Source organism: Eucyclogobius newberryi, unplaced genomic scaffold (assembly GCF_026437365.1).
Source record: "Eucyclogobius newberryi isolate DKJ021-1_F unplaced genomic scaffold, fEucNew1.0.hap1 SCAF_1, whole genome shotgun sequence".
NCBI classification, from domain to species: Eukaryota; Metazoa; Chordata; class Actinopteri; order Gobiiformes; family Gobiidae; genus Eucyclogobius; species Eucyclogobius newberryi.
In genome coordinates, this window is record NW_027315723.1 from 11,629,408 (window position 1) to 11,917,765 (window position 288,358).

Sequence of the window (288,358 nt, forward strand, 5' to 3'; positions counted from 1 at the left end):
TACAGTTTTCAGTTATATTTGTTGTATTTTATCTGGTTATATTATGTTTTATCTAGAAATATCATGTTTGTCTACATTGCAGAGCTGTGGTGATTCTATAATCAATGTGAATAAATAAACAGGGAACTTGGTACAATATATCTCGCCTGTCAAGTTTAATGCATATTGTGCCCTGTTCCTGTCTTATTAGATACATAATTCAAACAAAAAGTTGACCACTGCAGGCAACAAGTAGGTGGTGGCAGATACGTCACACAGAGCATCTTTAAAACACAATTAATTAACCTAACTGATGTAAGAACTACTGAACAGTTTTGTGTAAATACGTTTGGTCCTTATGAGAAGTTCTGGACCAAACATGAGGCAGTAAACCATCTTGATACATCACTGTGCAGTCTCTATATCAGCTGAAACATATTCTAGGTCGTAGCCAATAGCCAATAGCAGCATCTGCACCAATTTCTGTGATGAAAGATTTTATCTTCCACCAAGTTGCTGAACAATGTTGGTTAGAGCTATATACATGGCTGTCATACAGTACATTTTCCTGCAAAATTTTCCCTTTTTCCTTCTATGTCCCCCCCCTTCCCCTCCCAAGTTTATCCAGAATAAAAATAGAAAATAACGCAAGTACTTCCTCTGGGGTTTCTTTTCCTCCTGCATTAGTGCTGTACCTTTCACCCAGTCTCCAGCTCTCCACTTCCCCTGCCAAAGTTGATGTTCCGGCGCTAACAAGCAGCACGCCCGCCACCTCCACAGCTGCTTCTCCCTCTTCCCCATCGTCTCCCTCTTCTCCCTCTTTTCCCTCTCCCCCATCGTCTCTCTCGCTCTTCCCTCTCTTCTCCCATCACGCACCTGTCTTTGATGAGTGGTGCAGGAACAACAACTCCTTTAAAGGCTGCGCTTCGTTGGGCAGACCCGTGGGTTAGACTGCCCCTGGGTATTGCAGTCTACAGGAGGCTAAAGACGTCTCCTCGCCCAGGCTTAGAACATAAACCCCAGCAACAGGCTCTGATGGAAAACATATGCTAATGGAGGGGGGATTCACAATATCTTTGGTAATGTGGTCTATTTCAGGAAGCATGGTTGGTATGTTTTGTTGAGGAAAATTGACAAAAACTAATATTTAAATACTTTTCTGTTGTTGTTGTATCATCTCCATATGGGTATTCAGACGATATTTAATAATGCATCAGGTATGTGCTAAAATGTGCCTGTAAAGACCATGAAATGAACCACAGAAGGGCAGAAATATTCCTCATAAGATTTGATTGTTTTGCCCGGTGGTCGAGTGGTTAAGGCCTAGTGCAGCCAGTGTTGTGAGTTTGAATCCCGACAATTTACTGCATGTCCTCCCTTCTTTCTCTGTCTACCCTGTCTAATAAAGCCTTCGGGCTAAAAAAATAAATCTGATCTTATATAGGAGATTTAGTCTGTCAGCTCCATTGTGAAAATACCTTGTGAGAAAAAAGACTCAATAGCTTTTCTTTTTCACTTCTTTCCTCTTTTTTTAAATCACAATAAGTATAATCACATACAAAAGACATGTCACGTTGCCAAATATACCATATTTCGCACCTTTTTTCCATAGTTTAGGCCAGGGTGCGACTTATACTTATATTTATATTTATATACTTATACTTTGGAGCGACCTTTATGTGACATTATTTGTTATTTTCACACTTACAACTGCATTTCATACTCCAGTACGACTTATATATGTTTTTTTCTTCTCTATTATGCATTTTTTGGCTACTTATACTCCGGTGCGACTTTTAAAAAAAATTAAAAAAGGAGCCAGGGTTTCTCTGGAGAGTTGTCCGCGTCAGGGGCCGACAACAAACGCCCCAAAAATACCTATTTAACCATCACAGAGACTTACAAAGACGTTCAATAAGGTGAAAATGTTTCTAGTTCTGCTGTAATAAGAGAAGATAAGATAAGATATTCCTTTATTGTCCCACATGGGGAAATTTCATTGGTGCAACGCAGGTAGATACAGAGGAACAGATATAGGAAGTCTGAAAAAACACTTTCAGTAGAAGATCTCCTATAAACAAAAACTCCCATAGACAAATAAATAAATAAATACCATTGCATGTGATCCCGACAGTAATTGCACATGAATATGTGTCACGACAGCACATAGATTGCACATGAATTTCACAGTAATTACACATAAATTGCACATGAATTCCAACAGCAATTGCACATACGACAGAATTGCACATCAGTATTAGGTTATCTGCTTCCGAAGAGTGCACACGCTTTTTTGCTCGCTCCGCTTGCTATCGCTGCTTTCCTTATTTATTTTGCTTTTTAATCAGTTTTTGTCTTCCAAACATTTTTGCTTTAGACTTTTTCAAGTAAACCAAGGATTTTAAGAACATTTTTCCAGTTTTAACGACATATCTGACGCCAGCGACATGTCCGGGAGAAGAAGGGAGAACTGTGAACGCTGTCGGAAATATCAACAAGAAATTAATGAGCTGAAAACACGGATATTTGTTTTGGAATCTGAAAAAGTTCTTCACGATACCATTCCTGTGTCAACCGACGGTAAGAAGAGCACACTTTTTACAAGAAAAACTGCTACTTTCAACCTAAACTGCAGTGACTCTGTGTCGTTTCCAAAACTGTCTAAAAACCAGAAAGACCAGGCTGTTTCTTGGAACAAACTTGGAGCAAAGCCTAAACGATACAAAGATAACGTGAAGTCACCTAAAATACAGCTCACAAACAGATTTTTACCACTTTCAGAGATGGAATTAAATGAAAAAAGGAAAGATGACGTGGCCAAAATACAGCGAGGAGGATCTGCCAAGGTCACGCAGATTGTTTTGGTTGGGGACGGCGCGATAAGTCACGTGACGCATGAAAAGATAAACACACATTCTTTTCCAAGCGCCACTGTTTCTGAGATAACGTCACTCCTTCCAAATATTATGGCTAAGCATGGAGGAGCTAAACAGCTGATTGTGCACGTGGGTGCAGTGGACATGCGGCGGGAACAGACTGAAGTTTTGAAAAAAGACTTCTTGAAGTTATTCGACGTGCTTGATAAAATGAAAATCAAAACATTCATAAGTGGACCTCTTCCAAACATCGACAGGAGGATAAACAAGTTTAGCCGGCTTCTTCAGCTGAACACATGGCTGTCCAAAGAGTGTTCACCGAGAGGACTACACTACATTGAGAACTTCTATCTATTCTGGAAACGAGAGGACCTGTTTAAGAGAAATGGCCCCCACCTATGCAGAGGTGGAGTGAGGGTGCTGACAGAGAACCTGCTCCACGCTCTGAGGCATTGGACTGGGCCTGGACAGGGTCCTGAGCAGATAGTTAGAGAAGAGAGGAATGAGAGAAGAATTCCTGCTCCATCAGCCAGAGACCGAGCCAATGTTTCAACATCAAAAGCACCACAACCTCAGCCTCCACCAAAGGATTCATCAGCAGCTGCTCCACCACCACCAGCAAAGGATTCAGCTCCAGCTGCTCCGCATTCACCTCCACCGCCTCCAGCAAAGGAACAATCTTCAAAGGCCTTGGACCCATCTGTGACAAGCCCAAACACATCCCTGTCATCGCCCCTGCCTTCACACCAGCCCTGGGTTCCCCCTGCAACATCTACTCCCACTAAAGATTCATCATTCTCCTTCTCATCTCCACTCTCACCCATGGGCCTTCCCAGCCATTTTGAAAGTCTGATCAAATCAGGCATTAAGATGGCTCCACTCACGCCCAATATAGCAAGGGCTATGCCAATACTTATCAACTCTTCCCTGCACAAGCCGACTACACCAACAAAAGCCCCACCACCCATCCCCCCTCGCCTCTCACCTGGTCCCAAACTCTCCTTGGCTACAAAAGCCCCACCACCCATCCAACCTCGCCTTTCACCTGGTATCTCCCATAGCTAGGATGCACTGGGTCTCAGCGTTGCCGGGACTTATTGTCACATTAAAAATCAAACCAACCCGGGGCCCTATGTAAAAAGAGCCCCCCCTAGTGCTATTTCTGTAGTCACATCATCACACAGATGGAAAAACAAAATGCGAGTCAGGCCCAATCTGAGAAATGTGATTCATATTCCCTGTGAAAAGATAAAGCCCAGTCTCACTGAAACTAGTCTGAAACTTGCTGTGCTAAATGTCAGATCCTTATGTAACAAATCTCTCTTAATTAATAATTTTATTTCTTCTTATAATCTTGATTTTATGTTTTTAACTGAAACATGGCTTGACAAAAACACAGGAAATGTAGTTCTGATAGAATCTGCTCCACCCAACTTTAGGTTTGAATCTGAAACACGAGAAAACAGAAAAGGGGGTGGAGTCTGTGCTGTCTTTAGAGATGAAATAATTACCCGCAGGTTGTCTTTTGGGGTGTTTTCATCATTTGAGTATGTATCCTTTAAAATGGAGCTAAAACGGTCTCCATCCATTCTCTTCATTGTTTTATACAAGCCTCCCCAGCACTGCCAAGGTTTTATTGATGATTTTACTGAGATGCTTTCAGTCATATGCACAGACTTTGATGGTTTGGTCATTACAGGTGATTTCAATGTGCATGTTGATAATATTTGTGACAGAAACGCTAAAGAGCTTGATGCTGTCCTTGAAACCTTCAGTCTTACTCAGCATGTGAGAGGCCCCACCCACAGCAAAGGACACACTCTAGATCTCATAATTACAAAGGGGGTAAATATTTCAAATGTTAATGTGATCGATGTTGCTCTGTCTGATCATTTCTGTGTCTTCTTTGACCTGTCTGTTTCTCCCAAACCTCCGGTTGGTCCTGCAGTTGTTCAGAGGAGACACATAAGTGATGGCACAGGTGCACTGTTTATGGAAATGATAAACTTTGAAAATGTCTCATGTTCTAATGTAAATGATTTGTTGAACTCTGTTACATCTAGTGTTTTGAATGTTCTGGACACCATCGCCCCTATAAAGGCTAAAATGGTAAAAAATAAGCAGAAGGCGCCGTGGAGAAATGATGATTCGGTCAGGGCACAGAAAAGGGAGTGCCGCAGGGCCGAACGGAAATGGCGCAAGTCAAAGCTCCAGGTTAAAAAAGAGATTTACAAAGAAAAGCTGAACATGTACAACCTAATCTTATGTAGAACTAGGGAAAGATATTTTTCTGAAATAATTGGAAGCTGCAGTAACAACTCGCGTGTCCTGTTTGCCACAGTAAACAGATTAACAAACCCTCCAGCTCAGCTGCCGTTAGAACTCATTTCCACATCCAAGTGTAATGAGTTTGCATTATTCTTTAATGACAAAGTTCAGGGCATTAAAAATGCTATAAATCCCACAATGCAAAAAATTACCCTAAAACCACCAAGACACTTAGAGCTAACTCACTTTGCACCAGTAACTGATAAAACTGTCCATGAGATCATCACCAGTCTGAGTTCATCTACATGCTGCCTTGATGTGTTACCCACCAGATTTCTAAAGTCTGTGCTGAACAGTTTGTTAGCACCACTCACTCACATAGTTAACATGTCGCTTCAATCTGGAACATTCCCAATGTCTTTGAAAACTGCGGTCATAAAGCCTCTCCTAAAGAAGAGCAGTCTTGATGCCGCAGTACTGAGTCATTACCGGCCCATCTCTAATCTGCCATTTTGGGGCAAAGTCCTTGAAAAGGTTGTTTACCAACAGCTCACAGATTTCCTCTTAATAAACAACTCATTTGATGTTTTTCAGTCAGGTTTTAGACCTCATCACAGCACTGAGACTGCTCTTGTCAAGGTGACAAATGACATCCGCCTGAACACTGACATGGGCAAAGCCTCAGTCTTAATTCTGTTAGATCTGAGTGCTGCTTTTGACACTGTCGATCATGGGATCCTCTTACAGAGACTAGAGGACTGGGTGGGCATCACTGGCACTGCCCTAAACTGGTTAAGGTCCTATCTGGAAGACAGGAAGTACTTTGTTGAAATTGGTAGCTGTGTCTCAGACCACATGACCCTGACCTGTGGAGTGCCCCAAGGGTCAGTCCTGGGTCCTCTTCTGTTCAACCTCTACATGCTGCCGTTAGGTCAGTTGATACGCAGTGAAAATGTGTCCTATCACAATTATGCAGACGACACTCAAATCTATGTTTCACTATCGGCAGGTGACTATGGACCAGTAGATTCACTCTGTCACTGCATCCAACAGATCAGTGTGTGGATGCAAAACAACTTTCTCCAGCTGAACTCAGACAAGACTGAAATAATCGTTTTTGGCCCACAGAAACAAAGAGAAAGTGTTAGCGGTCACCTCCAGAGTCTCGCTCTAAAACCTACAAACCAAATTAGAAATCTGGGGGTAATAATGGACTCAGACTTGAACTTTAATAGCCACGTCAAATCAATAACATCAGCAGCTTTTTACCATCTAAAAAACATTGCCAAAATCAAAAATATAGTGTCAAAACCAGATTTAGAGAGACTTATCCATGCGTTTGTCTCCAGTAGATTAGACTACTGTAACGGCCTGCTCACTGGCCTCTCCAAACGAGCTGTAAAACAGCTGCAGTACATCCAGAACGCTGCTGCTCGGGTCCTGACTAGAACCAGGAAGTATGATCACATTAGTCCTGTTCTCAGGTCTCTGCACTGGCTCCCTGTGGCTCAGAGAATAGACTTTAAAGCAGGTCTGCTTGTGTACAAGTCTCTCCATGGCCTAGCACCAAAGTATATCTTGGATATGTTAGTGCCATATGAACCATCTCGGACTCTGAGGACCTCAGGGACCGGCCTCCTGCTGGTGCCCAGAGTCAGGACAAAACATGGGGAATCTGCGTTTCAGTTTTATGCAGCTAAAATCTGGAACAGTCTTCCTGAAGATGTGAGACAGGCTTCTACTCTGACAATGTTCAAATCTAAGCTAAAAACAGTTTTGTTTAGCTGCGCATATGACTGAAAGGATTTTTTCTTTGCACTCTTCTCTTTTGTTTGTGATTTTATTAGTTTAGAAAATCAGTTGGATTGATAATTTTTAATTTAGTTAATTTTATTGTATTTCTGTTTCTGTAATTTCTTTGTGATTTGAATGCATTTTTCCTGCTGTGAAGCACTTTGAATTGCCTTGTGTATGAAATGTGCTCTACAAATAAACTTGCCTTGCCTTGCCTTACGTTAGGTCAGTATTGCGACGGGATAACGTGACGATCTCCGGGTAAGACGACTGTTGTCCGCAGTTTCATGAGTTCCTCCTTTGTGGAAACGCGGTACGGCGGGGGAGCCGGGGGGCGGGGCCGGAGCCGGGGGGCGGGGCCGGAGCCGGGGGACTCAGAGCCAAGACACATCGCAACGACACGACGAAAACACTCAATCCAGCCGAATAAAGTCAAAACAAGTTAATTTAAAGCGATTCCAGTGCGTGTCCCGATCGTTCGTGAAGTTCCTCTTTCATATAAACGTGTATATAAACGTGTACCGACGACACGCCGTACTTTAGCGCGGCCGGAGGGCGCGGGGGGGGGGCTGGTGGGCTCGCTCGGAGCTAGCTCACGTCACAACAACACAACGAACGCAACGAAAAACGCTCAAATCCAGCCGAAAAAAGTCAAAAACAGTTGAATTAAAAAACTATTCCAGCGCGTGTCCCTATCGTACAGTAAAATAGAAAAAATATACTAATTATATTTACAAAATATAGGAGATAAAGCACAATAAGTGTGAGAAAGAAGAGAGCGTTTACACCGGGCTGCCAGCTGTACCAGCGCCTTATGACGTATGAACAAACTATGAACAAACTATGACGTATGAATAATGTGCAATTGACAGAAAATTTAAATTCTTTAAATCCTGATATCTGATACTAGTACTCCTGTATTGATTTGATGTATTCTCTATATACCCTAGGATTTGTTTGTTTTGCATGCACCGTAATCGTTCCCCTAATACTTCATTATGTGCCATTGTATTCACTGCTCACCTCTTCAGGGTTTAGACCTTGAATATGTTCTGCTCCAACAACTCTCGCAGTTTAAACAGAAACATTAAGGTGGAATAATGGGCCACTGGTAAACACAAACATCAGCGGGCACAGGTCAGAAGTAACATATCGCCCTCTAGCTCCAGCCTTCACCGCTGAAAAGCTGAAAGACCATGCTGGTTTGAAGTATGATGTTATTAGAACCAATTTCCCCTCTTCAACCGCTTTACCTTGGAGTAGATATGTCACTGGTGTTGACTGATGCTCCCATGGTGTCTGTATCATCCAATGTTTAACCCCGTTCCACTCACACACAAAAATCGTAATCCATTTAAATGTAATTCTGCACAGGCATCGCTCTCGCAGATGAATGAGAAGCAACTACGCTTTTGACACCAAGGCCTCCATGACTTTCCATGCAAAACGATTAGAGCCAGTAGTTTCGTTTTGGTGTCAAGTCCATATCAGTTTTTCCTTCAGGATAATGAAGACCCAGCTGCTTAAGCCACTAGGCCATAATCATTGGCTATAAGTCATGGCTTTAGAGGGATTCGTGAGAAATTGATCTTTCTGCAATATCCAAACTTATAAAAAGTGATAAAAAACTACATTTGTGTGGCTTTCCAACTTGAACAGAGTCTGTATACTTTGCCACCTTTCCACATGCGTTATAAAATGTGTTACACTGTATGGCCTAAAGTTGGAAAGTCTGAAGTAATACAAATATAATGTTATGTTCCCTGGTGAAGGGAGAGAAGAGGCATCACTGCAGCAGAGGCAGTGCCACTGTGTTTTAATTGGCATTGCTCATCATACAATTCAAAAGAAGAACATCACTTAGCCTTCACACCAAAGATGAAACGCCCACACAAACCCAAGCAATGGTGGAAACACCAAGGAATGTAAAGATTTTGTTAAGGGAAAAAAAAGCATCTCTCCATCTCCGTCTTGTTTGGCCTCTGTTGTTGCGGTCGACTGTGATTGGACCCACATTAACTCATGTGTAGAACTCGGTTCAGAGTGTTAAACATATATCAATCTCATGTGCCAGGTTCAAACATTTCTGAATGGGAAATGTGTCTATGATTTTCGCTCATCTGGACTTTTCTCTTTTTTTCTCTTCTCGCACTGCTGTTCTTTTCTTGACGCCTTACCCAATCAGCTTGAAGTATTCAAGGTATTCACCTTTTCCCGATCACAAGAAGACTACTTCTGCCAGGCTAGAGCAACACAACAATGTAGGGATTAATCATTTTTTCAATCATTGCGATTATTTATGGCCACAATAGGTTATCCGTCGGGGTTTTTGGAATCTACGGTTAACCACAGAAATGTGTCCAGGCGCAACGCGAGTCACAGCGGGGTGCGCACACGTGTCTTTGTGTCAGAGCCCAGTGGGTCAACAACACTGAATAAACGCACTGAACGAGCACACGTGTGTGTGTGTGTGTGTGTGTGTGTGTGCGTGCGTGTGTGTGTGTGTGTGTGTGTGTGTGTGTGTGCGCGCGCCTGATCTGTTTATATCTGTGCCTGATCTGTTTATATTGATTGTCTGGCGTACACATGACTGTGGCGCGCTGAACGACCAGTCTGTTACACACAGAGACGGGAGTATGTCGGTGTAATCCCTCATTCGTCCAGGCGTGTTCCATAGTAGAAAAAGCTTCAGTTGTAGTCATCTGGACTCAGTTTGCAAAAATAGACGTTTCGACTCTCATCCAAGAGTCATTGTCAATAACAGAATTTAGGTCGAGAACTCCGATATTAATACTGTTCTGTGGTAAGACCCGCCCATTGGGAGGAGCCTTCCTGAAGTAGAAAGAGTTGTTTGTTTCAACAGAAACTCCCCCCTTGTATCTACCGAGCTAGCCTATTCAGAATCTTAATGGGCTATTAGAATCCTCTTTGTCTTTGTGAGACCCTGGCTCAACCACCCTGAGTACCTGATTAGCATCTGAATGTCCTCTACCTTTCCAGGGGTTCAGTAACCCAGTATAAATAACAGGAAGATTAAACCTTAGCCCTCCATTTCTGTTTAAAGAAGGTCTTTCTTTTTTAACAAAAATAGCTTCCTTAACTCCTCTTTCAAACCATCTTTTCTCCCTGCTTAAAACCTTCACATCACCGTCTTCAAACGAGTGATTAGAGGCTTCAAGGTGGAGATGCACAGCACTCTGTGGTCCTGAACTAGTATTTCTTCTGTGCTGATAAAGCCTCTTGTAGGCTGTTTCGTCTCACCTATGTAACGTTCTTTACAACTTTCTTCACTGCATTGGATCGAATAAACTACATTGCTCTGTTTTTGAGTCGGCAACTTGTCCTTTGGGTGAACCAGTTTTTGTCTTAAAGTGTTTCCTGGTTTAAAATAAACAGGGACTTCGTGTTGTCTAAAAATTCTCTGCAGTTTTTCCGAGAGGCCAGACACATAAGGGATAGAGACACCCTTCCTTCTCTGTTCAGTTTCCCTTTTGTCCTGCTTCTTGGTTCTCTTCACTCTGTTGAGAGCCCAAGCGGGGTAACCACAGGCTGAGAGGGCATTACGGACATGTTTTTCCTCTTTCTTCTTGCCCTCTGAGCTGGTGGGCACACCTTGAGCTCTGTGTTGTAAGGTTCTGATCACCCCCAGCTTGTGCTGTAGTGGGTGGTTGGAACCAAAGAGCAGATACTGGTCCGTGTGTGTAGGTTTCCTATATACTTCTATTTGGAGTTTCCCGTCCTCTCCTCTGATCGTGGAACAATCAAGAAAGGCCAAGCGATTCTCCTTAGCGTCTTCTCTTGTAAACCTGATATGTGGGTCCACAGCATTGATGTGATCAGAGAAGGTTTCCAGCTCTTGTTTCTTGATTGTTACAAAAGTATCATCGACATAGCGGAGCCACAGTTTTGGGGCTATGCCTGAGAATGAGGACAGTGCCTTCTTCTCAAAGTGCTCCATGTACAGGTTGGCCACTATGGGAGAGATGGGCGAGCCCATGGCACAGCCATGAATCTGTCTGTAAAATTGTCCCCGGAATTGAAAGTAAGTGGTGTTCAGACAGATGTCCAACAGTTTACATATGTGTTCAGGTGTCAGTTTGGTCCTTTCCTGTAGGGTGGTGTCTTCCTGCAGTCTGATCCTCACTGCTGCTACTGCATCAGAGGTCGGGATGCAGGTGAACAGGGACACCACATCATATGAAACCATGAGGTCATCTGGGTCCAGTTGGAGATGTTTCACTTATCCACAAAGTTGTGCGTGTTTTCCACATGATGTTCCGAATTCCCCACAAGCGGAGCCAATATAGTTGTTAAATGCTTGGCCACATTGTAAGTGATGGAATCTGTGCTGCACACTATGGGTCTGAGTGGAACCTCCTTTTTGTGTATTTTTGGAAGGCCATAAATGCAAGGCATGGCTTCACCAGGATACAGTCTGTAATACAGAGGCCGGTCTATCGCTTCCTCTTTTTCCAGCCTTTGTAAACAGTCTATCACTTTCTTCTTGTAGCCACTGGTCGGATCTCTTTTCAAGTGCTCGTATGTGGTCGTGTCCTCGAGGAGGGTGTGGACTTTGGCTTCGTAATCAGCTGCGTTGAGAATCACAGTGCAACGTCCCTTGTATTCGATCCAATGCAGTGAAGAAAGCTGTAAAGAACGTTACATAGGTGAGACGAAACAGCCTCTACACAAGAGGCTTTATCAGCACAGAAGAAATACTAGTTCAGGACCACAGAGTGCTGTGCATCTCCACCTTGAAGCCTCTAATCACTCGTTTGAAGACGGTGATGTGAAGGTTTTAAGCAGGGAGAAAAGATGGTTTGAAAGAGGAGTTAAGGAAGCTATTTTTGTTAAAAAAGAAAGACCTTCTTTAAACAGAAATGGAGGGCTAAGGTTTAATCTTCCTGTTATTTATAATGGGTTACTGAACCCCTGGAAAGGTAGAGGACATTCAGATGCTAATCAGGTACTCAGGGTGGTTGAGCCAGGGTCTCACAAAGACAAAGAGGTTTCTAATAGCCCATTAAGATTCTGAATAGGCTAGCTCGGTAGATACAAGGGGGGAGTTTCTGTTGAAACAAACAACTCTTTCTACTTCAGGAAGGCTCCTCCCAATGGGCGGGTCTTACCACAGAACAGTATTAATATCGGAGTTCTCGACCTAAATTCTGTTATTGACAATGACTCTTGGATGAGAGTCGAAACGTCTATTTTTGCAAACTGAGTCCAGATGACTACAACTGAAGCTTTTTCTACTACAGAGACGGGAGGTTCACAATAGTGTGAGTGAACAGCGCGAGCTACCGTCAGCGTGAGTCGTTTTTTTGTTTGTTTTTCATACCGCTGCTTCATTAGTTTACACGGGGCAGAGCGAGGCACCACACTGCTCAGCGCGAGCCGGAAGTGGAGCCTCAGAACTCACAAGCTCGAAGGAGGGATAGAGAAATAGAGGAGAGTTCCAGAGCGTAATTTTACCTGTAAATGATTTTTTCTTCACAGATCTGTTTGTTGTTGGCGTGAACCAAAGGAAAGTTACTTTCTCAAAGTTTCAAACCCCTCCCCTGAGCGTTACCATGGAGCTCATCTCACTAATAAATTATCATGCTTAAACAAGCTACAATGAGGGGCCAATAAGCATTTATAAGACATTTATATTATTTAATCATTTTTTTCCAATTACATTACATTTTTAAATGAATACCGTATTTTCCGGACTATAAGTCATATTTTCATTGTTTTGGCCGGGGAGCGACTTATTTGTTATTTGTTATTTTCACACTTGCAACTGCATTTCTTTCTCCAGTGCAACTTATATATGTTTTTTTCTTCTCTGTTATGTATTTTTTAGCTGGTGCGACTTATACTCTGGTGCGGCTTATAGTCCGGAAAATACGGTATGCTGTATTAAAGGGCAGGGAAGTTAACTGTTATATAAAAATTTAAAAAAAATCCTCTCACGGAAATATTAGCAAGTATAAACATCCAAATTCAACATAAATGTTTCCTTTCTTTTTGCTGATAATCATGAATAATCGTGAAATCATTTATCTTCATGATAACCGTGATTCTAAAATGAATATTGTGACATCCCTAGTGGTAAGAATTATGCCCATACTTTGGCACACTGTGGAACCAATTGGCCTGCAAAATTTAGACAAAATTATAGTATATATAATATTAGAAGTCATGTTAAATAAAATGATAAACACTAATAATTACAAACCAGATGTGATTACTTATTTATCTGTTTTTATCTGTATTTTGTATCATCGAGGAAATTGCACTTTGTGGTTACAGACTCAATATTAAATGTATTGTAGTGCACACACCACATACAAGTTAATTTGTACTTGAAATTAAACATCATATCTACTCATTTACTCATTTATAAGAACAATCTACCTGCTTTTTCAGTAACAGATATTCAGAAGCACATGTATGTGTATGAGCAGTGAGCTACTGTCATTAATCAATTCCGAGCATGTCGACAAGGGGCTCCCCAAATGTCAGGAGGGAAAAGCACTGTGCTGAGTGCACTGTGCGGCTGCTGCTGCGTCTGAGGAGCTGATCCAGCATTCTGTCCCACTGGAGCAAGCACACAATACTGCTGAACCTTTTTCTATGTGCACAAGCAGTTAGCCTGGCCAATGATTGGGGGCTGTTCTAAAATAAGACCTTCAAAGGTTTTAAAAAGAGAGATCAAACCCTGCTTGATGTATATTTAGGCTGTGATGAATGCTGACATGTACCTGGGGTTTTTAAATAGTCCCATTGATCAGGTGACAGCAGCAATAGGACGCCACAAATGAATCAGGGGGGTGTTGTGGGGGACTTAAGTGGAGTATTGAACCACAAACTTGAGCAAGTCTAGGTAAAGGCTTGGCAGGGATTAACACATTAAGTGACTTTTATCCCCCATAAGATTATAATTCTTAAGCAACGACCCGATCATGTAAATATGCTGTGCCAATACCAATATAAAGGAAGTTAGAGGTACAGTCGATATAACTGCAGAACTATTTAGTAATGAAATATTAGTGACTGATTTTTAAAAGTGTTTCAGGCTCCATTCGTTTTTATTTGGGTTTATTTAGGTGACATTTACTGTTATTAATAGGCAATTTAAAGATGTATACCCAACACTTTGTTCTATGCTTTTATTGATAGTACGACTTGATAGTAGTGGCTAGTTAATATGCGTGTGCAGTAATTAACATGTATAAATGTGGAGCATTAACGCCTCTTTTCACAGATTAATGAGGGCCCAATAAACTTGGATACAGTCGTAAATCTGAATGTAAACTGGATAAAATGGTTTCATTGCATTCAGACAATATTTTACAGGTCAGGTCCTAATAGAGATACTCGTACAGAAGTACTGCTATATTTGTGGTGATTGTTGTGGTCGCAGAATTGACCTACCACTACATTCACAACCATAACCTATAAATCAACTTGACATACATTTACAGACAAAAAACATTTCCTGCAAGATACTGTAATTGTCATACACTTCTGCCTTGTGCACCAACACTGCTACTGCTTTAGTCTTTTAGCAGTTTAGCAGTCTTCGTAGTCCATGGTACTTTTCCGTTTCAAAAGGCTGCTCCCTCATCACACTTATAGTACCAGTGCGCTCATATAGGGGAACAGTACACCAGCCGACAGCTAGCCCAAGGTGCAGCATAAATAAGGGATGCTTTCGCCATGCTAGGCACAGCTCGCCTCATGTGAAATAACCTGGAGGCCCCTAACAAGGCCGTGGAAGCCAGTTTTATATGCTATTGGTCTGTCGCAGAGGGGAAGCGGCTATGCATGCAGGCACAGGGCATAAACAAATCAAATATACTGGGAAGTCCCTGGCCCTGAGGAGACAGTTCGCTCCACCTGCAACTGTGCAAATACGCCAATGAGAATATTATGGCTCTCTCAGGAATAATCGTAAATCTTCTCTGTCTCACAAAACCATGTCCAGAAAAATTACACAAGGTTCTAGAAGCTGTGACGAGCAGGATTTGCAAACATTACGGTTGCAAGTATTGCTGAAATGGGTATTTATTTTTTATTCTAGTTTTAATATTGATATGTATAGTATACAGTAGGGATTTCATTTTCTGATAACATTCCTCATTCGTTCCCGTTCCATTTACCACAACATTTTCCCGAATAAAATCTCTAATTTCTTGCGTAGCACAGCACTGCCATTTGCTTGTAGCTCATTTGTTAACCCCAAGCACACGCTAACACAGGCACCAGTGGTGACCATTATCTCCCTGTGCCCTTGTCGAGTGTGGGACATTTCCATGAGCTGAGAGTGATGGAGCAGGGAGCAGCAGTGCCCCCTGTGTGTGATCACCGCACAAAAGCAGGTCCGACCGGGAGCCAGCGCTACAGACTAATTAAGCCACTCTCCAGGAAGAGGCAACAGCCGCGTGCAGATGGCATGAACACGATAATTGTCCAAATGTGTCAATGGAAGCAAAGGACACCGGCTCGATGCTGCCTCTGGTCATAATTGGACTCCCAGTGCAGCTCTGCAATAAATTAATGAAACTCTATAGACAAGTGGGCGCCCTTTTTTATTTACTCATTCATTTTATAAGTTTAGTTGTTTCGCATGTATTTGTTTGTTGATGGGTAAGACTTGGAGATGGAACAGGCGTACTTTCAACACATAACACACAAATAACATTTCAGAAAACGTTTTATTTAACTGAAATTCATTCTTCAAAAAAAAATCTTGCTTGATTAAATTGTTGCTGGATCCTTTTACTGGTGCACTTAATGTCTTAATTGTGTTATTCTTGTTTTAGACTTACTGAGCACAAAAGCTGCCTTACTTGTGCAGTTGTCCAGGAGTAACCAGTGTTGGGAAGAATACTTTGAAAATACATTTACTTATTACAGAATACTAAATACCTGCATTATGTTTATAATATAGTGTGAAAACGGGACATAGGATTGAAACTGCTTTTTGACTAACCGATTGTTCTACATTTATTTAAACACATGAATTGAAGATGGAAAATGGAAAAAGAGTTGTGAATTCCTTTTTTTTTTACAATTTAAGTGCAGTACAAAGCTTAAATTGTGGGCTCAAATACTAGTGTATTTCTCAGAATCAGAGCTGCCGCTCTCATTGAGCACATAATGCACAGTGCGTAGGGCATCAAGAGTTCGCGGGGACCACCAGCCTGACCAGGCAGTTTGGATTTAATGACATAAGCTATTTGTGCTGCAGCTGCACTGTTCCTTTTGCAATTAAACAGTGAGCCTTCAGTAAGCATACCGTAGTTTGTGTTTAGTTCTGTATCACATCAAATTAGGACTCCATTGTCTTCTCTCTCCATTGTGGGTTTGAGATGCGCAGGGGCAGCTCACAAGCCATAGTTTAAACAGACAGTGCAGGGGCACAGAACTGTTTTGTAATCTTGTAATCGGAATCTTCTTGGCTGAGGGTCCCCAGATCCCCTTACTTAAAGGCGGTATGGACGATTTTTCGGCGATTTGAGAACGCAGGCGGAAGTGCGCATGCGCACTCCCCCGTGCGGACTGATACAACACACACGTGCATTTGTTTATTAGCGCAACGGAGCGGATCGCATCGCTCGTCTCCCGTAGATTTCTGTCCACTTCTGCGTCAGCTCGAACTGTCTTTCTCCGTCTTCATTTTGCCCCGTACACTGGGGGAACTATATTATGATAGATCCATGCGCTTAGGCACGCGGAAACGTGGGGACGAGCCTGACGCGGCTGCAGGTGAGCGGTAGGTGCGTTTTATGATTAATACGTGGCAGGACAAATGATTTATCAAATATGATAAAAAAAAATTGCTGAAAAAAATCGTCCATACCACCTTTAAGATTGTAATGTATGTAATATTTAAAACGTTATATTTATTAAAAAAAAAACTTCAGAAATGGTCAACTTAAGGTTATATTACATGTATCAAACTCCAACATATGTTTTACATGTTCAAAATGGGTTGTGGTCATAGGGGACCCAAATGCTAGCAGAGGCCCTGCTCCGAATACCACCAAATGAAAGAGTAACTGTACCAGAATACAGTTACTCTAAAGGAGTATTCTGAGTACGTATTTTTTGATAGATGCATTCAGTTACTTCCCAACACTGAATGATGGACATTTTAAGGCCTTGTGCTCTTGTTGTAAATTGTAGGAGAGTGTTTCAGGACATCATGACATTCAGACTTTTAGCAGTGTCAATGCTGCACAATATGTGCTTTACAATCTCTTGTAAAACACATATATATATATATAATCAGCTACAGCTCTGCATAATGTTTCTACCTGATATCTCAAAAGATAAAATCTAGTAAAAGAAAACCAGATATACAACACTGGGCAGCAGTAGTTCAGAGTCTTTTGACATGAGCATCCTTGACTCCACATATCATCCATATCAAATGACCTCTGTCAGAATGTTGAGGGGCATTCCTAATGATAATGATGTAAATATGGTATAGCTGCAGTATGTCTTTATATTCTTAGTCTCGAGTGTTCTGCCATTTGCCTTATAGCATCTTATAGTCCGAGCGTTTGAAGAGGATTAAGTGTGTCCTGTGAGAGGCGCCCGAGCTGACTTCAGGTGAGAGCGTGGAGCAGTGCAGGGAGGCACAGCTCAGCCCTGTGTCTCCAGCAGTAATAATCACCTCCATCATTGTGCTAGTGCTGGTCCACACAGCCATTATCTGATTAGACTCAAATGCCAATCCGTGCTTCTGTGTCCGAGTTCTGCCGAATCCTCCAGGAAACGGCTGCTTGTTTGTTTTTAACTGTTAATTATTCCCATACCAGCTTTCCAGACAAGAGAGCTGCACGTCTGACTGCACAATCTGTTTTTCTTTTCCTGATGGTTTGATCATTTCTATCACGACCAAACCTTAGGGGTGTAACGGTTCAGAAATCTCACGCTTCAGTTCGATTTACGGTGCAGGACCTACAATCAAATTCATCAATCACAATTTGTAAAATAATGAAACATTGCATCATGTCCTTATTTGATGACCAAAAAAAACATCTTCATTGTAGGCAGGGCCAGTCCAAGCCTTCTATTTGTTGAATACCAAGTTAAATACCATAACAAACTATGAACCACTGGAGGGCCACAGTGTATTTGTTCATACTAATAACTAATGTTCTAATTAGACTATTAAAGCAATCACCACTTAACATGGATGAATGGACTGCATTAGCGTTCAGTCATCATAACATAACACAAGGAAGGTCCTGTACAAACTGACCAAATGTACATTCTCTCTCTAACTGAAAATTTAAAAGTAATAGTCATCCTTACTAATTTATCTTTTACTGCTCCCAACTGTTCATTCTTGCCAAAGTGACAAAAACATTAAATTAAACAAATGGCATAAGCATTGATTGATTAACAACTGACACTGATAAAACTACACAGTGCAAAAATGTTAATTCCCCCAGAGAATGAACAGAAAGAGAATCCAAACCATCATGAAGAGACTGCGTTTCTGCCACTTTGCCTCTTTTATATTAAAATATATAGTATTATTTTAAAGCAGACGTAATTATAATAGTTATTTTTCACTTTTTTATTTTTTAATTTATTACATTTTCTACCAAAAATGGTCTATTGCTGCTTTTTAAATAAATTGAAATGTTTTATTGCTCTATTAAAAGCTGATTAGAATATAAATGTTTTCAGAACAGCGATGTGAAACCTTTACGTTCCTCTCATCAGTCAGCGCTGCGCTTCTTTCTTCTGAAGTCAGACTAAAACAGACATCACGAGTAACCACTGATCTCACATAATATGGTGATGCACGGGCAGCGTGTGTTTGGAGAGGGGAGAGAGGAAGAGAGAGAGAGGGAGAGAGAGGTGGGGAGAGGGAGGGAGAGAGAGGTGGGGGAGAGGGGGAGAGAGAGAGGGAGAGAGAGGTGGGGAGAGGGAGGGAGAGAGAGGTGGGGGAGAGGGGGAGAGAGAGAGGGAGAGAGAGGTGGGGAGAGGGAGGGAGAGAGAGGTGGGGGAGAGGGGGAGAGAGAGAGGGAGAGAGAGGTGGGGAGAGGGAGGGAGAGAGAGGTGGGGGAGAGGGGGAGAGAGAGAGGGAGAGAGAGGTGGGGAGAGGGAGGGAGAGAGAGGTGGGGGAGAGGGGGAGAGAGAGAGGGAGAGAGAGGTGGGGAGAGGGAGGGAGAGAGAGGTGGGGGAGAGGGGGAGAGAGAGAGGGAGAGAGAGGTGGGGAGAGGTGGGGGAGAGAGAGAGGTGGGGAGAGGGAGGGAGAGAGAGAGGTGGGGGAGAGGGGGAGAGAGAGAGGGAGAGGGGGAGAGAGAGAGGTGGAGAGAGGTGGAGAGAAGGGGAAAGAAAGAGGGGATGCAAATGAAAGACGCAAACTCAGTTGATTTTAAACAATTTCTTAAAACCGGCTCATCTCTTTCTGAGGCTGCTCTGCTCGTTCTGTGTGACTGAGGGCCGCATACTGTTCACTCCAAAGTTTCATGTCAGAGGTTCTGGTCCAGAAGAGACAGCGCTTGGGTCCGGATCCGGACCGGAGTCGGCCCATTAGTGACCCGGGGCATCACTCCCTCACCTGCTGCTAACACTGCCGGGCAGGTGTAAATGTTATGCTTAATATCCTTCATTCAGAAGGATTTGGCGCGGTGCTCGCTGACACAGGCATGTGCGGGGCCCGGAGCTCTCATGGGACGAAAGCAGCACAAACATGACAGACTCATGTACTTTCAAACAGCAGCACGTACAGTATCTTTGTAAAATAAGTTCAGTACCTGGAGAGTGTTGTTGAGAGTGCAGTTTTTTTCATTGTCAAGTCGTTTTTACTTTATTTTTTTGGCACCGAGGGGATAGATTCTTCTGGACATGAGGACATTTGGACATTTATGTCTTGCTCTCATTCTGCTTGCGCATAATTAAGTTGACCAATGAGCGCAGGTCTGGTGCCTTGTTTGCCAGGTTGTCATTACAAATAAATGCGGTTTGTGCGTTATATGTCACCACTATGTTGCCAGATTGGGGGCCCTATTAAGGCCTAGGGGCCCTAAGCGGCTGTTCAGTTCGCTTATAGGCTGGGCCGGCCCTGATGGTAGGTTTGTTGCATTTAGCCCGCGTTCTTTACTGCAGTTTGATGAAATGTTGTGCCAGATTTACTTGAAAATTCTCTCGCCCTGTTGACCACTGACTGCGTTGTCCATGCCAACGCTCTGTCGTGGTGCAGTTCTGTGTGTGTGTGGGCGTGTGTGTGGGCGTGGTCAAAGCCCCGTGGAGCAGGTGCACACAAGCATGTATGAGAGGAGATAGTTTTCTGAGGCTTGGATTGTGCAGACATTACTGTGGCAGTAGTGTGGTGTTACCGTGCGTATACGCCACTCGCTCAGCCGACTGACCAGACAAGGCTGCGGTACCGTTTTGAAAGGCGTTTTTTAGCTCGCATTTCTCAATTTTGTATCGAAACATGTATTGTGACATTTAAGCATTGCAATATATCGTAGCAATAAATATGAATGTAATGTAAATACAATACATATCCTGATACATGTATATCCCTGAAAACTGGCATTAAATCTTTACTGAAATTATGTTTTGATAATGTAGAATAATAAAATGCATTGGGATTTTATGTTCACTATCTTAGAATCAGAATCCAAGTAGCTCAATCCAGCTCAACAAATTCACAGATTCAGCTTTAATGCAGAAGTTACAGGTTAATATGTGTAGAAGTCAGCAATTTAGTATGACTTTATGTAGTTTAAAAGTATCACGATACACATCTCTGCATCAATCACGCGTATTGTAAAGAAGTATATCCCGATATGCAGTCGATATTTTGGGTTCAGGTCCCAACACTGTTTTGACTCAAAGAACGAGTAGCTTAATAGAAGATGTTTGTTGTTTCTTCTATATCAGGCAATAGATAAGAGATGATGTAATCAACAGTGTGACTGCAACTTCCTTATCTTACATGGTGCAGTTGGTGTGACGTGTTTTAAAAGTTATTCTTAGATGTGATCAACCTGACCACGCCTTGTTCAAGTCACTGTTATGAAAGATAAGGGAAAATGCTGCTTTAATAAACCCAGTTTAAAACAAATGAAACACCTTTTTTTGTATTCAGCTGCCTACAAATTATTTATTTCAAGCAGCCAATATCAAGAATGATATTGGCTGCTTTTATACTTCGAGATGCATTTAATGACAATACTGTGGAAAGTTCTAGGCAAATCAATACTATTTCCATGGAGACGAGGAGCTTTAAATAAAATAACTAACCTTTTTTTACCGTTTTTGGTAGACCATTGAACACTCATTTATACATATATATTTTTTTCCTTTTTCTAATGCTTTAACTTTATGGACTAAATCTGATCCTGCTGCCTATGTGCCCTATTACAGACAGAAAGGATGAGCTATTGCACCCATAAGAATGTTTCGTCTGATTTCATACACTCTGTAATTTTGGCCTCAGACTACCGACCTGTGTTTCCAAATCGAAAGAAAATCCAGCCTAATCATTCCTCTTTCCCCCGTCACGTTGAAGGCTGAGTTATAATTCCATCTGCCCCTGAGCCAGAGCTGCTCCTCCACACACAAGTAATATTCAAAGACCAAAGGCGACAGCTTCACTCAGAGGAAGCTCAAAATCCTCACACTTTTCCCATCTTTCCATTACTGTAGTCCAACAGGAGGTGTGAAGGAGCAGAGCGAACTCCTGATATTTGTGACACAAAGCTTAGCGCCAGGTTACGGCCTGTCAGATTCTGTCTGGGTAGTGCATGCCATAATTTAGAGGCTGAGCTTAAGGGGAGGAAGGAGACGAGAACTGGATGGATAGAGGTGGAAAAGAAGCTTAAGTATTCTCAGGCAGCAGCAGGAAACAAACAGTAATGTGTCAATTATTTCAACAATACAGCAGAAATGGGTTGATGTTTGTAATAATTACACACTTTAATATTGAAATTATACATTTATGTTATATCATGTTATGTGCGTGTATATGTAATGTAATGTAATATATCAGAGGGCAAGGTCAGGGAGGCCGGAGAACTAAGTGGCACAATTCAACAACTGAAATCAACATAGGACTTTACTTTCAGAAAGTTAGAAATATAATTCCACTACTTTACTAAAAACAGGTCAAAAGTACTAAAACCCAGGAAATGCAAGCCCAGTGTTTATCTGACTTGACTTGGGCAAACAGACCTGGGACAAGACCAGGTTTAAACAAGACTAAACAAATATACATATATACCAGATAAATAAACTATAAACTATGTATAAAGCAGGATTAAAGCAGGAATAAAACAGGGTTAACACATTTGTAAAATACATGTCATTAGAGCATTTGATTTGGCAGTAGCTGCCAAATAAAGCTGACTTTGCTATTTTGTGCATAAGAACAAACACAGCTGTCACTAGGCCATATGCACAGTCTTATGTATGTTTTGGAGTTCTCTGACCTGCAGCAGCCCCAGACCACGAGCGCTATTTTTTTGTCTATAAAAAAAACCTGAGCATTGAAATATTTGTAACGTAATTAAATTGACCATTGTAAAAAGTTCCTGAAAGCACTAAACTGGTGACAACGGATCTGTACCTGAGAAATTATGTATTTTTATCTTTTTGTTGCCATAGTCACATTTATGTTAAGCTATAAACTATAAATAAACTATGATGTGTGTTTTATAACAATCCGACGCATATTCACGGAGAAATTTGCTAATTCATTTACGCGTAAAGCAAAAGTCCAGCTTTCACAGCCGTCTGATGCACCCTGCACTCACGCAGACCTTTCAATCCAACGACGCAGCCCGGAAAACACGCTGTCCTCCGATGCCCCGGTGCATAATGTTCCTCGTTGTCCTTCCGCATGTTACATTTACACCAGACCATCGATGAAGCCGTTATGTCCTGCTCTCTAGGGCTGCAGCTATTGATTATTTAGTAATCAAGTAATCTATTGATTCTTTCCTTCCATTAATCGAGTCATTGGTTAATTATTTGTACATTCCGTAAACCATTTAAAATGATTTTTTCTTTCTTTAAATACATTATTGTGCATAGTAATAAACAACAAATAAGGAGTTGCTGCTTAAAATAACATTTTATTGTTCATTCAAGTATGTCCACAAAACAACAACATTTCATGTCACCGCTCCAAACTGTTTTGTTGGAATATAGAAAGGACTTATTAACTTGTCGCCAGACGGTGTTTGTAAAATATTTACAGTAGCTATTAATTAATTTGCCTTTGTGTCACATAACTTAAAAAAAATAGACTTTATGTTAGTGAGGCCAGTGATCCTTGATGTTTTACTGTAACTGTAATAACTGCCGTTATTTCGCAGCATTATCTCCGTGAGTCATTCCCTTGCCTGTGTCTTCACCCCATCATCGCAGAATTTCTGTTTCATATTTGCGGTCCTCCATGCTGTTTCCATGGATGTACTGGCTGTTTCCAAGTCCAACAGGAGAGAGAGGCGTATTTTAAACATACGAGCGTGACTGAGAAGCGAGTGTTGTGTGAAAGCGCGAGAGAATGAAACAGAAAAGTCTGCTTTCTTTTTTTATCCATCCATCCATCCATCCATCCATCTATTTTCTTCCGCTTTATCCGGGGCCGGGTTGCAGGGGCAGCAGTCTAACCAGGGATTCCCAGATTTCCTTCTCCCCAGACACTTCCTCCAACTTCTCCGGGGGGATCCCGAGGCGTTCCCAGGCCAGCCGAGAGACATAGGGAGTCGCCCAGGAGGCATCCGTAACAAATGCCCGAGCCACCTCAGCTGGAGGAGCAGCGGCTCTACTCCGAGCTCCCCCCGCCGAGCTTCTTTTTTTTATAATATAATTAATATAATATAATATAATATAATATAATATAATAGAAAATCTGCAATGGCTGAAGCCATTGCTGGAGTGTCTGCATCTCTCCCTCTCCCTCCCTCCCCCCCCCCCCTCTCTCTCTCTCTCTCTCGCTCGCTCACTCGACTGGCTCCGTCCCAAAATTCTAAAGAATAAAGCCTAAAGAATAAAGTCTACCTCTCCCTCCCTCTCTCCACTATATGTTCTTGTATTGTGAGTGATGTCACAATTTTTTTATTATTATTATTATTATTATTATTATTATTATTATATTTTCCATTCCCCCCCTCTCTCTCTCTCTCTCTTCCGCAGACACTCATAATGCCCAAATTCATTTAAATGGGGAAAAAGTACTAACATTTTTTTCAAATTCTGTAAAAAGTACCAGTTTTTCCAATGTCAAAAGTAATAGCACATGTACTACTGTGAAAGCGATCATAATGAGGTATAACATGTTGAAATCGGTTGAAGCGTTGAGGAGTTGAAACTGGCTGGAAAATCATGGAAAATATAATAATAAAAAATATGTGAAATACAAGAACATATAATGCCTGCGTGACATCACGCAGACACTCAATATAATATAATATAATATAATATAATATAATATAATTAATATAATATAGAAACGGGGTGCACGGTGGCAAAGGCGGTTAGCGCTCTTGCCTCCTAAGAGGCATGTGTTAGGTAAGATTGGTGACTCTAAATTGGCCCTAGTTCAATTAAATTCAATTTATTTATTTATTTATTATTTATTTATTTATTCAAGTTGCCTCTGAGGGCGAGGAATGTGAGAGTGAATGACTGTCTGTAATGTCTATGTCTCTGTGTTGACCCTGCGACGAGTTGGCCACTGTCCAGGGTGTAACCCGCCTAAGGCCCGAAGTCACTGGGCGACCTCGAAAGGGAACAAGCGGTAGAAAATGGATGGATGGATAATATATAAACTGGGCTGCGGGCCAGACCAAATTGCTTCTGGGTTTGACCCGTGGGCCGCTTATTGGGGACCCCTGCGCTAGAGGGACCACCAACTACTTAAATTAGCAATAAGCAGCATTGGGCAATCTTCAGATTCCTCTACCTCTTCTCTTTCTCCTTTTCAGCTTCAGAAGAATCTAAAAAAGATAAAATCCTAGAAGGGCGCTTCTTCCTGCTTACTGTTTCCTAGCAACCTCTCTTCTCTTGGGAGCGATGTCATCCGTGTCGGGGCCATTTGTAAAGCAGAACTTCTTTTTACATTCTTGTATAAAGAGCAAGTGGGGTGCGCCTCTTTTGTTTACCTGCTCTTCTGCTGGCGTATATGGGACAGCTCATATGCCATGGCCAAAGCTCCAAGCTCTCCAGACGACAGGGCTTTTTCAAACATCCAATTAGACCGCGTCTCCCATAAATCATGAGAGCTCTTGGGGCTGCAGCTGAAAACGAGGGACTGCTTCTGACTCACTTTTGGACGAGATATATTTTTTATATTCAAATACAGACTCAGGAGAGCAGGCGCCCAAGCACTATGCAAGTTACTCTGTACATCCAGGCCATCACAATTTAGCATGGATTTTGAAGCAATTCTGGACATTCATTCATTCATTTTATGTATTTATACAGGGAAAACCCAATGAGAAAAGGTCTCTTTTTCATGGATACCCTGTTAAAACACAACACAAAACAAACACAGGATACTAAAACACATATAAAACATTCAATAAAAATAACCAATACAAAAAACACATTTATACATACAATATACGATACAGTTATATAAAACAAGATAAATAATCAGGGAAAATGCAAACTAGAGGCTTGTACACACACAAAAGGCAGTACTGTTCTCTTCTCCCATGCAATGATTGCCATTCTACTTAAGAATATAATTGACAGTGGTGAGTTCTGTCTCCTCCTGTAATGAACCTTGGAGCTGAATGATAAACAGAGTTCAGAGGTTTTAACACTGTTGCTGTAGAATGTATACATATAATATCACCACAATCTAGAACTGAAAGAAATGTTGCCTGGATTAACTCTTTTCTACAATTTAGAGGAAAACACGTTTTGTTTCTAAAGAAGAATGACAATCTGGCTTTAAGATTATTTGTCAGCTCTTGTATGTGTTTGTTGAAGGAGAGTTTATCATCCAGATGCCCATGTATTTGTAATGGGTACTTGTTATATCATATTACCATCAAGCGTAAGAATATAATGACAGTGACAGGGCCACTCCTGAGGACCTTCTAAGACTCTGTGGTGGCACCAGCCCTCCTGTATGGTGTGGCCTGCTGGAGCAGCAACATCACAGAGAGGGAGAGGAAGAAGCTGGACAAAGTCATTAAAAAGTCCAGCTCCGTCCTGGGCTGTGCTCTGGACTCGGTGCAGGAGGTGGGGGACAGAAGGGTCCTGGCTAGATTCACATCTATGCTTGACCATGAGTCTCACCCCCTGCAGGACACTCTGTCCGCTCTGGAGAGCAGCTTCAGTGAGAGACTGATCCACCCTCGCGGTGTGAAGGAAAGGTTTCGCAGGTCTTTCCTTCCTGCTGCTGTCAGACTTTATAACAAACACTGTTAGCCCTGAACATGTGTCATTCAGCTTCATAATCATCTGCAATACTGTTTGGTGCGATATTCACTGTCCATATAACAGCTGTGTTACTATTGTTATTGGGGATGCATACCTAAACCCACGTTCAGGTTCAAGTCCGGATTCGAATCCAGAGGTTTGCCATATTTGCCTAATGTTACAACAGCATAACACAAGCTACTTGGCTAAATTAAGTTGAAGACACTTGACACTTCATTTCTCCCTGTGGCCCTCAGAGGCGACTGTTGTTGTGATTTTGGGCCTTACAAAAATAAATTGATTTGATTTGATTTGAACAAGGACGACTATCAAACACAAGGCTTAACTGCAGATTGAAATAAACTCAATTTATCTGGTTTATTCACTGTTTTTTAACAGAAGTTACAACTTACAAATCACAAGCTACTAGCTACGAGCTAGCTGCTAAACTATAGCTAAACAGTTAACACACATTCATGTGTTTTACTTGAGGAGCAACTCAAGACTCAACTCAACAACAAGAGCATGTTGAGTATTGTTGACAGGGTCAGTCTGGGTCAAGGGTCAAAGCAGCTGATCATCTGATACAATGTTTTGCCTTTAGACACATTTCCACTCTTTAATGTTACAGATCCATTGGCATCAAACGTCAAGTAAAAACCTTCAAACAGACAATACACCAGTGTCAATAATTAAGTCAGTGTAAAATAACAGAGTTACAAAAACTAGCATAAAAGTCAACTTGAATCACTATAAAGCAATCAACTTAGCAGTATCAAAAGTAGAATTTTAAAATATTTTACACAACACATCAAAATAATACATCATATTAGCAGCATTAAACACCAGACCATAACAACTGTAGAATACAAATACAAAATACTATTAAAGCCGCAAGCGGCATCCAACAGCCCTCGCGGGCCGCCGGCCTTCCGACTCTGCGCTTTCGACTTGATAAAGATGGCGCCCTTATTGTGTTGAATTAAAAAATAACTTGACAGACGGCGACACATTGGACATGGCCAATCCAGTGCAAATGAACACAAGTGTCAGTCAAATGTGCTGCTCCGCCGCACAGAGACCGTAGCACTTGGAATATAAATATGGATAAGTTTTGATGCCCCGCTTGTGTAGATATTTCCCAAAGTAAAGCTTGATTGGACTATTGCCCACGGAGGAGTTTGTTAAAGTGTGAAGCATAAATGTGAACATTTAAAAGATTTGGCATTTTCTCATCTGTGACAATATATTTGCAGCTCCACGGCACAGAGACCGTACCACTTAAAATCAAAATATGGATAACTTTTGATGCCGCGCTTGTGTAGATGATTTTCCCCAAATATGAACTTAATCGGGCAATCGCCCTAGGAGGAGTTTGTTAAAGTGTGAAGCGTAAAAATGTGGTCATTTTAGAGATTTCGCTGTTTTCCCATTTGTGACATATATTTGCGGCTCTACCGCACAGAGACCCTAGTACTTAAAATCAAAATATGGATAACTTTTGATGCCTCGCTTGTGTAGATGATGTTCCCCAAATATGAGTTTGATCAGACAATCGCCCTAGGAGGAGTTTGTTAAAGTGTGAAGCGTAAAAATGTGGTGATTTGAGCAATTTCGCGATGTTCCCATAAGGATATCATGGGATGTTTCTGTCATCGTTACGGTTACTCCGTACAAAATATGACTTTGGCTCTCATACTTTTATGATCAGGATGGCAAATTAGAATTTTGTGCAAAATATAATGTCATTTGGAAAAACTCTATTGTTTATAGGCCACTCTGAAGGCCAAATAGTCAGAATTCAGGGAAAAGTTTGCGGCTCCGTCGCACAGATACCGTAAAAGTTATCCTTAAAATTTGGATAACTTTAGATGCACCACTTGTCTAGAGGACGTACACTGATTTTGAGGTTGGTGGGCAAAACGCACTAGGAGGAGTTCGTTAAAGTGTAAAACATAAAAAATGTGGTAATATGAGAGATTTTGCGGTTTTCCCATAGGGATAACATGGGATGTTTCTGTCATCGCTACGACTACGCCGTAAAAATTTAGGCATTTTTGTGATTGGCTTTTGTGATCGGGACGGCAAAATAGAATTTTGGGTAAAGTTTAGACAATTTTGGTAAAACTAATTTTTGACCTTCAATGTTAATTTAAAGGTCACTCTGTGGGGGGCGCTATCGCGGCCATTTCAATTTTGTCAGCCTAAACTGGTCCAAACTAGAAAGTTTAACAACTGATTCAAATTTGGTCCTAATCGGACTGGTTTTGATCAAATGGGAGCAATTTTTAGATCTGCAATATTCCAAAATAAGTTGTCCAACTTTGCGGCTGCGCCGCACACAGACCGTAAAAGGCATCTCAAAAAATTGGATAACTTTAGATGCCCCACTTGTCCAGAGGACGTCCGCCGATTTTGAAGTTGGTGGGCAAAACGCCCTAGGAGGAGTTCGTCAAAGTTTGACGTAAACAAAATGGCTAACTCAGCTTGTTTTCATTTTCAAAGGAAGATGGCGGCCATAGGGTGAGTCTGGGGGCGTGGCCACAATAATATTTTTTTTTGTCCTCACGAGAGGAATGCGTGTCCCGAATTTTGTAGCTTTACGCCAAAGTTGACCTCGGGGCGTCTCCCATAGGCGCAATGTATTTTGACTTTTGTCGGTGGCGCTGTTGCGCCATTTTTTAACGAAAAAAAAAAATGGCCCAAAAAAAATAAAATTTTTCGCCGATTCAGAATTTTGGGCAAAGTTTGGTGAGTTTTTGACCATGTTCAGGAGGTCAAATTAGAGCTCAAAGAGCAGAAGAAAGAAGAATAATAAAAAATATAGCCGCAAGCGGCAATGATCGGCCCTCGCCACGCCGCCGCCACACCGCCGCCACGCCGCAAGAGGAGGGGGCGCTAACGCGCCCCAATTGTCCTTTTATCACGCCTACTGCTGAATCTGTGACGCTGTCACATGTTCTCCCCTTTGTTTTACCATCAAAAAGCAATTTTATTTTGAATTCTTGGCAAAATGTGCGGCTTTGCCGCACAGACACCGTGACTCTTTGAATGAAAATGTGGATAACTTTTGATGGTCCTGAAGATGAGTCTCACCAAATTTCAGGTTAATAGGGCTGACGCCCTGGGAGGAGTTTGTGAAAGTCTAAAGTGTAAACATGTTCTGGCCCTATTGGAATAACATGGGAGGTTTCGGTCATCGTTACGGCAACGCCATAACAATTATGACATGGGTCTCATTGACTTTTTTGATGGGGATGCTAAAATTGAGTTGTGTGTCAAATTTCATATAATTTCGCAAAACTAAACATTTAACCTCGATATAAAATCTGTAGGGGCGCTGTGGCGCCAAATGAATTTATTTCACTTCAAGTAGGTTTAGGGCAAAGAGTTTAACAACTGATTCTAATTTGACGCAATTCGGACTTTATCTGCGCAAACGGCAGAAATTTTAAATATGGGAGATTTCTGAAATTCTAGCTACAGTTTGCGGCTTCGCCGCTCAGAGACCGTGAGAGGTATCAATGTAATTTGGATAACTTTTGATGTCCCACTCCTCAGTAGCATTTTCACCAAATTTCAGCTTTTTAGGGCCAACGCCCTGGGAGGAGTTCGTAAAAGTACGACGTTTGGAAAAACTCCGAAGTCATGTTTAGCCATTTTTGAAGCAATATGGCCGACATTTGGTTGGGCGGACGGCATTGCCGTAATAATATTTTTTACTTCTCTTGTCACCATCTACCTCTGCGCCAAATTTCATGATTCTACGATCAGATTTTTTTTGGGTCATTTCCCATCTCTCAATGCATTTTTGGTACATTTGGTGGCGCTGACGCGCCAATTTTTTTTATTTTAGAAAAGGGAAATAGCCAGAATGTAGAGAGGCACGATTTTTAGAGGTGTGCAAATTTTTGTGACTTTTCGTCAATGTTCACTGGGTGAAAAATAGGGGGGTTGGTCCCGAGAAGAAGAAAGAAAGAAAGAAAGAAAGAAAGAATATTAAAGCCGCAAGCGGCATCCAACGGCCCTCGCGGGCCGCCGGCCTTCCGACTCTGCTCTCTGCATTTTACAGAGATGGCGCTAACGCAATTGTCTAAGAACTAAGACAGCGACACATTGGACATGTACAATGCTGTGCTTAACCAGTGCAAATGAACACAAATGTCGGTCAAATGTGCAGCTCCAGCGCACAGAGACCGTGACACTTGGAATAAAAATATGGATAACTTTTGATGCTCCGCTTGTGTAGATTATTTTTCCCAAATATGAGCTTGATCGAGCTATTGCCCACAGAGGAGTTCATTAAAGTGTGAAGCATAAATGTGAACATTTCAAGGATTTGGCGTTTTTCCCATTTGTGACAGTATATTTGCAGCTCCACGGCACAGAGACCGTAGCACTTAGAATCCAAATATGACTAACTTTTGATGCTTCCCTTGTGTAGATGATTTCCCCCAAATATGAGCTTGATCGGGCAATCGCACTAGGAGGAGTTTGTTTAAGTGTGAAGCGTAAAAATGTGGTCATTTTAGAGATTTCGCTGTTTTCCCATTTCTGACATATATTTGCGGGTCCGCCACACAGAGACCGTAGCACTTAGAATAAAAATATGGATAGCTTTTGATGCCCCGCTTGTATAGATGATTTTCCCTAAATATGAGTTTGATCGGACAATCGCCCTAGGAGGAGTTTGTTAAAGTGTGAAGCGTAAAAATGTGGTGATTTGAGGGATTTCGCGATTTTCCCATAAGGATAACATGGGATATTTCTGTCATGGCTACGGTTACGCTGTACAAAATATGACTTTGTCTCTCATACTTTTATGATCAGGATGGCAAATTAGAATTTTGTGCAAAATATCATGTCATTTGGAAAAACTCTATTGTTTATAGGCCACTCTGAAGGCCAAATAGTCAGAATTCTGGGAAACGTTTGAGGCTCCGTCGCACAGAGACCTTAAAAGCTATCCTTAAAATTTGGATAACTTTAGATGCCCCACTTGTCTAGAGGACGTACACCGATTTTGAGGTTGGTGGGCAAAACGCACTAGGAGGAGTTCGTCAAAGTTTGAAACAGAAAAATGTGGATATTCGAGAGATTTAGCGGTTTTCCCATAGGGATAACATGGGAGATTTATGTCATCGCTACGACTACGCCGTAAAAATTAAGGCATTTGTCTGATAGGCTTTTTTGATCGGGACGCCAAAATAGAATTTTGGGTAAAGTTTAGAAAATTTTGGTAAAACAAATTTTTGACCTTCAATGTTAATTTAAAGGTCACTCTGTAGGGGGCGCTATCGCGCCCATTTCAATTTTGTCAGCCTAAACTGGTCCAAACTAGAACGTTTAACAACTGATTCAAATTTGGTCCTAATCGGACTGGTTTTGATCAAATGGGAGCAATTTTTAGATCTGCAATATTCCAAAATAAGTTGTCCAACTTTGCGGCTGCGCCGCACACAGACCGTAAAAGGTATCTCAAAAAATTGGATAACTTTAGATGCCCCACTTGTCCAGAGAACGTACGCCGATTTTGAAGTTGGTGGGCAAAACGCCCTAGGAGGAGTTCGTCAAAGTTTGACGTGAACAAAATGGCTAACACAGCGTGTTTTCATTTTCAAAGGAAGATGGCGGCCATAGGGTAAGTCTGGGGGCGTGGCCACAATGATTTTTTTTGTTTGTCCTCACGAGAGGAATGCGTGTCCCGAATTTCGTAGCTTTACGTCAAAGTTGACCTCGGGGCGTCTCCCATAGGCGCAATGTATTTTGACTTTTGTCGGTGGCGCTGTCGCGCCATTTTTTAACGAAAAAAAAAATGGCCCGGAAAAAAATTAAATTTTTCGCCGATTCAGAATTTTGGGCAAAGTTTGGTGAGTTTTTGAGCATGTTCAGGGGGTCAAATTAGAGTTCAAAGCGATGAAGAACAAGAAAAATAATAATAATATTTTTAGCAAAAACAATATAGCCGTTTCCACTATAACAACAAATTATACATCGTTTGAAAGCTCTAAGCCTTCCCGATGCCGCCATGGGGTGGAATCATCATTACGAGCGCTTACGCGCTCGTCACTCCCTATTCCGTCGGGATGCCCCGCCCACTCCCCATAGACTTCCATTGATTTGAGCAGATACAAGCATGGCCCATGCCTGCGGCATGGATTCTCGCATACGGGACAATGCCAGGAGGGTTTTTGAAGGAATGCAGCGCTTCGCGCTGCTGTTGTCAACAATTAGTGAATGGGCTACGCCCATTCACTAATTGTTGACTATTTCTGTCATAGCAGGAGTAAGTATGCATGATCCATGCCTTCGGCATGGGCTAGTTCACTGTACTTGCCAGGGGCGACGGGGCACCAAACATGCGGGCTGCGCCCGCATGTTTGGTCAGACAGTTGCAACGCTGCCTTCGGCAGCGTTGCGGGAGCAATAGGCCCTCCGCCCTGCTGGGGCTCGGGCCTAATAATAATAATAATATTTTTAGCAAAAACAATATAGCCGTTTCCACTATAACAACAAATTATACATCGTTTGAAAGCTCTAAGCCTTCCCCATGCCGCCATGGGGTGGAATCATCATTACGAGCGCTTACGCGCTCGTCACTCCCTATTCCGTCGGGATGCCCCGCCCACTCCCCATAGACTTCCATTGATTTGAGCAGATACAAGCATGGCCCATGCCTGCGGCATGGACTCTCGCGTACGGGACGATGCCAGGAGGGTTTTTGGAGGAATGCAGCGCTTCGCGCTGCTGTTGTCAACAATTAGTGAATGGGCTACGCCCATTCACTAATTGTTGACTATTTCTGTCATAGCAGGAGTAAGTATGCATAATCCATGCCTTCGGCATGGGCTAGTTCACTGTACTTGCCAGGGGCGACGGGGTACCAAACATGCGGAATGTCTTTGAGGAGTCTGCTTGGAATGGGGTCTAGGACACAAGTTGAGCTTTTAGAGGACATAATGGCTGAAGTTATCTCTGCTTGATCAACAGCTGTGAACCTTTCTAGGTTTACAGGTGGATTTATATGGGACGTTAGATTTACAGCTTGGGCTAGTTCAGGGCTAATAGCGGGGGTAATTTCATCTAATTTATCTCTGATTGTTTTTATTTTATTATTAAAAAATAGGAGGAAATCATCAGAGCTAAGTGTAGCTGGGATTGAGGGCTCTACTGCACTGTGACAGTTTGTTAGCCTAGCTACAGTGCTGAAAAGGAATTTAGTGTTACTTTTGTTGACTTCTATTAGATTTGAATAATATCTGGTTTGGGCCTTACGCAGAGCCTGCTTATAGGACAGCAGGCAACTTTTCCATGCTTTTAGGGATTCTTCGGTGTGAGAGCGACGAAATAATCCCTCTAACTTTCTAACTTTTTGTTTATGTGAACGCAGTTCTTGGTTGTACCATGGGGAGGCGCGCTTTGGCCTAATGACCTTCTGTTTTAACGGCGCGACAACGTCAAGAGCAGACTTCAGAGAATTAATGGTCAAGTCGACACATTGATCACTTAAACTGGGACTAAAACTGTTCTCAGCAGGATCACATGACATGTCACTGAATATTGGCTCTATTATTTCTTTGAATTTTGAGATAGATTTTTCAGATATTGTCCTTTTCATTATAACTTTATTTTGTGGGACTGGATGATCTTTAAGAATAAACTGAAAGGTAATTAGGAAATGATCTGACAATATAGGGTTTTGAGGGAGGACACTGAGGTCACTAATCTCTGTTCCATACGTTAAGACAAGATCCAGAGTGTTCTTGTGAGTGTGAGTCGGTTTATTTACATTCTGAGTGAAACCAATGCTGTCTAACAAGGCGCTGAAGGCATTACTGAGAGCGTCATCACTCATGTTCACGTGGATATTAAAGTCTCCAACTATAACTATTTTATCCCAGGCTAACACTAAGTTTGATATAAAGTCAGAAAACTCTGTTAAAAACTCTGAATAGGGACCAGGAGGTCGGTAGATAACTATGAACAAAACTCCTTTTTGGTTTTTCATATTTGGACATGTGATTGACAGCATAAGGCTTTCAAATGAGTGAAATGCATTGTTAGTTTTAGGGCTCATGAGTAGGCTTGAGTGGGAGATCACTGCCACACCACCACCTCGGCCTGTGCTCCTGGCAGTCTGAAAGTTAACATGGCTGGGTGGGGTGGACTCATTTAGTCTGACGTAGTCGTCTTGTTGAAGCCACGTTTCAGTTAGAGCTAGAAGATCTATGTTATAGTCACTAATTAATTCATTAACTAAGAGCGATTTGGAGGAAATTGCTCTAATGTTTAGCAGTCCACATTTTACGTGTTTATTCATTTGTGTATTTGTGTCATTTGTGATTGTTATTTTCCTTAAGTTATTTGGTCTGACGCCTGAAATATTTTTTCTGAGATGTGACTTTTTGGCATTATTTGTACGAGGGACACGAGGGACACGAGGGACACACACAGTCTCTATCTGTCTTGAATCTGAACACTTCACATGTAACAGAACGGGCGAGAGTTCAGCGACAGAGGAGCGTCTTGAACTGCTGCTCTGCACCTGGGGCTCATCCCTAGATGAGCCCCAGGGGAGGTTTTGGTCATCGCTACGGCAAAGCCATAACAATTATGACATGGGTCTCACTGACTTTTTTGATGGGGATGCTAAAATTGAGTTGTGTGTCAAATTTCAGATAATTTCGCAAAACTAAACATTCAACCTCCATATAAAATCTGTAGGGGGCGCTGTGGCGCCAAATAAATTTATTTCACTTCAAGTAGGTTTAGGGCAAAGAGTTTAACAACTGATTCTAATTTGACGCAATTCGGACTTTATCTGCGCAAACGGCAGAAATTTTAAATATGGGAGATTTCTGAAATTCTAGCTACAGTTTGCGGCTTCGCCGCACAGAGACCGTGAGAGGTATCAATGTAATTTGGATAACTTTTGATGTCCCACTCCTCAGTAGCATTTTCACCAAATTTCAGCTTTTTAGGGCCAACGCCCTGGGAGGAGTTTGTAAAAGTACGACGTTTGGAAAAACTCCGAAGTCATGTTTAGCCATTTTTGAAGCAATATGGCCGACATTTGGTTGGGCAGACGGCGTTGCCGTAATAATATTTTTTACTTCTCTTGTCACCATCTACCTCTGCGCCAAATTTCATGATTCTACGATCAGATTTTTTTTGGGTCATTTCCCATCCCTCAATGCATTTTTGGTACATTTGGGGGCGCTGACGCGCCAATTTTTTTTATTTTAGAAAAGGGAAATAGCCAGAATGTAGAGAGGCACGATTTTTAGAGGTGTGAACATTTTTGCGACTTTTCGTCAATGTTCACTGGGTGAAAAATGGGGGGGTTGGTCCCGAGAAGAAGAAGAAGAAGAAGAAGAAGAAGAAGAAGAAGAAAGAATAATATTCCGATGCGAAAACAATGTTTCCCATTTTTCAAATATTATAAACTATACATTTTCGGAAAGCGCTCGCGCTTTCCTACCTCATGGTGTGGGTCCCTGGTCACTGACCGGTACTTTCGATAATTTTGAGTGGGCTCCGCCCACTTTGTGTTTTTGGCCCTCTATACAGTAATAATGTTCAATTTTTGCATTACATGCTTATATGCACGGAACATGCAAGAGATGGGGAACGTATTCGTGAGCTACTTAGCGCAAATGAGTGCTTTATATGGGGATGACGACCGCGAAGTAAAGTGCTCGTTTAGTGCAAACTTTTGCACGGGCTTCGCCCGTTTACAACGGTAATGTTCCATTTTCCTACAACTAATTAGCATGCACGGGGCGTGCATGAGTGGAGGAGTGCGTTAGTGAGTGTTTGGAAGTGGGCGAGTGCTTCGCGCTCGATTTCGTGCGCACTACGTGCGCACTTTCGCAGCCGTGCTTCGCACGGCCTTACGAGACTAATAGGCCTCTCGCCAGCTTGTGGCGCTCGGGCCTAATAATATTTTTAGCAAAAACAATATAGCCGTTTCCACTATAACAACAAATTATACATCGTTTGAAAGCTCTAAGCCTTCCCCATGCCGCCATGGGGTGGAATCATCATTACGAGCGCTTACGCGCTCGTTACTCCCCATTCCGTCGGGATGCCTCGCCCACTCCCCATAGACTTCCATTGATTTGAGCAGATACAAGCATGGCCCATGCCTGCGGCATGGATTCTCGCGTACGGGACGATGCCAGGAGGGTTTTTGGAGGAATGCAGCGCTTCGTGCTGCTGTTGTCAACAATGAGTGAATGGGCTACGCCCATTCACTCATTGTTGACTATTTCTGTCATAGCAGGAGTAAGTATGCATGATCCATGCCTTCGGCATGGGCTAGTTTACTGTACTTGCCAGGGGCGACGGGGTACCAAACATGCGGGCTGCGCCCGCATCTTTGGTCAGACAGTTGCAACGCTGCCGAAGGCAGCGTTGCGGGAGCAATAGGCCCTCCGCCCTGCTGGGGCTCGAGCCTAATTACAAAATATAAACTCCAATTAATGAATGCAGCAATTAAGCAATATTACTTTGACTTTACTTTGTATTTACTTAATGCCAAATACATCACACCACAACATAACACTTAAGTTATTTCATTCATATTTTCACCCAGACCAAAGACCCAGACAAGACCACGCTGACCCCGCCCCTTTAACCCGCAGCATGTTAACAATCACAACATCGCACGCGGCGGCCACAGCTTAAAACAGTTCAAATAAAGCCAGTGATCTCACCGGCTGCCGCTTCAATGTTCACATGTGGATACACGGTTCCGCGCAGCTCGACACGTACGAGGCGCTCCCGTCTCTTTAAACTTAATTCGCCGGCTTCAACTTATGCCTGGAAAACGCGTGCGTCGCTAATTAGGGTCCGTGTGAACCATCCGTCTTTTCCAGTGCAAATTTTGCGATCAATGGAAGGTTTAAGATGGTTTAGATTCTAGAACAAAAAGGATATAGTATTTGAGTGCTATATTTTTAAGGAGTCCAGAACCGAATCACCGGGGTTTCGTTTTTTTTGGACCTGAACCGAAACGTTTTTACAAGTCCAGATCCGGTCCGTCGTAGCGGTACACATCCCTAATTGTTATTATTAGGCCCGAGCGCCACAAGCTGGCGAGAGGCCTATTAATCTCGTAAGGCCGTGCGAAGCACGGTTGCGAAAGTGCGCACGTAGTGCGCACGAAATCGAGCGCGAAGCGCTCGCCCACTTCCAAACACTCACTAACGCACTCCTTCACTCATGCACGCCCCGTGCATACTAATTAGTAGTAGGAAAATGGAACATTACCGTTGTAAACGGGCGAAGCCCGTGCAAAAGTGTACCTCACGAATACGTTCCCCATCTCTTGCATGTTCCGTGCATATAAGCTTACGCGCTCGTTACTCCCCATTCCGTCGGGATGCCTCGCCCACTCCCCATAGACTTCCATTGATTTGAGCAGATACAAGCATGGCCCATGCCTGCGGCATGGATTCTCACGTACGGGACGATGCCAGGAGGGTTTTTGGAGGAATGCAGCGCTCCAAAAACCCTCCTGGCATCGTCCCGTACCGACGGTGCCTCATCTACCTGAAGAGTGGGTCCAGCTCGCCTCCCACGGTCCCTCATCTGCCTGAGGAGTGGGTCCAGTTCGCCTCCGACGGTCCCTCATCTGCCTGAAGAGTGGGTCCTGCTCGACTCCGACGGTCCCTCATCTGCCTGAAGAGTGGGTCCAGTTCGCCTCAGTCGGTCCCTCATCTGCCTGAAGAGTGGGTCCAGCTCCAGTCTCCTCGTGTCCGTCTGTCCGTCTGTGAGAGTCGGATCTCTCCTTCACTGGAACTCCTCCAGGTTTCTACGCTTTTTTCCCAAAGAGGTTTTTTTTTGTAGTTTTTCCTGGCCGAGAAGGAGAGTCTAAGGACAGAGGACCCTGGGACATCGTCCCTCGCCACCACAGACATTGTCTGACTTCATCGCCACCACAGACATTGTCTGACTCCATCGCCACCACAGACATTGTCTGACTTCATCGCCACCACAGACATTGTCTGACTTCATCGCCACCACAGACATTGTTGATTCATTTCTCCCTGTGGCCCTCAGAGGCAACTGTTGTTGTGATTTTGGGCCTTACAAAAATAAATTGATTTGATTTGATTTGATGTAATGCAAAAAATGAACATTATTACTGTATAGAGGGCCAAAAACACAAAGTGGGCGGAGCCCACTCAAAATTAACGAAAGTACCCGTCAGTGACCAGGGACCCACACCATGAGGTAGGAAAGCGCGAGCGCTTTCCGAAAATGTATAGTTTATGATATTTGGAAAATGGGAAACATTGTTTTCGTATCGGAATATCATTCTTTCTTTCTTTCTTCTTCTCGGGACCAACCCCCCTATTTTTCACCCAGTGAACATTGACGAAAAGTCACAAAAATTTGCACACCTCTAAAAATCGTGCCTCTCTACATTCTGGCTATTTCCCTTTTCTAAAATAAAAAAATTGGCGCGTCAGCGCCCCCAAATGTACCAAAAATGCATTGAGAGATGGGAAATGACCCATAAAAATTTGATCGTAGAATCATGAAATTTGGCGCAGAGGTAGATGGTGACAAGAGAAGTAAAAAATATTATTTCGGCAACGCCGTCTGCCCAACCAAATGTCGGCCATATTGCTTCAAAAATGGCTAAACATGACTTCGGAGTTTTTCCAAACGTCGTACTTTTACGAACTCCTCCCAGGGCGTTGGCCCTAAAAAGCTGAAATTTGGTGAAAATGCTACTGAGGAGTGGGACATCAAAAGTTATCCAAATTACATTGATACCTGTCATGGTCTCTGTGCGGCAAAGCCGCAAACTGTAGCAAGAATTTCAGAAATCTCCCAAATTTAACATTTCTGCCGTTTGCGCAGATAAAGTCCGAATTGCGTCAAATTAGAATCAGTTGTTAAACTCTTTGCCCTAAACCTACTTGAAGTGAAATAAATTAATTTGGAGCCACAGCGCCCCCTACAGATTTTATATGGAGGTTAAATATTTAGTTTTGCGAAATTATATGAAATTTGACACACAACTCAATTTTGGCCCCATCAAAAAAGTCAATGAGACCCATGTCATAATTGTTATGGCTTTGCCGTAACGATGACCGAAACCTTCCATGTTATTCCAATGGGGAAATCGCCAGAACATGTTTACACTTTAGACTTTCACAAACTCCTCTTAGGGCGTTAGACATATTAACCTGAAATTTGGTGAGACTCATCTTCAGGGGTGGACCATCAAAAGTTATCCACATTTTTATTCAAAGAGTCACGGTGTCTGTGCGGCAAAGCCGCACATTTTGCCAAGAATTCAAAATAAAATTGCTTTTTGTTGGTAAAACAAAGGGGAGAAGATGTGACAGCGTCACAGATTCAGCAGTAGGCGTAATAAAAGGACAATTGGGGCGCGTTAGCGCCCCCTCCTCTTGCGGCGTGGCGGCGGCGTAGCGAGGGCCGATCATTGCCGCTTGCGGCTATATTTATTTTCTACTTTTTATTAAGAGTGTAAGAGTTTTTTTTTATAAGAGCTTTTCTATTAAGAGTGTTTTTCATAAGTTTTCTGTTCTTTATTATTTACTTCTGTACCTACTTTGTGTTGCAACAGTGGAATTTCCCGGGACAAATAAAGGCTTATCTTATCTTATATTTTTTTGTGTCACTACTCTTTTGGAGAACAGCATACATTTTTATTTTACTTTAATTCATAATAATTCTAAATTAACAGTTTTATTATTTGTGAGAAAAGCTATGGGAACAACAGTGGATCGAGTTGAATTAATGTCTGCATGTGCTTTGTATTAGAAATATATATGACCATTTTATGCAAGTGTTTATGGTCTTTCCCAACGTTCGCGGATAAGTATGGTCATATTCCCTCGGGCAAGCGCATCGTGGGCAGAGTCCTGTAGTTATTATGTTATCACTAATTAAACATGACAATATATACATTTGACTGGTGGTGCATTGCTGGAGTACAGAGTGCAAACTAAACTGCAAGGATAAATGACAGAATGTGAAGGTGATTGGAGGAGAGAACCAAAAAACTAATACTGCTTATACTACTAATTACCGAATACTGTGTGGCTGCATTAACATTAATTTTGTAATGTATTGTGTTTCTTGGTCCAATCAGAAAACTGTATTTTGAATACTTTTGTGTGAAAACAAGACATAGGATTGATTTTTTGTGTTTTTGTTTTATTTGATGCCTGTATTCAGTTACTACCGAACACTGGAATATGTGAAACGTATGAAATAATATTGCAGTTATTATTATTCAATATTCTATAACAAAATATTTTTTTAGGGGTCCGCCGCTATATCATCTAGTATCGGTATTGGCCTATATTCATGTCATTGAGTAATATCAGTTTCAGTCCTAAACCATTGATATCAGTCTGTGATGTTACACCTCTGCCATCCCTTCAGGGACAAGAAGAAAACAAAGAAGAAAACAACAGCTCCTGCTGCTATATTCAAACAAAACGGGCTGTAAAGTTTAATCTAGTCTTAATTCTGACCCAAAAGACCCAGAAATTACAAAGACTTTTAAAAGCTCTAGAAAAGTTTTAGACTAAACATTTCATTAAACATATAAAGAATGAATTGCCTCACGACCGCGATCAACGCAACACTATTTGCAGCAGCGGCTGGTCCATTAAGGGCGCTGGGGCGCCGCCCCCCCTGTCAATCTGCCAACTACGTCAATTTTTGTGTCTAAAAACAATATAATTTATTCAGAAATATCTCGTATTCTTATCAGTGTAAATGTGTAAAATAATAATATATTCATCCATATATCTATATCTATAAATAGATATGGATGTATACTTTGTGCACCGCGTGGTCTGCTGCCTGGCGCAGTTTGCGTCACTTTTCTACGTTCCTGTGGGGCGGTTTGAAAAGCGCCCCACACACACAGACACACAAACACACTAAGAGCCCCATAGAAAAGCAATGGGGATTTTTGCGGAGCCAATCAAATCACAATCAAAAGTGACTACGTCACTATGGTTTTCTCCATAGGAAAATAGCGACTGAGGGGTGCTATCTTGAGCCCCCTTTTGAACGTAGTAGTTACGCCATGGAGCTACGCTTTTTACGCTAGAGACTGAGGCATATGCGCGCGCCTACGCGGAAGTGACAAAAGGTACGTCCAAAACGACTCAGAATGAGCTGCTCAACTGTTTGCTGGCTTTAAACCGAGCTGAGTTACCATAACATTTTTTAGTTTATTACTTGCATAAGGCTAACGCTAAGGATTAAGTATCGCTTAACTATTGATAAAATTATGCTTTTCTTATTAGAAAACCTATGAAAGAAAGCCATAAATGACAACTTTCCATACAGCAATAATGTCTGTGAAACTAGAAGCTGTTTTATGAAACACCAACAATTGTTTGTGTTTTTATTTCCTCTTAAAGGCGGTATGGACGATTTTTCTGCGATTTGAGAACGCAGGCGGAAGTGCGCATGCGCACTCCCCCGTGTGGACTGATACAACACACACGTGCATTTGTTTATTAGCGCAACGGAGCGCATCGCATCTCTCGTCTCCCGTAGATTTCTGTCCACTTCTGCGTCAGCTCGAACTGTCTTTCTCCATCTTCATTTTGCCCTGTACACTGAGGGAACTATATTATGATAGATCCATGCGCTTAGGCACGCAGAAACGTGGGAACGAACCGCACGCGGCTGCAGGTGAGCGGTAGGTGAGTTTTATGATTGATACGTGGCAGGACAAATGATTTATCCACGCCACGAGGAAATATGATAACAAATTTGCTGAAAAAAATTGTCCATTCCACCTTTAATGTAGTCATTGCTAATCTGCACTATAACTGACAGTATCACTGAGATTTTTGATTTGCTCTTTTCATTTTATAAAGTGTAAAATGTAATTTTATGTCAAATGTGTTTTCTCACAAATGGAATCTGCCTCTAAGTCATTGTATTATCATTAACAAAAGTGGAAATAAAGTGTGTTTACTTAATTCATTCATTGACTGTATGTATCCATACAAAAAACGTTTTAACCTAACCCTAACCCAATTTTGGACATTTAAAAAAATTGCCCCTCTATAATTTGTACCACCAGCCGCTACTGACTATTTGACTAGTTTTCCTCCATAATGATCAGTTTAAACATGTTTATGCTAAACAACTTTAGTGAGAGATTTTTAAAGAAGAAGGGGCTGATTGGGTGATCAGACACAGAGTCTGAGGAGGAGCTTCTGTATCAGCAACAGCAACAGCAACGATTACACACTGACTGGAGAGGTTCAGAGAGACACTTAAGTCTGAGAAATAATCTAAATAAAACAGGAAATTCACAGAATGGAAAAGAGCGAAGGTATATTTTAATCATATAATATAGCTGTAGCTAAACACAGAGCTCAATAAAACTTAAGTAATGTTTTATTTATAAATGACACACACATTGTAGTGTGCGTCTGCTTTGTTTCTTATGTACCTCTAATTCATCTCGGGGGTCACAAAGCGTGAGCAGTTGAGCAGGAGGGCGGAACCATGAAGGCGCTGTAGAGAGGTGCTGTTGGTTTGGGCTGTCTGGTGGCAACATCCATAAGATTAGATATTATTGCTTCCTTTTTTATTAGTTCAGTGGATAGTTCCAGGATCTCTACTTCAGATGAGTGATTATTTTGCCCTTGTTCACATTGTCCAGGTGGCATGGCTGGCATAGAGTACAGCAGATGATGACGTCTGTGCTTCATTTTGTGCTTCAGGGTATTACAACTACAGCTACAGAGTACAGCAGATGATGACGTCTGTGCTTCATTTTGTGCTTCAGGGTATTACAACTACAGCTACAGAGTACAGCAGATGATGACGTCTGTGCTTCATTTTGTGCTTCAGGGTATTACAACTACAGCTACAGAGTACAGCAGATGATGACGTCTGTGCTTCATTTTGTGCTTCAGGGTATTACAACTACAGCTACAGAGTACAGCGGATGATGACGTCTGTGCTTCGTATTGTGGAATGGGAGTATTCAATAGTTCAGCACCAAAGTGCAATGAGCACCCAAACCAAATTTAGCTTAGGGGAAAAATCAGACTGTGCCAACCCAACACACGCTTATAGTTTACAAATACATAGTCTGGAGCCGTAGCCTATCTGCAGTCGTCCTGATGAGGGTGATTGAACGGTGGATACAAGTATATTCAAGAGGAGATTTTCTCTACATTTTAGACGCAGACTGCTGTCTGTGACTGCGTTTTAAACATTAACACGGTTGTTTGATTTGCTTTTTCTCAAGTTCTAGACTCCTCTGCATTTGAAAATAAAGCAGGAGACAGGTTGTCCCAGCTGCATAATGAATAGGTCCAATGCAATAAACATGGGCTCAATAAGTCTTAACCTCTCATTTCCCCTGGAGTCTTCTTTTTAGAAAAGTTTTTAAAAACATCCTCATTTGAAAAGGTTTTAAGACCTTTCCCCTCCCACTAACAAGGCTTTCCTTTACTTAAATAGTACTGGCAGTCATGGGTTAGGGTCTCTACAGTACACCTGCTTTAATAGAAGATAACAGTTTATAACACATGTTATTGAAACTATTCCTGTTCTCACATCCATTGACATTGCCTAACGATGAGTCGTGTAGACTCTTGTCCAGCGGCTTTATGTTGGAGCTCTTCAGTGCAAGGGTAAAGCCGGAGGCCTGTGGTCTCTGTCAGGGTGGTGTGTTTTGTCAGCTGTAGTAGAAAGTTGAAGTCTTCTTTACGTAGCTCGTTTAAATGTGGGTCCACACTGCTCTGGGATCCTCTCCAGCTCCTTTAGTCTCCGACTCCTCGGAGACAAAACAAGGCTCATGGAAATTATTTTGGACACTTTTCTTGAATACAGACTCGACAAAGCCATCCATCCATCCATCTTCTGCCGCTTTATCCGGGGCCGGGTCGCGGGGGCAGCAGTCTGAGCAGGGACTCCCAGACTTCCTTCTCCCCAGACACTTCCTATAACTCCTCCGGGGGGATCCCGAGGCGTTCCCAGGCCAGCCGAGAGACATAGTCTCTCCAGCGTGTCCTGGGTCTTCCCCGGGGCCTCTTCCCGATGGGACATGCCTGAAACACCTCCCGAGGGAGGCGCCCAGGAGGCATCCGGAACAGATGCCCGAGCCACCTCAGCTGGCTCCTCTCGACGTGGAGGAGCAGCGGCTCTACTCCGAGCTCCCCCCGTGTGGCCGAGCTCCTCACCTTATCTCTAAGGGAGCGCCCAGCCACACGGCGGAGGAAACTCATTTCGACCGCTTGTATCCGCGATCTTGTTCTTTCGGTCACTACCCAAAGCTCATGACCATAGGTGAGGGTAGGAACGTAGACCGACCGGTAAATAGAGAGTTTTGCCTTTCTGCTCAGCTCCCTCTTCACCACAACGGTCCGATGCAGCGACTGCATCACTGCAGCCGCCTGTCGATCTCACGCTCCATCCTTCCCTCACTCGTGAACAAGACCCTGAGATACTTGAACTCCTCCACTTGGGGCAAGGACACCCCACCCACCTGAAGAGGGCAAGCCACCTTTTTCCGGTCGAGAACCATGGCCTCGGATTTGGAGGTGCTGATTCTCATCCCAGCCGCAGACAAAGCCACTGCAGTAGCATTTGTAGTAATAAGATAAGATAAGATATTCCTTTATTGTCCCACATGGGGAAATTTCATTGGTGCAACGCAGGTAGATACAGAGGTAGATACAGAAGAACAGATCACTTATAGGAAGTCTGAAAAACACTTTCAGTAGAAGATCTCCTATAAATAAATAAAAACTCCCATAGACAAATAAATAAATAAATACATAAATACCATTGCATGTGATCCCGACAGTAATTGCACATGAATATGTGTCACGACAGCACATAGATTGCACATGAATTTCACAGTAATTGCACATGAATTGCACATGAATTCCAACAGCAATTGCACATACGACAGAATTGCACATCAGTATTAGGTTAGGTCAGTATTCCCTCCGTCACACCATGAGTCAAACTCAAACAGAACTGAGTGATCAGATTCGTTGTGAAACGCATGTGAAACAGCTCATTGGTCATTTAGAACAAAATCAAATTACTTTCACTTCAGATTAAATTTTTTGTTTTGTTTTTCAGTCTTGTGATATTCTTTCTTTCTTTTTTTCCTCATAAGCACCATCATTTGGTTTGATAAGGACCGACCATCAGTGTCCCTGATTGGCTAATCTGCCTGTCATTCAAGCCTATCAGAGCAAATGGAGATGAAAACGTTGACCAAATTGTACTGTGTAAAATAGAGCTATATCATTCTGATCTGTCCAGGCTAGATTTTCAACCTGGTACGTTAACAGTATTTCGGGTATTCCTTCATTATGTCATATGTAAGAGTGTAGATTGACAATACAGAGCTACAATATTCATAAATGCAAATCAATACTATTTGATTGAAGAAAACAGTCATTTTTATTGTTCTTTTTAAAACATATTTATTTATTTGTATTAATGGACACATATTGACCAATGGTAACGGCATAGTGTGTCAGAGTCAGCCGGAAATACACTGAGGCACAATCACCTGCAGCATACCCAAGCATAATTAAACATAAAATATAGGTATTACATTAAAAGGTAGAATCTTGACAGTAGTTGTGCCGTATGCGTATAATTGGTTTTCTATTGTAGATTAAACAAAGAGCTATGTTTTGAAAGGTTTTTGACGCATTTTATAATGTAGACACACAGTTTTGCGTTTTTGCAGTCATTTATCTTCAACCAAAGCTGTAGTTTTTTCCTAACTGACTTACATTTGTTCACAATGGTGAAATGATGGCCTGCTGTGAAGGAGACAAGACCCCAATGAGCCTTGTGGACGAGGATGGACAGGAGGAGAACACGAGTGTTCATCCACAGTAAGTAATGCAGTTAGTTTTAATGCAGTAAGTCTTTTAGCTGTGTTGTATTTTCTGTATTTTCTGTTATATTCTATTTGAATAAACTTTTAAGTGATTTAACAATGTTTTATACTTTTTTGAGTTTCTATTTTCTTATACTTGATGATAAATGATCGACATTTGTAAACAATATTTTGGAGAATTTTGTGTAATTGTCTAACTTTTAGGTTCTTCTGAAGAAAGGTCTTCTCACAAGTAAATGTTGGGAGCAGATTTGGAGGCAGGTCTGCTGATGCTGCTGATGCTGCTGATGCTGCTGATGCTGCTGATGCTGCTGATGCTGCTGGTGATGTTCTCAAATCAGGTCAAGTGTCCTGGTCAGACCTCGGCACCGACCCCGCTCCTGGATGTCACCTCACACTGTGACATGTGCTCTGAGGCTAAAAACCAGAGGAAAGAGCTCTCTTACAGCCTCGACATGGCCACTCAAAGCTCTACACTCATGTTTGAGTTGATGGGTCAAAATGGGTCAAGTTATATTTTTGCTATCTATCTAACTTTGGATCTAAATAAAAGTGATCAGATACTAAATACTATTATTATTATTATGAGTATGCTTATTCTACCCATTATAAAGTTTATAACAACCATTACTTGTTAGTTTCTATAAAATATTTGATTATGTTATATAATATTCAATAATAAATGTAGTATTATTACATACATTTGCGTCGCTTTTTATCTGTTCCTGTTCCTTTGCCTGATCCAGCCTGTTCACCCAGTCCACAAGTTCCTGTAACTATTGATTTACAAACTTGGTGCAGTGTCAGGCATGCCCTGCTTGTCTCAGTCAATATGTTCCTGCTTAACCTGGAATGCCCCACATTATGGCATTAAACTGATCTATCACCACAGAGTCGTGCGGTGAAAGTGGTGTGCAAGCTGACTTATCCAAAACTGTTGCATTTCAATCTCGGGCTAAAACTAAACCACCTCCATCAAACCTGTCTTCATCACTCATGCCCAAATCCATCACCCTCCATTGTAACACACTTTACTAAATCTCTACAATCTTATAATCCGACTTACTGCCAAACACTTTTTTGAACAGTGAGCCTCCTTGTGCGTCCTTCAGCCCTGCTGGTATTGATGGCCCCGTTTGTTTTGCCTCTGTCCTCTGGCAACGCAGCCGGAGAGTTGCGGGGGAGATCATAGTTGTACTCTGCACCTGTCACTGTGCAAATGCCTGCCATTAATTTCAAAGCACAAGGCAATTTCCAGAGGAGTGGATAAGTCGTGATAATGATGCGAGCGCATCGGCTGTTAGCTGTCAAGAGCACAGAGGAGCAGCAGGTCAGATATGTCCCTCGTCCCCTCCGTGGTTTATGACAACAATAAAGAGCCGTACTGGGAATATGTACAAAAAGAATTGTGCGTTTCAGTGTTAAACAAGACAATAGTAAAAACATTGGCCGCAAAAGTAAACTTAACATATGGAGCGATGTTATTTTGTGAACAATGGAGTCATGTTTGTATCTGTAGGCAACAGAAAGCCGTGGGCGTGGAGTGGGATTTGAGTTTATTCTTTCTTTTTTATAACATTTATTTAAGTAATTCAGGGAGATACATGCCAGCTTCGAGAGATTTTGCCAAAGCTACCCGTCTCTTTTTAGTCAAGTAATCCAGACCCAATTAAGAATGTCTTTGGTGGACTGAACATGAAGATACTAGTACAAAGAATATAATTTACTTAAGTTTACTCACAATTGTGCAAGTATTAGGTGTAATGTTTGCAGTCCTAGTCATGAGTTGTTTTAAACTTGTACTTGTATTCACGGTACTCCTCACTCTCATTTACAAATAAGGAAGAGGAAGAGAGAGAGAGATGGATGGATGGGTCGGAGGTCTCGACATCTCTCACTCTCTCGAACTCTCTCACTCATAAATCATTTAGTCATATTTGTACTTCTCTGCTCACACATCTGCACACTCCTGATTGAGTACCGATCATCTCCAGTAGTACTCCGCCTCCTCCTCCCTCTCCCCGTCTCAGAAGCGTCTCGTAACCCAGCATATATCCACGTGAGAGCAGCTTAGACCTGTGTGTGTCGGCCTAAAACCGACTCCAAACGCACTGTGCACTGCAGACGCCAGAGATGACAACGTTTTTACACTTGTTTTCTACCGTTTCTGCCCTTATTTTCTCCCGTTTCTCATCGTTTCACTTGGTAATTCACTCAGTTCACTTGGTAATACTGATTTGTCGTTGGGCTCACCTGGATTGTCAATTTTGCGGCAGACGAACAATTTAACCGCTCATATCTTTTGAACCATGACAGATAGACACATGCTTTCTTTTACTTGCCCACGGAACACCTCATACCTTCAAAAGGGTTGTGTTGTGTTGTTTGGGCTTAGTAACAGCCAGAACAAAGTCAGGAAATTCAGGGAAACTGTGCACCCTTCATTCATTTGATTTTCAATTTAAAACAAAAATCGATCAATTATTTTCTTAAATTACTGGTAATCGAGTAATCTCTCTCTGAAAAAAAAAGAACAAACACTATTGTTCATGCACCAGTCCAAAATGTTGGTGATAAGTGCATCTGTCACATTTCTGTCTGTTTGTGATCATTTACTTGATGATCCATTTTGGTCTTCCACAGAAACCCTACAGTTAGAAAAGAAATAAAAAACAACTGTAGTGACTGGAGTGGTGCTTCCGTGAGGCCGTCGTGTGTAAATAAAAGATACACGCTGACAAAGCTCTGTACTAATAAGAGTTAGTTTATTACAGAAATCGCCGTGTCAGATTTCAGGACAACAAGATCGCCTGGGTGCTCCTCGGATCGAAGGAAGACCTTGTTTCAGACTTGTGGTGGCTATTTATACCCTCCTCACACAAAGACCTCTAGATCATACCTTTGACAACCATGATCTCATACATGTAAAGAATATCCATATTTGGGTAGAACCAGAGGAGAAGTTACAGAAATGAGAAAACACAGATGTATACGAAGCATCTCAGGGCCTCTCCGCCTCCTCGCTTCGTCTGTTCGCTCGGCCTAGTCATGAATTAACAAGGCACCGCTGTCATCTTCCAGACTGTAGGAGTCCAAAAAGTCCAACAAACCGAGGAGAAAACCAAGAACAAAATGTCTTAGGTCAGATACTTCACAACATTGCATCCTTTTCCTCTGTTTGAACTTGAATGTCTAATTAACTTCACAAGACTGTACTGTTAAACAGACCAGATTCAATCTTTTGTAAATAAGTAACAGTAGAAATGAATTAATTTGCATTTCATTTTTTTTTTTAAAAAACCTTTACATGAGGCCAGTGTTGGTTTACATTGTGTTGTTTAGAGCTGTTACTGCAGCTCGGCAGACCAAGTCCAGGCCGAGTCATTTTGCAGCATTGGCACCGTGGGCTCTTCACTCCCTCGGTGTGGACTTTCTGTTTCATCATCGCGGTCCTCTGTGCTCTCCAACGCAACAAAACTCTGCTCCAGAGATTATTTTGTGAGTTTAAATCCAACCACTTTCTCCTTTGTGTGGCAAGACGAGTGTTTTCGTATTGTTAAAAAACAACAACAATGCCACAGGAGATTAATCCAGAAAAATAATTCAAACAAAAGGACTACACTTATCATCAAAGCAATAAAATAATAATCAAAGCTTTTTTGTAATTGAATTACTTGATTTACTCGATTAATCGTTTTAGCCGTAATTAATTAATTCATCTGAATTAATTTCACGCATCACAGAAGTTGGTTCTGGGCTGTACCAACAGAGGGGCCTGAGCTTGACCCACTACAGCTTGTGTTGTGCCCGCACTGGGAGACTGGCTCAAAGGCCTGGCACTGGGACCGCTCCGGGTCATCGCTGCCACCAGATGAAGGGGTCTGGGCGTGTGCACTTTGTAGATCATCCGCTCCCGTGGCTGTGCTGCTGCTGCTGCCCTTGGAGATCTTTGTTCATCTATTTATGGATCTCAAGTTTACATACAGCGATGTGCAGCTCGGACAGGTGGGCATGCTGTGCTCAGCGCCTCCTGTTTCTGGGCCCGGTTTAGTCTGGGCAGACTGGGAAAAGACCCACAGACATACGCTCCATTCCCCCGGGGGTGAAAGCCGGCTCTCCGTAGCGCCCACTCATGTGAAAGGGCACAGTGCTGCTACACATTACGTCTGTTCTCTGCCTGTAACAAATGACAATCTTTTCCTATTGTATATACTTGTATACTGGTTTCTTTTCCCATTAGCTGTTACCTACTATGTCACCTTTTTTTAACTGTCATAACTCTTTCCTACTCTGTTTCCTTGTTTTCTCACTTATTAAAGTTCTACTATGTTTCCATGTTTCCTTGATTCTCCAACTTCTGATTGTTATATATGGAATGTTAATTTTATTACAATTTCACTAGTGTAGATTGTTAAGCAAGACAAAACTTTGCACAAGTGTGAGATCAAACTTTTCTATCTTCTAAAGTATGTTACTGGAAAGATGTGATCACCATTAATAGTACCACATCTCACCCTCAGAATAGACTTAGAGCTGATGTTTATATAGACTTTTAATTGATCTGTGTAAAGGGATATTACTCATCCATACCAGATAGTCTAACCATAAACCACCACAACAGCAGTATTTAGCTTAATATTACGATATCCCCATGCATGACTAAATGAATCACACTCAAAACATACCATTAAACATTAAACATATCTTGCATTGCCTTTGCCACAAACCAATTCTGCCACTCGCGTCTGCTCCCATGACCACGCTGATTGTGTGCTTTTAATTGGCCCGCGCTCACAACCGCTGAACTTGAAACGCTCGGCCGGCGTGTCTTTCGGCGCGGCGGTCCTCCTTCACCGCGCTCCAAATCCGCAGGCCTGACAAATCCTTATTAGCCTCGTCTACTGTACATCACCAGCAAATGTGAGCACGGTCGGGAGCAGGCGGCTCGACCAATTAAAGCCAGATATATTTTGCTCTTTGTCGGTCGGATATATGTGTGCGAGAGGGCGAGATGAAGAGCGAGATGAAGGGAGCGAGACGAGAAGGAGGTAGAGAGAGAGAGAGAGAGAGAAAGGGGTGCAGGGCAAGAGAAAGTATGTCTGGTGCGTGGGAGTGGAGATATTTAGAATCCTCTTGACACCCAATTAGAGCAGCCTGACATGACCTGCAACGTGAAGACACACCAAAAAAAAATCTCCTCTTGAAACAACTGTGAGAGGAGCGGCTTGACAAAATGGCCCCCGCTAATGAGCATCTGTAAACACTACTTTATTCCTGCTGATTGGGGGTTTTAAAAAGTACACACAGAGCTGGGCACCAAGTAGAAGAAAGTTGAAACCCAAAATTCATAATATATTCAGAGTCTGGCCAAAATGCGTGTGTTTGAAGTTACTTGATCAGCTGTATTCAGTACTTTTTTCTCCCTCACAACTTACTTCTATGTATCTATATATCTCGTCTCTGGTTTTCCTCTAGCCCTCTAACATTATTCTACCCATACTTTACTATCGCTCCTCTGTCCATCTGGTTTTCATTTATTTTTGTGTGTGTCATGTATGTTACAGATTTCTCACATGAGTGTATTACGTAAACATTACAGTCAGGAAGTTTTCATTTAATTCCTCGCCTGGAGAACTATACTACTTATCTAAAGGGCAATGGAAATAATAACCTTTATTTGCACATGCGTCGAGCTCTGTATTGCATCCATAGAATTTTCAGTTGGTCTAATGTTAAAGCAATGGAATGTTTTAAAGGCTTAACACTAAATTTACCGTATTTTCCAGACTATAAGTCGCACCTTTTTCATAGTTTTGGCCCGGGTGCGACATATACTTATATTTTATACTTACTTATTCTTATACTCCGGAGCGACTTCTATGTGATGTGTGTTATTTTCACATTTGCAACCGCATTTCACTCCAGTGCAACTTATATATGTTTTTTTCTTCTCTATTATGTATTTTTTGGCTTGTGCGAAATCACAAACAAAAGAGAAGAGTGCAAAGAAAAATCCTTTCAGTCATATGCGCAGCTAAACAAAACTGTTTTTAGCTTAGATTTGAACATTGTCAGAGTAGAAGCCTGTCTCACATCTTCAGGAAGACTGTTCCAGATTTTAGCTGCACAAAACTGAAACGCAGATGTTTAGTCCTGACTCTGGGCACCAGCAGGAGGCCGGTCCCTGAGGTCCTCAGAGTCCGAGATTGTGTATGTTATTTCTCACAAAAATTATTATTGAAACGGTGTCGGATATTTTGTGCAACCAAAAATGTAGTTACAGTGCCCAGAAGCCTTGGCCCGCCGAAAAACCTGGCCCTCGGGGGAATTGAAGTTTAATAGCTGCTATAGAGTGATACATGTATTTAGCCGTAATCACCCTAACACTGTTTTGGCTAATAGATCTCTAGCCATTTTGCACTGCTTCTAAAAAACATGGCAGATTTTGTCCACAATGATCACTTTTTGACGAGATGCAGCAGTAAAGGTTTGGTCATCTCATTGTCATTTCAACCAGCACTTTTGAAATGGTCGATAATGTGAATGTTGGCTTTCACCACCAATTAGTAAAAGTTCCATTTTGTTCCCATTCACCCTTTCCCTGCCCATGTTGTGGTGCAAATGTAATACAAATGGCAGATGTCACTGTCACACCGCCACATCACGCTCTGAAAACTTCCCAAAATTACCTTCCCGCCAGCTCGGTCTCAGTCAGCGCTACCTCCAAAAGCGGCCAACCCACCAACTGCCCCCGAAGCTCATTCTCTGTTCCAGTTGTCATTGCTACACCTGGACCAGCTTAATTTCACAAATGGAACATGTCAGACAATGAGAGCCATACAGAGCCGGTCTTTAATGAGCTTAAGTTGTTTTTGATCAGGTGCGAGGTAATGGAGAAATGATCCCTTTGTTCTGTCGTAAATTACCTCGCTTCATGTTAATCTGCCTTTCATTCACATGTTGACTGGCTCTCGAGTGGCTCAAGTTAGATTTCAAACGGCTATACTTGGTTTAATGACTGCAATATGGACGGAATAGCTGGAAAATACAATACAATATAGTAGCGGGTATGTGACTTTTTTAAGTCTGCTATTGAAATTAAATGTGTATTGAAACTAAAAAGGCCATACAAGATTGAATTGTTATCACCATCTTACTGTGTGTTAAGATGATGAGATAATTTGTCTCAGTAAAGGAATCTGGTGTATCGTGTTCATTGTCCTCATAGTTACTGTCACTGTCATATCTTTGTTGGCTATGCAAAAGATTTTAAAATCAAACAAAATATCATCAAGACCAAACTGTTTTCGTCCACAAAAAGTAAAACAAAAAGTAGATATTTTGTCAACTACAAGCATTTTTGTTGAATACTAAAAAGATGAATGGTTAAAAACGACAAACATATTCAATTTATAAGGAATATGTACGTGTTCATGAAGTAATGTGAAACAGTTTAAAATAGGTAAAATATTTTCTGGTTCCTAAACTGTTTAGTTGACTAAATTAATGTGACAGTTTTGTCAACTTAAACTAGACTAACACTAACCCTATTTATTTTAGTCACACACAAAAAACTACTGCGTTGTTGATACGGTATTTCACAATAAATTCGTACTGATATTACTGATGACAATGACTATTTATTGCAATTTTTCTTCATTTTATATTTTACAAAATTTAAACAAAATTTTCACTGTTTTAAAAGAAGACACAGCTTATGGACACTCTGGTATTGATCCTGAATGACTCTGTGTGAGTATTGAATGAATCAGTATTGAATGAATTGGTGAAAGTATTGATATTGGCCAGTATTGGATTATGGCCAGTATTGACATGAAAATCAACTGAAATCCCGGCAACAGTGCAACCTCCATAAATATGTATGACATCATCAAAATATTACGTACGATATTGTGAGTAAATATTGCTTGATTTTTTTCAAGACTACAAATAAATGCATCGCCCAAATAAACACAGCTGGTGTAAAATCCAAGCTAATCCAAAATGGAAAGTCTTTGGATGCTAAAAAAAAAAGTATTTGGAAATCTAATACACTAAAATAACAAACGTCATTGAAAACACAGCACAACGTCTACCTCCACTGTTCGCTTCAATTTCTTTATGCTTTAGACGAGACATCACTACAAATGTGCTCAAATATAAAGCCTCAAACCATACAAAAAGTACTTTTTACTTTTCAATTCAGAGAAGAAAATACAGATACCTGCTTTTAAATGTAGTGAAGTAAAACATATTCACCATAGCATGTATTTAAGTAAAGTACAGACCTAATTACCTAAACATTTTACTTAAGTACAGTCCTTTTGACTTTTGTACTTTTTTTGTTTTGTTACTTTCCACCACTCTGCACTTGGGTCCATTCAGCTCCACTCTTCCCTTTTTGATTGCTCTGATCTGGAACTCAGCAAAACATGCGATCAAAGGCCGCGCTGGCGTTCCCATGACCGCAGTCTGCAGCTGAGATCAGAGCGAGCGGGCGGGAGGCTGGAGGAGCACAATCAAACAGAATATGAATGAAGAGCATGTGTAGTTCAACTGTGCTGATGTGGCTTTTTGATCCCGTCTACTGCTGCTTTTACATACCCACCACAGTATACAATATTTACACTACCATCCACACCTAGATAATTGGATTTTCTATACCTGCTGACAGAGAGAGGTGATGTTTGCTTCTAAATATGATCATTTAAAGCCCGCTTACCTGGAGAATACATTTTCCAATTCATGTCCATGTCTCTGTTTGTATTAAAACGTCTTGGACATATGGATGAAAACATCAACCTTGATGTTTTTAGTCACACATTTCAAAAGTTCTATTGTACTGCGAAAATTTCATTTGGTTCATTACAGTAATATGCTTAATACGTTGTTGCATTCAAAGTTGCGAGGCAAAGTCATTTGAGCAGTGTAGTTAATTATAGCTTCTTTTAATTATTATCCCACGCTGTAATTGGCTGAATTATGCTAGCCTATTCAGTCGAAACTCGATTAAAGTAAGTGATCCTCACACACACTTGTGGTCACATGTATTAGTTCATTGCCCCATGTATTGTACAGTAGCATTGCATATCTGTTTGCAAAATAACATTGATTTTGGCAAATTATTTTTGTCTTATGGAGTGCCATATTTGTACTTTGTGATTGAGCATTTGTCCCTGAAGTACAATATTCTTCCAGTCATGGTCACTTGTTAACACTGCGAGATAGGCCCAGGTGCTTGATGGAGGTGCATTGTAATATATATATATACCATTTTTAAATTTTATTGATGCAAGACAAACAAGACAAATAAAACAAAAGACAAAAAAGGGGCGTGACATGTCATTTGCATAGATGTACAAAGCCGTAACAGTTTTCAGACCTGACGACAGACATACACAGATTGTAATTTTTTAAGTTTATTATGTTTGTGTGTACATCAGAGGAGAAGGCAGAGGGAAAAAAATAAATAAATAAATAAACAAATAAATAAATAAATAACAACTCCTCTATAACAGTAGAAACAAAAATGAAAATGAAAATAGAAAACAATACAAAATACATATATAAAATGAACAAAATGATAACAAGACAAACAGACAGACATAAACAGAACAACCATCAGCAACCAGGCTTTTAGATTTGAAAACACCCCGTCCAAATAATTTTGTCCGGGGGTACGGGGGCCGACTAGGTGAAAAAACGAGTAGCTTCGGCATTCTCCGGACCATGGCTCCAGCCAATCAAAGCCAAGCACACACAATTCGTCACCCAATCAGCACGCAGCATGCACATTTTCACTTGTAAACAGTAAACTGTAATGGCGGACTATTGTCAAATGCTTCCCTGCCCGATTTAATGATAATATTCCCTTTTTTTTCTAAGATTTATTAATAAAATGGCCGTCCCTGCACTCGAAAATCCCGTCCACATTTTCCTGTTCAAAATACGGGAAGACGGGTCTCTATCTAAAAGCCTGCCAGCAACCAGTGATGAAGACAGCCCACCACCACCACCACCACCAAAAACCACAACCGCAACCATCAACCACACATTCTCCTTGCTTCTCCTTTTTTTTGTTGCATTCTGAGCCCTTTACTGTTTGTGCACTGTAACCTTTCTTTATTTTGCTCCCTGGAAGATTCCATACTATGGCATTAGACTAAACTGTCTTACATTTATTAAATCACGGGTGTGGTTATTACGTCAAATAATTCCTTGGCAAATTATGCATTCTTACTTACAGATCGGACCTGCAACTTGGCCTGAGAGACACGTTTTATACCATACTGTGGAACATTTCAGGCAGAACAATAACATGAAGCAAATGGAAAAGCTCTTTATGCGACTAATGCATGATATGTACTCGTTTTATCCTCACCCTGTTCACATTTATTTAAAAGGCATTACAGTTAAGAGGAGAAGTCCCTTTTGCACGCTGTTGGATCATGAGTTGTCGTCTTTGAAGGCTGCATTCATTAAGCAGTTAAAGATTACCTGAAGTCTGCTTTGAAGATTTCTAAAGCAGTCCACCAATTACTTTTACATGGCGTGGAGATAAACACATAAACACATAGATGCATTTGGAGTTCTATGTAAATGAGCTAACATGTTGACATCAGTGATCTATTTCTTCCATATAATTCCTAGTTTGTTTCTTGATACATCTTTTTTTCCCTTCTTCTCGCATTGAAATTCTTGCGATTGACTAAGGGGAATATCAAAAGCCGCATATATAGAGAAATAATATTATATGCAAATGGAAAGGAACTCGGGGGAGCAAAAGGCTTGAAGAGCTCATTTTACTTTCCGATTGTGTATTAATCAAACTCGAGTTCATCTTTGTGTGATCTGGAAAGCAGCAGAAGTCGCACAACGAGACTTGTAATAACTGTTGGCCCTGCAGGTTTGGTGGAAACATCACTAAATCAAGCAAGCAGAAATGGCGAATTGTTGGCACCGTTTGTAATAACTACGAGTTTTTAGCGTTTTCACAGTGGACACATCAGGTCCATAAATGCCACATGTCTTTTGGTAATAATAGCCAGTGGGTTGCAATCAATATGGATCTAGAGGCCCATCGTGTGCGAGGGCATCAACGTATCTTCAGGGTCAAAAAGGACAGAAAGCAAAGATGAATGTTTCACTTCAAAATTTGCTTGATGACACATTATTCTCCATTATTGAGTGTCTGCGTCAGACACTAAATGTTCTCGTATATTTTCCATGATTTTCCATTTAGCCAGTTTCAACTCCTTAATTAATAACGCTTTAACCGATTTCAACAAGTTATACCTCATTACGATCGCTTCCACAGTAGTACGTGTGCTATTACTTTTGACATTTGAACAACTTGTACTTTGTGCAGAATTGTCAGAAAGTACTTTTTCCCCATTTGAATTTGGGCTTTATGAGTGTCTGCGGAATTCTTTAGACTTTATTCTTTAGACTTTTGTGACGGAGCCAGTCGAGCGAGCGAGAGAGAGAGAGGGGGGGAGAGAGAGAGAGCGCGAGAGGGAGAGAGGGGGGAGAGAGAGAGAGCGCGAGAGGGAGAGAGGGGGGAGAGCGAGAGAGCGCGAGAGAGAGAGAGGGGGGAGAGAGAGAGAGCGCGAGAGAGAGAGAGGGGGGAGAGAGAGGGAGGGAGAAAGAGAGGAGAGGGAGAGCGAGAGGGAGGGAGAGAGAGAGAGGGAGAGACGCAGACACTCCAACAATGGCTTCAGCCATTGCAAATTCTCTAGTTTGTATTGTATTATTTAAATATGCTCTTGAATACCTCTGCTTTAGCGCATCATACGTTTGGTGTAATATGTGCCCTTTATTTCCATCTGGACATTGAGCTAATCTATCTACTGTGCATGTTTTAGAAAGTTTCCCATGGATTTTTTCCTCCATCAATGTATGTTGTGTCACAATATGTATTTCATATGAAAACAAATGGACAAGCATAAGACAAGCCATCACTGCTGTTAGATCTGTGTGAAATGGGAATGTGCCTAAGCTCAGGTAAACGCTAATACATTCAAGCAACAATCAGCATGGAGGAGTGCAGTGCCCTGTAGCAGAGAGGGGTTAAGTATCCTCCTCAGGTGTGGCCTTATGGGTAATTGTGCCGGGCCTCCTGATTTTGGAGTAAAGCTCATTAACCGTGGGGCCATGGTACAGTGTTGGAAATGAAGAGCCAAGGGAGCCACCGGGGTAAGCGCTGATCCGCACTCAGCTGCTCTGCTTCTCAGATACACATGCAGGCATTTTCACACATAGCGCCACCTAGCTGTTACCCTGACTTTGAGAGAGAGCAAGATGAGATCATATTCTTAGTGCCACTTCTCCCATTACGCACATAACGCGCAGGGCATAGGGCATCAAGTGCTCCGAGGGGCACCAACCTGACCAAGCAGTTTGGACTGAATGACAGGATAGGCTATTTGATCAGCTGCTGCACGATTCCTTTTGCAATTAAACTGTGAGGCAAGAATATTTATACTGTCTTTAGGTCTTTATCAATTCAAAACTAACTAGCACTTATGTTGCCGCTCTCTCTTTCCAAGTTTGAGATGTGCAAGGCAGCTACACAAGTCACAGTTTAAACAGGCGCAGAGAAATCAGGGGTAAAGTTAAGAACACCTGAATTCTATGAAACACAAAGAGCAAAACTGTCAATGTTTTCATAAATGCAGCAGAAAGTGTCAATAGTTTGCAGCTTGGAGTGTTTTCTAGAGCCTCGATCTGTTCTGCAGAGCAGGAGAAAGGCTTTAGGTGACGCTGGAGCAGGTTGCGAATAATAACATATCCAAAATGCATAGAATGCAGAAAATGATATGATTTTGTATATGTATATACAAACAAAAAAACACCAAATAGTATTACAGACATCAAACCCCTACGCATTATTTACTAGTTTGAAATTGGTTGGGGGCATGGGGGCACCAATGAGCATTTCTGTTTTAGGGCTCCCAAATGGTGAGCGGCGTACCTGCATATTCTGTTCCCTATAGGTAGATATGTATTGTTTCAGCATTGCCAAAATAGTTGTATTAATATATACCTTTTAGATGGAGAAGTCAGTGTTAGTTTTGGCCGATACCACTATTTTTTTTTTAAATTCGATCTGATACCAAGTTATACTACAAGAATAACACAATATCCGATATCCGAACGCTTCGGTTACAGCGCACACAGTAAGGTAAATAAAACAAACTCAAGTGCAGCTTCTTCTATTCCTGGAAATAAAAAGGAACATGGAACAGAAAGAATAAGGAGACATTGCTCTGTAACATGATTGTATTTCAGGTATTATGTGCAGTGTCAAGTTATTACAGCATACTTTTGTCATTACTAGTACTTACACCCTCTTACCCATAAATACTGTAAAACTAGTTATTACCAGTATTTGCACCTCTTATTACCCATACATTCTACATAACTAGTTTGTTATCACCAGTACTTACACCTCTTATTACCCGTAATAACAATGTATTACGTGTGATTTAATCGAAAGCGTTACCGAGTTTGGTACTAGAATGCAATGAAACTCCTCGAACAATAATTACATTGGTCATCATTATTTTCCTTCAACCTCTGCTGGAACTAATATGAAAGTGGATATATATGTAGAAAATATATATAAACAATGTATTACAACAATTTAAACAAAATGTACTTTCAATATTTTCCTATCAAGTATGGATACTTTTGGATACCACTGACAGTATCAATATATGGATATTTGATATCAAACTGCTCATTACAAGTCAGAGTCATGTGTCTATTATTAGCGGGTCTAATCTCCTTTTATTCATAAACCAAGACATCAATGCTTTAGTGTCCTTTTTTATGTTTAAAAACTTGATCTGCAAGTAAATTAGTCCTGTTTTATCCACATGGCTGAGTGGGCCGAGCTTCACGTCTAAAGTGCGCTCTTGAGTACCGAGACAAAAGAACTGAGGGTTCCTGTGTGTGGGCAGAATCTGCTCCTGGGGTGGAGGATCAGAGGTGGATTTCTGTCTCAAATATCACTGTGTAGGACCAGGAAACTGCACTAGTTTGATCTAGTATTAGTAGTAGTGATTGCTGTTTTATTGACAAAGACATTTAAACTATCTGTACAATAGTTAGCATTGTACTTTTTATGAATATGAGAGGCATCTGCAGATCTCTCAAGTTTGTAAAAACATGTTTGCAACTGTTTATACCATATGCAAGCCAGCGAGATAACACAAAGCCAGATTTTATCATTTTACGTGCTTCTAAAAAGTGCATTACTATCATTTTAACACTAAAATAGATAGACTAATATATTGTGTGTTGTTTGTACAGAATGCTCAGTCGTACGCACCTGCACTGTTACGTCTGTGATGTGTATTTATTGTCTCATTGATGAGATTGATTTTAAGGCATCGAAGGTTGGCACCCAAAACTCCCGTCTGCTTGAGTCAGAGGGCAGAACACAGTGTGAAAACATGAAATAGTTATCATTAAACAGTTAAATTACGCCAGGCATGTGCGTGAAACTTCCTTAAAATGTAAAATGTGGTTACCGCGACCACTTGAGCCCTTTTGCAGTTTTAGTGATCATAGGACAGAGCGGCAATATTTCAGTTACTGCAGCAGCCCTAGTTTAAAACTCAAATACAACAAAAATGAAAAGTGAAGTTGAACTAAATTGTTGTTTTGTTTTCATTGTTTTAATATGCACTGCTGATTATTTTGAAATAGTCCAATTGAATGTAAAAAAAAAAATACTGTGCCAACAGTGAAAAAAGACCAGGCAGTTTTCCCTTGGTGAGGTTGATTTGTCTGTATAATGTGCACTTTGATTATTGCTCACACTGTAAATCATTTCCTGCTGCAATAACAACTGTTGGATGTGTCTCCAGTGCCACAGACGGAGCTGAATTGGAGCTCTGAGGCCTCAAGAACCGACAGCACACAACTTTTCATTGGTGTCGAGGCACACTTAAGGTCCTTAATGCTTCACCAGAGAGCAGCAGTTCATAAAGACAGCAGCACAGACTGAGGAAATTACTCGAAACATTAGCAATGAGGTTATGAGACAAACAACGTGTTTACATGCTGCAAGGTTGGCTGCCATATTGTTGGATTACACTTTCTGGGAAAAATTTCTAATGCTCTACATTTATATTACCAAAGATGGATACAAGAAAACATAAATAACTGAATAACAACTTTTGCCATTACAGTAATGAATGCAGTTGCATGATAATGTAGAATCTCCAGAAGTACTCTGATATTGTATCCATCCATGAGTTAGTTAAAAAAAAAAGATTACAAAGGCATTTGCGTAGTATCTGTTCAAATTGAGTAATAACTATTGTGCTATTATTGTGATTATTGTGCTACTATTGTGATTTTTAAAAAATAGAATATCTATCAAATTAAGTTTGAATATAGATATTGAAGGCTTCTATATAGAGTATTTATAAATAAAGCGTAGTATGGGTGATAATCAAATAACTTTTATTCTTTTCAATTTATTTCAATTCAGTTTATTTTTGCAACGCCCAAAATCACAACAGCAGTTGCCTCGAGTGGCGACAGTGAAGAAAACAGATTAAACAATGTTCATAGGGACTTTGCAATGTCCCAGCATCCCGTGTCCTTAAACAAATGTCCCAAACTTCCTTGTCCTTAGAGCCTCCTTCTCGGCCAGGAAAAACTAGCATATCTCTTTGGGGAAAAGTAGAAACCTGGAGGAGTTCCACAGTGAAGGAGAGATCCAACTCCCTCAGACGGACATACGGTACAGAGATAGACAGTGGAGCTGGAGGAGAACTACTTTGAGGCAGATAAAGAACCATTCATATGGAGTAGAGAGCGTTTCTCCAGGGAGTTGAGGAGCATCTGGGTCCACAGATCATCGATGTGTCCGTTCAATTCCCGGCGGGGAAGTGGGAGAAGAAGAAGGAAAAGCATTGAACAGATTGCATGTGAAATTAAATATTAAATGATGTTTTATAGAAGAAGTAGTCAGCAGCAGAGGATAGTGCTCAAGCTGCCATACTTCCCCCAGCATAGTTGCTCCTAGGGCAGCGACTGTGTCGGCCTCTTTAACAAGGACCGGGAGTTGATTCCATAACACAGGGGCTTGGGAGCTAAACGCTCTACCTCCTGCTGTGCTTTTAGAGACTCTTGGGACCACCAGACGGCCAGCATTTTAAGATCAAAAAGCTCTGTTTGAATGATATGGTACAATAGCATCTTTGAGGTGGGATGGGGCCCTGTCATTCATGGATTTGTAAGTCAGGAGGAGGATTTTTAATTTGTTTCTAAACTCGACAGGAGCCGGCAGAATGTTCTCTCTTCTTTTAGGGCCTGCTGCATTTTGAAACAGTTGAAAGCTTTTTAACATGCTTTTAGGACACACTGTGAGCATACGTTTTTCAGCATCACTTTTAGGAAGGATTCTTCTGATTTTAGCTGGATTGCGCAGAAGGAAATAGGTGGTTTTTGCAGGCTTGATTTATATTCGTTTTGAATGAAAGCTCCTGGTCAAATCGACCCAAGGTTTCTTACAGTAGAACTGGAGACCACACTGACTGTGTCCAGTGGGACAGTCTGCTCAGATAAAGCGTCTAGGACCTTTTTTTTATTTTTTTACTGGGGTTAAGAAGCAGATAATGAAGTGTCATCCGGGTTTTTATATCCTTCACACAAAGTCTGTCTACTTGATCGGTCTGATCAGGTTTCATTGATACATACAGAGTGTCATCCGCATAGCAGTGGAAGTTAATGCCATGCTTTCTGATCATGTTACCTAACAGCAGCATGTAAAGAGTAAACAGAATTGGACCGGGTACTGAACCAGCAGTCGGTGAAGAGCTCTGGTTTACATTTACAAACTGGTATTTATCCGACTGGTAGGATTTAAACCAGCTGAGGGCTGTTCCTCCAACACCTACATCGCATTCTAACCTCTGCAGTAGAATGTTGTGGTCGATGGTGTCACACGCTGCGCTGAGGTCCAACAGAACCAGGATTGAGACCAGTCCATCATCAGCGGCTGATAATACATCATTTGTGACTTTATCTAGTGCGGTTTTAGTGCTGTGGTGGGCTCTGAACCCTGACTGGAAAACTTCAAACAAGTTATTGTCCTGTAGATGGCGACAAAGCTGTTTAATTAGAACTCGTTCAAAGATTTTAGAGACAAAGGGAAAATTTGAAATAGGTCTATAATTTAGGTCGGGATCTAGGTTAGGTTTTTTCAAAAGCCGTTTAATGACTTAGTGTTTGAAGGACTGTGGAACATAACTACTTTCAAAAGTCTTTATTATAGTAAGAATATAATCTATAATTAGGGGGAGAATGTCTTTGAGGAGTCTGCTTGGAATCGGGTTAAGGATATAATTTTAGAGGGCATAATGGCTGAAGTTATCTCTACTTGATCAACAGCAGTGAACCTTTCTAGAGTTACTGATGGATTTATATGGGACACTAGTTTTACAGCTTGGGCTTGTTCAGGTCTAATAGGGAGTAATTGCGTCTATTTTTTCTGCTGAGAATAGCTTTTCTTTTGATGTATAACGTTTTACCTATGAAGGTATTTTTGCATGTGTTTAGTCCAGATAATCATTTGGGTTATAACATATGCAACAATGTCTCATTAACATTTCAAGTTTAACATGACCTTTAGTGGGACAAGCACTGGCAATTTCAATGTTTTAGCCTTAGTATACTTCAAGTACTTTATCCTAGCTTTGACTTTTCACATAATTGTTCCAAAATAAAGTTCTTCCACTGTAACAGAAATGTCACGTTACATCTTATTTATCCCCTTGTTCCTTTTTCTGTTGCCGCTTGTACTACCCTGACCTATGAGGCCCATAGTTTCCTCCATCCCTCACACCTCTGATACATAGCCACAATCTCTGCTCGCTTCATTTTAATCGACAACATCTGTTACAGAAAGCAGCCCCCACCTGAGCACCAGTACTATTACTGCGTTTTATTTCTCTATCAAACATTGCAGACCATTTCAGACTCTCCTACCAGCAGTATTGGCTTGTGCACTGGACTGGATTTAGCTTCTCGGTGATGTGTGTGCACAGTCTTCGTCATAGAGGCTGCATAGCTCCTATAGATTCAATAGAGAAGTGTGAGAGACTTTTGCCATCATGATTAATGGAATAGACGCTGAGAACTAATTCCAGTCGCAGGCAAGAAAAGCAATAGTATTGAACTTTTGAGTTTTAAAACCGAAAGAGCAAGTTTGAGTACAACTACAAGAGTTTGTACCAACTAAGAAAGGATTTGCTTTTCTACCAACCACCAGATCTAGACCAGGTCCATCACAAGTCTAAACAGGGCCTAAATCAGCACTAAAAAAACACTAGTATTTGACTCTTTTTGTGTATTTGTAGTAGTTGATTAACATGAGTAAAACAGATAGTTCCACATTAGGTTGGGTTCACAACATATGATTTGGAGACTAACAGCAAATTCCACCATTGAATACTGTTACAGATTTGTTTTTTTGTGTTTGCTTTTCTGCATTTTTTATTTTATGGTTCATATCTGTAATTACTGGGCCTATCCACATGAGAAATAAACTGGCACAAAGTTAAACATCAAGAAAGTGGTGCCATTATTCAACTTCAGAAGCGTGATTGTCATCAGCTGAAAGAATGTTAAACCATGACATTAACATTGCAGGTCTCTGTACCCAACATCAAGCAAATAATAAGAAGGTTCAATGTTTTTATTTTGGCTATTCCTTTCAAAAATGGTAAATCTCCATTGGTTACAAAGGCCCTTGCCCACCGTTAAGAGATCATCATCAAATTCTGGACAGTGAATGCCATCTATAGCATCAGCGCAGTACGAGCAGACTGTACTTTACAATAAAAAAAATATATACATATGTCTCAGAGAATATAACAATAGACCACTGTATCCTCTCTGATTGATCTTTCCATTCAGCATCTGGCATTTTCACATTTCCGCTATTTTAATGAGCTGTAGAGAGCCACATAATTAGCTCGCACAGATGGACACAGGATGACCCTCTGACGACTACCCACGATGCATTTTGCTAGCGTGCCGTGCATTCCAAATGGACATTGCGTTTACCTGTGTTTTAAACTGCAGACATTTGGAGTCGAGCTAAATCCAGGAACAAGATATTATCTCGGTACAGGTTGTACATGGTGTACATCTCGTTATTCATGTGCTCTTGTGGTGCTTTTAAGTTTTCATTTTGATAAGTGTATAGCTGCAAGGTCCCTTAGCCTCCAGACACTGAAGAGAAAGCTGCTTTTCACTTCTCTTCTATTTATCTGAAATGGCTCGCTGGCAAACACACTTACTTCTCTATGCATTGTTCCAGAGCATTCTATGAAAAATGGTCAACATAACAAAAGAATAGTTAAGTCTAGTTTGATAGTTTGCAAGTGTGTGTTAACAATTACGATGTAGGAACTGACTTTGTTGATCAAGTTTTCAAATGTTTTGATATTGTTCAATTTAAGATAAGATGAGATAACATTTATTTGTCCCATAATAGGGAAATTGCAATGTTGCAACACATATTAGGTACAGAAACAGATCATGCACAGAAGTATAATAATAAGGTGGCCTGGCACCACCTTATTTGGCTGAGCTCCTGCCTGCTCGTAACCCAAGCAGGACTCTAAGGTCAACAGGTCAGCTTTTCCTGGACGTCCCCAGAGCCAGACTCAAGCATTGGAGGATCGAGCTTTCTCTGTCGCTGGTCCCAGACTCTGGAACAAACTGCCCCCCGACATGTGCACCATCACAGCTTTTAACCTTTTTAAATCTAGGCTAAAAACGTATTTATTCAGACTGGCTTTTAACACTATGTAATGTAATGGCACTTTATTTTGTACAGTTTGTTTTTATTTAGTTTTATGTTGTGTATTGCCTTGATTTTATTTTTTGTGAAGCACTTTGGTCACTTTAAGTGTTGTAAAGGGCTCTATAAATAAAGGTTGATTGATTGATTGATAAAAAAAAAACAGATACATCAGAAAAAGAAAAAAAACTTCTTATACTCTTAATAGAAATAACACTTTTATTTACAGCTGTTATATGTCTCCTTGATTTATGTTATCTTCTTTGTCTTGAATGTCAATCTCAATGAAGACAAGCAGGCAAGCAAGGCTAAATTACCGGTCAGATCTGTGGAGAGGCATAGGTATTTGTGATTAAAAACAACTGATGATGAAATAAATGCAAGATTGTTACATTTAATGCAAAGGCAAAGTAATAATTCCCCCACCCCCCAAAAAAGTTCCATAATGTACGTTTAAGTTGATGTTATAAAAAGAGCGTGTAACCGCCACAAAGAAATGTGATCTTAAAAGATGCAAAACAACGCTCTTGAGCAGTAAATATTAGTCTTAATTTGAATCCCTTGTCTCCACACAGTTCTGGCTTGTTTTGACTGGATCACTTTGAGTTTGTTTACATGCGGTCATCATCGTGCGTTTGAGGTGTTTACTGCGGTTGTCTCATTAACTAAGTATAAGGCCTGACACTGTTAGTTCTGCAAAATGAAATGTGGTCAGGCGGCTCCGAATGAATATTGGCTTTACTTAGCTTGTATCTGGAGGAGGCCATATGCTCCACTTGCTGCCAAAATCATGCTACAATAATCACATGGAGAACAAAATGAAACAGCTTTCAGAATCACAGTTAAATCAATAGTGTATAACTTAAATGGGGATTGACACTGGAAAAAGGTCTGTAACCTGGTGTTAAACATCCACATCAAGGTTAACTAAAGTGGCAATACATTAAAAATAGATGTATGCATTTTCTTTTTGCATGTGCAGGCTGGCATTGATGTTCTAATCTGTGACTTTGTGTGTAAGGAACATCTAATCGTGTCTCCTAATTGCTTTTGTTGTTATGTGCATGGTTCACTAACCAGGATCACAATGACATTATTTCTAATTACTGGCAGGTAGAGCAGCAAAAAAATACTCAAGGAAGAATTATTTCTAGTATTGAACTCTGCCACCAGCACTCTCGCCACCCAAGAAGGACTTCATGGGTCCGATTCCCGGGCCAGACCCACATCACATGATCTCTCAGGGTGAAGTCTTCCCGTGATATTGTGGGTTCTCTCCGGGTTCTCCGGCTTCCTCCCACCGTCCAAAGACATGCATGTGTTAGGTAGATTGGCAACTGTAAATGGCCCCTAGTGAATGAATGTGAGAGTGAATGGCTGTCTATGTGTATATGTCTATGTGTTAACCCTGTGATGAGCTGACCCACTGTCCTGGGTGTACCCCGCCTTAAGCCCAAAGTCACTGGGATGGTATCCAGTCACCTGCAACCCGTAACAGGAACAAGTATTTGAAAATTAATGAATGAATGGCAAGTCTGACTTATTTCGTTGTCCTTTGGTTTGATAAACACTGGCTGGTTGTTAGGAAATGTAGACATGGATCTGAACCTGGTCTGGAGCAGGTTTTCCGTCCAGACTTCTGTCTGAACTCTGTATGAACACTGCACTTTTATTTCATCATTCAGGAGAACATGTATTTGATTAAAGATTAGTGTAATATTGCATATGTGGAAACTGTATTTACAAAATGTAGAGTTGGTCTGTCTATTGCAGTGGCTATAATTCTAACAGCCTAATTGATTTTAATAATGAAATGTCTTGGCTTATTATTATAATCTTTATTTAGTTTTTATTATACCTACCCAAACTGTGAGTTTGTTTTTTGCACATTTATGTGGTCTAAAAGGGCTGTTTCATAAAACATGTTCTACAACGGTTTACAGCCTGACTTAACTGAACCTAAACCAGTCCTTCTCAAATAGTGGGGCGTGACCCCTTGGGGGGGGCGCAGTGCGATGCCTGGAGGGGCGTGTGTGACCCCATTTGGAATTTTCAAATGGCTCATTCACTCCGCGGCGTCAAAGCATCCAGTTTACATTCAAAGTATATGTGGACGCGTGTTTTTGCTTCGCAAATCCTGCGTTTTGATCGTCGGACGCGACGCAACAGACGCTTTGGACGCGCCACCAGAGCGTGTCAACAAGACTGAATAAACGTGCTGAACGACCGGTTTGTTACACACGGAAGTCCACATTAGTGCGAGTAACAGTCAGCGTGAGTAGTTTTTTTAATGCATTTTTTATCTTAGGCAAAGCAAGGGGCCCCACCGCTGATGGGGCTGGGGCGCAAAGTGGAGCCACAGAACGCACAAGCTAAAAGGAGGAGAGAGGGAGGGTAAGAGAGGGAGGGAAAGAGAGGGTTGTGGGATGGGTTGTTCCAGAGCGTAGTCTTGCCTGTAAATACTTTTTTATTCTTCACAAATCTGTTTCTTGTTGGCGTGAGCCAAAGGAAAGTGATTTTCTGGAAGTTTCAAGCCCCTCCCCCTAGCTGATCTCACTAATAAATGATATAATGATTAAAAGAGCTAAAATGAGGGGCCAATAAGCATACATTTATATTATTTAATCCATTTGTGGCCATTTTAGTTTTAAATTAATACGCTGTATTAAAGAGTAGGGAAGTTAATTGTTATTTTAAAAAATACAATATAAATGTTTCCTTACTTTTTTCTGATAATTGTGAATAATCGTAAAATCGTGATATTTCTCCTCATGATAATCGTGACTAAAATCAATATTTTGACATCCCTAATAACGAAACAAACAAAAGTCACCCAAAAGCTACTAAGACGAGGAAATATGAAGAAGTGTCTGCAGCACTTGGCTTCACTGTGACTGAGGTGGAGACGAGGAAAGACCACCGTGTCTACTGTGTCTTTAATGTTGGCAGCGACAGCATGAAGCCAAATAAATTACACATCAATAAAACACACACTTTGCTTTGCTAACATATTGGGGGTGCGGAGTTTATACGCTCATCGTATTTATAGTTGCGGCGGAGAGTAGAGGGGCGCAAAGTGTTTTCTTCTTCCTAATTATCAGAAAATAATTGAGAAGCACTGGCCTAAACACAGAAGTCTCACTCAGGACTTGTGTTTAGGCTCAGCTTAGTCACTTAATAAGACCAGCTATCACATCTCATTGGGTTGGAGCAAATACAGAGGACAAACCCCTTTTCGACACGAGGGACACGTCCATGGAGCGGTCAAACTGTCACGTTTACACCTGTGTTTAATGCAAAGGATATAATACTGACGACAGTTTAACATTTAACTGTACATAACAATCAATGCAGTGATTGTAACATTACGTTTGATCTCCTTCACGATCATTTCACTATATTGTCGATGTTAAGATGACAATTAGCGCTATGGCAACCGTTGACAGTTGCTCTAATTGGCTTCTGGAGAATGTATAATGTTCTTCTCACATTCAAACTTAAATAGTCTCCTCATAAATAACCAACACAATAATTGTCTTTCACCCTGCGACGAGTTGGCCACTGTCCAGGATGTAACCCCGCCTAAGGCCCGAAGTCACTGGGATAGGCTCCAGTCACCCGCGACCCCGAAAGGGAACAAGCGGTAGAAAATGGATGGATGGATAATTATCTTTCAAAACACAAGCACGTGTGACACAGTTCAAACCATCCACACAAGCCACTGCACGCACACATTACTTTATTTAAGCATCTTGTGGTAATATAATGAAGGAAAGACAATTAGCTTCAGGCTATGCTACATTTCATACGCTGTGATGATAATTAGGTTATCACAAAGGATCACTGTCAAGGGCTGGAATGACGGGCCACTGGGACTGGAGGCTTTGTTTTCCACATGAATGCGACGTCTATAACCGATAAGTGCAGCACTTTAGCAGCAAAGCAAATGTTAAGTTGTCATTGGGGCTTATTGAATAGAAAATTGTGAAAAATTAGGTTGATTTACAGTTTTCTTTGGACATCATAATCACTTTGTTTGTACATTTTGCCTTGTACATTTATTTTTTTAACAAAGTGTTGTTTTTGATGTAAAATCTCCTTAAAATAGTACATCAGTTAAAGAAGATATGTTCACAAAATAAGTAAAGGCCTGAATCCAAGGCCATTGAAAAACCGTGGCCACAGATTGACTGCCTGTTGCCAAAACAAAAAACAACTGTTTTTAGAGAGTAGAATGCCAAAAAATATTGGTACTTTCTTCAGATGTACCATGTGTCTTATTAGTTATGATAGAGATCTTCAGGAATTGTACAACTAAATCTTATCTATGTGATTGTTTTCATTACTATTGTTTATTACATTTTTAGTATTAATTATTATATGGCTATATCTTATTTTTTGGGGGGGACAACCCTATTGCCAATCCTCAAATTGAATAATAATATTAATACAATGGATCTAGAACTATAAAATTACAGATCGTTAATTAGTCTAGTCATGTATTCATATTCATGACTTGTACATCTCCTGGAAACATGTCGTAAAGTTCTGTCCGTGGTCATAAATGACTAAAGCTATGCCTCACCGTCTTGCCGTTCAAAGGGCTCCTCAGTGGGCTGCAGGTCTGCTGACTGCACTGGGAAACGCTTGCAAGTCAGCTCTTCCTCAAACATCAAATGGCTCTGCGTAACTTTGATGCAGGTTTAGGCTCTTGGCGCGCCACCACAAAATGAGAAATGGGGAAGTTAAGTCCGAAGAAAGTCTCAAAAAGCCACTATATTCTACTGCTTTTAGCTTTTCAGTTTTACCTGGACATCTAACATTTATGAAGCTTTCACTGGCGTCTCTGTTGCTAAATTGAGCTGTATTTGAAGCTGTTGCCATGGACAGGAGTGTGGAAGTTTTGGATTTGTTTTGTCATGGGCTGGTATTTAACATTTAAAACTTTTAATATTCGATTGGAAGTCTGCACTGTTGCCTCTATAACAATAGATAGCTGTAATGCAATACTGTGGAAAATTTGAGGCAAAGCTATAACATCTTCACAGAGACAACAAGCATGTGAAAGTGTTATAAACCTCTGTAACTTTTGAGTAAGACTGCAACAGAGTTAATTGATTAATGGCCAACTAATTTAGTAATGGAATAATCATTGTCTTTACATTGGTTCCAAAACAAGCATATTTGTATGCCTGAAATTGAGTCAGACTTCATAAAAAAAGACATGGAAAATGTGTAAATTCAGTGTAATTGATGAAAACAGTCCATAATGGGCTCCATCAAGAACGACTTCACTTCAGGTTCATCTGGATCAAATTTAGAACAAATCTTTTCCATGCACCTTTTTATTGTTAAAGGTGGTATGGACGATTTTTTTCAGCAATTTCTTTATCATATTTCCTCGTGGCGTGGATAAATCATTTGTCCTGCCACGTATCAATCATAAAACGCACCTACCGCTCACCTGCAGCCGCGTCAGGCTCGTCCCCACGTTTCCGCGTGCCTAAGCGCATGGATCTATCATAATATAGTTCCCTCAGTGTACTGGGCAAAATGAAGACGGAGAAAGACAGTTCGAGCTGACGCAGAAGTGGACAGAAATCTACGGGAGACGTGCAATGCGATGCGCTCCGATGCGCTAATAAACAAACGCACGTGTGTGTTGTATCGGTCCGCACGGGGGAGTGCGCATGCGCACTTCCGCCTGCGTTCTCAAATCGCCGAAAAATTGTCCATACCGCCTTTAATCAAAGTCTGTCAGTAATATCAAACACAATACAACGCATAATTTTATTTCGAACTACCCCATATTATAATCTGTAAAATTGGAGTTAAGGTGTCATTCAGATTTCTGCTCCTCCGTGCCGAGAAGCCTGAGTGATATCGAGTGTGGCGGTAAACCCTCCGCCTACTCACTCCTACTGGCCCTCACTTCTCCTGTCTCCTAACTCCTTCCCCATCTCTCCTTCCCAGGCCATAATTCTGTGTCTTTCGGAAGCAATGGTGTCGGCCGCTTTTCAGCCGCGGAGACAAACCGACAGTTTCTCAATGTGACATACTTTCTGTAGAGAAATGTGGCCAGAAGAAGTGCAGCCGTGTCACCTTGAAGACTTTGACTGCGTTGCCACGGACAACTTTGTCAAGACAACAAGTTAGAGAATGTATGTTTGCTCCCTCTTGTCATATTATGGAAAACAGTTATGGGGAGAAGAGAGACATTTGTATATGTACGGATGCACCGTTTTCAGTTCTGATATCAATACCGATACTTGGGTTTTGAGTAGCTGTTGATACCCGATATCAACTGATACCACGTGACTTTCTTCAAAAGTAGTTGAACATGTCATCAAAATTACTCCTAAAAGCTGAGGATTATTAAAACCATTATCTTAATTAATACTGCTTCTTGATGCAACAGAAAAACAGTGGAGCTAAACGCTTCTCCATTAAATGATTACATACGGTATTTGTTTATTTGGGCCACTTCTTCGGCTATAGGTCCCTGCTCTAAACGATTATTTTTAATGTCACATGCTATGCTGGTAAAACTTTGGCCCAGGCAGTTGCTAATGATGCTAACAATGCTAGCACTATTACTTTTGTGCGTGGTGATCAAAAATAATTGTATGGATTGTAAAATAAACTGGCCCTGAGCCTTGTAATGGCCACGGCATGTCTATATAGACACTGAGATGCTCTGGCCAGTGCTATGTACCGTCTTTAAAATAAACATCAACTGAAGGTTCTGAGCTTTAAAATGAGGTAGCATGACTATATTCACTTTCAAAATGTGTTTAAGTCTCCAATATATCACTGATTGATGAATCGGATTGTATCGGGAAAACGGGCCAATTTCTAGTCCTTTCAATTTAGCAGTTTTTGCAGTTTTAATACTGGTATTGGTGCATCCCTAGTTGTAAGCAAATGTTAAACCACTATGTATATAATGTGCTGAGGCCTAGTCTGTCTTCTTTTCCAAAACTCCCGAGTTTGTTTGCAAAAGCAGAGAGCAATTTTAGAGCAATACCATTCATCCATCCATCCATTTTCTACCGCTTGTTCCCTTGAGCAATACGACACACATTTTATTCCATCCCTCCATTCCATGAGCAAATATGTGTAGAAAACATTATCCGAAAAAGAGATGTTTTTTCTGTGTATATATCATGTATGGACAAGTTAATGGTAGTTGCTTTGTCAAAAATACTACTAGTCAGAATGGCAGCTATAGTCTCACTTAAATTGTGATAGTTGGCATATTCTTATTCTTATTATTTTATTGATTTATTTATGTTTCTATACAAAGAAAACCGCTTACCTGATTCTCAAACCAGTGAATACAAAAAAATTCATAAAATTCTTTGTAATTGCAAAGTTCAGTCTGAATGAGTTAGGGTTAGATTCCCAACACCGACATTTACTGCATGTCCTGCCTTCTCTCTCATCCCCCATTTCACACCGTACTTTCATGTCAATAAAACCTACGGGAACAAACTCTTTAAACAAAAACAAAAAAAAACACAGCACTATTTGTTCAGACCTCAGTTTCAAAGGCAGCATCAATTAGAAACCACCATGCTGAGATATGGTATGTCATGTGTACACCACTGCTTTTCTTTCCCCTGTTGTGCGCCACACTATGCAATTAAATCAGGGAATGCATCGAACAAAGGAGATGCAAAGGGCAACGGAGCGCAGAGTCAACAGAGGAACCGCTCTGCCACATGTGGTTTTTCTTTACTTGATTTCCTGCCAGAAAGAGACCAGACAAGTCAATAACATTCACTGTTGTGTTTCCCCGCCATGAATCAAACAGGTTCAGGTGGAAACTGTTTACTCGTGTCATTTGGTTCCACGTGTTTTAAATACATGGAGTAAAGGTTGTTATCTTAATGATGTCAGGGTCGGCCATTGTTTTTGTGTTTTTTTTAGTTGAAACGAGTTGGTCTGAGATAGGCTTTTTTTTTTTCACCTGATACATCCAATATTTAGCTGTTGTGGCCTATGATATCAAGTTCACAATATTTTTTTCTCGTAAAAAAAAAAAATGCATTTGCTCTGATATCATTTAATTTTGTTGCTTTGCTGGTGCTTTTCTTGATGATCATGGAAACATTGCTATTTTATTGCCATACGAAAAAAAAAGTACAAAGAAAATCAACATGCTGTGGAATTTTACCAATAAAGTGAAAACATTTCTTCCAATATTACCGATAAATAACACGTCTAAAGCATATTAAGTAATGAAGTACGTAGGTGAAATGACATAATTAAGTTTAAAAGTACAGTGGTCGCAGTTGAAGAGCAGCAGGTGGATCTTTGCCTGTGGATTTTCTTCATAATAGTTGGAGTTGCCACACTTTTATGAAAGATATTCCCACTGAAACTTAATTGTACTCTTGCACACTTTAGTCTTGCTACAATAGTTCAATTCCAAACTCTATTTCGATACTAAGGAAAAGGCCCAATACGCGAGACAATTGAACATCTTGGGTAAGTTATCAGCTTTAATCATTGGAGAAAGCACAATATCACATGTTCTGAAGACTTCAATCGTGTTTGAACTGCACTGCACTGTTTCAAGGACTCCAGATTTGAATGGATCCAGAACACTGTTAAATTGTGACATTGCATAACATAATCAATCTATCCTTGGTAGAAAGCGGAACAAAATATGGTTTATAGTTTCATAAGAATTTGGCTGCCTATAAGCTTTGAAAAATAAGAAAAGAAAATTGTATTATGACTCCGCAATCAATCACATTTTAATTGCTTTCCAAAAATACCCTTTCCAACATTGTTGTCACCCACCTCCAAACATTGTCCTTGCGCTTTGACCCCTTTTGTTTTAACTTTGGCCTGATTTATTGAAGGAATGAGAGGTTCTCAGAGGTACAGGCCGCGCTTCAAACTCCACGGTAACATGTTTTTACTGGCAATTGTTCAGGAAGAAAAATGATTGTTCTGGGAGACGAGCAGGAACTCAAAGACTAATTCTGACTGTAATAGAATCAAGAGAGTAGTAGTAGTTGTAGTAGTACCATTCGTGAGAGCAGTAGCAGTAGTAGTTGTAGCAATACTAGTAGCAGCAGCAGTAATACTAGCTCAGTTCCTCGTCTTTGAAACTTGTCGCTTCAGATAACACCGTTAATTACTCTTTTGCAGAAGTCTTGGTTCACTTGAGATTTCATGGTGCCAAAATATGGATCAGATGGGACTTTCCCATTGGGCTGAAATCTGGAAGTATTACAAATTCATGAATGAATTACACAGTTTGTAATGTTTCATTTGCAGAGTAATTTTATTTGCACAAGGTTTTACAGTAGTAAATTGTAGTGCTGCTACAACTTTACATGTGATGAGGGAATCATGGCTGCTTCTGTCACAGCTGTAATAGCCCACTATAACTGATGATGAGGAGGGGCGGGCTTTATGGACAAGAATATATATATATATATATATATATATATATATATATATATATTCTTGTGTATGGGTGATATAATGTGCGTGTAAGTGATTGATGTAGGTTCACAAAAGGTTTATGCTTTATTTGATATGGGACAGTGCACATTGATGAATATGTGTTAGTTTAACATATTAAACTAAATTTCATCTGCAGTCCCATTGGCAAGACAGAAAACAGGACATGCAACAGGTACAAAAAGCCACATGTCATAACGGTATGAAATGATATCATGTTCCTCAGTTCTGCAGGGACAAAACAGTGTGCGTCGCATATTAAAAAAGCAGACGTTCTTTATAAATGGGATTATGCAGTCTCCTCTGCTTGACATTCGAGTATTTGTATTTAAGTTTAATTCTATGAACTTGTTCATTAGGGGTGGGGACAAACTATGAAGGGTATTAGAGACAATAATTATGTCTGAATAGATTATTTAATAAATCATATTTGTTCAAAAATTAGTTGAAGGTGAATGAACTGTGCAAAAAAACATCACTTTATACCTAGGCCAGAGATTTGTTTTATTTAAATTTGAGCAGCTCTTCTAGCTATTTTATTATATCTTTACACTCAATCTTTTAATTGCTTATCTTCAAAAGAACATCTGTGTTGTCAATTTTAAATGTAAAACACCAATTGCTGAATTTACTTACTTACTAATACATGAACTTCGGCTGCATCCTGCGCCACTGTCACCCTTGTAAGGACAGAACCACCATCAAAATACTGTGGACTGTCAAATCAAATTCAGATCTAGCTGCTTCTGCCTCTGCTCTCCTAGACTGGGTCCCTGGGTAGTGCAGGAGAGCCAGTTCTGTAGTTTACAGTCAACTTCCAGAAGGGATGTTTTGTGCTGAGTAAAAGTAAAAAAAAGTTAGTTCACTTGTTCACCAAATAAAAAGCGGAGAATCCAACTGGGAGCTCTTTCTGAACTGGATCCACATTTAGCTTTTGGGGAAACAGCCCAAGTCCCAAAATGTGCTGAGTCACACTGTAGTTGTGCCTCCCTATAGACACAAACGTACATTCACACAAACACTCTAGTCAGCAGCGCGTCGGCATCAGAAAGCCGCAACTCCAATGCTAATCGGCTAAATGTGATTTCCCCCCCAGCGCTTCACAACAACATCGGATTAAAGACGTGCTATTAAAGAGAGCGGCCTTAGCATGTGCACGCCAAAGGAAAGGCACTGGGTTTAGCCGTCTGAGCACTGGCTTTTGATAAATACATTGGCTCTGCGCTGCAACTCCTCGATGATCCCATAAAGAGTGTGCGAGCGGGAGAACGCCTGTTTCATATCACTGTTTACAAGCAGGCGAGCATGATAAAAGACACAAAGCAATGGTTTATAGAGTTCTACTATTGGAACAAGAGCTGTTCATATTTTTGTGAATGCATATTACCATAACCTGCCTGCCCGGATGAGTTTAAGGCAATACTGTGGAAAATTCCAGGCAACGCATAAACATCTCCATGAAGACAATCAGCTGAGCCCAAACCAGAAAGTATAAACTGACTTGCAATAGTGTTTGTACCTGTACTATGGGACACATAGTTGGGAAAATTGTACTTGATTTTGAGGTTTCAAATAAAAGTATTTAGGGTTATGTCTCTACCAGCTTCCCAGTCTTCTTTTCTAAACAGCTCAAGCTCAGTCAGATTTGATGGACAGCATTATGTGAACAGCAGTTTTCAAAATTTCCCACAGATTCTGGATTGGATTTTGGTCTGGACTTTCTCACAAATGACTATATTTTGAAGCAGAGGTGGGTAATTATTTTCCTCCGAGGGCCATATTCGAATTCAGCAAGGCCGGCCCGCGATCATTGTTGTGAAAAAATAAATAAATTCAATATAAAATAAAATATCACTTTTCTGTCAAACATAGGCTATTGAATCTATTATTTAATTCATTTCATGTCATCTTTATTTAGGATACAAGTGCAGACAGATGTTATTTTTTGTTAAAAAATAGAAAATAAAATCTTTCTAGGGGCTGGATTAAAACATGCCGAGGGCCACATCTTGCCCCTGGCGCCACAAATGCCCAGGTCTTGCCAGAAAAAAGAAAAAAACATTTAATAAATATTTTTTTTTATTTTTGATATTACTTGGCATGTTTGGCGGGCCGTAGTTTGCCCACCCCTGTTTTAAACCATTCTATTGTAGCTCTGGCTTAATGTTTCGGGTTGTTGTCGTTCTGAAGGTGAACCTCCGCCCCAGTCTCAAGACTTTTGCAGACGCCAACAGGTTTTCTTCCAAGATTACCCTGTATTTAGCTCAGTCCATCTTCCCAGTCGCTCTGAGCAGCTTTCCTGTCCCTGCAGAAGAAAAGCAGCCCCACAGCGTGATGTTGCACCACCGTGTTAGGGATGGTGTGTTCAGAGTCATGTGCTGTAGGGCTTTAGCGGTAACCGCAATATTGCATTACAGCGCTATGATCTCTAAAGGGCTCAAATAACCACATTTTAATGAAGTTTTTATTTAATTATTATTTATTTATCTATTATTATAACACATTGAACCAAACAAACGCAGTGTATCAGCTGACCGATAAAGAACTGAAGGTCCAGAGTTACCATTATATTATATAAGTCTGCGCACTGTGTGTAAATCCACTTCAGTCTGTTGTCCGCGATAAAGCCAAAATAGACATGATCACCTCTTATCTGTAATCCTCCCCCTCCTCGGTCCAGGTAAATGCAGGTAAATGCAGGCAAATGCAGGTAAAAACAGGTAAATATGGCGTGGTGAGCAGAGTCTATGTAAAGTTGTAGTCAAAAGTACTATTCAATCTGCCACGATCCTCCTCCATAATAATACAAGCATAAGTACGTGCGGCGTATGCGTACAATATTAGTGAAACTTTAATCAGCTGTGAGCTGATGCCAGGCTAATTTGTTTTGAGTTATAATACGAATAAGAATAATTTTATTGCATATGTATTATCATATGCCTATGGGCCACACGGCAAACTATGGTGCTGAGGCACGCAAAGTTACCACCACATTGAGCCTTTAGGCCAAAAAGTTCACTTTTGGTCTCATCAGACCAAAGCACCTCCTTCCACGTATTTGCTGTGTCCCCCACATGGCTTCAGGCAAACTGCAAAAGAGACTTCTTTTTGCTGCTTTTCAAATGGCTTTCTTTTCACCAGTCTTCCATAAAGGCCATATTTGTGTAGTGCATGACTAGTTGTCCTGTGCAGATTCCCTGTCCACCTGAGCTGTGGATCTCTGCAGCTCCTCCAGAGTTGCCATGTGCCTCTTTGTTGCATCTCTGATCAGTGCTCTCCTTGGTCGTCCAACAAATTGTACAGGCCGAACACGTGTGGTAGGTTTGTAGCTGTGCCACCTTTTCCATTTCTGGATGATGGATTCAACAGTGCTCTATGAGATGTTTAGAAAAGCTTGGGAAATCTTGGGAAATCGTTTAATAACCTAACCCTGCTTTAAACTTCTCCACAACTTTATCACTGACCTGTCTGGTGTGTTCCTTGGACTTAATGCTGTTTGCTCCCTAAAATGCTCTTAAAAAAACTTCTGTGACACAGAACAGCTGCATTTATACTGAGATTGGATTAGACACAGGATCACTCTATTTAATCATTTGGTCAGCATTCAATTTTTCAGCAATAATCAGGAAACTTTTGAGAGCATTTGGTTACCCTCAGCGTAAAGAGGCTGAATACTTTTGCACGTTGCCCTTTTCAGTTTTTCTTCATTTTTCAATCTGTAGATTATATACAATTTACCTTTTCATATACATTTTTTCTGCCACTTACAATTGGCAATATGATTTATTTCAGTCTGATAAGATAAGATAAACCTTTATTTGTCCCACAATGGTGAAATTCCAATGTTGCAACACAACGTAAATAATAAAAAACAGATGACGATGGTCGTAACGTTACAAAATGTGTTCCCGAGGTATGAATACTTCTGCAAACTGCTGTACATACTGCACCATTACAAAGCTCTTACTGCAATACTGTATGATTATTTAAACACTTACAAAAGTAGCAATATAATGGGTTTGACAAGATTATAACTTTTATACAGTTCTTTAAGATGTGTTTGGACATTCAGACATTCTACTATTGCAGGTGTGCTATGAAGACAGATCCTTGTACCACAACATTTCAAACATTGTGTGATGGATTAAACACTTGAAGTATATTATAAGAAATGACAACAAGAAAGAGAGTTTAATTTGGTGCATAGTTATAATTGGTGTATGTGAGTTCTGATCTATGAGGGGAAGACTTGAATGTCATTTATAAAAGTCCATAACCGAGAGGGAAAGAGCGAGCGGCTGCTGTAAGGACAGATTGCAGGCTCTGAACACACAACATGCAGGCAATGAAACGTGACCGCACAATATAAAAAGCTGCACAGAATCAATCAACCTCGTATAAAACCTTAAGAACGCCGCTCTGTTCAGGCAATGGTGAATAATCATATTGACATTTTGGTTTGAATATTTACAACAATTATAAATGTGAGATGAAGTTGAGGCAAATTGAACCAAGCCAATGATCTTATTTCTATTTCTAAGTGCACAAAGGTAAATAGACCAGCAATTGTTGTAGGATAAAGTGGCAAAGGAAGAAATATGCTCCACAAACTATGTACTTCCAATGATAGGTTTATTATAGCACAATACTACGCCATACTGCTGGAGTGTCAGAGTGAAATAAACCCTGATAAAATGATGTTATAATGAATTTGAACTTCATCCTCCCTGACGTGTTTCCATAGCAACAGCCCTCTCCCCCTCCTCTCTCTTGCGCTATCTCTCCTGCTCCCAAAGTCTCTCCTAATTCTGCCCTCTCACATTCACATGACTCTGAGGAAGTCTTTTTGAGCTATAGAGGAATGCAGTACCACAGACATTTTGAAATATTATACACCAAGTGCCATCTCAGGGAAAATAAGGCATTTAGAGAGCCATCTTGAACAAAAACTAAGCAGTCTCCAGGACTTAAAGTGCCTTAGACTTCTCATTGAACTAAAATGCAGTTAAGCTAAACATATTTAAAATGTAGCGTATAGCTAAACAATTATACAAATGTTATCCCAGAATAGAAATTTTTTAGGTATTTAATTTAACTTCCTGTTTATATTTGATTACATCACACTAGGGGCATTGCCCACCAAATAAAAACATATGAGAGCGTATTTATTTTGTTGAATTCATGTTTAGAGGGTCAAAAAAGTTGATTCTTTGGAGTAAATTATGCATATATTTTGGAGGGAATGAGTTTCCCTAGTGTGATGTCACTTCCTGTAATTGCCTCCAGATTTGGTCTAAAACTATCATTTATATATTTACAACAGGTATACATACACCAAATAAAGTCCAAATTAGAACCTCATAAAAACCTGTCATACGCCCTTTAACCAGTCGAAGTCCACGTTGCTGCAATCGGCCCATTACCACAGTTTGACCACTCCAGTATCCTGCACAGCGCCCATCGTTTCACATGTGAAGTGGTAAGTGGCAGCTGCGACGATGGCCTCCTCTTGACAAACGGGGAGCGGGTAGGACAGCCCTTCACTTCGCAACACCACTTTTGGGACAACTGACAAAGTGCACAGACAGGAAGGCGGAATTAGTGACAGTAATGATATGCCACTGTCAAACTACAACAAGTCTTCATCCAAATCTGAGACAGGAAATCTCAGCGCCTCGGAAAGCTATTAGAGTTGGTTAATAGTTAGTTGGAGGGCACATCTGTCCTTTTCCTGCACTAATGATTTCCACTTAAGTCACTTGCTGGGGCACATTAACCACCTGGAAGTGTGTATGAGACAAGAAGGACCTGAGGACTCGGATTAAGTAGCGCTGACGCAGAACCGTACTTATCAACCCAGAGTCATTAGGAGCTGACGCACTTTTATTCAGTTTGTCTTGACAGTACACACACATATTGCATTTAGTATTGCTTCCACGGTATATGGCCACAAGGTTAGTGGCTTTTCCTCACAACAATAAGGTCACAGTTTGGGTTCCTCAGCGTGCCGATTATGCAGTTTGGATGTTCTGGCTGGGTCTGGATACTCCCGTTTCCCCCGTCATCCTAAAACTCATCTGTATTCTTTAAACACGTCCTGGTCGCTTGCTCTAGTGTCATTGCATAAGGGTTAATGGACAATAATAAAGCTATAAAGTATTAAAGTATAAAAGCTTTACTCGAGGGCTGCACAATATATTGCAATGGACTTTAAATTGTAGTTTGTAGTGTTGCAATTATCAAATGATTTAGCTAATGGCACATCCTCTCTAAAGAACAACAAATCATGAACTTTAGAACTCTATATAAACAGTGCTTGCCTCATAGCATCATGGCCCTTTTTGGGAAGTGTGTTCAGGCTTTTAGATAGGATTTGAAAACACCCCGTCCAAATCATTTTGTCCGGGGGTACGGGGGCCGACTAAGCAAAAAAACGAGGAGCTTCGACATTCTCCGGACCTCGGCTCGGCAGCCAATCAGAGCCAAGCACACACATTTCGTCAACCAATCAGTGCGCAGCGTGCAAATTTTCACTTGTAAACAGTAAACTGTAATGGCGGACTATTGTCAAATGCTTCCCGGCCCGATTTAATGATAATATTCCCTTTTTTTCCTAGATCTATTAATAAAATGGCCGTCCCTGCACTCGAAAATGCTCGTCCACATTTTAAAATACCGTCCAAAATACGGGAAGACGGGTCTCTATCTAAAAGCCCGAGTATGTTTGGGTCCAAATATCAAAATATTTCTTCCCTCAAACTGGTGCCTTATAACTCATGCATTTTACTACATATCTTACCACTTCTTGTATAAACTCAAGGCACCGGACACAAAATCCGCAAAGCCCTGCGATAGATACATGCTGTACCAGTGAAAATAAGTTAATAAGTTCATCGCATGTGTCAGCAGGGAAATGAGCTTGATAAGGTTAATTGAACATTCTTTGTTTTCAACACAAACTGTGTACTGTCAACAGACATAAAAGGAAAATAATTGCTGTAGTCTTTAGAACACGGTACAGTAGGCTGCCACAGAGTACAATGTACATGTTTCTAGCATAAAGCAACATCAAACCAGGCCACTGCATTTAATTGCTTGTCATATACTAGTTAAGTTACAAGTTGAGTTATGTTAATTCCTTAGTGGGCTGCAAAGATGCCAATTACAGCAAAAGCCCCTTTGTTTTAAGCCCTTTGCACATGCAGGCACATGGGCCGCTGCCAATCACATCCACTACTAGAGGCTGTGGAGCCAGTGTTATTTAAATGTCACTCAATACTTGGTTAAAAGGGTGATGCAAAAGAGACTTTGTTCTTTCCTGGCACGTTAACCTGTCGCTTGTCCTTGTAAGACATGCAGTGGGCAGTGATTATGTAGCTTTATGTGTGCGCTGTACATGCTAATTTAGGCTGCGAGGTTTCTGATGCTGTGTTGCAATATTAGTACTGCAGTTTCTACATTTGTCCTGGTGGGAATAGATGCAAACTGAAGGCCAAGCACAATAAATATATGTTTGCATGGTGATTTGGAAGTAAAGGTGGACCTGAGCAATGACAACTTCAATTCAATTTTGCACATTAAGAAAAACTTTTTAAATTAGGTAAAGCGGATATTAAAACATATTTTTTCCAAGGGTGACCAGGGCCATGTGATAATTGCAGCACATCATAAAAAAACTATTACGCATTTACACAGACATTTAAGAAAGTTTAAAATAGAATGACATTGAAAAGCACTGACAATTTTCATCAGATTCTTGCTCTTTTTAAAAACTCCTCAGTGGAACCAACTCACACGACCGCAGTTCAAAGTTAAGAGAGTTCCAAGCTGTGGGAGCAGCATGACAAAAGACATGATTCTCCATCTCAGTCTGTACTTGAGCGCCAGACAAGAGGCATAGTGACCTGCAGCGCTCTGGTCCAGCTTATGGATCAGGGCTCCCTAAAGTTTTCAGGTTGGGACCCCCAAAATAACCATGAAACAGACTTGGACCCGCAGCAAAATTATACCGATGTCTATAATAAATATTAAGTTTCAAACCTGTTAAAATTAGGTTTTATGTTTGAAATGTATTGTTACTTCACCCAGTTTCACTAAAACTGACTGTTTTCATTTAATTTTAATTTAATCATTAATCAATTTAATCTTTAAATGAAACACTGTTTGAAACCATCAAAAGTCAAATGTGGGCTTGACGAGTGAAGCAGGTTTTTAATGAGTAATAAATTGAACCTCAAAAGAGAGCTCTTGGTCTAGTACAAAGTCAATGTTAAAATTTGAAACAATAAAAAACATACATAACCATAACAAAATGTGTTAGCGGTGGTGATCAGGGGAATATCATCTGGCAGCTCACACTTTGTTTTATTTCTGAATTCAACACCAACTTCAGGGACTGCACCAAGGAGAAACCAGACTGTAATGAAATGTGAGCTGTGATGGAGAAAATGACAGACATTTGCACTCTTTAGGCTCAAATGTGCAATAAAAATGTTAAACAATTTGGTGAACTCAAATAGAAGTAATCTATGGGAAATAGAATATGTATTTTCCTGCAGTGTTCCTTATTATGACATCACCCTAATATATATTGCATTTATCTAATTACACATGCTTACGGTGAGGGGGGCCCCTTCACACATTTGACCTGTAACTTGGTGCTGTACTCAGTCAAAGCAAAGAACACCTTTTTAAAATAAATTTTCCATTAACATAAAATGCTAAATACAAAAACTAAATGAATCCATGTATCCTGTTCCTAGAAGGCGTTTCAATCTACATACTTAGATCTAAACATCTTCCTTGAGAACTCGCGCTCTAAGCGTGGCCGCATATAAAAATAATGACTGCATATTGCTCACTTTGATTCAAAAATACCCCGCGGTACAAAACAGTTGAATTTTAAAGCGTTGCTATTTTAAGCCATCAGTACCTGTATTTTTTCCAATTGTCTCGCGGCATTGCTCCCATACTTTTCCCTCTTGTGAGCTAATCCAAAGCTACAATGCTCTGTCCCACCGTAAGTGTTTGTTGTGTCTTCTCCTCTCATTAAATCTGGGTTGGGAACTGGAGCCTGCAGAAGCTCATCTTTTATTCATGACAAAGATGTCGGCAGCGCGAGTATCGAGCCCCGCAGTTTTTGATCTACTTTCATTAGAGGATGTTCAATATTTATCAGAGCTTCCCCCCCCCCGCCTATTATTCTGGACGGTTCCGATTGTTACAACGCGCAATTTTGTTAAAGCAACGGCACACTTATTGCCGCAAATCACTGACACCAGACGACTCTCAGATCTGGGAACTGGTTAGGACATTTCCATCACTCAAGAGCGGTCGCTATTTTTACATTTCCGCCACTGCGAGCCTCATCAAAATTCCACCTACAATTTGACCGTATCGTTTAAATTCTAAATTCAATCTGATAAATGTAACTCGTTTTGAATATCCAAGAGCACTGCAGTTAACACGTTTGAAGTGACAAAGCGTTATTATCAGGTCAGACAAATTTGCATTTTAATTTAGATTAGCCTCAGATGGAACAGTGGCTTTTGGTGCTGCGCCCGGTGGTCCAGTGGTTAAGGCACAGCACATGTACGGCAGGCTCCAAATGCAGCCGGTCGCAGTGTTGTGAGTTTGAATCCCGACTCTGACAGTTTACTGCATGTCTTCCCTTCTCTCTCATCCCCATTTCACTCCGTCCTTTCCTGTCTAATAAAGCCTACGGGCAAAAAAAACAAAAAAAAGAACAGTGGCTTCTCAGTCTGTGCTCCTCGTCTGGGACTCGTAAGCCTTTAGTAGTTCAAGTGGCTGCTGCTACTTAAACCTGCTTTAGTCCCGTACCTTCTCATACAACAGTGCTTCTCCATTTGTATCTGGCGTGTCCCTCTTAGGGGATCAAAAAATATTCCATGCCTCCTCAGCCTTGAGAGATTGTAAGTATTATAATATAAGGTAAGGTAACTTTATTTGTAGCCGAGGGTAGATTTGGTGTCAGGTAAAAAGAGTGGGCTGCTCACACACACATAGACAACATTAATGACATTGACAGAAAACGGGCAGTGACACAACAGAGACGACTAGTGCTCTAGACATAGAGACATGGATAAAAAGTATACAAACAGTTAGTAGTGTCAGAATACAGCGGATAAAATACAGAGTAAAAACCATCATCGAAACTGCCCCTGTATCTCTTAGTTTTGCACAGAGGCATTATGTATCTGCGGCCTGATGGAAGAAGCTGAAATTCAGCATTTAGTGGATGGGATCCGTCTTCTAAGATGGCCCCAACGAGCCTCTGTAGCTTTCTAGTGAGGAGGGATTCTGGGTTCAGCTGTGGCTCTCCAATCAGCCTACTAGCCCACCTCACAATTTGGTTAAGGGAGTTCTTATTTTTTAAGGGTAGGTTGCTGAACCAAGACACCAAATATAGTATACATATAACTGTAAAACAAATAAAAAATAACTGTAATAATGAGAGATAATGCTGTAAATGTGTATTTATAGTGCCATTGTAATTAAAAAAGGCTTTCACAGACTGACTTTCATTGGTTTGTGCATAAAACAATGAACTGGCACAATCCAGAGCCTCATTTCTCTGCAAATACACAGCCACTCTGAGTGCACCTCTCCTCTCCTCTCTTTTTCCTCTCCTCTCCTCTTTTTTCTCTCCTCTTCTCTCAGCTAAGCAGATAATGGGCAACTTAGACATCTATCTGCAGTGAGACAGCAAAGAACAAGCGCTTCTCCAGTTGCTTCACAGAGAAGCCGCACTTGTGTTACTCCTGGGTCACCGTAGATCATGCTACCACCCCGGGGCCACGTCACACGCCACGCTGACTCGTACCGCTGTGCAAATATTTCATGTACCATGAAAAGCGCATGAGATCAACGCAGCAAAGGGGTGATAATGCACACGCAACATATTTTCAGACAGAATTATTATATCGTCAAATGAGCGATCAGTTGGCGGAGTAACTTTTCCAAGTTAGACTCGGAATGGGGAAGAGGTGGGCTCAGCAGGAGACGGGACAGAAGCATGTGCAGAGCAAAGGTTCAGAGGGAGAAAAGGACTGAAAGGGGCTGCTCTCTCGAGATTGACCGTGTTGAGCCTTTGTATAGTCCTCAAAACACTTTTTATTTGTAATGTTATCTGAATTCTGAAGTTATTTGAATTGAAATGCATCCATACAGTATACAATATCTTTCTTTCTTTGTGCCAAGTTGAATACTGTGATTTTATATAAATCTTACTTATCCGTTGAAAAAGTATTACTGTCTGATTGGACCTCGTAAAAACAGCCCCAGACTGCCCTGTAGCACATTAGCACTTGTAGTTTTCCGATCACAGGTCTCAGTGATGACCTCACAATATGGAGGTCCTTCTTGTTCGTGTCCCTTTTTGAGTCGTGTTGTTTGTGTGAGGTGGTCTGGTGTCTGGTACATGGGCGTGTTAGCAGTCCAAGCAGTGACAACAGACCGTGAGTGTTGCCCGCTCCGAGGTCAAGCCTTTTAGTGCGCCTCTGTGGGCTGAATGCAAAACAGAGAATATAGTCCTATAAACACAAACTTTGAGATCAGTGATGGGGAGTTTTCCACTGCTCTTAGAGAAAGCAAAAGGGCAGTATTCAGTTCAGCTCCAGTGCATTCAGTGCATGCAACTGTTCTTGCATAACATTTTAATTAATATTTTGGGTTATCATACCAATCAAACTTAATTTTTTTTCATTATTTAACAGCAAATACAAGCGGTAGAAAAATTGTTCAGTTACACGGGAGGATCTCACAGTAGAGCCACGCTCAATATCAGTTATATATATATATATATATATATATATATATATATATATATATATATATATATATATATATATATTTAAATTCACAGTATGTTCTCATCAGCTATAGTAGACCATATTGTATTTCCTTTAACAAAACCATGTGCCTCCACCTGCTAAGCCAGACGGACAGACAGATGGTGAAATCATGACAATATCACTGAGGTCCTCACGGCAGCGCTCGCCACAAGAGAGCACAAAGTTTCCCTTTTACATAATGTTAAATCATCGCCTCCTGAAGGGAAAATGAGCACTCCTGAGGATCCTGTCAGATTTTAAAGCCCCACAAAAACAGCTTGACAAGGTGCAGCATCATGAGCTGCTACAAAGCCCACATAAGAACCTACCATGCATTTTATAGTCCCTGCAGGCTAGTTCTTAGTTTTGATCGGAAACATTTTGTACGACCACAGAGAGCTGAGTGACAGGCCTATAGGCGTGTTGTGGTCTAAAAGGAATTTAACATTTTTGAGCAAAAAAAAAAGTATATCCCCAGGAATCTGTCTTTTTCAAGCATTTCTTTATTTCCCCAATCTTTTGGCCAGTAGCAGTACAAGGCAGGAGCAGCCAGAGGAATATATCCAGCTACACGCAGCAGGTTTTGTGATGTGTTCAAAGACGTAGCTCCTTCCTTTGCAGCTAAACAGTGTAGATTAGCCTCTGCGATGAGCTGTGAATGTTATAATGCATGTCGAATACAGTTATTACTGGGAATTTTGCCTTTTGTTGTAAAAAGTTGTCTACTCGCTGAAATTGAACAAGTGAACACACTGCACAAAGTTTAAAACTGAAATTCTACAGGCAATTCATGATTAATGTTTGCCTTTTTGACAGAGCATGACGTGCGGTCATAAATTATTAGAAGAGGTTAGCAACATGGCATTTCCTTTTATCTTTATCTTTTTATGTTCAGTGAACTTTTGAAAAATCCATCAGAACTAAGACAATGAATGATGAAACTGGTTGACATTGGATAGTTTATTTAGTTTATTAGGCTCCCAAAAGATAATGATTTTGAATGTGGTTCATTGTTGTCCTACACTTTGTTAGCCGTCATACAGACTGCTGCATAGCTGTACTACACCTTTAATCAAATCACCAACAATTTCTAAAAGCCGTTCACTTGTGATTCAACTTAAACTTTCTATTTTCCATGCTTTTAATTTTTGTGCAGCTGGGAGCCGACGAGGCGGTAAATTTCATTCAGCGCTCCGGCTGCGATTTTATTGGTTTTCTGATTGAACTGCTGCTTTAAGGGAGCTTGTTAACAATTAGCGGCCTCTCATCCGCCACGCACTATAGTTTCCAATAAGCTTCTACTGACAAACCAGAACCGACAAGCCAACTCACTCGCTCGCACTCATTCAACATCTGTATTGTTTTCAATGGCCGACTTGGGGTCAGGCACAATCTAATAAACCGCAATTTCATAGGACAAATTGAGTTGTGATAGCGAAGATTAAATCTGGAAGTGAGAAGGCTAAAGTTGTGAATGTCTGCAGATGATTACGCCGTCGCTTCAGAGAGTTTGCCGATATGATTGGATTTGATGAAGATATGTTCTTCTTCTAGTTCTTGCACGACTTTACTCACTCATATATAACTCGAGAGACTTTTTATTGAGCCATTATTAGTCGCACTTCTGGTTTTATTGTCTGTGCGTCGGGAGCCTGTGTGTTATTATGCATGGGGAAATTGCCTGGGACTAACAGCTGATCTTCAGACTTATTGCACAATAATCCCAGTGATTAAATCAAGAGCCACCAATATGATAGTGGAGGATTTGATAAGGCTGCCGGAGATGGACTGTGCCAACCTGAGTAATGACAATGTAATGTAAAATCAATATGCACAAACTGTATTCCGAAAATGCCGGTTTTGAAGCACTATTTGGCATTTGTGGAGATGGAACACTGTCAGCTGGACTCATTTGAAGATGGATTCGTTCATAAGGCATATCGTGAAGAAATATTACTCATGCATTACAAGCCCTTTTTCATACATTGGGCTTTATACTGTATTTTTACTTATATACTTTTACTCAGGAGCGATTTGTTATTTTCACACTTGCAACCGCATTTCATATTCCAGTACAACTTATATATTTTTTTTTCGTCTCTAATATGCATTTTTTGGCTTACTTATACTCCGGTGTAACTTATATTCCGGATATTACGGTAATTTAAATGCTTGGATGAATATTTGTTTGACCTATCCTGTCGGCTGTTGGGCAATGAGCAAAATGTAACTATTAACCTGGTAATATTACATGTTCGCACCACAGAACTATAACCACTCTGACATTTATTCTGATTCTAGTTTTACTCAATTACGTTTGGCATTTCTAGCCCTAGTCACTTATCACATTTATAGAGAAAATGCTGTATTACGTCTAATCTATTTAGAACTGACCTTATGTATGTAAGTATCAATAATTCCCATGTAATCCTCCACTGGAAGAGTGGCACCTGTAGGCGAGCAGTGTTTTCCCTCCTTTCTTGAAATCCAATGTCCCCGGGAACAAGTCTTATTTTGTAAACTTGTTTTAGCATTTTGCGTTTGGGAATTGTTCGGGGGAACGGACAGGATATGGACATCGTCATTTAGATGTGCCACATATTCCCGCGTTGCCCCGCTGCGGTCACTTGTCAGACGCTCCCTGTGACATTCAGAGTCTCACTCCAGGGAGACTTCTGCAGAATAAATCCCTGTCAAATCATAGCCCAGAGTCTGCAGCCGCATGAATTAGGTGTAAGTCATTCTCTCTCTCATCCAACCCCACTGTCTCCAACTATCTATATGACTTTGTAATAAGGGAAAGGAGCCCTCTGAGAGCAATCACACTCCCCATAGAAATACTCGCCAATGAGCTGGGTTCCGCCGTGCTGACAATGCTAACAGCTAAGCCGCCACCTGCTGTAAAAAGTCAAATAACTTTTAAATAATTTTGGTCCTCAGACTGGTCCCATCCGTTGGAATCCACTGACACAGCAGACAGTCTTTTGAGTACATTGTGTTTTAGCTCCTTTTGTTCGAAAAAGCTAGAAGCACATTGAGAGCACTTTAAAGAATAGGTGAACTGTCCGACCTCCACCTCCACAATTAGTTTTGCTTGATGCAGCTCTCCCATGTATCGATCTAAAGTCTCCGGCGTGGGCTGAGGGAGGGGAAAGGAATGAATTGTTTGGATCTCAGTAACTACGCTTGGCCCGGTGCTCCACTGATTTCTGCAATTACATTTGAAAGTTGTCAATATATATATAGCATGTATCCACATTTTTATGTAGTTTCTTCTAATGCTGCTGCTTTTGGGGAAATACCTTGATCACAGAGGTATGATTCAAACTGATGAAGAAGGCTTTTTATTTTGAATCTATCTTTCTAATTCATCCATCTTCAACCTTAAGAAACACAGTGAACTATGTGTACTCGTGGGTTTTCCCTCATCTCTTCTACCCCCATGTCCGAAGACTTGTATGTAAATTGCCCATATAGTGAGGAATATGGTTGTACATATGTTACTGTCTCTGTGTCAGCCCTGTAACCTATGTTCTACTGCCCAAGGCAAACCCTCTCGAAAGTAGGTGATTCTTCAGCAGTTTGCATGACTGTTTTGCATAATGGAGTTCTTGCAATCATCCTTTAAATATAAAAAAAGAAAAGAAATGAATTGCCTGCCCATGTTGCTTGAATTACAATTTGATTATTGAATGGGATTGTAACCTGGGCCGTGCACTGCAGTAAACCTTTCACATAATGTTTCTAGTAGTCTTCACTTTTCTTTGGAATTTTTTACAGCATACTTGAATGGTTGAAAGACTTTGTACTTAATCATACATAAAAGCCTTTCAAATCAGATAAATCTGAACGGCCTGGCTGCGGTTGTTCCCCTGGAAATAATATTTAGTCTTTACTGCGAGTTCACCTGGGGAGACCCAGTATTTTTACATGGGAGCAAAAACTGGACACTTATTTCTTGAAGATTTTCAAGTAAAATGCTGCAAAGAACCAGGCAATATCGAAGCTAGCTAGCTCCCTTCCGGCGCTAACCCCTGTGTGCCCAAACGTGGGCAGCTCTGCATCTGCACCAGCCACCGCGCACGCATGATTTAAAATCAAAGAATGGTGAACTAGACACTGCTGTGGCGGCCGAGCAGGAGGTCTGTGACCTGAGAGACACCGCCTCTGCTTTTAGTAGCTGAACCAGGTGCGGTCAAGTACCTGAGTATCTCAACTAAAGCTCAATTCCAACAAAAGCTGGGAAAATGAAGATTGGCTGGCTCCCAAACCGGCTCTGAACCAGCATCCAAGACCTATTATACTGAGGTGCCACAATTTCAGTGATAAACAGCGTGTCATGTCCGCATCCAGACGTTTCGCCGCGGGCCGACCCGGATCAACCAAGCCCCAGGTCTCTTTCTTCAACTACTACTCAAGTGTTCAAGAAACGTAAAGCTCTTGATCCGGTGAAATCCCTCCTGAGAGAGAAGAACGTGGAATACACTCTGCTGATTTCCATCCCCAACTGGCTTAAATTTAAATACAATATCTATAATTGTCCAGGAAACTGAGGTTGGGTTTACCTTGTCTGAAAAATTACTTAATTTCAGCTCAAATCAGAACATTGCTGTTCTGGTGTGATCTAGAGTATGAAGCTCAATGGAAAAATATTGAGATTAATATTGTGCCAGGGGTTCCTGTACAGATTTTACTGGTAGATGACAAACGGTTGAGGCATTTCGAGGAAATTAAGGGTAAAATCTGTTCTTACAACATGGAAAGAGCTAATAAAAGATACAAACTAAACAACTGGTTGGCTTGTGACCATGTTGTTCTACCAAATAGAACTGACCTGAAATTCAAGGTCTGTTAAAGATTGTAAAAGATAACCACATGAAAAGCTTTGACATGTTGAAAGAATTATTTAGCTTTGAGAAACATGACTTTTATATATTTACAAATAAGGACTTATTATAATCAATAAATTTAACAAAGTAATGGCCATTATAACCCTCTGACTGAGATATGTATCACGGCATATAAATCAGAACTTTAAAGGAGAACAATGCATTACTAATCTGCACAGCTACTCTACTAAATATATTAAAAGCAAATGGGAAACAGAACGGTCAACTTATTTTGACGGACAAAGAGTGTCAAAATGTGTGTATATGCCGCTGGAGAACCACAAAATCACATGTCTGGAGAGAGTTTTGTTGGAAAATGTGTCACTTTTTTCAGAACACAATGTCAAAGTGTCCATTATTCAAAGAGAAATGCAAACTGTTGGAGCAACGGTAGCAGCCAGGAGGCAAACCAGTGTTTTTGGAAAACATTGGACTGAAATTAATGATGTTCTGCAAACTGTTTTTGACATTGCCATTCCACTTGATTTTTGAATTATGTACTTGGGCCTCAGAAATCTTGCCATAGACATATCAGATCATTACATTTGGAAAGTAATTTTGGCGGCAAGGAAAAAGGCCATCACGAATAAATGGATGACACTAAACCCCCCGATGATCGAGGACTGGACCGACATGATAACAGACATCAGACAATTGAAAAATATAATACTTTCAGACTTCATTTGGAAATGTACAGCTTTGACTGACTTTTGATTTTGATTTGATTGTGCAATTACTTTTTTTGTCTAGTTGATGTCTATTTGTTTTTATTTTATTTTGGATCTCGCTCCCTGGTCGGGTTCATTGTCTTTTCTACGTTTTGTTTGATCTTTAAAAAAATAAGATAAAAAATGAAATGTAAAAAAAAAAAAAAAGGATGGATTTGAAGTTATCTATTGAATGGCTTGTTGTATTCCTGTAACGCATAAAGCTCTTTGTGTGTAAGAAGCTGTGCATCTGATTAGTGAAGTGGTTGAATGGCATAGTGGCTCTTGAATTTGGATTTTAATCGTCCAAATAAATGTATTCTGCTCTGTATAATAGTGACAAAAGAATGAAAGGCGTCAGATTTCCTCATAAAAAGAAAGTAGGATAGCTTGAAAATGTACCTTAATACATGGAGATGGGCCATATGCTGGTTCCAGTATTGTGTATTAAAATGTATCAGCTGATGGCAAGGGTGCTCACCTCAAAAAGTCATAAGTTGAGAAGGTTATGGGATTTCGGGCAAGCACAACTTGGTTTAATAACTTCTATAGAATGACATTCAAGCCTATTGGCTCTCGTATTTTACAAAAAAAAAAAAAGAGTCCATTATTATTTAATGGGCTGACCGTATCGTCTCATACATGTGCAGCGCTGTGCCGTGGCTGCCACTGGCTCACTTCTGTATGTGTGTGTGGTGGGAATGAAAATTGAAACGTTCATACAGCAATCGTTTCTATATCTTTGGGTTTCTTTGCTCATGATACCGCCGATCACATGAACGTATACAAAACGTTCTCTTCTCACACACAGCTACAGAGTGCCATCTTTGAAATCTATGAAAAGGTGGAACATATTGTATAGCTACAATTACTATTAATTGTGAGACATGCAAGATACGGGGCCAAAGCCCAAATGGCTTTGAAGTAGAATAAAAAAAAATATGAATAAATAATCCAATATATTTGATCTTATTTTTCACATTTAGGAACCATTTCACTATTCAACATTCCTCTTAGACAAGGATGGCAGCGCAAAAGGCAATGCATATTTATTAATGAAATACCCAGCTGAAAACATCCCTTGTGCTTTTCATTTTCTGATGTTTTGCAATTAAATCCATCTGTGTCATTACTGCTTTGATAATTATTACAACTTATTATCCATGGTGGGGAACTTGTCATTAGCCGGTAAAGAACCAATTATCGTCTTGGGGGATTCGGTTCAATTTCGACATGACTGGAAGACAAACATTTTAGCGGCAGACGGAGAGCAGCCAAAATGGATGTGACATATTTGATTACTGTTACCGAGCGCTTGGTTGTCTTTTGAGCGGGCTTGTCACTTGGCGTTGTCGTCATGTGTGCCTGACGAGCAAAGACAAATACGATGGCAGTCATTCGCACAGTCGGATGTGTCGTTTGCCCGGTGTACATGGGGTGTTGGGGTGGAGCAGTGCATTGTGGGAGGTTTAATTCCAAGTGAAGCCTGGTACTACCTGCTGGTTCACCCGCAGGGCACACAGGACTGGATTAAGGCTCATTAATTGGATGTGGAGTTGATTTGCGGAGGTGAATTCTCAGATGAAATGCAAGGCCAAATCGACGTTAGCTGCTGGCATTATCCTCATTACAGGCGCAGTATTAAAGATGCCGCCCTGTAATGAAGGTATTTGGAATGCTAGATTAGTGAAATGGGTCTAACTAGCACAGGGTAACTTCCAATTCAAAACGATACACAATTCATGGCTCACGATATCACAATGTTGCAATAAAAATAAAATCTGCACTATATCTCAATCTTTTAAAGAACCAAATACATACATACATACATTTTAACAACAGTATGTCTTTGTCAAACCACTACCAGCAAAAACATAATATGTAATACACCACATGCACCAATGAAAATATTGAATTTGTCAAATGTGTTGCAAAAAACATGTTTCCTTTCTCGAAACAAGCAAAACATTATAGTTTTTTCACAAAATAATTGTAAAATATACCTAAGCATGCTCATAAATGTATTACCAAATTTACCGAACAGAAAGACTAGCGTCACTTCTGTTCTTCCATCATCATTTTTTTTCATTCTGAGGTGTTTTTTGTTTCTCAAGCTGCTTTTTCAATCATAAAAAAGTAAACCAGATCCTACGATTAAACCACATTTCAGTACGACCCAAAAGGACGTAGCCCATCGAAGGTTCAGTGATTTATGTGACCTATTATCTTGAAACTGCCTTTATTCTTTGGCATGACTTAAGAGTGTGTAATTATTGTATGTAACCTGACTTCTTCAAGGAAATTTAACCCATCTAAATCCAAAGTTAAATTCCATCCCTTTTCATTAGGTGGAAGAAGGAGCATTCATGGATCTATGCAAAGGAGTAATCCAAATGTAACCATTATTCTTTCATCTTCAGTTAATAACAAAGAACCCACCATGACAGAGGAGTGAAAGTGTGTGTAAGTAATCGTCTTTGTCCGTGGCCCGTAGATGTTTTTCATCAGCCACAGACACACACCGTCTGTGCTCTGAGTTCAAACTGCACTTGGAGCTGCTGGAGACGGGCCAGGCTCCTCCAACTGTGTCCGACCCAAAGTTACTGCAGCAGAGTCCTACAGAGGCCCACGGGGCATTATTTAGGAGCACGCACTCAGGCAGAGTCGCACAATATTTCAAAGTCTACTCATGTTTGAAAAGCTATCTAGTACAATTAAGGATGGCAAGATTATTTGGTTTATAGTCGGGCTTATCCATGCCCCACATACTGTAATTATAACTGCACTGTTACTTAGTCATAGTGTTAATCATTGGGAATAACGTTTCTTCTCACAATAAAACACTGACATTATGACATCCCTAATCACCACACGATGCGCTAATTGATTTCCGTGATAATAGTACACACTTAAACATGATTACAGTCAGTCAATTTATTCTGAAAGTAATTGTGAATATTATAATGTGGCTATTAAATTGTTTTGCATGCAGTCATCTCATCTAATATATTTAACATTTGAAAGATCGCTTACCAAGCGGAAGTCACAATTCAACATTTTATTTAAACGTTGAATGGACGATTTTTTTGGCACAAATCTAAGTCTTATTTCCTCGTGGCGTGGACTGCCGATTAGTCCTGCCACGTATCAATCATAAAACGCACCTACCGCTCACCTGCAGCCGTGTGCGGTTCGTCCCCACTTTTCCGCGTGCCTAAGCGCATGGATCTATCATAATATAGTTCCCTCAGTGTACGGGACAAAATGAAGACGGAGAAAGACTGTTCAAGCTGACACAGAAGTGGACAGAAATCTACGGGAGACGAGAGATGAGATGCGATCTGTCGCGCTAATAAACAAACACACGTGTGTGTTGTATCGGTCCGCACGGGGGAGTGCGCATGCGCACTTCCGCCTGCGTTCTCAAATCGCCATAAAATCGTCCATTGCGCCTTTAACATTGTAGTTATTGATTTTTTTCTAGCAAAATTAGTGATGTCATATTGGAACTGGACTGAACCCTCTTAAATTGTCACTATTTTACCCCAAAACCCCAAAAACATCAATATTTATTATCTCAAGTTGACATAAGAATCTTCACACTTTTGATTTAGGCAAACTATACGTAACAACTGTTTCTTGAACACATAATAGTACATTCTTTGAGGTCCTGGCCATGACTGCACTCAATTGTCCGTCTCTAACGCGCATTCTACTTTCTGTTCTTTCTCCTCTTGAAAATCCTCAAACTCCTCAAAAACTCGAGTTTAGGGATTCACTTGTTGCTGTCCACTTGCAGAAATCGACACAGTTTCTCTGTCTCAGTCCTCTGTTACTTGTTTACTCCCATGTTTGTTTTAACACTAGGAAATTGTGCTTTTCTCTATCGGAATCCACCTGTCAATCACATCCATTGGAAATAGTTTAGACTGTACATGGTTTGAGACTACACCTATTTTTGTGTCTGTGGTGCCCAATACAAATCCTATTTTTTCAGCGAATCTTATTAACGCAGATATTACGTGAATGCATATTCATAGAATTTTAATCCGCTATATCACTGGATTGACTAAAGCTAAAATCCATTCATGTCAGCTTTGTTCTCAAGAAAGTGCAAGCATTGCGCATAAATGTATGTTTTCAGAGCCCATTTTGGTAGCAATCTGGAGGGATAGTTTGCTAAGAAATGTGAAGCGCTTGCATGCTATAAAATGTTTGCTTATGGTCGTAAAGCAGAGCCGAGGCCCTGTATAATGCGTTTTTCAACGCTATCGCAGTTAGACTGGAAAGTGTTGTTTTTGGATTTACATCAAATAAAAAAAAATCTATGCAAGTTATTTTCAGAGAATTCCCATCACCATTTATTAATCATCTGGACATTATCATTAATTTAAAATAAAGCTACTAAAAAAAAGTCTAAAGAAGGACAGACAGTTCCCTAAATATGGACGAAATCAGGACTTAACTTGAGATATGAACAGATTTAAATCAGAATAAGATAAGATGAGATAAGATAAGATATTCCTTTATTGTCCCACATGGGGAAATTTCATTGGTGCAACGCAGGTAGATCCAGAGGTAGATACAGAAGAACAGATCACTTATAGGAAGTCTGAAAAACACTTTCAGTAGAAGATCTCCTATAAATAAATAAAAACTCCCATAGACAAATAAATAAATAAATAAATAAATACCATTGCATGTGATCCCGACAGTAATTGCACATGAATTGCACATGAATTCCAACAGCAATTGCACATACGACAGAATTGCACATCAGTATTAGGTTAGGTCAGTATTGCGAGTGTTCAGTACTAACAGTTTTTGTTATAAAGTCTGACAGCAGCAGGAAGGAAAGACCTACGGAACCTTTCCTTCACACATCGAGGGTGGATCAGTCTCTCACTGAAGCTGCTCTCCAGAGCGGAGAGAGTGTCCTGCAGGGGGTGACACTCATGGTCCAGCATAGATGTGAATCTAGCCAGGACCCTCCTGTCCCCCACCTCCTGCACCGAGTCCAGAGCACAGCCCAGGACGGAGCTGGACTTCTTGATGACTCTGTCCAGCCTCTTCCTCTCCCTCTCTGTGATGCTGCTGCTCCAGCAGGCCACACCATACAGGAGGGCCGATGCCACCACAGAGTCGTAGAAGGTCTTCAGGAGTGGCCCTGTCACTCCAAAAGACCTGAGTCTCCTCAGGAGGTAGAGCCGACTCTGGCTCTTCCTGTACAGTGCGTCTGTGTTATGAGTCCAGTCCAGTTTGTGGTTCAGATGAACACCCAGGTACTTGTATGAGTCCACTCTCTCAATGTCCCGTCCCTGGATGTTCACTGGTGAGGGGGCAGTGGAGTGGCGTCTGCGGAAATCCACCACCATCTCCTTGGTCTTCCCCGCGTTGAATAGGAGGTGGTTCCGCTGACACCAGTCCACAAAGTCCTGCGCCAGTCCTCTGTACTCCGCGTCATCGTCGTCCGTGATGAGTCCGATGATGGCAGAGTCGTCAGAGAACTTCTGCAGGACACAGCTGTCCGTGTCATGTCTGAAGTCTGCAGTGTAAAGGGTGAAGAGAAAGGGCGCGAGGACAGTGCCCTGGGGCGCCCCCACACTGCAGGTCCGAGTGGCAGACACACAGTTCCGGGCTCTCACAAACTGGGGTCGGTCTGTGAGGTAGTTCAGGATCCGCTCTGCCAGGTCATACTCCACACCAGCCGTCTCCAGCTTGTCCCTCAGGAGCAGCGGCTGGATGGTGTTGAAGGCGCTGGAAAGATCGAAGAACAGAATCCTCACAGAGCTGCCAGGCTTTTCCAGGTGAGAGAGAGAGCGGTGCAGCAGGGAGATGACGGCGTCCTCCACTCCGATGCCAGACCGATATGCAAACTGCAGCGGGTCCATGGCTGAGCTCACGGTGGAGCGGAGGTGGTCCAGGACTAGCCGCTCCAGTGTCTTCATCAGGTGGGACGTGAGAGCCACTGGCCTGAAGCTGTTGAGGTCTTTGGGGCGCGGTGTCTTAGGCACAGGTACCAGACAGGAGGTCTTCCAGACCTGTGGTACCACCCTCAGCTTCAGGCTCATGTTGAAGACATGCTCCATAACTCCACACAGTTCATCTGCGCAGGACTTAAGGAGCCTGGGGCTGATGCCATCAGGTCCTGCTGCCTTCCTCACTTTAATCCTCTTCAGCTCACTCCTCACCTGTGCTGCTGTGACAGTCAGTGGTTGGCAGGGGGACCGTGTGCTGGGGGGATGGGTGAGTCCAGGCGAAGTGGGGAGCTGATGGTCCGGGGCAGATAAGCGAAGAGGAACAGATGCAGGGCATTGTCCAGCTGTGGAAGAGGGAGCATGCAGCTGTGCAGGGGGAGGGGCGGGTGACCGATCAAACCTCAAGAAGTGAACATTTAAATCATTCACCCACTGTAGATCCCCCTCTGTCTGGGCAGGGGGGATTTTGAAGCCCGAGATGGTTTTCAGGCTCCTCCACACTCCCTGAATGTTCTTATGCTGCAGCTGCTCCTCCATCCTCCTCTTGTAGCTCCTTCTGCACAGTCCTTAGCTCCTCCTTGTTCCCTGACCTGAAGGCTCTCTTCTTCTCCTTCAACAGAGCCTTCAGTTCACGGTTCATCCATGGCTTGTTGTTTGGAAAACACCGCACCGTCCGGGAGGGAACAATGTTCTAAAACAGAAGTTGATCAGTCCAGACAGTGGTGCTGAAGCAGTCCCTCAGAGCCTCCTCGCTCTCAGCAGACCACATCCTCACCTCACGGGACACCACAGGCTGCCTGCGCACGATGGGTTCATACACAGGCCTCAGATGTACAAGGTTGTGGTCCGAGCTGCCCAGGGGAGGGAGGGGGGAAGAAGAATAAGCCTCCTTGGTATTGGCAAAAAACAAGTCCAATGTTCTATTCTCTCTGGTGGAGAAGGTAACATACTGGGTGTATGTTGGTAGAACAGAAGAGGGAGAAGCGTGGTTAAAGTCACCAGAGATGAGGAAGAGAGCCTGTGGATGCTGTGTTTGCAGCCTACAAGTGCAGGAGAGCAGTGCTTCACAAGCATCTTCAGCATTGGCAGACGGGGCCACATAGACTGCTATCAAAATCACATGTGAGAACTCCCGGGGCAGATAATATGGCCTCATGCCAATAGCCAATAGTTCAATATCCTTGTTACATAGCTGCTCCCTCACTGTGCAGTGTTCGGGTTTGGACCAGCTCGTGTTCACATACACCGCCAGACCTCCACCTCTTTTCTTCCCGGATTCTCTCGTTCTGTCCGTCCGCAGCAGATGAAAATTGTCCAAACCTACAATAGAGTCTGGCATTTCTGCTGTTAACCAGGTCTCTGTGAAAATCAAGACGCTGCTGTCCCTATAAATCCTCTGGGACCGCATGAGGCTCGCTATTTCCGTCATTTTATTTTGAAGGGACCTCACGTTACCCATGACTACGGCGGGAACCGACTTCCTGTTTGTCCCTCTCTTCTTTCGGAGTTTACGTCCAGCCCGTCTGCTTCGTTGCGTTTTCCTTAGGATGTCCGCCGGGATAACGTGGCGATCTCCGGGTAAGACGACTGTTCTCCGCAGTTTCATGAGTTCCTCCTTTGTGTAAACGCGGTACGGCGCCGGGCGGGGGGCGGGGCCGGAGCCGGGGGACTCAGAGCCAAAACACATCGCAACGACACGACGAAAACACTCAATCCAGCCGAATAAAGTCAAAACAAGTTAATTTAAAGCGATTCCAGTGCGTGTCCCGATCGTTCGTGAAGTTCCTCTTTCATATAAACGTGTACATAAACGTGTACCGTAGTTTTTTAATTCAACTGTTTTTGACTTTTTTCGGCTGGATTTGAGCGTTTTTCGTTGCGTTCGTTGTGTTGTTGTGACGTGAGCTAGCTCCGAGCGAGCCCACCAGCCCCCCCCCCCGCGCCCTCCGGCCGCACTAAAGTACGACGAGGTACACGTTTATATACACGTTTATATACACGTTTATATGAAAGAGGAACTTCACGAACGATCGGGACACGCACTGGAATCGCTTTAAATTAACTTGTTTTGACTTTATTCGGCTGGATTGAGTGTTTTCGTCGTGTCGTTGCGATGTGTCTTGGCTCTGAGTCCCCCGGCTCCGGCCCCGCCCCCCGGCTCCGGCCCCGCCCCCCGGCTCGTACCGCGTTTCCACAAAGGAGGAACTCATGAAACTGCGGAGAACAGTCGTCTTACCCGGAGATCGTCACGTTATCCCGTCGCAATACTGACCTAACCTAATACTGATGTGCAATTCTGTCATATGTGCAATTGCTGTTGGAATTCATGTGCAATTTATGTGTAATTACTGTGAAATTCATGTGCAATCTATGTGCTGTCGTGACACATATTCATGTGCAATTACTGTGGGGATCACATGCAATGGTATTTATTTATTTGTCTATGGGAGTTTTTATTTATTTATAGGAGATCTTCTACTGAAAGTGTTTTTCAGACTTCCTATAAGTGATCTGTTCTTCTGTATCTACCTCTGTATCTACATGCGTTGCACCAATGGAATTTCCCCATGTGGGACAATAAAGGAATATCTTATATTTATTGAAGTAAATATATATATTTTTTAAATCCCATTTTTAGATCTGGTGCACAGGGGCACGTTAATTGAAGCCGTCTGTCCTGGAGGGAAAAGGGAGACAAATTCTATTGTTAAAGGTGGAATGGACGTTTTTTTTCAGCAAATTTATCATATTTCCTTGTGGCGTGGATAAATCATTTGTCCTGGCACGTATCAATCATAAAACGCACCTACCGCTCACCTGCAGCCGCGTGCGGTTCGTCCCCACGTTTCTGCGTGCCTAAGCGCATGGATCTATCATAATATAGTTCCCTCAGTGTACGGGGCAAAATGATGACGGAGAAAGATAGTTTGAGCTGACGCAGAAGTGGACGGAAATCTACGGGAGACGAGAGATGCGATGCGATCCGTCGCGCTAATAAACAAACGCACGTGTGTGTTGTATCAGTCCACACGGGGGAGTGCGCATGCGCACTTCCGCCTGAGATCTCAAATCGCCGAAAAATCGTCCATTGCGCCTTTAAGTCAATTGGTTATGTGCAAGAGAGTGCACTATTAAGGATGTTTGGGTGTTTTTAGTGATTTGTGAATGGTTACTCACTTCCTCTGTTCTTGTGTCCAGGAGTCAAAGGGTTCCCTCCAGATACAAGCTCCTTGTAAGGGTTCCTGGCTGGACCAAGGCAGAGGAGGTGTAGGGGAGCACCATAGGGTTGGCACAGTTTTTTTTTTTTTTTTTTTTTATCATTGTTAGGTGTTGGTTTTAGGGTTTTGTGTATATATTTATGTATAGTTAAATGTATATGGGTGTATCTGTTTTTATGGAGGATTTAGTATTTTTTTTTTTTTTTAGCTAATGATGGTATTAACATCCCTGTAAATTATTGCAGTTTGACCCAATTGTGTGGACAAGATAAAAGGCGCCTGGACCATCACTACTTGTTCTGCTGCTGGAGAAGACACAGCTCGTTGCCTCCATACCTTTACACGATGCACTTTATTTTTTTATTGAAAATTAAAAATGTGGACCACATCTACGTCTTGTCTGACTTGACTCCAACCGCTCAAGGCCATCCTACGTCACACCGAGTTATAGCATGAAAGCACCAACATTTAGTCCAGTTTAATGCTATGTCCTGTGTCTGTAAAAATAAACATGTCATAGATATGCAGTAGCAATAGAATATAATATAAAAATATATTACATGAAAATTGTGTGTATGCAACAGAATACTATATACCAACTCCTTAAATGTCATACCTTATCATACTTTAAAAGCAAGAGCAGTAGAGTGCATCTGAGTTAAGTCTGCTTTTGCAGTCAGAATCTTTAAAGCATCCATAATGAAAAAGTGGAGACTTGTTGTGTAACATGCCACATGGCCCAGGCCCCGGCAACTGAATGTGCCCAGTCAAAAGGCACTGGCCGTAACATGAGATGAAGGCAGATCTTATTTTGTGTTCTCTTGTTTGCAGAGACATGTCAGGAGCTGTGGATTCTTCTGTGTCGCAGATGACCTGATGTTCTTTAAAAACAAACTCCACTTGGGTTTTTGGACCATCATGTTTGTCAGCAAACATCAAATATTTATTTTGTCCAGAAGATGTCCCTAATATTGTCATATTGTCATACTATATACTAACTATAGACTATCTTTTAAAGTAGTATTATTGTTGCTAATGATTGCTAAATTGAGGTAAAACAAGGATCAACCAAGTAAACTAAAACTAACCAGGCCCAAAACCACTCCAAACCAGGACTGATTCAGTACAAGATGTTCAGTGCTGAGAATGAACCAGGACTCTAGAACATGTTAAAGTAGCTGAGTCACAGTACTAGAGAAATACACCCCAGTCAGACCAGTGTGTACTGTCTGTGCCCTTGGCCAAGACACTTCACCCACCTCGCCTAGAATAAATGTGATGTGTGAGTGATTGACGGTCGGAAGGACCAATGGTGTAGACTGGCAATCCGGCTTCCATCAGTCTGCCCCAGGGCATATGTGGCTACACAAGTAGATTACCACCTCCGATATGGAGTGCATAAATACTGTAGGTTTCAGTCACGCTTTGAGAGGCTTATCAAGCTTGGGAAATGTTCGTTATGGTTAGAGCTATGTTGTAGGGTTATGATTGGGATCAGAGTGGCTGTTGTGAATTAACTTTAAAAATAGGGCTGTGAGAACCCCTTTTAAAATAAAGAAAACTATAAAAAAATAAAACATAAAACTGTGGGAGCATGTACACTTCCATTGTATAAATAATACTGTTAGCTTGATTTTGATGCATGTGATGTTTAAATTCTGCTTTGCCACTTTAAGGTTAAACTGGTTATAGACTGGTTGATGTTGTGAATATGTTTGGGAAGTTTGTACTGCTAAGAATTCACAATCAAGAACATTCCCCTAAGTACCACTATTTTTATAGCACATCTCCATCCAAGCTTATTTTTCATTTCATTTTATACATATATTTATTTATACAGGAAAAACGCAATAAGAACAGTAATTTTTCATGGGCACACAACACAGGATATTCAAATAAAACGCGAACAATGTTTCAATAAAATTAACCAATACAAAAAAAACACATACACTATGAGATACAATTATATAAAACGCTGATGTTAGTCCTTGACCAGTGCTTTGAAATCCTTGAGCGTTAAATAAAATGATTTAAATTAAAAAGTCTCAGTGTTTTGTTCCACAGGAGCAAAGTTTCTGAAAGCCTTTTTCCCTGTCTCTGTGTTGATACTATGGGATTGTAAGAGAAAAACATCCTGAGACCTCAAACGGTGACAACTTGACCTGAGGTGGAACAAATTTGATGAAATGCTTGAAGAGCCTAAATAAACAAAAGGCAGTGCTGTTCTCTTCTTGCATCCAAAGATTGGATTACATATACATGTACACACTCAGCACCTCATGCACCACAGGTCAAAGAAGCAGTATGGGGGGGTGGGGAGAAAACAAACCTTTGTCAATGTTGTCGCAGAATCCACAAGGGATTGTCAAAGCCAAATAAAAATAATAAAAATGGGCATCATAAAGCATAATACAATTTCATTACATTCAGACGTAAGATCTACGCAGCTCTACGCCGCAGGCACCACCAGGAGTGGAGCCTGCGGCTTAATTTGACTCAACACGGGAAACCTCACCCGGCCCGGACACGGAAAGGATTGACAGATTGATACCGACACCTCTCCTTGAACCGACACCTTAACGTGGTGGAGGGGTTTGAGTGCCCGAATGATCCCGGGAGCTATGTTGTCGGGGGCTTCATGCCCCTGGTAGGGTCTCCCAAGGCAAACAGGTCCTAGGTGACGGGTCAGACAAAGATCGGTTCAGAAGCCCCTATGATGACAACACAAACAAGGCAGTTTACGTCGCCCGGATCGGCGTCACCGGGGCCCCATCCTGGAGCCAGGCCTGGGATGGGTGCTCCATGGCGAGCGCCTGGTGGCCGGGTCTAGTGGAGCCCTCTGTCAGTAGGGTATTCAACTCGCACCTCCGGGAGAGCTTCTCCCATGTCCCGGGGGAGGCTGGGGACATTGAGTCCGAGTGGACCATGTTCTCCGCCTCCATTGTTGATGCGGCTGCTCGGAGCTGTGGTCGTAAGGTCTCCGGTGCCTGTCGTGGCGGCAACCCCCGAACCCGGTGGTAGACACCGGAAGTAAGGGATGCCGTCAGACTGAAGAAGGAGGCCTATCAGGCCACTCTGGCTTGTAGATCTCCGTAGGTCATCGACGGGTATCGGCAGGCCAAGCGAGCCGCGGCTCGTGCTGTCGCAGAGGCAAAAACCCGGGCCTGGGAGGAGTTCGGGGAGGCCATGGAGGAGGACTATCGGTCGGCACCAAAGAAATTCTGGCAAACCGTCCGGCGCCTCAGGAGGGGGAAGCAGTGTCTCACCAACACCGTTTACGGTGCGGGTGGAGGCCTGCTGACCTCGACTGGGGATGTCGTCGGACAGTGGAAGGAATACTTTGAGGATCTCCTTAATCCCTCAGTCACGTCTTCCTAAGAGGAAGTAGAGACCGGGGACTCGGAGGCTGGCTCATCCATCACCCAAGCTGAAGTCACTGAGGTTGTTTGCAAACTCCTCGGTGGCAGGGCTCCGGGGGTGGATGAGATCCGCCCTGAGTACCTAAAGTATCTGGATGTTGTAGGACTGTCTTGGTTGACACGTCTCTGCAACATCGCGTGGCGTTCGGGGACCGTGCCTCTGGACTGGCAGACCGGGGTGGTGGTCCCTCTGTTCAAGAAGGGGGACCGGAGGGTGTGTTCCAACTACAGAGGGATCACACTCCTCAGCCTCCCGGGTAAGGTCTATTCCAAGGTACTGGAGAGGAGAATCCGACCGATAGTCGAACCTCGGATTCAGGAGGAGCAGAGTGGTTTTCGTCCCGGTCGTGGACTTCTGGACCAGCTCTATACCCTCCATCGGGTGCTCGAGGGTTCATGGGAGTTTGCCCAGCCAGTCCACATGTGCTTTGTGGATCTGGAGAAGGCTTTCGACCGTGTCCCTCGGGGTGTCCTTTGGGGGGTGCTCCGGGAGTACGGGGTCCGGGGCCCTTTGCTCAGGGCTGTCCGGTCCCTGTATGACCGGAGCAGGAGCTGTGTTCGCATTGCCGGCAGTAAGTCAGACCTGTTCCCAGTGCATCTTGGACTCCGCCAGGGCTGCTCTTTGTCACCGGTTCTGTTCATAATTTTTATGGACAGAATTTCTAGGCGCAGTCAGGGGTCGGAGGGTGTCCGGTTGGGGACCACAGGATTCCATCTCTGCTGTTTGCAGACGATGTTGTCCTGATGGCTCCATCAAACCTGGACCTGCAACATGCACTGGGACGGTTTGCAGCCGAGTGTGAAGCGGCTGGGATGAGAATCAGCACCTCCAAATCCGAGGCCATGGTTCTCGACCGGAAAAAGGTGGCTTGCCCTCTCCAGGTGGGTGGGGTGTCCTTGCCCCAATTGGAGGAGTTCAAGTATCTTGGGGTCTTGTTCACGAATGAGGGAAGGATGGAGCGTGAGATCGACAGGCGGATCGGTGCAGCGGCTGCAGCGATACAGTCGCTGCATCGGACCGTTGTGGTGAAGAGGGAGCTGAGGCGAAAGGCAAAGCTCTCTATTTACCGGTTGGTCTACGTTCCTACCCTCACCTATGGTCATGAGCTTTGGGTAGTGACCGAAAGAACAAGATCGCGGATACAAGCGGTCAAAATGAGTTTCCTCCGCCGTGTGGCTGGGCGCTCCCTTAGAGATAAGGTGAGGAGCTCGGCCACACGGGGGAAGCTCGGAGTAGAGCCGCTGCTCCTCCACGTCGAGAGGAGCCAGCTGAGGTGGCTTGGGCATCTGTTCCGGATGCCTCCTGGGCGCCTCACTCGGGAGGTGTTTCAGGCATGTCCCACCGGGAAGTGGCCCCGGGGAAGACCCAGGACACGCTGGAGAGACTGTCTCTCGGCTGGCCTGGGAACGGAGTTAGAGGAAGTGTCTGGGGATAAGGAGGTCTGGGAGTCCCTGCTCAGACTGCTGCCCCCGCGACCCGGCCCCGGATAAAGCGGCAGAAGATGGATGGATGGATGTACACACTCAAGCTTTTAGTTTTCAACACATTTTCCTCGGAATTTGCCTGGAGCCAACTGAATACAAATTACAAGTATAGTTCTGCTGACATCCAATGTATTTCTCAATTAACATGGATTTCTTGGGAAGATAAAGTAAATGCAAAGTCGGCAGAAATCACATAGTAATATATATAGATCAGATCTTGAAGTGTGCTGCTGTTAGTGCCACTGTTGGTTAGCTACAGCCTTAAATCACTGAACTGTTTTACCATTTTATTGCCAAACTCGCAACGTACATGATAAATTTATGTCCTGGCTTGGACTCGGCCTCTCGCTCGAAGCGCATGACATGATAGGAATGTCTTTTATAAGATCATCAGTGTCTGGGCTGGGACTAAATCATGGGAGCTCGCCCTCACATGCTAACTTCAAATAAACTCGCACCAGTGGCACCAGATAATCTAGTAATAAATAATCGCTTGATCAATGCTCTATATAGGGTAACTTACTACTCACACCGCCCTACATGTGGATAAGCCATTTATCATGTGTTGGCTTTAAACACATGTATTTTATATAGTTTTTGGTCATTTCCTTACATACAGTGCATCCGATATTCACAGTGCTTCACTTTCTACAAACAATACTCCATAATGGCAATTTGAAAACGGTTGTTTCGATTCTTTGCCAAAGTATTATAAATAACATAAATAAAAACAACACATTAAGCACATTATTCACAGCCTTATTTCAATACCTTTGGCTAATTACAGCCTGAAGTCTTTTTGAGTGTAATGCTACAAGCTTGGCACACCTAGTTATGAGCAGTTTATCCCATTCTTCTTTGCAGAACCTCCCAACCCCAATAAGTTTGTTGGGTGAGTGTTGACTCACAACTATTTCCAGCTCTCTCCAGAGATGTTCAATCGGGTTCAAGACTGGCGCTGTGGCTGGCCCACTTTACGACGTTGTCCTGTAGCCACTCCTTTATTATCCTGGCTGTGAGCTTAAGGTCGTCGTCGTCATGTTTTCATCAAGCATGTCTCTGTGCACTACTGTATTCATTCAGCGGAGAAGACGCTGGCATTATTTATAATTTGCGCTGGGTTCGTGTGGTGTCGAAAGTAGAAATCTGAACGAGCTGATAGGCACTCATTTCCGCATGGAGCCGTCCGCATTGTTACAATTGTTTTCCTGGTGCTGGCGCGGAATATCAGGTCCGTGCAGATGGTGCGTGAGGGGGCGTGTTGGCAAAAAATGACAACATTTTGCCAGCTCTAAGAAGAGTCTTGGTGGTTCCAAACTTTTTCCATTTACGGATGCTGGAGGCCACTGTGCTCAGAGGAAGCTTCAGTGCTGCGAAACTTTTTTCTGTTCCTTCCCCAGATCTGTGCCTTGAATCATGTCTCGGACGTCTACAGACAATTCCTTGGACTTCATGACTCGGTTTGTGCTCTGACACTTTTAACTGTGGGACCTTATGTAGACTGGTGTGTGCTCTTTCAAATCATGTCCAATCAACTGACTTTACCACAAGTGGACTCCAGTCAAGTTGTAGAAGCATCTCAAGCATAATCAGTGGAAAAACAATGTATCTGAGCTCATTTTTGAGTGTCATAAAAATCACTGTGAATACTTATTTTCTCTTTTGTTCACTTTTTTATTTATTTTTTTGATTGCGATGATTTTTTTCCTGTTGTCAGCATGGGGTATTGCTGGTAGATTTTTGGGGGGAAAAATCAATTTAATCCATTTTAGAATAAGGCTGTAACATAATAAAATGTGGAAAAAGTTATGCAGTACTATCCAGATGTACTGTAACTTCAAAGTACAAAAACTCTTACTGTAAACATGAAGCAATATAACATGTAAGTAATAAAAGAAGGAAGGAAAGAACATAAAAAAATATTTTACTTGATTCAAAAAAAATAAGAGGTTAAAAATAAGAAAAAAGACAGGTTCTCTAAACCTATTTTTTTATGTTTACACTTTCATAAAAACATTTTCAGAAATGCAACTAAAACATATACTCCAACAATGCCATACACGCATATAGCCTTGAGAGGTCGTGACGGCAATAATACCTTGACAGGCAGAGTGACAGGTACTAGAGTCCGTCACAGTTGCCGGTGACACATTCACGGAGGGAAAATGGCAATAATGAATCGGCATCTGTCAGAAATTGTCAGTGCAAGCGCAACTACACTGGGTCAACAGGTGCCGGCAATTTGATTACAATTCCTGCCAAGCCAACGCCAAGTGCAACAGAAAAATAGACTAGGACTTAATTAGAAATGCATTAGCAACACTGTCTAAACATTTACATTTTCTATCTTCTTACATTCTGTTTGCACCCGCACATCTGAATAACAAAAGAGTTGACATAATGAGTAGCGCCGCTTTGAAAAGAATGAAACTGGGCTATAAATATCCACAGTTTGTCAAACAGGAGTGCAGTTCCAGCTATTATCTGACATGACACGCAAAATCTGGAACCTATTTTCACACTAAGCTGTCTGGGATGCCTTATAGAGACTGATAGTCGGTGCCCGATGCATGGATAGATCCACATAGAACCAGCAGACAGGAAGTGAGAGACGAGGTGTAAGGATGAGGAAAGAAACATCTTAATAGGCTCCAAGTATGAACTTAAACCTTAAAACTTCTCTGCATGTTAACATACACAACTACACATGTGATGGTATAGTATACACTATAAGGCAAGATATTACAGGTAAATAGGACAACATCTTCAATTTAAAGATTTGAAATTTGAAACTTCTCCTGTAGTTTACTCACATCATCATCATTTTAAGTGTTCTTCATCATTAGGTTTTTCATACAGAAATAATGCATGTGTAAAATGACATCTAATTTGGGACATTTAAATCTGAACATTTGACAAAACCAGGATTAAATTACAAAGGGGATTTTGGTTATCTTATTTACTTTTTGAATAAACTTGATCTGACTGAAAATTGGCCTAAACTTTAAAGAAGTAAAACTTGAATAAATCAGGCTTGGAATTAGATATAAACAAATCCTTCATTATGTTGAGTGCAAGATTGGTGTGTGTAGGTTGGATTTTAAGGGCTGATCTAAATGCCCCTAAATATTTTAAGAAAACAGCTTTTGAAGTTACAATGCCCCATTGAAATCTATGGATGTAAGTGGATTAAATACATTTTTAAAAAGTCGTAGCAGATTCGACAATTGTGTGGTTTCCTATTATGTTGAGAGAGCAAACTGACCAAAAACCTAAATTTTCCTTTAATATTTGGCTTAAAACAAAGTAATTATGTATCTATTTAACTGCGGTCATCACTAAAGTATGACATTTTCAAACTTCAAATTGTAATCTCTTGTAATTGTAAGTTTCTCACTGGCACCCACTTTTAATGTGTCAAAAACAACACTAAAACTGTAAAACTTAGCAACGTCTCCGTTTTCCATTTGGTTAAAAGCTGTTGAAAATGTCATTTTCATGTCCAATTATAATTATAGCTTTATTCACAACCTTCATGTCCTGGCAAGAATGGTCGCTGCAGCATTTTGAGGAAAAGGCTTGGTCTCTAAAGCTGTACAAATTGTAAAATCAAAATAAAATGTCACACACATATCGACCTCAGTCAAATAAATGATAAAATAGTCTTGTAAAGCACATTTCCACACACTTAATTCACATGGTTGTGGTTATGTTTTTATCACCAGAACTTTTCCAAGCTTTCTCAAAACACTGACCTAGCCCTCACTCACCAAAGTGCTAACCACTCTTCCACAGTGTACTTTTGTTGCAGTAATTATTTAAATAGCATCCATACCCAAATAGCTATAGCTTTAAAGGTACTGTGAACCTTTTATAACCAAAAGGGTGTCTGTTCTCAAGAAACCCGAGGTGACCCTGCCCCACGACTCATTAGCCCAACTCAAAACGCATTTGCTTCTCGTTACAATCCACTGACTCTTAAATATGTCTGCTCTCCTTGTGGACAAAGCCGTGATTAGGGCAGATACTATTTTGATATCTTGCATAGCCCTCCTCATAACACGCAGCTTATAGACATTGCTAAACTGTAATTCCCTGGAAGCTCCGAGACTTTCGAATTAACAAAAAAGTGCATTAGCCCATATTCATGCAGGCAAATGACTTAGAAGTAATGTGCAAAATCGCAGTCTATTATAGCGATTGATTTTCCGCACTGGGCCAACAGAATGGACTTGAATAAGCTTGAATAGAATGATGGCGATATGAATGGGGCGCGTAGTTAGCAGCCGCTCCAACGAACACCAGATTCCCGCATAGACAAATGCCTCTTTTGCACCACCTCGCTTCATGGTTTCGTCGCTGCTGCTGCTGCTGCTGCTAGTTTGTGTGTCGCGTGTGTGTGTCTGCGCGATTGATGCCACGAAGCTGTCATTTATTAGGCGAAGCAGACTGCCGCACCGACCCGCTGTGGGCGAAACAAACTATTTAAAGGGATCAGAGCCGCTCAAAGTGTTGAAGACGGGGAAAGGGGCGAATGAGGGCATCGCTGGGAGGATGGATTGGAGATGACAATGCCGGAGACAAGTGATGGGTTGTGGTGAAGATGGATATAGGAACAACAAGCAGGGAATATAAACATTGGAAACAAGAGGCGGATTATTATAACCACCTGAAAATGTGTTGAAGCTTAACTTTTTGTTGTACAGAGGCTATGTTTTCACAAGTTCACCTTTCATTGGGCAACGTCTGATCAGTGACTAGTGGACCAGGAATGTCCCGAAGCTTCTTTGAACCATGCAGTTTATATGTAAGTGTTAAAAAGTACATTTCAGTTTGAACTATGAAAATCACCTTTTCTAAAAAGCGGAAGTCACACATGATTGGAAAATGATTTGATGTAATTGTGGAGCAATATAATTTTCTTTTTTTATGTAGTTCTAATGGAACTAAATGGAGAGTGGGGCTACCAGCAGCAAAAGTGGGTGAAAAGTGTGCTCCGACAAAGGTTCGAGAATGTAATAAATGGTTGAAACCAATTCCATCTACATTCATATTTAATGTATGAAAAATGGGCAATTTTGTGTGATGCCATCTTGGTGACTTTGGCTTTTGATTCAAATGTTAAGACTGTGGTTACAAAGCTGGAGGCCGGGGACTTCTAGAGTGGCCACAGTTTTGACTTCGGTTCAGTCAGGAAGGGAATGTTGGGAGCCACTGTGTTAAAAATGTCCAAATGGTCGCATTGTATACTATATTTTTGCTATTCAAGAATATGATAAATCAACTTCACAGATACAGTACTTCAAATGCCATTGTTGAAACTAATCTTTTAATTTAGTTCTAATATTGATAATAAAGTGTGTTACACCCACTAATAATGTGATGACAATGCTGCATTAAAGTAGTTTACCTACTTAAGGCGCCTCTATTGTTTTAAGAGCCAAATAAATCCCATGATGCCGCCACTGCCAGAAAAGTTAAGTCCTTACAAATGAGCATTAATTTATTATGATAATTGCTGGCAGGACTTTTTGGCATATAAAATGAATAAGTTAAGATAAGATAACCTTTTTTTGTCCCACAATAGGGGAATTCCAGAGTTGCAACACAGATTAGGCACAGAAGTATTATAATAACAAAACTGATAACTTAAACTTATAAAAAAAAAAACCTTGTTTACAGCTGTTATATGGACAGAAAATGTTGCACCAGGATGATTGACATAAATAAAGTCAAAGCCACAGCTGAGTGCTCATCCTCTGATCCGAATGTCAGACCCACTGACCCACAGGCTGGCGATGCAAACCCAGCTCCAAAAGAGCGTTACTGTTGCCGTGTCCTTGGGCAAGACATATGGAGTCTCTTCAAGGTACAAAAGTACAATATAAATTGATGATATAGTTTCACAGTAAATGCCCCAAACCAAACCACCTGTTTGACTTTTGATTTACATACTTTCAAGGCAAGCTCCTTTCTTCTATTTAGGCTTGGAAATTGAGAAAGTTTGAATATATGCAAGTGGAATGAATTAATTAATGAATAATTAAAGCTGCAAGCGGCATTTAATGGCTTCGTACTTCATTGCCCCACTACTCCCTAAAGATGGTACGTTCCACCCCTGTGTGTTGTCATGGCTTCAGTGGGCAGTTGAGCCTCATCATGGGGTTATTGTGCCGAATTGCCAAAAAAATGTTCCAATATACAGATTTTATTATTTTTCATGAATAGATGCTTTTATAACAACGTGGGAGCTTGCGTGCATCGCCATGACAATTCACCCTGGAGAGACAAAGAGACCACGAGAATGGACTGTTTAGCAAGCTTTATTCGTGAGTTATTTAGCGCTCAGACCCCAGCGGAAGACGTTGCAATCATGGGCACTCCATGATCTATTTGTATTAGATGTCTCCCCCCGGAGCCTGGAGACTGGTGGTGGTAGATGTTAAGAGGAGGTAGAGGATGAGGGGAATGTAGAGGAGGAGCTGCGGAGGTGGTGGGTCGCAGTACGGTTTGAGCGGTCGAGCCATCTGCCTGAGGGCTTAAATGCGACCGCCTGGTGCTGATTGGAGCGGGGAGGAGTCACTTGAGAGCGTTGATTGGGGATGAGGAGCAGGTGCGAGGGCCATGGTACAGACGCCCCCTGACCTTTCACCCTCCTTCTTGGCTGGGAAAAACTGCATAACCTCTTTGGGATAAGCGCAGAAACCTGGGAGAGTCCATGGTGAAGTGAGGGATCTGACTCTCACAGACGGACAGGCGGGCGCCCGCTTGAGTGCGATGATGGCGCTGGGGAGAGGGGTCCTTCCATGGAGGCCTTGAAGTAGATGGGTGGAGTTAGGTCTTCCAGGCTGAATTTACGCAGGCTTCATCACTGAAAAATATGACATAGACATGGTTTACATTTACTTTTTTGACCGGGAGGGCAAAAAGAAATATTTTGTCTCTTCTTCTAAAATGTTATTCAGTTCTGTAGAGGTTGCTATTGCGCCAAATGTCATAATGAGTTTAACGACTGATTGCAATGGGACTTGGTATGCGCAAACAGGAGCTAAGTTTATAATCTTTAAATTCTAAAAGATTAGTCACATATGTCACACTGTAATGAAAAATGAACATTGACTAATTTTTAACTATTGACTTATTTTAGCAAGAATATTATTATAATTCTATTTGAATACTGCTTGTATTCATTGCATTATTTGTATAACAATCACTGCCAAACCTTTCACTTATTAAATATTAATGAACTTCAATATTTGTTGAAACACATTGTTTCCAAGGACCCGACGTTCACCTTCTGTTGACAAGTGTGTGCTGCATGTGGGGAAACCTGCAGTTTTCAGCACTCAGTCTGTCGAGTCCAGATCATATCAGCTCCAGTAACAAGTTTGAAAGCCTCGAGCAATAATCCAAAATGTTGTTCGCTTCAGTCAGTCTGCCTTGTTTTTGCTTTGCAATAACACTTTTTTTCTCCTCCTGTTTGTTTGCCTCTGTCAAATCGCAGCCTTCAAACTTTCCTGCCTCCTTTGTCAGCAACAAACCACACCCCAAGTCAAGATGCTCTCCCCCCTCTATTGTTTTGGACTGCAATTAAGCCCTGTCTGCTCTAGTTTTTGAAAAGAATTCAAATATGGTAATAAGTTTTCAATATTTTTATAATGGTTAAATGTGGAATGGCTTGAGCAAAAATACCATGTTAATGTGCACACATCATTTAGATGAGAATACACATCTACAGCAGGCAGCATTTTATTGTGGTTAAAGGATTTAAATGTTAAGGAAATTAAAGATGGGTTGACATATCACGGTGGCAGAGTGGCTAGCACTTTTGCCTCAGTAAGAAGATTGCAGGTTCGACTCCCGCGCCAGACCAAGCCTTTCTATGCAGAGTTTGCATGTTTCTTCTCGTGTCTGAGTGGGTTTCCTCCAGGCACTCTGGCTTCCCCCATAAACCACCACCACCGAATTGTCTACATAGACATGCTTTACCTGGTATGTAGGACATTATGGCCATAAAATGTATGTACTTCTGTAATTGACCGGTCATATCTGTGGAGAGGAGAGCCCACTTACAATAAAATGCATGCCTTTTTGATGGCACAGTGTAAATATACAAGTGCAGGTAATTCAATTGAATGATAGTTTGATTTAGAATTTAAATGCGTATACAGTACAGGGAAAACCAGTGAATTTGAAGACTCAAATCAGTATTGTGGCGGCAGAGCTCAGGATTAGGGAAGCTCCAATGAATCCCTCCTTGGGGTATACAACCATTTGAACCTTTAGTTAAAAAATAAATCCAAAACAACACAAACATAAAACAAGTGATGCTAGACCGGATTTCCCGAGTACCAGACTTTGTTACAATATTTATACAGAGAATGTGCAGGGCTCAGGCATTTCTAGTGGGCTACAGTTTGCTGACACTTGCGCTCTAATTGAAAGCCCATGGACTCTGTTCCCCATCATTTCACTGCACTTGAAGGCATCGCAGGGCCTTGTTCTAACATAATTAATTCACGTAGCAGGCATCGTTAAGAGTTTAATTTGATCTGTCTGACTGTTGGCGATTGCACAAGCCAGCCTTTGGAATATTGAACATTAAGGATCATTTAGATTCAAAACAAGATTTACCGCTAGAAAAATGGTTTGATGTTCGGGAAGTTAGAATCCACTGAAGAAAAGTTGAAGGAGATTTGCCAAACTGATATTTCTACAGTAGTGTGAAGGTCTGGGGACGTGTCACATGGGGCCCCCTTTAATATAAAATAATCATGCTTACTACTACAACTGATACTATAATTTATGACTTCTTCTATTTCTAGTACTACTACAAATATGCAACAAAAAACTACCACTATTACTCAAACTAATTTAAAACTGCAATTACTTTAAATATTTTGTCTGCCGGTCACAGTAATTACTGTATCGACTTATCATTCAATATATGAAATGTATATACTGTGTGTTCCATCTTTTTCCCCTATTTTATGAAGTATGACAAGATTTGAGCTGTATAACGTCGAATAAGTATCTTCAAAGACTCATTATGGACCAGCCATGATGTCTTTACGGAAAGTAATGGTTCTTTCAAATTAAATGATCCTGCTTTCAGTGCTATAAAGTAGTTTCAACATTATCATTTATTGTGCTATTTTCTGTAACAGTCTATTGTTGTTAAAGGTCTGTGCTTTTCAATGTAGATTTTCTTTTCTTTTCTTAAATGTCTTTTAATTGTGTAATGTTTTAAAATGTGTGTGCTGTTATGTCTTTAGTTTGCTCCTGGGCACCCTTGAAAAAGAGGTCTCGATCTCGGTGGGTTCTTACCTGGTTATATAAAAGTTAATCTATTGTGCTTCAAAATGTGCCATCGTATTTCAGGTCCCAATACTATTATCAACTGTGCGTTTTATCCACTAGGAGGAACACAGTACTACTTATACTTCCATTACTACAACTGCAAGTCAAAAAAGTTGCACCTCTACTCTTCTGGATTCATTACTACTGAATAACTTGCCTAATTATATCCAGTATTTAAAGTATCTATTTTCCCACATCTGCTTCAAAGCAAGTTAATTGGTCAGGCTTGAGGGATTAAAGCCACAATCTTTCCCCTTAAATGGCACCAGAGGGACTGGCTTTACGGATTATGCACGGACTTAAGGTTTGTCCAACTTCTTCTTTTTTGCCTTTTTCCCACAGGGTCTAGTTTTACTGTAAATCAAACACCTCTCTGTTGACAATGTGTCCCTTTTGGTTGAAGTAATTTACCGTCTGGGTTGCACTTTCTAATCCCCGTTGGCTGTATCGTGTCGAATGTTTTGTCAGTACTTAAACTCTTGCCTGCAGTCATTCCATGGCTCAGGCCCAGCTGCCGGGCTCCACGCACCTGTTTACACCAGGTGTTGGAGACAAAAACTGTGGGAGGCCAATTTTATCACAACCTGCTTTAATACAACCGCTGCAAACTAATGAGGGCTTCACTGAACTGTCATCTGCAAAGATAACATCTACTCACAGCAATTGGATTAACTTATATATGATTGTTACTGATTACGTATGCTTCACTGTATGAAATGTTTCTACGGTGTGGCATTAAACGTATCTCCATGGACACAAGCAGAAGGTGCCCACCTTTTGTCTACCAGGGATCAGGGATCTCTTGAATAATTCACAGGTAAACTTTTTGTGGAGTCTAACTCACTGCTTTCACGATAAATTGTCATTTTTGTATTCGTATTTACTGCCATTCATGTATGATTTGATATTCTGGCACATTTTTCAACAGACTTCCGCAGTATCAAGGTGGTAAAAGGGTCTTCAATATGATAATTTATTGCTGTATTTTGAGCAGCAATATGTCACGGCTCAAACTTTGTCTAAAAACGTCTAATTTACCATTGAAATAAAGACATATTTGCTTTAACTCCACCTGCAACATCAGAGCAGAGACCAGACTGGCATACTGCATGTGTTTGTGAGACTTTTGACTTTGAGTTCAGGTGTTTTTGTCGACGTTTGTTCCAAGTCAAGTTGATAAGGAAAATGTCTAAGCTGCATCTGTTTTTTCTCATTAGTTTTTGCCATTTGGATTTGTAGAGCGCACACTCGCAGAAGTTCTGTATTTATTTTTCATTTTGAGGAGAACGTCTGTTACAAGTAAGTTAAACTATGAGTAAATTAAACTTGATGAGCTGCAAATTCTAAACTACAAAGGCGTTTATCAAATATGAGTGCTGGGAGTATTTAATTTAGGGAAGAGAGGGAACTACTCTATTTGAATTGATCCACTTTTAATGTATCTATTTTCTATTCCATTCTTTTCAGGAAAGCAAAGAGATAAAAAATAAAATAAATTGAGCTCATGAGAAATAAGTAAGTATTAATATCAGCCTATAAGTGTATAAAACTCAAATTGTTGTACATGTACATGTAAATGTGTATAATGAACATGTTCATGAATATTGTGGTGGGGCAAGGATACCATTACTGTATTGTATTACTTCTGGCACAAAAGGCAATATGGGTGTGAAGCTTTTACTTCCTGGTGATTCGATTCACAAAAACTATGATGAATATGAGAATATGGGACACAAATATATGCAGACATTACAAGAATAAAGCTGTAGGATTCCAAAATGAATGTTGTAATTTTCTAAGAAGGATCCAAATGGCACTTGTATAAGTAAAACAAAAAAACAGTAAAAGTTATCCACTATAAGCACTTCTAAAAAGGGTGACTATGTGCAAAGCGCCCTGATTTGGTAGCTACCAAAGCTAATAAAGTATGCAGCTGTTGTTATGATTTTGGGCGTTACAAAAATAAATTTAATTGAATATATACACAATTTAAAGATGGTAAGAATAGTGCAAAAAAAGTAATTAAAAAACAGTGCAATGAATGGTTATTGGTTTGAATAATTGTTTAAGTGGCAAGTGTTCATGAGTCCAACGGCAGAGGGAAAGCTTTGAGCTCCAGGTTGTTCCCATTGCACCAAGAAAACCAGCCGGTCCACCTCCCTCCTGTAGGTAGACCTGTCCTCGTTCGAGATGAGGCTGATGAGGGTGGTGTCGTCCACAGACTTGATCAGTTTTGCGGAGTTGTGGCTGGAGGTGCAGCAGTTTGTGTACAGGGAGAAAAGCAGAGAAAGTACACAGCCCTGTTGAGTATCTGTGCTGATAGTCCGAGACATTCTTCCTCACTGCTTCCAGTCCATCAGGAAGTTAGTGATCCATCTGCAGGTGGAGTCAGGCACGTTGAGCTGGGAGAGTTTGTCCTGGAGCACGGAGGATGGTGTTGAATGCAGAGCTGAAGTCCACAAAACTGTAATTATTTTCCATTTTCCTGTTGCCATCACTTGGTATTGCCACATCAAGCACAACTGCTTTTCTCTGCTGTTTATCTACCACCACAATGTCTAGTCAGTTTGTCCCACGGGACCTTGGCTCGGTCATTTTCCACCACCTTTTGAGGTATTTCCCACTTTAACTTTGGGGTCTCCAGCCTGTACTCTGCACAGATGTTCCTGTACACTTTGCCAGGCACTTGGTTATGGCGCTCCATGTAAACTCTCCCTGCCAGCATCTTACACGCTGCTGTTATGTGTGTGACCTCTTGTACAGCCTACACCTTGGGTCTTTCCTGGTGTGGTAGCTCTGGGCCTCTATTCAGTGCTATCCTTCAGTCCAACCCGCTCAAGCAATTGGTCACCAGTCATGTTCTGATGGTACATGCCATGTAGGGAATTGTCCTCCCATGATGGTCCCTCCTCCAGAACCTCTTCCTCTGTTCCCCAGTTGTCTGAGTCATTCTCTGAGCACGTCATCTGTTTGCACCTTTTCCTTTAGGTAATTGTGGAGCTTCGATGTTTCATCCTGGATAGTGGCTCTCACACTCATTAGTCCACAGCCTCCTTCCTCACAGCTACTGCATAGTATCACGGTGCTTGATTTGTGGTGGAACCATCAATTTATTGTGAGGCACTTTCATGTCTTAACATCTGTGGTCTGTATATTTTCCTTTGGCCACCTTATATTCCTGCAGGGTATATGATCACTGGCAAGGCGTAGCTGTTTATTGCCAGGGACTTGTTCTTGCCACTGGCCTTACTCATTGTAGGTTTTTGGCTGTTGCCATTTGCCTGTGGCACTTCAAGTGATATGTGTGTGTTTCTGTGTAATATTTCGTTTTTCAAACTTTTCACCATGTTCTAACATTATTCCATCACCAAACACATATCCGGTGTAGCATTTAGCGTCATTCACGCTAATTTGATAAATCCTAGTTAGAAAGTCTTCTCTCCTCTGAGCATCGATTACTGATGTTTTTTTGATCCGTGTCATGGCTCCAAGAATCTTCTCAGCTCTTTTTCAGTCCATAAATCATCGACAGACTCTGTGAATTTCTCCTGTCTAATCACGATCAGTACAACGGCATGTTGCATGAGAGATAGGCCAGCTTGACATTAGTTGAAAGTATTAGTATTTAAATCTTAAACCGTGTGTAATTACCTCTGCAGCCAGTAGATGGTGGTAAACCTATGTTAGTCCCAGGGTAAACAGCAGAGATCCAAATGTGTTTATTATAAACATTGTTTTGTTTGTTTGTTTTTGTTCTAAAACATGATATGCAAAACTAAATGTACTCAAGAGCACGTTTAAAGGCTAATAATAATACAAGCAATGCATCGTATTTGTCCTTTAATATCAATGCTTAAATAAAGGGCTATTGCACTCTTTGTTACTAAACTGCTGTGAGTAAATCAACCATTGTAAGTAAGGTGAACAATACTGCATGTGTTTTAACAATGATCTTGGACAGTAAAAGTAAGGGTTCCTTGGTTTTATCAACTGAGGTTCATATTATAGTGCAGTAAACTTCAAATGCAGTTCCAATGACAAAATCAAAGTGAGTAAATGACTGGACTTCCTGATGGCTAACACACAGTACCCCACAGGCCAGACTTTGTAAAAGTCATTTAAAAACCTCTGAGCTTTTGTACATTACCCATCTGAGGCTCCATAAACGTGACTGTGGAGCGTATTCAGACATGGGGTCCACATGTCAAATAGCCTCTGGGGGGACGCTGTTATTGATTCATGTTGGAGGCCACGATCGTATCAGCACTAGGGACAGGGCTTCACTTCTTTTTATGCAGCTCCAGCTCCAGGGATGAGACTGGCATATTACACAGATTGTACACTAAATTGCACCTTTTACTTTGGTCGGATCCATGCAAAGCTTTTCAATGCACTTTTAACAGTATAGCAGATTTAAGGTAAATTCACCCGGATCATCCCTGTCTGAGTGGAGCATTAGCATCGCACTTCAGGGAGCAATAATTCCAGGTAATGGCAAAAAAAAAGTCAATTCAAATGGGTATTGACAGTCTGCATGTCTGAATATGCAAATAGCAACAGAAATAAAGTTTCTTGAAATAGTTGCTCAGTGTTGTCATTGTATCGCATTTTAGTGTTGCAGTTATTGTGAGAAGAAGCATTGCAATTTTATGATGCTTTATGATTATTCTCAATGATTGACTTTCATTCACATTGTTTGAATTAACATTGCTCTGATATATCGGTAAGGCCTTAATTATTACTACTCCTACCATTTGTTTTCCTACCATCGTACCAGGATCATTCATTTTTGAATTTTTCATTATCAACAAAAAGATAAAAAATCACAGTTCAAGCTGAAGAAATAGTTGAAGTCAGTGTTTCTTCATTTGTAGCAAAACACTAAAAAGGTTAATGCTTCTCATGGTTTGATCAGGACTATGGTCACGGGGTTTTAACAGTGTTTCGAATCGGAGCTCGAAACCAAAAAAGGAAGGAAAAAAAAATCTTACCAGAAATTCTTCATTAAATTGCATCTGCTTCGTAGATGTAACAAGTGTGATGAAAGGTTTCTCCATTTTACAGTACAATGCAAAGGGCAAGGCGTGTGCTTTGGAAATCTTTGTGTTTGAATTCAAAAGATTTGTGGGGTTTTGTATCCTTGTTGCCTTGGTAGTTCATTTGTGTTCTCTTAATACAAGCTTAAGAAAAGACAGAAACATTTAAAAGTAAGGTGTAAAGTGTTTACTTACAAAATAGGTTCACCTATTTGTATTTTTTTGTTGGAGAAGCACTAAATTGTATATATTAAAATCTATATTTCTATTGGATTTTTATTTACTTTCCTCTCAAGGACATTTTGACGATTCCAAAGAGTATAAATGAGCTGTAATGTTTAATTTTTTTTCCTCTTCATAAGCGCCTCTCCACTCACAGGAACACACACTTGGCAAATCCCATGAGAGGAATTAGCTAAAGCATGTGCAGACGTAAGGGCAGCTGTGCCAAAGATGCAGGGTAACTCTGCCGCTCTACAGCTCATTGGGGCCTCAGTGGTGTTATTGTTTTTAAATCAATCTGCAGTTCAAACGGTGAATAATGCAGGGCCACCTACTGTGCTTGGGATGTTGTGTGTCAGAATAATACATGCAAGTTATTTCCCATGGCAACAGGCGTAGGCACCAGATATACGTAAACTTGGATATGCACACATGATGTAGTGATGTTACTCGTACATGCTACACACAATGGTCTTTTCTTTCACGTGTCCCATGAAAGCAATGCGCGGGTGGCAACAGAGGAAACGCTCGGTGAGTGACACACAGAGGCTTAACTGGCTGCGCAGAGGCAGAAGTATCTCACTGATCTAAGTTGATCCAATTGCCTCATCAGCAAACTACTAGCTCTGCAGGGCCCATTCATACAAATATACGTGATCCATTTGCTTTTTGATCGAATTCCAAATGCTTTTAATCTCACGGCGGGTTGCACAGTAAAGTAGGTCAAGCCGAGGTCGTTCACTTTCACCACACTCGCCCCACTACATAATGTCTCAGGAGTCGCTCCGAGATCACCTGTTTTAATCACTCTTGGAGCGGCTGTTTAATGCACTACAGACTGCGGCTGACGTTTTCCCACTGGGACAAGCGCACTACTCTCGGAGCAAAAGCTTTTCACGTTGACCTGTGTGGCAGTGTGAAAACAATCTAAGTTTTAGATGGAGGGTTGAGCTTGTTGTTTTAACTGGAAGGTTAAACAAAATGACTTCAAACTTTGCAATTTTAAGGAGACACCAAACCCCAGCTTTTCTTCAAAATGCCTGTATAATTATATATCTATATCTATATCTATATATATATATCCATCCATCCATCCATTTTCTACCGCTTGTTCCCTTTCGGGGTCGCGGGTGAATGGAGCCTATCCCAGTGACTTCGGGCCTTAGGCGGGGTACACCCTGGACAGTGGCCAACTTGTCGCAGGGCCAACACAGAGACATAGACATTACAGACAGTTCACTCTCACATTCATTCACTAGGGCCAATTTAGAGTCACCAATTTTTGCCTAACACATGCATGTCTTTGGACGGTATATATATATATATATATATATATATATATATATATATATATATATATATAAGTATAAGTATATAAGTGGCTGATATTGATTCTTGGTTCTTTGTAACTATTGACCCATGGGCCACATGTTTTAGAGCTCTATGACTGTTAATAATGCATAAGTCTTAATGTTCCCTTATGATTAATGGGGCCTATTTATAACAGTGTGAGAGCACCTGCAATTAACAGAGGCCTAAATGAGAGCACACAGGATCCAGAGGAGTGCCTCTCACAAACAATGCAGGGTAATTAGAGAAGATCTCCCATGACTTAATTAGAACTGTGCAGCCGTAGCATGTCAGTGCTATGAGACTCTAAAATTATATGGCCTTTCCCACATGTTTAATGCTTGGGTTAGCATTTACATTGCTAATATGGGCCTATTATCCTGGAGGGAATAAAGCTGTGGCAGTTATGACAGATGTGTGTTAGGTTTTTGCACCTGTTTCCCTATTTTTATATTCATATTGTTTTCTTTATTTTTAGGTTTTTATATTTATTCCTTTATTCTTGTTTATAGTTTTTTAGTAATTGTATATTTTAAAAATATTTTTTGTAGTACAGTTGGCTCCCAGTTTTTGTTGCTCGCTCGCTGTTCCAACTGAGTTCCGTGCCGCTGCTCCCTGCAGGCTTGCATGTTTTTTGCATCATGTTAGTGTTATTTTTTTTTGTTTAGGCTGGTGGGACCGGTGCTCCCATTTTTGCTTTTCTTTTTGGGCATGTCTACAGAGCCGCGGTGCGCGGCCGAAACTGCCATGTTATTTTGTGCCGCGGCTCCTGAAACTGCTGCGCTATTTGACCGCACCGTTTTAGACCGCGCCGGGTTAAGGTTAGGATTAAGGTTAGGGTTAGGGTTAGGGTTAAGGTTAAGGTTAAGGTTAAGGTTAAGGTTAAAGTGCCGTGGTTCTTGAAACTGCTGGGCCATTTGACCGCGCCGCGGCTCTGCAGCCACGGTCTTTCTTTTTAGGGCTTAGCTTAATTCTTCAGATTTGTCAACACCGGTTTCTATGGCCCTTTATAGGGTTGGCCCACCAGGTCCTTCTTTCAGTTGCTGCTTTGTTTCTTCTTAGGCACAGTTTTTTTTTGGTACATACATCTTACATCTGGCTTGATTTGGGTCATAATAATGAGTAGAAATAGATTTGTTAACAATTTGTAACCTTAGATGGTACTTCAAGCATTTCATTTTTTGTTTTGTTTTTCATCTTTCATTTACTTTCAAGTGACCATTATGTAACACACACGTCATTTAATATGTGGAAATAATACTCCTACATTTTCTGGAGATTAGTCCAAATATGACAAAATTATATAATTGATATTATTATCATTTTATATTATTCATAATTAGGTTACAATTTTTTTTTAAAATCTAAATACATTATACCATTCACCATCCTGTACATGTTTGGAATTGCTCATTGTGCAGAAGGAGCAAGCATAAATGGCCAAACAGTTTCCAGATGATTTCTCCTCTTGGTTTTGCGCGACAAGCAGATGTTTAAGCATGCATGGAAAGTCCAGCACAGCTTGTTTTTCCTAATGAAATGTTGTTGTGAGGCAGTGCAAAGCGGTTGTGACAGAGGTTTACACAAGACTCTTCCGCTTATTGAACATCAGAGATTTGGTGTAATCTATCCTCATCCCATCGCTTTATCCTGTCGAGATGTTCTATACAGAGGATGGGGAAATACTTCTCTGCACTGGAAATGTTCAACTGTTACATCTGTGTTATAGTATTGTAACACTAGGGGGCAGAAGTCAGTTTTCACTACTGTTTTGGTGTGAAGTGGGATATAACCAAGATAGTGGCCATTTCGTAAAAATAAAGGGAGAAATAATCAAACAATTAGGACATCATAAGAAGCCTAAGCCTAATACCTAATAACAATCAGGGAGCACTTGTAGGCAAACGAGTAGGCAGAATGCTAACCACTCTGCTAATATCCTCCACTGAACAGTGAAATGCACACCAATAAAATGAAATTACACTTTACACATAACTCTTGCATAGTATGACATTTAAGCAGTGGTAGACTCAAAAATACAACCATTTTAACACTGTTCCTCCACTGCAGCATCCCAGTCATTCACCTGCTTCTTTGTTTCTTATTCTTACCCTACACATGTTTAATGTGAGAGCATGGGGCTTCTTCCACATGTTCAAAATGAATCCGGCGCATGTCACCTGTCCAGTACTTATTACCCTGAACAAAGATTTCTAAGAAAAGGTGCCTGCGCCTTGTCCCCAGCCTGTGTGACTTGGGCAGATCACATGGTATCCAACCCTGCATAATTATTATTTGTTTATTTGGTCAGGGCAGTGCATGTTAATGAACATATACGATACTGTTGTGGAAAAAAATAATATAAACGGTGACAGAGAAATAAGGCAGAAATTACTCTCAAACAAAGTCCAGCTTAAAAAGGCACAGTCCAAACATGATGTCAGAATGTAATGATTGGTAGAGGCCTGTGTTTCTTCCTTGGGTCTTGGGTTATCAGGCCGCTCACTCAACGATGTCCACAAGCCCCGCTACAAAGGCACCATCCTAATCCTCCACATACATTGATAGTATCTTTATGGCAGGGACCTCTGTCATTCACCCAGGCAAGTGTCAACTGACCAGGGCAGAGGACAAAGGTTACTAGACTGACCATGTTAAAACAATCAAAGCTGTCAAAATAATCAAACATCATGTACAACATTATTTAACTCATTACTTATCATCGGAACTACCTAATGACATAACATTTTTCCAACACAATACACACACCAGGCTAATTTCTTGCCGTTGTTCCACATTCACGCTCAGAACACTGTCATTCATCCACCATCATTCATGGACACTGGAGATAAGGCTGGTAATGGAGGTGTGCATGACTGCCCCACCATGACACCTGACATCACAGAAATATCCCACCCAAGTACTAACCAGGCTTATCCTTGCTTAGCTTCCAAGGTCTGACGAGAGTTGGTATGGCAACTGACATGAAGTCCAAAACACCAGAGGGCAGTCCTATAACAAATTAATTAAAGTGGCTTTGTTACATTTTTTAACATAGATCATTTGCATTTACACTTTCAACATATAACAAGAATTAAGTTCCATGTGTAATATTGTAAATGAAATGTAAAATTGAAATTGCTCAAATAGTTTTGAGACTCCTATTGATTTAGTTTTTGACCCATGGTCATGTATTACAGTATATACAATTTTGAAGCTTTAGTGAGCTTTAGTGAGTAATGGGGTAAATGGGGGTAGGAACAGAAATGTCTCCAGATGTGTTTTATCCAACAACCTCACATTGTGACGATTCTCCTCTAAATTACATTTTCCCTTAAAGGTTCCATATCATGCTCTTTTTCCCGTTTTGTAGTCCACCCTACGGGCATATCAACACCCATAACATACACAATAGTTATAAAATATCACCCATATCTTGGACCCCGCTCACAAACATGTGACGCGTGCTTCCCCCGCCCACTCCGTGACATAGCTTAGCGTGGAGATGGTATAACAGATCCATGGTGTAAACAGAGGCCGAGGCGTGCAACAGTACACAGCGCATGACACAGCGGCACATGTCAGCAGCGCTGGAACAAAAGAAGTAGCGTTTGAAACAAACTGTGCCTGAATAGCCGCAGTTCCTCTCTTGTGCGGGGCGGGGGCAGGGGGGCGTGTTGCCAGTACAGAGTGATTCCTGGAGGATGGGCTGAAACAGCATGCTGCGTGCACGCGTGTGGGAAGCCCCCATTCATCTGTTCATCCGAGGAGAAGGATAGAGACTTTTCTCTAGCTAAAGACTCAATCAAAAAAACACATTGGGCACTTATATGAGGAACCAATATCACTGTAAGAAGGTTAAAAGCTCTGAAAAGTCGATTTTGCATGATATGGGACCTTTTATTATTATTATAAGATAAGATAAGATATTCCTTTATTGTCCCACATGGGGAAATTTCATTGATGCAACGCAGGCAGATACAGAGGTAGATACAGAAGAAAAGAACAGATCACTTGAAAAACACTCTCAGTAGAAGATCTCCTATAAACAAAAACTCCCATAGACAAAATCTCCCATTACCCAACAAGGGATGGAGGGGAAAAATAATAAAGATAAAAATAAATACATAAATACCATTGCATGTGATCACGACAGTAATTGCACATGAATATGTGTCACGACGGCACATGGATTGCACATGAATGTCACAGTAATTGCACATGAATCACGACAGTAATTGCACATATGACGGAATTGCACATGGTTAGGTCAGTATTGCGAGTGTTCAGGACTAACAGTGTTTGTTGTAAAGTCTGACAGCAGCAGGAAGGAAAGACCTGCGAAACCTTTCCATCACACAGCGAGGGTGGATCAGTCTCTCACTGAAGCTGCTCTCCAGAGCGGACAGAGTGTCCTGCAGGGGGTGAGACTCATGGTCAAGCATAGATGTGAATCTAGCCAGGACCCTTCTGTCCCCCACCTCCTGCACCGAGTCCAGAGCGCAGCCCAGGACGGAGCTGGACTTCTTGATGACTCTGTCCAGCCTCTTCCTCTCCCTCTCTGTGATGCTGCTGCTCCAGCAGGCCACACCGCACAGGAGGGCTGATGCCACCACAGAGTCAGAGAAGGTCTTCAGGAGTGGCCCTGTCACTCCAAAAGACCTGAGTCTCCTCAGGAGGTAGAGCCGACTCTGGCTCTTCCTGTACAGTGCGTCTGTGTTATGAGTCCAGTCCAGTTTGTGGTTCAGATGAACACCCAGGTACTTGTATGAGTCCACTCTCTCAATGTCCCTTCCCTGGATGTTCACTGGTGAGGGGGCAGTGGAGTGGCGTCTGCAGAAATCCACCACCATCTCCTTGGTCTTCCCTGGGTTGATGAGGAGGTGGTTCCGCTGACACCAGTCCACAAAGTCCTGCGCCAGTCCCCTGTACTCCGCATTATCGTCGTCCGTTATGAGTCCGATGATGGCAGAGTCGTCAGAGAACTTCTGCAGGACACAGCTGTCCGTGTCGTGTCTGAAGTCTGCAGTGTAGAGGGTGAAGAGAAAGGGCGCGAGGACAGTGCCCTGGGGCGCCCCCACACTGCAGGTCCGAGTATCAGACACACAGTCCCGTGCTCTCACAAACTGTTATAGGATAACAGATTGAGAATGACTCTTGGATGAGAGTCGAAACGTTTCAGATTTTTTTTCCGAGTCCAGATGACTACAACTGAATCTTCTTCTACTATAGGACAGTAGGATATATATAAATAAATACCTTTCCTCAACCATTGAGCCCTATATGTTGGCTGTTTACAAATTTGCATTCTAAGAGTATGCCACAAAGAAGTATATTTTTTGAATTTATATGTTAAAATAAGATTTGGTTTTTTATCCTCTTTGTGCTAAGATATCAATAAATGGGAGGTTACATCCATCCATCTTCTTTTGCTTTGTCGGGGCCGATGGGATCCCCAGGCACTCCCAGGCCAGCCCAGAGACAGGATAGTTGTAGTGTTTTGACCTTCAAGCATCTGGAGACCATTTAATAGCTTTCCACAATGCACTGATGTGATGTGCAGCATGCCACTCATTTTCACTTTAGTTGATCAGCCTTTTTTAGTCATGAGGACTTGTACAAGCTTTTAGAAAATTGCTTATCTCCACAAAATTAGACCCCACCCTCCTCTAGCCTGCATACATAAACTGCTTGGACTATAACCCAAACAATCCACCACTGACAAAAAGCCAATGACATTGCGCACTTACTACTGAAGATTGCCCTGTTGCAAAATGCCAGGCACATCATGTCCTTTGGAGCTTTACCTTTCATATTTAAAGTCCAACCAGGCGAGGTTTTATGCAACAACCAGAATGCCCCAAATCAATGAGATTCCTATTAAGACCATCTCAGGTGCAGCTTCCGTTCCACTCACTTTGAAGTACAACTTGGCGCTCGATATCTATTAAGAAATGATGAAATGTGACGATTAGTTTCAAGGATTTGTGTAACTTTAGACACACAATTATTCAAGCTTTAGTAACTTCTTACTTTTTTTGTTAGCTGTGGAAATGTTGGAGAAATATGTATCATTTAAACATTGAAATGAGGTTCATACATTATTGTACAAGTTGGCTCCTTTATCTCCATTTCCTGGCATAGACACAGTGTGCAGGTCCACATGGCCTTACCAGTCAAAGTTGAATATCCTCTATTACTTAAAATGTTCCTGATAACATTAGGGGCCATAAATTGCACTTTTCTTCTAACAAGACAGTGGTATACCTGACATGTTTCGGCGGCAGGCCTTGGTCAGTCTGATGTTGTGACGTGTCTTTTATCAGATGTTTTTCCCAGGCATGGTCAGTCTGACACATCTCTCATCAGTTTATGATTTGTTCAATTGAGTTTTGATTTTAAAACAAAAATGTTTTGATTCACAAGACAAATGACGCAACAATAATTTGATTTTATGGTGTTGTTTTTTTTATTCTTTTTTTTCTCCTACCTACGTATACAAGCACAGTTGCACACTCAGCTCTTTGTTGGACGCCTCCCATACAGGGAATTTGGCCATCTACTATACTGCACAGTCTGAGCTCTGCAGACTTCCTTGTGCTCAGCTTAGAGAGGAACGTCTATTTGAGAAACTGGATAAATCCCTTTGTCCTAACCGTCATAAAACTGGCCCAGACTGGCAACACACTATGAAAGGACTTGATCTGCACGTACAATCAGACTTCACTCGGCTCCGGAGCTGACCACAGCGTGGCTCTGTCCTTACGCACTCCAGATCACATAGCATTCCACTGAGCACTCAGGTGTCCAGTTGTGTGTAATGATGTGGTGCTGTCCTGCACCTCATGCAGTCCTTGTTGTCCTGGACCTGGCCTTGGTTTAGTCTGGCTATATTGGGCCCATCATGAGTACATATGCTCCAATCCCAAGGGGTAACTGGGACTGAGCTTGCAGTGCCAAATGGATTTATGCACAGTTGTGCCCTGTTCAAGTGAGTGGGAGCCCCGTAAAGCTAGCTTTCTCCCCCGGGGTATGGAGGGTATAACCATGAGCTTTTATCTGCCCAGACAAAACCAAGACTAAACCAGTACCATAACCTGGAGGTGCTGAGCACAGAATGCTCCGCAGTCCGTGCATACATGTCCACTTGTAAAAGAGGGCTCAGAGGTCTGGCGCAGCAGTCTGTTTGCTTAGGGATAAGCCACTCTCGTGGCTTTGCTGCTGCTTGCCCTCGTTTATGGATCACAAGTCAAGTTTACAAGTAGAGATGTGCTGTGCATTCTGTGCTCTGCACCCCCAGGTTTTAGATCTGATTTGGTCTTGGTTTAGTGCTGGCAGTCTGGGAAAAAGCCCACGGACATACGCTCCATTCCCCGGGGGTGAAAGCGAGTTCTCTGTAATAAAGGTGAATTGAATAAAGAAACCATGCTCTGAGGCTGTATTTTAATATTTCAATTTTATTTTGGGAGCAAATTGGAAAACGGAAAATCAAATTGTAATTTGTCTTGTGAATCAAAATGAAAAACAAAAATATTACTTTTTTATTTTGAAATAGGATTAATGTTCTTTCTCGCTGTTTCACTTGTCCCCTCCTCTGTGAACTGCTCACTTCTTTTTTAGGTGGTAGTTTTGAATGCCACAGTTCTCTATCATTAGTTCAAACGCTATCACCATATGGTACTTGCACCATCCCACTCCAGCCTCCACCGCCCAAGTCCAGCCTCTTTACGCCAGCGACCACGGTCAAGGCTCCCGTTCGCCCGAAGATCAGGTGCAAACTGCAGACCTAGATATTATTTTGTACTCCCACCTCCATCATGAACTTCACCAAAAATATAAAGGTAATGGATAAGGGGTAAGGTAATTGGGATCTTGTCTGCTGAGGTCTTTTCTTATTGTCTTATAATCACGTGATGGCATAATTTCCAACTGAACATTAAATACATTGCCAACCAAATTATTGCAGAAGCCCAAGAAGCCAAGAGCCAATTTTCAACTTGTAACACAGCCACTTTGTCCTCCAACTCATCAACTCTAATTAAGTTCATCGCACTGTAGTTAAGACTTTTTAGATCTCAATACAGCATGCACATTCATAGAGTCAACGTCACATTGTCCATACTGACGCAACCATTGCTCCTAAGCCTCTCCTGTAGCGTTCTGTTCTTTCTTCTTTTGAATAAAATTCTTGCTCACCCACAGCATTAAGTTTGTAGGTTTAAATGACTGAAACTCAGGAGCAGGTAAACTCGAGCGTAGCAGTAGCATTGCGGAATTTCCCATCCTCTGCACAGTCGAATCAAGGACGCCACCAGTTCCATCATTACAGAAGTTTTTTGTGGTTAATTATCTATGACCTACTTAATCTGTGATTTAGTTATTTTTTTCCTCTTAGAGTAGGATATTGCATGGTTCCCAAACTGTGATCATTTATGTAAGACCACTACATAATCTTTTTGTATTTGGTTTGGTTCTGCTATAGTCCTGCTTTAGTTTGGTTTTGCATTTTAATCCTGTTTTTTGTTAATGGATTACATAAGTATTGTTTCAATTTTAAAGTTATCACTGTCCTTGTGAAAATTCTTTACCGAACAAGTTATTTGATCTCTTGATCTGATGGCCTTCTTTTTTCAAACATTCTGTTGAAGCAGAGTTAGAATAAAAATACAAATAATAAAATAAAATGCATTAACAGAAGGAAAAACCTCCAAGCTCACCTCCATTCAAACTCGCATTCTATAACGCCTCCTCTTCTCCAGATCCATCCCTTGCTCTCCTTGATGGAAGACAGTGCAGTCAGGCATGACATTGAGTTTCCAGAGTCTCCATTATCTCTGCTTTAGAGTCACAAGTACCAGAGAAAATCCAACGACATACGTCCAGGCAATCCACAAAGGCCCTCAATCTCCACATATCAGATTGGTGGCAAACAAAGCACAGGCTTGATAAATGGAAAACCACAAGAACAAAAGTGTGAAAAGCTCCAGTGTCCTCAGAGTCTTTTTGACCATGCGACTGCACATATTCTGACAGTAATGGGTCTCTGACACCACGCTAATGGCATGCAGCCTGGTAAGACGGAGCTCAAACACATCACACTGCAGCTTATCTGGCAACGCAAATGGAGGTGGAAGTGGTCTTGAAAAATTACAGCTGCAATTGTTCTGTGGTTCTGACAGGCACAGGCAATTTTAGGGAAGCCTGGAAGTCAATCAGTAATGGGCCTGTATTATTCAAAAAAAAATAAAGTATTATTGGATTGTTGGTGGAGTAAATCACCAAATAATTTGTGATTTCTTCTCATTTCTCATTTCTTCTCATAGTAGTAGAAAATGGTGCACTCATGTGGGAAATTATCTTGCAAGATTGTCTTTTTTCCATGTGTTTACATTTTGCATGGAAAGTAGAAAAAAATTCAGTTGTAGTCATCTGGACTCAGTTAGAAAAAATAGACGTTTCGACTCTCATCCAAGAGTCATTGTCAATAAAAGAATTTAGATCGAGAACTCCGATATTAATACTGTTCTGTGGTAAGACCCGCCCATTGGGCGGAGCCTTCCTGAAGTAGCAAGAGTTGTTTGTTTCAACAGAAACTCCCCCCTTGTATCTACCGAGCTAGCCTATTCAGAATTTTAATGGGCTATTAGACTCCTCTTTGTCTTTGTGAGACCCTGGCTCAACCACCCTGAGTACCTGATTAGCATCTAAATGTCCTTGTCCTGGTCCTCTACCTTTCCAGGGGTTCAGTATTCCATTATAGATACCAGGAGGATTGAATCTTAGCCCTCCATTTCTGTTTAAAGAAGGTCTTTCTTTTTTAACAAAAATAGCTTCCTTGACTTCTCTTTCAAACCATCTTTTCTCCCTGCTTAAAACCTTCACCTCACCGTCTTCAAACGAGTGATTAGAGGCTTCAAGATGGAGATGTACGGCACTCTGAGGTCCTGAACTTGTATTTCTTCTGTGCTGATAGAGCCTCTTGTGTAGAGGCTGTTTCGTCTCACCTATGTAACGTTCTTTACAGCTTTCTTCACTGCATTGGATCGAGTAAACTACATTGCTCTGTTTTTGAGTCGGCAACTTGTCCTTAGGATTAACCAGTTTTTGTCTTAAAGTGTTTCCTGGTTTAAAATAAACAGGGACTTCGTGTTGTCTAAAAATTCTCTGCAGTTTTTCCGACAGGCCAGACACATAAGGGATAGAAACACCTTTCCTTCTCTGTTCAGTTTCCCTTTTGTCCTGCTTCTTGGTTCTCTTCACTCTGTTGAGGGCCCAAGCGGGGTAACCACAGGCTGAGAGGGCATTTCGGACATGTTTTTCCTCTTTCTTCTTGCCCTCTGAGCTGGTGGGCACACCTTGAGCTCTGTGTTGTAAGGTTCTGATCACTCCCAGCTTGTGCTGTAGTGGGTGGTTGGAACCAAAGAGCAGATACTGGTCCGTGTGTGTAGGTTTCCTATATACTTCTATTTGGAGTTTCCCGTCCTCTCCTCTGATCGTGGAACAATCAAGAAAGGCCAAGCGATTCTCCTTAGGGTCTTCTCTTGTAAACCTGATATGTGGGTCCACAGCATTGATGTGATCAGAGAAGGTTTTCCAGCTCTTGTTTCTTGATTGTTACTTTCTACAGGAAAGGACCAAACTGACACCTGAACACATATGCAAACTGTTGGACATCTGTCTGAACACCACTTACTTTCAATTCCGGGGACAATTTTACAGACAGATTCATGGCTGTGCCATGGGCTCGCCCGTCTCTCCCATAGTGGCCAACCTGTACATGGAGCACTTTGAGAAGAAGGCACTGGCCTCATTCTCAGGCATAGCCCCAAAACTGTGGCTTCGCTATGTCGATGATACGTTTGTAACAATCAAGAAACAAGAGCTGGAAACCTTCTCTGATCACGTCAATGCTGTGGACCCACATATCAGGTTTACAAGAGAAGACCCTAAGGAGAATCGCTTGGCCTTTCTTGATTGTTCCACGATCAGAGGAGAGGACGGGGAACTCCAAATAGAAGTATATAGGAAACCTACACACACGGACCAGTATCTGCTCTTTGGTTCCAACCACCCACTACAGCACAAGCTGGGGGTGATCAGAACCTTACAACACAGAGCTCAAGGTGTGCCCACCAGCTCAGAGGGCAAGAAGAAAGAGGAAAAACATGTCCGAAATGCCCTCTCAGCCTGTGGTTACCCCGCTTGGGCCCTTAACAGAGTGAAGAGAACCAAGAAGCAGGACAAAAGGGAAACTGAACAGAGAAGGAAGGGTGCCTCTATCCCTTTTGTGTCTGGCCTGTCGGAAAAACTGCAGAGAATTTTTAGACAACACGAAGTCCCTGTTTATTTTAAACCAGGAAACACTTTAAGACAAAAACTGGTTCATCCTAAGGACAAGTTGCCGACTCAAAAACAGAGCAATGTAGTTTACTCGATCCAATGCAGTGAAGAAAGCTGTAAAGAACATTACATAGGTGAGACGAAACAGCCTCTACACAAGAGGCTCTATCAGCACAGAAGAAATACAAGTTCAGGACCTCAGAGTGCCGTGCATCTCCATCTTGAAGCCTCTAATCACTTGTTTGAAGACGGTGAGGTGAAGGTTTTAAGCAGGGAGAAAAGATGGTTTGAAAGAGGAGTCAAGGAAGCTACTTTTGTTAAAAAAGAAAGACCTTCTTTAAACAGAAATGGAGGGCTAAGATTCAATCTTCCTGGTATCTATAATGGTATACTGAACCCCTGGAAAGGTAGAGGACCAGGACAAGGACATTTAGATGCTAATCAGGTACTCAGGGTGGTTGAGCCAGGGTCTCACAAAGACAAAGAGGATTCTAATAGGCCATTAAAATTCTGAATAGGCTAGCTCGGTAGATACAAGGGGGGAGTTTCTGTTGAAACAAACAACTCTTGCTACTTCAGGAAGGCTCCGCCCAATGGGCGGGTCTTACCACAGAACAGTATTAATATCGGAGTTCTCGATCTAAATTCTTTTATTGACAATGACTCTTGGATGAGAGTCGAAACGTCTATTTTTTCTAACTGAGTCCAGATGACTACAACTGAAGCTTTTTCTACTATGGAACACGCCTGGACGAATGAGGGATTACACCGACATATTTTGCATGGAAGTTACCACCAAACTTTTCAGACTTTAATCCCCTACTCTTTTCCCTCGATTTGAACCCTGCTGCCCATACAACGTTGCAATTAATTTATAGATTGTTACTGGCTAACAGCCACCAGGGGGCACTCTAGCAGGAAGCACAAGCATTTGACACACTGTAGAAGAAGACGTCAGTGGACAGAGGTCACTGTATATAAAATATCCCATATCATGCCATTTTCCGTTTCGTAGTCCACCCTTAGGGCTATTTGATAATAATAAGTATTGCACAACACCCATAACATAATAGTTATAAAATATCGTCCATATCTCGGACCCGCTCACAAACCTGTAAATGCAGACGGTTTAGTTTGAGATTCCCCAACCCTCGCGAAGAGTCTGCTTCCCTCGCCCACCCCGTGACGTAGCCTAGCGCAGAGGGTTGGGGTGTAAACAGAGGACGAGGTTTATTGACATAAAATATATGTATGTTCTGATCTGATAAGCATTTTCGTAACGTAGGGCTGGTTATTGCCTCGTAGCTCGCATACAATACGTATACCGATACAAGGTCCACGATACAATTGGAATTCCGATACTCGGAAATGTATATGATATGTCCTGAAACGTGGATATCCCATGAATTGGTGATAAAAGTTTACCTAAATTATGTTTTGAGTAAGTAGAATAACAATGTCCTTGATATCAGAGTACACTTTATTCCAAATTATTATGCAAATTGTGTTTAAGTGTAATTTTTTTCCAGTGAAACTCATGGATGGTATTGTGTCTCAGGGCTCGTTAAGTCAGTGAAATCAATCTCAGAGACCTGCGACAATTAGTTTGCCAGGTAGGTTCAATAAAGGAAAAACTATCAAAGACGGACGTTCCACATTATTAAGCAGACCACCATTTTCAAGCAATATGGGAAAGAAAAAGGTTCTCTCTACTGCCGAAAAGCATGAAATAGTTAGATAACCTTAGATATTTCACAAGTGTGATCATCGTACTATAAAGAGAATTGTAGCTGATTCAGAGCACACACAGATTTGTGCAGATAAAGGCACAATGAGGAAGATTTCTGCCAGACAAATATAGTAAAAGAGCAGCTGCTAAAATACCATTACAAAGCAGCAAACAGGTATTTGAAGTTGCTTGTGCCTCTAAAGTCTCATAAACATCAAGGTGTAGGATCTTCCAGTAATGCAAAACCTTCTGTTCCCACCCTTAACCAACGCTCACAAGCAGAAACGGCTCCAGTGGGCCCAGAAATACATGAATACTCATTTTCAAACAGATTTGCTTACTGATTAGTGCCGTGCAACAGTGGATGGGCCGGATGGATGGAGTGGTGGACAGTTGGTGGACGGCCACCATGTCCCAACAAGGCTGCGACGTCAGTAAGGAGGAGGCGGAGTTGTGTTTTGGGCTGGAATCATGGGGAGAGAGCTGGTCAGCCCCTTAAGGGTGGAGATTCTGACTGGCCAGTTTCTTCCATGGTACAAAAAGAAAAACTGTGCTTTCTGTAACAAAATCTTCATGAATGAGAATGCGCCATCTCATGCTGCAAGGAACACCTCAGTATCATTGGCTGCTATGGTCACGGTGTGGCCCCCATCCTCCCCTGACATCAACCCTATTGAGAAACTTTGGAGGACCCTCAAGCAAAATATATATGAGGGCATGAGGCAGTTCACATCCAAACAGCAGCTCTGATAGGCTAGTCTGACTTCCTGCAAAGAAATTCAAGCAGAAACTCTCCACAAACCTACAAGTTCAATGGATGCAAGAATTGTGAAGCTTCTATCAAATAAGGGGCCCTATGTTAAAATGTAACTTGACCCGTGAAGATGTTTTGATTGAAATGGCTCCTAATTAAAAAAAAATACCATTTTCATTTCTTTACAATAACATGATTTGAAACTCTGTTTTGCATAATAATTTGGAAGTTTTTCTTTTTGCAAAAAAAATGTGCACAGACCAAGCAGACGGTGGTCCAAAGCGTGTTTCTAACCAAATATTAATCCCTGGCAAAGCGTTTCACCAAACAGCTGTAAAGACGCAGAAACACTTCATCGAGTAAACAATCACACATATGATTACCTAATACATCCTCATATGAAGATGCTCAGCCTAAATGTATTAAAATATAAGCGCCTAAAAAATGCCATTAGGCCACAGTTGTGCAATTATTATTGTACGATAACAATTATTCATTAAAAGACAGTCTTAATTTTATATTGTATATTATGCAGGGTTTTATGGTCTCCAAAATGTTAATTATTTTAAGAATCGTGATAGAATAGTGATGAATCAAATCGTAGGTCCTTTTGAATTGTTACACCCTTATTGTTTTATGTTGCACCATATCACCAAAACACATTCATAGCAAATTATATTCACTTACAATGGTAATAAAGCTGTTTCTGATTTCTGATACAGTGGTAGCATGCCAAGTGTCATCATAAATATTATACAATATAACCCATTTACTTTGTCCAAACACAGCAGTTGCTTGTCTTTTGAGATGTGGATGAAATCAAGCTTCCCGTAATCACAGTTGACACAGGGGTCTGTTACAAACATCAAAGAATCTGATGTTATCCGCTGTAAATCTATCTTTGATCCTCGAGGATAAGTCCATTGAGCAGCCCAATGATGAAAAGTTCAGAAACTCCCTCTGCCTGCTTGTTGGCGCGACAGTTTTTAAGCCTTTTCTGACCTCTATTGCTCATTACAATAGACCCTATAGTCTTTAACAAAGCTAACATCCTAACTAGCTTGAATCCCCAACTTTATTTCTTTTAACTTATGCCTCCAGGGCTCACCATGTATCGCCCCAAACTTTTAACTTACCCTGGCATCTTTTCTTTCATCTCTCCCTTTATTTTCACCCAATATGCCACTGCACAATTAGCAGGCACTATATATACTCAGCTGTGACAAATGGTCAACCAAACGTAAAATTATATAATTACCTTTCGAAAATAAATATATATATATACATATATGACAAGACCTCTTTTAAGTGGAGTTAATTAGTAGAGAGTGGAGTCGAAATCTTTCCAACTGTGAATGGCTGTGCAAATCCGACTTCTAATTGGCTGTGCAGCATTATCCTAAAGCCTATTATGTACAGTATAGCTAGGCGTATTATCCAGAGACTTATTCTTCTGTATTTCTTTCAGCGCTGAACACTCGAACTTGGCTTGTCAAAATACTGTTTGTTTTTGTATAATTAGGATAAGGCGATGATACTTCCTGTTGCCCTTTGACCTCAAGGATGTCCCAAAGCACCACAGAGAACAATAGGTGTTACAGAAGCTCAGAGAAAGTAAGTTATAAATGATAATCAACTTTGTGAAGAGCAGCGGAGAACATTGATAAATTAGGTGCCCAACTGGGGATAGAATTGTTGATTTTTTTTGTTTGTTTGCTTGGAATGGGTTCATAGATCATACATTACTTCCTGTGCAACCAGAACATCCCTGCATGGATGCAACGCGTCCATTGAAATGAATGGGATGTGATCAGTGATAAACTTCAAATAAATGTCCCAAAACAATATTTAGTGATTTGTATTGAACAGTCGAAGACAAAAGGAACACAAAAGACCAGTATTGTGGCTTCAGACAATTCACAGAGATGATGGAAAACGTTTTTAACTGATCGACTGGACCCAAAGCTAAGGCTAACTTTTGCTGTAACCCGAGTCAACATTTTTCATCCGGGTCGGTAGGTGGGCAAATTCTTATTTTTTTTACTTTGAAGGCAAAAAAAAAGATCCAAATTTTGTCATTTTTTGAGTCGGAGTGACCACCAGGGGTCAGGTTTCAACAGTCAATGACAGAAAACATCACTCTCAACCCGATCGAGAGACTAAAGCTCACGATTTTACGATATTTCAATCGACCTTTTGTACGCCTATGAAGACACGCATGTGTTACATGGTGCGTTATCAGTCCGTTGGGATGATAGACAGGTTTATCAGCGTAATAAAATATTCAACACAGCTTTTCAGGAAATACCGGTCGGTGAGTCAGCGAAATAATTGAAAAATAAAAGATTTAGACCCTTTTTCAACAAAATGCTGATTATTTTTTTTTCAGTTGGCTAGTTTCAAAACGGGTCGGTCGGGTTACGGCAAACAGACATATTATTTTGCCTAGCCTAATCATATATGCGCGTATCAGATGGATGTGTTTTCAGATCAAACACCTGTTAATGTTCACTTTTTATAAGGAATGAGCTGGCATTCAAAATAATTGATTGGATTGGGGGGTGATTGAAGTCAGTATCTCATGTATTGGATTTCATATAGTTAATTGAATTGTCTACTTTGTACCATTTATTGGTTCAAGGACAAAGCATAACTGCATGACTGTGGGTTCATTTATCACATGCTACAGTTAACAGAATGATCCCTTAATCAAACATGAAATATTTACATAATTATTGTCATCAAGCAACTAAATGGATGAATGAGTGAGGCTGTTCGTTCACTCGAAACAAAAGAAAGCTTGCGCGTATCGGCTGCTAATGCTATTTCCAATTAAAATCATCCGTTTGTGGTGATTTCATACATCCATGAGAAAGAGCAGCGTTTTTTCCGTGGTTCTAATGGCTGCTTCTCAATAGTTTAAGACTAAAAGGAGAGAAGACCCTTCAATTTGTATCTGCCGCCGTTGAATGAAGCAGAATGTTTTCACCCAAAAGTGCTTGTCTGACCAGAGACACCGCCATTGTCAAAATTTCAAAAGCGTGTCTAAATTGCAAATCTTTTAGTTCATATTTTGCAGAAATATATGTTGCTTTTTGGAGAATTGTTCGTAAAGACCATTTTGCATGACCATATCTCACAATGCCCACCAAAGCACACGTAAATGCTTTCATCCATCTTTTTGAAAACTTGGCCTTGCCTTATTTTTAAGAACTACAAGAGCAAATTGGTCCAAATCTCCACAATCAACATCTGAATTGTCTCTCTTGCCCTGTCAAGCTGGGAACAATTTCTCCTACTCCTTCTTTGTATAAACGCTTTGCCATTTTAACCGGCTCTGCCTAAGACCTGCAAGCAATTTAGTCAATTTTCAATTACCTCATTTGCCTCTTTGTGTTCTATGCACCTAGGCAGGGTAATAACATTGTTTGCCCAGTGGAAATCTCCAATAAATTGCTTTTTTTGTGTTGACAATTGAGTGGTTTGTCCCTTAAGTAACTAGATATTATCAGTTGTCGGCTGGCTTGGCGCAACATTGGGCAGCAAGTGAACATTTTGAGCTCAGAGCTTGACGTTTTTGAAGTGGGAACAGGTTTGAAATTGCATTGTTAATAGCGGTATAGATGGGTTTCAGCGTTTCAAAAATTGAAGCTCATAAGCAAAAGGTATCCAAGGAAGCAAGAATATTGACAATCTCGACCAGGGGTGCCCACACTTTTTCTGCCACTATTAGTTCAGCAAAGCCCAAATATCTACTTATAGATTTTAATGTCAGTATTAAGGTTCTAGAAACACAATATAGGCCTTCATTAATAACATAATATTTTATTATATATAAATGTGCAGCTCGCACTGAAACTCATGCAAAATAAGAACTTTTCTCATGTTGATTGTAGCTCTCGGCCCACTTGCGCTGCTGCAGAGCTCTGGGCGGTCACTTGTAATGCCAGACTATAAACTAAAAACAGGGCTTTGGGATCGACCTTCACCACCTCTGGGATCGACCGGTAGATCGCAATCAATGAGCACCCCTGATCTAGACCACAAATACACTTTCATCAAGGTCCAGTTTGAGAAAATGTCATCAAGCCCAGGTCCAGAATTGTATTATATTTCTGTATTGTAATATTCACAATGAATTATAATATTCACAATAACATCACATTACATTGTGATACTGTGATACAGATCTAAAAGTGACATTTCAAGCCTTATTAAAGGTACAGTAGCGCTGTCAAGGTTAAGGTAAATGCATCCATCTGAATAATTCACTATACTGAGGACCCATCTGGCCCTCCGCTTTGGAAAGTTTGCACTCCCCTGATCCAGACTAACTAAACAATGCTACTTGTGGAAACGTTTTCTAACAAGTTGCTGAGGTTGTTTGCATGTGGTCACCAAATGTCACCAAAACATTAGAGAACAGCGGCCCTTCTGTGTTCCTTCCGGTGTTTCTTCAGACATTCTGGTCATAATCTTATGGCTGATCTATTCATACTCACTGCTGTTGTCATTTATAGGTTCCCACAGAGAAGTTCCAAAGCCCAGTAAGGCAACAATGAATCAATAGGTTTTCTGGCAACATCAGGGCAGAGATATTCCACTGCCAAGAATGAAAAGACAATATGGTCCCCAGCTTATTCAGCACTTGCGACAATTGTTCCAACACAAAGGTAGCAACACAGTCAGATACCTAGGTTTAATTTATCTACTGTTTGTTTTGAATACACCTGCATAATTTAGCATACAAATGAGGCAACTTTAACCTGCAACTACGGCATTCTGTTCTTTGGTATTGTAGCTAAAGACATATATAGGCAAAAACAGGAAGCAAATACAATGGTTAGATTTCTGTATATTTTAGGTTCAGGTCAAGCAATTGTAATCTTTCATGTACTCTCATACATTCATGCAATTCAATATTTGAAACACTTGAAATAGTTCTTGAGAGCCTTCAACTGTAAATCCACCTGTCAGAGTATTTCCTCTTTTGAAAATTATTTTAGCCTTTCTGCTAATCTACACATCTAAATGAGTATTTGACTCATTTTAGTTTGCCATTTCATATAAGATAAGATAACCTTTATTTGTCCCACAATGGAAAAATTCCATGGACTTCTTGATGACTTTGTCCAGCCTCCAGACTTTGTCCTCTCCCTCTCTGTGATGCTGCTGCTCCAGCAGGCCACACCGTACAGGAGGGCTGATGCCACCACAGAGTCGTAGAAGGTCTTCAGGAGTGGCCCTGTCACTCCAAAAGACCTGAGTCTCCTCAGGAGGTAGAGCCGACTCTGGCTCTTCCTGTACAGTGCAAGCCTCAAAATAACGGGTCGGCACGGTCAATGACCAACGCAAAAATCAGTTTTGACCGAACCAAAATCAAGGCTCCGGACATACTGACTGACGTAAATTTTTCGCCGTAATATAATTTGAATTGGCAAAAACAGCGCGGTGAACATACCCAAAGCAATTCCTATGCACAAACTGGGCGGGCTACACTACAGTCGCCGATTATTGTTGTAGTTGTACAGTGGCGGAAGGCAGCGTAGCGCATGTGCGCGCTGAGAAAATCATGGCAGATAAACACCACGCTGCCGCTGTCAAACATAAACAAAAAACAGCGATTGCAAGGACACTCAAGACGATCACTGTCAAGAAATGGATTGATGATGATCTCGCAAAGTTTTGTGCCCGTGACTGGCTGGAGCAGTCCTTCTCAAATAGTGGGGCAACACGTTTGGAGCGTTTGAACGTCGGACGCTTTGGACGCTCCACCAGAGCGGCCCAGAGGGAGAGGGAGGGAAAGAGAGAAGAGGTAACAGTGACCGATTCAGAATTAGCCATGACAGGTACCAAATGATTGGTACCTCTCATGTTGACAGGGACGTAAAAATAATTATTTCAAGGCTTTCAGTGCAGTATCCAGTTTGTGGTTCAGATGAAAACCCAGGTACTTTTATGAGTCCACTCTCTTAATGTCCCTTCCCTGGATGTTCACTGGTGAAGGGGCAGTGGAGTGGCATCTGTGGAAGTCATCCACCATCTCCTTGGTCTTCCCCGCGTTGACGAGGAGGTGGTTCTGCAGACAGCAGTCCACAAAGTCCTGCGCTACTCCTCATCGTCGTTGTCCGTGATGAGTCCGATGGTGGCAGAGTGGTCAGAGAACTTCTGGAGGACACCGCTGTCCGTGTCATGTCTGAGGTCTGCAGTGTAGAGGGTGAAGAGAAAGGGCACGAGGACAGTGCCCTGGGGCGCCCCCACACTGCAGGTCCGAGTGTCAGACACACAGTCCCGGGCTCTCACAAACTGGGGTCGGTCTGTGAGGTAGTCCAGGATCCACTCTGCCAGGTCATACTCCACACCAGCCGTCTCCAGCTTGTCCCTCAGGAGCAGCGGCTGGATGGTGTTGAAGGCGCTGGAGAGCTCAAAGAACAGAATCCTCACAGAGCTGCCAGGCTTTTCCAGGTGAGAGAGAGAGCGGTGCAGCAGGGAGATGACGGCGTCCTCCACTCCGATGCCAGGCCGATATGCAAACTGCAGCGGGTCCATGGCTGAGCTCACGGTAGAGCGGAGGTGGTCCAGGACCAGCAGCTCCAGTGTCTTCATCAGATGGGACGTGAGAGCCACCGGCCTGAAGCTGTTGAGGTCTTTGGCGCGCGGTGTCTTGGGCACTGGTAACAGGCCTGTGGTACCACCCTCAGCTTCAGACTCATGTTGAAGACATGCTCCATAACTCCACACAGTTCATCTGCGCAGGATTTAAGGAGCCTGGAGCTGATGCCGTCTGGTCCTGAATTTCAGTCCAGACAGTGGTGCTGAAGCAGTCCCTCAATGCCTCCTCGCTCTCAGCAGACCACCTCCTCACCACAAGGGGCACCACAGGCTGCCTGCGCACGATGGGTTCATACACAGACCGCAGATGTACAAGATTGTGGTCCGAGCCGCCCAGGGGAGCGAGGGGGGAAGAAGAATAAGCCTCCTTGGTGTTGGCAAAGAACAAGTCCAGTGTTTTCTTGTCTCTGGTGGGGCAGGTAACATACTTGGTGTATGTTGGCAGAACAGATGAGGGAGAAGCAAGGTTGAAGTCACCAGAGACAAGGAAAACAGGCTGTGGGTGCTGGTGCAGGAGGACAGTGTTTCACAAGCATCGTGAGCGTTGGCAGAGGCGGCCACATACACTGCTATCACAATAACATGTGAGAACTCCCGGGGCAGATAAAATGGCCTCATGTTCCAACAGTTCAATGTGTCAATGTTCCATTGGCCTATAAAAAATATTTGAATAAAGTGTGGTCTTATTTACTAAACTGACTTGACCTGTAGACCTCTGGTTAAAAAACATTGAGTGAAATTGAGGGTTTTGGTTTGTATGCAGTGTTTTTATGTGACAGTGACAACATAAGCAGGTGAAACAATAACAGCAGCACATTGGCTGTATGTTTGCAATTCGTCATGCTATTAACTCCAGGACAAACTTAATGAGGACAATCCTCTGTCCTCTGCATGGATACTGCGTGGAATTAGTTTAGAGTTGTAGATTATTTTGTACTAAAACTACTTTTCAAATGAGTAACATGAGGCAGTTTGGAAAATACTCTGTCACGTCCATTGACTGTATATTCATGTCTTGTGTGTAACAACTTTTCTGAACACTTAAATGTGAACAAAGTAAAGCCTCAAATAAGTCCTGGATAGATAGCTTCCCATGGGTCACAGAACAGGCAGGATACACAGTAGCAGCAGTCTGTCCTGCAGCGCCCCCTATACACTGGAGGAAGGAGAGGCAGCAGTGAGAGGGTGAAGCGCTGTGGCTCTGTGTGCGCCCAGTAAGACAAGACATTATTGCTGTAATTAATTATAAATATTCACCTCTTGATTGCGCATTTTATGTAATCGGCGGGAGTAATAATCTTAATCGTAATCAAAATCTGATTAATTGCTCAGCCCGATACAACAACGTTGCCAAAAAAGCAGCTCATTACAAGGATCAGATCACAATTTTACTTCTATCGGTATATTGCCTGGTCCTCCCAACCTTAAAATACAGTTGATAAAGACACGCGCCGGGCCCTTCTCGCGGATCTCCCCAGCTACGGTGCCCGTCGGGACCTGCTCACGTGGGCCCCCGGCGGGCCCCGGCGGGACCTGCTCACGCGGGCCCCCGGCGGGTTGCTTCGGCTGGCGCCTAGCCGCTGACTTTGTAAAGTTAATAAACCAACAGTGTTGGGAAAGTTCACTTTCTACATGAACTAGTTCAGTTCATAGTTCACACATTTTAAAATGAACTAGTACAGTTCATAATCCAAAATGTTTAACTAAGTTCACAGCTCCAAAAAATGAACTAGTTCAGTTATTTTTTTTCCAATATTATGCTATAATGTTTCTAAATTATTTCAACAGCACATATTATTATATTAGTCAAATTATCCCAGTTTGATGCTAAAACTATGTGTCAGATTTCATCTTCATATCCAATTTTTAATCCTTACCCAGGATTTACATTCACATTGAAGGGACAGACTTCCCCAGAGGCAAAGTTTGCACAGAAATGCAGATTGTTCCCATCCTCACCGACCTTATAATAAAACTCACGTAACTGGTCATAGGGCGACTCTTGCTTCTCTGTCGCTGCTTTCAGTTTTGATGCGCATGCGCAGTGCGGTGCGACGCGCGAAATCTCTGGCTCCGCGATCTATCGCCTCTACAACTTCGGAGCTCTCACTCTTGCCGGGCAGAGGCTCTTTTTGGGCAACTTAACGGCGTGTTTTTCGCCTGGAAGTCTCTAGAAATCTGACACTTTATTGAATGAAAATAAAAAGAACGTTCACCAAAATTGTGAACGCGTTCATGAACTTTCGTTCAATGAACGCGTTCACACAATGAAGCACAACTCCTCCACTGAGCATGTGCAGGACGACTCGGACGCACGTCTGCTGCTGAGTGTATTCTACGGACATGAATCCGGCGCGTCGAGAGCGCGCATCTGCGTTTGTCTTTCTAATGTACACGCGCTCAAATTCTGCGTCGGCCGCAGCGGTTTGTACGAGGCTTTAGGCTTTTGGTGCGGACCAGGGGAATCCGACCTGCGTAACGCGCGTTAAAATAATTGATCGCGTTAAATAAGTGATGAGTTACTGCGATAATAACGCGTTAACTTGCCCAGCCCTAATAAATACATGTTATTTTAATTTTATGTATTGATTTTGAGCGAGAGACTGGGCTTCTGGATGTCCAGTATAAGCAATAGTAATACATAATTTATTGAAAAATATATCTAAATACATTGAAAAAGATTCCAATAATGTGATATAACATACACCACACATTTCTGTCCAAGGATTTTATTGTATTAATATGTATTTATTAAGCAAATCAATTAAATAGCCACAAATTCCAAGCTTTTTGTTGAATATTTATTTTTTGATTGATCGTGAAAACAACAGTGGGTATTAGTGTATGTCCAGTGTAAAGAATAAAAAGGCACAAATTCCAATACAATAAATAAATCACCTTTGTTTCCCGTAATAGTTTACAGCAAAGTTTCTGTATTTTGATTTCTTTATTGATCTCAAAACAATAGATCTCAGTGTATACCCAGCACATGTATGTGTCACAGTGCGTGTTGTATTCCAGTTTATTTGTATTTATTCCTTGATCTCTGGGTCAGGTCATCTGGGTAGACGAAATATTGAAACTGTTTTTCTTTGTGTCTCCTCTGGCGTTACATCAGAAACAGTGGCATTTTGAGTGGCCTGTTGCACAGTGAGGGCCGGACATTACATCAGACATGGCTGAATCTGCCCCAGGGCGGACTGCTCCTATATGGTCCACTACCGTCCAAGTAAACACGACAGATATGGTGTGTATGTGAACATCAAGGCTTTCCAGAACATGCACTTAGTGAGTTGCAAGGAATGTGTAGTCAGTCATAAAAGTTAAACGTTTGCTACGTTTGTAGATTATGTCTATGTGATAAACCTTGTAACATATATATATATATATGAAATATTTATATTCTGTATATTTATACTCTATGACACCTGAACATTTTAAATCATAGTATTGGTCTACAAAGACTTGAAATAAACAAGTCAGATGACTTCCAGTTGAATCAGCTGTGCTGACTTTAGAATCAGAATCAGAAAAGGGTTTATTGTCATTGTCAGTGAACAGAATTCACAAACTGGGAACTTGCTTACGAAATGTCCTCACAACATGCTGCTCTGACGGACTATGCTGCTTGCTTCATAGAAGCCAAAACTTTTTGGGAAGTCTGCTGGATCATTGTTTAAGAGAACAAAGTAAAATATAGCCGCAAGCGGCAATGATCGGCCCTCGCCACGCCGCCGCCACACCGCCGCCACGCCGCAAGAGGAGGGGGCGCTAACGCGCCCCAATTGTCCTTTTATCACGCCTACTGCTGAATCTGTGACGCTGTCACATGTTCTCCCCTTTGTTTTACCATCAAAAAGCAATTTTATTTTGAATTCTTGGCAAAATGTGCGGCTTTGCCGCACAGACACCGTGACTCTTTGAATGAAAATGTGGATAACTTTTGATGGTCCTGAAGATGAGTCTCACCAAATTTCAGGTTAATAGGGCTGACGCCCTGGGAGGAGTTTGTGAAAGTCTAAAGTGTAAACATGTTCTGGCCCCATTGGAATAACATGGGAGGTTTCGGTCATCGTTACGGCAACGCCATAACAATTATGACATGGGTCTCATTGACTTTTTTGATGGGGATGCTAAAATTGAGTTGTGTGTCAAATTTCATATAATTTCGCAAAACTAAACATTTAACCTCCATATAAAATCTGTAGGGGGCGCTGTGGCGCCAAATGAATTTATTTCACTTCAAGTAGGTTTAGGGCAAAGAGTTTAACAACTGATTCTAATTTGACGCAATTCGGACTTTATCTGCGCAAACGGCAGAAATTTTAAATATGGGAGATTTCTGAAATTTTAGTTACAGTTTGCGGCTTCGCCGCACAGAGACCGTGAGAGGTATCAATGTAATTTGGATAACTTTTGATGTCCCACTCCTCAGTAGCATTTTCACCAAATTTCAGCTTTTTAGGGCCAACGCCCTGGGAGGAGTTCGTAAAAGTACGACGTTTGGAAAAACTCCGAAGTCATGTTTAGCCATTTTTGAAGCAATATGGCCGACATTTGGTTCGGGGGACGGCGTTGCCGTAATAATATTTTTTACTTCTCTTGTCACCATCTACCTCTGCGCCAAATTTCATGATTCTACGATCAGATTTTTTTTGGGTCATTTCCCATCTCTCAATGCATTTTTGGTACATTTGGTGGCGCTGACGCGCCAATTTTTTTTATTTTAGAAAAGGGAAATAGCCAGAATGTAGAGAGGCACGATTTTTAGAGGTGTGCAAATTTTTGTGACTTTTCGTCAATGTTCACTGGGTGAAAAATAGGGGGGTTGGTCCCGAGAAGAAGAAGAAAGAAAGAAAGAAAGAAAGAATAATATTCCGATGCGAAAACAATGTTTCCCATTTTTCAAATATCATAAACTATACATTTTCGGAAAGCGCTCGCGCTTTCCTACCTCATGGTGTGGGTCCCTGGTCACTGACGGGTACTTTCGATAATTTTGAGTGGGCTCCGCCCACTTTGTGTTTTTGGCCCTCTATACAGTAATAATGTTCAATTTTTGCATTACATGCTTATATGCACGGAACATGCAAGAGATGGGGAACGTATTCGTGAGCTACTTAGCGCAAATGAGTGCTTTATATGGGGATGACGACCGCTTCGCGGTCGTCATCCCAATGTAAAGTGCTCGTTTAGTGCGAACTTTTGCACGGGCTTCGCCCGTTTACAACGGTAATGTTCCATTTTCCTACAACTAATTAGTATGCACGGGGCGTGCATGAGTGGAGGAGTGCGTTAGTGAGTGTTTGGAAGTGGGCGAGCGCTTCGCGCTCGATTTCGTGCGCACTACGTGCGCACTTTCGCAGCCGTGCTTCGCACGGCCTTACGAGATTAATAGGCCTCTCGCCAGCTTGTGGCGCTCGGGCCTAAAAAAGAGCGGTGGTTATGGAACATTCCAGTCAGTCCCTCCTGCATACATCCTATTCCACTGTCTGGAATAAGACCATAAACAAGACCACTGCCAATTAGTCTCTCAAGTGTGATCGACATATTGTCAAAGTGTATGATTTTGGCTGGTCAAAAGAGAAACTGGGAATTTTTGGAGTGCATCTTGACTGTTTGAAAATAGTCAAGTAATAGTCTAATAAAATTAAGATAAGATAAGACAAGATAATCCTTTATTGTCCCACATGGGGAAATTTCATTGGTGCAACGCAGGAAGATACAGAAGAAAAGATAATAAAATTAGTCAAACATGCAGGAATCAATCTAAAATCAAGCATGAGAGAAGGTAAATGAGAAGGGAAAACAATCATATCCCATAATCCGGTGTGTTTACAGCATGTATGTCATGTATGTTCATTAACATGCTCTGTCCCCACTAAATAAACAAATAATAATAATAACAGCATGTTTAAAAGCTCTTAAAAGGCCATGTTTCCTTGTTGCATTCTGTATTTATTTGGGCCTAATTTTTTCTTTTTGTTTAATTTCAACATATGTGGTCGTTGTTAGTGTCCGTTTGTAGTGCAAACATGTATTCTAGTGTCAATAGATCTTTACATATTGATATTATTTAAACAAGCCAAAACAGTATTTACTCCGAGAGCCAGAATAATACTTTTCACAGCTTGTATGCAGACTGGCTGGTGGCTGCCTGTGGAGATAAAAAAACTAAAGACTTAAAACACTACAGTTCTCAATCGCTAACTCTGCTCTAAAGACACAACACATACAATGCATTTAAATGGCTTTCTGAAAACCAAAGTAAAATTGCTATAGAAATTCCTGTGATTTATCCAATGTTGTGTTTGCAATTAACGCATGGTCATGTGTCAACAGTTAAAATGGCTTTGACTATAATTGTCTAAGCAGTTAATTTCCTGTCTCTCTCGAAGCTGATAAAGCCTGAATTTAATGATTGAATTCCCGGTAATAAAAGCGCGGCGGACAGACAATGAGCGCGGTGCACTGCGGCTAAATGAAATGCACTGGTCATTGATCGGCTCTTTGATTCATTTGGCCTGACCTCTGCAATCTCTAATTACACACATGCAGCAGCGAGCAGAGAGCAGAGATGTACAGGGCTCCGGGCAAGGCCAAGAGTCCAGTGCAGTGAGAGCATTTTAAGTCTGAGCACAAATCTTAAGTAATCAATAAATCTATCAAATGTTACTATCACAGACTTTAAAAGGACAATCATTTCTGCTGCTACTGTTTGCACTAATCTCGTCACAAGTATTTTCATTGCCCTGTATCTCTGGTTAGGGATGTCACGGTCTCAGTTGTTTGTGTTACGATTATTGTGAGAAAAAAACAACAGGATTTAACGATTGTTCACAGCTTTACAAAAACAAAATATTGACATTAAAGGTGCCATAACGTGCTTTTTTTCACGTTTCGTAGTCTATCCTAAGTGTATAATTGATAATAATAAGGGTTGTACAACACCCTTAACATAATAGTTAAGAAATATCACCCAGACCTTTGACCCCCTCACCAACCCGGAAATGCAGACGGCTTGGTTTGATATTCGCCCCCACCCTTGCGAAGAGCGATCTGGCTCCCCCGCCCAACCCGTGACGTAGTCTCAGAGAGCGTGTGTGCCCCGCCCAATCCGTGACGTAGTCTCAGAGCGAGTGTGTGCCCCGCCCACCCGTGACGTAGCCCCACAGCTGTCTGCTCCGCGCTGCGCTGCTCCTGCCACGCGAGTGAGTGAGAAACGATAGAACTTCAGATCAACATTACTTTGAGCCGAAATAAATATGGTGTTTATTCTACAGCGTGTGCAGAACAGATATATCTATAGATCTTTCTATATGTATATATATAAAAGTCTTATGTCCATTGCGCTCTTATTTCCTGGTTTTTCGGTATCGGATAGAACTTCTCTCCGTTTATTTTCCCGGTTGCTGCATCAACTGCCACATCAACCTTCACCATTGTGATAATAGTAAAGAGTGCGATATCATTAATGAAGTTTTGGGCCTCTTTGAACTGTGTTTCCTCGTAAATCGAAGCAGAAAAACTCCGGGGCTTGTATGGGGAGACGAGCCTGCAGCTGCGCGGAGCCGGGGGGAAGGGGGCGGGAGGGGGAAGGCGGGTGGAGAGGGGGGAGGGGGAGGGGGTATGGTGACGCGTGCCTGTGGTTATGACGCGGTCCTGTGAACACCCCCGTCAGTTTGGAGATTCGAGGAAAGGAGATAGTCTGTAATATAGCTAAACACTGCGGGAATCAATCAAAAAAACACTCTGGGTACATATATGAAGCACAAATAGCACCAATGTAAGAAGGTTAAAAGCTCTGAAAAGTTGATTTTGCATGTTATGGGACCTTTAATAAAGCACTGCAGCTGGGCAATTAATGGACAGATCGAGTCATGTGGAATCGTGAATTATTATCGAGAGGAATCGAGAGGTCCACAGTTGATCCTCAGTCAGTAAAAACATGTGGTTTTGAGCAGAGGTCAGACTTTTTATTTGTGTAAATAATATTTAACTGGCACAGATTAAAAGTCTGTATAGTTTATGTTCATGAAATCATTACTAAAAGGCATATTTTATTCACCAAATCAAATTGAATTCAAAATTGAGATCGATCAGTATGAGATCTGAGATGTTGTTTTCCATATTGCCGTCCCACATGATTTCAGAACTATCATGGACACAATCAACAGATATATTTGAACCATACCTCTGGCAGCAGAAGTAGGCCTTAAAAAAAAAAAGGATCATAATCAAGGACTGGACCGAAATTATGATAGACTTTTGCAAAATGGAAGAAATTACATTCGGACGTAATTTGAAAATGGACAAATTCGATAGACTTTGTACTAATTGGGACAAACGTGCCGGATTAAACATTTAGCATATAAATTGTTTTTTTAATTGTTCCATTAAAACAGTTTAACTGTTCCATGCTCTAAAAAAATCACTAGATAAACCTATCTCTGGTACTACCGCTTGTGTTATTGCTAATTATTAATGCAGTGAATCTGTAGTGCACTGATTTACATGTATTTCACACAATTTTACTTTTAACAGTACTACTACTGCTACTACTACTAGTATGTCTACACTACTACTACAGATGTAACTCTTAGTGCGGTAAACATGAACATGTGCATCCTTATCTGAGTTGAAAGACAATCCATAGAAGGTGCAATCCCTGTTTTTGAACTGGAAATGTTGAACTTGCAGTCTTTCCTCAGGCCAGCCTGACATCAGTCAGATCCACATGACTTTCAAGCACATTTCTATAAAGCTTCTCAAGTTCTTTCTGTTACCTGTGCCCTGTCACAATATATTCTGGGATACGCTTTGGTAAACATATTTCCTCCTCTCCCTTTGAACCTAGCTTTGTGCATGTGGTTTGGCTGTTTATTTCTGTGCAGGCCATGAGTTAAAGTTGAAGTTGTTCTGCATTGCAAAATAAAATTAAAATAAATGAGAATTACTTTTGTAGAAATACATCAAAAGAATGGTAAATGGATTCATGAGGATTAGAAGTCCTTTTGAGAAAAACTTGGAGGATGGAACTAGCAGCTGTGGTCAGACGTAAACTACTATTTGAAGTGGTATGGTAATAAAAAAAATATACTTTGAATGGCTGCACACTAACACAAATATTGATGGTCAGGATTTGAACTCACAACACTGCACATGGAGCCTGGCATGTGTGCTGCCGCCTTAACCACTCCACCACTGCACAAGCACGGAAGCTCACTTTATCATAATATCATATTGAAGTACTTTTACCTGAAGTTGACCAGGAATTTTTTTTGCTGTGGCTTTGTCAACCTGAATGTCAACAGACACTTCACCCTCTTTTCATGTAACATGTAAGCGTGTTGTGTGTGCACTAGTGAATGGCAGTGCAGGGGCTGACACATGTTGAACCGAATATTGGCTTGGCCCTAGACCTCACAAAGTAACAGCAATATTTTTCATAGTAATAGTTATATATTAAATATTATAGGCCTGGAAAAGTTCCAAAGGTATAAAGGTTGTGGGGAAAAAAGACATTCTGACTTCCATCCAATTTCAATCTGACTGAAATGGTGGAAGAAGCAGCATTTATACTCTCCAGAACTCAAATTAATTCTGTTCAAAGGGAGGTGTTATACTGAGATTTCCCCGCCATTTTTCACAAGTAACCTGGCTCACGGAAGTTTGATACGTCTCACTCTAAAGTTCTTCACATGAATCAATCTGGAAAGTCGACAAAAGCCGTCAAGATATTAAATAATACTTCACCTTAATTGGTCGAAGCGTCACCACAGCGGAAAACCAAAATTATGTTAAATCTAGAGATCAGATAAGCATAATCCTCTTTCTCATCCACAAATGTACAAAGCGCCATTTTGTTCATGTTTTGAAAAACGAAATAGTATGTTATTTCTCCTAAAATAGGCTGATTTACGGCTGTTAGTGCCACCATGTTTGTTTTGACTTCTGCCCAAACCACAATGCTGCTCTGGGATTAGTTTCAGTCTCTTCTGCGGGACTTAAATGTGATATGATTGGCCGTTTACCACTGGTGTTGACTGCAAACAAATCAGCCGAAGCCCATCAAGATGGGGAGATAGACTGACTGAAGACTGAGGGGAGGATGTATCTCTCCTCAGTCTACAATAGTCTCTAAGGACCACCGTTGAAACCTTTTTTAAAGGCTTGTAGAATGTTGTGATGTCATCTGAAACCCAGAAGATAGAATGCACAGCTACAGCAGTGTCCGCTCGGCTGCTACATGTTGCTTTTTTGTCTGAAACTCATTTTGTCTGCCCCTGTGAAGTTCAACTGTTGACAAGAGCAAACGCATGAGGCTGGGTCTGTGTTTCCTGGCTTTCCATTGGTTAAACGGCATCATCTGGTCACTTACCGACCAAATGGATAGTTGTGACGCTAGCTGGATGCTAACTCACTCAAGAGTTTCTAAAAATGGACATTAAAAGTGGCGACAGAGGTTGAACACACTTCCCAGGGATTTGTCATTGGAAAACCTGTGTTTGGATCTCTGACAGATGAGGACGTCGCACATGAATGATACGATACGATTTACTTCTATACTATACATTTAGTGTTTATGCATAAATATGCCTCGACTCGTTGTTTGTGTCTCTCTTCTGAAAAGACAGAAATGGAGAGTTTTAGGCCAGACGCTGTTTCCATCATATCCTCCGCTAATTGTCATTGGCCGCTAGGCTGCATGTTTACGGAAGGGTCAGTTAACAGCCTGCTGCACAAGAGCATGGCAAAAATGTTTGAATAACTGCTACTGGGCACTAGTCTTTTTGCTGTGTACATGTTATGATTCAGAAGTCCAGCTCTACACAGCTCTGCTCTACAAGACTGAAGACGTAACTGTCTTCAGCGAAAGTCGACTGAGACTGACAAGGCACGACTGAAAATCAGAGTAAAGCCGGGCAAAAAATGCGAGTTTAATTGTCATTTTTGCACAAATTAGAAGCAGTTGAAACCACAACACAGTGACTCCAGTACAGGAATGACTCTCTGTAACTCCTTGCTGGTAGAGTTTTTGATTAGCGGCTCTGATAAAATGTGATGAACAGTTTTGTGGCACATTGTCACAGCCTCTTGTGTTGTGGCGTTTTGACAGATGCAACAGCAACTCTTCAAGTATTAAACATTCTGTGACTGACAGTTTCACTTCAAGGGCTTTCATTGTAATTGAGAATAGGAGGAGCTGTTTGCCATTTTGAGTCTGCATTTGTGGTGTGCTGTTTTGACTTAAATCTCTGTCAACATCTGTGGTATTGTTTTGGTTAAATTATGAATTGTTTGTTATATTTTTTAGATGGCATGATTGACAGGCTAAGAACAATTTCTGTGGTTCAGTAAGTATATGGCCTATTTACACAGCAATGGGTAAAGTAAGATTGGATTAAATGCTACTTTGTAAAGAAAAGACTGACACCATTATAAGCAATACCAATAGTAACAGTACCAAAATAATACATAATACAACATTACCGGTAATATAATTATAATATCATATCATATTGCCAGTAAATTATTCTCATATCTTATCTTTTTTGTCTAACCTTTGTCGTGCTTTTTCAGTTGGCCAGTTTACCCACCAAAGCCCAATCTTCATAGTAGTATTTTCTTCTTCTCCTTAAGTGTGGTCGATGGTCCCATTACAGGAATGAACTGGTTATTCTACGCATACGAGCGGAAATAAGGGACACATCCAGATTTATGCTACCCTGCTTTGGAATCCTCAGTATTTTATAGCCTGGATTATTCATGAACTACAGGCAAACAGGTAGATTTAGTGTCAGACATGTTAGCTCAAGTCGGTGTATACACAGGCAGCGATGTAGCAGTAAATAATAATGCAGAGCAGGCCCCAGCTCCAGATGGTGATCATTGTAAGGCATCAGCACTACAAATATTAATGATAAACACTGGGACGCAAAGGTTTGCATGGCTCTCAATACAGGATCCTGCTTATAATGCAAAAATCGTTTAAAATAAAATAACATAGGTTGAAGTAAGGTTTCTTGCCAAGACTTATGTTGTAAAAGCATAACTTGGTGACAAAATCTAACTTAATCTAACATGAAACGTTTCATTACTTGCTAGCGTAGAGTAACAATTGCTGCATTTAAAACTTAAATGTACTACTGTTGTGCAATACAATGACATATAGTAAACAGAAAAGTCCCATAATCAAACATATACAATTGTTTACAATAACTTTCCTAATTGCAACATTACACTACACAATTGTAATTTCATGAAGCAATCTAATGTAATAAGCCCCACCCCCACGCTGGGACAATAACTTCTGGCTTTTTTTTTTCGCTTGTTGTTACCTCGCCATTACTGAAACAACTGTTCCTTTGAAGGTCTCATGATTGTGTGATTAATATACAGAGACATGCTGTTTGTTTGCAGGACTGAGGTGCCTTTGAAGCGATCAGGGGCAGTGCGGGGGCTGTAAGCAGCTCATCTGAATCAGTTTACCATGGCACAAATGTAAATGCCTTTAAACACTTTGATGACTTATTATTACTATCGTCACAATTGCCATTATTGATATAGTCTAATAAACTAAATGTTCTTTATCCACACACGCTTTTTCCAAAGTGGAGATTTGGGTTTTATCACATTATTGTACAAAGAACATTTGTGACTGCACGATGATTACTGTTTGAGAGCGGTTTCCATCAGCTGTAGATGGTAAATTGGGAAAAGGTTTAATGGTGCTATTTAGGTGTGAATGACATTTTGAAAAATATTAAAATGTTCCACTTTGATCTGTTTTGGGTGGTTTTAAGCTTAGGTAAAAGAAATGTCTAAGTGATCGGAAAATATAGTTAGTGGAGTCACACATTTTGTCTCTTCTTAAGCTTAGACTTTAAAACTGCATTATTGGTTGGATCCTACAGAATTAAAATATTCAACTTTAATGTTATTGTATATTGTTTCGCCTTAGAAATATAGCCAATACTTATGGAAGTGAATTGTTTCCTCCTACAGAGGCAAAAATCTTACTTTTATCATCAATCATAAAAGTAGGCTCGGGCTCCAGCCACACAAAGCAGAGCCACATAGATTTTCTGTCTAAAACATGTATTATCCACATATCAGGAGCCTAAAAACTGAATTAAAAAAAAAACTGGGTCTCAGAGTGCAATGATCTCAAAATGCCGGTTTGCCATCTCCGCTGTTACACTGTATCCGCAACGCTTTTGTGAAGGTTGCGTCATTGTCCAGGCGGCTCTACTTATGTCACAAGCGCCAAAGTTCGACAGTAACAACACCAATGGCGCCATACAGCGTTTCAGACGTCCAGCAGACTTTGATTACCTGGTTATGGCTTTTTCAGCAGAATCTGTGTCTGCTTCCCTGCCACCGGGAAAGCCGCCATGTTTGTTTGGTTTGTGTTCTGATGTCTGAAAACCCACGTGCAGTTTTCAGCTCATGCGCATTGTCTTTGTTTAACTTTTCAAAAGCGCCACCAATGATCTTCCCATATGTATTACAATGTTTTCAGGCATCTATTGTCCACAAATGTGGATGTAGAAATCTTAAAGTAAAGTTTCCACGTTTTACAAAATATCACAATTCAGTCTCCATGTGGATGTAGCCTTGGCAGTATTGATCCATTGTTTATAATGGAATTTTGAATCCCTGGAGAGGTAGACGCCCAGGGCATTCGGATGCTGATCAGTTACACAGTGAGGAAAGAAAGTGTGAGTCAGGGACAATAGAGGCTGATAGCCCATTAAATGACTGATAGTAAACAAAGAGGCTAGTGTGATAGAAAACAAAGAGGTTTAGTTTCTGTTGATACCAATGACTTCTTTTCATTACGAGGTCCCGCCCAGTGGGCAGGGCCCACTCAGAATAGGAAAACTATCTGAGTTCTGCTCCTGATTCGCAGATTGAGAATGACTCTTGGAGTTTCGAAACAATTAGTTTTTTCAAAAAACAGTGTCCAGATGACAACTGAATCTTTTTCTACAATGGAACACTCCTGGACAAATGAGGGATTACACCGACAGTATTGAGCCATGAGGGAAAAGCTTTCAAAAGCTTTATTTGTATAATAAATAGAACCCAAGTAGCTCAATGGGTTTCAGTCTTGACATGGGTGCCATTTTCAGGACTTTTGATTGATTGAAAAGATAGCAATAACGCAAAACATTTTTTTAATTGACTATTACTATTGGATATTGCTTTGGTAACTTCCCTAACGTTACCTAAAACTCCTGTTTAGGATAACCCACTGGCAAAATTATTTTGTTATTCATACCTATTTTCATATTATAAATAACAAAAATGCGGATATTATCCGCATTTTTGTTGGTTTAATTGTATTTATTTATTTGAAGCACATTATGAAGGCTTTATCAAGGCTATCTTCTCTGCTGTCATAAACATAATCAGAATACAATTTAAAAAAATATATATTTTCCCACAAATATAGATTAAATTATTCCCCACAAACATTGATAAAATTATTCCCCAGAGTGAGAGTTATATCATTTCATCGCTTTCCTCTTGGTTGCACTGCTTCCAGCATGTTAGATCTTTTATCCAATCGTATTCAGCCATCATGTGTTGCCAGGGGTCTAAAATCTGCCCTGAGGCCTTCAGACTTAACAGTGAGGGTGCTTATAGCTTAAAGTGAATGGAAATTAAAATGATGTGTCAACCAATCAGCTTTAGAGTTGGCTCTTGTACGTCTGCTGCTGTTACACAGGAGCCAGCAGCAGGTGCATCACGTGCATGTCTTTTGATTGGATCACCAATATTGAGAAGCAGGTCCTATGGGCGGGTCCATGCAGAACCTCAGAACAGGCAGCACTACTAAGCTGTTTTTTCAACCCACAATGTGGAAGGAGGAAAAGATATCGATTTGGTCGAGGATATAATTATAACGCCTTTCTCAAGACAAACTTTTCGAGAAAAGTTCGACATTGTTAGAAGAGGTAGACCGACACAGACACTGCAAAGCCTGTCATAGGCGGATTCGTTCCCCACTTTCAAAGTTTGGACATTGGCACATAGAAAACGCGTTGACAACTCGCGGCACGGACATCGCGCGAAGAACGAGCTTGGACAAGGTAAAGCGACGCCTGTTTAAACTGCGTTTCTGTCTAAATGTATAATGTCTAGAGCCATGGCAATATATATATATATATATATATATATATATATATATATATATATATAATATATATATATATATAGACACACAAAGAAATCCCATGCTCAACACTTCCACCAGATCATATTTTACATAATACATACATCACACGTGTTTATATTACAGTTACGTTTCTGAACACCTATGCACAACACAATATATATTTCCACCACCAACCAACAAAAGTCAAAAGTCATCTCAAACTTCATCTCCTCTCTCAGTGTAAATATAGAGCTGCAGCTCATCGCGTCTGGAGCCTGTGGGTAATGTCGTTTACCCAGTGGAAAATAACTCCCACCCCCTACTGTTCACCATGACTGACCTGCCACTCACCTAAAGGCGCCTCTTCAGATCAGCCCGGCATTTTGGGGAGTGGAGTCCAGCACACGGCAAAATGAAAGACCATCACCAGACGCTGTACCCTGCGGGCTTGTCCGGACATGGGTGTTGACAAAAATATGTGAAGCGGAAACTTATTTTGATGGGTGAAAGTTTAGGATAGTGGTTTATTGTAGCTTTATTTTAATGAGACTTGCCATTCGCAGCCTGGGGTTTGGGCTGTTCAGAGTCAAGCAATGAAACTAAAACTATGCACTCATGCCTCACTCCAAAAAGGTCTGTAATGTAGCTGTATGTACCATTACATAGGCTTAGGAAGAGTACAAGGAAACAAGTAGATGTTTAAAAGGATTTATTGAGAAGGTTGTGGTGTAAGTTGACCTGCAACAGAAAAGAGAATGTAACTGTTGGTTAATCAAAATTAAATTATACCTTACCTGATGTGTCAGCCATTTTAGGTGCGCCAGACAAAAGAGTCCCCAGGGAGACGGAGCACCTTAAGTAGGTTCCGGGGCAGAACATTGGGGGAAAATAGGAGGGGTGTTTTAGGGAATTGACTGTTTTAGAATATATGTTGAGATTGAAATTGTGCACAGTAAATTAAATAAAGAATATATTTTTGTATTTAATTGAAGTATGTATAGTGACACTGTTTTTCTACAGTTAGCTTTTATCTGTGCGGTTTTAGGAAGATTGAAACTTACCTGGTCCTCGGAGTAGGAGGGTCCAGTTAACCCAGTGGCCTATAAAAGGCGCCTGGCGGCAGTTGCTTGTGTCTTGCTGCTGTGTGAACATGTTGCTGTATTTTAAACCAGTTTCTTGGTTGTAAATCACTGTAAAATAAATGCACGTGGATCTGCATCATCTAAACCGTCTCAGCTCTGCTCTGTCCTCGTCAATGCCGCTGAGGTTGCTATCCGGGCGTAACAAGGTCCAAAATACAATTATAATACATTACAAAATACTCCATGTATCCCGGTTTACCCTACTTATACGTGATGTGCTGCCCAGTGGTCGAATACTGACTTACTTCATGCAATCCCATCTCTCTCATTCCCATTGTATTTATTTTTTATGAAGATTTTTGGTACGTAGGCTTTATTAGACAGGAAAGATAGAGAGTGTGGAATGGGGCAAGAGAGAGAAGGGAGGACATGTAGTAAATTGTCGGAGTCAGGATTCGAACTGACGACTGCGGCCGGCTGTACTTGGAGCCTGGCAGACGTGTGCTGTGTCTTAACTACTCGACCACCAGGCAGCACCTCATTCCCATTTCACATTCACCTGTCCTGTCTAATAAATTCTATCGGCTACGAAATCCTTATTTTTTACTTATTTTTCCCCGCCGAAAATTCAGAAATCATACATTTACTTTAAAATGTTCTTCCCACGTCTTTTTTGGTGGCCCACATGCTTGTGTTGAAAGTATGCAACCTATAACTAGCTAAGATACAGGTGCTACTCGCCACAATATTTGTAACATATTTATTGATCACCTCATTGTTACTGTCATTAGGTGTTTTGAAGCCATTCATCCACTCTGGGCCTTTGGCGGGGAAAACCCTGCTTTTGCCAGTTTGTCACAAGGTTCACCCCTCACATCTCACATTTACCCATGTCTAGACTATATGTATTTGTTTATTTTCAAAGTGCACTATGCACACTTTCTGGTGGAGGGTCCACAACCTGCTTGCCTCTATGGAAAATACATTATGTAACTACCGTGGTTCAACTCGGTCTAAAAAGGACATCACGCTCCATACTGATTTTGTGTCAGGTCAGGTTTAATTGCAGTTTTGACCACACTGTTCTTTCACAACTTTGCACCTTGACACATTTACACCTTTACATCGTGAAAACTAAAACAAAGACAGAAATATGTATCATAAATTACAAACAGCACAAAATAAACATTCACAAGGGTATTTACCGTGTTCGCCAGCATATGACCATTGGTAGTTACTTGTTTTTCTGGCAGACGTTTGTCTTTTCTCTTCTCTCTAGCCAGTCAAGAGGCTTATTCCTCTTCCCCCCTCCCTCCCCTGGGCAGCTCGGACCACAACCTTGTACATCTGAGGCCTGTGTATGAACCCATTGTGCGCAGGCAGCCTGTGGTGTCCCGTGAGGTGAGGATGTGGTCTGCTGAGAGCGAGGAGGCTCTGAGGGTCTGCTTCAGCACCACTGTCTGGACTGAGCTCTATGGCCCATATGGGAAGGACATCAACACCATCACAGAGTGCATCACGGACTACATCAACTTCTGTTTTGAGAACATTGTTTCCTCCCGGACGGTGCAGTGTTTTCCAAACAACAAGCCATGGATTAACCGTGAACTGAAGGCTCTGCTGAAGGAGAAGAAGAGAGCCTTCAGGTCAGGGAACAAGGAGGAGCTGAGGACTGTGCAGAAGGAGCTGAGGAGGAAGATGAGGCAGGCTAAGGCCGGCTACACAAGAGGAGGATGGAGGAGCAGCTGCAGCAAAAGAACATTCAGGGAGTGTGGAGAAGCCTGAAAACCATCTCGGGCTTCCAAATCCCCCCTGCCCAGACAGAGGGGGATCTACAGTGGGTGGATTACCCCCCCCCCCCCCCCCCCTGCACAGCTGCATGCTCCCTCTTCCACAGCTGGACAATGCCCTGCATCTGTTCCTCTTCGCTTATCTGCCCCGGACCATCAGCTCCCCACTTCGCCTGGACTCACCCATCCCCCCAGCACACAGTCCCCCTGCCAACCACTGACTGTCACAGCAGCACAGGTGAGGAGTGAGCTGAAGAGGATTAAAGTGAGGAAGGCAGCAGGACCTGACGGCATCAGCCCCAGGCTCCTTAAGTCCTGCGCAGATGAACTGTGTGGAGTTATGGAGCATGTCTTCAACATGAGCCTGAAGTTGAGGGTGGTACCACAGGTCTGGAAGACCTCCTGTCTGGTACCTGTGCCCAAGACACCGTGCGCCAAAGACTTCAACAGCTTCAGGCCAGTGGTCCCACCTGATGAAGACATTGGAGCGGCTGGTCCTGGACCACCTCCGCTTCACCGTGAGCTCAGCCATGGACCCGCTGCAGTTTGCATATCGGCCTGGCATCGGAGTGGAGGACGCCGTCATCTCCCTGCTGCACCGCGTCCTCGCGCCCTTTCTCTTCACCCTTTACACTGCAGACTTCAGACACAACATGGACAGCTGTGTCCTGCAGAAGTTCTCTGATGACTCTGCCATCATCCGACTCATTACGGACGACCATGATGCGGAGTACAGGGGACTGGCGCAGGACTTTGTGGACAGGTGTCAGCGGAACCACCTCCTCATCAACGCGGGGAAGACCAAGGAGATGGTGGTGGATTTCCGCAGACGCCACCCCACTGCCCCCTCACCAGTGAACATCCAGGGAAGGGACATTGAGAGAGTGGACTCATACAAGTACCTGGGTGTTCATCTGAACCACAAACTGGACTGGACTCACAACACAGACACACTGTACAGGAAGAGCCAGAGTCGGCTCTACCTCCTGAGGAGACTCGGGTCTTTTGGAGTGACAGGGCCACTCCTGAAGACCTTCTACGACTCTGTGGTGGCATCGGCCCTCCTGTATGGTGTGGCCTGCTGGAGCAGCAGCATCACAGAGAGGGAGAGGAAGAGACTGTACAAAGTCATCAAGAAGTCCAGCTCCGTCCTGGGCTGCGCTCTGGACTCGGTGCAGGAGGTGGGGGACAGAAGGGTCCTGGCTAGATTCACATCTATGCTGGACCATGAGTCTCACCCCCTGCAGGACACTCTGTCCGCTCTGGAGAGCAGCTTCAGTGAGAGACTGATCCACCCTCGCTGTGGGAGGGAGAGGTTTCACAGGTCTTTCCCTCCTGCTGCTGTCAGACTTTATAACAAACACTGTTAGTCCTGAACACTCGCAATACTGACCTAATCTTGTGCAATTCCGTCATATGTGCAATTACTGTTGTGATTCATGTGCAATTACTGTGAAATTCATGTGCAATCTATGTGCTTTCGTGACACATATTCATGTGCAATTACTGTCGTGATCACATGCAATGGTATTTATGTATTTATTTATTTGTCTATGGGAGTTTTTGTTTATAGAAGATCTTCTACTGAAAGTGTTTTTCAGACTTCCTATAAGTGATCTGTTCTTTTCTTCTGTATCTGCCTCTGTATCTTCCTGCGTTGCACCAATGAAATTTCCCCATGTGGGACAATAAAGGAATATCTTATCTTATCTTATAAGCCAGATACATGCATATCTACTAGGGCTGGGCAAGTTAACGCGTTATTATCGCGTTAACTCATCACTTATTTAACGTGATCAATTATTTTAACGCGCGTTAACGCAGGTCGGATTCCCCTGGTCCGCACCAGTTCTAAAGCCTCGTACAAACCGCTGCGGCCGAATTGCGTCCGACTCAGAATTTGAGCGCGTGTACATTAGAAAGACAAACGCAGATGCGCGCTCTCGACGCGCCGGACTCATGTCCGTAGAATACACTCAGCAGCAGACGTGCGTCCGAGTCGTCCTGCACATGCTCAGTGGAGGAGTTGTGCTGTGTTGCTTTTCTCGTGGTGTAAATGGATTTTAATGTTGGACCATGGCTTTGGTTTATTAACTTTACAAAGTCAGCGGCTATAGGCGCCAGCCGAGGCAACCTGCCGGGGGCCCGTGTGAGCAGGTCCCGCCGGGGGCCCGCGTAAGCAGGTCCCGCCGGGGGCCCGCGTAAGCAGGTCCCGCCGGGGGCCCACGTAAGCAGGTCCCGCCGGGCGCCGTAGCTGGGGAGATCCGTGTGAAGGGCCCGGCGCGCGTTTTTTTATCATCTGAAAACGTGAATAATCTGGTGCCTTAGCAACTGGCTTAGTGCAGAGGAGTAAAAAAACACCCAGTTTTAGGAATCTACAAACTTTTCTGGTTCTTTTCAATGCCCTGGCAGTGACAATAAGCTTTAGTTTTGTGTTTGATAACATTGTTTAAGTTAAAATATACACAATGTATTTATTTTTATTTAACTGGTTAAGTGTTTGTTTGCACAACTAATGTTATGGCGCTTTAGTGTCAAGTTCTAAGTATTTACAAACTGTACTGAAGTGTTGTCTGGTTTAAGGACATTCGGTACTAGACTGGTTATGCTGCTCCTAAAATGTGTTTTGAGTGTCTAATGTTTAATGAGATTACAATGTTTCTGACGTTAACTCCGAAGTGGCCTGTTCATCTTTAAAGGTGCCATAACATGCTTTTTTCACGTTTCGTAGTCTATCCTAAGTGTATAATAGATAATAATAAGGGTTGTGCAACACCCTTAACATAATAGTTAAGAAATATCACCCATACCTTGGACCCCCTCACCAACCCGGAAATGCAAACGGCTTGGTTTGATATTCGCCCCCACCCTTGCGAAGAGCGATCTGGCTCCCCCGCCCAACCCGTGACGTAGTCTCAGAGCGCGTGTGTGCCCCGCCCACCCGTGACGTAGTGTGTGCCCCACAGCTGTCTGCTGTTAGCTCCGCGGTACGCCGCTCCGCGCGAGCGAGTGAGAAACAGTCTACTTTAAGACTGAATAAATCTGGTGTTAATTCTACAGCGTGCGCAGAACAGATATCTCTCTCTCTCTATCTATCTATCTATCTATCTATCTATATATATATATATATATATATATATATATATATATATATGACATATAAGTCTTATGTCCATCGCGCTCTTATGTTTTTCGGTATCGGATAGAACTTCTCTCTGTTTATTTTCCCGGTTGCTGCATCAACTGCCACATAAACCTTCACCATTGTGATAATAGTAAAGAGTGTGATATCATTAATGACGTTTTGGGCCTCTTTGAACCGTGTTTTGTCGTAAATCGAAGCAGAAAAACTTCGGGGCTTGTATGGGGAGACACGGGAGCCTGGAGCAGCGCGGAGCCGGGGGGAAGGGGGCGGGAGGCGACAGGCGGGAGGGGGAAGGCGGGTGGAGAGGGGGGAGGGTGAGGGGGGATGGTGACGCGTGCCTGTGGTTATGATGGTGGTCTTGCATCCACCACCCGTCAGTTTGAAGACTAAAAACTGCGGGAATCAATCAAAAAAACACTCTGGGTACATATATGAAGCACAAATAGCAATGTAAGAAGGTTAAAAGCTCTGAAAAGTCGATTTTGCATGTTATGGGACCTTTAATGATTGTGGCTCAGGAATTTGTGGATACTCAATATTTTATTTAACTGCTACTGAATAAAAATGCTGACGCATTTTACACTTCTTTTGAATTCATTTTGAATTTTGCATGTAAAAATGCAATTAATCGTGATTAATCAGGGAAATAATGCGATTAATCGCGATTAAACATTTTAATCATTGCCCAGCCCTAATATCTACATAAATGCATCTGACTTCATAAGTCTCTCAAAGTGTGCCAAGCTCTAGTCCTTTCTACTGCTTCCAATGAGTACGTCTGCAGACAGCCTCCCAGGGCAGCCATCAGTATTCATCCAGACATAGACAACTCGATGACTCCATCTGTCTCTCCATCAAGAGTAAATCCTCGCTCCCCTCTGCAACTGGACAAGCATGAAAAGCACACCACCTACTTTACAGCCAATCGTCCCTATGGCATTACTCAGCTGATTACCAACTGACTTCCATACGACATTGTGCAACATTCCAACATACACAGGTTCCTGCAGGCCATAGAACAGAGACGGTATTAAAAAGGTCAAGAGGTATGTGGGTGGGTCCAAAGAACTCATCAAGCATTTAATTTGTAATCTCGACGCGGCAGATTGATTTGGGAGGACATAGCCTCCGCTGTCGGGTGCATTGGCGCTATAGCAACCTGCTGGTCTTCTCCTCCCACTCCTCCCTGCCTTTTCAAGTTTCACTGTACAAAGCATAAAGAGACGTCAACCGCAAGTGTGTCAGCGTACCAATACACACAAAAATACAGACATACCACTACTACTATTACAACAACTACACACTGGATGACACTTTGTTAAACCTGACAGTGCAGTACTGAGCTTGTATCGTTCCACTTCCTCCTCAGTGGATCAGTAGTTCTGCTAGCTGCAGGGAACTGGAGATAACACTCTGTTTGTTCGCCACTCTAATTTAGCCAGGCCTATGCATAGTAAATACAGGAAGATGTCCTATCAGCCATATGGTCTGTATAAGTGGCTATTCGACATGTGACGAAAAGTTTTATTTTTTTCCTGAATTGTTTGTCAACCAAATAATTTAATAGCTGTCCATATGTTGACTCCATATGTTTCCATACAATTCAGTTAATTACACTTAGAAAGAGTAATGATTACTTTCAAGAGCAACATATGTCATGAATACATACCAAAATGGCTTTAATGCCTCATTTACACTCAGTATTTTGCTGCGTTGGTCAAATTTGGATCATAGTACACCATATTGTCTGCAAGTAATCTGCTTCAATGGGTCAAATGTAAAGGACATATTTCCCTCCGGATAGTTTTTGCACAGTGAGTGACAGAGCAGCCCATCTACATTAAAAGATGGCATGATGGCTGCCACTGCCTGAGCATCTATCTATGTCAAACAGTCATTTTAAACACATTTGCCAAAATCTTCGTGCTACATGAGGCATTTTTAATTACTGAGCACTTTTAATATCATTTTATGCTACATTCCTGGTCATTTTTAAAATCATTTTGTAGAGGTTTTCAATTGGTGGCCTACACTGCCAGTCACGCCACCTATCACTGGCAACTATCACTCATCTGGAACAAGAGATCGTTTGACTCTCCACTGACCTTAAGAAGAAATTATATCCAAACTTATGGATGTTGCCACCAGGCAGCACACACGGATTGAATCTCTCAACAGTGCGCTTGTGGACACAGTTGTGTGGGACCAGCATGGTTCCCCTCAACCCTTCTGCTGAACAGACTCTGAAGCCGTCTACTCACAACCAACATGCTTTACGCTGTCCACTACTGTGTAGATGTTCCCACACCTGAGTGACTATTTACATCCTTCATGCCCCTCACAACCTCGTCTTCTTCCGACTATTCAACACACAACTGTCTGCCTCTAGGTCACTGCAAACAATATTTCAAAATGGACATACGCAAGAAACCTTCTGACTGGCTCTAGCGCCCTCCTGCAGTCGGAAACATGCTTTCCGCCCCAGAGTGACGCAAACTCAAAGACTACACTGGACATGGGTTTTCCCTATGAGGCCAATTATAAGTATGAGAAATCACAGATATAAACACTCTGATGCTTTCAGTTGTATGCACAGACTTTGATATTTTAATTATAACAAGTGATCTAAATATACACATGGACAATGTCTGACAGAAACACTCAAGAGCTTGGTATTTCTCTTGAAACCTTTGGTCTTAAGGTAGGTTTATGCTTGACGCGTCTGTGCGCTGCTAAATTTCGTCATTTTTGCCTAAACGCCCCTCACGCGCTGTCCACGCGGATCTGATTTTCCGGGTCGGTGTCAGTGAAGAAATGTTAACTATGCGGACGGTTCTGCACGGAAATTAATGGGATTTCATAGCAGCTCGCTCAGATTTCTACTGTTGAAACCCAAGCATACTATAAATACTGAAAAACATATTCTCCACTGCCCTCCTACACGTCTAATTTCCACCGGAATTGACATGCGGGAAGTATAATCCAAGCTTGTCTCAGCACGTGAGTGGCCCCACCCACAGCAAAGGGCCCACTCTGGATCTGTTAATTACAAAGGGGGTTAATTATATATATATATATATATATATATATATATATATATATATATATATATATATATATATATATATATATATGTATATATATATATATATATATATATATATATATATATATATATATATATATATATATATATATATATATATATATATATATATATATGTGGTCGATGTTGCTCTGTCTGATCATTTCTGTGTCTTCTTTGATCTGCTTGTCACTCCTAAACCACCAGCTAACGCAGCCCTTGTTCGAAGGAGACACATAATGACAACACAGGTGTAGTTTTCATGGATATGGTAAACTTTGAAAATGTCTCCCTATGAAGGTTAAAGTGGTTAAGAATAAGCAGAAGGCGCCATGGAGAAATTATGATTTGGTCAGGGCAGAGAAAAGGGAGTGCCTCCGAGTGGAGCGAAAATGGTGCAAGTCAAAGCTCCAGGTTCATTATGAATTATACACAGGAAAAATTGGAAATAATAATAACAACTCCCGCATTCTGTTTGCGATTGTAAACAGACAAACCCTCCAGCTCAAGTGCCATGGAACTAATTTCTACATCCAAGTGCAATGAGTTTGCCACATTCCTCAAGTACAAGGTCCAGAACATTAAGAATACAATCAATCCCACAGTGCAAATACTAATTCAACAGCCAGTTAAACATGTGGAGCTGACTCAGTTTGTACCTTTGGCTGAAAAAACTGCCTTGACATGTTGCCCTCTAGATTTTTGAAATCAGTGCTAAGTAGTTTGTTAATTCTACTTACTAAAATAGTCAACATGTCACTTAAATCTGGAAAATTCCCAATGGCCTTGAAAACTGCGCTTATTAAGCTGTGGCTAAAGATAAGTGGCCTGGATTTCTATATACTAAACAACTATCGACCCATTTCAAATTCCTTGAAAGTTCTTGAAAAAGTCATTTATCAACAGCTAATTCAGTTCCTCCTAATAAGTGACTCCTTTTATGTCTTCCAGCCCGGTTTTAGATCGCATCACAGCACTGAGACGGCTCTCATTAAGGTGACAAATAACATCCGTATGAGCACTGATGCTGGTAAGGCCTCAGTTTTAGTTTTGCTGGGTCTCAGTGCTGCATTTGACACTGTCGAACATCGGATCCTTCTACAGAGTCTAGAGGAAAATACTTTGTTGAGATTGGTGACTGTGTCTCTGACAGCATAGCATTGACCATGGGGTTCCCCGAGGGTCAATCCTTGAACCTCTTCGGTTCTGTTGTTGGGACAGTCAATACAAAACAGTGGTGTATCCCATCTCAATTATTCAGACGACACTCAGATCAATGTTTCACTTCGACTTCGACTTGGAGAGACTTATTCACGCATTTGTCTCCAGTAGATTAGACTACTGTAACGGCCTGCTCACTGGCCTCTCCAAACGAGCTGTAAAACAGCTGCAGTACATCCAGAATGCTGCTGCTCGGGTCCTGACTAGAACCAGGAAGTATGATCACATTAGTCCTGTTCTCAGGTCTCTGCACTGGCTCCTGTGGCTCAGAGAATAGACTTTAAAGCAGCTCTGCTTGTGTACAAGTCTCTCCATGGCCTAGCACCAAAGTACATCTCAGACATGTTAGTGCCATATGAACCATCTCGGACTCTGAGGACCTCAGGGACCGGCCTCCTGCTGGTGCCCAGAGTCAGGACTAAACATGGGGAATCTGCGTTCCAGTTCTATGGGGCAAAGGTTTGTAATTGCCTTCCCGAGGTTGTGAGACAGGCCCCCACCCTGGCTGTGTTTAAACCTAAGCCAAAGACTGTTTTGTTTAGCTGCGTCAATGACTGAAATAATTGTATCTGATTTTTTATATTTTAAATAACATGTTAATATATATTTTTTTGTGTTTTGTGTAATATATATGTTTTTTATTTATTTATTGTAACTTACACTGTATTGTGTGTTTTATGTGTTTTTAACGTTGTAAAGAACTTTGAATTGTAATTTGTACGAATTGTGCACTATAAATCAAATTTGATTGATTGACCAACAAGTGAACCTTAAAAATAACCTTATCTTAAACCAAATACATACCGAACCCGCCCTATTTGATTGTATTGAGTGTAAATGAGCTTGTACAAAGTGATTAATACAAACATTTTATACTGCATTATTAATGCCTTGCTTTCACAACAAACTATCTCTGACACAAACTCTGACACAAATGTACATCCTTTATTGAATTTGGATAAATCTGCGTGGAAAGCAAGGGCTTCCTTAGACCAAATTTGAAAAATGTACGATTTAAGACCTGAAATTTGCAATATTAAATTCAAGACTTTCTAAGACCCAGCAGGAACCCTGATTAATCTCAGAGAGTTTAAGTAGTTTGTAGTTGTCTAATGATGGCAGAAAATAAAAAAGTAAGAATTATTAGTAATCAATGTGCTTGGATTTGCATCTATTTTAAATGTAGGATTCTGTTTGGAAATCACATTGTGAACATTCAGAGGCTTCAACATTTTGTACAGATTTGATATATGAGACAGGCCATTGTGTAGTTTGCATCTTTGTGACTTGCTATTCACAATCCCGACTCTATTTCTTTGATTCCCGGGAACAAATGTGAATCTTTGCATGTTTAGAAAATGGTCTCCTTGACAGTCAGGAGGAAACCACAAGGCCGCTGCACGAATAAGTTGTAAGTGTTCCGTTGGACTTTCAAAACCTGTTACAATTTCACTTAAAACACAAATCCAGTATCCACTTGTGTGCTTGATTTCACTCTAAAACCAGTGTGCTGTGACTGAAGTGCACTACTTGCAGTATCAGTGGCCCTCATCACTATCACTTAAGCGTATCCACTTCAGTCCTCGTGTCCTCTCCTCTGCCCTCTGTTCCCCGGGCCTCGTCCTGACAGAGACGAATGTGTGCTCCGGCCGTGTGTGTGTGTGTGTGTGTGTGTGTGTCCGTCTCTCAGAACCACCCCTCGGTCTCATGACTAAACCTAGTACACACACACACACACACACAGTACAACCATGTTTCCTAGCTTGTACACGCGTCGTCTTAAAGCATGAGTAAGCCGGCTTCGGACCACCAGGGCACGACCTTGTATCTCTCAACTCAGTGCCCCTCTTCTCTTCACATCTGATTTCTCATGGCTGCTTGGGACAACTTTCTTTGGCCTTGCTGAGATTCCCCCGCCGAGACAGCATTGCGTTGCATAACACTTGTTCTGCTGGCTTCTGTCGCCACGGATATTTGCAGTTTGTTCTTGTTTTGAGCGTGAAGACAAATTGATGATGTGGCGTTGCTTGTGAATCTCCCTGGCGATCGCACTTTCTTGTTGACGGTATTTGCCCAGGCATACACTGACTCATTGGTGAAGCCTGACGTCAGTTTTGGTGATAATGTTAAGGGAGTAGGGAGGTAACATTGTAAATGGATGAAAACTATCATGGTACAACTAAATCTAATTTTATCTCTCTTCTGCTAATACCAAATGTAACAATGTATGTGGTTTGTTTTGGGAACTCTTTCCAAAAGTACATGTTTTAAAGTATCAACGTTTTTCCAGCCCTGGGTAAATTACTTCAAATCAAATCAATTTATTTTTGCAAGGCCCAAAATCACAACAACAGTTGCCTCTGAGGGCCACAGGGAGAAATGAATCAACAATGTCTGTGGTGGCGATGAAGTCAGACAATGTCTGTGGTGGCGATGAAGTCAGACAATGTCTGTGGTGGCGAGGGACGATGTCCCAGGGTCCTCTGTCCTTAGACTCTCCTTGAATCAGTGTTTCTCAAACTGTGGTGGTCGTAAATTTGATCCACATGTATGTCCTCTTTGGTGTTTGACTTTGTTTAGAACTTGTAAAGCAACTGTGTTTAGGCCTGTTTTAGCCATCGTTTTAACCTATAGTAGAATAGTCCTGTGTTAGACCTAGATTTGATCTGGTGATGCTCGAAGAACCAAACATTTTCTCCTGCGGTACTTGTTTTGAAAAGTCTGAGAACCACTGGTATAGAGCATAAATTGAAATTCAGACTCTATGATCGATGCATTTAATAGCGTACAAGGGTGATCCACCACCAGCTTGTGTGTGGCTTTAAAGATTTAACCAATCTATTTTCTATTTATTAAATTCCAGACATTTCTATTGTGAAAAACCCTGACCTGTAAATGGCCTGTTGCTTGTCTTAATGGAGTTCAATATTTTTATACAGCACAAAATTGAAGGTAAAACAATAACATATCCATGGAGACAGGCCAGTGGTGGAAACTACCAGAAAGGTGACTTAGAACACCTTTAGCCTAAAACCCAATAAAGGCACTCCGGTTTTGTTCCTACAACTCATTCATGTCGTTGTTTAAGATGAATAATTTGGACATCTTAAAAAGACTGTAATAATCCAACAATATAACAATATGTTTCTCTGCATCACAACATTCTCCCTTATCCTCTTTGTTAGACATTTTTCTTTTACATCATCAGCTTGGAGCAGCTGTACTGTTATACCAAAAGGCACTCACTGTAATAAACCTTTTCAATCGCATTATCAGCTTATATAAAAAAGTAGGCCTGCGCCAAGTCAGTCCTCACAAACTCAAAAGTCAATACTGCCACCATTTACTGGAATGAAATCTCATCCGCCAGTGATATAAAGACCAAATGTGTTACAGGTATTATCGTGATCGGAATCGGCTCCATAATTAACACAGCACATACAAAAAGATCTATTCCAAACTTGGCTTTAAATAGGAATCGGTTTACTCTAAAACCATGTCAGGATAAAACATAAATCTGTTGCAAATCCTGTCTGCACCGGCCTTTACTTAACAGCCCTGGTTTCAAAGAATGGTAAGTAGGTTATTGTATTGTCAGTTCATTTGACCTAAAATAGTTGGACAAAAATATAGATAAATAAATGAGCAGATTTAAATTATTTCCCAAACAAATGATTGTAATATATGGATTTATCAGACTCCACCGGGAATGCCAATGAAATGTGACAAGCTCTGATTGTCCAGTTATAAAATCAGTATCTATGTCATACAAGTGTAAAAATCCATGATGTTTTCTTGCACTTTGACGGTTTGATCACATAAACGGTTTATTTCAGATTGCCATTTGCATCATCGCTCCAGTCTCCTGCTTACATTTTCCCGACCACTCCTATTCAATCCTCAGATAAACAGCTTTAACATCGGTATATGAGTGATTGAAGAGCATCCTTAGATCAAACTTCTGCTATTTGATTAAAGTATATCTATAAGTGCATGCAGCAAGATCTTTTCTCAGACATTTTGATGTTCACAGTCAGTCAAAGTTGGAGCAAGTACCATCTAACTTCATTGAAAAATACCAAAACCCTTTTGAATTCGTATCTACAAATTCCATGTAGATCATGATAGTGCTACTGGGTACAATTGATTATGTTTATACAAAAATAAATCATGTTTGTTATACATACACATTTAACAGGATGCTTCAATATGTAAATCTTGTATAACTCATAGACCTAACTAAGACCTAAAATGACTCATTCTATAGTGGACTCATGTATACCACCCCCTCATTTGATATTTAATTTAAAACCGCTTTCTTTCATATTTATTTTGAACTTAACAGTTGACAGTAATTCAAACTTGAGATACCTAAGAGGGGGATGTATTTTTTCATTTGACAAAGTAACACTTGATTCAAAAGGGCTCGCTGAGCTGTCAAGACCCATTATTTATCTGTGCATGGAGTGACATGACTACTAAACCTGGCAGGAGAAGATACAGTTCTAACAGAGCAAGACAAGCCGGCTAGGAAGCTCCACTTTTCTACTGTTAACAAAAGACTAAATACAAAAGCTAGGTTGCATTCTCATTCTAGAATTTAATGATGTCCAAATCTCAGTGGGTGGGCGGGGTCTATGTAACTGTGGGAGATTTGATGTTTTTTGATGTCTCTAAAAGTGAAATCCACAAACGTTGAACCTTATTATTATTTGTTTGGGATTGGCTCCACAAACTTGTCATATTATTTCAATCAATCGTGTCTTTTGAGTTGAATAATGGGACCACTTTGTGAGGCTATTGTGAAAAAATAATTTCACTTGTGTTTGTTTATGACAGAGAAGATATTTGTGTTTTAAAAGTAACATTTAGAGGCTATTTTTTCATTCATGTCGAGTTTACATTGACTATGTCTAAAATCACTTGAATATATTCAATTGTTTTCCCCCCAGTGTTATTGCAGGGTTTTAATGTATGCGTTTTATCTTTGTGTCCAAATTAGTCTATTTGAAATTAAGGCCAGTTTAAATGTTTACCTTCTTTATTTTATTTCACATGCAAATTCACATCTTCCTCTGTAATATGAGTAGTCATTTAAAGGAGTAGTCATTTAAAGGTGCACTATGTAACCTTACTGCCGTTGTACACAATATTATAAAATAGTATAAAAATATAAACAATTTATTAAAAAAAAAAAATAGATACTAAAAGTACAAAATGTACTCAGTACATTAACAACAGTGCAAAACTAGCAGTGTAACATGTTGGTGACATGAGTTATTAAAGTAAGCGGAATCATTAGCTGTACATGAGTCCAAGAACATAAAAACAGAGGGTAAGATAAGTTGTTATGGCAAGAGGTTCTGGTCCAGATGGACCGTAGCATCCTGCCAGATAATCTTTGTCTGGAGCAGTGGTGCCCAACCTGGGGGTCGTGGAATTATTTCAGGGGATCCCTGGATGATGTGGAATATTGAAAACGTACGTATGGAGATTCCTGTTTCCTGGCCAGCCAAATTAATTTATCTAGACCTAGCCCCTGAAAATAAAACCAATCAATAGATATAACTTTACTTTATCACTTTAAGGTTTGAAAACCACTAGTCTACTGGTGAGTGAGTAGGGTAAGGTTTAAACATTAAATATTTAAAATGTTTCCTTTCTTTTTGCTGACAATTGTGATGAATCGTAAAATCTCAATATTTTCCTTCACTATTAAAAGATGGGTTTTAAATTATTGTGCTGGTGTGGGCTGACGAATCACTGTGGTGAGCCCGGTTAGAGCTCAAATGAAGAGTCGCTCTTTACTTGAGGGTGGTTTATTGATATCTTCAATTATTCTTTACAGTTTGATTGCACAGGTGGTATGTGTGTGGTCCTAAACAAACAGACCAATGAAATATTAATATATATAATATATAAATCCACAAACACTGCTATTACTACTATAAAAGGATTACGCTGTAACAGTAGCACATTTACACATATAAACAGTGCACCAACATTAGCGTCACTTTAAGATGTACACGTGATGGAGGCATGCATCAATTAAGCAGCAAACAACTCTAAAACACTAAACTTAATACACACATGCATTGCAACTTTACTTACTTCTGTCACGCACACAATACTGAACTTGGGATGCAAACAAACTACTACATTCAACTATAAACTCTGATAAACCGCGATGGCAAACTCCGTCTCCAAACTCTTTTCCTCTCTCTCTCTCTCCTCACGCAGCTTGCTCCTTTCGGTTTCGATGGTCTAGGCTCCGCCCCTTAAAGGGCCAGCATGACAGTATCTTTCAATAGGGCCTTTTTAACAACTATGTAGGGTATTATACTTTGCGTGTGCATCCTTTTACTGCATAAAAGTAAGTTAAGGGGTAGTTGCAAAACAAAGGGTTAACAGAATTGAATGGAAGTGTGTTTTCTCAAGGTCAGGTTTGAAATAGTACAGATGAAAGCACAACCTGGAACATCTTCTGCAGCTGAAGGCCAGACAGGGTATTATTGATCTGTAGTTGGCAGTTTGCACTGGCCAGAATGTAAAAAAGGTTAGGCGCTTGTAGACCTCTCTATAATTCATATATGAAGCACACACACTGTTTGTATCTATGTTGAAATGTGTCAAATGTTCAAATAGACCACATTTCAAAAGAACACATTTCCCACTGCATTTAATGTTCACATGAGAAGGAAGATAATCGATAATTCTTGGACTCCATCTGCAAACACGCTACCGTTAAATGATCTCTGCTGTAGCTCTGCAGAGATTGTATTTATAGATATATATGTGCGTTAGAAGACCGTGAATAATGTTGGCTTCAAAGTGCATTGGTTAATAGATGGTGCAGAGAGAGGTAGAGAGTATCTTGAGTCAAGTTATTATTATTTTTCATGTTTTTTTTACTATTAAATCATGCTTTGATGACAAATGCAGTGCAGGACAGTATATTGTAGATTTACATAGATTATTTGCTTTATTTAGTTTTGTTGCAATTTGGACAAAATAAGAACTATAACCCAAAAGTATGTAACATTTTGGGTGGAGCGTCTTCAAAGCCTAGTTGTCTTCAGATGTCCTCGATTTACCTGGAATGTTCCACAGTATGGCATGAAGCATATCTAATAAGCAAGTATTACAGGTGTTTTTATAGCTCAGACATATATATTTTTAAAAAATCATACATTCTCACAGTGAGTGGGGTCACCTCTTTGCAGATCCGACCTGTAACTGAGCAGGGTGGCTGCTTGTCTCCATGGAGATAGACAAGTCAAATGCTACATTAAACCATTCCAGGCAAAGCAAAGACAGATGACAGACTAGCCACCAGAAAACAAACTGTTCATTCCTTATTCTTACAAAGACAAGTAATTCTTTAAATATGAATAGTACAAACTACATCAAGTTTTAGGGGCAATTATGTATGGATTTAACCTGTTGGCAGCAACACCAAACCCACCTGCTACATCAATTAGTGTTCAGATTCCCACAACCAATCATATATCATGTATACAACTAGCGCTAAGGACGTCTTGCCCCACTACACCATTAAACCTTTATGGTATGTTGGATTTTATCATCATGATTTAGGGCACAGTTGAGAGAATACATGCCTCCATTGATTTCCACTGACACTGATGTATACCCCAGATGTGGTCTGGAGAAACCCCTCGTCATATCGCTGGCAAATTACATTGACCAGCACTTTATCGTATTTTAATAAAACGGTAAATTAGCTTGATATATTGGCTAACTGTACCATGATAGAAAAGAGAACTTGGAAGGATGGTATCCAGTGCTAGCATGTTGTAATTCCAAGGTTGTGGGAAATGCTTGGCTAGCGAACAGTGACATTACTGTGTGCTGGTGGGTCGTGGGGATGTAATGGCTTTGATGCAAGATGTCTGGGATGTTATTGAAATGGATGCTTGAATCTTGTGTCACACACACGTTAACTATGCGAGAGTGGAAAGGAGGAGGGGGCGAGAGGGGTTAGGAAGAGTTACCAAGGGTGCACTTGAAAAGATGCACTCGATTTGCACGTACTTGTCGAGCCTAAACCCGCAGAGGAGGGAGATCATTTTCACTTCAGAGCTAACTAACGAGGCGCGCCAAATAGCAGCATGTGCCAGCATCACTCTCATATTTTTGCAGTCTTTCTATTTGCAATTTATCTTTGGCCAGTAGGATTTTCATTTTTTGAAAGCATAGATTTGTAAATGTTTTATTTGTTGTTCCTCAGTAAAACATTTTTGTATTAGTGTCTGCCATTGCACAAACTCAACTCAAATTCAAAGGTGAAATATACAACTTATGAACATACAAATTCATAGATTTACGTTTCTTTTTTTTTTGTCTATCCTTCGCTTGTAATGTTCCAAAATATGGCATTAAACATATGTACACCATTCAGTTCATTGTGTACAGTGTGTTTATGCTGCTTGGTTGTGTCACTGGCTTGTCTCCATTGAAATACTTTGGGACATTCTTGGGCAAAGTAATATCTGCATAAACACAAAAAGCTTATACCCTCTGTAAATTGTTGTAACAAATATTAAAATAAATTTGATTCAAACAAACAACAAAAAATAACAAATCAACAACACAATGTTCATTTCTTTCCTGAGCTTTTATCAAGTTTAACCTAAAGGTTAGCAAAGTTTTGTTCTGCTTGAATTTACTGACATTTTAATCTCTTATGGTCTCCATTAGGTTTGAAAAAAGTTATTTTGGTTTTCTATCAGAACTAATGCACAAAATTGCAACCATTCAAAGCTTTGACCTTGCAACTTTCTTTGCGATTAGATTGAAAACAAATAACATGCTTTTGCAGCAAATGGACCACCACAAAAAGGCCGTTTTATAACTTCAAAGACTGTTTCGATGAATTATCCTGGTTATAAATCTTAACATGCTTTTAACCTCAAATGGGGTTTTCTCTCTTTGTTCAAGTCTAGCCTGACTATAAGTGGCAGTGTGGTGATGTTAACAAGACTTGAGAAGCATTTTTTTGTGTATAGACTTTATTAAGATGTTAAATAAAGCCGTTGGCCGCCATTTTATTACCCTTTGTTGGTCACATGTGACATATTAGGCCATAATTTTCTTGTCAATGAGGTTAAAGGGAAGGGAAAAAATACCAATAGAGTCTTGAAGCAGCTGGAAATTGACATAACAGATTAACTAACATTTGGCTTCTAGAATGGTAAGCCTGGCCTGGCATTTAATGACATTTGCCTTGCCCTGACAAGCATTTAGATGATCTAGAGGAATAAAGGGAACCAGAGAGGTGGGGAAATGTCAGTAATTAGTGAAAGGCCAGCTATAGTGGACATGAGATATTTATGCAGAGCTATGGAGATGAGAAAACCTATTTATTACAGCCTCAGGGAGACATTCTATAGCTCTATTAAAGGCAATGGCGTGTTGGCAATGAGCACACAGACGTGTCTTGGGCGTCATGTACAAAGTGTCCCAGTTTTTTTTCTTCTCACAAAGTATGTCTATACTACTGTGGCGTTTATGTTTTATTTTATTTCTATAACAAAACAGAACATAACCTGACCAGTGAGAAAAAACAAAAGAAGACAGAAATCATAAACGGTAGCTAGTCCTAACATATTTTCCAATTTGCAAATGTCCAATATAATGTCAGTCCAGGCCTTCATTGTTGGTACATTTTGTGTCATCCATTTTTTTGTGATTGTTTTTTTTTCCGCTGCTGCCAGGAGGAGGCTCCAAAGATTATGACCATGGCAGGAGTCCTGAGGCCCAAATACATAGTTCTGAAATCCATTTGGATTGTGATTGTAAGGCTTTGTTGATCTCAGTCCAATACTTGTGAACAACAGGACAATCCCAAAACACATAATAGTAATTTGCCTCCTGGCTGCCAGAGCCTCTCAGTCTGCACTTCCCTGTGAGTAATGGGCACTTTGACATGGAGTTATAAAGAAACAAGACACACTTTTCCAACAGAATTCCCTTCAAACATGTGATCCTGTGCTTCTCCAATGAAATGTACATATACTTTCCAATTTTTCATCAACAAGAATAAAGTGACACTCTCTTTCCCATTGACCCTTAATGTAATCAGTAGAGTGGCTATTCGGATTGTTAATAAATGTTTAATTTTTTTTAGATATTAAGCCCCTTTGAAGTTCAGATTTATAAGCTTTAATGAATGTTTCAGTCAAAAGATTATGATGAACATCATAATTTTAAATTTCTGAGTTATAATAACTCCTAATTTGTAAATACATATCAAAGTCCCGTTTGTCTAAGCCAAAGGATTCTTTCAACTCATCAAAACTCTTCAAATGATTCTCCTTTACGATCTGGTAAAATACTTTTATATATATATATATATATATTGAGTCTGTGCTGTTAGTTGTGATTTTTTTTTTTTTTTTTTCAGTTAAAGATTTTGATATCGTTGTTTAGTTTGTGTGTTTTGATTAGCTCCTTCCACGTTGTAAGAACACGTTTCACCCAAGGGTCCTCCACCTCCCCCTGATGACTCAATCGTCCGTCATCTGCCAGTAAGGCCTGTACAGGAATCCCTGGCACAACACTAATCTCACTATGTTAATCCTGCTTCTGAAGAGTGCACACGCTTTTTTTGCTCGCTCCGCTTGCTATCGCTGCTTTCCTTATTTATTTTGCTTTTTAATCAGTTTTTGTCTTCCAAACATTTTTGCTTTAGACTTTTTCAAGTAAACCAAGGATTTTAAGAACATTTTTCCAGTTTTAACGACATATCTGACGCCAGCGACATGTCCGTGAGAAGAAGGGAGAAAGACTGTGAACGCTGTCGGAAATATCAACAAGAAATTAATGAGCTGAAAACACGGATATTTGTTTTGGAATCTGAAAAAGTTCTTCACGATACCATTCCTGTGTCAACCGACGGTAAGAAGAGCACACTTTTTACAAGAAAAACTGCTACTTTCAACCTAAACCGCAGTGACTCTGTGTTGTTTCCAAAACTGTCTAAAAACCAGAAAGACCAGGCTGTTTCTTGGAACAAACTTGGAGCAAAACCTAAACGATACAAAGATAACGTGAAGTCACCTAAAATACAGCTCACCAACAGATTTTTACCACTTTCAGAGATGGAATTAAATGAAAAAAGGAAAGATGACGTGGCCAAAATACAGCAAGGAGGAACTGTGCCACAAGCCAAGGTCACGGAGATTGTTTTAGTTGGGGACGGCGCGATAAGTCACGTGACGCATGAAAAGATAAACACACATTCTCTTCCAAGCGCTACTGTTTCTGAGATAACGTTACTCCTTCCAAATATTATGGCTAAGCATGGAGGAGCTAAACAGCTGATTGTGCACGTGGGTGCAGTGGACATGCGGCGGGAACAGACTGAAGTTTTGAAAAAAGACTTATTGAAGTTATTCGACGTGCTTGATAAAATGGAAATCAAAACATTCATAAGTGGACCTCTTCCAAACATCGACAGGAGGATAAACAAGTTTAGGCTTCTTCAGCTGAACACATGGCTGTCCAAAAGAGTGTTCCCCGAGAGGACTACACTATATTGAGAACTTCTATCTATTCTGGAAACGAGAGGACCTGTTTAAGAGAAATGGCCCCCACCTATGCAGAGGTGGAGTGAGGGTGCTGACAGAGAACCTGCCCCACGCTCTGAGGCATTGGACTGGGCCTGGACAGGGTCCTGAGCAGATAGTTAGAGAAGAGAGGAATGAGAGAAGAATTCCTGCTCTATCAGCCAGAGACCGAGCCAATGTTTCAACATCAAAAGCATCACAACCTCAGCCTCCACCAAAGGATTCATCAGCAGCTGCTCCACCACCACCAGCAAAGGATTCAGCTCCAGCTGCTCCACAGTCACCTCCACCGCCTCCAGCAAAAGAACAATCTTCAAAGGCCTTGGACCCATCTGTGACAAGCCCAACAACATCCCTGTCATCGCCCCTGCCTTCACACCAGCCCTGGGTTCCCCCTGCAACATCTACTCCCACTAAAGATTCATCATTCTCCTTCTCATCTCGACTCTCACCCATGGGCCTTCCCAGCCATTTTGAAAGTCTGATCAAATCAGGCATTAAGATGGCTCCACTCACGCCCAATATAGCAAGGGCTATGCCGACTACACCAACAAAAGCCCCACCACCCATCCCCCCTCGCCTCTCACCTGGTCCCAAACTCTCCTTGGCTACAAAAGCCCCACCACCCATCCAACCTCGCCTTTCACCTGGTATCTCCCATAGCTAGGATGCACTGGGTCTCAGCGTTGCCGGGACTTATTGTCACATTAAAAATCAAACCAACCCGGGGCCCTATGTAAAAAGAGCCCTCCCTAGTGCTATTTCTGTAGCCACATCATCACACAGATGGAAAAACAAAATGCGAGTCAGGCCCAATCTGAGAAATGTGATTCATATTCCCTGTGAAAAGATAAAGCCCAGTCTCACTGAAACTAGTCTGAAACTTGCTGTGCTAAATGTCAGATCCTTATGTAACAAATCTCTCTTAATTAATAATTTTAATTCTTCTTATAATCTTGATTTTATGTTTTTAACTGAAACATGGCTTGACAAAAACACAGGAAATGTAGTTCTGATAGAATCTGCTCCACCCAACTTTAAGTTTGAATCTGAAACACGAGAAAACAAAAAAGGGGGTGGAGTCTGTGCTGTCTTTAGAGATGAAATAATTACCCGCAGGTTGTCTTTTGGGGTGTTTTCATCATTTGAGAATGTATCCTTTAAAATGGAGCTAAAACGGTCTCCATCCATTCTCTTCATTGTTTTATACAAGCCTCCCCAGCACTGCCAAAGTTGTATTGATGATTTTACTGAGATGCTTTCAGTCATATGCACAGACTTTGATGGTTTGGTCATTACAGGTGATTTCAATGTGCATGTTGATAATATTTGTGACAGAAACGCTAAAGAGCTTGATGCTGTCCTTGAAACCTTCAGTCTTACTCAGCATGTGAGAGGCCCCACCCACAGCAAAGGACACACTCTAGATCTCATAATTACAAAGGGGGTAAATATTTCAAATGTTAATGTGACCGATGTTGCTCTGTCTGATCATTTCTGTGTCTTCTTTGACCTGTCTGTTTCTCCCAAACCTCCGGTTGGTCCTGCAGTTGTTCAGAGGAGACACATAAGTGATGGCACAGGTGCACTGTTTATGGAAATGATAAACTTTGAAAATGTCTCATGTTCTAATGTAAATGATTTGTTGAACTCTGTTACATCTAGTGTTTTGAATGTTCTGGACACCATCGCCCCTATAAAGGCTAAAATGGTTAAAAATAAGCAGAAGGCGCCGTGGAGAAATGATGATTCGGTCAGGGCACAGAAAAGGGAGTGCCGCAGGGCCGAACGGAAATGGCGCAAGTCAAAGCTCCAGGTTCAAAAAGAGATTTACAAAGAAAAGCTGAACATGTACAACCTAATCTTATGTAGAACTAGGGAAAGATATTTTTCTGAAATAATTGGAAGCTGCAGTAACAACTCGCGTGTCCTGTTTGCCACAGTAAACAGATTAACAAACCCTCCAGCTCAGCTGCCGTTAGAACTCATTTCCACATCCAAGTGTAATGAGTTTGCATTATTCTTTAATGACAAAGTTCAGGGCATTAAAAATGCTATAAATTCCACAATGCAAAAAATTACCCTAAAACCACCAAGACACTTAGAGCTAACTCACTTTGCACCAGTAACTGACAAAACTGTCCATGAGATCATCACCAGTCTGAGTTCATCTACATGCTGCCTTGATGTGTTACCCACCAAATTTCTAAAGTCTGTGCTGAACAGTTTGTTAGCACCACTCACTCACATAGTTAACATGTCGCTTCAATCTGGAACATTCCCAATGTCTTTGAAAACTGCGGTCATAAAGCCTCTCCTAAAGAAGAGCAGTCTTGATGCCGCAGTACTGAGTCATTACCGGCCCATCTCTAATCTGCCATTTTGGGGCAAAGTCCTTGAAAAGGTTGTTTACCAACAGCTCACAGATTTCCTCTTAATAAACAACTCATTTGATGTTTTTCAGTCAGGTTTTAGACCTCATCACAGCACTGAGACTGCTCTTGTCAAGGTGACAAATGACATCCGCCTGAACACTGACACGGGCAAAGCCTCAGTCTTAATTCTGTTAGATCTGAGTGCTGCTTTTGACACTGTCGATCATGGGATCCTCTTACAGAGACTAGAGGACTGGGTGGGCATCACTGGCACTGCCCTAAACTGGTTAAGGTCCTATCTGGAAGACAGGAAGTACTTTGTTGAAATTGGTAGCTGTGTCTCAGACCACATGACCCTGACCTGTGGAGTGCCCCAAGGGTCAGTCCTGGGTCCCCTTCTGTTCAACCTCTACATGCTGCCGTTGGGTCAGTTGATACGTAGTGAAAATGTGTCCTATCACAATTATGCAGACGACACTCAGATCTATGTTTCACTATCGGCAGGTGACTATGGACCAGTAGATTCACTCTGTCACTGCATCCAACAGATCAGTTTGTGGATGCAAAACAACTTTCTCCAGCTGAACTCAGACAAGACTGAAATAATCGTTTTTGGCCCACAGAAACAAAGAGAAAGTGTTAGCGGTCACCTCCAGAGTCTCGCTCTAAAACCTACAAACCAAATTAGAAATCTGGGGGTAATAATGGACTCAGACTTGAACTTTAATAGCCACGTCAAATCAATAACATCAGCAGCTTTTTACCATCAAAATAACATTGCCAAAATCAAAAATATAGTGTCAAAACCAGATTTAGAGAGACTTATCCACGCGTTTGTCTCCAGTAGATTAGACTACTATAACGGCCTGCTCACTGGTCTCTCCAAACGAGCTGTAAAACAGCTGCAGTACATCCAGAACGCTGCTGCTCGGGTCCTGACTAGAACCAGGAAGTATGATCACATTAGTCCTGTTCTCAGGTCTCTGCACTGGCTCCCTGTGGCTCAGAGAATAGACTTTAAAGCAGCTCTGCTTGTGTACAAGTCTCTCCATGGCCTAGCACCAAAGTACATCTTGGATATATTAGTGCCATATGAACCATCTCGGACTCTCAGGACCTCAGGGACCGGCCTCCTGCTGGTGCCCAGAGTCAGGACAAAACATGGGGAATCTGCGTTTCAGTTTTATGCAGCTAAAATCTGGAACAGTCTTCCTGAAGATGTGAGACAGGCTTCTACTCTGACAATGTTCAAATCTAAGCTAAAAACAGTTTTGTTTAGCTGCGCATATGACTGAAGGGATTTTTTCTTTGCACTCTTCTCTTTTGTTTGTGATTTTATTAGTTTAGAAAATCAGTTGGATTGATAATTTTTAATTTAGTTAATTTTATTGTAGTTAATTTTTATCGTTGCACTCTTCTCTTTTGTTTGTGATTTTATTAGTTTAGAAAATCAGTTGATTGATAATTTTTAATTTAGTTAATTTTATTGTATTTCTGTAATTTCTTTGTGATTTGAATGCATTTTTCCTGCTGTGTGAAGCACTTTGAATTGCCTTGTGTATGAAATGTGCTCTACAAATAAACTTGCCTTGCCTTGCCTTATTTGTCAATTGAGCTTCATATTCTGGATCACACCAGTATAGACTCTGATTTTTCTTTACTACTATAGTTTGTCCTCACAAAACTGCTTTGAAAGCATCTCAAAGGATAGACGGAGAAATTTCCCCAGTATCATTTTCCTCCAGATAAGTCTTAATGTTGTTGGATATTTTTTCCTTAAACATAGGGTCATTAAGCAGGCTGGCATTGAACTGCCAAGGGGTGTTTTTTGTCTTTCCTCCAAATCCACAGAAATGTATTTCTGCTTCAGTGGTTTTAGAAGTTTTTAGCTTGTTTGTTTTGGTTGTTTTGTTACAGGATTTGTTTCTTCCTCGTTTACTCATCTCTTGTTCTTCCACTTTGTGATTGGATGGGTCAAACAATGATAAGCTAAGATATGCAGCAGCGGTGTGAGGTGCGTCTACTCAAAGCGCCGCCATGACTGGAAGTCGGCATTTCTGTTTTAATACAGCAACCAAGGTTGGCCAACATAAAGAAGTCATATGTTCAGAAAGTCTTGTATAAATAGACATACCTATACAGACAGTAATCCAATATGTTCAAACTACATCCATATTGGAAGCAAACACTGACAGCCAATGGATAAACTATTAATTTAAATATTTTCTGATGGATGGTGGAGGGGTTTGAGCGCCCGGATGATCCCAGGAGCTATGTTGTCGGGGGCTTTAAGCCCCTGGTAGGGTCTCCCAAGGCAAACAGGTCCTAGGTGACGGGTCAGACAAAGAGTGGTTCAGAAGTCCCTTATGATGACAACAAAAACAAGGCCAGTTACGTCGCCCGGATTGGCGTCACCGGGTCCCCATACTAGGGCCAGGCCTAGGATGGGTGCTTGACGGTGAGCGCCTGGTCTTTCCCCACGGGGCCTGGCCAGGCAAAGCTCCAAAGAGCGACGTGGGGCCGCCCTCAATTCATAAGGGGCCGGTGCAGAGAGATCTGGGCAGCAGTCGATGGCAGCGGCCTTGACGACCAGATCTCCGGACACAGAGACTAACTCTGGGGACATGGAATGTCACCTCGCTGGGGGGAAAGAGCCTGAGCGTGTGCGGGAGGTTGAGCGGTATAGACTAGATATAGTTGGCCTCACCTCCACGCACAGTTTGGGCTCTGGAACCCATCTCCTCGAGTGGGGCTGGACGCTCCACTTCTCTGGTGTTGCCCGCGGGGAGAGGTGGCGGGCTGGTGTGGGCTTGCTTAGAGCCCCTCAGCTCAGCCGCCATGTGTTGGAATTCACCCTGGTGGACGAGGGGGGGGGAGGTCTCTCACTGTTGTGGCGGCCTATGGGCCGAACAGCAGTGCAGAGTACCCGGCCTTCTTGGAGTCCTTGGGAGTGGTACTGGACAGTGCACCTACCGGGGACTCCGTTGTTCTACTGGGGGACTTCAACGCCCACGTGGGCAATGACAGTGACACCTGGAGAGGGGTGATCGGGAAGAACGGCTTCCCCGATCTGAACCCGAGCGGTGTTCAGTTATTGGACTTCTGTGCTAGCCACGGATTGTCCATAACACCATGTTCAAGCACAAGGGTGTCCATCAGTGCACGTGGCACCAGGACACCCTAGGCCGGAGGTCAATGATCGACTTTGTTGCCGTGTCATCTGACCTCCGGCCGTGTGTCTTGGAGTTGTCAACCGATCACCACGTAGTGGTGAGTTGGATCCGCTGGCGGAGGAGGAAGCCGGACAGACTTGGCAGACCCAAGCACATTGTGAGGGTCTTTTGGGAACGTCTTGCGGAGCCTTCTGTCAGTAGGGTATTCAACTCGCACCTCTGGGAGAGCTTCTCCCACATCCCGGGGGAGGCTGGGGACTTTTAGTCCGAGTGGACCATGTTCTCAGCCTCCATTGTTGATGCAGCTGCTCGGAGCTGTTGTCGAAAGGTCTCCGGTGCCTGTCGTGGCGGCAACCCCCGAACCCGGTGGTAGACACCGGAAGTAAGGGATGTCGTCAGGCTGAAGAAGGAGGCCTATCAGCCCACTCACTCGCTTGTAGGTGTCCTGAGGTCACCGACAGGTATCGGCAGGCCAACACTCCTCAGCCTCCCCGGTAAGGTCTATTCCAGGGCACTTGAGAGGAGAATCCAACCGATAGACAAATCTCGGATTCAGGAGGAGCAGAGTGGTTTTCGTCCTGGTCGTGGAACACTGGACCAGCTCTACACTCTCCATCGGGTGCTCGAGGGTTCATGGGAGTTTGCCCAACCAGTCCACATGTGCTTTGTGGATCTGGAGAAGGCTTTCGACTGTGTCCCTCGGAGTGTTTTTAGGGGGTGCTCCGGGAGTACAGGGTCTGGGGTTCTTTGCTCAGGGCTGTCCGGTCCCTGTATGACCGGAGCAGGAGCTGTGTTCGCATTGCCAGCAATAAGTCTGACCTGTTCCCAGTGCGTGTTGGACTCCGCCAGGGCTGCCCTTTGTCACCGGTTCTGTTCATAGTTTTTATGGACAGAATTTCTAGGCGCAGACAGGGGTCGGAGGGTGTCCGGTTTGGGGACCACAGGATCTCATCTCTGCTGTTTGCAGACGATGTTGTCCTGATTGCTCCATCAAACCCGTACCTGCAGCATGCACTGAGACGGTTTGCAGCCGAGTATGAAGCGGCTGGGATGAGAATCAGCACCTCCAAATCCGAGGCCATGGTTCTCGACTGGAAAAAGGTGGCATGCCCTCTCCAGGTGGGTGGGGAGTCCTTTCCCCAAGTGGAGAGTTCACGAGTGAGGGAAGGATAGAGCGTGAGATTGACAGGCGGATCGGACTGTTGTGGTAAAGAAGGAGCGGAGTCGAAAGGCAAAGCTCTCGATTTTCCGGTCAATCTACATTCCTGCCCTCACCTATGGTCATGAGCTTTGGTTAATGACAAGATCGCGGATACAAGCAAAATGAGTTTCCTCTGCCGTGTGGCTGGGCGCTCCCTTAGAGATAGGGTGAGGAGCTCGGCCACACGGGGGGAGTTCGGAGTAGAGCCGCTGCTCCTCCACGTCGAGAGGAGTCAGCTGAGGTGGCCCGGGCATCTGTTCCGGATGCCTCCCGGGCGCCTCCCTGGGGGGATGTTTCGGGCATGTCCCACCGGGAAGAGGCCCCGGGGAAGACCCAGGACACGCTGGAGGGACTTTGTCTTTCGGCTGGCCTGGGAACGCCTCGGGATCCCCCCGGAGGAGTTGGAGGAAGTGTCTGGGGAATGGGAAGTCTGGGAGTCCCTGCTTAGACTTCTGCCCCCGCGACCCGGCCCCGGATAAAGCGGAAGAAGATGGATGGATGGATGGATGCATGGTCTCCATGGACAAGTCAATGCCCTGTCTTAAATGATCCAGTGTTGCCCTAATATACAGTTACAAGTGAATTTATTCTTCCTGAGACTGGGCTCATTTCTGTCCTGTAAATTTGCCTGGCGGCGTTACCTGTTTGTCTCCATGGAGATAAATAAGTTTGATGTCTGTCTGATACTGTTGAACATTCTTGGTAAAGCTTCAACATCTCCATGGATACAAGCAGGTGGCGGACTCTCTAAGATAATGTGTAATGTGTAAAACATAAATGGGCATTATTTTATATTCATAATAGTGTTGTCTCAATACCATAAATTCAAACTCGATTTTTTATTTGTGATTCTAGATACCATTTCCGATACCACAATGATAATTAAAACCTTGACTTAAAACAAGAGCATTTTTGATAAAAGACTGACAAAACCAAAATAATCTTTATTTTTTTATGAAACATTGTGATCTTACATTATTTCTGATGAAGCTCAAGATTACTTAAAATCTGTTTTTTAAGTATCGGTATATTTTTTGTATCGATTCTTGCTCAAATGAGTATCTAGTTTCGATACTAGCTTTGTTTTGTATTATATTATCGGTACATTTAGAAGCATATTTGAGAAGCAATAACAAGAAAAACAAACAAACTGCTGAGTAAGGCAATGAGATTATTATTATAGAGATCTGAATTCAATGTAAAACCATTTCCCTGTTTTTTCCCAAAACGCATGAGTGCACTTTTTATGCATTTCTGACCAAGTGTATAAATAGTCTATCGATCCCTACTTGCAATCAGCCAACCATTCCTTCTGTCTCTGTGTATAAGTCATTTCACAAAGCTGCAAACCCCACATTCAGCTTTAAAGGCCATTAATCACCCACACAATTCTGGCAAGTGCACTCTGCTTTTTTTCTCATTCACTTTCTTTTATTTATTTATTTTTTACTTTTTTTCACCAATTGTTCAGTTAAGTGCATGAAGTCTTTGAGATAGCATCAAGTTCATGCCGTATCTTGCCACAAGGGGCTACACCCATGTTAAATAGCCTTCGATAACCATCCCTTCTTCTATGTGCTACACTGCCAACTTGTCACTATCTATGAAATAACTCCACTATTAGCCGCTAATGGGCAGCTCTACAAAAGACCGATATCCCCAAGAGGCCATATTAATTCAGTTGGGGACATGCGTGTGTGTGTGTGTGTGTGTGTGTGGGGTTGTGCAGTCTGAATGTGCGGCTATTTAATCATAATTGAGGTCAGTTTGGGAATCGCAGACGGTCTTGTTGCTAAAGACATCACGTCTCAACATTAGAGCAGCATAGATGGATAGGTTCAGAGTGGCAAGATAATTATGGCTTGTTCGAATAATTTATGATGCTTTTACAAAATGTAGCAGGCCTAGATGGTAAGATGGCAGGTGGGTGTCATTGTCGAAACACTCCGTGATATTGAGAGGAGTATTCCAACAAGCATATGGTTTTGGACAGATGGATGGTCTTGGGATGACTCCGAGGGGCTTGCAGCTTCAGTATTTAGCTATAAATCAACTTGCTGTTTTGTCATTTATACAAGAGTTCTTCAAAATATGGAAGATTTGTGTACACGTTTGTGGATTTGCTTCACCTCTACTAACACCTAACTAAGCCGAGTTTACTACTACCACTACTACTTCTTTAATTACTGCTGCTTTTTCTACCGCTAATAACATTTATAGTGGGTACAGAAAGTATTCAGACATGTGTTATTATCAAAAAAGTTCATTTTAATTCTCATTGAATAAACTCAGCACTCCATCTTGACAGAAAAACTGAAAACTGAAATAGCCTTTGGCAAATTTATTAAAAAAGAAAAAATCAAACATCAAATGGTCATAAGTATTCAGAGCCTTTGCTGTCATTCTCATATTTAACTCACATGCTGTCCACTTCTTCTAATCCTCCTTGAGATGGTTCTGCTCCTTCTTTGGAGTCCAGCCGCGTTTGATTAAACTGATTGGATTTGATTGGGAAAGGCACGTTGTGCACACACCTGTCTAGCTCAAGTGTGTGCTCACAGTGCACGTCAGAGCAAATGAGAATCATGAGGTCGAAGGAACTGCCCAAGGAGCTCAGTGACAGAATAAGTTACAAAAAGGTTACAAAAGAATTTCTCCAGCACTCAAGGTTCCTAAGAGCACAGTGGTCTCCATAATCCTTAGTTTGGGACGACCAGGACACTTCCTAGACCTGGCCGCCCAGCCAGACTGCTAAGATGCAGTAGGAACTATCACCGCAGGCCTCCACCAGTCGGGGCTTTATAGCAAAGTGGCCCGACGGAAGCCTCTCCTCAGTGCAAGACATAGGAAAGCCTGCATAGAGTTCACCAAAAAATGAATTAATTGCCATTAATTCTAAGCAGTATATGTGGAGAAAATTAGGCACTGCTCATCACCTGCCCAATACAATGCCAAACATGGTGGTGGCACCGTCATGCTATGAGGGTGTTTTTAAGCTTCAGGGACAGGACGACTGGTTACAAGTGAAGGAAAGACAAATGTGACCAGCTACAGAGATATCCTGGAAAAAAAAACTCTTCCCGAGTGCTCAGGACCTCAAACTGGGCTGAAGGTTCACCTTCCAACAAGTCAATGACCCTAAGCACACAGCTAAAATAACAAAGGAGTGGTTTTGGAACAACTCTCTGACCATTCTTGACTGGCCCAGCCAGATCCCTGACCTAAACCCAATTGAGCATCTCTGGAGAGACCTGGAAATGGCTGTCCACCAACGTTCACCATCCAACCTGATGGAACTTGAGTGGATCTGCCCGGAAGAATGGCAGAGGATCTCCAAATCCAAGTGTGAAAAACTTGCATCATTCCCAAAAAAGACTCATGGCTGTACTAGCTCAAAAGGAGGCTCCTACTCAATACTGAGCAAAGGGTCTGAATACTTATGACCATGAGATATTTCAGTTTTTATTTTTTAATACCTTTGCAAACCTTGTTCTATTTCTGTTTTTTTTCTGAGAAATAAAATTAACTTTTTTATTTTAGAAAATAGCTGCAATGTAACAAAGAGTGAAACATTTAAAGGGGTCTGAATACTTTCCTTTATACTTTCAACTTTGTAAATGGGTCAGCATCACTTCTACGAAAAAGCAATATTTATCTTCTGTCAGTTAGTACTACAATTACAACTTCATACATAAATAAACAAAAATAGTGACAGTATTTATATACTTAAGTATAGTTAATGATAACTGTTTTAAATTGGCTCTAGATCAGAAAAGATTGTGGAAAATGACTACTAAATGCACATGGTTTACTGTGAGAAGGGTAATGCAGCGGGTTTGGAGGCTAACTTTAGGGGGCTCCCCAAAGACTTTTTTTTATTTTTCACTGAGTGCAGAAAACATTCCTAACAACCTGCTGTAAAAGGGCAGGCTGGGAAAAGAGGAGGAGGCCACAGAACGGATGCTCTTTAAGAGACTTGCATTTTTACTCTGCTCATGTGAAATCTCACTTTACCAAACTGAGAGAAAATCCATTCATTTTTTAGTATATATATAGTAGTAGTATATAGTATAGTATATATGAATACTAGTGGACTGTGGCCCTTTGGATGTACTTTAGTGTCATTTTGGAGGGAAAAAATTACAAAAACATGTGGAATAATCTGAAAAAAACTAGCTCTGGGGCAAATGTGTAGGACATTTCCATAAAGATACAATATGAAGAATAACCAATAAGATCAGTACCAATAAGATCAGCACCAGTAAGATCAGTACCAATACGATCAGCACCAGTAAGATCAGCACCAATAAGATCAGCACCAGTAAGATCAGCAGCAGTAAGATCAGCACCAATAAGATCAGCACCAATAAGATCACCAGTAAGATCAGTACCAATAAGATCAGCACCAATAAGATCAGCACCAGTAAGATCAGCACCAATAAGATCAGCACCAGTAAGATCAGCACCAATAAGATCAGCACCAATAAGATCAGCACCAGTAAGATCAGCACCAGTAAGATCAGCACCAATAAGATCAGCACCAGTAAGATCAGCACCAATAAGATCAGCACCAATAAGATCAGCACCAGTAAGATCAGCACCAATAAGATCAGCACCAGTAAGATCAGTACCAATAAGATCGCACCAATAAGATCAGCACCAATAAGATCAGCACCAGTAAGATCAGCACCAGTAAGATCAGCACCAATAAGATCAGCACCAATAAGATCAGCACCAATAAGATCAGCACCAGTAAGATCAGCACCAATAAGATCAGCACCAGTAAGATCAGTACCAATAAGATCAGCACCAGTAAGATGCTGGATACTGGTTGAATATATATATCACACAATAGGGTCAGGAAACCTTTAAATGAACACTAAGTTTTGTCGAACACCTCCGTTTACCATAAAAAACGAAAACACACGTGCCAATAAACAGATTTATACAAAATAGACACATTACTAGCAGCAATCACCTCCTTTAATCCATGTTGAAAAGAAGACAATACAGAAAAGTGTTTTTCAGGGTTCACAAAAGTGTGCAGCCAGTCCCTGCACACAAAATGATGTGATGAAAACCAATAAGCTAATATTTGCAGATTGATTTCACTGTGAGTGCGGGCATTATTTGCATTCATCTTGACAACAAACAAATGTCTTTTTAAGCATTCTCAGCGTGGCACCGACCCGCTCTGCCTTCCTCTAAACACAGGAAACTAACAGCAGACCAATATTTTGGATACACTGAATAATGCGCCTCTGACGGTTGTACAGGAGGAGAAAGACAGACTCGAGGATGGCTTTATTAGTGAGTTTGATGATAATTAGCCATTTGACTGATCTCGTCTGATCTTGGAAGCTAATGGAGGGGGGAAATAAAATAAAATAGATAAATAAAAATAAAAAGATAAAGATACAATTTGATAATAAAATAATGATAATAGAATAAAATTGAAATAAAATAAAAATAGCTAGCACAAGACTAGGTAATACTATTAGCAGGTAAGTAAACCGAATAAAAACAAAATAGAACACTCTTATTTACAGGTACAATGTATATATGTTGAACTCCTCCAGGTTTCTACGCTTTTTTCCCAAAGAGGTTTTTTTTGTAGTTTTTCCTGGCCGAGAAGGAGAGTCTAAGGACAGAGGACCCTGGGACATCGTCCCTCGCCACCACAGACATTGTCTGACTTCATCGCCACCACAGACATTGTCTGACTTCATCGCCACCACAGACATTGTTGATTGATTTCTCCCTGTGGCCCTCAGAGGCAACTGTTGTTGTGATTTTGGGCCTTACAAAAAAAAATTGATTTGATTTGATGTTAGTATGTCGGTGTAATCCCTCATTCGTCCAGGCGTGTTACATAGTAGAATAAGCTTCAGTTGTAGTCATCTGGACTCAGTTTGAAAAAGTAGACGTTTCGACTCTCATCCAAGAGTCATTGTCAATAACAGAATTTAGGTCGAGAACTCCGATATTAATACTGTTCTGTGGTAAGACCCGCCCATTGGGAGGAGCATTCCTGAAGTAGAAAGAGTTGTTTGTTTCAACAGAAACTCCCCCCTTGTAACTACCGAGCTAGCCTATTCAGAATCTTAATGGGCTATTAGAAACCTCTTTGTCTTTGTGAGACCCTGGCTCAACCACCCTGAGTACCTAATTAGCATCTGAATGTCCTGGTCCTCTACCTTTCCAGGGGTTCAGTAACCCATTATAAATAACAGGAAGATTAAACCTTAGCCCTCCATTTCTGTTTAAAGAAGGTCTTTCTTTTTTAACAAAAATAGCTTCCTTAACTCCTCTTTCAAACCATCTTTTCTCCCTGCTTAAAACCTTCACCTCACCGTCTTCAAACGAGTGATTAGAGGCTTCAAGATGGAGATGCACGGCACTCTGAGGTCCTGAACTAAATTCTGTTATTGACAATGACTCTTGGATGAGAGTCGAAACGTCTACTTTTTCAAACTGAGTCCAGATGACTACAACTGAAGCTTTTTCTACTTTGATGTTAGTAGTTTATTTTGTAGGGCGTGATTTCATATACTGTATTCCACAAGATCTCCTTGTGTCAAATGCTGTAAACAGTATTTATTTTGTATCTAAGAAACATTATTATATTAAATTAAACAGTATTAAAGATCATGATCTCTGGTTTATATGATTCAGTATTTGTGCTCTTCATATCAAATAACAGATAAAAGTACTTTAAATTGTTTTACATGCCAATAACCAGGTTTAAAACAACACATTTATCTTGTTCTTATGACGCCGCGATGCCGCGCGCGCTTGTGGGCCCCTGAAATTGCTTGGGGGCCCCTAACTTTGAAAATCTTTTTCTCAGCCTGTTACTGTTTTGAAACTTGATTGGGTTTACCAGTTTGTTAAATTTGAATGAAAGTGTAGGGTATTCAATGCAGGTGGAAAAAAAATCTCCACTAAATATCGACTTTTCTTTACTATTTTAGACACCAGATTATAGAAATACATTAATGTCATACACGTTATCATGGAAAAGGCCGGGCAGAACAAGTGAAAAAATTTTGGTTCTGAGGACGAAAAAATGGAGCACTTGGAACAGATAAACGTGCGCTTGGCTGATTCATCCTCTGCTTATCTGTAGTATCTGTGCGCCTCTCTTTGGGGAGGAAGCCGAGCGTAAAATGTATGTATTTCACAAAACCCTGAGCAACACAGGCATTAACAAATCTGACACTGTTTACTATGGGACGAGGGGTTGTAATCTGTAGCCAAGTGAACGCAATGGTGGAATATAAATTGTATAATGTGTAGAAAATAGACATAAAGAGTAGTGTTTAGCCAAGATGCAATTGGGGGTTCCTACCACCGAAAACACCGACCTACATTACATAACAAGAACTATTTTTACTCAAATGACCTATATTAGCATTTGTGAAAGTATGAAAACAAGAACACCATCTACTAGTATTATTGTTACAACTACTACAAATATTTTGAAACTCCTTGTACTGCAAAAGTAGCAGTGGGACAAGAAATGCATGTCAATTTTGTTACAAATATGATGTAAACATGGGGGGAGGATCCAGTTAGTTAGTATTTCTAGCTGACTTTTTGTATCCAACCTGCAAGATTCATTCATTTTCCAAACTGCATCAACAAATGCATGGGCCTAAATTCCAAAGTTGAATATTTTAATATAGAATCTCTCCAGGGCTGTTTATCTCTGCATGTAAATTGCTTATGAAACCCGCCAAAATAATGTACCCGCCCAGAATCAGCTTTGAGACAACCCCTGCGACTTTGAGCTGCGCCGCATTTTTCAAGGAAATATCAGAGAGAAAAAAAAACACTCCCAAAGCAAGTCGCCTCTCCCTTCTTCCCCTAAATCTTTCAGTGCTTGTGATATTTGCCGCTAGAGCAGCAGTGACTCAGAATGTGGCTTTGGGACGGTCAAATGTCGCTGTTTTTTGTTTTGTTTACCCGATGAACCCTCAAGAGCGGTGTCATGGCAGCATGGCAAAACGGCGTACGCATCTAAATGAGCAGAGTTGGATGAATGCTAACCCGACCACCTCTTTGGCTGTGTAGGTCACCATGGAGATCAAACTAAGAAGAGAAAAGTAACAAATGATGAATTCCTGTAAATTTGTGATAGTCTTCTTTTCTATACGTGTTTAAATATATAAGTCAGATCAAAGTCTCTCTTGAGGGCAATCTATTTTTAGCTTAAGAAAGTTGTGCTATCTAATACGAACAGCTGCTTCTCAACCCAAACTCTCTGAATAAAAAGACCTCTACGCATACAATTCAATAACTCTGATTGAACAATTATTTTTCCATGTAATTCAATTTGTGTTATTTGTTGTTCTTTTAATAGAAAGCGTTCAATGGCAAACTCATAATACTAAAGAAAAAAAAGAAATTGTGCTAAATACACTGTTGGGGGGGAAACTTGCAGAAGGTTAGATACCATTCCACCCTCTAGGGGGCAGTACAAATGTGTATTACTGCTGTTAGGTTAGAAGACTGAGTAGCTTTTGAGTCTATGCCTGTTAAAGGTGGACTTTATTTTAGTAAATGAGTCACGATTTTGATGTCATTTCAATTCTCTTTGGCAGAAGAAGAGAAGACAGAAGAGCAAACATTTGTGCTACTTTTTTGTTAATTTGCTAAAATAAAACAACTGAACTTTTCAATCCATTACAATATGCATTAATGTAGTTCATATGCATATGCAATAAATCGGGAACAAAAGATGGTGCATACTAAATGAGCTTGTTCCACAGGGTGACTGGGTTCACCCTTAGATATAGGGTGAGGAGCTCACACGGGAGGAGCTTGGAGTAGAGCCGCTTCTCCTGGACGCCTACCGGGCATGTCCCACTAGGAGGGGGCACCCGAGGGAAGACCCAGTCAAAAGTTGATCAAAGTTCATATTTTAGTCCTTCCTCCAAGGTTGGTTCGCTAAAAAAAACTCTGAAACTGAAGATAGCTGTTGTTTACTTCCTCTGTGTGTGAAAGAACAACAGGCTTAACCCTTTCCTACCCCACTAAAATGACAACAGTGAGTGCATGGAATCATCCCATCCCTACAAACAATGTGCAAAAGGGTTTGTGAGAACCCGGACTAGTTGTATAGATTTAAATACCAATGTTATCCTTTTACAGTTTGCAGCTTTACCAACTGCAAGAAAATTGTGTTGTGACATCCAATAACGGCGTTCTAAATTGTCATTATAAAACTCACTCAAACGAAAAAGATGATCCAGTTTCTCCAATATAGAGACATTATCATTCTGACCCAGACTTGACCTGTAATTGTGCAACAGCTGCTCAAACCTCGTTTCTAAAGTTGTGCTGAGGAGAATAGATAGAAGATCCCGGGAGCCACATCAAGCACACAAGGCGATAATGACTCTGTCCAAATGTCACAACAAAAGCTGCTGCTGTCTGTGTGGATGCTTACGGAATTTTAATGAGAGCAGAAACAATTGGGTTAAAGTGGGCGTGACTGCAAACTAAGTGAGTCGTGTAATGTTATTTAGAGAGACATCATTTTTACAGGAATTTTTGAGGCACATTTGATGCAGATTTCATTCAGAAAATTAATAAAAACATACAGTAGACATACAGTACATTCTACCTACATAGATGTATAGTTAGTCTATTCATTGGCTTAGAGGTGCCCCATGTAACTTTTTGGTGGAAAGATCTGCCACACGTTTGTCTCCATGAAGATGTAATTGCTTTGCCAATAACGTTCCGCAGTATGACATTAAACATGGAGGCCTCATTTATCAAGCTTGCTTGCGCACTCCGCAGTGCGTAGGCCGCCCTCTACACCATCTGTGGTATTTATAAAATGTCCCCTAGGCACAGGCCTTTGCTTATCTCTGCGTAAACTTAGACCCTCCTGTAAGTTCTGCACAAAGTCTGGAGACACGGGGAAAAGACAACACTTGTGGAGGAGCAGAAGTGAAGAAGGTTTGAGGCAGTGTTTGAGTCAAGAAATCGTCAGCAAACACATATTTCAGCCTAAAACGATACAATCACATTCAAACAGAAGTTGGCCTATATAACGCGGGACAACACATGACAAATACACATTCCCTGTGCTCTCTCAGTCCGCGCTGTGAGAAGAGCTTCTGACTCTGTAAATGAAGTAAGGAAACAACAATGGGACCTGAGCAAAAAATCCACATTCAGATGGAGGACATGAGGTTTGGTTTAATGAAGCGAACATCCAACATGTTCATTTGTCTTTACGCACCGCACGCTGGAGTTTGGAAAAAAGCACTTGTCCCTCTGCTGCTGATCCGTCCATATCTCTCCTGCTGCTTTTGCTCTGTCAGGAAGGGCATCCGTGTCACTCTCACGCGCTCACTTTCCTTTGACTATCCAGACCTCTGCATGGACGTATTAATGTGCGTGAACAGGGCCATGGTCAAACCTCACGTACATCTCATTCAAACAGTCTTTTGTTTGAATCAGAAGTAGATTGAAGCATGTTGGAAACAATATCTGCAAAATAGCCTCCTGCCTGAATAGTATTAGGTGTAAGTGACTAAAGCACATGGTTCTGTTGTTTTAAAAGTTAATTAGAATGATCAATGCAATTACATTTATTTGTATTTGTCATAAAGCCTTTAATGTAACTGCTGTCTGCCCCGCCCTCTCTGTCTCATGTGCCTCAGTCAAACCCACTGATCATCCGCTCATTTTTAGGTAAATCTCATTCATAAGTCACTTTGCATGGCCGTTTTATAGCGTTTTGGAGGTGTGGAGAGGGCACGACGTGACCTGAGTTCACTTACGCAGAGTCTAGCTGCAGGTGGGATCTATAAAGCACAAATTGTGCGGTGAACAGCGCGCGGAGGGTTTTATAATTCAAGAGTTTGCGTGTTGTTAGTCTCTAGTGGCTACTTAGAGTACGCACTTGCTCAGCAAAATTTCTACACAGTGTCTGGAAAACTGAATGTATTTATTCACATTTTTAACAATAAAAGTGAATAAATAAAAGACAGATACATTAAATCGCATATTGTTGAACCTTACAGGAAAAGCAGTTACATCGCCATGGCGCCAACTAGGTCATAAAGCCACCCTTGTTTGGAAGATTACATTATTTCTTTTTTTAAATTAGCTTTATTTCTGCATTTGTATTAGTTTTTGATATACTGCATACCTGATATTGTAATTTTGCATATATCCAAAACGACCATCGCAATATTCCCATCATTATTATTATCAATATTTCTTCAGTTTATCTCCAACTTCTAAAGAAAGGGACTATAATGATGGTGTATTACTTATTTGTCTAGTCTAAGCAGTGGAGCGGTTTAGCACCCTTTGGAAGTTGATCTGTGTGGGATATTATTGACGGACAGGCCACTCAATTTGGCTTCCCCACTAATATGCCTCATCGACATGGATTGAAGTCAACTCTGCAGCGGGACAGCACAGCCATTAATGTAATCGTGAGAAGCGTTGGTGCTCGAGTTTTCAACACTTGAGAGAGAGCACACACTTGTACTTCCTGACTTCATTAAAAAGAGATTCAAGGGGGCTTAGCCTGGAATACCTCGGATTCGGGAAGGCCACTGGGAATGCTGGGAGAAGAGAGGAGGTCAATAGGTAATAGAAGAGTGCTGTTTATAGCATTGGCTCTCACCTCACTGGTCAAACATGAGAGAATAGGGTCCCACATGGAGCCTATGGGAAGATATTAGCTTATCGGTCGCTCCACGCGGGCCTGGGATTAGCCCTGATAACAGCAGAGCGGACATTTTTAATTAGTCAAGTGTAATCAGCAGGAGCTAAGGTGAGACAAGGTCATAGACAAGAACAGTAAACATGGCTAGACGAAACAGATTATAGTGATGAATGACAACTTTTTGATGTGCTTTTCATTTGAGACTCCATTAAAGCTGCACAATTAGTGTAAACATTCAATAATTAATGACACGTAACCCTCTTATATGATAATATAGTGTAACAATTGTTGTTTGCAAACTACTGGATCATGTAATACCCTTTTAGATCAAGTTCTTTCTGAGTTGTATGTATCATAAAACGTCTGTTTTTGTTTTACTTGCATAAGTTCTTTATATTTATTCCATTAAGGCTATCCTACCCATTGGTTTCAAAATGATGAAAAGTTAGCACTGTTGAAATTCAACATTTCTAAAACATGTTAGACTTGGGGAAGCATTTAAAATGGTGCCTATACATCAGCAGCTGAAATCTATGAATACAAATAATGAACTAGGTAAAAGTCCATATAATATTGTTCCTAAAAGTAGTTTGTGCCCGTTCACACCACTCCTTAATTTGATGCAATTAAAAGCAACTCACATAAAATTAACTCAACTCCATATAATTCTTTTACAATTCACTCTCCCAAAGGTGACTGGCTGGGTCTCAAGTTGGCACGCCAACTGAGTGTCAGTTCATCAGGAGGTTGAAGAAGGAGCTGTAAAAAATATTTCCGTAACTAACAGTTTATTCAAAAACTGGTGAGAACAAGTCCAAGAATGATAACATATTACGTGCTAAAAGCCAGTAAATAGTCTGATTACATAAAGTTGGTCTGTTGGCAAAATAAAATCTTGGAACAGATACCAACCAGGCAATTTTTCCTGGATCTGCACGCAGCCCTAAATGGACCATAATGCATTTGATGGAGTAGGAAACATATATTCACCTTGAACAAACACAGGCTCAGAGAAGTAGAACAAGTCCAAATGTGACAGTGGTGTAGTCGTGGTCCTGTACGTGACCATTATGTTGTTGTGCAGTACTAGCTGAAAACAGAAATATGACACTACAGTTCGTCTACATGGAGAGTAGGGGTGTCAATATGATTCAGTTACTCGATGGTCGTGATTATTCAGGTCACAATATAATCGTAAGAACCAAAAAATATATAATCATGACAATTTTAGAGGCAAATTTAAGTTTATTTAATTTTTGGTTCAATATATCCCAAAAAACAGATGTTAAGAATTTTTTTTTTATTTTATTTTGTTTTTCAAAGAGTTACATTTTATAAAGCCAGTCACAAACTTGAGGAATAGTATGTGTTGGACCATGAATATGAAGGAAACATAAAGATTTTTCTAGTGTTGGTCACAATCTGAATCATCGTGAATAATGTTTTTTTTCTCATAACAATCGTGACACTATAATTTGATACTGTGACATCCCTAGTCATGAGTCAGTCCATGATCAGGAATCTATGTACTAATATCACACAGTGGACTCAGTTGTCTGAAAAAGTATGCTCTGAGGTTCACGTGAGAAGCTGCACTCTTGCGGCTACAGTACTTTACCACCCAAATTGTGGATTCTGGTCATCAAAACAAGTGAAATTATTAGATTAAAAGAAAGTAAAAAATAATCAGAAATTGTATTCAAATTACACTGTGGGTATTTCTGTTGAGTTTTCTCCCCCACTACGAAAAGCGTCTTGTCTTTGTGTTCCTTTGGTAAACACTGAATGATAAGATTGTGTCTGCGGAGTGAGCAAATTATACCCCAATCTGTACAGCATCTTGGATATAGCTGATTCATGTTAAGTATCGTCATAAATTTTCAAACAACGATGCATTTTGAGAATCACAAAAAACTGTAATGGAGCATCTGGAAGACTTAAACCTGTCAACAATGAATCTTGAATTTTCATGTTGATTGCAAGACCAATTTCCAAGCAATATTTTCCTTGTTTTCTACAAGAACGGGGATCTATTTCTGAAGGTTGTAAACTTTTAGTAGCTCTTTTATCATCTTGGCTGACTCAGTCTTGTGCTGGTCGGGCTTTCAGAGGCAAACACGCTTAGGGCTGCTTTACTGCCACCAACTGTCACTCGCACATCACACGGCAGCAGGAGAAGCCCCCTGCTGGACAAATCATGTTAGCAATTTCACGCAACAGCCAGCCAGGGTGTGTGCACTTGAGTCTGCCCCAAAGTCAGAGAGAAGAGTTTTGACGGAAATGGAAGCTGTAACTGACCTGCAAGGAGTAGGGTCGTATTTTAGGGGTTAAACTAGTTTGACTCTGACTGTGAATAGTTTTGGAATAGCTTTTCCAGGAATGTTCCACAGCATAGCATTAAATGATCTATCTTGAATGCATTCAATTATTACAAGTGTTTTAGAAAAAATAAAACTGTGGGTAGGCTTTCTTCTCTACAGATCTGACATGTGAATTGTAGTATGTAGCTTGTTGCATCGGTTGCTTGTCTCCATAGATATGTTTATTGCCATGTGGACCATTCCAGGCAAATACATTGTATCACAAAAAGGTAACTAGTGCACAAATGAGTTTGCATAATTTAGGGGACAACTATTTGGTTCCTGAATTGACCAACATAGTCCTGGTTTAGTTCTGATCCTGTCCTAGTGTTTAATTTTCATCCTGGTTCCAAGCCCCCGTCATTCCCATGGCATGGTTTGGATCTGGCCTTGAATCTAGTCTAGATATGGATTAGTTCTAGTTAAAACTGATTTAACTATCATTTAGACAGGACATGGCCAGGATATTTATAGAAGTCACAAATCAAGTGCAAACATGTTTGTTGTTTATGTGGTTGTTAGAAAAAAGATTCATTGATACAAGAGACAAGAATGCATGTTTTCCTTATTTCTGTGGAATCAGATCGACTTAAATAAAAATAGAGCCTACTACTATCCACACTCTATCCTCAGTGATCCAGGCTTGGATAGACTCTGCTGCCTCGGGCTTGACGGGTCTAATACTGTGCTCTACAGCTCATCTGATCAAAGAGTTCATCCTGCAGCCACTGGTATATGAGCGGAGCACACATAACCACATAACCACCACTGCAGCGGATAAAGAGAGAGGCTAGGTTGCATAAGCTCGGGCTAGATTATTCATAGCTAGTGGGAGGAAACATACTATTGACATTGTGATGCTAATAAGACTAGCTTGTGTATGACTGACAAATATGGAAGGTTACCATAATTTAGAAGTGGTTTTGTCGATTAACCATTTATAGGCAATGTCAAATGCTATACTGGCAAGAATTGGCCTTGCAAGAGTAAAAACAAGTTTGAAAGGTACGTTATTTAACATTTCTTGTCTCCATGGAGATGTGAATAAAACAAAATGAGCCAGCACCTGGAGTGTTCCCGGGCACGTGTGAATTGCTTGCATGTCACACAGTATGGCATTAAAGTCATATATCTTACATCATTTATTCAGATTCAGATCTGGGGTCTGGGTTAAGTGTATGTATGTACAAAATTTGGTCCAAACAGTATGTATACAGTACGCTTCACATTAACTTTAGAATTTATAAAAAGACAACTTGACGTGGGATTGTGTGAGTCCAAAATCTTTGCACCATGCGTACAGAGCTTATAGAGACAAAGCTCGGAAAGCAGAGAAGGAGCCAGTTTGAGGAAGTTTGTTTAGTAAGCAATGAGTTTAGATCCCTTAACTTTATTCATTCATTCTCTACCGCTTGTTCCCGTTAGGGGTCGCGGGTGACTGGAGCCAATCCCTGTGTCATTTTGGGCCGGGATACACCCTGGACAGGGGCGTCACAGGGTTAACACCATGGATGTATTATATTATCTGGATAGGGTACACCCCCTCTGCCTCTGGCTCCAAATTGAGTAGTGGCCACTCCGCAGAATGCAGCCTTTTGGTTTGACCGTTTCAAGAGTTCAGCCTCTAAAATTACCAAACATGCTAAATTGTTTTTAGTCTAAAAATAAAATAGAAGTAATTTCACTTTTTGACTGTTTCTAAAATACTTTAAAAATACATTTTTAACCTCCCGGAGAACGGTGTACGCACACCGAGCGCGCACGTCACCCTCATGAACGAGCCTCAGGAGAACATGTGATGGAAACTAAACACAAGCAGAAGAAAGAGACGAGACGAAACCAACGATACACGTATGTTGTGTTTGTATGTCATTCCTCACGTTTCACACATCGTTCCATGTGAAGTGTAAATCAACGATTACACAGTTAACACAAGTTAACACAAGTTAACACGAGTTAACACGAGCTAACACGAGCTAATGTTTAGCTACACAAAGATGCATTGGAACAACACGTCGTGATAGCTCGTGCCTTCTGCAAATAAATAACTCATTATTTCTCCTACTAAATGTTCTAAGAGACAAAAGGTTAAGCACAGATCAAGGAAAACTAGAGAAAGAAGAGGGAATAAAGTGATGTTTGTATTATGTGCTATCAAAAACTACCAATAATTTAAATATAACCTGCTGAAATGGGTCATATCTTACATATCAATGTAAACGTATGTAAAAGTGACAGTGTTGTACTCACAGGGCTGAGACGACATTTGAGGTTTTATTACATATTTCATAATGAAGTGTTTAAACAGCAAAGCACACACTTGTTTTCTATAGGAATGTCATGGATTTACTTCCATGGAATATGTAGAGATTTAGCAAACATGTCAGTTATGTTCTAACCTCTAAGTTTTAAACTTATGCAAAAGTAAACAACTTTTGGTTCTAGCTTTAAAAAATAATGTGAAAAGAGGAACTTTTGTGTTACAGAGCAAAATGTAAATCTGTCAATAACATATTCCAGCTTTTCTCCATTAAATGTGCATAATATATCAATGTTCTAATGAGTATCTTTCTCATCTTCAGTGCTGACCAGTGAGTTTAGTCTGTCTGTGCTGTCCAGAGCTCTACAGGTCACTACAGGTCACTACAGGTCACTGCAGGTCACTGCAGACCTGATCACTGCAGACACACAGTCATCTCAAGTAAACTCCTGACGACTCCAAAGCAAAAGGTATTTTAATATTAACTTAAAGTAAACAGTGTAGAATCAGTACTTTGAATTTATAAAATGTCTGTTTTGTTATGACCAAAAAAACTAAATGATAATTGTTCTTCAAAAGAGACACTGCTGTGTCACATGTGTCTGTGAAGCAGCTTCAGGACAAACATGTGAAGTGTATGTTATGTGACTTGTATAAATCTAAACATGTGAAGTGTATGTTCTATGACTTGTATAATCTAAACATGTGAAGTGTATGTTCTATGACTTGTATAATCTAAAACATATGAAGTGTATGTTCTATGACTTGTATAATCTAAAACATATGAAGTGTATGTTCTATGACTTGTATAATCTAAACATATGAAGTGTATGTTATATGACTTGTATAATCTAAACATATGAAGTGTATGTTATATGACTTGTATAATCTAAAACATATGAAGTGTATGTTATATGACTTGTATAATCTAAACATGTGAAGTGTATGTTATATGACTTGTATAAATCTAATACATATGAAGTGTATGTTCTATGACTTGTATAATCTAAACATGTGAAGTGTATGTTCTATGACTTGTATAATCTAAACATGTGAAGTGTATGTTCTATGACTTGTATAAATCTAAACATGTGAAGTGTGTGTTATATGACTTTTATAATCTAAATCTGTGACATGTTCTGTTTGTCTCAGTCAAGCGATGGAGCTGAACGGAGGAGTTTACTGAAGTCCTTTTCACCAGAAGACTGCGTAGCCATGGAAACAAAGTCGTGTTAAATACTGAGATATTCAGTATTTAACGCAATAATGTCACATTCATGTGCATATAACTGATGTAAAAAGAGTGTTTATTTTACCATTATTATTAGTATTATTTTGTCTTACGCTGTTTTTATTTTATCTTTATCTCTTTTTCCCCCTCCATTCCTTATTAAGGTATGAGAGGTTCTGTCTATAGGAGTTTTTGTTTATAAGAGTTCTTCTATTAAGATCGATCTATTAAGAGTGTTTTTTAAACTTCCAATAATTTTTCTGTCCTTTTCCTCTGTATCTACTGTGTTGCAACAACGGAATTTCCCCATGTGTGGACAATAAAGGATTATCTTATCTTATTCAGTATGTTCTATTTGACTTTTTATCATTGTTACTATTTTTATGTTGCACTGAATCACCAAAGCAAGTTCCACTGTTTGTGAATTCTGTTCTTTGACAATGGCAATAAACCTTTTCTGATTCTATTAATGATGATAATAATAATAACAATGAACAGTGCACAGACTCCAAAACTCCTTAATAAGGGAGTCCCACATTGTAGCTTTAAAACTCATTGTAGCTTTAAAACTCAACTAAAACTGTGGCTAAAATCAATTTATCATTTGTAGCTATAAACAGATTTACATTTGTTGAACAAGTTCATTCGTGTTCATTATTCTTATTAAATACATTCATAAACAAATGTGTTTTGTATTTATTAAAGATTGACATGACACAAAAACGACACAAAAGGAAAAAGTGAATATAATTAAATACTGCTTAACTCAATTATGTAACAGAATCGATGATTATGTTTTATATTTCTTCTCATTTGATTAAAAAAAGCATATTGGCCAAATTATATGATGTAAATAAATAACTGAAAAGTTAATAAGAAAATAAATATCCAAACCAAAAACTACAGAAAATGATGAGGACGTTATTACACCTCTAAATGAGCAAATGTAATTCATTGTCATTAAACCGGACTTTTTATCTTAACACTTCTTTATAATTCTCTTAAATATCAGAGCTTTACAACATGATACATGTATATTTATAGATGTATATAACAATCCATCATTATACGTTACGTAAACAGACTATTTCAAGCCGAATCATTCCAAAAGTCCGTGTTGACTGTTCTCAGTCTTTCTGTGACGTGCGCACTCCCGACGCCAAAGCCTCACGACGATGACGTCACAAAAGTGGGCGTAAATGAGACAGTATTCAGGAAGTAATGCGGAACTAAAAAACTTTTTGGGAACCATGCGCCAATGAGCAGCTCCATAGGTTTCAATGGCGGCCATCTTGGCTTCCGGGGGCTTGGTTAACACAGAGACATAGACACACAGACAAACATTCACTCTCACATTCACTCACTAGGGCCAATTTACATTTGCCAATTTGACGGCGGAGGAAGTCAGGACATGCAGGCTCCACCTATGTAAATCTGGAACAGTCTTCCTGAAGATGTGAGACAGGCCTCTACTCTAACAATGTTCAAATATAAGCTAACAACTGTTTTGTTTAGCTGTGCATATGACTGACATATTTTTCTTTGCACTCTTCTCTTTTACGACTTAAATTGTTTTCAATTAGTTAATTTTACTGTATTTCTGTTTCTGTAATTTCTTTGAGATTTGAATGCATTTTTCCTGCTGTGTGAAGCACTTTGAATTGCCTTGTGTATGAAATGTGCTCTACAAATAAACTTGCCTATTTGCAAGAAATATAAAATAATAGACAAGTACTCTAATCACATCTTTTTGAGGGTGAATTACATGGGTGTTTTGGATTCATGTTAATGTTTTGTCATTTCAAAATGGTCCATGCACACGTGCACGGGAACCCTCGAGGTGCTGGCTCATTTTATTTTATTTAAGGATAAGCTGAACATAAAATTTTCCTAAAGCAAGTGTCTGTCATAGACAATGACCGGTAACAAAGCTCTTTCTCCCTTCCTCTGCCCCCACATATCACGGGGCCCCTTCGTGTCTCTCTGTGCTCCTCATTCTCACAAACACCAGGTCAGTGTTTCTTCCTGATGCTGATGTGCTGTTGTGTGACGTGAGTCTTAAGACACGGTTAAACGCAAGTAAATATAAACTAAAGGCCATTGCATTTACACACTACTTCATTGTTTTTTTCAAATGTTTGACTTTCTGACAAAATTGCCTTGTAATTATGGTTTTCACTATAGATGACGCACCTCTGCTGCAGGGACTCTCTGCCTCTCCCACTTGATCTCTCTGTGTCAATCAAACCCACTCATTATCGGATCATGTTTAGGTAAATCTCATTCATAAGTCACTTTGCATTGTCCTTACACAGTGAAATGGAGGAGTGGAGGAGGTGTTAAGTGAGCGGACTCATGGGCACAGATTTCTCCTCCATATTTTTATACATTCTCTTTTTATTAATCACAATGTTTAATTATTTTGGAGACTCATATCTACATTTTTGAGTATTGCACATGTGAAAATTGTGTTTACTGTAAGGCGGCAACTTTAGCCTGCAATTCATCCCAGAAGATTAAGAAAATACTGAAAGAAATCAACATTTAAAGGGTTCTATTTCATCCCTTCTGACCACCAGAGATGGTGCCTTAAGCACTGAAAGATCATCTTTTGCGCATGCGCAGGTCAAGAATCTAATGAGGACAAAGTCACCTGAGACCTCTCTGTGACCCACGTGAGTCTATATAGTCACGTGACACTGAGAACTCAGTCCCTTTTCTTCTCACGCGCAAAGTTGTGGTGGAAACATTGAATTGTTTGCCATCTTCTGGTTTGCTTAGCCCCGCGACTTATGTCGAGGCAGAGAGTATTCTGGTCCTTCAGGGGCTGTGTAAGCGTCGGCATTCTGCCGGTCGACTGGTGGCAGCTGGGTGGTTGTAGCCGACTACACCACCAGTTAAGTACATTGATTTGAGCCTGCATTAGCTGTATTTTGACTTGTTTTGTACTGTTGTGTTTGAGCAGACGGGTTTGTTCCTGCTCAGTTTATTGTGTGCTACTGCCGTAGTTGGCTCGTGCGCCACTTTTGTCCTGCTTTGTAGTACTTGTTCTTCGGCGTGGGGCATTTGAGGCAAGGCCTCACTACGGATGCTTGCCCCAAATGTGTCGTGATGCCTCATTCGACCCGAACAGCTCGTCTCGTGGCGTTTGAGCCCGTTGAGTGGGATACTGAGTCGAGGTCAGATCGGTTACCCGCCACTCAAACCTCTGGTTTAAAGTGCCCTGCCTCCTCGGTTCTGCCCTCCCCAGAGCGGAAGAAGCGGGAAAATGGAAGTTGTCAGCCCATATGGACCACCTTACGTCTAAGTTGTCCCAGATGAAGGCGCTCCTGCAACGGGCACTCCTGATCCGGGTTTTGCTGCACAGCATGTGCAACGAATCCGCAATGTTGTATCACCGACGAATTCTTGTGTCGGAAATACAATGCTGGAAGTGGTAGGATGGGGAACTCCCTTTCCCACTGGAGAAGTCCAATGTGGATGTACTGACACAGGGAATGCTTGATGCGTCTCTGTGCGCATTTGCTCTTATGTCCAGGGAGCTCGGTCATGTGTTGTCCACTCTGACGCAGGCTCGCCGACAGGTGTGATTGGCCCAGTCTTCCCTCACAAAACCGTGTAAGAGGACGTTAAGGAGCGTTCCGGTTGTGTACTCTCTTCCGAGGTTGAAACATGGTCTGAAACGTTCACTGAGGAGGCTCTATGCAGCTAAGGACATTATTATTGACAGACAACATATTAATTTTAACTTCATTGTCTTCACTGAGCCTTAAAAGTGAAATCCAAAGCTGATGCTTTAGTTTACATGCATATTAAGCATGTTAAAAACCTCAAACATAAATAATATAAACAGAGGGGCTAAACATCACTTAATGTCTCTGTTACTGAGAGATGATGGGTGATGGAGGAGTAATATGTGGCGCGGCAGCCTTAATGCCGGTACATGTCGGCCTCGGTGAAACTGAGATAAACCCCAAAAAAGATTTTTTTTTTTTCAAATGTGTGATTTTCGTTTTTTTGCAGAATGTGCTAGTTGAAGTTATGAATAAACCCCTGTGTGCTTCAGATAACACTATTGGTTGTCTTAAACGTATACATTAAGCTGTTAAAAATGTGGAGTTTTCGGGTCTTTTTCCTGCTCTCAAGGGGGGCGTCACCTTTTTCTAGCCAACGTATTGTTTACATTTTCCACCAATCAGCTGTGATCCGCATGGCAGCTGCGTGCTCTCCGTGTTTTCCTCTCATTACTCCAGACCGTCTGCAGAGCACAGTCTTCAGAGCACAGTCTTCAGAGCTTACATTTCCTGGACTACATTGCAACGGAACTGTTTACTCAGGTACACTTTTACTTTACTACTAAATTATTGCTTTAACGCTGTGTTTTAAGGCGGTCTCGTGATCACTTTAGAATCTTACTTGTCTGCTCCGGTGGAGCTAATGCTAAGCTAACATGTTGCTTCAGTGCACTCTGCAATACGGGCTTAATGTGACTACTTGCTGTTATCACCATGTTATCGGGTTATTTTTCGGCGTGGGTTGGCCCGTGGGTTGTGTGGGTCGTGCTTTGTGTCTGTTTTATGGTGCTAAACCGGCTGTTAGCCCCACAGCCCGGAGCTAAACGCAGCTATTCGGAGCTAAGTTGTAAGATAAACTTTGCTATGTTATCGGGTTTTTTTTCGGCGTGGGTTGGCCCGTAGGTTGTGTGGGTCGTGCTTTGTGTGTGTTTTATGGTGGACTAAACCGGCTGTTAGCGCCACAGCCTGGAGCTAAACGCAGCTATTCGGAGCTAAGTTGTAAGCTAAACTTTGCTACGTTATCGGGTTATTTTTCGGCGAGGGAAGAGAAAAAAACTACAACTCCCGATACCACTTCTGGTCACGTGGCTTACGTACGTTGCACGTCACGCACGCACTGCGTCACTCGAACCAATCACACGCTTGCCTGGCCATTATCAGCTTCCTGTGTGTCTCTCTGTGCACGGTGTTGGGAGAGACAACAGGATGGCTGAACCAGGTAAGCTTTGCGACTAAAACACCCGCTTTTAATCACTTTAATGTGCGCCGGTTTTAAACTCGAGTGTATGTTTATGTTTTGGTGTGCTGTTCTGCAAGTGTTTTGCTTTTACGAGCCGTGTTATCTCAAGTGAGCTAGCTAGCCCCGCTAGCCGAGGGCAGATGTCCCAATATCTCCGCGTTTTGCATCTTAAATACACCGTTAACGTCACAATGTGAACTGTTATCTGTGAAGCGTGTTATTCCCATATTACTGTTAACCCTAATCCTTTTTTTCCCCTTTTCAGAATTGGCAAAGACACCCTGACTGACATGACCTGTCTCTACGTGAAGTCTGCTAAGGAGCGTGGTAAGTGTAAAACATTATTTTGGTGATTTTCATGTTTTAATGATTAGAGTATAATTAACCATAAGCAACATCTGTTTTTCAGGTGAGTCTGCAGTTTGTACATCAAGCTTCAGATCACTGTGGAAACAGCTTCTCCCACACATCAGAAGCTGCAGGCCACGCACAGATCTCTACAACAGAATCTAATGTGCTGTCTTTCGGACCCTCACCGCCAGCAAGCAAAGACATCAGGATGCATTACAGCTTTGACTTTGCACAGCAGGTACTAATAATAGTGCAAATGCAGAATTATAGAGACATATACGTCTTAATCAAATGTCATATGTATTAATCTAATCTCCTTTCTCTCTCTGTCTACTACAGATACACTTTCTGTCCAAGCTTCACCACACAATGGACATCCACTTCCTCATTGCTGGCCACACCAAATTCTCCCCTGATTGCGGCTTTGGACTTATCAAGCGAGCATACATGAAGACCAGGGTTGACACTTTGGAAGACATCGCTGAGGTTAGTTTATATTATTTGACTACTGTAATGTGTAAACATTAGCCTGGCAAAACTTCAGTGCTGCTCTCTGCTTAAGATATGTTTCTTCTGTTCTCATTTTTTTTTACATTGTCGCCCTTGTCATCAGGTAGTGGAAAACAGCTCTCCTGAGTCTCACCTCAATATCCCACAGCTTGTTGGAACGGCGGATAGCAAAGTGTTTGTCAAGAACTTGGACTGGCAGAAGCATCTGAGTCCCTTCTTCAGACGGCTTCCAAAGATCAAGAGTTATCAGCACTTCAGGTATTTATATTGAAACTCTCACATTGTGTTAAAAAAAATAAATAGTTAATGAGTGTTTTATGTGAAATAGTTAGCCATTTCTTAAATGTCCTGTTATTTGTTTACAGCTTTGATTCCAAGAGCCGAGAGTCACAGCACAGAAGAGTGCACAGACGAAGAAGAGGATGAGGATGTGATCTCTGATGTAATTGGACTCTGGTGGTGTACATATCATATCTATTATCTCATATCTCATATATTCAAAGCCATGGACCCGTTGCAGTTCGTATACCTGGCCCTGGCATCTGTTTATAAGAGTTCTTCTATTGAGAGTGTTTTTTAAACTTCCTATGAGTTACTGTCCTTTCCCCCCTGTATCTACTGCGTTGTAACATTAAAGGCTATCTTATCTTATCTTTTGTTTGTGTTGAATCATTCGGTGCACCATTGTTGGTGCACTGAATCACCTGTGAATTATGTTTATCGACAAATGCAATGAATCCTATTCTCGTTCTGATTCTTTGATTCTATTCAGGGCCTTTTGTAATCCAAGTATTTCCATTCTAATATAGTAACTTCTAATTCTGATTCAAGTCCAGTTACAATCAATAACACTCCTCTTGAGTCTTGAGTGACAGCTGTAGGGGGAGGTGGTGTCAGTGTGACAGGGGGGAGGGCTTATCTCAATGAGATGCAAATGAGCCCCCCTGTGACTCTGGGCTCACTCCGGTGAGAAACTTTCAGCCCTGTTTTCTCAGTGAAAGGGTTTGAGAGTTGTATACATTCAAATGACCACAACTTACTCAAATATTATCAGATCTACATGAGTGAGACATCATTGGACAGCTTTGAATTCACACTTTCAGAATCTGTGAATAACTCAAAATGTCTCCGGGTCGACATGTAACTGGTTTAGCCACGGTCAGACACATATTGTACAAATAATGGGCTATTTTAAGTAGGCCTTATTTATTGACCTTATTCCGCCCACTTTTCCCGCTTCTCCCATGTGATTGGCACCGCCGTTGTAATCTCACTTCTGGTTGAATGGAAACTGGTTTGTGTAAAATGCCCAATGTTGTGACCAACAAGTAAACAAGGCCCCGATTCCCAGAAAACGACATTTTTAATCTGTGTAGAATTGATTGACTCTTGAGGTCGGGAGCCCCATGTAAACTAATACAACCAGAACTAGGATTACGTCATTTGGCAACGCCCAGACAACCAGACGAGACGAGGCAATAATTTACCCCAAATGGAGCCAAATTCAGCATTGCCGACCAATGTTTATAAAGGCATCAGACTAAAGTGTGTTGTTTAAAAAAATAAGACGGTTCTTGTCAGACTGGTGTCGGATAAAAAACTATAAATAATTGGATCAAGAGCCAACGTGTGAACCGTGATGTATCGTGATTTGTGGTTGGTTCAAATTGCATCGTTGGTTGTAGGAAATGTATCTTAAATGAATCGGATTGCAGCTAGTGTGTTCATCGTATTGGACAGAGATCGAGATGCGATTCCCGTCACTGCCGAGTACACGTCCAACCCATGTGGCTGATTCTTACCTTGTGCGGTTGATTGTTTCCCCGAGTCTACTCCTGTCTTTATTGGACTGCACTGTCTGGACAAGGCAACTTATTCGCTTTTCCTGACGTGCATGTAAACATACTGACTGAGACCACTAATTACCCCAAAGACCATGCACTCCTTTTCTTTATATATATATTTCTAAGACCTCTGTATTTTTCTATACTGCTCAGCTCCTGACATAATCCATCTGCGCATGGTACATCCAGCTGAAGTTGGAAGCTCATCGAGAATGAGTGTGTTTGGAGGAGCTGTGTGCTTCCCAGGGCCAAGCTATATTGAAGGGTTTTTTTGTATTCATTTTTTTTCCTCTGCAAACTGATTTAATAAACTATATGAACAGTGTGGGACAGCATAATTATCAAAATAAATATAAACCGCTAATGATGTTACCACTGGGATTTTGAATGTTACCACTGGGATTTTATGGAGATAAGTTTGTTATCTAAAGTTCGGGAGCAGGACCACGCCCCTTCCTGCGGCTACACTACTTAATCATCCTGATCACACCCACCTGTGTTCGTGATTTTCGTGCACACGCTCCATGGCGGCGGGAGCCTCGCTCGAAAACACACTCGTTCCCGACCTTTCTATGGATCAACTCGACCTCGTTCCTTTCGATGCATCGGCCCGGCACAGGCGAGCCACACCGGGCCATCCTCCACTGGTGTCCCACTAGGACCGGTCCGGTCCCATCAGCTGTTCTCACAGGCTCTGCTCTCGCTCACGGCCAGGCTCCCATCAGCAGACCGGCGTCCCACCTCGCATCACTTCTGCTAGTCCGGTATTGAGATCGCCGTGCGTCCTGCGCCCTCCTCCCAGCGCTCCGGTCTTTCCAGCGCCCGGGTCATCCCAGCGCTCATCCCGCGGCCTCGCTCGTTAAGCGCCCACCGCACGCGCTCGTCATTTCTCTCTACATTGACCGTCCGCGTGGACGGCGGCAGGTCTCCAGACCACGGCACCGTCATCAAATCATGACGTTTTAAACTTCTCTTTTGCGCTCACAATTCCCGTTAACTCTCGTTCCACTGCGGAGCGCGCTCTGCCCCGCCCATTTTCGCGGGCAGGAGCGGCTCCTCCAGGTAAAGTATCCTCACCCTCGTCTCCTTCCTCCTCCGTTGTCTCCTTCCTCCCACACTGAGCTGTCCATCACCCAAGCCTTGGAGCCAGACTCTCACCTCTTTCAAGTAATTAATTCACCTTACTCGCTCACCCCTCCCGCATCGCTCAAAACAACAACAATAAATAAATACATACAACGTATGTATGTTTATTATAAAATAATAACGAAAACGTATATTAAAAAAAAAAAAAAAAAAAAAAAACTTACCCTATCATCTCTCCCCCCTCCGCTCCTTCCCCATCGTTAATCTTCTGGCACCGTGTCGCCAAGTTACAAAGTTTTATCGCGTTGCCATGTTCCGGCAGGTTCTGCGTTGTATCCTCCGACACTGCGTTGCCAGGTTCCTGCGGTTTATCCTCTGGCACTGCGTTGCCAGGTTCAGCGTTTTTATCCTCTAGCACTGCGTTGCCAGGTTCTGCGTTTTATCCAGCACTGCGTTGCCAGGTTCCTGCGTTTTATCCTCTGGCACGGCGTCGCCAGGTTCCTGCGTTTTATCCTCTAGCACTGCGTTGCCAGGTTCTGCGTTTTATCCAGCACTGCGTTGCCAGGTTCCTGCGGTTTATCCTCTGGCACGGCGTCGCCAGGTTCCTGCGTTTTATCCTCTGGCATGGCGTCGCCAGGTTCCTGCGGTTTATCCTCTGGCACTGCGTCGCCAGGTTCTGCGTTTTATCCTCTGGCACTGCGTTGCCAAGTTCTAGTGTTTTATCAAGCTCTGCGTTGCCAGGTTCCAGCATTTCATCCTGTTACCGCGTTTCGGCCTGACTCAAAGTTGCCAGCTTATAGCTTCGGTTACAGTCTTTACCAGGTTCTAACGTTTCCATCCTTGGGCACCGCGTTGACACGTTCCCGCATTTTATCCTCGGGCATCGCGTTGCCACGTTCCCGCATTTTATCCTCAGGCGTTCCGTCATTTTATCCTCGGGCGTTCTGGCATCTTATCCTCGGGCACCGCGTTGCCACGTTCCGGCATTTTATCCTCAGGCACCACGTTGCCACGTTACGGCATTAAATCCTCGGGCACTGCGTTGCCACGTTACGGCATTTTATCCTCAGGCACCACGTTGCCACGTTACGGCATTAAATCCTCGGGCACTGCGTTGTCACGTTCCGGCATTTTATCCTCTGGCACCGCGTTCCCACGTTCCGGCATTTCATCCTCGGGCACCGCGTCGCCAGGTTCCGGCGTTTTATCCTCTGGCTTTACGTCGCCAGGTTCTAGCGTTTCATCTCTGGCTTTACGTCGCCAGGTTCTAGCGTTTCATCTCTGGCTTTACGTCGCCAGGTTCTAGCGTTTCATCCTCTAGCTTTACGTCGACAAGTTCTAGCGTTTCATCTCTGGCTTTACGTCGCCAGGTTCTAGCGTTCATCTCTGGCTTTACGTCGCCAGGTTCTAGCGTTTTATCCTCTGGCTTTACGTCTCCAGGTTCCAGCCTCATTCCTTCCATTCCTTTTCCTCCCGTCCTTTACCCTCGCTCTCTTTCTCCCCCTTCCTCCTTCTCCCTCCCTCTCGCCGGGTTCATGCCAGGCCCCGCTCTTATCCAGCGAAAGGTTGCAATTTTCTCTTCCTGGATCACTAGGCCTCACTTTTTCTCATTTATTTCTAAATTAAACCAAATCCGAACAAGTATGTCTCTTCTTCATGCCCCCTCTTTCATGCTCGCTCTCTACCCCCTCATGCTCTCTCCCCCAGGCACCGGGATGCCAGATCTCCTCCTCGTCCTCCCCCTAACATGAACTCTACCTTTACTAAATAAATTTCTCCCTCAGGCACCGGGATGCCAGACCTCCTTTTCGCCCTTCTCCCTAACAGTCAATACTACCTTTACTAAATATCTCCCCCTCAGGCACCGGGATGCCAGATCTCCTTTTCGCCCTTCCCCCTAACAATGAACACTACCTTTTACTAAACATCTCTACCTCATGCCCTCTTATGCTCCCCCTGACACCGGGATGCCAGGTCTTTCTATTCCCTCCATTTCCAAACCCCTCCCCCTCGGCACCGGGATGCCAGATCTCCCCCCCCTCTGTCTCTCATGCTCTCCTGACACCGGGTTGCCATGTCTACTTTCTTTCCCCCTTCGGCACCGGGATGCCATGTCTACTTTCTTTCCCCCTTCGGCACCGGGATGCCAGGTCTACTTTCTTTTCCCCCTTCTCTCCTCGGCACCGGGATGCCAGGTCTACTTTCTTTCCCCCCTCGGCACCGGGATGCCAGGTCTACTTTCTTTCCCCCCTCGGCACCGGGATGCCAGGTCTACTTTCTTTCCCCCCTCGGCACCGGGATGCCAGGTCTACTTTCTTTCCCCCCTCGGCACCGAGATGCCAGGTCGACCGTCTTTCTCCCCTCGGCACCGGGATGCCAGGTCGACTGTCTTTCCCCCCTCGGCACCGGGATGCCAGGTCTACTTTCTTTCCCCCCTCGGCACCGGGATGCCAGTTCTACTTTATTTCCCCCCTCGGCACCGGGATGCCAGTTCTACTTTATTTCCCCCCTCGGCACCGGGATGCCAGGTCTACTTTATTTCCCCCTCTCGGCACCGGGATGCCAGGTCTACTTTATTTCCCCCCCTCGGCACCGGGATGCCAGGTCTACTTTATTTCCCCCCTCGGCACCGGGATGCCAGGTCTACTTTATTTCCCCCTCTCGGCACCGGGATGCCAGGTCTACTTTATTTCCCCCCCTCGGCACCGGGATGCCAGGTCTACTTTATTTCCCCCCTCGGCACCGGGATGCCAGGTCTCCTCCTTCCGTGAGGTTCATGCAGCCTCTTCGCGCTTCCCTCATGCAGCCTCTTCGCTCTTCCCTCATGCAGCCTCTTCGCTCTTCCCTCATGCAGCCTCTTCGCTCTTCCCTCATGCAGCCTCTTCGCTCTTCCCTCATGCAGCCTCTTTGCTCTTCCCTCACGCAGCCTCTTCGCTCTTCCCTCATGCAGCCTCTTCCCGGCTCTTCCCTCATGCAGCCTCTTCCCGGCTCTTCCCTCATGCAGCCTCTTCCCTCATGCAGCCTCTTCCCTCATGCAGCCTCTTCCCTCATGCAGCCTCTTCCCTCATGCAGCCTCTTCCCTCATGCAGCCTCTTCCCTCATGCAGCCTCTTCCCTCATGCAGCCTCTTCCCTCATGCAGCCTCTTCCCTCATGCAGCCTCTTCCCTCATGCAGCCTCTTCCCTCATGCAGCCTCTTCCCTCATGCAGCCTCTTCCCTCATGCAGCCTCTTCCCTCATGCAGCCTCTTCCCTCATGCAGCCTCTTCCCTCATGCAGCCTCTTCGCTCATGCAGCCTCTTCGCTCATGCAGCCTCTTCGCTCATGCAGCCTCTTCGCTCATGCAGCCTCTTCGCTCATGCAGCCTCTTCGCTCATGCAGCCTCTTCGCTCATGCAGCCTCTTCGCTCATGCAGCCTCTTCGCTCATGCAGCCTCTTCGCTCATGCAGCCTCTTCGCTCATGCAGCCTCTTCCCTCATGCAGCCTCCTCCCTCATGCCGCCGCTTCCCCCTTCGGGCACCGGGATGCCGCCGCTTCCCCCTTCGGGCACCGGGATGCCGCCGCTTCCCCCTTCGGGCACCGGGAGGCCGCCGCTTCCCCCTTCGGGCACCGGGAGGCCGCCTCTTCCCCCTTCGGGCACCGGGAGGCCGCCTCTTCCCCCTTCGGGCACCGGGAGGCCGCCTCTTCCCCCTTCGGGCACCGGGAGGCCGCCTCTTCCCCCTTCGGGCACCGGGAGGCCGCCTCTTCCCCCTTCGGGCACCGAGAGGCCGGTCTGCCATGTTTTGGAGTCCTCCAAACAGCAGCTGGTTATACCAACTTTACCATGCAGATCATTCCCTTGGGACAAGCCCTGTATCTCCCACCTCCCGACCCTAACGTCTTCGGTTCATCACTCCAAAGCGTCATCATTCTCATCCAGTCCATCAAGTTGCTGCTGCACTTTGATACACCGTTCTATCAGCCGGTTTTGGGGTTCTTTAAGACCAATGCTATAAGGATTGCCGTCTTCCTGTCGGGCCATTCATGTTCATGGCCGTCCAGTCCGATGACCCTGCATCATCAACAAATACATTCAGAACATTTACTACCGAGGTGGAACATCATCGACCCCAGTTCCTCCAACCTCAGCTACCACGTTTCACACATAAGCTCCGCTTCAGGTGCTTCAGTCCTCCTAGACCATCCAGCTCCGTTAACGTTCCTTCCATCATGGCTTCGTTCTACCCTCACCACGTTTAACCTTAACTAATTACTTCCCATTCACCTTCGACTACCAGTCACATTGCAAGTACTCAAGCCTACCCGAGTGGCATCAACGTCTCTTCAGGCGCGCTCCCCTGCTCAGAGGCTGTCTTGTCCGCAATTGTTCTCCTCACCCCAGCATCAAGGACCTTCAACCAACGCTTAAGTCCCCTAAAACAGCAGGTCTACCGTGGTAACAAAATCTATTACGAGCCCCTTTGCAATCCGTCCAGACCTCGTGCACTGGTCGTCAAGTGGCACTTCCCAGCAGGACTCAGGATCTGGTTCATCCTTTACTTAAAGTCGTTCCACGCCTGGTCCCCACATTTCCTACCAAACTTCCCACATTGGCGCTGCCACATCTGCCTCCAGTTAAGGCGTCGTTGACCGCCTCATTATATCGTGGAGCACTGGTTCTCCATGACTTTCCAGGTCTACACACACCATTACCTCCTCGTCCTCCATTCTGCCAATCCGCACTGCCTCGTTAAGCTTCTTTTGGGGGTATCGAGGCCCTGGAGCCTTCAGCCCTCATCGCAAGAAGACCCAAAACGGCATCAACTTCGTACATTCGTGTTGTTCATGTTTCTCCCCTGCCAATAAACACCTTGCATCGTATCCGGGGTCGCGGTCCTTGCTAGTGAAATGGAGATAAGTTTGTTATCTAAAGTTCGGGAGCAGGACCACGCCCCTTCCTGCGGCTACACTACTTAATCATCCAGATCACACCCACCTGTGTTCGTGATTTTCGTGCCCCTCCCTCCCACCCTCTTTAAACTATTCTAATTCATCTCCTAGAAGGGGGTATCGAGGCCCTGGAGCCTTCAGCCCTCATCGCAAGAAGACCCAAAACGGCATCAACTTCGTACATTCGTGTTGTTCATGTTTCTCCCCTGCCAATAAACACCTTGCATCGTATCCGGGGTCGTGGTCCTTGCTAGTGAAGTTATATTTGGCAGGTGTTTGAAATGGATTAACATTACTTATTTTTATTATAATTTTTTGAGAGAGAAGGGGGGACATGCAATAAATTGTTGGGATTCGAACTCACGCAACTGCGGCCGGCTGCACTTGACCACTAAGTGAGCGATGTATACGAAGAGTACTATTTAATTGAGTGTTTTCTGTTACAATTTTGTATTTCCGTTTCAATAAGAGTAGACCTGTTTCCATGCATTCTTTACTTCTGTTCAGCACCTGGTTACTTTCTAGTCTGATACCTAACACGGTTACAGACTTCGAGGTTATTGAAACAACATACATTTATTTGAATTACATTAGATCGGACAAATGACTGCTAATCTGCATCAACTGGCACTAATTACAAATGCTAGATCTTAATTTGAACCACCATTATCATTGTAACATCTTCTGAGCCACTGTTTCCTATACTGGTCTGCATATTGAGAATGCATCAAGACATCAAGCATTTTTGTAAATTCAACCCTATGCTTCTGTTTGAATCAGCGATAACATCTTAGCACCTCAGAGCCGTCAGCACCAGCAGGATTGAGTATGTGTCATGTAAAGCAGAACACAGACATGCCTCTAATTTCCCCTTCTCCATTATTCATCCTGCACTTCTCTGGACATGGGGCGCCTCAATATTTTATGCAACATCTTTGGCCTGTGCAGGGATGAGAGGTCGGCTTTGCTATGGTGCCAGTGGCTTATGGTAATACGCAATCATATTCACCACTGCTACTAAATAGATTCTTACAACAAATTACACTGGTCAAGTATAACATCTTGACTGCAGACAGATAAATAAAAGAAGGTGAAGGAATGACATGGATTATCTCTCTTTCAATGGGTAGAAAATATGAGCATTGATTGAGTTGTTGGCATTCCTGACTTGGTTCCCGGGCTGAAATTGGAAACCCAAAACCACTGATCCTGGCTCGAGGGTTGCCGATGGATGTATAGCTAAAGTAACCCAGCACAAGAATAATCATAGAGTGATGATACTGTGAAATGTCTTCTCCAGCACAAAATTCAATTGGGTTATGGTCTTGACACTGTGCTGACCAATACAAGTGTAAAAATGATGTCTCGGAACTACACGTTCTAAATCAGAACCCAATGAATCTTGAAATAAGCCTGCTCTCAGAGAAGAAAATATCCATTCATAGCATAACCTCTGATAAAATCTGAAAATAGACTAATTTGATAGAGATCTGACAAAAATGGGACTCATTTTGGATTGAATATGCTTTAACCCTTCCTTTCTTTGGATCCCACCCGTTTATTTTCTCATTACTTTTTCTGTGTTCTCTCTGGTCCTGCACGGTTCTGTTTTTGTTGTTTTACATTTAAATTTTTTTTTAAAAAGCACATCAAAAATAATAATAACCATACAGTGTAAGCTGACCTCATCGTTTGCACACATGACATTGCTGAACCAATTTGCTTTCTTAAATCCAGGTAGTAAGTTGTATTTTTTGGCCAAGCAAAGTAAAAATAAATAAATATTGATTTGGCATATAAGTGTGAAGGCTGAATTCCTCTCCACTAAGTCTAAAACAGAGACACAGCATGTAGGTTGCAGAATGTCAGACAATAGCACATATAAGGCTTAACCAAAAGGGCACAGCCTTTTTCTAATGTCATTTCATCCCAGCTACACACCCCATATTTCCACATGCATGACTCATAATATGCACTTTTTATTTCACTTGTATTTTTAATTAAGTCTCAATCAAAATATGACAAGGCCCCAGATTGGGAGTCACTGTCCCGAGTGCTCAGATGACGACGGGCACCACTTTTGCCTTCACCTTCCACAGCTTCTTCAGCTATTCTCTTAGCCCTTAGTATTTCTCCAGTTTCTCATGGTCATTTCTCCTGATGTTGCCATCACTTGAAATACCACATCAACTACAATGGCTTAAATCTGCTGTTTAGCCACCACCACAATGTCTGGGTCGTTTGCCATTACCATTCTGTTAGTCTGTATCTGAAAGTCCCACAGGATCATCTCTTGCTCACTAGTCTTGGCCCACTTCCTTACAACTAGCGTACACTCCCAGGGTGCAATATGTGGGGTGGAACGCTTTGTGCATGGTGAGCAAGTTTGCAGGCTGCAGGCTATTGCCAAATACATATGTTTGGGCACCTTTGGTGAAGCATAATTATTCTTTATTGTTTTATGAAAACCATTTTACAATTCATCAAGTTCCATATAGATATATTTACTGAAATACAGATTACTATATATTCTTGATGAGCTAAAGGTGCACTAAGTAACATTTCTGGAAGATATCAAAAACACACCTGGACTCACATTTAGCTTAATTCATGCTAGTTTGATGACTTGAAAGTGTTAGAAAGTCCTCTCCCCTGAAAAACACTTCCTCAATAACTGGCATTTCCTCGATCTTTGACGTATTTTTTGTCCAGGTCGTGGAACACTGGACCAGCTCTTTACTCTCAAATGGGTGCTCGAGGGTCCACTAGTTTGCCAGACCAGTCCACATGTGCTTTGTGGATCTGGAGAAGGCGTTTGACTGTCCTTCGTGGTGCCCTTTTGGGAGGTGCTCCGGGAGTACGGGGTCCGGGGCCCTTTGCTCAGGGCTGTCCGGTCCCTGTATGACCGGAGCAGGAGCTGTGTTCGCATGGCCGGCAGTAAGTCAGACCTGTTCCCAGTGCATGTTGGACTCCGCCAGGGCTGCCCTTTGTCACCGGTTCTGTTCATAATTTGATGGACTGAATTTCTAGGCGCAGTCGGGGGTCGGAGGGTGTCCGGTTTGGGGACCACAGGATTCCATCTCTGCTGTTTGCAGATGATGTTGTCCTGATGACTCCATCAAACCTGGACCTGCAACATGCACTGGGACGGTTTGCGGCTGAATGTGAAGCAGCTGGGATGAAGATAGGCATCTCCAAATTCAAGGCCATTGTTCTCAACCAAATATAGGTGGCTTGCCCTCTCCGGGTGGGGAGTCCTTGGTCCAAGGTGAGGAGTTCAAGTATCTTGGGATCTTGTTCACGAGTGAGGGAAAGATGCAGTGATGTGGACGCTGTATCAGTGAAGAAGGAGCTGAGTTGAAAAACAAAGCTCTCGGTTTACCGTTCAATATATGTATCTACCCTCACCTATGGTCATGAGCTTTGGGTGATGACCGAAAGGATAAGATTGCGGATACAAGCGGTCGAAATGAGTTTCCTACGCAGGATGGCTTGGCGCTCTTTATGAGATGGGGTGGAAGAGCTCAGTCACATGGGAGCTTGGAGTAGAGCTGCTGCTCCTCCACATCAAGAGGAGCCAGCTTAGGTGGCCGTAGAAACCAAAGACATGCTGGAGGGACTATTTATCTCGGTTGGCCTGGGAATACCTCGGGATTCCCCTGGAGGAGCAGGAGGAAGTGTCTGGGGTGACTAAAGCTAGGTACAAATCGCGGCGTCAAATTTGCGCTTAATTTGAGATTTGACTGCTTACGGGCCCCGGGCCCCCGTCTATTTTGCGGCCTGCGTAACCTTTTGAATTGCCTAGATTCATAATTTTATTAGTATGTATTTGTTGACAACATTTCCAAAAGTAACATTTGAAAATGGGGAAACTGTTTTGGACATTTTACTTCAGATAAGCGGCTAAACCATTGCTTTTAGTGAGTCCAAAGCCCTGTAGATAACCCCTCCACTCATAATCATAACCCATATGCACTCAATACTGAGCCCCGCATCTAAAACACTACAAAGTGTTTACTTTCTAAGAGAAAAAAACTGTTGAATGTGTGCCGCTCAGACTCACCAAACTACTTTATCTGTGGGCTTTGGTCCAGCACACTCCTTCATTAACACCCTAATTAACTTTTCATGAAGTCCAATCTCAGTGTGTTTAATTAGCCGACCACATACCCCCAGCGGGCACAAGTCCAATGAGAAATAACAACAAAGGCAAGTAAACAAAGGGGAAGTTTTCCAGACCACAACTGTCACTAACCTACGAGGCATCAACTGGCATATTTAGAAGATACTGTAAATCAAGCTGATTTTAAAGACAACTTTATGTGTAGCGCATAATTTGTACACAAAGAGACAAATGATTCCAGTTATATGCACAGCCACAAATAACTGTTTTGAGCCTGGATTTCAACATTGTCAGAGTAGATGCTGTCTCTATCAGGGCCACGTTAAATGTAAAGCTTTAATTAAAGCATTAAATTATTATTTAATGCTTTTAGCTTTACAGTTTAGCCAGGAGGACCAGGAGAACAAAAGAAAAGAGCTAAAGTAAAGTCAATAATACAGGGGATATTTTAAGGAGCTCTCTGATTGTTTAGAACTACTTGTAAACCAACTTGTAAAACAATCAGAGAGCTCCTAACTAGTTTGCTTTTAATTATTTCCATTAAACTAGCCAGGAGGACCAGGGAACCATGTTGAAGCTAAACAGAGAGCTTAATCACAAAAGATAATACAAGATGCATAAGATTTTCCTAAAAGGATTGGTAAATGAATAAGTATATATAAGTATATATATAAAAAGTATATATGAAAAAACTCTTCCTCATCCTCCGCGGGTGGTTTACCCTCCTTAACCCTTGTATGTTGTTCGGGTCTGTGGGACCCATTTTCAGTTTTCATCAAAAGGAAAATAATCCATCCATCCATCCATCCATTTTCTGCCGCTTATCCAGGGCAGGGTCGCGGGGGCAGCAGTCTGAGCAGGGACTTCCAGACTTCCTCCTCCCCAGACACTTCCTCTAACTCCTCCGGGGGGATCCCGAGGCGTTCCCAGGCCAGCCGAGAGACATAGTCTCTCCAGCGTGTCCTGGGTCTTCCCCGGGGCCTCTTCCCGGTGGGACATGCCTGAAACACCTCCCGAGGGAGGCGCCCAGGAGGCATCCGGAACAGATGCCCGAGCCACCTCAGCTGGCTCCTCTCAACGTGGAGGAGCAGCGGCTCTACTCCGAGCTCCCCCCGTGTGGCCGAGCTCCTCACCTTATCTCTAAGGGAGCGCCCAGCCACACGGCGGAGGAAACTCATTCGACCGCTTGTATCCGCGATCTTGTTCTTTCGGTCACTACCCAAAGCTCATGACCATAGGTGAGGGTAGGAACATAGACCGACCGGTAAATAGAGAGCTTTGCCTTTCGGCTCAGCTCCCTCTTTACCACAACGGTCCGATGCAGCGACTGCATCACTGCAGCCGCTGCACCGATCCGCCTGTCAATCTCACGCTCCATCCTTCCCTCACTCGTGAACAAGACCCCGAGATACTTGAACTCCTCCACTTGGGGCAAGGACACCCCACCCACTTCACACTCGGCTGCAAACCGTCCCAGTGCATGTTGCAGGTCCGGGTTTGATGGAGCCATCAGGACAACATCGTCTGCAAACAGCAGAGATGGAATCCTGTGGTCCCCAAACCGGACACCCTCGGACCCCTGACTGCGCCTAGAAATTCTGTCAATAAAAATTATGAACAGAACCGGTGACAAAGGGCAGCCCTGGCGGAGTCCAACATGCACTGGGAACAGGTCTGACTTACTGCCGGCAATGCGAACACAGCTCCTGCTCCGGTCATACAGGGACCGCACAGCCCTGAGCAAAGGGCCCCGGACCCCGTACTCCTGGAGCACCCCCCAAAGGACACGGTTGAAAGCCTTCTCCAGATCCACAAAGCACATGTGGACTGGTTGGGCAAACTCCCATGAACCCTCGAGCACCCGATGGAGGGTATAGAGCTGGTCCAGTGTTCCACGACCGGGACGAAAACCACTCTGCTCCTCCTGAATCCGAGGTTCGACTATCGGTCGGATTCTCCTCTCCAGTACCTTGGAATAGACCTTACCCGGGAGGCTAAGGAGTGTGATCCCTCTGTAGTTGGAACACACCCTCCGGTCCCCCTTCTTAAACAGAGGGACCACCACCCCGGTCTGCCAGTCCAGAGGCACGGTCCCCGACCGCCACGCGATGTTGCAGAGACGGGTCAACCAAGACAGTCCTACAACATCCAGATACTTTAGGTACTCAGGGCGGATCTCATCCACCCCCGGAGCCCTGCCACCGAGGAGTTTGCGAACAACCTCAGTGACTTCAGCTTGGGTGATGGATGAGCCAGCCTCCGAGTCCCCGGTCTCTACTTCCTCTTCGGAAGACGTGACTGAGGGATTAAGGAGATCCTCAAAGTATTCCTTCCACCGTCCGACGACATCCCCAGTCGAGGTCAGCAGGCCTCCACCCGCACCGTAAACGGTGTTGGTGAGGCACTGCTTCCCCCTCCTGAGGCGCCGAACGGTTTGCCAGAATTTCTTTGGTGCCGACCGATAGTCCTCCTCCATGGCCTCCCCGAACTCCTCCCAGGCCCGGGTTTTTGCCTCAGCGACCGCACGAGCCGCGGCTCGCTTGGCCTGCCGATACCTGTCGATGACCTCCGGAGACCCACCAGCCAGAGTGGCCTGATAGGCCTCCTTCTTCAGTCTGACGGCATCCCTTACTTCCGGTGTCCACCACCGGGTTTGGGGGTTGCCGCCATGACAGGCACCGGAGACCTTGCGACCACAGCTCCGAGCAGCCGCATCAACAATGAACATGGTCCACTCGGACTCAATGTCCCCAGCCTCCCCCGGGACATGGGAGAAGCTCTCCCGGAGGTGTGAGTTGAATACCCTACTGACAGAGGGCTCCACAAGACGTTCCCAACAGACCCTCACAATGCGCTTGGGTCTGCAAAAGTCTGTCCGGCTTCCTCCTCCGCCAGCGGATCCAACTCACCACCAGGTGGTGATCGGTTGACAACTCTGCCCCTCTCTTCACCCGAGGGCCTTGGGTCATTTTCTACAAAGAACATATATCAGACAACATGAGGGTCCAATGTGGGCCCAATATGGACCGGAAGACCCAATATACTTGCATCAAGTGCAACAAATACATTTGCTACAGACACACAACCAAACTCTGTCACACATGTGTTGTGTAGACAATGTGTTCAATGGGGCTCTAGACTGACAGCTTGCGTTGCGTTAACTGTGGTTAGCTATTAAAATTACCTGATTACTAATGAAGTTCGTTGAAATTCAAATAAATAAAAGTTTATCGTCATGAAAAACATTGCTTCATTTGTAAATTAGTTTGATTTTGTCCAGACTTATCTTGGGTATAATTGATTTCATTGATTTTACAAAAAAAAAAAAAAAAAACGAGTAGCACTTTAATTCATAAATGTGTGATAACAAAGTTAGAGGGCTAATATTAAACATATTTGATGTTTATATTGCTTCTAATTGGGACAAAGCAAACATCTGTTAAGTATTTTACCATAAAAATGTTTTATTGAGTTGAATTAAAACCCCCAAAATACAGCGGGTCCAACAGACCCGGAACACCAGCTGAGTAACAAAACACAATGGACACCATACGAGGGTTTAGGCTCGGGTCCTCTACCAGAGGCCTGGGAGTTTGAGGGTTCTGCGCAGTTTGTGCTGTTCCTGCACTGCACTTTTCTGGACCGAGATCTCTGATGTTTTTCCTGGGATCTGCTCAAGCCATTCTTCCAGTTTGGGGGTCACTGCCCTAATTGCTCCCATCACTATGGGCACCACGATACCTTCACGCTCCAGGTCTTCTCCAGCTCCAGCCTTTCTATTTCTCTAGTTTCTCATGTTCCTTTTTCCTGATGTTACCATCCCATGGCACTGCAATGTCCACCACCACGACTCCTCTGCCCCTTGTCATCCACCACTATGTCCGGTTGGTTCGCCATTACCATTTGGTCTGTCTGTATCTGGAAGTCCCAGAGGACCTTGGCTCGGTCATTCTCCACCACCTTTGGAGGTGTTTCCCACTTTGTCCTTGGGGTCTCCAGCCCATACTCTGCACAGATGTTTCTGTAAACTATGCCAGCCTCCTGGTTATGGCGCTCCATGTATGCTGTCCTTGCCAGCATATTGCACCCTGCAGTTATGTGCACGATGGTCTCAGGGCCCCCTTTGTATGTATATATATATATATATATATATATATATATATATATATATATATATATATATATATATATATATATATATATATATATATATATATATATATATATATATATATATATATATATATATATATATATATATATATATATATGTGTGTGTGTGTGTGTGTGTAGGGGTCTCAAGCTACAGATCAATCAGTTTAGTGATTAGGGAGGATTTTAGCAAAAATGTAGAATCCGGGGGGCACCAGGAGCGAGCTCCAAAGCTAAAATAAGGTCCTTAATCGAGCTCGTTGAAGGTCTGAAGGGTGACTTCACGGTTCAGGGACTTACGACATAGTCTAATCAAATCAATCAATCAATAGTCAATAAATCTTTAGTGTGGTTTATTTATCAAAACAATCAAAATGGCACCGCTACAGCAGATTCTTGTGATACAGCAGCAGATTCTTGATATATATATATATATATATATATAATGTGTGTAAATGCTGTTGATGAATTGAACATAACATAATGAAACATAATTAAATTAACATAATAACCTATAAGGGCTATCCTTTATTCAGCACTATGTTTGTAGGTAGGCTATAGGCTATAGTATGATCATTAGTATGCTTATTCTTTATTAGAGTAACAATAGCCTTCACACTTTTCCATTCTGTAAATTTCTGTAAAAGTTTTAATTAGATAATAAGTGTCTCTCTGAACCTGAATCCAGTCCATCATTGTGTTTCTTTGCCTCCTCCTGTAACAGCTGCAGTCTCTCCAACTCAGACACATCAGACACAGCATTCTCTCTTCTTCTATAAACCACTCTGGCTAAAGTTATCAGGAGTAAACATGTCTAAACTGATCATTTAGTTGGAAAACTAGTAAAATAAATGTCTAAAAAAAACAACAACAAAAAACACTGTGTTTATGGTGTCGGTGTAATCCCTCATTCGTCCAGGCGTGTTCCATAGTAGAAAAAGCTTCAGTTGTAGTCATCTGGACTCAGTTTGAAAAAATAGACGTTTCGACTCTCATCCAAGAGTCATTGTCAATAACAGAATTTAGGTCGAGAACTCCGATATTAATACTGTTCTGTGGTAAGACCCGCCCATTGGGAGGAGCCTTCCTGAAGTAGAAAGAGTTGTTTGTTTCAACAGAAACTCCCCCCTTGTATCTACCGAGCTAGCCTATTCAGAATCTTAATGGGCTATTAGAAACCTCTTTGTCTTTGTGAGACCCTGGCTCAACCACCCTGAGTACCTGATTAGCATCTGAATGTCCTCTACCTTTCCAGGGGTTCAGTAACCCATTATAAATAACAGGAAGATTAAACCTTAGCCCTCCATTTCTGTTTAAAGAAGGTCTTTCTTTTTTAACAAAAATAGCTTCCTTAACTCCTCTTTCAAACCATCTTTTCTCCCTGCTTAAAACCTTCACATCACCGTCTTCAAACGAGTGATTAGAGGCTTCAAGGTGGAGATGCACGGCGCTCTGTGGTCCTGAACTAGTATTTCTTCTGTGCTGATAAAGCCTCTTGTGTAGAGGCTGTTTCGTCTCACCTATGTAACGTTCTTTACAGCTTTCTTCACTGCATTGGATCGAATAAACTACATTGCTCTGTTTTTGAGTCAGCAACTTGTCCTTTGGGTGAACCAGTTTTTGTCTTAAAGTGTTTCCTGGTTTAAAATAAACAGGGACTTCGTGATGTCTAAAAATTCTCTGCAGTTTTTCCGAGAGGCCAGACACATAAGGGATAGAGACACCCTTCCTTCTCTGTTCAGTTTCCCTTTTGTCCTGCTTCTTGGTTCTCTTCACTCTGTTGAGAGCCCAAGCGGGGTAACCACAGGCTGAGAGGGCATTACGGACATGTTTTTCCTCTTTCTTCTTGCCCTCTGAGCTGGTGGGCACACCTTGAGCTCTGTGTTGTAAGGTTCTGATCACCCCCAGCTTGTGCTGTAGTGGGTGGTTGGAACCAAAGAGCAGATACTGGTCCGTGTGTGTAGGTTTCCTATATACTTCTATTTGGAGTTTCCCGTCCTCTCCTCTGATCGTGGCACAATCAAGAAAGGCCAAGCGATTCTCCTTAGCGTCTTCTCTTGTAAACCTAATATGTGGGTCCACAGCATTGATGTGATCAGAGAAGGTTTCCAGCTCTTGTTTCTTGATTGTTACAAAAGTATCATCGACATAGTGGAGCCACAGTTTTGGGGCTATGCCTGAGAATGAGGAAAGTGCCTTCTTCTCAAAGTGCTCCATGTACAGGTTGGCCACTATGGGAGAGACGGGCGAGCCCATGGCACAGCCATGAATCTGTCTGTAAAATTGTCCCCGGAATTGAAAGTAAGTGGTGTTCAGACAGATGTCCAACAGTTTACATATGTGTTCAGGTGTCAGTTTGGTCCTTTCCTGTAGGGTGGTGTCTTCCTGCAGTCTGATCCTCACTGCTGCTACTGCATCAGAGGTCGGGATGCAGGTGAACAGGGACACCACATCATATGAAACCATGAGGTCATCTGGGTCCAGTTGGAGATGTTTCACTTATCCACAAAGTTGTGCGTGTTTTCCACATGATGTTCCGAATTCCCCACAAGCGGAGCCAATATAGTTGTTAAATGCTTGGCCACATTGTAAGTGATGGAATCTGTGCTGCACACTATGGGTCTGAGTGGAACCTCCTTTTTGTGTATTTTTGGAAGGCCATAAATGCAAGGCATGGCTTCACCAGGATACAGTCTGTAATACAGAGGCCGGTCTATCGCTTCCTCTTTTTCCAGCCTTTGTAAACAGTCTATCACTTTCTTCTTGTAGCCACTGGTCGGATCTCTTTTCAAGCGCTCGTATGTGGTCGTGTCCTCGAGGAGGGTGTGGACTTTGGCTTCGTAATCAGCTGCGTTGAGAATCACAGTGCAACGTCCCTTGTCTGCTGGGAGGATGTTGATGCTATGATCTTTTTCCAGTGCTGAAAGTGCTTTACTCTCTTCAGCTGTGATATTTGAAGGCGGTGGTTTGGCACTCTTCAGGGTCGCTGTGACACGTAACCTCAGGTCTGCAGCCTCCGATTCAGTCATTTTGTTGTTTCTAATTGCAGTTTCAGTGGCTGTGATGTAGTCCTCTGTAGGGATGTGTTTAGAGGTGACAGAAAAGTTGAGACCTTTAGAGAGCACCTCCTTTTCTGCCTGTGTCAGAACACGATCTGATAGGTTCTTAATCCAATTGTTTTTGCTGGTCGCTAATTTGTCTGTCTCAGTCCTAATGTCTAGCTCGACCTCACCTGCATTCTTTTTGTTCAAAAGAATGTTGAACTTCTTGAGTTTCTGTTGAAACAAACAACTCTTTCTACTTCAGGAAGGCTCGTCCCAATGGGCGGGTCTTACCACAGAACAGTATTAATATCGGAGTTCTCGACCTAAATTCTGTTATTGACAATGACTCTTGGATGAGAGTCGAAACGTCTATTTTTTCAAACTGAGTCCAGATGACTACAACTGAAGCTTTTTCTACTATGGAACACGCCTGGACGAATGAGGGATTACACCGACATCTTTCCAAGAATTTTGGGCCTAAAACCTTGGATTTAGTTCGGGAACTCGAATCTGTAGCCAGGAAACTAGCAGACAACAGGAACCACTTGAGGTTCAATCTTAGATGCAGACAGAACAACATGATCCCGAAGAGCCTGCAGATCAAATCACCGGTCAGAGGACACAGAGCAGAGAAGATTTGGAGAAGGAGCCTTATGCAGATGCTCAGTGAAAGGATCCAGGAAAACAACGTCAGAATTGATAAATTGAAAGGCAGAACAGGAACTTTACAGGAGAAATTAACCAGCATACTCCCTGAAGAAGCTTTCAAAAGAGTGCTGGATTTTACACAGACAGCACAAGAACCACAGCACAGGAAGAGCAAAGAACGCCAAATCAAGAAGTTCAACATTCTTTTGAACAAAAAGAATGCAGGTGAGGTCGAGCTAGACATTAGGACTGAGACAGACAAATTAGCGACCAGCAAAAACAATTGGATTAAGAACCTATCAGATCGTGTTCTGACACAGGCAGAAAAGGAGGTGCTCTCTAAAGGTCTCAACTTTTCTGTCACCTCTAAACACATCCCTACAGAGGACTACATCACAGCCACTGAAACTGCAATTAGAAACAACAAAATGACTGAATCGGAGGCTGCAGACCTGAGGTTACGTGTCACAGCGACCCTGAAGAGTGCCAAACCACCGCCTTCAAATATCACAGCTGAAGAGAGTAAAGCACTTTCAGCACTGGAAAAAGATCATAGCATCAACATCCTCCCAGCAGACAAGGGACGTTGCACTGTGATTCTCAACGCAGCTGATTACGAAGCCAAAGTCCACACCCTCCTCGAGGACACGACCACATACGAGCACTTGAAAAGAGATCCGACCAGTGGCTACAAGAAGAAAGAGATAGACTGTTTACAAAGGCTGGAAAAAGAGGAAGCGATAGACCGGCCTCTGTATTACAGACTGTATCCTGGTGAAGCCATGCCTTGCATTTATGGCCTTCCAAAAATACACAAAAAGGAGGTTCCACTCAGACCCATAGTGTGCAGCACAGATTCCATCACTTACAATGTGGCCAAGCATTTAACAACTATATTGGCTCCGCTTGTGGGGAATTCGGAACATCATGTGGAAAACACGCACAACTTTGTGGATAAAGTGAAACATCTCCAACTGGACCCAGATGACCTCATGGTTTCATATGATGTGGTGTCCCTGTTCACCTGCATCCCGACCTCTGATGCAGTAGCAGCAGTGAGGATCAGACTGCAGGAAGACACCACCCTACAGGAAAGGACCAAACTGACACCTGAACACATATGTAAACTGTTGGACATCTGTCTGAACACCACTTACTTTCAATTCCGGGGACAATTTTACAGACAGATTCATGGCTGTGCCATGGGCTCGCCCGTCTCTCCCATAGTGGCCAACCTGTACATGGAGCACTTTGAGAAGAAGGCACTGTCCTCATTCTCAGGCATAGCCCCAAAACTGTGGCTCCGCTATGTCGATGATACTTTTGTAACAATCAAGAAACAAGAGCTGGAAACCTTCTCTGATCACATCAATGCTGTGGACCCACATATTAGGTTTACAAGAGAAGACGCTAAGGAGAATCGCTTGGCCTTTCTTGATTGTGCCACGATCAGAGGAGAGGACGGGAAACTCCAAATAGAAGTATATAGGAAACCTACACACACGGACCAGTATCTGCTCTTTGGTTCCAACCACCCACTACAGCACAAGCTGGGGGTGATCAGAACCTTACAACACAGAGCTCAAGGTGTGCCCACCAGCTCAGAGGGCAAGAAGAAAGAGGAAAAACATGTCCGTAATGCCCTCTCAGCCTGTGGTTACCCCGCTTGGGCTCTCAACAGAGTGAAGAGAACCAAGAAGCAGGACAAAAGGGAAACTGAACAGAGAAGGAAGGGTGTCTCTATCCCTTATGTGTCTGGCCTCTCGGAAAAACTGCAGAGAATTTTTAGACAACACGAAGTCCCTGTTTATTTTAAACCAGGAAACACTTTAAGACAAAAACTGGTTCACCCAAAGGACAAGTTGCCGACTCAAAAACAGAGCAATGTAGTTTATTCGATCCAATGCAGTGAAGAAAGCTGTAAAGAACGTTACATAGGTGAGACGAAACAGCCTCTACACAAGAGGCTTTATCAGCACAGAAGAAATACTAGTTCAGGACCACAGAGCGCCGTGCATCTCCACCTTGAAGCCTCTAATCACTCGTTTGAAGACGGTGAGGTGAAGGTTTTAAGCAGGGAGAAAAGATGGTTTGAAAGAGGAGTTAAGGAAGCTATTTTTGTTAAAAAAGAAAGACCTTCTTTAAACAGAAATGGAGGGCTAAGGTTTAATCTTCCTGTTATTTATAATGGGTTACTGAACCCCTGGAAAGGTAGAGGACATTCAGATGCTAATCAGGTACTCAGGGTGGTTGAGCCAGGGTCTCACAAAGACAAAGAGGTTTCTAATTGCCCATTAAGATTCTGAATAGGCTAGCTCGGTAGATACAAGGGGGGAGTTTCTGTTGAAACAAACAACTCTTTCTACTTCAGGAAGGCTCCTCCCAATGGGCGGGTCTTACCACAGAACAGTATTAATATCGGAGTTCTCGACCTAAATTCTGTTATTGACAATGACTCTTGGATGAGAGTCGAAACGTCTATTTTTTCAAACTGAGTCCAGATGACTACAACTGAAGCTTTTTCTACTGTGTTTATGGTGGTTTGTGAGTGAATTCATTAAATGATCATTTTTAATTATGTTTGTAATTTCAGGACGTTTTGACTCTGAATGAAGTCTGGATTAAAGTGTACATTCTGCTCTGTTAGAATAAAACAACACAATATTATTTAAACTCTAATTATCTTTTAAAAAACGCTTATCATAAAGTATTTGTTAATTTATTTAATAAATATTATTTTAAAGAATCTTTTGATAAAACACTTTATCCCAAATTATAGAGAGCCAGACAGTTTTATTTGTTTTTCTGGAAGTTAAATTTTGACTGTTTTTGCTTGTGTTCAAATATAACAAACATACAGCCATTTAACTGTGCTCTCTACAAAGAAGTGTTTTGATTTTGCTTTCCTATTAACATTAATGGGATAAGATGTTATCCACCAGACTCTGTCTTGCCATTTACCTTGTTGGAGCCCTTGAAAGAAGATAGTTTGGCAATCTAGATTTTTTGGGAGTTGACAGCTATCTGTTATCCTCTTATGCGCTCAACTTAAAGTGGGATTTTACATACTCTACCAAAAGTACCAATCACTCTTTATATGACTGAAAAGAAAAATAAATACTGATGTTTGCCTGACATGTGAAGGAGCATTTTGTGCCCTCTTTCAGCCTCATACTGTAGACACTTCTTGCCGACAGCACACACAGCTTATAATGGACTTACAACAGCAGCACGATTAGATGAACCTGTATGATTCATCTGCAGTGTGTGTCATATCAGTGATGCAGGTGGATTTTGCCTGTGGCGGTGATTAGAGCCAGGGGCGAAAACCCAGTACCAACCCCCAGTCAACATTTCCCTCACCTCTCCATGGACGCCCGACACCTTCAGGACCCAGCAGTCTGCGGAAATGGGAACCCAATATGTTCCATTTTGCAACTGGATATCAAGCATGCCTCCAAAGTACCAGCTCATTACACTGTAAGCCACGTTTCAACCGGTGTAATCTGGTGCACTTTGTGACATCTCGTACTGCTTCTGTTAGTGGTGGAATGCAATAACACGCAAGGCAAGGCAAGTTTATTTGTAGAGCACAATTTGTACATAAGGCAATTCAAAGTGCTTCGCAAAGACATGACAGAAATCACAGCGCAACGGATCACATCGCATCTCTCGTCGCCTGTATATTTCCGTCTTCTTATGAGTCAGCTCGAACTGTCTTTCTCCGTTTTCATTTTGTCCCGTACACTGAGGGAACTATATTATGATAGATCAATGCGCTTAGACACGCGGAAACGTGGGACGAGCCGCACGCGGCTGCAGGTGAGCGGTAGGTGCGTTTTATGATTGATACGTGGCAGGACTAATCGGCAGTCCACGCCACGAGGAAATAAGACTCAGATTTGGGGGAAAAAAATGTCCATTCAACCTTTAAGACATGACAGAGAAGAGTGCAAAGAAAATCATTCCAGTCATATGCACAGCTAAACAATACTGTTTTTAGTCTAGATTTGAACTTGCCAGAGATGGTACTAACATGAAATGTACTTTGGTGCTAGGCCATTGAGAAAGCTGCTTTAAACTTGTGAGCTCCTGGCTCACACAGGTCTGCTACATGAGCAGCTGATGTCACCCAAACACTCATTCATTCATTTTCTACCGCTTGTTCCCATTTGGGGTTGCGGGTGTAATCACCCAAACATAACAACTTGTTTTTCTTTTTAATAAATAAATCATACCTGAAATATAGTTTTTCTTTCCAAGGGCAATCTCAGTCATTCACAAGACGTTTAAAAATTCTAAGTTTGTATCATTTTGTGATATGGCTAAAGCGAGTAAACAAGACACTTTATCGTCAGCTTTTTATGTATTTATTTATCGGCGCCTCTATGCCACATTTTGTTTTTTCTGAAATACGTTGGGTTTGGATTATGTTCATTCCATTATGCACTGGAAATATAATATATTTAGTCTTGATGTGAGTGCCGCGTGTAGATAAACAATAACATGCGCTAATTTGGTTCTGCCAAGTCTGTCGGTTCAAGAAATAAATGTATCATCCATGGAAATACGAAATATCAGTGTTTGGAGAGGAATTATTATTTTCTTTCTATATCTGCCATTAGTCCAATCATCTTGCGCTCAAGAGCTGAAAGAGAGTCAGCATCCTCTAGAAGCTATCGCCTCGAATGGCCCCCTCAGACCCCTCAAACAGGGCGGTATGGATCACTTTGCACAGTGGAAACACCACAGGACTACACCGTGCCTCACAGTGCCACACCACTCAGACCTAATCCAGGACAAATGTATGTCTAAAGTAAAGTTGTATACTTGGCTAACCATATTGACTAAACGAGGGGAAATAAATAACCTTACCTGGTAACACTTTGTAATGACTACACTTTTAATAAAGCATGAACAAAGACTTAACTCATAATTAACAAATAGTTTATTAAGAATGATACAGGTTTTGTAACTACTTAATTACTAAGTGAGTGAGTGAGTGTTGTAAGTATTGTTTTTGAGGTTATTATAAATTATAAATTGGTCCCTGTTTTATTGTGTTAATAGATTTTATATAACTGGGTCGCGCCTAGTTCCAAACCAGGATGGAACCCAGATAAAACTGTTTTTAAACTGTGACTAAACTAACTAAACCAACACATTAATTGCAAATAGATCCACACACCACATCATTTTCCAAATGTATTTTTTCCCCTCCAACTTCTTCTCCTATATGAGCTATTCCTCAGCTTTTTAATCAGATTTAGCCACTGGGAAATACAGATCTCTTTCATGCCCCTTCCTTCCCTACTCAGTTCAGGAGTTTCCATGGTAACGGCAAGAGAGAGAGAGAGAGAGTTGGAGACGGGGGGCGAGCGGCAGGAGTAGCTGTAATTATGACTGATCAGGGAGAGATGGTGCAGGAGAAGAACTCAAACAAACCTCTGGCTAGAAGCGGAAGCTACATCCCAGAAGAGAGACAGGGGTGTGATACTGAAGAGTTAACACAGACACGAGCCAAATCTGTTCTTTGGTACATTTCCAGGCATCAGCCATAAGTGGTTTACTTGAATCTGTACGTTCAAGATGCTAAATGTCCTGCATTTTAACAATTGTCCCATTTGTGTAAAAGCTTTGAAGTACAGTAAATTTTATTGTACATAATCATACATAACATTATCCATAATTCTACTATAAGAAACGAGGCAGTATGGTGTAAAGAAATCACAGTAAGGTATCTCATTTGCATTGTGTTCATGATTTTATCACGTAAAAATATATAGTTCAAATTTGTTTTAGAGGGTCTACTGGTCGTTGTCTCCAGAGGGTATTGCTTTGCCGGAAATGCTACACAGTTAAGCATTAAATTGTATACCTCCATGGTAAGCAGACAAGGCCACCAGTTGAAATTATTGGTCAGATCGGTGGAAAGGCTGTTCACCGTTAGAATGTATTTTAAAAAGATATTTTAAAGCAATAAAAGCTATAGACTGCGATGAGTTGGCCACTGTCCAGGGTGTACCCCGCCTAAGGCCCGAAGTAACTGGGATAGGCTCCAGTCACCCGCGACCCCGAAAGGGAGCAAGCGGTAAAAAATGGATGGATGGATGGATGGAAATGTTTAATGTTTGTGATAACAGTTTGTGCTAGTTCATTGGAGCAGCAGATAACCTTACCTCCCAGAAGTAGACTCTAGTTCCACCTTGATGCAATTAGCACATCTTTGTTTAGCACGTTTCCGGTAGCTGTTTTAAAGAAATGATGAAGGCCATAGAATCGCTGCCAGCAGGTTTGAGATACATAAGCATACAAAAGCATATCAAACTCGAAAACTCCATGGTATGCCATGACAAAATGGCAAAGAGGCCGAATCACAGCATCCCATACATTTGTTACAGTACTGGTAAATTAGGGGTGTGGTCTAACATAATAAACGGCAGATACAAAAGGCACACAACATAGTGATTACTTAAAACAAGACAACACAGGTAACATCATCAGTGTTAAGAGGCCTATAATGATAGATAGTAACGGTGTGACCTGATAACATATGTCAACATCATAAGTTGGTGTCACTAAAAGTACGCTTAATGAATGAACAAACAAACAAACAAACATACCATCAATGCAAGTTAGATAAATGTAATGCCATACTGTAACACAAAAACACACACATAGGTGGCGGACCATCTACTAGACTAAATACTTTTTAACTTTATGTAAAAGTACATGTTTTTAACATCGAGTCTACACTGTAGTTCTTTTTATTAATTATTGTGTACTTGCAAATAGTGTGAGCAAAAACTTGGCCAGAAGTTATTAATTAGCAAAATATAACGCAATTAGCTTGTGGCGTCAACACATTCAAATGCAAACTCATAATTTCACCACTCATTCAGCTACACTTTATGTTGGCTCAGATTGCCCGAGACTTCTGCGTGCCATCATAAATCATAGATATACGATCAGTAATGACGTTTTTACAAGTGAGCCCTATGGATAAACCCACATCTCTCATCATGACAGCATATCAGCCATACTCTGCTTTAGCTACTATTAAAATGCGGTTCTCGTGCAAGATCTATCATGTGTAATCAGCAGTGTCAAAGTAGTAGCAAATCTTCATCTCTCCTTTTCCACTTGCTTAGCTTGTTGCCCCACCATCACCTCCACAGACCAAAGATGACACTGCCCTTTACAAAAACAGCTATAATCTATTCCAACTGCAACTCTGAAATATAGGTTAATAGAATCAAACAAAAACACACTATACAATAAGGAATACTCAGTTATACCAGAAGAACAAGATGGGATGCTTTTTTCTTTGCTTTGCTAACCCTTTTCAGAATAACTATAAGACCATTATTATATAGGAATAGTCATTGAGCCTGTACTGGAAATGTTTTTGCTCTCATATAATGATATATTTTGTTTATTTCTTTAAATAAACAAAAGACTAATTTCTCTCAATTATTGTTCACAAATCTGTAATTATCAGTGTTAGTGAGCACTTCTCCTTAGCCGAGATAATCCATCCCACCAGGTGTGGCATATCAATATTCTGCTTAGACCGCATGGATATTGCACAGGTGTGCCTTAGGCTGACCAGAATAAAATAAAAACTGTGAAATGTTTGGTTTCATCACAGTGCAATACCACATATGTTGCAAGTTTTGAGAAAGTGTGCAATTGGCATGTTGACCGCATGAATGTCCACCAGAGCTGTTAATGCACAGGCTCCAAAGGCGTTTCAGGCCCCAAAGCACTTAACTTGCAGTTAGTGGTTGTAACAGACTTGAGTGGGCAAATGTTCACATTCGATGGCATCTGGCATCCTGGAGAGGAAAATGGCCGACAGCATGTGTGGTTTGCTGACGTCAACGTTGCAGAGCAGATCAAGTGGCCCATGGGGGGTTATTGTATGGGCAGGCAAACTGTATTTTATGTACAACAAAGACGAGGGCATTTTTCTGATGGCATTTTGAATACACAGAGATACTGTGATAAGATCTTGAGGCCCATTGTTGTGCCATTCATCCACGTCCATCACTGTATGTTGTTGCATGATAAAACATCCCAGATCTTGCCTGGCCAGCATACTCACTGGACATGTCACCCATTGAGCCTGTTTGGGATGCTCTGTACCGCCGTATACGACAGCGACCAAGTTACAAGTCAGACCTGAAGAAAGGAAACTCTGCTTATAATTATTGTTATAGAAATAAAAACACCACTAATTTAATAAATACAAGATAAATGTATGGCATGCTGTAGAATATTCCGGGCAATTCAATAATATTTAATCCCTGGCTACAATAACTAGTATTTTTCATTCAAGCATGATGCGTGAGGGTCTCTGTAGACAATAACTTGCAATACAGTCTAGTAGTACATGTTTTTGTTGTTTTCTAATGTTTTAACTTGCCTTAGCAACATTAGGTCTCCCAAGTTGATTGAACCATCACTAAATTCATTAGCAAGATTATAGCCTTCCAGTAAACACAGTTGGCTCTCTCATTAGGGCCTCAAAAAGAAAGGGCCTTTTCAGTGTTTCGTGAAGGTTTCTTTTCTTCTTCCATCCATGAGCTGTTTGTTTGCAGCCTCACTTTCATTCATGACGTGTTTGTCCTTGGATTTCTGTTGAGAATATTGTCGGGTTGCCTTTTTGAATTGCCGAGTCGGGAGTTCTAAATAATCTTAATTGGACCCAAAGCAACAAAGAGCCTTTTGGGCACAAAACCATCACCTTGTAGCTACTAATGACTTCATGTAATACCAATCTGACAGCGCCGGGTGTTGCTGCTTCCACACTGCTATCGGATATTATTTACTAAGTGCCAGATCAAAGATTTCATACATCAGCCATGCTGTTTTAAAAGCCTATGCGGCCGTGAATTTTACACGGACACAGAGGTGGTCCAAGTCATTAGCTGGACCCCCCATCGGAACACATCACATTTAAGCAAAGCCCTCATTACCTTTTCCGAATCGGGATGGATCATGGCCAAATCTGAACTTGTCCCACCAAAGGAGGAGTTTTGCAGAAAAGAGCATGCTGCTGCTTTCATGAATATATGCTGAATATGTTGGACAGGGGCATATGGATTTCAAAGGGGAATAGTGAATTACATGATTGGAGAGGCTTTTATATCCAACATGTTCTGTTAAATTTATGCTGCAAGTTAAACTAGCTTCCATCTCTAACTTATCTATAGGTGGTCTTCTGAACACATCCCTGCTTGAAGAGGTAACAGCTTGATTTGCTATGCTAGGGTTTCAGCAAATACCAGTTCAGTAAAGGTCAATATTGGCACAGCTGTATGGTTCATTTTTCTCTATTTGACACGGTGTGGTAATAGGTCAACTCTATACAAGAATTTGACAGTTACAAAGACCACAAAATGATGTCCGCAAGGAAAAACTTGGACTAAAGTCTTGGATATTGTGTAGGTGTTTTACTTTCTCCATAACAAAAAGAACATGGTCAAATAGTGTTGTGGTGTTCAGATATTGTTAATCTTTACTGTGGCTTTGTGGACGTTTTTGACGAAAATGCATTCAAATTGTGGTCAAGATCAACATTCGATTCACATGCCAAACGGGCAACACAATCTAACTATATCATTATTTAAATTACCTGATGTTCTGTATAGCCCTGTCTGCTTGTCAGGGAAAATCAAGATTATGCATAGCAAAAGTTTTACATTGACTCGAATAACCTTCGCACTTTAGAATTCTCTTGTGTTAGATATTATTTTAAGGAGCAATACAGCAGTAAGTGATGAAAATGTTTTTAAATCACACCGTTGTAGTGTAATTTGTTTTGGCTGTGAAAAAGTCATGTCAAGTGTGATTAAACAGATTTAAATTTCACCACAACAGATGACAAATTAAAGCTTTAAACTTCAGTTAAAGGCAGAGGCTGATACAGTAATCTACAGTGGCTTTCTGAGGTCGCGACCCAAATAAATGGATTTCAGCCCACTGGGGAAGATGACACACAGGGCCTCTGATTGTAGGTCTTCATGGGGCAAGTGCCAGAACTCTCCCAGTATATATTTCTGTGATAACTCTTCTTTCGCGTAACTTTCTTTCTATCATTTTTTTCCCCTGTTGAACTCTTATGAACTATCTTGACTGATGAGAACAGCAGAGAAGGTGGAGGTGCCCTTGATAGCCTTCATCAAAAAACGCTGAGCCAGGCAGAACCCAGAGGGAGAAGTCTCACACGGTTTGCAAGGTGGAGCAGCACATCTGAGGGAATACGTGTTCTTCTGTAGAGTTACATGGGGGAAAAAGAGATGGGTAGTTGGAAGAGAATGTATTGTATATTGAGGGAGGCAGGAAGAGCGGGTGCACTTAAGAGATGGTAAAGACGTTGACCTTAAAGAGCGTACGCTCATACATTATGCATTACACTCTTCTTCAGTCATCTCTACTCAAAACAATGGGGGGAAACACAAACACATTTAAACACACAATTAAATGATTATTAAATTAAATATAATATAGCTCAGGATTGAAAATCAAAAGAATCATTATAGTCTGGGACCGCTGTCATATCAATTATTAATTAAAAACAAAATATTGCATCCGGAGTATTACTTTAGCAATCATCCCTTATAACATGTTGATAAATTAGCAGCTTGTAGAGAGACATTGGTTAAATTATATCAGGAAAATATATTATGATTGTGCTATTATTAATAATCAGTTAACAATGCCTTTATTTTGTTTATAATTATACTATATTTTTTTGGTTACTATAAGTCTAGGTGGAAAAAGATTTATGTGGACAAAATAACATTTGAGTTATTTGGTAATTGGACTTTACTTGTTCATCAAATACTTTTTTACTCTTGAGTAATATTACCGTATTTGAAAGTAATCTCACCATGAACTTTTTGCTACAGTTGTTTTTTCTCAGGATGGAATAATATTTTTACTTTGGTAAGCCCCATTTGTTTTTGCTTCTACTCAACTTCTTTTAGTCCCAGTGGCTTCAGCACTACTTTCTCTACAATAGTGAGGCTCGTAGAATGTATATTTATGGTATAGGATAATAGTATAGCATTATAGCAGGCTAGGAATAAAATATATAAACAAGTTTCAAAACATTGGATGTACTGGTGTTTGTTGACTACGGGAGCAAAAGAAAACATGCAATCCTGCTCTAAAGAGTATATTGGCTTTTATGATTGGGAATATTAAAGTACGAGATGTATTGTGTAATTGTCTTTTGAAGCATTTGTGTGCAGAGAAAACCGTAGCCATGACTTGATGGTACATTGTATGTGGAATTGCCTGAAAGCACATCTTTTGTCCAATGTGAATCAAGCCAAATTGGATGAAGAAAAATCATAGCCACTTCAAAAGAAAACGTTGCGTAATAAATCATTTGCGTGAGGAAATGCAATCAAACTGTACTTGTAAATATATACATATATACACACGCACACGCACACAATTGGGACCCAATATCCTACCTACGAGGGCTTTTAATGTTTAGTCATTTAGTTGATTAATTGGTCAATTGCATCTAAGTTGACCAACATTTGTGTACGTTTACTATGGTAATTACTTGATTGAGACTATAAAGATTTTGGATGGACCACAACTGAAAACACAATGTATGGATTGAGTTAGCAGGGGAATAGGGAATTACACAATTAAATAATATAATAATATAGCTCAAGAAATAATATTAGGCAGGAAGAAATGTGAAAAAATGTAAATATTATTAGTGTTAAATGGCACAGATTGAAAATCTGTATAGTTAAAGGCGTAATGGACGATTTTTCGCCGATTTGAGAACTCAAGCGGAAGTGCGAATGCGCAATCCCGCTGTGCAGATTCAGAGAAAAGCATCGCGGCCACACGTGCGTTTGTTTATAAGCACAACGGATCGTATCGCATCTCTCGTCTCCGTAGATTTCCGTCTCTTCTGAGCCAGCTCGAACTGTCTTTCTCTGTCTTTGTCCTGTACACTGAGGGAACTAGGAAAACGTGCTGCTCTCCTGGGGACGAGCCAGAACGAGGCTGCAGGTGCATCCTATGATTTGGTTCGAATAGTTCATGCGATCCTCAGTATTTTGTGGAGAACAACAGTATTTTAAGGGGAAAGGGATAAATTTTAGATCCATTTAATTTATGTTTTGTTAAAGTTGGACCTAACTTACCTGAAATAATTCCAAATGGGCTTTCTAAAAACCAAAAGCTTTCACCAACTTTTGTGTGTGCTAATGTTCAACTCTTTTCCTTTTTACACTTTTCAACAGTCAAATACAAAAGACAAGAAAACACATTTCCATGTTATAAATACCGGTACATAAGTGCAAATTTACACTGCTCCGAGCTCACAGCTTTTGCCCTCACTCATACACTTTCATACCACTTACAGGCGGGTACTGATTTGATTTTCTTTCAGTCAGCGCTTCAGTCTCGAATTGAACATTTGTACGTCAGAAATGCAATTGATTTCAGTGAGTAGTATTTTCCATAGTTTACAGCTCTTATAGGAAAAGGTTGACATCCTGCACTGTGGGATTTAACCCAAAAGCCATCCTTCGACAATCAGGAAATAGTCGCATCAGACAATTCTTCAACTCCTCTCTACGGAAGAGGAAACCCCATTAAGTTAAACCAAATGCCGCTACTCTATTTTTGACCGCGCTGATGCTTTTCCCATCTTTTCTTATCATCGTCCACCGCACTTCTAAATAATATTATGCTCAGCCTGTTGCGATAGAACATAATGGAAGGCATTCATATTGAAATGTATTCTGCTGCCTAACTAGGTCTTGGAGGCTTCCCCGCAACTTGTGGATTTTGTCGGTTAGTGGAGCAGAGAGTGCCAAAATGAGGCTATTTGAACAAGAACACCGCAAAACTTTCTCTTGCTCAATGACTACCAGAGAATAGCCTGGCAGACTATGCCCTACACTACTCCTTCTTCGGAAGAGCTTTTGCCAAATTGCACTTATCAACCTCCAACTGTAAAGATTAATTTTTGAAGCTAGACCAATCAGTGATGACATTGTGCCTATTGGAGGGTGAAGTGAACAAAAATGATCTCTTCATTATGGCACTTGGTAGTCAGCGTTTCAACAGTTTGCTCAAAGTTAATGGGATAGACTTACAAAATGTACAAAAGACAGATTTGAGTAACGTGGGCCAAATCGTAATGGCAAGAAAAGGATGTCAGCGCACGCTCCAAAAGGTGATGCAAGTAGGAAGAGAAGGAAGTGTATATTAAATGATGATTCATACAGGTAATTAGGTCTTCAGAAAACTGGAATGCTCCACAGTATTGCATTAAATGACTCAAAAAAAAAGAGACATTAACATTAGGAAGGACCTCCAAAAATGATAAAATGAAGAGCTGTTAGTAGATGAAGCCTCATATGAACATGATTTAGAGGCACTGGCATCTTCCTTGCACAAGAGCTAAATCAAACGTATCGTACACACAGCCAAATTACACTTATTAACCTCCAACAGCAAAGATTAATCTTTATACAGCCTTGTGAACAAACAGTGTTGCGCTTGCAGGGGTAAAGGGCACATGCGGCACATACCAGCGTAACAGTCTCCAGTCCCAGTGATTAGACTTGTCGTTAAGATGGAGAAGATGGTAATGATTTCATAATTTTGACCTTGGCCAGAGGCTTGCCTGTACACACTCTCTAATGCGCCGCGACAAATGATGATTGATATCGGTAATGATTGCTGCCAATCATTGCTCATATTCCCCTCAGGATCCAGGTGGTAGGCGGCTCACGGGGCAGAGCACAGCCGCGATAAACACAGCGGAACATGCAAGATTTACACAACATGAAGTGCAAAATGCGTTCAATTAGAGGTACTTGGTCACACAAAAATATAGAAAATAAGGAGAGAGATACAGTCAGTCAAGGTCAGCTTATGCAACTGTTCCAGTGCAGTTTTGACATTTCATCTGCTACTTCGCATATAATATTTTCTTTTTACTTGATTTTAGGTGTACCTACTTCAATTTAAAATGAATAATAATAATACTACACTCACCGGCGACTTTACTAGGAAGACCTGTCCAACTGCTTGTTAACGCAAATTTCTAATCAGCCAATCACATTGTAGCAACTCAATGCATTTAGGCATGTATAATTGGTCAAGACGATCTGCTACAGTTCAAACCGAGCATCAGAATGGGGAAGAAAGGTGATTTAAGTGACTTTGAACGTGGCATGGTTGTTGGTGCCAGACGGGCTGGTCTGAGTATTTCAGACTGCTGATCCACTGGGATTTTCACGCATAACCATCTCTAAGGTTTACAGAGAATGGTCTGAAAAAGAGAAAATATCCAGTGAGCGGCAGTTCTGTGGGCGTAAATGCCTTGTTAATGCCAGAGGTCAGAGGAGAATGGCCAGACTGGTTCGAGCTGATAGAAAGGCAACAGTAACTCAAATAACCACTCGTTACAACCGAGGTATGCAGAAGAGCATCTCTGAACGCACAGCACGTCAAACTTTGAGGAGGGTGGGCTACAGCAGCAGACGACCACACCGGGTGCCACTCCTGTCAGCTAAGAACAGGTAATTGAGGCTACAATTTGCACAGGATCACCAAAATTGGACAATAGAAGATTGGAAAAAGGTTGCCTGGTCTGATGAGACTCAATTTCTGCTGTGACATTCGGATGGTAGGGTCAGAATTTGGTGTAAACAACACAAAAGCATGGATCCATCCAGCCTTGTATCAACGGTTCAGGCTGGTGGTGGTGGTGCAATGGTGTGGGGGATATTTTCTTGGCACACTTTGGGCCCCTTAGTACCGATTGAGCATTGTGTCAACGCCACAGCCTACCTGAGTATTGTTGCTGACCATGTCCATCCTTTTATGACCACGGTGTACCCATCTTCTGATGGCTACTTCCAGCAGGATAACGTGCCATGTCATAAAGTGCGAATCATCTCAGACTGGTTTCTTGAACATGACAATCAGTTCACTGTACTCAAATGGCCTCCACAGTCACCAGATCTCAATCCAATAGAGCACCTTTGCGATGTTATCATGTCAATATGGACCAAACTCTCTGAGGAATGTTTCCAGTACCTTGTTGAATCTATGCCACGATTAAGCCAGTTCTGAAGGCAAAAGGGGGTCAAACCTGGTACTAGCAAGGTGTACCTAATAAAGTGGCCGGTGAGTGTATGTTTTCTGCCATCATACAAGTGGCAGAAATGGTCCAAACAAGTCAACTACAAAAATCCACTTCATATATCCACATATAACCTACTGAGCCGCACAAGTAGTATTAGTTAGGGTTGCCCAAAAAATCATCAATACTCAGACACATTTCTGAATACTTTCTGAATGGTCTTGATCAAAATCAGAAGTTGCGTGACACCACACCATAATGTTAAAGACACTTGAATATTATGTTATTGTACAATTGTGAATTGAACTGTAAATGTTGTGTCCGTAGTAAGCCTATGCCATAGTAATCCTACAGCAGATTTAAATCGTTTTTCTTTAATACGTGCCCTTTTACATTTTATATTGGTTGTTTTATCATGTTCATTGTTTTATGTTGCACTGAATCACCAAAGCAAGTTCCTATGTTTGGGAATTCTGTTCATTATGGCAACAAACCTTTTCTGATTCTGGGGTGATTGTAAATTGATTACTTTAAATAGTTATAATTTAAAAGGACATGATGTGTGCAATATATGAACCAGCCAGTTTTCCAGCCTCAGGCTAATCTTGTTCTTGATATAAATACAAATATAGAATGTCTTCCTCGTTGCAAAGAAAGATGGTGCCCCGGAACAGCCCACATGCTCAGCAGAACGGAAAGATCAACAGAGGAATCTCATTAGTATGTTTCTAACAGGGCCATGCTTAAAAATAGCCTGGACAAAAGGGGGAAGCCTGTTAAGAGTGGTTAAACTTGTTTGCACAACAACTCAATAAGGGGTGATCATGGCTGTAGGTAATTGGACTGACAGGATTGATTACAGTATAGAAGCTGTCACTGAATTGTAAAGTCCTTAGCGTCGCTTTTGTTGCTTTTGCCTGTTTTCAGTGCAGCGCTAAGACTCTTCACTATTGGCAGGGTGGCCAGGCTTCAGCAGCCAAACCAACCAATAGTGTGGATGACTTTGGATATGAGGATTTGTCACTGAAATCCTCATACATGTCCTTACAACTAGTAGTAGTATTTTGTGTATGAATTGTGCTCTCCAAATCAACTTTCCTTGCCTGGTAGTAGTGGAAGCAGCTCCTTGTACAACAAGGCATTAGCATAGCGTACTACTTAGCAAACTCTTTGTTTTGTTGTGTTATGCAAGCCAACTTTTTCAATAATCCAGTCCGTCCTGAAACCTACAAGAGGTTTTGTGATGGCGTCTGCACCCTCACCAATGCCATCTTTTTTATCCTAACACAACTTCATGGGATATTCATTCAGTTGCCTGCTAAACTTAATTTACAACAATCTCCAAAATGGATTCCCCTTGTTGTCTGCTCTGTCAAGCCTCTCGCGGACTAATCGTCAAATCTTCCCTCCAAAACCTCTCCTGACCAAACTTGCATTTAAATGGGTGCTGCAAGGATCAATCATGGAGGAGTTTATAATATGAACACACTCTAGGCTTGATAAATGCACGCGTGTTGACAGGACGAGTAATTATGCTTTGTGCCGTACGGGGCCACCCATCACTCTCCATTATGCCCCTCTGTTGTGGCATCCTTCCACTTTGTTTAGCAAATGAAATGCTTTTCCACCTGAGCGCGCCGGGGAAATAAGGGGAAGGCGTTGAGTGGGTGTCATGGGATCCAAGGGAGCAAATGGGGATCAGGAACACATGGCTATTTTTGGGTGCTAGAAACAAGTGTGTGGATATGGATTGTGAGTCACCTGTAATTGGCAGTGAAGGGTATGTAAGTTCAATGTGTATGTATTTATGGAGTTTTAATTTTATAAAATTATCATTTCTATTTTTTTTGTTCATATTTTGATTTTAATGCATGGTCCTAATGGATTATTTTGTATTCAAATTATACTCCACTAGTAAACCTGCCTTGCTTATAAGGCAAACTGACTATTTTGGCTACAGAAACCAGTATAGCAATGGGTCGGGATTGTAGGACACATGTATCTTTGTGATGGGTTCAGAATGAAATGTTTATTTGTTTTGTGTGTATTTTATATACTATGCATGCATTTTATTGCCAAAAAGCACTTGGTTTGGTGATGTTTCCTGTACATCCCAATGATAGAAAAAAAAAAAATATCTTAGTGCACCTCCATATTAGCATTAAAACCTCATACAAAATAAAAATAAAATATTGTAAAAATTAATTATATTGAGGTTAGAGCTGAAAATACATTATGGCGAGAAAATCCAGCTGTAGATGTTCCAATATAACAGTAGGGGCTGTACCAAATCCTGGGATAAATGAATACAATTCTAATAATATTCTTCGCTTGCTAATTTGGCGGGGCGAATTTCATGGGATCCAAGGGAGCAGAGGGAGATCGGGCACAATCTCACTCAGTCTATTTTTGGTTTGGAGATTTTGGGACTGTGCTGAGTATAAGGAGACAATGCATGACTAATACATGTGATTGCAAGCACCTCGTTGCATTTCAAAGCCAAGACAACTCTAGGCCTGTCAGTGGAGCGGCTCATCCACATTTGATTTGTGTTTTCATCTGGAAAAGTTGTTTTTACATCAAACAAAAAAGATTCAGAAAAGAGCACTAGAACAAAGGCATCACTTCATTTGACGCAACATATTGTTAGCGTCTTTGTGTTTTTGCAGTGGGAGAATGGAGTGGTTTAATGTGCCCTTTCTGTCATGTTGAAACAAAAGGCAGCAATTATAGCGTGTGGTTATGAAGGGACTGCAATACATACAAAATTGATGTGCTTTTAATTAAATAAAGTTTTATCTGGAAAAATTTAGCATTTCTCCCTCACCTTTGGTAATAGACTTAGTAGTACACTAAGTATGTATGCAATACATTCCAACTTCAGTATAATTTGTTGTTTCTTTTACTAAGATTTCTCATAACTCCTGTGTGGACTGTAAACAAGTTATTTGTTACCTGTAAATCCTCAAACAAAAACACCTTCACTTTCAAATTTGCTCTGGAATGTCTTCACTGTAAAAGTTTCAATTAATTTGCCGATGCATTTTGGTAAATTTGCTTGTTTAGTCCAACATACTGCCAACAGATGTAGCTGCATATTCATCCTCATTATGGTTAGCTGATGAAATGATATTGTTGTAGCACTATTTTCATTATACATACACAGATTGAGGCAAATCTGCCAAGGCCTACACAGCTGCTCCTGGGCATCCCGTAATATCTCTATGTCTCCCCAGTGTTCCCGTCTTGGGCTGTTTTTGGAACATGGCGATGGGTAACTTTGTTTTTTGAAACACATTGTTAGGAAGGATTGGCCAAGATATGTCAGATTTATGCTGACAATGTCTATGCAGTCAAGAATATACATCTTGTTCTTTGCTAACACCAAGGAGGCTTATTCTTCTTCCCCCCTCCCTCCACTGGGCAGCTCGGACCACAATCTTGTACATCTGCGGTCTGTGTATGAACCCATCGCGCACATGCAGTCTGTGGTGCCCCGTTTGGTGAGGAGGTGGTCTGCTGAGAGCGAGGAGGCTCTGAGGGACTGCTTCAGCACCACTGTCTGGACTGAGCTTTATGACCCACACAGGGAGGACATCAACACCATCACGGAGTGCATCACGGACTACATCAACTTCTCCTTTGAAAACACTGTACCCACCCGGACAGTGCAGTGTTTTCCAAACAACAAGCCGAGGATTAACTGTGAACTGAAGGCTCTGCTGAAGGAGAAGAAGAGCGCTTTCAGATCAGGGAACAAGGAGGAGTTGAGGACTGTGCAGAAGAATCTGAGGAGGAAGGTCAGGCAGGCTGAGGCCGGCTACAAGAGGAGGATGGAGGAGCAGCTGCAGCAGAAGAACATTCAGGGAGTGTGGAGGAGCCTGAAAACCATCTCGGGCTTCAAAATCCCCCCTGTCCAGACGGAGGGTGACCTACAGAGGGTGAATTAACTAAATTCTCACTTCCTGAGATTTGATCAATCACCCACCCCTCCCCCTGCACAGCTGCATGCGCTCTCTTCCACAGCTGGACAGAGGTCCACACCCGTTCCTCTTCACACCTCTGCTTTGGCCCATCAACTCACCACTCCACCCGGACCCACCCATCCCCCCAGCACACAGTCCCCCTGCCAACCACTGACTGTCACAGCAACACAGGTGAGGAGAGAGCTGAAGAGGATTAAAGTAAGGAAGGCAGCAGGACCTGACGGCATCAGCTCCAGGCTCCTTAAGTCCTGCGCAGATGAACTGTGTGGAGTTATGGAGCATGTCTTCAACATGAGCCTGAAGCTGAGGGTGGTACCACAGGTCTGGAAGACCTCCTGTCTGGTACCTGTGCCTAAGACACCGCGCCCCAAAGACCTTAACAGCTTCAGGCCGGTGACTCTCACATCCCACCTGATGAAGACACTGGAGCGGCTAGTCCTGGACCACCTCCGCTCCACCGTGAGCTCAGCCATGGACCCGCTGCAGTTTGCATACCGGCCTGGCATCGGAGTGGAGGACGCCGTCATCTCCCTGCTGCACCGCTCTCTCTCTCACCTGGAAAAGCCTGGCAGCGTTGTGAGGATCCTGTTCTTTGATCTCTCCAGCACCTTCAACACCATCCAGCCACTGCTCCTGAGGGACAAACTGGAGACGGCTGGTGTTGACTATGACCTGGCAGAGTGGATCCTGGACTACCTCACAGACCGACCCCAGTTTGTGAGAGCCCGGGACTGTGTGTCTGACACTCTGACCTGCAGTGTGGGGGCGCCCCAGGGCACCGTCCTCGTGCCCTTTCTCTTCACCCTCTACACTGCAGACTTCAGACACGACACGGACAGCTGTGTCCTGCAGAAGTTCTCTGACGACTCTGCCATCGTTGGGCCCATCACGAACGACGATGATGCAGATACAGAGGACTGGCGCAGGACTTTGTGGACTGGTGTCAGCTGAACCACCTCCTCATCAACGCGGGGAAGACTCCACTCCACTGCTCCCTCACCAGTGAACATCCAGGGAAGGGACATTGAGAGAGTGGACTCGTACAAGTACATGGGTGTTCACCTGAACCACAAACTGGACTGGATTTACAACACAGACGCACTGTACAGGAAGAGCCAGAGTCGGCTCTCCCTCCTGAGGAGACTCTTTTGGTCTTTTGGAGTGACAGGGCCACTCCTTAAGACCTTCTACGACTCTGTGGTGGCATCAGCCCTCCTATACGGTGTAGCCTGCTGGAGCAGCAGCATCACAGAGAGGGAGAGGAAGAAGCTGGACAAAGTCATTAAGAAGTCCAGCTCCGTCCTGGGCTGCGCTCTGGACTCGGTGCAGGAGGTGGGGGACAGAAGTTTCCTGGCTAAACTCACATCTATGCTAGATCTCACCCCCTGCAGGACACTGTCCACTCTGGAGAACAGCTTTAGGCACAGGCTGATCCACCCTCGCTGTGTGAAGGAAAGGTTTCACAGGTCTTTCCTTCCTGCTGCTGTCAGACTTTACAACAAACCATGTTAGCCCTGAACACATGTATACTGTCATACCATATTGACATAATCATGTGCAATACTGTCATATTCATATGCAATAATGTCATATTCATATGCAATAATGTCATATTCATGTGCAATATTCTAATGTCAATCATATGGGCGCAATATTCTCCGTCCATATGTAAATAAGAGTGTTTAGTTTTGCCACTATTATTTTTATTTTTATCTCATTTTATTTTATCATTTTTATTTTTCATTTGTTATTCCCTATTAAGAATATACAAGGCTTTGTCTATAAGAGTGTTTCCATTATGAGTGTTTTTTTTTTTTTTTAAAGCTTTCTATAAGTTTTCTGTTCTTTTATTTCTGTACCTAATTTCCTTGCAACACCGAAATGTCCTTATTGTGTGGACAAATAAAGGCATATCTTATCTGCATGTGAGTGTTTGATTGGGATTTTTTGTTGTTGTTTTCTTTGTTTTAGTTTGAATTTCATGGGTGATTCGTATAACTTTTCTGGTGGACGGTCTCCTTGTGCTTGTGTCCATGGAAGTTGCCTCATTGGCATTGAAGGATGGGTTGAATGCAGAGGACAGATTCCCCTTTGATGTTGAGCCTACGGGGATCATAAAGGGTAATCTACTCTAATCTAATCTGGAGATGTTATTGCTTTGCCTGGATCGCACACAGAGCGCACACCCTCATCTGAGATCAACTGAGGAGGCGCTCTGTGGGAGACTTGTGTTTTAATATGGGCCTTTTCAACCAGATAGATCAGCGGCCACAATGTTAAAATGACCATTGTCCACTTAATGCATTTTACAAGAAATTATGCAAATAATGAATAAGAGCAATTGCTGTTATCGCTTTCTTCTGAAATCTTTGGCTCGTGCACACTCACTGGTAGGCACAAAGTGAGTGCAGCAGGAGAGAGCAGCCTGTTTTGTATGTTATTTGCTGTTTTACGGCCAAAATTGCAGTTGATTTTTGTTTCATATAATAGAGAAGATCACCTACACATGCCCACACTGTCTCTGGAATTGTGTCAAAATGAAATAGGAAGAAAAACTTTAAAGTGACGAGATAAATGGCCCACTTATGATTTGAATATGAAAAGCAGCTACACATTACCTTTATCTATCACCAGAGCCACGGCAATTATTATTGTAAGCAAACCTACAACAGGCTTTAACATGTGGATCACAGAACTGTGAGGATAAGGCCTCTCTAAAAGCAGTTAGAAGTGGACATAAACTGCCAGGTTTATGTGAAGTGGAGCAAAGCCTCCTGCCGAACAACACCATTAGATGAGAGAAGCAGCTTCTTCAGTGAGTTTCAAACTTTTATTATGCCTCATTTCCACTGTATAATGCTATTATGTTTGCAAGTGCTTAGTATGTTTTAATAGTTTAGTTTTAGGGGCACTCTTGATTGTAAAGTCCGAAAGAGAGAAGCTGATGTGAGGCTGTGCTGTGGCTTCTCGAATACACAATCAAGAAAACCTCAGATCTGGTTATTTGACTGTTTATTAGTTCCATTGGAGCATTGCTTCGTTCGTCGTGTTGTGTTTTCTGATGATGTTAAATGTCATTGCTTGTTTTTAATCAATTTTGGAATAAGACTGTAACATAACAAAATGTGTATTAAAGGCGCAATGGACAATTTTTCGGCGATTTGAGAACGCAGGCGGAAGTGCGCATGCGCACTCCCCCGTGTGGACTGATACAACACACACGTGCATTTGTTTATTAGCGCAACGGAGCGCATCTCATCTCTCGTCTCCCGTAGATTTCAGTCCACTTCTGCGTCAGCTCGAACTGTCTTTCTCCGTCTTCATTTTGCCCCGTACACTGAGGGGACTATATTATGATAGATCCATGCGCTTAGGCACGCAGAAACGTGGGGACGAGCCTGACGCGGCTGCAGGTGAGCGGTAGGTGCTTTTTATGATTGATACGTGGCAAGACTAATCGGCAGTCCACGCCACGAGGAAATAAGACTTAGATTTGTGCCAAAAAAATCGTACATTCTACCTTTAAGTAAAGCACTGTATATCTTATCTGCTGATATGAACTTAAAAAAATGAGTTTTCATTTAGTATTTGCGATGCCTGGCCAAACAGAACGTGTAAACCAGAATTTACAACACACATCTATTATTAATCCAAGTCCACAGTCAAAATTCAATAATTTTAACAAGAAATATAAAAATACTAATCTGATTTAAATCAGAGAAAAAAATGTTAACACTTCCAAATATACAGTAGTCACACATTTACTTCCTGTGCAGAAAATGTCGGCATAAGAATGTGTATTGAATTATAAAATTGCTCACCTTAATTTCCTGTCATCCCACCCGAGTTCAGATGGCTAGAACTGCTGTTTTGGGCTTGTTTAACTGGGGCTGTTGTTTGGGGGCGTGTCTTGTCACACGTTTTCAAAACGGGTTAAACATTGTATTTGTTATACCCATATCTCTTTTAACGTGCTGTGGACGTGGAGGCTCCAATTTCAAGATATATGTGACACTGTTTGGATTTAGACGAAAGCAGCACATCTCGAGTTGTTTCAGCCAAAATATATCACGTGATTAACCGTTTACCGGCATATTACTGCCAGTGATGCATGTATAATAAACTATTTGTTTATTGTGTTCAGTGAACACTGTTTCCTTATTGCTTAATGTATAATACATAATTTGCCATAAGTGATGTGAGTTGCTAAGATATTTATTACTACTTAATTTGACATCACTTTATTTAGTTGACAAGTACAGACATACATGTACAAATGTGGCAGTAGGCCCTCATAACCCCTGACAGCCTATGGCCTGTGACCTGGGCCTTTAAAAGAAGGCTTCCTCACCTGCGCTGGCCCTTCTCGCCTCTGACGTCACCCGCCACCTGGGAGCAATGCAAGCGGCACGAGAACCGGAGCATTCGCTCTGATCGCCCCCAAAACACCCCAAAGTTTAGGCTTAAAGCCAGCGATCACACCAGCGTGTTAACCAGGTTGGTTTGCGCATCGTGCGCTCACCAAACCCTGCTCAAACCTTGTATGACTCGTGCCGCACGCTCCCCAGGTTTAACGCCCCGTGCGTGACGTTACGTGCAGGCTTTGTGCGCCGGGATTCCTCCCAGCCGCGGCGCGCATAGTGCACAGATTCGAGCACCGGATTGGTAACCCCGCGGGTCTCTCCTCCGACCCAGAACGTCTCTCCTCCGACCCAGAACGTCTCTCCTCCGACCCCAAACCCAGAACTTCCCTCCAAGTGCCCTTGGTGGGTTTGGGCACGTTCGCACCGGCCCCTTTCTACCTTGACAGACTGTAACGTATCAACGTTTGGAGTTTTCGAGTGTCGGCTCTGGCCCCCAGCTGGACTGTGGGACTGTACCGGGTCCCAGGCCTGCTGCTAAGGACCAGCGCCACCTCCTGGTAGGGTAATTGGGCTAAGTGCCTTAAGGGACAATCTGGGCTGCTGTTTTATTTTACTTTTGTTATTTCGGTGAATTGTTTAAATGTGTCTACTGTTTTAGAGGTGTGAATGTGTGAATGAGAGTAGTAGTAGTTTTATTATTAAAAATACCAATGTTTCATTTATCCTGTCTTTAGATTTAATAAATTGTGAACTGCTTTCCTATATCTGAGTCTCCTGGTCCACTCAATCAAAGAATTTGCGCTTGCCTTACTTGTGTATGTGTCCCTGGCACCAATCCAGGGTGGCGTTGTTGGAAACTAATACAGTCAATAATTATTCATTTAACCCATAAATTGGAATTCATGTGGAAGACATCCACCTAAACATCATAGCCCTATCGTAGCCACGACATTTTGGCGTTCGTTGGCAGGATGCGATTGAGTTGGACCGAGACTTAGAATTGGGTGATTTAACTTTAGGTTGGGTTATTTAGTGCATCCATTTAGCTTTTGGTGGTTGCTGTTATTCCAGTGATTGGGGGTGCCTAATGTGTGTGGTTTAAAGGTCATTTTGATGTTTACTCGCATGTTATTTGTTTGCAGTGTTCAGTTATAAATTGTGAGTTTTGTTTTCATCTGTTTCTCCTGTGCCTTTAAACTAATAACACTTGGAGCTATTCTTGTCCTGTGTTGATAACATATTGCCGTTAACGCTAATATTGTGCCTAAATTGTTCCTCCTGTCTTTGGTACATTGTGTTTAGGGTATTGTGAATAATACAGCAACAGCATTGTCCCCATTATGGTTGTAAATTGCCCGTTGTAAAATATGGAAGAACAAATGCGCGAGTTACAGGAATTAGTTAAACAATTGAAAGCAGACAATGAAAGACTGCGCCAAGAGCGCTCTGATGCTTCAGGTGCTGGTCCCGGACCGTCTGCTCCGGCTACGGAACCACCCATGGTGCGTGGCAATCCGGGTCCCGATAGACTAGTTTTCATCCCACGTGACCGTAAATGCCCTATGTTTCGAGGCCGAAGCGGTATCTGTTTGAGTGAGTGGTTAGAAGAAGCCCAAGCATGTATGAGAGCTCCGCATTTGTCCACAGGTGATCAGGCGTTTTTCTTATTTGACCATTTAGAAGGAGAGGCCCGCGAGGAGATAAAGTATCGCCCCGCTGAAGAACGGAGTGACCCAATGAAAATTACTGCCATTTTGCAGGACCTGTATGGATGTTCAGAATCGTATGTAGCATTGCAAGAGGCATTTTTCTCACGTAGACAGCATGAAGGCGAAGGGCTGTTGGAGTATTCGCTTGTTTTAATGTCCTTGATGGAGAGAGTTAAACAGCGTGCTCCAAGCAATATTGTAAATTCTGAAATCCTCTTGCGCGATCAATTCGTTGAACAGGTTCTCGATGGTGCTCTTAGGCGTGACCTTAAGCAATATGTTCGTCAGTCTCCTGGGGCAACACTAATTGACGTCAGGGGTGAGGCTATCCGGTGGGAGCGTGAGGGGCTGACTGTGGCCATGCGGGGCCGAAGCAATTCTGTTCCCTCAGCCTGTGGAATTCAATATGCGGTGCAGGGTGGCTACCAGCGGTCGGGCCAAAATCCGCCATCCGAGGTAGCAGAGGTGAAGGAACTCCTGAGACGTCAGCAGGCACAGTTAGATGCACTGACACAGAGTATTGCCCGCTTACAGACTTCTCAGCCTCGTCATCGTGGTCGTTCAACACGAACAGGTCCAATAATTTGCCTACGCTGTCAACAGCCAGGCCACATTGCAAGGGAATGTGATGGGCCACCGGTCCAATCCCATCTACGGTCCTCTGCGTGCGGTCACCCACAACCGCGCCAGCTGTCGGAAAACTAGTGCCCACCGTGTTGCAGAGTCACAGCTCGGGTGGGGCATCTATTGGCTCGAATGATCCTTGGGTAGGGCTAGACGACGCTGATAAGTTAATTTCCTCGTGTCCACATATCGACGTTGGGATGGGTGGCGCCACCGTACCATGTCTTGTTGACACAGGCTCGATGGTCTCAACTGTGACCGAGAGTTTCTTTCAGAAGAACTTCGAGCCTTGGGGTGAGGAGCGTCTTAAGGCCTGCCATTGGCTGGAACTTAAGGCCGCCAATGGTTTGGCCATCCCATATGTTGGCTATCTTGAGATCGAAGTCAGCCTTTGTGGTAAATTAATGCCCCATTGTGGCGTCTTGGTAGTTAGAGATCCACCTGGACAGACTTCAACTCAGGTCCCCGGTGTGCTCGGGATGAACATTATCCGGAAATGTTACCTCGAGCTCTTCGGCCACTATGGATCGGCCTTGTTTGGAGAATCGTCCAGCTCACTCCCTACCGTCCTTGTGGAAGCTATGCAGAAGTGTCATGTCGCCAGTGTGCAGTCGGCACCTAAGCTGGGCCGCGTTCGGGTCCGAGGAAAGCGGGCCTGTCGCGTTCCGGGTGGTGCAATAAAGTTGGTTACTGCCACTTGTTCACAACAGCTCTCGGAGGGGACTGTATTGTTTGAGCCACCAGAGGCTGGGTTACCTGCAGGCCTTATGGCATCGCCAGCTCTAGTACGTGTGGAAAGGGGCACAGCGTACATTCCAGTAGTGAACGTAGGCGTAGCAGATGTGTTTTTGTATCCCCGCACTGTTATCGGTACTCTGGACAGTGCTCGGGTTGTCAGCTTGCCGTCGGGTGTTGTCGAGGTGTCGTCCATTGCCGCTCAAGTAGCAGGCCAAAGTATAAGCTCTCCGGTCCTCGACCAGATTGAGCTACTTGACCTGTCTCATTTACCTCCTGAAGAACAAGTTGGTGCCCGTTTACTCCTTCGGCAACATGCCTCGGTCTTCTCCGCCCACGATCAAGACCTTGGCTGCACAAACTTAATTTCCCATGAGATTCCTTTGTCCGACGATATCCCTATTCGACAGCGGCATCGACGTATTCCACCCTCAGAATATGAGGTTGTGAAGGATCATATTAACCAACTGCTGGAGGCACAAGTGATCCGAGAGAGCTCGAGTCCTTATGCCTCGCCGATCGTACTGGTTCGTAAAAAGGATGGCACCTTGAGACTCTGCGTAGATTACCGACAATTAAATTGTAAAACCAGGAAGGATGCGTTCCCGCTCCCACGTATTGAGGAGTCTCTTGACTCTCTCACCGGTGCGCGTTGGTTCTCCACTTTAGATCTGGCAAGCGGATATAATCAAGTGCCAGTTTCTGAAAAGGACCGGCCGAAAACGGCTTTCTGCACTCCATTTGGCTTGTTCGAATGGAATCGAATGCCCTTTGGCCTGTGTAACGCTCCGAGCACCTTTCAAAGGTTAATGCAGCGAATCTTTGGGAGTCATCATCAAATCAAATCAAATCAAATCAATTTATTTTTGTAAGGCCCAAAATCACAACAACAGTTGCCTCTGAGGGCCACAGGGAGAAATGAATCAACAATGTCTGTTGTGGCGATGGAGTCAGACAATGTCTGTGGTGGCGAGGGACCATGTCCCAGGGTCCTCTGTCCTTAGACTCTCCTTCTCGGCCAGGAAAAACTACAAAAAAAACCTCTTTGGGAAAAAAGCGTAGAAACCTGGAGGAGTTCCAGTGAAGGAGAGATCCGACTCTCACAGACGGACAGACGGACACGAGGAGACTGGAGCTGGACCCACTCTTCAGGCAGATGAGGGACCGACTGAGGCGAGCTGGACCCACTCTTCAGGCAGAAGAGGGACCGTCTGAGTTGAGCTGGACCCACTCTTCAGATGAGGGACCGACTGAGGCGAACTGGACCCACTCTTCAGGCAGAAGAGGGACCGTCGGAGTCGAGCTGGACCCACTCTTCAGGCAGATGAGGGACAACATCATAGTCTTCTCATCCGATGTGGGGCAGCATTTGGGGAGGCTAGATGGCGTTCTGAGTAGGTTACATCAAGAAGGTCTTAAAGTGAAACTAAGTAAATGTAGTTTCTTTCATCGGGAAGTAAGCTATCTGGGGCACATAATTTCAGATAAGGGAGTTGCCACTGACCCCGGGAAGATCCAGGCAGTGGCTGATTGGCCGGTTCCCACTACAGTGTTCGAGCTCCGCTCATTTATTGGATTTGCGAGTTACTATCGCCGGTTTGTAGAAGGGTTCGCCAACCTTGCCGCGCCGTTGCATCGGAGAGTGGCAGAATTGGTAGGTAAATTTAAGCGAAAGTCTTCCAGGTGTAGCCTGGAGGGATGGGACCAGGAGTGTCAGGCAAGCTTTGATGGCTTAAAGGAGCGACTCACCAGCGCCCCAGTGCTTGCCTACGCAGATTTTACCTTACCGTTTATCCTCGAAGTAGATGCAAGTCACAGTGGCCTGGGCGCTGTGCTTTCGCAAGAGCATGGAGGCAAAGTGAGACCCATAGCTTATGCCAGTCGAGGGCTACGAGTGACAGAACGGAACATGTCAAACTACAGTTCAATGAAGCTTGAACTCTTGGCCCTAAAGTGGGCCATGACTGAAAAATTCAGGGAATATTTGTTGGGACATAGGTGCGTCGTGTACACCGACAATAACCCGTTAAGGCACCTTTCAACGGCAAAACTCGGGGCTGTCGAGCAGCGTTGGGCGTCGCAGCTCGCATCCTTCGATTTTGAGTTGAGATATAGATCAGGTCGAAGCAACCGTAACGCAGACGCTTTGTCTCGCCAACCGCGTCGGTCTAGGCGCCCCACCGCTGGTTGCCACCCGAATCCGCATAACTTGCCACGGTTAACATTGGACATGTAAAACGTAGTCTCCTGTTGCTTGGTAGAACAGGTTTGAAAGTTCATCGTGGGGGCGACGATGCAAGAAGGAGGGGTAGAATGTGGCAGTAGGCCCTCATAACCCCTGACAGCCTATGGCCTGTGACCTGGGCCTTTAAAAGGAGGCTTCCTCACCTGCGCTGGCCCTTCTCGCCTCTGACGTCACCCGCCACCTGGGAGCAATGCAAGCGGCACGAGAACCGGAGCATTCGCTCTGATCGCCCCAAAAACACCCCAAAGTTTAGGCTTAAAGCCAGCGATCACACCAGCGTGTTAACCAGGTTGGTTTGCGCATCGTGCGCTCACCAAACCCTGCTCAAACCTTGTATGACTCGTGCCGCACGCTCCCCAGGTTTAACGCCCCGTGCGTGACGTTACGTGCAGGCTTTGTGCGCCGGGATTCCTCCCAGCCGCGGCGCGCATAGTGCACAGATTCGAGCACCGGATTGGTAACCCCGCGGGTCTCTCCTCCGACCCAGAACGTCTCTCCTCCGACCCCAAACCCAGAACTTCCCTCCAAGTGCCCTTGGTGGGTTTGGGCACGTTCGCACCGGCCCCTTTCTACCTTGACAGACTGTAACGTATCAACGTTTGGAGTTTTCGAGTGTCGGCTCTGGCCCCCAGCTGGACTGTGGGACTGTACCGGGTCCCAGGCCTGCTGCTAAGGACCAGCGCCACCTCCTGGTAGGGTAATTGGGCTAAGTGCCTTAAAGGACAATCTGGGCTGCTGTTTTATTTCACTTTTGTTATTTCGGTGAATTGTTTAAATGTGTCTACTGTTTTAGAGGTGTGAATGTGTGAATGAGAGTAGTAGTAGTTTTATTATTAAAAATACCAATGTTTCATTTATCCTGTCTTTAGATTTAATAAATTGTGAACTGTTTTCCTATATCTGAGTCTCCTGGTCCACTCAATCAAAGAATTTGCGCTTGCCTTACCTGTGTATGTGTCCCTGGCACCAATCCAGGGTGGCGTTGTTGGAAACTAATACAGTCAATAATTATTCATTTAACCCATAAATTGGAATTCATGTGGAAGACATCCACCTAAACATCATAGCCCTATCGTAGCCACGACACATATAAGACATGAAGACACATATGGCTTAATTTCAGCAAGTCACGACTGAAAGGATTTTTCTTTGCACCCTTCTCTTTTATGTCTTAAATTGTTTTGTGCTGTAATTTCTTTGTGATTTTAATGCATTTTTCCTGCTGTGTGAAGCACTTTGAATTGCCTTGTGTATGAAATGTGCTCTACAAATAAACTTGCCTTGCCTTTTAACAAATGTTCCCTGTTGCATTGGCTGTAGCTTCATAATGAAGCTTGACTGGGATATTTCTTTGTGACACAAACTCAAAGTTGTATTTAAATCCTGTGTCATTTTGTGTGGACTCACCCACACAATACAAGTTTGTTCTTCAGAGCTCTTTGATTTGATGTAGATATCTTTGTTAAAAACAGGTCTTACATCCCATGTGGAAAGGCACCTATTAACATTTCTTGCTTTTATTGTCTTCCCTGGGTGTTGAAGTACAAGTATAATGCTTCAGGAAAGATGACAAATGAACTTAGTCTACCTGCAGGTCATGCATACGTTAGATGCATGTAATGCAGGTAAAAAGTTGATCATGTGATTTATTTTGGCTTGATAAACTCGAGACACATCGCTCTTGTCTACAGAATTTTAAAAGAGATCCCCTTTTGAAAATGTGAGGCAAGACACATCCCCAAATGACAACCCCAGTTAAACTTGACCAAGACCACCTGAAACACCCACCCTGCAGTGAAACTATAACATCCCCATGGAAACATGCAGTGGACACACCCCCACCAGAAAAGTTATGTATAATACTTTTTAAATAATATAATATTTATTTAAAAAGGATGTTATTCTTTTTTTTTACTAACGGAATATCTGTGATGCCACAAAGCGGACAATGCCTCCTTGCACAATGGAAAACTCAGAGCATACATATACAGGCAACACACTGTGTTTATCTAATGGCGACTGTAGGGCTTTGTCAGCGTCAAGGTGCTTAGTTACTGCTGGCTTTATGACTGTCCTCCATCTCTCAAAGCAATTTGAGCAGAGCAATTATCCTCTCCTTTCTGCTGGCTGTGGGAATGAAGGATCTGCCGTGACTGTCTCTAGGGGTCCATCACACAAACCGTCTCTCCAATTGTCACCTTTCCCCCGGTATCATTAAAATCTCCCCACGCCGCCCACCGCACAGCACCGCCCTGCAACCATAAAGGAGAACAGGCTGCAGAGGTCGCAACCCAATTTGCAATCTAAGAAGTTCAGGCCCCTCAAGCAACATCTGATCTCTGTTTGGGTTTTTGCAGCGTAGAGGTGCACAATATATTTCAAATCACTATATTAGAAGCTTCAAAAGTGGCTGTACTTAAATAATATCATGTAGCTAGTTGACCTCAATGTCTTCCTTAAAAATAGGCCTCACGTTAGTAGGAAACAGTAGGACCATGCTGAATCCTTACATCAATTCTTACTGCCACTGGGAAGCAGTTTACAGTGTCCTTTGTGTGTCTTCATGTCCTTAATTGTGCTTGCTTCATGGCTTGATTGCAATTAAATTGACTTATTGTATCTTTTAGAATTCCACATATTCCATGTTCCAGAAACTCACTGTTAACTCGGGTTTGACAATGATTGCATGTTAGAATTATCCCTGTATAGTTGGAATAAAATCTATACTTCAAATCTTCTCGTGAACTGCGATTGAATCAGTTAGCTGTGAATTTGTGTGATTTCAAGGCCTCCTGGTACGAGCCACCAGACAAACCCATTACCACCATAACACAGATCTGAGTGCATATATTAACACATGGCCCAGAACACATTAGCAACAATTAGCACATTCACACCCTCACATCAGTGACAGACGCTTTATATGCAATCAGTATAATTTAGAGCCCTAGTTGTGAGATTACCAAATACATTGATCAACCACAACGTTTTGATCACCACCCGTTGCTATTTAGATTGTTATTTTAGATTGACTGAAATGTGACCCTATTCTATTCAATTTAATCAATATTTTTGTTATGCCCCATAACACAACAGCAATTCCCCTCGAAAGGAAAAACAGATTTTCATTGGAATTAAGCAAATATTCCAACATTTCCTTAAATATTCCTTCTCCGTGAGGAAAAAAAAAAAAAGTAGAAACCTCAGGGAGAAGCACAGTGAAATCCTACTTCCACGAACAGACAGGGTGATATGCCTTATAAGACTTTTATTTTGATTCTGTTAACTCCTTCAGTTACACAAGTTTGACTGACTGCAATTCATTTACTCAGCAATTTACTACATTAATGGATTTGGATGGGAATTAACTCCATGCCTTGATGAGCCCAAAGACCATGACTGTTTTTGAGCAAGCAGCAGCGCTATTATTATAAGACAGAACGGCTGCAACGCCATTATCTAAAGTATTAAAAAAATCATGACATTGCACGGTGCCAATCCCACGCCCAATTGTTCTTGCTTTAAGATGGTGTTAAGAGCAGAAAGAAAGCTAGATGGATCCCTGTAGGGGCTTAACTACTTGTTGAGTAGAAATAGAATGGACTGTAGATAATTCCCCTTGTAAAGCTGGGCAAAGTCCGTAACACTATTGGCTCCCACTATTGCTTCCCGCTGTATATCCAACATAACAAATCTTTTTTCTTCCCAGCACAAGAAAAGCAAAATAACACACAGACACGGCATGTTCTAGGTTTTTTTACACTGGGCCTCCGAAATTGATCTACAAACTGTTTGCCCCTTTACTAAATTACAGCGCTCTTATGGCTCTTATGGAAATGTTACGATAATTTATCTTAATTAAGGTTATTTTGCTGAATGTAAGAACAGAATTTTCCTACTCCAGATTAAACTATTCATGAGTTACTAATGGTGGTAATGATGTAAAGTGAGCTGCCTTTTATTTGCAGCAAAGAAAAGCTTTTACCTCACATCTTGAATGGAAAAGTCTCTATAATAAAGCATTCAAACCACGTACAAACTAATAGTGCACCAGACATATTTGGAGTAAATACATTCACATGACATTTTAGTTTTTTCTCTATTTGAGAGTTGTATTATAATTCTATATATTTTGATTGTTCGATTAATTGACCAGCCCTAAATCCAACCGACTAGGGGTGTAACGATTCCCAAATGTCACGATTCGGTTTGATTCACGTACAGCTTTATATTAACCCTTCGGGGTCGACGCCCGCACCGGTGCGTTTTGAAACTTGGTCGGCTTTAGGACCGCGCAGCATGAAAACTGAGTGACGTAGACGGCTGCCGTCGACGTCATGCGGAAGCGGAGACCTAGTGATTTTTTTATGCGAATCCATCCATTAAAACCAAAGTTATGATCATTTCAATTCCATTAAAAATGTGTGGGAAAATATGCGCTCTTTTCTTTTCGCGTTACATTTCTTATAATAACTTTGTCGTCTTTTGTGATCAAACAAAACGGAATAAAACGTTAGCTTGTACTAACCCGGATGTTCAGAATGTTCAGGATGTAAACATTAGTCACATGACAAATAGTCAAAGAGGAAGAACGAACGAGATGAATCATGCTGTTTTTGAGTAGTTTTGGAGAGTTTTAGTATTTCAAGTATTTCATTTCAGTAATATAGTTGTTGTGAAGCAAAATGAGGGGCACACTTCATGTTGCTTCAAGTTTAGACCTGGTTTGGACCTGCTTTAGTCCTGGTTTAGTCCTGGGTTAGTCCTGGTTTAGTTCTGGTTTAGTTCTGGTTTAGACCTGATTCAGACCTGGTTTGGACCTGGTTAGACCTGGTTTAGACCTGGTTTAGTCCTGGGTTGGACCTGGTTTAGTGTTCCTTCTGAACATCACTCACATGGAAGTGTAAGGCCTGTGATGTGGCTCTCTGTGTCATTTTGGACAGAAACTGTTTTGAGAAGTAGCACAAATAGAAAAACGCCTGTGGATTTACCTACTTTTTATTGTAAATAGTGGTTTATTGCTTGTTTATATCACAAGAATACTTTCATATGTTCATATTTGCACCTTGGTTCAGTTTGAACCTTTTTAAATGCTTGGTTGAGCATGTTTGAGGGTTTTACAATGAAAAAAACTTAATTTTTCTAGACAGACTTTGTGCTTTTTGTGTGTGTTTAGGTCCAGTATGTTGAAATAGTATGTCAAAGTAAAAAACTAACTAACTGATCATATAGGTGAGGTTGTGCTGAAAAAAAAGATACCCAACATTGGTCTGGTAAACATTTCTTAATGTAGTATATAAGGGCAAAATTGAAGGTACCCAAAAACGGCCAAAAAAGCTCCGGACCCCGAAGGGTTAATGTTGTCTCATTGAGTTCATGGCATTTGTTTTCATTCCATATAAGGCTTAATATAGGCTACATCTTCATATTAGGTCTGAGCTTCTCATATTCAATCCTCCTTCTCATAGAGGAGGAAGTCTGAAGCCCAAAGAATGGTGAATAGCCTGTGTGACATTAGTGCGGACACGCACCGCGGATAAACGGCATGCTCAGCACACTCATCAGGACGTGGCTGTGTTGTTTTAATGTTGTTTTACGGCACGCATCTCTCAATTTTGCATCGAGACATCTGTACGAAGCATTGTTACACCCCTACAACTACTCTTCCTTCATTGTTGTCTACCTGCAGGGGTCCAATCTACTTCACACACAATGCATTTGAACCTTTCGTTTATCCAAGTCTGCCCTTGCTGGATCATGTTTACATGTTGATGTTGCTACCCAACTTGTCAAACAACCCCACATCTTCCACTGTTCTGGAAGCAAAGTAATTTTCCACATATCAAATCATCTCAGTAGTTTCGCACAATTTATGACGTGCCCCCATTCACCCGTCTTCCTGTGTTGCGCCGGTTCTGTTGTGTTTTTGTGCCCCCCGTAGGGACACCCGTACGGCGGATTACCAAACACAGATTGCATTGATTGCTGGGACTAATTGAAAGGAAAGCCTCCCCGGTGTGGCGTGCTTCTGCTTGCTGTTGCAGAAATTGGCATCTGTGGCCCAGCTCACCTCATCTAGCAAAGGAGCCAAGAGTTGTATTTATTTATCTATTTATTTCCTGTCCACCACTTAACACGTCGGAGATGCAGCTGACAGGCCTGGCACGGACAGACATGATGCTGAAAAGAGGGAGGAGAGAAGAGGAAGAAAGACGCACACTATCCAAGTGCTGAAGACAGGATAAGACCACCAGGGAAATCATGCAGAAAGATGGATGGAAATTCAGCAGAGCGATTGATGTACTTCTTCATTTTGGTGGGAACAAGATCTGAGGGACTGTGAAACACTTGTCGAGGAAGGCAAAGGCAACCAGATCCTAAATTGTTTACTGCCTGAAATAGTTTTGGTACAATAGCTCGCGTGTTCTAAAAAAGGAGTTACTTACTGGCATAGTGAGTATGTTATTGTTATATAACATGTGCTCCTATAAATATGACACTTAGCACCTGTAAATATTAGTTTTAAATAACAAGTTTTGAGTGTTGACACATGGGTAGCTGCTTGTAGTAAGAAAAAAACATTTAGAAATCTTTTGGAGTCGGCGTGAGTGTTAGATGTGTTGTTATAGAAGGTGTCCAGCGTCCTCTATAGTGTTAAAAACTAAGGAAACAGTCATAGATCGTACACAGAATCAGTCGTTGCAGGCAAACAAGCTAGTAACAACTTAAGGACAACTTAATTGTTGAGATTTGAGTTCCAGATAACACAAACATCTATCGCGTCAGGCTCCTGCTGAACTACAATATCCAGCTACGTAGGTGCTTGCTAACAACATGGTAATTAGGGTGAACAACATTGAATATTTGATCATTTTGCTGACAATGATCAAGTGATATTTCGTAATGTAATGTAAAGTAATGTCCTAAAAAAAGCCTCCAAATGTTGTGGTTGAGGTACAAATATCAACTGTTAAAAAATGTATCACCGGAGTGCAGGAATAACACCTTATCTCTTAGCTCAAGTACATCATCACCAAATTCTGTAAATCCACCTTTTTCCCAAATGATTTCAAAGGGGGCAAATCAAATCAAATCAAATCAATTTATTTTTGTAAGGCCCAAAATCACAACAACAGTTGCCTCTGAGGGCCACAGGGAGAAATGAATCAACAATGTCTGTGGTGGCGATGAAGTCAGACAATGTCTGTGGTGGCGATGAAGTCAGACAATGTCTGTGGTGGCGAGGGACGATGTCCCAGGGTCCTCTGTCCTTAGACTCTCCTTCTCGGCCAGGAAAAACTACAAAAAAACCTCTTTGGGAAAAAAGCGTAGAAACCTGGAGGAGTTCCAGTGAAGGAGAGATCCGACTCTCACAGACGGACAGACGGACACAAGGAGACTGGAGCTGGACCCACTCTTCAGGCAGAAGAGGGACCGTCTGAGTCGAGCTGGACCCACTCTTCAGGCAGAAGAGGGACCGTCGGAGGCGAGCTGGACCCACTCTTCAGGCAGACGAGGGACCGTCGGAGGCGAGCTGGACCCACTCTTCAGGCAGATGAGGGACCGACTGAGGCGAACTGGAGCCACTCTTCAGGCAGATGAGGGACCGTCGGAGGCGAACTGGAGCCACTCTTCAGGCAGATGAGGGACCGTCCACACAGGGCAGGGACCACTTCACCAGGGGAGGGGCATCTGGGTCCACAGGTCCTCAGGAGTGAGAGAAAGAAAAGAAGGCGGTGAACAGTTTGCAAGTGGAATCAAAAAATAAATATTGTTTGATAGCATAAGTAGTCAGAAGAAGAAGAGGATAGTGCTCAAGCTGTCATACTTCCCCCAGCATAGTTACTCCTAGGGCAGCGTAGCTGAAGCTGTGGGTTTATCTTTCTGTTCCTAACTACTCTGACCATAAGCGATTTCGAAGAGGAACGTTTTAAGCCTGGACTTAAATGAAGAGTCTGTGTCAGCATATTTAACATGGGTCGGGAGCTGATTCCATAACACAGGAGCTTGGTAGCTAAACGCTCTACCTCCTACAGTACTTTTAGAGACTCTTGGCACCACCAGAAGGCCAGCATTCTGAGAGCGAAGAGCTCTGTTTGGATGATATGGTTCTATAGCATCTTTGAGGTAGGATGGGGCCATGTCATTTATGGCTTTGTAGGTCAAGAGTAGAATTTTGAATTTGATTCTAGACTCGACGGGGAGCCAGTGAAGAGACTTCAGCACTGGCGTAATGTGCTCTCTTCTTTTTGTTCCTGTTAGTAATCTTGCTGCTGCATTTTGAACCAGTTGAAAGCTTTTTATGGAGCTTTTAGGACACGCTGCAAGCAGGGAGTTACAGTAGTCTAATCTAGTCGTTACAAATGCATGGATAAGTTTTTCGGCATCACTTTTAGGCAGGATTCTTCTGATTTTGGTGATGTTGCGCAAATGGAAATAGGCTGTTTTACAAGCTTGATTTATATGAGCTTTAAATGAGAGCTCCTGGTCAAATAAGACTCCAAGGTTTCTTACAGTAGAACTGGAGGCTACACTGACATAGTCACACTGGACAATCTGCTCAGATAGAGCATCTCGTAGATGCTTAGGGCCAAGCACAATGACCTCGGTTTTTTCAGGGTTAAGAAGCAGGTAGTTTAGTGTCATCCAGGTTTTTATCTCCTTCACACAAGTACTAAGTCTGTCTACTTGATCGCTCTGATCAGGTTTCATTGATAAATACAGCTGAGTGTCATCTGCATAGCAGTGGAAGTTAATGCCATGCTTTCTGATAATGTTGCCTAATGGCAGCATATAAAGAGTAAACAGAATTGGACCGAGTACCGAACCCTGTGGCACACCGTAAATTACTTTAGAGCTTGGTGAGGAGCTCTGGTTTACATTAACAAATTGGAACCTATCAGATAGATAGGATTTAAACCAGCTGAGGGCTGTTCCTCCAACACCTACATCACATTCTAACCTCTGCAGTAGAATGTTGTGGTCGATGGTGTCAAACGCTGCGCTGAGGTCCAACAGAACCAGGATTGAGACCAGTCCATCGTCAGCGGCTAATAACAAATCATTTGTGACTTTAACTAGTGCAGTTTCAGTGCTGTGGTGGGCTCTGAACCCTGACTGGAAAACTTCAAATAAGTTATTGTCCTGCAGGTGGCGACAAAGCTGTTTTACTACAACTTTTTCAAGGATTTTAGAGACGAAGGGAAGATTTGAAATAGGTCTGTAGTTTACCAATAGGTCGGGATCTAGATTAGGCTTTTTCAGAAGAGGTTTAATAAGAGATAAGATATTCCTTTATTGTCCCACATGGGGAAATTTCATTGGTGCAACGCAGGTAGATACAGAGGTAGATACAGAAGAACAGATCACTTATAGGAAGTCTGAAAAACACTTTCAGTAGAAGATCTCCTATAAACAAATAAAAACTCCCATAGACAAATAAATAAATAAATACATAAATACCATTGCATGTGATCCCGACAGTAATTGCACATGAATATGTGTCACGACAGCACATAGATTGCACATGAATTTCACAGTAATTGCAAATACGACAGAATTGCACATCAGTATTAGGTTAGGTCAGTATTGCGCCGGGATAACGTGACGATCTCCGGGTAAGACGACTGTTCTCCGCAGTTTCATGAGTTCCTCCTTTGTGTAAACGCGGTACGGCGCCGGCCGGGGGGCGGGGCCGGAGCCGGGGGACTCAGAGCCAAGACACATCGCAACGACACGACGAAAACACTCAATCCAGCCGAATAAAGTCAAAACAAGTTAATTTAAAGCGATTCCAGTGCGTGTCCCGATCGTTCGTGAAGTTCCTCTTTCATATAAACGTGTATATAAACGTGTACCGACGACACGCCGTACTTTAGCGCGGCCGGAGGGCGCGGGGGGAGGGGCTGGTGGGCTCGCTCGGAGCTAGCTCACGTCACAACAACACAACGAAAAACGCTCAAATCCAGCCGAAAAAAGTCAAAAACAGTTGAATTAAAAAACTATTCCAGCGCGTGTCCCTATCGTACAGTAAAATAGAAAAAATATACTAACTATATTTACAAAATATAGGAGATAAAGCACAATAAGTGTGAGAAAGAAGAGAGAGCGTTTACACCGGGCTGCCAGCTGTACCAGCGCCTTATGACTGCATGTTTGAAGGACTGTGGAACATAGCCACTTTCGAGTGAAGTATTTATTATATTAAGAATAGGGTCTATAATTAGGGGAAGAATGTCTTTGAGGAGTCTGCTTGGAATGGGGTCTAGGACACAAGTTGAGCTTTTAGAGGACATAATGGCTGAAGTTATCTCTGCTTGATCAACAGCTGTGAACCTTTCTAGGTTTACAGGTGGATTTATATGGGACGTTAGATTTACAGCTTGGGCTAGTTCAGGGCTAATAGCGGGGGTAATTTCATCTAATCTATCTCTGATTGTTTTTATTTTATTATTAAAAAATAGGAGGAAATCATCAGAGCTGAGTGTAGCTGGGATTGAGGGCTCTACTGCACTGTGACAGTTTGTTAGCCTAGCTACAGTGCTGAAAAGGAATTTAGTGTTACTTTTGTTGACTTCTATTAGATTTGAATAATATCTGGTTTGGGCCTTACGCAGAGCCTGCTTATAGGACAGCAGGCAACTTTTCCATGCTTTTAGGGATTCTTCGGTGTGAGAGCGACGAAATAATCCCTCTAACTTTCCAACTTTTTGTTTATGTGAACGCAGTTCTTGGTTGTACCATGGGGAGGCGCGCTTTGGCCTAATGACCTTCTGTTTTAACGGCGCGACAACATCAAGAGCAGACTTCAGAGAATTCATGGTCAAGTCGACACATTGATCACTTAAACTGGGACTAAAACTGTTCTCAGCAGGATCACATGACATGTCACTGAAAATTGGCTCTATTATTTCTTTGAATTTTGAGATAGATTTTTCAGATATTGTCCTTTTCATTATAACTTTATTTTGTGGGACTGGATGATCTTTAAGAATAAACTGAAAGGTAATTAGGAAATGATCTGACAATATAGGGTTTTGAGGGAGGACACTGAGGTCACTAATCTCTGTTCCATACGTTAGGACAAGATCCAGAGTGTTCTTGTGAGTGTGAGTCGGTTTATTTACATTCTGAGTGAAACCAATGCTGTCTAACAAGGCGCTGAAGGCATTACTGAGAGCGTCATCACTCATGTTCACGTGGATATTAAAGTCTCCAACTATAACTATTTTATCCCAGGCTAACACTAAGTTTGATATAAAGTCAGAAAACTCTGTTAAAAACTATGAATAGGGACCAGGAGGTCGGTAGATAACTATGAACAAAACTCCTTTTTGGTTTTTCATATTTGGACATGTGATTGACAGCATAAGGCTTTCAAATGAGTGAAATGCATTGTTAGTTTTAGGGCTCATGAGTAGGCTTGAGTGGGAGATCACTGCCACACCACCACCTCGGCCTGTGCTCCTGGCAGTCTGAAAGTTAACATGGCTGGGTGGGGTGGACTCATTTAGTCTGACGTAGTCGTCTTGTTGAAGCCACGTTTCAGTTAGAGCTAGAAGATCTATGTTATAGTCACTAATTAATTCATTAACTAAGAGCGATTTGGAGGAAATTGCTCTAATGTTTAGCAGTCCACATTTTACGTGTTTATTCATTTGTGTATTTGTGTCATTTGTGATTGTTATTTTCCTTAAGTTATTTGGTCTGACGCCTGAAATATTTTTTCTGAGATGTGACTTTTTGGCATTATTTGTACGAGGGACACGAGGGACACACACAGTCTCTATCTGTCTTGAATCTGAACACTTCACAGGTAACAGAACGGGCGAGAGTTCGGCGACAGAGGAGCGTCTTGAACTGCTGCTCTGCACCTGGGGCTCATCCCTAGATGGTCACTTAACACGACTAAGACTATCGGTCAAATTCCGAACTAATAGGGATGTACCCTCCGAAGTCGGATGGATGCCATCCCTGCGTATGAGCCCGGGCTTTCCCCAAAACGCACTCCAGTTATCAATAAAGACAACGTTGTTTTGAGGGCACCATCTGGATAACCAGTTGTTGAATGCTGAGAGACGACTGTACAATTCAGCATTGATCCGATTGGGCAGGGGACCAGAAAATATTACAGTGTCCGACATCGACTTCGCTAGGTCACACACCGCGGCTACTTAAACTTTGAGCACCTCTGATTGTCTCCGACGGGCGTCGTTACCGCCTGCGTGAACCACGACTCGCCGGAAACGGGTCCTACTCCGCTTTAAGATCCTAAGGTTTCCTTCGATGTCACCCATTCTGGCCCCCGGGTAACACCTAACGCTAGCAGCTGGCAGCTTCACGTCTCTAACAATAGAACTCCCGATTACAAGAGTTTCTCTCGTGTGTTCAGCGGGCGTGTGATCGCTGAGGGGAGAAAACCTATTATAGACGTGAAGCTCACGGCGCTCTGAGGTTCGGCGTTTAGCGCCTTGTCCCCTCCGAACTGTCACAAAATGGTCCCTATTCTGTTCCTGGTCTAGTCCCGGCTGCACGGGAGACGCTGAGGGGCTGAGCTCGGCCTTACTGCTACTGCTAATGCTAATGCTACGCCCTGCAGCGCGGTCCGGTAGCCCTCGCGCTAAAACCGAACTATAACTGGACTTAAGCTCCTCTAAACAGCGGATCCGCGCTTCTAACTCCGTAACCCTGGCCTCCAAAACTACCACTACACTGCACTTCACGCACCTATCATCAGAGAAGGAGCCAGGGTTCTGACTCGACATATGACAGCTCAAACAGGTGAAGGTAGATCCAGCCATGACGCTAGCGGCTAGGCTACGCTAGGCTAGTTCAGGCTGGAGCTAGAAAGTGAGGAGGGCTTTTTAATCCACGAAATACTGAAAAGCGAGCGGCTTGAGGCTCCGGATTGTTTGCGGAGAAATCAAACGTTCACTTTCGTGTATATGATGCGTAAATAGTGTGTATAATTCGTGGATTAATCGGTAAAAGGCTCTAAGAACGAACAGCTCTGAAAACGCGACACACTCACCGGAAATGACGTCCTGCAAATCTATGTTGCTATTACACTGTGTTATCTGCAGTATAATATCAATCTGTCTTACTGTGGCTGCATATGCACAGCCTGATACAGTATCTTATGAAGTAACCAGGAAGATGGTGTGATCCTAAATGAGACCCTCTCCATATTACCATATCAATCTCAGCACATCATCTCATATCCGCTGTATCATCAGAATAATGCTCGTTCATCACAGCCAACCTCCGACACCTCCATCTCACACTGCGAGGAGACGGGAGACGCCGCCATTTTCACACTCGGGGTCATCCTCATTTCTCAGCCTTAGATGAGTCACAGCAGGACGTCTCAGTGAAGCGATATGTTAAATTAAAAGTGCTGGACAAAAGCATTTATCCAGGAGTGAATGACGTCTCGCACAAGGAAAGTGGCTATATATCAAAAGTGTTTGCATAGTTTAGGTCCCTATCAAAAGGAGGAGAGCTCTATTTCAACTCTGATGCCAATTTTGAAAAAGCACAGAGGTTTATGTATTGTGTCCCAGAACCCGAACCTTCTGGTATTTAAAAAAAAAAGAAGAAGAAGATTGAACTGATTCAGATTAAATGTATTTTAAAAAAAATCTGCATTTAAAAAATATGGAATTAAGGTGAGACACTACAAGCAGAAATATGTGTTTGTATTTTGTGCAGTTTGCGATCATATTAGATTTCACTTGGAAACAACAACATTGTCCAATCTGCACATAAAGCTGTTTTATTATTTGATTGAAATCATAGCTTTGTATGGGAAATTGTAACTTCAAATGTCAGAATGCATTTTTCTCCCACAGTCATAAAGATCAGCCCTCGATGTAGCTCTGACACAAACTAAACTCTACAATGTTGTACATTTGGACCAATCATACAGAAGGATTTGCAGATTCTATGAAAACATGACATGATGAAAAACTTGTAACACATTTTTTCTTACATTTCAATAAGTAAACTACAGAAGGATCTCTAATTATTGTTTTCCCATATTCACATGCAGTGTCTTGCCTTAAATGTAAGGTTAGCAGGGATGGCTGACACAGCAAGAAACCCACACATGACCCGCCATCAAATAATATATATATAGTAAAAAAATACTCAAGAAACAGTGAATTGTAAACAGGACATATAGGGTAAATGGGTGCACTAGTCACAAAATAAATATTGACGCAAATATTTGAATTGATACAAAAACATGCATTTTTATCATATCAGACTTGATGATTTTTTGTTTGTTTTTGTAAATATAGCCTGCAGCTGTATGTTAGGCGTGTAAGTTCTGTAATGTGTTTCTGTGAGGATGCAGTGCCCTCTAGTCTTGACAGAACACCTACTCTTTGGCCCACAAAGACAGTTGTTTCTAGATACCTTGGCGATAAAGTAGACGATAAATGGTGTTTGCCACGTTGCCATGTGGTGACTGTATGATTCATTATCATGGCCGCTTGCAGGAGGAAGCGCTCGCTCATTTGCATGACGAGTAGCCAGCTTGCGAGAATGTGATGGAAAATCTATTTTGCTTACACTCCAGGTATGGAGCCACAAACAAATCAATTAATGCGTGAGAGGACGCTAAAGGCACTTAGCACCATTGTTACGCCCACAAAAGTTGCACTATATGTTCTATTTTATAAAGCGCTCAGTTGTGACAATTTATCTGTGGGTGCCATTAAGTTGTTATTCCTTTCATATACAGCATGCAATTGAAAGCTGCCAAATAGTCTTTTTACTGAGATCTTCACTGCAGGTGGTTCTGCTATAGGGATCTGCCTTTGAACAAGCATTCACCGAAGGTGGCATTCATTTTCAAATACATATACATTTATACTTATCATCATTAGACTAATTTGACGATAGGTTCCTCAGAATATCATTGATAATGTTTTACAGTCCTTTCAGAGTCTCTTGGTTCTCATTGACTTTCTCACTCTGATAAAACTAAACATTTTGGTCTAAAATTGTTGCAGTTGAAAAGATCGATTCATATCAAAATGGACCGAATTTTCATTTCAGAAAATGAAAGTAACTGGTTTCTACCTCTACAACTGCTTCTACCACTACTGTCGCATTCTTCAGGCACTTTACCCAAAATGCCCTGTGTACGGGTGAACCAAATGTGCGTTTAAAGAACCCATCAAAAAATCGTGAGTGGATCATTGTTGGACGAGTAACTAGCTGCTACATCTTGCTATATACATCTATTTATGCTTTACATTGCGCTTACACTTATGTAAAAGTTAAAAATACCGTGGCCCAATAAAACAGGGCTTTTTGTGTTTCTGCTCTGGTGATGTAGTCCATTTGAGCAGCCCCGAAAGAGCAAAATGACAGGGAAAGTTATAGCAGGGACATTGCACTCTGCGTCTCTAATAGAAAAAGAGTGTAGCATTTGGGGCCGACCTGTGAGCTTCCGTTCCCATCCATATTTTACCATCTGTGGTTTGAATGAAAATGGTTGGTGGAAATGTGGCGTATTTGCACTTTTGTTGGGGAAGGAAGGTATACATAGTTTTTGCTCATTTTATTTTAAAGGCCCACTTCCAAAGATGTATAAGTAAGTAAGTGTTAGCTAAATATATATATATGTTACTAAAATAAATACCCTGAGTAAGTGCATATATCATGGTGGTAGTAGTAGTAATTTGTAGTAGTAATTATGGTTATAGTAGTCGTAATAGTAATTCAGTCCTTGTAATTTGCCCCCTATCATTCCCAACGTGAATGTCCGGCCAGCCCATTGTGGTCTGACTAATATATTTATCAAAATGCTGATATAATGAGAAAAAATGGCCCTAATGTTCTCAGTGTCCACCCCAAACAAATTGCCACTTTGGCTGGGTTTGGTCATTAAGGTAAAATTATGCGTAAAAAGCCTGTTATAAATGGATGTCCGAACCAAATGAGAGGCATTTCTTAAGGGTTTGTTTCAAGGTCGCACACAAAGAGCCAAGAGGATTTGAATCTTAGTCCAGAGAGATGTCCTCTAATGTGTCTGAACAGGCCAATGAGAACACATTATAGAGGGTCATTACATCATTTTTTAAGAGTAATATATATATATATATATATATATATATATATATATATATATATATATATATATATATATATATATATATATATATATATATATTTATATATATATATATATATATACACACATATATATATATATATACACACATATATATATATGTGTAATATATATATATATATATATATATGTATATATACATATATATATATATATATATATGTGTAATATATATATATGTATATATACATATATATATATATATGTATATATACATATATATGTATATATATATATATATATATATATATATGTGTGTATATGTATCTATATTATAGATAGATATTTTTTATGTATTATGTTATATTTACCTACTATTAAAATACATCTCACTAACAGTATGATTTTTAAATGTGTTTTACCATAAGTACTTACCGGATCTTAAATGAAGATATAAACCTTGCAAAATCTACAAATATTTGATTACATTTGTTTTGGATATTGTGATTAAACATTTTAAATCATAGTAAAAGAAGCATTTTTTATCTTGGATGTGGGTTTAATAAATAATAATCATATTAGGCTAGTATTACTATTAGGTTTGATGAAAAAATAAAACAAAACAACGGCTGGAGTAAATAATTAAAATAAAAAATGATGAAAATATTTTCTTTCCCACTGATGTTAAGATGATTTGAGAATATGGATATTTTTGTAAGTACAATAAAAGTATGCAGTGGAGGTAATTGAACTAGTAAGAACAGTGGTGGACAGTAGCAGCTGCACAAATAGTGAACAGTTGCTTACATGATGTATACTAGGAGAAGCTGTATTCATTACATTAGTATTTATGGTAGTAGTTGCAGTAGCAGGACTTGAATCCTGAGCAGCCTTAGCCACTGCGAGGTCCAAGGCACCTATGCCTCACTAATGGCGTTGTGGGCAGGATAGATGAGATTGTCGGGGCTTATCGGAGGTTAATTTGCCTCATTTCCAGGAGGTCTCTGAAGTGTGACTTGAAAACAAACGTGTTTGCCCCAGTGTCATTGTCCTTGTCTGGAATTATTACACACATTAAACGCATTATTTTCATCTATTACTGCCGTTAGTGATACTTTCAAATTGTCTCTTCCACCATCCTTCAAGTCAGACTCTGTCAAGCCAATTCAAATCCTCAATGACGACAAAAGCATTGAGCCCTGAAGGAATTTGACCTTTCCGCGACCTCCTCAAAAGTACTGTATTTGAAACGGGCTTTGAAATTTCGGGCCTGTCAGCATAAGGAGTAGATCCAGAGTTCTACACAGGGTTAGGGTGCAGGCACTCAGCATTCTGCCGGCGGGTTGAAGGAAACTGGCTGCCTTCCCACATTTGAAGCAAGGAGACAAGTTAAGTGTGAGACCAAGGAAGTGTCCTGGAAGGTGAAAGTGAGTGGGTGATTTTTCAAAACCAAATCAAAGGAGTGGGCTAGATCAGCAGTGGGCTAGTTCGAAGTATTGCGTTCCGATATTCTTGCTAATAATAGTATGTTATGACTCTGCTAGGGAGGTAAAGGAATGAACAGAAACATAAATAACTCTTAATTTAAATAAACCAGTATCTGAATTTGAAACTATTCTTAAATATGACGAAGTTTGTAAGAATACATAACAAAGTGTCTCAAAAAACTAAAAAATACTTACAGCTTGCAGCAACAGCTCAAGAGACACATGGAAGCAGATGGAAAGCAAGGATCTATTTATTAATAATGTCCATGTTCTAACAATCCTAAATGAGGTGAAACAGTCATACAGTCCATCCTTTCATGCAATGGTCCTAGCTGCCATTTCTGACATATACCTCATTCTGTTAGCACACAAATACACGTAAATATAACATGTTTTATGTCTCATTCTTTAACTAGTTCAACAAAATTGCATACATCCAATGAAGGATTTGTCCTGAGCTAATGTGACTGTGTTCAATGCCACTATAGGAAAACCAGACCAGCGAAATCCAAGTCAAGCTCATCCAATTGTGTTGTTGAACTTGATTATTTATAAAAGGTTGAGTCTGACAGAAATATTAATAAGACACTGTGAGATAAGAGCAGCTTCATTTGTCCCACAATGAAGAAATTCCATTGTTATGTTTTATTAGATTGTCAGAACAACCATAGTATAGTTTTGTTATTGATTCATCTAATATTTGCATTAACATATATATATTAATACAAGCCTTCATACTGGTCTTGATATTTCTATTACTTTGCTGCAGCCTTTTGCTCATAACTCACCCCTCAGTCTTCATGTGCCTGGACATTTTGAACCCAGCACATAAAACGGAGCCATTGGCAACATTTTCAGTCTCATTTCTCTCCCTCTCACTCCTCGCCTGGCTTTTTGCATGGCAGCTGAACTTATAATTTGTCTCTCCTGTCACTGATAAAGCCTTTTACTTTGCAGGGCCACTTGGAGTATTTTGAATTTTTTCCTTCTTCTACTTTTGAAGTGAATTTCCAGTCCAAAAAGTCAATAACATGGATGACACTTTGTAGCCAGTCCCTGCTCAAACATCTGTGGCCGCTGCACTTGTGGTTGACACTGCTTTGCTCACTGCATATGTTATCTACAATATGGTTGTTTCCTCCTGTCACCCTGTAATCCGTCAGTCTGATCTGAGCCACCTTTTTTGTGCGCTCAAAAACATAATGTACCCATCCAAATACAGCAGAAGTTTAAAGGATACATATTATGCAACATTAACCATGTTATAACATTGGTCCCTAATCAAAAACATTTCTGGATCTGCATTTAGTTTCATTCACGCTAGTTTGACGAATCCTGTTTAGAAAGCATCAAAAACACTCAATCTGAATCTCCTCAATCTGTGATGTCATATTCTACTTCTCACATGGCTCCGAGATCTTCTGCACTGAGTCTAAGTCCATAAATCATTGCCAGATTCGTTCTGAGCACTTCTGCCGTCAAATCACAATATGCGTGCTGACATTAACATATCGGGCAAACCAGCATTTGTTTCTCTCGATGCAATTCCAACTCTTTCTTAAACATGAGTAAATTAGTATATGTACATTACATTAGATGAACATGTTTATCAGCCTGTAAAAATACAGATAATGTGTAATATTTCTAATAATAGAAGTTACCACTGTTTTCTCAACTCATTTGGACACAGTTGGGTGCTGTATCGTGGCGTTGTTAAGTGGTTGCCCATCTTCCAGAGGGTCAGTGGTCTGAACCTTGCCCAATTTTATTTTATAGAGACAAGTAGACTCAATTTGGATGAGTCATTATTGTCAGGTACTCCAAACTGAGCACTTAATTACATATCAAGCCTCTTAAAATTGGTGACTATAGCACTGCTTCCCCCTTACCACATCTCGCTTATAAAATTAAGCAGGGTGAATTTATGGTCCTAATAAATTAAAGTCCGGAGTTAAGGGTCCTTTGTTTCCCATCAGTGTCCATTATGCATGACAAGGGCACGGCCGATGTGCAGAACTAGCATAAAAATGAGCCGTGATAGATATTCACATATTTAAAATCTACTCATCAGCCTGATTTATTTAACCTGATATTTAAAAGAGCCCTAGTAACCCTGCTGGTGGCCACATAAATAAAAAAATTAAACAGATACATAATTAATAGCCAATTTTCCTCCTCTAGGAAGATGTTTTAACATTCAGTTCATTAGCCTCAACACCTCTGTTTCACTGGGTTTTGAACCAACATAGTATGAAATCACATCAAGTTACAAAGGCTTATTTGCATATGTATTTTCACCATTATATTTGTCTATGGTCAAATGCAAATACTTTGAAGACAAATTCTGCAGAGGTTTAAGCACACAATTTAAGAACTGTAATTCAGTCTTTGTACATTTAATACCATATTTACTTTGAAAGGGGGGTCAATGTCTCTTCAGTCATTAGCCACTTGTTCATTACTTCTTTGCCATTAAAGTCACATTTAATAAAATATGTCTATACATCTTTGTATGATCTCAAAAGTCACAGCTACATTTAAAAATGCATTTTTCCTCTTGCTGTTGTGAGTCATTTGAAGTATCGCTTTGTGAAGTGTGCCACATTAAGTCTTTTGACCAAAAATACCCACGTTTGGTAAATCATATTTTTGGAACATGCACTTATCATCACATATTACCCTGATGACACAGCATTGACTGGCTAAGTACATTTTTGGCGTGGCTGCTTCAAATATCCAAGGTAATTTCCAGAAGATAAGAAAACTAATTAAAAGGCCTATGATGTAATTACAGAATCTGAATGTACTTTTTCTCCTATTAAAACTATCTTGTCAGGAGGAGGCTTTTTTTTTTTTTTTATTGTGGACACGCTTCCTGTCTAATTCTGATGCTCCATGCTGATGAAATGTTGTATTTGAATTTGAAATTCATATCTTATCCCAAGGCAGGGTCTTATCCTCTCCTCACCGGCTGAAAAAAAACCTTTGTGAATTGTACTTCTTAATTTTCAACACTTTCAGGCCTCACCGACTGTAGTGATCACAAACCAGAAGACATAATGACAAGTTTTGTGTCTGTTTATGGTGGAAACATAGCCTCTCAGAAAGCATCATTTGTGAGTAATAAGAACGATGTGATATATTTGTGTTTTGCTGGGGGATGTTTACGTTTACAAAGGTTGTGCTAATTCAGATCTTCATAATTTGATCTCATAGTGAATTGCAATGTGTTTTTCTATTGTTTTATATATATATCCTGTGTTTGTTTGCTATTTATTCTGTGTTGTGTTTTAACAGGGTAACCATGAAAAGCTTTTCTCAATGGGTTTTCCCTGTATAAATAAATAAAATTAATTCGATTCCATTTATATTTGTAACGCCCAAAATCACAACAGCAGTAGCCTTAAAATACGGCAGTGAAAACAGATTAAACAGTGTTCATATAAATTTAGCAATGTCCCAGTATCCCGTGTCCTTATTATTCATTGTTTTATGTTGCACCTTAACGCCGAAAAACAATTTCCCATTGTTGCGAAGTAAGTTCAACGACAATGGCAATAAACCTTTTCTGATTCTGAAATGAAATTGCTTTATGTGAAAATCATATGCAGTCTTGCCACATGTATCTGGCCTTCCTTCCTTCTTTCCTTATTTGGACTGCAATTGTCAGGAGTAAGCTAGTTATTTATATTCTTTATTGGAATGTTCATTTATTTTAGGTCTGCACAATATTGGAATTGATTGTGAAATGTGATATAAGCACTGTGATAACAATGCCTAAAAATATTTTAACACTTCATATGCAATGTAAAAGCTCTGTTCAAACGACAAAACAGCAGTGTTTTATTGGTCAGAGATGGGATTGAACCACTTGCCACTACTAACCATTGCTCTATCTCTAAGTCTACTGGTATAACACAACAACTACATTTGCATTTGTGACGCACTTCCTCTATATGTTTTGGGCTTTCATCCGCAACACCACGCGTCTTGTTACCATCCCCCCATGTTCAAGTCAAGTGCTCTGATCTACACTGGTCATTTTTCATCTGCGACAAACACATTCTTCAGCTCCATATGACTCAGGGAGTCAAAATGACCATGAGTCAAAATTATCCCGATTTGTTTCAAGCCAGAGTTCACCTTTCCCTAGGTGACTCTTGTCTGAAAAATGTTGAAAATCTCTTTCAGTCTATCGCTTTGCCATTTTGACATGCCCCCGTCCCATAAGATTGACAGTAAATACAGCTTCTTCTGCATAAGCAAGTCCCCCGCCAGTCTGCTGTTTTTTGACAAGAGCGAAGTCGGCTGTCAAGCGTCTAGACTCCCAAGTATGCGTTTCAAAACAACCCCACACTAAACGGGTGAGTGACGGAGGTAGATGCAGTAGCTAAAAGGGTGCCCCTGAGGGACAAACAGAGCACTTTGAGATGGTGTCATGGCCACAGGTCCACCGAGACTTGTTTTGAGTAAGTGTCTTGTGTCAGGAGTTCAACTGCAAATCCTCTGGGCCAGACAACATAGTAGTATAGCTTTAGCATGGGGCTTCTTTATTACAGGATATAACCGTGATTTAAGGCAAGACACTGTAGGTGAATGGGAAAAAAGTATTGAAGTAAAGGTATCAATTTCAAACATCTTTGTCTCTGTACATCTCCGTAGTCACCCAAACATAAGGCAAGGAAAGTTTATTTGTAAAGCACAATTCATACACAAGGCAATTCAAAGTGATTCTCACAACCGGAAAATGAATTAAAGTCACATAGAGTGCGCATAATATCCTTTCAATCATATGCACATCCATCCATCAATCCATCCATTTTCTACCGCTTGTTCCCTTCCGGGGTCGCGGGTGACTGGAGCCTATCCCAGTGACTTTGGGCCTTAGGCGGGGTACATATGCACAACTAAACAAAATTGGTTTTAGCCTAGATTTGAACATTTTCAGAGTAGATGCCAGTCTCACAACAGGAAGACTGTTCCAGCTGCATAAAAATGAAAAGCAGATTCCCCATGTTTAGTCCTGACTCTGGCACCAGCAGGAGGCCGGTCCCTGAGGTCCTCAGAGTCCGAGATGGTTCATATGGCACTAACATGTTTGAGATGTACTTTGGTCCTAGGCCATGGAGAGACTTGTACACAAGCAGAGCTGCTTTAAAGTCTATTTTCTGAGCCACAGGAACTAGTGCAGAGACCTGAGAACAGGACTATTGTGATGGTACTTCCTGGTTCTTGCACAGTTCTAGAGCAGCAATGTTCTAGTTGTGAGCAGGCTGTTACAGTAGTCTAACCTACTGAAGACAAATGCATGGATGAGTCTGTTTTAGTGTCATGGAATCAGACAATACACCAATGCTATTCCTTAACACATAGAGAACACAATTCAACTTAGAATATGAAACGACACAGAAATATCAGACATTTGTATGGCAAGCTTGGGAGAAAACGCAGGGACTGATCACGCGGGCTGTTGTACGCAGCCTGCGTGATCCTCCTGCGTCTCACCCTGTTTTTTCCCATGCTGGTTGGTTTTATTAGATATTCTGGAATAGGCGGGTCACATTTCTCATTGGTCAGATTCACATCAAGGCACTTGTTTTACAGCTGGTATTTTTCCTAGAGATCAAGCCTTGGGTAAACATTACCCAAACTCATCTGGGCTGTCACCCCCCCTAGGGTAAACATCCTTTGGCCCATCTTTACGACCCCTTCACAAATGCAGTTTGTCACACACCCGTTCTTCTCTTAGACTAATGATGCAGATAAAATATCACTATTATGCAGATAAAATACATCACAGAAATATAATCATATATTCACATTTTATCACATTTACTGAGTACATTATTGCCCCCAGATTTCTAACCTGATTTGTAGGTTTTGGAGCGAGACTCTGGAGGTGACTGCTAATACTGTCTCTTGTTTCTGTGGCCAAAGGCAATGATTTCAGTCTTTTCTGAGTTCAGATTGAGAAAGTTGTTTTACATCCACACACTGATCTGTTGGGTGACAGATTAGAGATTAGCCGATAATTTTTCAGTACTGTAGCAACAAGACTGCTCTTCTTTAGAAGAGGCTTCATGACCGCAGTTTTGTAACCACAGTGAAAGCGAGATCCTACTCCTATGAACGGACAGATTACAGATTGTCCAGGACTGACGCGCTTCTATTTGCACATAGACTGTGGGGCCAGAACCACTCAGAATGAGAAAAGGTGGTTCATCTAGCAAGACACTTCATAGAGAGTAGAGAGAATTCCTCCAGACAGGTTCTACAAATCTACAGGTCAGGGCCGTGAGGCATCATAGGTGTGGTCACCAATGGAACAGCATCAGCAGTGTCTGAAACAGTAGCACTCCCGAGTGGAAGAGGGGGAAAAACATGCAAACTGCAATGAACAGACTACAGGTGAACCAAAATGTTTAATATTGTTGATAGGGAGAGTAGGAAGAAGTTCTCATAGGAAACTAGGTTTTGGCTTGACCATAAGCGGAAAGTTTTATGTTAAAGTTAAATATGCAATTGAAACATGTACAATGACATGGTCAAGTATCCAGCTACAATTAGTTTTAGTTTTCTGCATTACAGCTTCAATATGCCCAGAGACTTCAGGTGGAAACTAGAATTTTTGCTGTAACCTGGTGCAAGGCATTATTCCTCTTCATTGTACACTGTCCCTATATAGCCAAATAAAGCATATATACCATATACAATTTAACATGGACAGGGAGCTTTTTCCAGTCAGACTCCAGTCAAATCTCGAGGTGGTTTTAGAGTTATTCATTGCAATGCGGAATTCATAGCATTTTGAATGCCCTGAACCTTGAAATAATACAAACTCATTTTAATTAGATTTAGAACTTACTTCTAATGGCATCTGAGCTGGAGGGTTTGTTAATCTGTTTACTGTTGCAAACAGGACATGCAAGTTGTTAATGCAGCTTCTTATTTTTATTTTTTTTTTCAGAAAAATATCCTTCCCTAGTTCTAAATAAAATGAGGTGTAAAACACTTTCCTCTTAAAATCAGTTTTTGAACCTGGAGCTTTGACTAGTGCCCTTTCCGCTCAGCCCGCCGGCACTTTCTTTTCTGTGCCCTGACCAAATGATAATTTCTCCCAGGCGCCCTCTGCTTATTTTTAACCATTACCATCATAGTGGCAATTGTGTCCAGAAAATTCAAAACACTAGATGAAACCGATCAATTAATTTACATTACATTTTTATCATTTCCATAAACAATGTGCCTGTGCTGTAATTTACTGGTGGTTTGGGAATAACAGACAAGTCAAAGAACACACAGAAATGAACAGACATAGCAACATCAAAGTTTGAAATAAAATATTAACCCCCTTTGTAATTAGAAGACCAAAGGTTTCAAGGACAGCATTGTCACAAATATTATCCACATGAACATTATAACAAACCATCAAAGTCAATGCAAAACTATTGGCAGTTTGTAAAAAACAACAAAGCGTATGGATGGCGACTGTTTTAGCTCCATTATAAAGGGTACTACATTTATTGTTTTCATACATAAATAAGGCATTTTATGTTTAAAATTGGCAAAATTGCAACCTATAAATGCAACCTATGGTGACACATGGTTTTTACCATGGTACAATCTGCCCTACCTTTGGGTCACAATAAACAATAAACAAATTACTATTCCATTAGAGAGATCCATGAGGAAGGACCTGGAAGAAGGGCTCTCCTTTGGCCTACCAATGCCAAGCTAACATGGGGAACAAAAAACCCTCCAAAGAGAGACATGCCGACTAAAACCAACTTGGCTCTCTCCTGATAAATAATTCTGTGCCCGTCTTTTTGGTGTGATTCAAGCAAAGGATTCTTTGCAACTTTTCAATTTTACACAATCCAGGACACTCTTCAAATCAGCGTCATTGTCTTTTCATTATCTGAGGAAATCCAAGGAAAAATCTTCAGCTTGAAGTGTCAGAACCATAGCTCCAGACCGAGTGGCTTTCCCAGCATGACCCCTGAGTGAACCCTGGAGCACACAGGCCCAAACACGCTGGATCACACAGCTTCTGCTCATATGAATGCACATATTTGAATAACATTATAATTACAGTATTTGTACTTGTAGAACCACTACAGTTTTATTTTCTTGACCGGTAAAACAAAAAACCAAGGGATTTAGGATATTCGGTATTTGAGTATTTGAGCCAATTGTTTGGTCAACAAATCCTTCAATATGATCCTTCAAATGCTACCTACAAGATGGAAAGTTTGGTGTAAATGCACTTCTTTAAGGGGTGATCGTTATGTTACATGCTCTTTGAATTGGCATTGAGGACATAAGTACCTGCGCTTTGTGCCTTTTAAATTCCATCTCCAAAAAGTGGTTAACTATTGCTGTTTATTTGTGAAAAACTAATATGTCGGGGTTGGACTGACTCGAGCAGATCGGTTGCAGGGAAAGAGTCTTTTAGCCAGTGTCATAATACATTCTTACTCGTCCATGGTGACACATGGTTCCTCATTTTCAGAATTTACACCTTTTTCTGAACTTTGCGGTAGCTTAACTTTTGACAGCCATCATAACTGGCCTTCACATTATGATCAAAGACAAATTGACATCCATATTAATCATTTAGATGCATTGATAATCTACTCCAGCCCCCAAGTGTTCCGGTTGGTGGCTTGTGCACCATATTTGAAGTTTGTTTTGACAGGCTTATAATGGAAGCGGATTTGTGTGCGAATCATGAGACAGGTCCTCCAGAACAAAATGACAGAGGTGGTCTTTTGCTCAACTGCTGACGGAGTTGGATTACGGTTTCTCTGACAGCCCGTCTCCGCTGACATTGGAAACTTCTGTGAAAAACGTCATTATTCTGACAGGGACTAGAGAGACATGACCTCTGAATGAAAGGCCAAATGGAATATATAAAGTTGTGTTTGCACTGCCAAACTCGGCAATAGGAATGACAAATTGAGCAATAATCTTTTGTAAACTGCTTGAAAATGGACACGTCAACATGACAACAACAACAACAACAACAACAACAACCAAGAATAACTAACCACAACAATAACAACAACAGCAACCACCAATCAACAACCAACAGCAGCTAACAACAACCGACCTACATATATATATATATATATTTCTAGTTATTTCCCCTAAAACGATTTCCTACTAGATAAGAATGATTGCATTTGCTCCAAAACTCTGAATACAAATGCATAATAGACCAATATTATTGTGTAAACTGCTTGATGATCATATTATTTGCTATAGTGTCAAAACACACAAAACAATTTTAATTAACTTTACAAATGGTTCCTTTGGGACATTTGTCTAAGGACAGAGGATGCTGGGACATTGCCAAGTCCCTATGAACATTGTTTAATCTTTTCTCACTGTTGCCCTTTGAAGCAATCACTGTTGTGATTTGAGCACCTGGTCCTCCCCCACCTCAAGTCCTTCCCCTCCTCCCTTTTGGACCCCCTGCAGTTTGCCTACAGAGTCAACAGGTCTGTGGACGATGCCATCAACCTGGCCAGGATCCTTTTTGTGGACTTCAGCTCTGCATTCAACACCATCCTCCCGGCTCTGCTCCTGGACAAAATCTCCCAGCTCAACGTGCCTAACTCCACCTGCAGGTGGCTCACTGACTTCCTGATGGATCGGAGGCAGTGCGTGCGGCTGGGGAAGAATGTCTCACTAGTACTATCAGCACAGGAGCTCCACAGGGCTGTGTACTCTCTCCTCTGCTCTTCTCCCTGTACACAAACTGCTGCGGCAGCTGAGGAAAGCCAAGCTGCCAGCAGAGATGATAGTGCAGTTCTACACGGCCATCATTGAGTCATAATTCATTACCATGTGGTACGCTGGAGCAACAGCCAGGGTCAAACAGAGACTACAGCGCATTGTGCGCTCTGCTCTGGAAGGTGATCGGCTGCAGACTTCCATCTCTGCAGGACCTCTACGTCTCCGGAGCTCTGGGACGTGCAGGTCGGATCACAGCCGACCCTTCTCACCCTGGACATGGACTATTTGAGCCACTCCCCAAGGTCCATCCGGACCAGAACCTCCCGCCACAAGTTTCTTTCCCTCTAACGTTGGACTCATGAACCCTTCCTAAACACAGTCACTTTAACCATTATTGAATCACTCACTGCACTGTTCACTTTCTGCACTACATATGTAAACCTAACTGTAAATTTGTGTACATATTAAGCCTATGTTTTATTTTTATTTGTACTCTTATTTTTAATCTTTTATCTTATAGCTTATCGTTATTTTTATCCCATAGCAGATTTAAATTGTTTGTGAATTATGTTCATTGACAATGGCAATAAACTCTTTCTGATTCCGATTCTGATTTCATGCGTTACAAAAATACATTATTTATCGTTAGCAAAAGCACTTATATTACTTGACATTAAATGATATATGTATTTATCTGATTTAAATGATTGCTTGTTTTGGTTTAAAATTACTTCAACAATGTTTATTTGTATTGATATTATTTTTATTTTTTTACCGTATCACTTCAAAGACTTCTGCAACCCCTGCAGAGTACTTCAAAACCTTGTGTTGTATAAGCTGATTGAATTAGGGCTTTCTGTATTATTACATATAAGGAAAAGATTTGAACATGCTTTGCAATAGCCTCCGAGCTTGTAAATCCTTTTTCAAAAACAATGTGTCTTGTTTGGATTAATAGTGTTTCCCCATTGTCACACGCACACAGACATAAGTGCAGGTCGATCCAAGGGCCCATGTTCTCCTATGGGACCAATCCAATGGGGATATCCATATCCTTGTGATGGCTTCAAGCTATACTGCAGCCTAATGTGCAAAAATACTCTCTGTCAATGTGCATTTCTATGAGTTTGCATCATTGCAGCAATGTAAAAACCTTGATGAATCTAACAAGCGTGATCATTTTGTAGATGGTGGTAAGATAACAAATATTGCACTAAATAAACTTGCATTAAACTTAGTCTAAACTGAGACCAAAATCAGAATTAAACCTTGTCTAGAACAGGGCCAAACTAAGCTTACGTCAGGACTCAAATAAGGACTAAATAGGACAATTTTAGAAGAACCATAAACCAGAACCAAACGGGGCTAATCTGATCGTACAAATAAAACAGTACCAGCACTTTAAGAGAAAGCTAACCATCAGAACTCTCACCTTCACTTGAGAACCGCTGTCTTTTACTAATCCACAAATGTTAATAGTTTTGACAGAATTGCTTACAAAGGCGCCGCAGCCTGGCCAAGCTTTAGTGCTGACGGCAAGCTTTCAAAGCCACTCAAGAGATGTCAAACTTGCATTTTCATCCCCCTTTGTGCTACAGAGAGACGAGGGCTACAGCGCTTCCAAATATACAACTTGTCAAGATTAAT